The sequence below is a fragment of the Xiphophorus couchianus genome, chromosome 21 (assembly GCF_001444195.1).
Source record: "Xiphophorus couchianus chromosome 21, X_couchianus-1.0, whole genome shotgun sequence".
Taxonomy (NCBI): domain Eukaryota; kingdom Metazoa; phylum Chordata; class Actinopteri; order Cyprinodontiformes; family Poeciliidae; genus Xiphophorus; species Xiphophorus couchianus.
In genome coordinates this window covers 22,683,818-22,972,175 of record NC_040248.1, presented here as the reverse complement: position 1 = coordinate 22,972,175, position 288,358 = coordinate 22,683,818, and the positions used below count along the sequence as shown (strand labels likewise).

General features: G+C 39.7%; 2 protein-coding genes and 5 long non-coding RNA genes across 7 annotated transcripts; 4 read left to right on the top strand and 3 right to left on the bottom strand.

Moving 5' to 3' along the window:
• Nucleotides 1-36,879: 36,879 nt before the first annotated feature.
• LOC114136677 (serine/threonine-protein kinase pim-1-like) lies at nucleotides 36,880-41,008 on the top strand. The gene is made up of 9 exons (XM_028004829.1): nucleotides 36,880-36,934; nucleotides 37,347-37,610; nucleotides 38,668-38,766; nucleotides 38,902-38,996; nucleotides 39,798-39,845; nucleotides 39,943-40,161; nucleotides 40,370-40,547; nucleotides 40,646-40,816; nucleotides 40,917-41,008. The coding sequence occupies exons 1-9, from the start codon at nucleotides 36,880-36,882 to the stop codon at nucleotides 41,006-41,008; spliced, it is 1,221 nt and encodes a 406-aa protein (XP_027860630.1).
• A 101,099-nt stretch (nucleotides 41,009-142,107) lies between these two features.
• On the bottom strand, nucleotides 142,108-142,321 carry LOC114137019 (uncharacterized). The gene is made up of 2 exons (XR_003593904.1): nucleotides 142,267-142,321; nucleotides 142,108-142,176 (listed from the first exon to the last, which is right to left on the bottom strand). It is a non-coding gene; the product is annotated as an uncharacterized LOC114137019 (long non-coding RNA).
• A 6,147-nt stretch (nucleotides 142,322-148,468) lies between these two features.
• On the top strand, nucleotides 148,469-148,695 carry LOC114137215 (uncharacterized). Its single transcript, XR_003593956.1, has 2 exons — nucleotides 148,469-148,515; nucleotides 148,591-148,695. It is a non-coding gene; the product is annotated as an uncharacterized LOC114137215 (long non-coding RNA).
• A 3,134-nt stretch (nucleotides 148,696-151,829) lies between these two features.
• Nucleotides 151,830-167,166, bottom strand: LOC114137011 (uncharacterized). Its single transcript, XR_003593902.1, has 4 exons — nucleotides 167,073-167,166; nucleotides 166,790-166,793; nucleotides 166,527-166,536; nucleotides 151,830-151,840 (listed from the first exon to the last, which is right to left on the bottom strand). It is a non-coding gene; the product is annotated as an uncharacterized LOC114137011 (long non-coding RNA).
• Nucleotides 167,167-180,501: 13,335 nt separating this feature from the next.
• vstm2a (V-set and transmembrane domain containing 2A) lies at nucleotides 180,502-276,847 on the bottom strand. The gene is made up of 5 exons (XM_028005359.1): nucleotides 276,284-276,847; nucleotides 275,207-275,373; nucleotides 212,081-212,131; nucleotides 208,161-208,497; nucleotides 180,502-184,603 (listed from the first exon to the last, which is right to left on the bottom strand). The coding sequence occupies exons 1-5, from the start codon at nucleotides 276,360-276,362 to the stop codon at nucleotides 184,527-184,529; spliced, it is 711 nt and encodes a 236-aa protein (XP_027861160.1). The 5' UTR covers nucleotides 276,363-276,847; the 3' UTR covers nucleotides 180,502-184,526.
• On the top strand, nucleotides 203,589-215,976 carry LOC114136934 (uncharacterized). The gene is made up of 3 exons (XR_003593888.1): nucleotides 203,589-203,599; nucleotides 212,464-212,468; nucleotides 215,872-215,976. It is a non-coding gene; the product is annotated as an uncharacterized LOC114136934 (long non-coding RNA).
• On the top strand, nucleotides 239,407-240,264 carry LOC114136935 (uncharacterized). The gene is made up of 2 exons (XR_003593889.1): nucleotides 239,407-239,604; nucleotides 240,045-240,264. It is a non-coding gene; the product is annotated as an uncharacterized LOC114136935 (long non-coding RNA).
• Nucleotides 276,848-288,358: the final 11,511 nt, after the last annotated feature.

Genomic DNA, 288,358 nt, shown 5'->3' with positions numbered 1-288,358 from the left:
AGGGGTAAACCATCAAAAGCACAGTCCCATGGGGGTCGGTCTGCATGGATGTGGTGAGCCCCATGGGAATAACAGGAAGAAGAGGTGAGAAATATCTCTTAGTGCTGGTGGACTCCATGTTGGGATTTGTAACCGTGAAGGCAGCCAGGAAAGCAAACGGCAACAGCGTTGTCGGCATGCTTGAGCAAGTATGCAGTGCTCTGGGGATCCCGAAAGAGCTGCGAACGGATAATGGGACTCATTTCCATAATTCACAGGTAGACCAATGGTGCCAGAAGTATGGAGTAATGCGAATTTACTCACCACCATACACTCCCCAGGCCAATGGAGTGGTGGAACGCACCATAGGTTTAGTAAAAAACTGGATAGCTAAGAATGCTAACACCAATAGCTGGAGCACCAAGGCAGTGGAAATAGGGCAGGCCCTGAATGACAGATGCAGAGCTGAAAGGCCCGCCCCTGCTATGAAACTCAACCAACGGCCGTTCACCACGAAGGAAGTGGGGCGGGACTCCAATGACAAAAAGGAGAAGCTGACGCCCAAAGTGCCATTCTACGTGGGACAGCGCGTGTGGGTCAAGGCAAGTGAGCAACCTGTGAACGCAGCAGTAAAACCGAAGTTTGAAACAGTAGACTTCGTAAAGCAGATACTGGACAGAAATACAGTATTGCTAGAGAAAAAGGGGGTCCAAGGAGTTGAGCAACTCAAGCCAGTTTCTGACTAAAGCGAATCAGAAGCCGGTGAAATGGCCAGCAAACCATGTATCATTCCACCCTATCTTGGACTGGCCACCATGAAAGGGGTGGTTGTAATTAGAAGAACAAACTTGGGGATCTGGACAGGGAGAGCCCTGAAGAAATTGGAATGTGCCAAAAATGGAATCCTGTTAGAAGAAAGAGAAATGTTGACGTGGAGCAGGAACAGACATAGCTCCCCTGTTTGCCTAACACCGAATCAACTCCCTCTCAGCTGGGAGGGGCCAGGCTGTGACAAACCCAGGAGCCCCATTGCAGCAACAGAGGACATCGGATCTCTCTCTGTCTCCTTGGTCAAAGTAATGGACATCATAATCTGCGGGGGTTGCCGGGTGCGTGTACTACCTCGGCTTGTCTTGGAAACACAATGGGGACATTAGAAGAGGAACCCAAGGGTTGCCACTGCATGTGGGACGGTGCAACTCTCAGATACTGTTCCCTCTGCGACGAGCAAGTAAAGCAAAAGGAAGTGACTCTAGTGGGCCGGGCTGAGGGCTGGCAGGTGAGAAGATTCTATAGTCCCTTACGCGCGTTCAAAGTGTATGGGGCACCCTTGTCGAATTACGCTAAACCCATTCCGGCAGTCCACTGGTTGCCGGGGCCGTCTGTTCTGCCAAATACCCCAGAGGATGCTATAGGAATGGACGATTTGGTTTGGAAAAAGGAAGAAGGGCCCCAGGACACGCTGTGGAAGACAGTCTGCGCTTCGTGGCCATATGACCCCGCTCAGACACCAGCCTTCTTCCCACCAATGGACACTACACACTCCCCAGTGATCTTTCGTGTGTTTCAACATCTGCATCATCGCCCACCTGCTGGAGAATTAGAAATGCTACCGGACGACACCAAGGAACGTGTGATGGAAGGAGGATGGAGAGGCCCCTGGGAGCTAACTACTTGGGCACATCTGGTGCTGGAAGTCATTAACTACTCCTCAATCCCAACGGTAGACCTACCAGACGTCCCACGAGAACATGTGGTGCGCACCATGGAGTTATACTACTACACCACTGCGCTACATGCATGGGGAAGTAACGCCGCCAGACCCAAAGAGAAATCAGCCCTTTACTGGGTAACAGCTGAGTCCGCCTTCCGTGACGGAGTGCTCCAAGTCCCGGGAGGTGTGGCCCACAGAGTGCGAACGCCCTCCGACCCAAGCTCCACCTGCCAGGTTCAAATTTCAGTGCGGATGATTTCCATCCCTTATAAGGGAATCTACTCTGTCGGAGCAACAATCGTTCCAGTGCCTGAGGAACAAATCTATGCTACCACAACGTGTACTGAGCCCCCCGCCAAGAAAACCAAGACCAATGCCTGGCATTCCTTCACATCAACATTAGGATGGAGAAAGAAGAACAAAAAGTAACCGATACATCGGCAGGAGTAAACCAAGTCGTCAAAACCAAGAGTCAGTATAAAGACAAAAAACAAACAGGAAAAAAATATTTTGTAAACAACTTGTTTAAAGTAGGTGCGGAAGCCTGGTCTGGGACCTCTAAGAGAGGCCCCTTTCTGAAACTCCCCAGCGGTTCTAGCTTACTGGACACACCCAGAGAAGATTTTACCGCCTCATTTCCGATCTCAGAAGCTTATTATCTCAAACATTTGATCTACCTTCGCCCCACTGACTTCCAAGAAGCAAGAGGAATTGGAGAGGGAGATGAACTGATGCCAAAACCATGGCATCGGCAGTACTACTTCCTTCCCTCAGTGGCCCCCATTTGGCAGGGGCAAAAAATAATTGACCCAAGTAAACACATGGCAATCTCCCTGGACTGCCCAAGAGATCTTCCGTGCATTTTCAACACCATGTATATGGTGGTGGACAGAATGGAAGTAAGGCTCCGGTGGGGTCCCCACTATTTAGAACCATTATAAGGGATGTACTGTGAGCTTTCAGTGAACAGAATGCTCATCTGGACTACTTCACCAGGGTTAGCAAAAACCATAGTGAAGAGGGAAATAGACCCAGAATGCTACGTCTTTAACAACACCCGCCTTCCGCTAAGATTAGAAATAGATAGGATCCACCCCAATCCTCCACACCAGAAGATCTTCACTCCACCACCTTGGGGATACCGCACCAGACTCACATTGAAAGGACAATCATTATATACCTACATCACAGTGCCAACTCCAGTGGGATACGCCCACGTGGCGTGGAAAGACAAGGCGCTGACAGAAGGTACCGCTCAAGGCCCACTTCCTCAGCCAGACTGTTGGAGATTGTTTTACTGGAAGTGGGTGTGGAGGGGGCTGGAACCTGATTTGCCCTACCCCTCTCCAGTATTTACAGCACTACAGCGAGGAAGAGTAATCAGACGGGTCACCAAGAACCCCACATCACATTGTCACACTAAAACTTTAAAGAAGGTTTGCAGCAAGCCAAGTGAACCAGACCTAAGGAAACGCCTGGCCCAACCAGAGACAGGGCCAAGATGGATGCAACCCGCATGATTAACATGCATACAAGAAGGACTCTGATGGATGACCCACCAGACTCCGAAAGTAGTACCGACTTTGAAGACGACGACTTGGATAACTCCGATTGAACCCTGCTATGGAAAACGACTAAGATAACGGATGAATCCCTTTGTGTAAAAAGTTTGCTTCTGCTGCTCGCTCTACTATTCACCACAACCATATTCTTTACTATTTTCTATCTAATTGGGATTGGACCATGGCATCTCACGCACTCACAAGTCATCTATGGTCCCTCCAAGTATGCTAACTTTAGTTGCTGGAACACCAGAACCATGTCAATATTCGTGCCATGGGACCCCAGCACTTCTGTCCAAAACCAGACCGCTAAGTTTGCCGAAGACAATGGGAAACAATATGTCGAAAGCCGAGCCTTCAACCTCAGCGATCCAGCAATAGACGACCTGCTGAATCACACCTGGGAAATATACAGCTATGACCCCATAGAGGACGTCGTAATTTGTTGGATCCGAGTTCTGCATAAGAAGGTCCGCAGGATTATTCGCTGCAACTGGATCCATCCGGACCAAGGATTACCAGAATGGCATTGCAACATGGCCTGTCGACCCCTAATGCTCCTGCCCAATCAAGGATATTGGGAAAATGAGGTAGTCTACTCGGCTCCACATAGGTCATCGGGCTGCCGAACATGGCTCCCGTGTTGGGAGTTTTGGGGTCACTACAATCTCACATGCGACAAAAACTCAACCTTCACCCCACAGCCTCCCAACAGACAAGCAACTGAGTCGCCTGGAGGAAACGGCACCAAGATCACACCAACTCCAAGACCTGAACCAGAAATCTTCCAGAACATCACAGCTTTTCTTATCAAGCAAGGACCCCAACGCTTTATGTTCCAGAACGATCAACAAGATTGCTACAGGAATAAGTTTAACAAACTGCACGGATGCATCTGGAGCAAGTATGTTACCTGTACAGGTCCTTAATACATGGTTTTATCCCTAAAGGAATATGTGGCTGTCTCCTGGGTTCGTCGACGCACCCTAGAAATACAAATTGAGCATTGGCTGAATGACATTTTGCCCTGGGTTTGGACATCTGCTCCACAAGCATACTTTGAAGGAGAATATTACGGGAAAACATCACCAGTGAAACACTATTTAAACCCACACCTATAGATTCTTGAAAACAAATCAAGAAATTATTTGCACTTCTGTTTAATCCAAATTAAGTCAGCAGCTCCCTAAGGTGCCCCAGGGCTTCAGGGGACCAATAAAAGCTAATATTTTAACAAAGACCACAGATACATAAACATAACATTTGTTTATTGAGATTATCAATGCTGCTAAATTTGATTTAATTTTTAACATTCAAATGTAAGATTTTAAGGAGATGGAAAGCTACTTTATAAAAGTTCAAAGAACAACCTTCATAGTTAGATTGTTTTGGTACCATAGCTACAGTCTAATGCTGTGAGTTTAATCTTTGAGTTTGAACTCTGTTTGTTCACAAATACAAATGAGGAAACTGCATTTATAACTGAGTATTTTTAGGTTGGCCAATAAAACTACTCACATTGAATTTTGTGTCTGTTGAGTGCCATAGAAACTGTTTTGGTTTGTCCGAGCTTCAAGGGACAGAGGTTCTTCAAATCTCCGTGAGGCTGTGAGAACTCTGTCTGACTAAGAGGACAGTGCATTTGTTATGGTTTGATGCTTCGTGTAACCTGAAAGATAATAATAGAAATAATAATAAAATAATATAAAACCAGCGTGATGTGTGACTACGAGGCGAGCGCGAAAGCTCCTCACCGGGCTGAACCTGCGAGAAGGTTAGTGCTGGTTCGTTAACCACTAAAGCACCAGCCAACCGGGACCACACATAAACTTTACAGGGAAGACAGAGCCACACGCTGGGCAGCATTTGTTCACCAAGATAAATCATTCTCACTGCTCCCTCAATGTACACGTCTGAAAGCGCGACTACAAGTTATTCCTGCGGTTCACATAAAGCTGCACAACCAGAACTAACACAGTGGGTTTTAAACTCTTACCTTGATGCAGAGTTCTCCAAAGAGACATATTTCCTCACAGGAGGTTGATGTAAATATCCATACATGTCACCCTGCATTCAGTTTGAGTGAAAGGAGATGAGCGTGATCCCTGCTGAGGTAAACTTAAAAAATGAAGCAGCGGGAGTGCGCAGAGGCGCCAGCTGTGTAATTGGTCCACTCTCTGGGTTTAAATGGATAAAGTATAAACCTATCTTCTACAAGCCTGTATTTTAGGAATAAATCTGCTCTGCCAGTGAGATGCTCAGAGTAGCAGATGTTGAGGAAAAATGATTATTTTTAGTGCTTAATACAGTTAATCTTACGGCATATGTAAAAGGTATATTGAACATTCTTATTTTGAAGAAATTTCTTAATTTTGAACAGGTTTGTGTTAAGGATTTAAAACTAAACCAGATGGGCAAGTATGCAAACAACAGAAACCAAATGCAGATCAAAAGGAGATCTCTAAATGGAGCTCCTGCTGTGTTGTCAGAGCACAGGAGGCCATAAAATTAGCATCTGCTGAAGGGCAGTATCACTTGAGCCTGGAGGAGAGAAGCCTGTTTGGTTCACAGAAGATCAAAAGTCTTCCAGAAACCAACATCTGGGATGGTGTAAAACTGAATACAACATAGAAGGTTGAAACCACTAACATTAAATTTCTAAGACATTTTTCTAAGTATTAATACCATGTTTTTATTGAATATTGTATTATCTCATTTTAAAACTACTAATCTAGTAAATGATGAATGTATTTGAAAATTGTACTATCTGTGACTATATCAGAATCAAATGGAGATTGTTTGAATGAAAATGTTTTGTTTAGTATTAGAAAATTGCTCAGGAATTATACCTCATTTTGTTCTGTTGATTTTATGTGTTATTTTTGGCAGGACTCAATCTTTTGAGGTGCTGAGTGCAGAGGAGCAAAACTGGGGTTTGTAAAGACAACCTTTCCTTGAACCAAAATTTCTGGATTTAAGTTTCTCCTGAGAATTTATGTAAGGAGAGATAACGGGAGAGACTCCGGATTCCACAGGTATCTGTGAAATCTTATCTCATGTTTTTCTTTGCCCAAAATGACCGTAGAACCCAGGAGGCCAGGACGCAGCTGTTGGCTCTTTTGTTGAAACCAGAGAGCAAATGGCCTTTGATCTTTGGTGTAAATTAGGGGGAGTTCTAAGTTTTCCTGAGTGCCTAAGGTAACTTCCAGTTGGCCAACTAGAGGTACGCCTTAATTGAATATATTAAAAAGGAAAGACACACCTTCAGTATAAGACTTCGTGCACAGGACTAAAAATTCAGAGAGCTGCCACTATTTTGCTTTTTGCATCGGCTCTCTCCAAAGACGCGTCTTTGTTTTGTTTTTTTTGTTTGTCTGTCTTGTCTGTCTTTGTCTGTATAAGGTAATGAAGTATATCTCTGTTCCTCTGCAGTTTTGTTGTTGATTCATACGTTGCTTTGTATGGGATTAAACTCCGTAATTCTGTGACGTCAACTCGCAGTGTTGTTTCCTTGTGGCTGCACGTCGCCCGCTGAGAGAGCCTGGGATCAGAGGAAGAGAGAGAGCCAAACTTTTTTCCAAAGTTAATTTATAATTATTCTTCCTTAAATGACAGTAGGCTGACAGGAAACGGGGAAGGAGAGGGGGGAAGACATGCGGCAAATGTCGTCGGGTCTGGGAGTCGAACCCGCGACGGCCGCCTCGAGGACTGAAGGCCTCCAAATATGGGTCGTGCTAACCACTACGCCACCACGGCACGCCCCCCTGAACATGTTTTTTTAACGAGAACTCACCAGAAGCTGCTGTCGTTTCTCTGTCAGTTGCGGTTTCGAACCCAGTTTCTTGCCAGGTGGCTGCTATTCCAACCACCGCTGGACGTGGCTAATGGTACCCTGATTCACACTTTTGGATTGAGGTTGGTGACTGTGTGTTTCAACGAACGTCAGTTTCAGTAGGACTTTGTAATAGCTTCTGTGTCTTTACCTATTTTGGGTGTAGATTTTTTGTGTTCTTTTAGGTTATTAGTACATGTTGCTAATAGCTGCTTAATAGATGCTGTGTCTTTTGATACATACCCCTGTAAACTTGGCGGTCCCGGCCATTGACCCCTCGCCATCATGCTTGCCACAGGTGATGAGTATCAGTGTCTGTTAGCAGAGTTCCCATCTTTAATGGTTCCCACATTTTCTGCTACTGTGGCAAAGCATGGGGTAGAACGTTGTATAGCTACGGTCGGTCCACCGGTTTTTGCGCGAGTGCTCTGCCTAGATACCATTAAGTTAGTGATAGCGAAAGAGGAGTTTGCAAACATGGAGCATCTTGGCATTATACGGCGCTCCAAAAGTCCATGGGCATCTCCGTTGCACATGGTTCCCAAAGCAGACCCTGTGGGGATAGTACATGTGGGGAAAGCCTTAACAACTCAACCAGTAATGACAGGTACCCAATTCCTCACATTCAGGACTTTTCTGCCCGCCTGGCTGGAGCAACCGTTTTCTCTAAGGTGGACTTGGTGCGAGGGTGCCATCAGATTCCAGTGCATCCCTTGGATGTACCCAAAACCACAGTTATCATGCCTTTTGGTCTTGATGAGTTTTTTCGGATGCCCTTTGGTCTTAAAGGCGCAGGGCAGACTTTCCAGCGGCTTATGGACTTTCAAAACCAGGATATGCCGGGGTTTTTTGTCTATTTGGATGACATATTGGTGGCTTGTCCCTCTGCGGAAGAACACATGGTGCACCTTTGTCAGCTGTTTGTTAGACTCAGTGAACATGGCCTGATCGTGAACCAAGCTAAATGCCAGTTTGGACTGCCTGCTGTTGAGTTCCTGGGACACAAAGTGTCTTCTCAAGTGGCGGTTCCCCTACCTGCAAAGGTTCAAGCAGTTTCCGCTTTTCCCCGCCCTCCCTCAGTGAAGTCCCTGCAGGACTTTTTGGGGATGGTAAACTTTCATAATCGTTTCATCCCATGGGTAGCTCACCTCATGCACCCTTGTATGAAGCGCATAGAGGCAAAAAAGGGTACCAGCAGATAGAGTGGACCCCCGAGAGGGTGCAGGCATTTAATGATGCCAAAAAGGCCTTGGCTAATGCTATGCTTTGGGCCCATCCATCTCCAGTGGCTCTAACAACTGATGCCCCTGATTATGCAGTTGGGGCAGTTTGTGAGCAATGGGTGGATGGTGCCTGGCGACCCCTCACTTTTTTTAACAGGAAACTCCGGGATGTCGAAAAAAAATCTAGCACTTTTGATAGGGAACTGCTTGCCCTTTTTCTGGCAACACACCATTTCCGTTTCATGTTGGAGGGCAGAGACTTTACTGCTTTTGTTGACGACAAGCCTCTCACTTTTGCTATGGCAAAAGTTTCTGACCCATGGACGGCTCAGGAACAACGGCATATGTCTGCCATTTCAGAGTTCACCATGACATTCAGCATGTGGCTGGCAACAATAATTTGGTAGCTGACTGTCTGTCCAGAGCAAAGGTTGCTTCTATGCATTTAGGTGTGAACTACCTCGCCATGACCACAGAGCAACTGACCGCCCAGGATATTCTGGCCTTTAAAGTGGCTGAATCCAGTTTGCATTTAGAGGAGGTCTCCTTTCATGAGTGTGGCGCAACCCTTCTTTGCAATGTCTCGACTGGCAAACCTTGGCCTTTGATTTCTACTAGTTGGCATTGGCGGGTTTTTGATGCAGTTCATTCCCTTTCACTCCGGGGCGTTAAAGCAAAGTTTGTGTGGACGGGACTCCCTAAAGATGTATGGACATGGGCAGCTTCCTGTTTGGCTTGACACCTTGCCAAGGTGCAACGGCACACCAAGACTCCACTGGAGCACTTTCCTGTTCCGCAACGGAAGTATGAACATGTGCATGTGGGCTTGTGGCATGTGGCAGCACATCACTGCCTTCCACAAGTGTTTGTGCCAAAGGACTTAATGTCTGCCGAATATGTGTTTATCTGCCATGACTTACACCACTCAGCACTTCAGCCTCCTTACGATGGTCCATTCAGTGTTTTGGAGAGGGGACCTAAGGATCTTTTGGAGGCGTTGGGGGGTAATCAGGAGAGTATTTTGGTGGACCGTTTGAAGGCAGCTCATGTGCTACTAGGGGACCCAGTTGAGTTGGCTCAGCCACCTCGCCGTATTCCCCCAGTTTCTTTACCCACTCTTCCGGGTCCTCCCCTTACAGATCGTTTGTCCCCCTAAGGTGGACAATTTGGTAGCAGTCGATCTGGAGAGTCTCTTTCAATTTCATCCCTGGTTCCTGATAGGTATTTTGTTTACCTAAATAAAAAGAAATAACCACAGACAACGTTTATGAGTTTTCGACCAAACTTCTGCAGAAGAAGTCAATAAAACAGCTGCTTCTTCAAGCAGCTCACCATGTGCTCTGACTCTCCGCAACAAAGCTTGTCTGTTTTATTAGCACAAACAAAGAGCAAGGGAGCTGGTGCTGATAAGATTAGGAGCCCACAGAAACTATATTTTAAACACAAACAGTTTTACAACTGAGGAATCTCTACGAAGGGGGGCACAGAATCTAAACAGACACAGTTTTACAACTAAGGATTTCCTCAGAAGCCCATCTACAAAAAACATGTTTAAGGTTAAAGAAAGGTTAGCTATGTCTCACACACTTTAACAAATTCCTCCTCTCTTGGGTATTAATACCAAACCTTTAAATGAAAAGCAAACTGGTAACTACTTATGTAAGAATGATAACAAAACATTCTAACAGCTCCTGTGGAAAGGAAACGTGGTGGTCAACTTATTAACTTATTAATTAGCTGTGCAAAGCTTTCTCCAACGACTCCAACTGGGGTTAAGGTCTGGACTCTTGTGGCCACCGATGGAATAACCTGGGTATCCAGTATATTCTGGTAACTAGCAGAACAAGTCAGAGTCGGACCGAGGGGCACGGGGTTAATGACCGGGCCCTTTATACCCAAATTGTTAGAATAATTATGTTTTGTTATCATTCTTGCATAAGTAGTTACCAGTTTGTTTTTCATTTAAAGGTTTAGTATTCACACCCCAGAGAGGAGGAATTTGTTAAACCGTGTGAAAGTCTAAACTTGTTTTTTCCCTAAACCTTGAAGGTGCAGCTGCTTCTTATCTTGGGATACTCCTTAAACTGCTTGTGTGTAGAATGTAGTTCTTCCTTGTTTCAGAATAGCCATTCTTTGATTTATCACTCTCCCACATTTCACTCTTGACTCCCTTCTTTCTCCTGCTTAATAAAAAGACAGGCTCTGCCGCAGGGAGTCAGAACGCATGGTAAACACCTTGGAGAAGTGGTTTGCTATGTTTTCTCCTTCTGCAGAAGCTTGGTTGAAAACTCATAAACATTGTCTGTGGTTCTTTCTTTGTATTTAGGTAAACAAAATACCTATCACAAATAATAAAGCTCATGATAATTTAACTTTACAACATAGACATGCCCACAACAGCGGAGCTTACAAGTTTCACCACCACAAATAGCGACTATGTCATTCTGAAATCCATCTGACATGAAGTAAAACAAACCAAAAGAACAACAGAAACATCAGGCAGATCACTAATGATGAAACAACACAAATTCAAATCAGTTCAGAACCGCTGATAGCGATTGGATCATTTTGACACTTTATCAATTTCAACTCAGTCAACCAGGCTTCAGGTCCCTGAAGTCTGGTTGACAAGTTGAACCGAGCACGCAGCGGCGCGCATTCAAGCGGGTACGCAGAGGCATGCGCCGCATGTGCAACGTGTCGCAGCATCTCTTGCACCTCTGAATGTTTGTAACTCAGCATGGATCACGCACGCCGCTGTTCTCACAAATTGGACGATCTTGAAGGTGCTCTTCCAGGCAGCTCCAATGTAAACCTTAACTATAAACACCATACTGCTGTCTTGGCTCAAAAACGCGCTCAACCTGAACTGTTGAAAGCTACTATAACTCAGCCTTCTGTCCCTGACATCACTGCTGTACCACCGACAGAGAAGAAAGGGGATGTTAGTTAGGTGGCTGGGCTGATACAATTTACAATCAGTCTACAGTTAACTCACACTTTGTGAATAATGTCAGAGTTGCTACCTGTAACTAGTCTGGCTCCTTCGCTGGGCTGGCAGTTTTGACAGGTCTGAATCACTGCCAACAAAAAAGTCTGGTTCATCTCCAAGACAAGGAACAAAATATGTGTCCAGTTTTTTACTTGTCCTTGCTCTTTTTTTCCCATCCTTTTCACTTTGCCGCTCCATGGAGCTCCACTCATGTTAACTTAGTCTGTAGAACTGCTCTAGCTAGTTTGCCATCTGTTGCCAAGTGACTGATGATGACGTTGGTAGATGGCTGGTGACAAGCTTTACCAAGAATACACTTGGAGACAATATGGACGATCCACTTGTAATTTTGTGTGTCATAAAGTTAAATGTAAGAGTGAAAATAAAGCCAGTCATGTAGTACAACATTTTATTCAATATTTTACACTCACTATGTTACTAAAATTAGTCGGTCTTTAAGTTTTTAGCAACCTTGAGTCAACAATGAATGGTGCAGCCTACTACAAAATATACTGGGGCACAATACTACATAATCCCACATACACCATACTCAACAGGAGAGGGCCCACTTTCTCCAGCTCTCATCAGACTTGATAAAGGCTTGGATCCCTGAAGTCATAGTCTGTCTCCCATCCGGGCCCCCTCTAGGCCCAAGCCAGGGGCCCAACGGTCCCCCCCTAAAGCTCCGCTCCTGATTCTGGTAGTATTCTGATCCCATTCTTTCAACCTGGACCTGACCAACTGCAGCAACCCCAGATCACAGCAATGAAATAGGCATGACGGTTGCATCACTTCATCTGCTTCTTTTCTGAGCGCTATGCAAAGGGTAAATCTGAACCCATCAGGTCACATGATCTTCTTCCATCACTCCAGAGTCCAATCTTTCTGCTGTTAGCCTTACTGACTAATGGTTTCTTTTAGCTATTATTAAGGAAGGATAATTTAAAATGAACTTTGGAGAAAACGTTTGGCTCTTTCTTCCTTAAACTCCCGGGTCCTTAGCGGGCGGCGTGCAGCCAGAGTGAAACAACAACACTGCGCGTTGACGTCACAGAAATCACAGAGTTTAATCCCATACAAAGCAATGCATGAATCAATCAACAAAGCTGCAGAGGTACAGAGATATGCATTGTTTACCTTATACAGACAAAGACAGACAAGACAAAGACAGACAAAAAAAACAAAACAAAGACGAACAAAAAGCAAAGACGCGTCTTTGGAGAGAGCCGATGCAAAAAAGCAAAAATAGTGGCAGCTCTCTGAATTTTTAGTGCTGACACAAATCTTATACTATAGGCGTGTTCCTTCTGTTTAATATATGCACCCAAGGCGTTCCTCTAGTTGACCAACTGGAAACTCCCTTAGGCACTCAGAGAAACTTAGGAACTCCCCCTAATTTACGGCAAATATCAAAGGGCCATCTGGTCTCTGGTAAAACAAAAGGGTGAACCGCTTGGTCCTGACCCCCTGTGGTTCCACGGTCATCCCGGGCACAGAAAAAAAAACATGAGATAAGATTTCACACCATCCCAGATGCTGGCCTCCGGCAGGCCTCCTCCAAGCTCAAGTTATTGCCCTGCAGAAAATACTAATTTTATGGCCTCGTGTGGTCTGGCCACACAGCGGGAGACCCCTGCCTGTCTGAATGCTTAACACAAACCTGTTCAAAATAAAGAAATTTGTTCAAAATATGGCTGTTGAATATACCTTTTACACATGCCGTAAGATTAACTGTATTAAGCACTAAAAATAATCATTTTTCCTCAACACTATGCAGCTGGTCAGGCCAAATCCATTGAGTTCCCTTTGCATTGTGTGTGTGGAAATTTTCTTGTATTCACCATTAAGCGTAGCCTTCAGTTCTGCTGGTGATTTTCTTTGATTTGATCACAAATCATGTTTTTTCAGGATTTTTGTTTCTAACCATAATTTTCTTAGAAGACGATGGTTATCCATTTTCCTTCTGGGTTTTCATAATGCGATGGACAGTTTTTAATCCAATTTACTCCAATTGTTTCTGTCTCTCTTTGGATATTTTCTCTGCTTTCTGCCAATGATTTGGCTCTGCAGCCAAACATCTTTTTCATGACCGCAGGATGTGTCTTTCCACATGGTTGTGTAAGAACTAATAAGCTACTCATTGCATCAGTTGGGCCTAATTAACATGTTGCAAGCTGAAATCTTCAAATTGAAATTCAGAAATATTGAGATACTCCAACATGCTTCCACTCTGTCAGGTGCAATTCTACAACTTATTTATGATGTTTGTAATTCTACAATAAACCCATATGCAGTAATTATCTAATATGAGGCTCGCACACATTTGTTTTGCTAAATTCAGGTGTTTGTTTTTTTTTGCCAGGTATTGTATTAGTGATTTATTGCCTTGTATGACATATTGTGTAAACGTTGATAAATTTTGCTTAATTTTTTTTCAGTGCATCCAGATGTCTCTGTATTTCATTGGCTCAGACCAGTCATTGATTCTTATGAGTTGCCTGTCACTCTCTTTATACTCTTTATACTGTCACTCTCTGCTGTTCTCCTTAGACTGCTGCTTTCTATGTAAAGGCAACATTGACAATTGACATAACATTTTGCCACTTTTGTAATCAGAGAAGTTCTGTATATGTGCCATTTTGGGAACTATCCCATGTGCCTGTTCTCTGTCTCACCCAGTGTATCAGAAAAAAAGTTGGTTGTACATCTGTTTGACACAGCAAACAAATTAAATACAAAGTTGTAAAAAAGCTGATTATAAATCATTCATAAATCCCACATCTATTCTTCAGTCCTGTAGCTGTAAAAATGTGAAATTGTGAAAAAAAAGTAAATTTTCTGAAAATGATTTGAATTGGATAAGCATGGGTACAGTACATTTAGTGACTTAAATGAAACCGGTTTGAAGTGAATTTACTTGGTTTAATAAAGCACAACAGATGTTCAATAACATTGATGGAGCACCAGTCAACACTAGAAGTTAAACAGCATTGTACAGACCAGTTACAATTTATGGGATTTGGGTAGAATATTAAATAAATTCAAAACTATTCATATCCTATTTTTATATCACACATTGTTATTATTCATTCACCAAACATTCCTTAGAAGATATCAGCTTTATTTATTACACCCAGTGGAGTCCTGATCATAATGTCTGTGTTAGACACTCTCAAATATTAATTATACGTAGTTTACCAGTAATATTGGAACTGACTATTTTTAAGATAACTTGCTTTTTAGTTCTGATGTGAATGTTATGATTTTTCCCATCCCTCACTATGTTGAGATAAAGCATAAAGAAGACTCTTTGCAGGAAAAAAGAAGGACATATATATTCCAGCTACTGTTTTAAAGTATTTTATCTGAGACAACTGACTTTAGTAACTTTCAAATGTGATTTTAAATGTATTTCATTTTCTTTTGGTGGCTGGTGGAACAGCTGTTTTATTTATTGCCCTCATCTCTGTCTTACTCACTCTGGCACCACTTAGAGCTGCCATCACAGAGATCTTCACAAACACTCCAGCTGCAGCAGAAGCAAATTTTATTTATGCTTCCATCTATGACATATTTAGCTCCAGATTTATCTTGAGTTGCATCATAAAATATACATAACTGATGAATGTTTATACATCTGGTTAAGTTTTGATGAAAGATAGAGCTAATTTTTGGACAATAGCATAAAAAATTATCTTTGACTTTTTGGTGGCCTGGACACTGGAACGATTGCACTAATGGAAAAGCAGAATACTTTTTATTAGCAATGTTCAATGTATTATACATTCTTTTAGGAGACATTTTTCATTCCAATCAGGAACAAGCTTTTTGGTTGGATTAAACATTATTTTAAATCAAAATCTCCCTGGGATAAAAATATTTTGGGTTGTTATTGTTATCACTTTTCCAAATGAGGCCAGGTTGGTTGGAATAGACCATCATTGGCTTTAGATAAGTTCTAACGTTAGAGTCTGTGTCTCTTTGTTGGCTTCAGTCTGCAGTAAGATGTGATGACGAGCCTAGCATTGCTTTAAAATGCATTCATGCCTTTCTGTATTTCACAGGAAGACTCCAGAACAAACCTAATAAATCAACAAACAGAATCTCTCAACATCAGTTCGGTATCATTTCCACAACCACCCTGTCCACCTAACACACACACACCCCCACCCGCCCACACTCAACTTTTCCTCTTCCTTATGCAGCACTTTGTTTGTTGTCTCTGTCTTTTCATTCCATGTACATCGCTCTACAGGAAGGACAAGGTAAAGCTAATGAAACTATCAATTACTGTTCTTTTTTCCTTTTTTTCATTCTTGCTGCAATGCAGAGAAGGACTGTGATTATAGAAGGAGTGTGAGGGGGGCGGTGTGTCCAGCAGGGACCGGGCCGATGATGGTAATGATGCTGTAATTATATTTGGCATGAGAAGGTGGCCAGGGGCGGGACGGGGTTTAGGGGAGGCATTAATGTAGCGTTTGGGGAACCTCATCAGGTTTCTGCACGGCCTGACAGTTTTATTAAAGCCCAGCCATCCCTGTCTGCCACATCAGATCCCATGTATTTATAAAATAAATCTTTAAGCGCTGCACCCCTTCCCTTAACTCGCCTCTCCACGGCTTCCTCTGATTTAGTTTGTCCACATGGAGACACGCTGAGAACCCTGTGTTAGAGATTTTTTTGTGGCTAATCGATGGGGAGGGCAGTCTCTGACTATCTCGCTCATTTGCGTTAAGGGCTCTTTTAATTTCAGCCCCGTATCTATCAGTGTAATGGTTAGCTTGCTATTGATTGGCTCTTTATGTATTGCCTGCCGTCAGCTAGCCGAACACTCACTGTTCAAACTTTTGAGAGTTCTGTTTGAGAAGCGTTGTATGAAAATCCCAGCATGCAAAATCCCTGCATGCTGCAGTGCTGCTATTGCCAGCACTGCAGCATGTTGCCTTTTCTTTTAATGCTTCTGATGCACCAGAATTAGCAACAGCCCTGATCTTTTCTGTAATCCTTGTAACACAAATAGAATCCAGAGAAGCTCAGAAAATGTTTTCCAGTTTTGGCCTCCTCTCTGTATGAAAACGCTAATGTCTGATTTGTTATGAAGGCCCGAATTGATCAGGAACGACCGCCTCTGCCTTTCTCACCTCTCTGTCTCACCCTCCACCCTTAGTTCCTCCTCTGTGGGATTTGATAAGTGAGAAGCTCAGTGATATAAAAAACTGAGGAAAAATGAAAAAGTTTACTGTGAGCTGTCTGGGCACAGTAGTTTTTTTGTTCTTTTGTTAAATAACTGGATCTGAGGTAAAGCACACAACACCAATAAGGTGGAGCGCTGGTATTCATGGAGGTTAGGGACCACAGCTGCCTTGAATGACAAATGATTGCAATCAACATCTAATAGTGTGTTGATTAGCTAAGGTCCCAAGCTGCAGTTTCTTCCAAATGTTTTAAAAATGCTCTATAAAGAAAACCGCTGATAGTTTCGTGTGAATAATTTGGTTCCAACGCAAAATTGGCTAATAATGACTCACCAGTAGTCTGTGGTCCACCGTTTAGCATAAAGATGCGAGCTTCAAGGTTCTGAGTAAAAACCTAACTAAAGGTACGAAGCTGCTCTTCAACATTGGAGGCTGAATTTTACAGTTGGAGATGAGGAATTACATGAGAAAATGAGCTAAATACGCTAGTTGGATGCAGCTAAAGACTCCCTCCACTTGTAATGAAGTGGATTACATTGGGACTTATATTTTGCTTGATGACACATCAAGCAAAACAAACAGACTGATTATCCATTTGGCTGGTTGTGTTCAATTCTTGCTTCAGCCTTTTCCACATGTCAGTATACTTTCTGTGTTTCTGCGTAAATCTAAACCTTGTACTCATAATCACACATAAGTTCAGCCTATCTACTAGTTTAACCTACTGGTATGCTTTCATATAAAACTGCTAAATGAAGCCACTGAAATGTAATTATTGTGGACTGGAGATGTCAACATTACTGTTAATTTTGAGTTCATGAAATCCTTTAGAGCTTTGCAGGAATAGATCAAGATTGCTGAAGTGACATTCTAATAAAAGTTTGTCAGCAATTATCATCTGATGATTCACATGTGAATGTGAATGACTGATTTCATTGTGAAGTGCCTGAATGTCATGAAAAGTGCTATATAAATCTGATGCCATGTCATTACATTTTAAGGGCAAGTGCTAAAACAATAAATTCCAAAACAGATCTCCAGCTTCATACCAAACACTATTTTACAAACCAAAGCACACTGATCTGTGAATTGTCTGTCTGTATCCTGAGACAGACGATACAGGTGCTAAGCAAATCCCTAACTCACTGTGGACCCAACACTGAATTAATAATTATTGTTAGCATGTTATTCCTGTTACTGATGTTTCCTCTGACTGTGGCTCTGCATCAATCCTAACTCTGACTCCGAGATGATTCTAGTTTTAGGCTTTACGTATGTGACAATGTGCCTGCACATAGTATGCATAAATTAAAAGTTTTTTTGTTTTTTTTTACAGTTTCCACCTAGAATGATTAGTCAGGGACTTTAGAAACTTGAAATATTATTTCAAAAAGTAATAATAAAAAAAAACTATCAAAAGAACTATTGGTGGTATCTGCCCTGTCAGAACCTTTTTGGATTATCAGAGTGCATTGGATGCAATTTAAACAAACCCACAATAAATAAAATGTGCTGCTCAGGTTCTCACTTCAGGGTTTTATTCCCCAGACACCGTGTGCTTGTTTGTCAAGACTATCTTATCTAACGCCTCACATTGACTTTCAATTTCTGCACGGTGTGCACTATGTTTGTCTTTCATATGTTGCAGAAGCAAGCACAGCTTAATTCAGGGACCAACACTATCCCAACCCGAGCCGTTATCCCTGCTATTTTTTTTTTCACCTGTCAAGGGAATAAGACGGATAGTTTAGAATTTTGATTTACTTTGTTTTCTATTACATAAATAAAAGTGGAAAAGTATTTTCTTTCCTCCAAAGAGCCATGGTGGAAATAGTAATCTTAGCAACATGCGAGCCACCATTGGGTCAGTTATGTATGTTTTTTTTTTGGCATAGTGGCAACCTTTTGAAATGACATGGGTTCCTCTGTGGAATACGGACTACCTGCTACAGCAGTGTGACATCAGATGTCACAAAGGTACAACATACTGAATGTATGAACAAATTATGCGTAAAAACATATATATATATATATATATATATATATATCAATAAAGAACAAATATCAAGCCAGCTTTGATAAATTATATGTTAAATCTTCAAGAGACGTGTTGCAAAAACTAAGGACCTACTAAAGTAAGTAAACTGGTTTAGGAGAAGATAGATAGAACTCCTACATCAGTTTTTCTGTTTCTTTTTTGTGTGTATGCAATGTCTTCTCAAACCCCAGGTTGGTCATGGCAGAAGCATCAGATCATTTTGTTCTGTATCATTTAGTGTACAATAACTGATTTGACTTTGAACTGAAGATCCTGGGCAGCCATTGTTCTCCAGAACACAGCCTTTTTTTTCTGCAGGATCGACTGCCTCCACCATTACAACAAACACACTGTAAAACACAGGAAATAAGAGATAATTACAATATTCCAGGCTGGAAATTTAAGAGCCTTACCTGTAGATGGGTTATAGCTTTGTGCACAATAATTAGCTTCTTTGCTTTTGTTAAACTATATTTACTATATCCTGCACTCACAGTCTACTCTGATGTATTTTATAAAAGCATGAGATAGTCAATGACACCATAACTGAGAGGTTAGAAATAAATAGGGTGAAGGGAGGCATCAGCTACCTGTATTGTGATCCATAAATAAAAACCTACAAGCTCTCTAAGTAAACCTTCTTCTTTTGCATGTGTAAGCAGCAGCTTATCACCCACACAGGTTAGCTCAACCTGCCCTCGTCGTCTGGCTAGGCTGCCCGCCCTTCGGACTGGCTTCCTTCTGCTCTCTCCCATACACCACCACATCTGAGGCTCTGGATCCGTGAGCGCCGACACAAACCTAAGCTTCCTGTCTTCATGTTGCCACAGTGTGCGCCTCTGATTTCAGCGTGAAGTACATTACAGGAAACCATTTTTGCCAAATCCCATTTTCAATGTGGTTATTTCAGATCTCACACTTTCTGCTCCATCTGTGCAAAAATTGAGGCTCTAAAGGGGCAGAGTAATGTAAAATTGACTTTTTTGAACTTTACATGATGTTATAATGTTATTCCTTCATCAAAAACACACCCGTAGAGTTGCCTTGTTTCTTTCATCCATGTTTGAGAAATTCTTTAGTCTCTATGTCAACAAAGCAGAATGCCTGGTTGGACCTATCACTGCCTTCCTCCTCAGAAGTGGAGTTTCCCAGCTTCAGAGCTTTCGTCTGACAGAGCTGCTTTCCACCACTAAGTTCCTTCAGACTAGCAGCAGCAATTAACAAACACCCCGTGGAAATGAAGCCTAGGTGCAAATTCAAACTGGAAGACTCTTTAGCCCCACCTGCATCATCCAATCGGTGCGTCCCGCTCATCGCCGCCGACCTATCAACGCTGGACCAAACCACGTCACGTCCAATCACCGACCAAGGCCCAGTTGATGAGGACCTCCATCCATGGCATCTTCCACTTTCCAGCTGCGCTCAACCCTCCTCCACCCCTTCTCCACCTCCACTCTTCCAGCTCTTCAGGCATCCTTCACAGACCTCCACCACCAGTGTCGGGTCCCGACACTGGTGGTGGACATTCCTAACCTTCATCGGGAATGCTCATCTGAGCTTATTGCAATTCACAGCTTGATGTCCTCAGCCGGGGCCCGAGCACCAAAGAACTTTAAATTCATGCATGTCAATAAACCTTTTTAATCGCTGTTTTTTCCGTCTGAGTCTCTCCAGATTGAACTGCACATCTCCTGAGCTCATTAGGAGTTGCTTCTTACTGCAGTGGTCTTCTCTTTCTCAGCAGTTCATGTTTAATAACTGTACTGTACAGGCCATTGGACCCTAAAAACAACCTATATGGTTGAAACCAGATTTTTAGATACACCGAATAAAAAGACATACACGTTTTTTTCTCATTGTTTGAAGTTCAATCAGACTAAACGTCTCTTGTTTTAAATCAGTTAAACTGAAGAGAGTTTTGTATTTTTTCTAAAAGCCACAATTTAAGTTCAGCTGCACATGTTCACATTTGAGTCTTGATGAAAAATGTTGCAAGTTTTCCAGAATCACTACCCAAGAAACTAAAAAATGTGCTGCATCGAGAATTTACGACTGCACCAAGTGCTGCGTTCTGGTCCCCTATTATTTTACAATTTTCTTTTGTATAGGAGTTTTTGAAATGCAGCTAAATAAGTTGATTTTTTGTTTTTTTAGAAAAACTATCCCACTGAGAATGAGTTCTCGGCAACATGTGGCCTCTGGGGCCGAAGAGTTATAACCACAAAAAAAAAAACAGCAGACCTATTGAAGAATGCACCAGCTGCAGTAAACAATCTTCATCTTAAGATAATTTTCCGATGCAGATGTCTTCAAATATATGATCCAGTGGCATAGAGAGACGGCAATTATGTGACCCATCATCTGATGGAACTGGACCTGTTTTAGAGTTAAGACGGAAAGGAACCGCTCTGTGAAATGGACCCCGCTCACCATCCGGTTTGTTTGTCTGGAGCAAACAAACCGCACGCTACTCTCATGAGCTTGGAGGGCTGGATTTACACCATACATGTCAATGCCAAACTTCATCATCAACATAGACCTGAGAACACAAAATTAACTGGTCAGTTCCTGATTATGACATAAGAAAAGTACCACCAAAGGTTCCTTAAACAACTTCAAAAATCAGACAAAGATGGAATTTGTTCCCTCTCTGTTTGTTATTCTCTTCTTGCAGGTTTTGCATGTTGTACTTAATATTTTTGTTGAGAGTTTTGTAGTTTGCATATATTCACAGAGTATGGAAAGAGAGATAATTTGTTAATTCAGAATGAATGAAATTAATTGATGGGGTGCTTTTTTAAGTAATATCTAACTTATTTTAAAACTTATTTTTAACTGCATATTTTTTGCTTAAGTTGATCAAATGAAATGAGAATGTAGCAGCAGCAGCTCCATCGATAATAACATTATTTCAGGTTTCTTATTTTCACAGCTAAGAAAGCAGAACTAAGCATGGCCAAGTGACTCATTAATTTCTCTTCCAGCTGCTTGTCAAAACTTCATCCACATTCATGGAGCTGTGGCGATACTTTCTCATTGAAGTGTTTTCTAGATCATCTGAAGCTAAAATCCATGTTGGTTCCCTCCGGAGCTGGTAGAAACAGTAGTGTGCTGGTTATTGATTGAACCTTAATGCTGTGTCTCAGCCCTTTAGTCAGTACTGTACACAGCCTGATTGCAAATGACATCAGCAGCACAAAATGTCACCACCAGTTTCAGAGACATCTTGACGTTATTTCGCCGGTGCTTTCCAGTCATCACTTTCTTTCTACAGCCAGGAAGAATCATGACTGCACATGTCCAAATGAGGAGCAACAGACATTTCTGAAATATTTACACCAGTAATTTCCCTCTGTAAGCTCACTGTGGTGTTTGCCTGTGCAAAAATAAGCACTGTTCAATAAACTACGACTACTCAAAACTGACTGAGTCCTTCTTTTGCAGGCAGGCTTAAAATAAAATGAAGCAGACAGTTAAGAGGTTATGGCCAGTAGCTTGCTGCTGACGTGGATAACAGTGTTGTAGTGAGAATCCCTAAAGCTAAAACTAAGGCAAGAGCAAGACCATGGGGAGGCCTGTAGGGGCAGGGAACTATTTTCATGAGCATCAGACTTTTTACAGCTTTCCAGCACTACATTGCATCTTTAATCTTTCTGTTTTTGTCATTCTATTTGTATTGCATGCCATAACTATCTAGACATAATCATTCATCTACTGTCTGTTGGAACCTTCTTCCGGCAGCCACACACACACAGTGTATCTTTCTATTTTTACAAGGACTTTACATTAGATTCTATCCATTTTTCATTCATTTCTACTGTCTTACCCTGACCCATACACTAAGCCATGGCATACCTAAGTTTTAGGTAGAAGAACTTAGGTATGCACAATGTAGTATGTTAGGAAAACGGTTTTTACAATGTATCTTATGCAAAACACAGATATGGATGTATTTCCACCCATATCAGGACTTTATATTGACTTCCATTCATTTAAGACACCAGATATTTTTCCTAACCAATACTAGTTTATTTGAGCCCCATTAAGCTCAGATCATTAATAAAAACACATCAGAGAGATCAATTACCCGATCAGTTCTGTGTAAGGAAGGCGGAGAACCCAGAGAGAACCTACGTTTGCAGAGGGAAAACATGCAAACTCCACCCAGAAAGACTCCAGCCATGAATTCAAACCCAGCACCCACCGGCTGTAAGGCAACTTAATGCAACATTATTAAATACTAAAATTAAATTTGATTGTAAACTAAATATAAAACACAGAGCCAGATTTGCTTGATTTTTTTGTGTGTTTCTATTCTTTCTATACATTTGTATTGTTCTGGAAGCTGTTTCCAAGCTTTTCCTCATCCAGTTAGCTCCTCTGACTTCTTTTCAAACAAAATGCACAGAAAACACTAAACTTTTTCCTCAGCAGCATTACTTCAACTACAGGAGAGTTAACTTGTTTTTTTTTTGTTGGTTTATTTAAAGCCAATGCCTTGCTTTGGTTTTTGTTCGTAAAGAAAGAAGTGAGTCAGAAAGTATGATTCAACAGTTTCCCTTAACACAAGCAGCATGGCAGCTCTTCATTCAAAGAAAACCACAATCAACCACCATCCAGCCGTTTCCCTCCTTCATCCCCAAAGGCACCCTTTTGGTATAAAACAATCACACAACTGTCAAGACTATGGCAGTGCACTTACATCGCCTTTCAGGATTGTCAGGTTACAATGGTCATATTTCTCAAACACTGATCTCAGGGTGTCATTTTGAAGTTATAAATGTGAAAAATTAGCTGCTCCAGCTTCAGATATTGAGCCTGGTATCAAAATCCTAAGACAGCAGGGGTGACCTGGTTCAGCTGAACTGTTTTAAATGCCTGCTCTTTAAAATCTGTTCATAAGAAGCAGCAGTGTTAAAAGGTGGATGTGATAACAATTACAATGTGAAGACAAAGCCAGACACTATCGCCTCCACAATCTGTCCAGATAGATTGTTGGGACACATTCTGCCCTTTGAGGGTGAACTTGAGTGTTTGTCGGCTGGAGCAGAGTCAGTGTAGCATTTCTATTTTGAGAGTGATGGTTGCTGGATCCTGGAAGCCGGATTTCCTTCTAATCTCCTTGACTTCTAGACAGGCAATCACGGACACAGAGATGTGTTATCGGGGATGGCCACTTTGATGGCGTGCTCAGATACATCCTTACATGTTCACTTCATTTCGGCTCACCGTTTCTCTATCCAGGAAGCAATAGCTGGTTAGCCACTTGTAGCCAGATATTTACATACACTGCACAAAAAGAGACATGACCTTTTATTTTTGTTCACATCGTCTGACATGAAATTACACTAAATGTTTCCTATCTTAGGTCAATTATAATTATCAAAATTATTCCTCTTTGCTCAATGAAACAAAATCAAGATGGTTTTATGACTTTTTTTCAAAGTCGGAAGTTTACATAAACTAAAATGTGTTTAACCTCCTGAAGCCTCCGCCTCTTTCTAAGAGATCTGCTTGAAAAAGACATGGCCAAAGTGAATTTAATATGACTGAGGAACTTAAAGGTTTATTGAAATAACCACATATCATACACCTTACTGTACTAAAACACAGAAAATAAAATTAAGCATAGAAGTTAGTTGACAAAAACCCAGTTGAACTTTCCAAATTAGACATTTTGGAACAGTTTGTCACCATACAGGTGGAATTTCTGTTTTTTGTTTTTCAAAACTTTTATCTCAGAATAGTCATTGTCTTTTTTTTGTACCCCTCCAGGGGGTCTTTTGTGGGCTCTAGTGCCCCTTATATCAGTGGTCCCCAACCTTTTTAGTCGCGCGGACCTGTCAGCCCTTTGCGCGTGCCCAGTACTCCGATGCTGTTTTGTTACTCATTCTGCTGCAAGTTGGCTCAATTTTGACGCGCAAGACGTAACCGGTAATATCCGGTTTAGGATTTTCAAAATAAAAGATCCGGAAGTAGTTCATTATTTCTTGCGCGGCCCGGTACCCGGTACCGGTGGTTGGGGACCACTGCCTTATATGACAGTAGGCTGACAGGAAACAGGGAAGGAGAGGGGGGAAGACATGCGGCAAATATTGTTGGGTCTGGGAGTCGAACCCACGACGGCGGCGTCGAGGACTGAAGGCCTCTAAATATGGGTCGCGCTAACCCCTACGCCACCACGGCATGCCCAGAATAGTCATTGTCACTAATAAAAATGTTTTTTGTGACAATGGTATTTTTACATTTTATCTGACAAAATAGGAGTAAAAAAAAAAAGTACTTTTGGCTAGACATTGCAAATAATGCAGGGCAGTTTCTCAGGAGCCCATTGGCTACTTTAGATGATTGGTACGGTCATCAAACTAACAGAGAATTAGAAAAATCCCATAGAGAGGAAACACATTTGTTGTCAAGAGAGAGAATGCAGTGTTTCACAGTCAGGAATCACATCAGTGATGCAAGACAATGGATTACAGAAAAAAAAAGGAAAATTTGACTCTAACTCAGATTATGGCCATTAAAGAGCAAATGCAAGACATTATTTATGTTTTTGGCCTTAAAAAAATAAGCCACCATTTAAAAAAACTGGTTTAGATAATAAAATACTCATGCTTTACAATGCTCCATCAAAGTTATGACCTTAATTGAAAATCGGTGGCTTAAAAGACTTGAAGTTTGACTTTGAACTTGAGTTATTTTGCAAAAAACGTTGAGCAGGAATTTTCATCGTTAGATGTACAAAGCTGGTAGAGACAAACCCTTAAACAGCTTGCAGCTGTAATTGCAGTGGAAGGTGGATCTATAAGTATTGACTCAAGTGGACTGATAACAAATAAACAAATAAAAACCTTTTATCGTTTTCCTTCCACTTCACAGTTATGTACTGCTGTTTTGTAATTCTGTCAGGGAATATCCAAATAAAGTAAAAATCTAAATTTGACAAAAATATGTGATGGAATTTACACAGCAAGTGCTCCAACAGCAGAGCGCTATAAACTTATCTTCTAATTAATTCAGCTGAGGGCATTCATGGTCTGTTCAGTTACTGTTGAACTTTTATCCAACAATGAAAACTGTAGCCTAACTGTTTTATCAAAAACAGTTAAGATGATCTGTCTTGATGAAGAACCATTTACACCAGGGGTCTCAAACTTCATTCCAAAACACTGGAATGAAACGGCTTAATTACCTCCTCCTTGTGTAGATCAGTTCTCCAGAGTCTTGCTAATGACCTAATTATTCTATTCAGGTGTGGTGAAGCAGAGGCACGTCTAAAAGTTGCAGGACTGCGGCCCTCGAGGACTGGAGTTTGAGATCCCTGATTTACACCCTTAAGCCAAATATAGATCATTAAAAAAACATGCTTCACTTATAAAACACAGCTTGGTGGTCTCCCTGCTGGGGACCACTGCCTGATGCACAATGCCTTTGTGCAGGTGTGCTCTCCTGAACACCTGTGGGAATAAATGGTCATCAGGTGGGGTCTTGCTGCTTCTTGGCCAGGACTCCCTTGTACAAGAGATTTTATAATCTCAATGTTTTTTTTAGTCTGGTAAAATAAAGGTTAAATAAAACAAAAAGCAGCAGGACAATCAAACCACCGGTTTTTGTTGTGTACTTCAGTTTTACTGGTGAACTAGGAGCATGCCATGCTTACCTAAACTCGGTGGAGTGCCAACTTCTTTTTGTCTAGTTCTACTTCTTTTTTCTTCAGTTGTACATGATGCATTCAACTGCCTGATCCAGTTACAGCCCATCACCAGATCGTTGTCACATCAAACCAAACCAGAATCCTGGAGTGGTTGTTTTTCAGACCCGGAAAACCCAGAATGTTTCTATTGTGTTTTGCTGATTAGCAACTGGACTGACTGCTCTTGATCCTTCACTCATTTGCATCACACATCAGCTTTTCTAGATATGGTGTCCATGATGTCAGTACCTGGGACAGTGAGTACTAAGTCTCTTCTATTTCACTGTTTCCTCTTTAAATGCTCCAGATCTTCTATTTTATGACAGGATTTTTTTTTGCCTTAGTAAGTTGATAAGAGACATGTGGAAGAACTAAAAATAAACCACATGAGGCTTTTGTGAAGTATTAGCAATTATACAATGACTACTGTACTAAAAATAGCTAAAAAAAAAGTGACACTAATAAATCTCTGTCTGAGTTACCAGGTACAGTAAGAAATGGAGCAGAGAATTTATTTTAGGAGTGAATAAAGTCACTTCAGCTAAACTACTCAAAGAAGGGTTGGCACAGTAGCTAAGGCTTATGATAAAAATGAGGACTCATAGGCAGGAAAATGTTGCTACTGGCTACTAGAATTTAAAGCCAAGCAACTGATAAAATAAATACATAATCCCTGAAGTCTTTTAAAATAAGATGCAGTGTGTGACAGAATAGGCTTTTCTGTCCCCTGACTCATTTGGATTCATTGTTGACTGATTGTGAGTGAGGATAAATATGCTCCATCATACATCAGAGATTCAATTCAAAAAGACTATTTTTCCAAAGGAAAATGAAATGTAATTATAACTCATCCAAGTTTCTTCAAAGAATCATTGTAGATAGTGATGCTGTGGGCAAGAAGGATTCTTGGTAGTAGTCAGTCTTGTAAGAATTCCAAAGAGGACTAACTGAAGACTGTTGCTGAATGACAGTCTCATGACTGTCTTGACATGACAGAGAGCACACTGAAGATTCATCCAGGAGGTGAAACCCCAAACAACATCTGAAGCCCCGCAGGTCCCAATTAATGTCAGTTTTTGGTTTTTAACAACAAGAAAAAGGTTGCAAGATGGCATCCATGAGGGAATTTCAAGGTGACAACCATTGCCTGCCAAAAAGAACACAAAGGCCTAGCTGAGATGTGCTGAAAAACATTTTGATGATCCTCAAGGCATTTGGAAAAATATTCCTTGAACTACTGAGATAAAAGCAGATCTTTAGTGGAAGTCATGTGTCATATTATGTCTTACCTAAACTTAGAATAATAAGTCCACATTTAATTATTGTTGGTCTCATAATGTATATGTCCAGTTCTACCATTGGCTAGTTTTATCCCAGTTAATCTCTGATACAGTAAATTTAATAAACTTGCCTTGTGCCTCTTGAGCTTGGTATAAAAGATCAGCTCCACAGGTTTGGTCAACAATACTACACAACATACATGTTGGATTATAATTTAAAATAAATCTAATCAGTCTAAGATTATCGGAGAGAAGGAGTCAGACAGCATATGATTAACCAGGAAAATGCTAACTAATAATCAGTCCATTGCATGCAACAGAAAAACCTCTCCATGTGTGAAGAAGAGTGAGATGGAGCTGCTTTCAGGCAGTCATGTGAGATAAGATCAGATCAGGATTCAGAGAGCAGGCGATGACTGAAGGGTTTTCAGATTAAAGCTATGACTTTTCACATTGCCTGAAGACACAATCAGAGTTTAGTAGTAGCATTTGGATTCCTTTGCTGAACTGAGATTCTGTATTTTATTTATTTATGTTGACAAAACAACAAGCCCATGGGTCAGAACATGCCTGGAGTTCCTTTTGGTCCTCAGTGATGTGGAGCACAGGGGAGATGACCTTTGACCTTAAATGTTGAAGCCATGGAACTTTACTTGGTTTGATAAAGACAACTTGAGTGACACATTCTGTTCTCTTTAAAAAAGGTACCTTCATGCTAAAATTCAGCTAAAGGAAAGTAACATTCAAATACTTTAGAATTTCAATAAATTGTTTTCATTTATTTTGGTAATTCTGTAATATCTGGAAACCAAGGTGTTTTTCTTTATAAACATCATCATACTAGCAAAATGTCATACCAACCCGTTTCTGGTACTGGACCTAATAATTCTAGAGTTGTGCTGCCCATGGTGGCGACTAGGGGTGTGCCATATCGTCTCACTGGATTCTTTTAACACTGGTGAAAAAATTAACATTGTGATGTCATTTAACTGAGCCTGACCTGTACATCATGAAGCACTATGCAGTAATGCTTCCTTGTTGTTTGATAACCACCATTACATTGGTCAGCTGGTCCACAGTCTGGACTGGACTGAATTTCCCAGAATTAGCTGCTACCTGTGGTAAGGGAAGCAGTAGCTCATGAAGTGTTTTGGCAGCTGCAGCTTCGGCTCGCCTCTCCTCTCCACATAGACAGAATAAACTGGTCGGCCATGGCAAAAAAAAAAACTTTATGAAACACCAATGAAACACCAAAGATTAGCACAAGGTTCAGGGTCGCTATATATGAAATAAGAGAAATCTTTTCTGCAGGCGCCAAGATACGACTATTCAGAAACTAGTAGTTAGCTAGCTGCTGCCAGTCACATCTACCAGAGCTTGGATATTTTAATAAATCAGTGGAAGCCAGAGTTAAAGATGGTTATGATTCTGTGTCCTGAATCAGATTTTCTTAAAAAATAAAATAAAATAAAAATAAAAAATACTCATTGTTGGTAGAGCAATGACAACATCTCCACGGAAGACAGTCCAAGTCTGGAGGGAATATGAAAGCTAATAACCAGTCTTTACTTCAGTGGAGATATCCATGACTTAAGAAATGAACATGAACAAAGTTCCAGATCATTAGGAAATGTGCTCAAGCTTTTACCGTTTATCCAAAATATTTTCATGTTAAGCATTTTTAAAAGGAAGATTCCCTTTTCTATGAAAACAAAATTATTTGTTTTGCACAAAATGTTTGAGTTCTTAAAAAAAAAAACATGTGGGTGAAACACTAACATCTCATAGAGCTACTTGGTGAACTACAGCAGTGTGTTTCAATTGTGTATTTTTGTTTTATTTGTACATAATAGATCATTTCGGATTGTGTTTTGTTGGCCAAAATTAGTTTGCATTTATATGTATTTATCTTTTGTTTTTGGCACATTAAATGTATTCTTTGATTTTGTATATATTTATATATATTTTATTCTATGGACAGTTTATAAAGAACATACAAAAAATTGTGTTTTGATGTTATATATTTGATTGGCAAACTCCAACAACTCCGTCCCCTCCAAAAAAAACAAAAACATAAAAAGCAGAAAAAATTTAATATTGTCTTTGGTATTGTTATTGAGGTATTTAAAAAAATATATTGTGATATCATTTTTGTTTTTATAATATCAGCCACCCCTATTGGTGACTAAGCTCAAGTAGACATTCCAATAACTGTTTTAACAGTCCAGTAAGGGGAGCTTGCCTCAATTTCTTTTTATTCCCTTTCTTACCACTAAGTTAGCTAATTTAGCCCTAAAAATGTTGTAAAAGGTCATAGTGATCAGATTTCTGAAAATAAATAAATTAACTAACAAACTGGGATAGTTAAGGAATGGTCTTATTTTGGACAGACATGGCTGTGCACTGCGCTGCCATGTGGAGGCAGTGTAAACGCTCTCATCGACTATAATGAGCATGTGTTTAATGTTTTGATGGTTCCGTGGTGATGTAAAGTGCTCATTATAGTTTTACAAGTTTATTCATGTTTTAATGATAAAAATCAAGAACCACACTAACAACATGTCTCCTCACACCGAAAAGGAAAAAAAAATAGTAGCAGTAATAGCAGCACAGCACTAAGACTGAAATACAAGAAGTAAAACAAAATTTTGAAATATACTTATGTGGTATCTAAATATTAATAATTTTTAATTATTCAACCAGTTTTCTCAGCTGATAAAATGTGAAAGATGTTATCCCTAGCAAAAGCAGCCATTTTTATTTGGAGCTGGAAGCTGATGCAACAGAAGAAATGATCTTTCAGGCCAGGCAGTTTAGTTTCTCTGTGCTGAGGAACTTTTTTACATCTGAAATCATAAATAGTTGTGAAAATATAAACTCAGTTAGTTCCAAAATATCTTACTGTATGGTGAGCTTCTTTGAATCATCCCGTTATTTCTACTACTCTGACTCATTGCACTCATTTTGCAGTTTTGTTTAATAGCTTGGTTTAACTTGGTTTTAACCATGATCGAAACCTTTGATTGTAAGGATCAGCCCAGTCCAAAAAAAAAGAAAAGAAAAAAAAATACATTGATTCACACAAAAACTCCAGTTTGGTGGTCATTAGCTCCCACTTTTTAAAGCTGGTGTGTTCTGCTCTTCTTCTGCCTGTAATGCAGGTTACTGTGTGGTTACTGTACATTTAGGGCAGTAATTGCAGTTTTTGTCCTAAATGTGCCTAAAAGTAGTGATGGGTCCGGCAACACCGATGCATCGACGCATGTGTCAAGCCCATAGACCAAAACCCTTTTCGGTGCGTGTATTGATTTCAGCAAGACACGTGATTGATAGAGAAACTGTTTTGAAATGACGTTGATGCGCCAAACTGTGTTTATAAGGAAGCGAATCTGTCAACAGGATGCATTTGCCAAAAAGATTCTTTATCTTTTATTGTACGGCGTCAACTATGGAGCCTCAAGGCAAACAAAAGTTTTCCGCAGTGTGGGACCATTTTGATCTTACATCGGAAAACAAGGTATTTGTTTTCATTTCGTTGTTTCATCCGGTTCTTTTCAGTTTGTACTTGATCTATCTGAATCCAAATTCAGCTGAAATTGAGTCTTACTTTACTTTCATATTATGTTCTGCAGGTTAAGTGTCGCACATGTTTGACAGAAATGTCTTATTTAAATAAGTTCACCTCCTCAATGCTGAGGCATTATAGGGCAAAGCATGAGAATGAAGTCCCAGATACAACCAGGATAAATTCAGGTATACAGCCATTCTACAAATTACTCAGTTGCTTTTTATAAATTATTTCATATAAATGTATTGTTTACTTAATTTTTTTCTACAGCAGGAGAAGTTGTGTCAAAAAAAACAGAACAGACTAAATTACAAAATGTTGGAAAAACATATTTTTTTAAATTAAAATTTGTGGGGAAAAAAAACAAAAAAAAAGTCCACAAGCATCCTCATTCCAAACATGTTCACTTTCATTTTCATCACTTGGTACATGTTCACATTATTTATTGATTGTATCGAAGAATATAAAATATATTTTGAATTTAACTGAAGACATGAAATAATACAATATATAATATACAATAAAATACAATGACTTAAATCTTATTGTATAGACTAGGTCATCAAATCTGTCTGTCAACTATGTTACCTGTAGAGATTTTTAATGTCTAGCAGGTGTCAGTATTCAGTGACGCAGCATCGACAGTATCAATACAGTTTTGCTATGGGTAGAAACGATACATGACACCTCATTTACCCATCACTACCTAAAAGCTACCATAAAGACATAGGGTTAAGCTTAACTTTCACACAGTCCCTGTTACAGAAGACTTGTTTCCAATTTTAGCATTTAATGAGAAAAAAATGGTGCATATATACTGCAATGGTAGACAGCGAGTTAGCATGATGTGCGTAAGTTGTAACGTGTCAAAAAACCTCTAGAAAACACACCTGGAGCTCAGAGGACTAGAGTACTGATGTAAGTTAACCTCTGGCTGACCAACCTTGATGGATTGCAGGTGTGTCTGATCACTCAGCTGGTTCACTCTGGCTCCCTCTGGTGGGAAACTGTGAGAAGTGGAAGAGACTGGAAACCCAGACCCCAGTTTCCTAACGTTAACATCAGGTCCCCCAAAGATTATGGCCCAGAATGGCCCAGATTAACATCTACCCCCAATTTTTTTATTATTATTTTAACATTACATCTCACAAATAAGGGTTTTTTAGGATGGCCAATTAATCTAGCATGCATGCTTTTTGACATGTTGAAAATACAAACTCCAGCAGACGGAATGCAGCCAGGATGCAGCAGAGCTTACAAATTCCCCACTGTACATCCTAACATCCTAACATACCTATGGGTGTTATGTTTCATACATTTCAAATCCGTGTCAAATCAGTCAATTTAAATGAACTGGGGAGTTCATTTTGAGTGGCTCGTTTTGTTTTTTTGTTTTTTGTTCTTTCTGTGACAACAAATTGTTGCACTGAGTATCTGTCAGCCCTCTGAATATGGGCACAATTGTGTATAGTGGCTTCTTATTTGCTGATAAAACATATTTAAGTGGTGATATGTTACGTTTACTTTCTGCTGCTGGACAGCTGACTCAGGCTGTTGTCAGTGGAGTATCTCTGAGGAGAAGCCGTCATTAAAGCACATTAACCACCCACCGTTACTGCATAAGGGAAATAGTTTTAATGTACATAAAATGTTTCAACGGTTCATTACAAATAGCTCATATCTGCTTTATATGGAATAAAACAGACCATAGTGAAACAATCATCCATTCCTCCTTATTGTACTTTTTACATCACAACCACAAACCATAATGTTTTTAACTGGACTTTATTTTATATAATAGCAACGTAGTGCAGACATGTTAGGTGGTAGACAAATGGTGAGTGGTTTACAAAACTTATTTATATAAAAAAGTTTGGCATTCTTTCATCCACTGTTTTCCACTTACTTTTTGGTTGTGTGTGTCTGCGTGTGGGGGCGTGTGTGTGTGCTTGTTTACCCAGGAGCCTCTGTGTTGCCCTCTCTAGATAGCACTAACAATGGATGGCGGAAGCTACCATAAAGACATAGGGTAAAGGTGCGCTGTGGTGGCGCAGGGGGTTAGCACGCCCCACATTTGGAGGACTTAGACCCACGGACGTCGTGGGTTTGACTCTCGGTCCCGACGACCTTTGCCACATGTCCTCCTTTAAAAATGGTGCCGGCTCAACTGGCTGCCTGCAGAAGATGATGTGTTCCAGAGAAACATCCAAAGCACAACATTGATTACTGAAGCTTGACTTGATGCTGAGCTCATGAGACCTGAGATATTTTACACTAAACCAGGTAATTCCAGACTAAATTCTTCACTTTATTATCTGGCACTGATGATGTTCTTAGAAAGTGGTATTGCAAAGTTTTTAAAGTGCAGTGTTGTACCAAAAATTAAATAAATCCACTTTAAAAACAATTGGCAACCTGATAGTGTCAAAGGTCTTCTTAATTTAAGGCAGCAAGACTTTAAAATGCAGCTCAGCAGCAGAGCCTGATCCTGACAAGAACAGCAGAATGAAAAACCCAAACTTTTCATATCATTCATATCCACTCTCCAAAGCAACCCAGATCTTCAAATCCCCTCTGGTCCAATTAGCTGCACCATTTTCAAAAGTTGCAGGGTAATTACGTTGCCACTCGCCTCACTCTTAATAAGAAAGCCAATCTTGAAGGCTTAGGGTTACAAACAGCACAATGATAGAAAATGAAAATCAGAGGAAACTTTTTTTCACCCCCAACTTCCCACTGCCATCTGGTTAAGATCAGATGAACCAAACTGTTGCATCAAATTTGTGAAAAGATTGAAGCTCTTAAAACGGGACCTGATCTCCGAGTCAGCCATAACAGGCAGCTGTTGATATATTTTATATATTTTTGCAAACAGTTTCTGGTGTAACTGTTTTTCTTTTTTTCCATTCATCCATCCATACCTCTTTGTGCCCCCCCTGCAATGGCATGGCGCCCCCCTTAGGGGGCACACCCCACACTTTGGGAACCACTGTGTTAACCCAATACTTCACAGTTGGAATGATGTTCTCAGGCTTAGAAAGCCTCTCCCTTTTGGCTATAAATTTAACAATTTATACTTTTTTATACGTTTTACTCTAAACATATGCGATGTAGACCCTTTTCCAACTAATTTAAGCAACACAAAAAATCCCTCCCTTTGATTTTTGATTTATTTAGATTGATTTTTATGAAGACAATTCAGGCCAAGCTTCAATGTTCCCCTCATGGCTATGCTGAATAAATTAGCAACACTAAATCTCTGACGGAGCTGCACCACAGTTCGGGCAATTCCCTTGGAAACCTAAATGTCCCAAACTTCACTGCTCATCGTGTGGAGGACATCGTGAAGAACATGAATGCATTATAAGGACCTGTGCTGTTAGACCGGGATGCTTTGTGCAGCAACACAACCGAGTGAAGCACACTTCCAGATTTCCCTTTGGGGACAGTGGAGTTTTTGGCACCATGCCATTAGTCTTATTTACTTTTAATGTGACAGAGACAGAGAACACCACACTGCAGCCTTTTATTTCAAAGCCTTGAAAAATTGGGGGTCATGCATCACTCTGCCTCTCTTCTCCCTCTGTCCCCTGTATTGTTTCTTCCCTTATCCATCTATCAATTTTAGAGCTTTCAGGGCTGAGGGTATACATTGTCTTAAGTTCGCACATGGCACAAAGAGGCTTCCTCCCCAACACTCACCTTTTATCAGTCTCCATTTTCCAGCATAATTCACTTAAAGGTGGCATCTCCAAGTCGACAAATGGAAGAGATTTAATTGGAAAGTGGTATAAAGGAGGTGGGGCTGGTCAAAGCCTGCAGTGGTGCCTGGAGGAGAGGCACTCAGAGTGATGGGGATGGAGGCCCTGCACTACAGGCTGGCTGAAAAATACTAATGCTTGGCCCAGAGGTGAGCTGCATATGAGATGCTGTGAAGATGGTAAGAAAGACCATAGAGTGCAGCAAATGTCTTCAACCCCCCACACGGTCCACTGGACCTCATCATAAGTGCTATAATATTTGGAGTCCTATTTTATTCATCCCTCTCTCTTGGTTCAATTATTTATCAACACATTTCCAGCTAAAGTGAGAGAAAATTGATGATCCAGAGCTTTCACAAATGCTGGATTGTGGAGCTAGAAGAGCTCGGGGCTGTTGAGGAATCAGAACTCAGAGTCTACAAATTCTTTCAACATTTCAAATCTTTTACATTTCTCCAGGCACAGAGTAAAATTCATGACACCATGGTTTAGCTCAAGCAGATACAATTTTTTTTTCACAGACACACACGCACCCACACACTTACACACCCCCCACACAAAAAATCAGGTAAAAACCAAAGAGTAAGCACAGAAGTAGAAGCCTTACTAATAAATATCTTAGAGTATTTCAGAAAACTAGTGGGTGGGATGGTAAAAAGAAAAACCCTTAACAGTTTCTTGCAAGACAGTATGGCAGAATTGGTGATTCTGCTGGTTGATGATTCAAAAGCTACGTCCACACTGCAGCCTGACATGACTCCCTTCCAATTTTTCTGCCCCTAATGCGACCTGTATCTCATCATTTCACGACAGTCTGAACACAGCTTGGATTTTTTCAAATGCAACCCAGACCACTGGGATATCCGATATGTATCTGATCTTTTCAACTATGATCTGAGTTTGAGTGGTCAGGTCACACTCATCTGACCTGAGCGTCATCGATACTCGACTAGCATCAATATTCTGAGTCCTGATGGGTGCAATCGGCAAGAAAAACAACAACCATGGTGGATTAATGAGGATTATGTTGTTACTGAGGCTCTGCCATAATCGCTTTGGTGAATAATAAGAAACTTTTTGTGAAAGAGTATTAATATGGTTGAACAATGCATTCAAGATACTGATTTAACTAAGGATTAAACAATAGTTTCTATTTATAATTAACTATAAATGTATAATGTCTGTCAACTTATTCTCTATTAGTTCATTGTGTAAACCCAGGGCATCCAAATTGTAGAACAATCCCGGCGAACCCTTGATTACAATTAAAGAATGGACACATTTTAAACACTAATTTAAAAACATGCAAACAAGTAAAAACCTTCTTAGAAATTGAAAAGATAAGGTGCAACACAGTATTCATTTATTATCAGCCATGTTTTTGCTTTAAATTAAATTTTATAGTAAATGGAACCACAAACAAAATGTGACTATTCCTAAAGAGCGGAATGGGCCATATTCACATAATAATTATGAAAAAAAAACACACCCAAGAGTGAGTTATATCCTGTTCTTGTTGCTGGAAAGAAAAAAATCAAATCTACACAAAGACAATAAACCTGAAAAATGTATGGAACAGTTTTTCTTTTGAAAGACAGGCAAATCTAAAATATCCTTTTTGGATTCTACATAATGGTAAAAATATCAGCTGAAGTTCTTTTAATTTTAACATGTTTTTTCAGCAAATATAAAGTGATGTCTGTGCTGCTCCAATATTTAGGATTCATTCCTCTACTCTTTCCTGGATAACTGACACTGAATAAAATGTTTATATTTGATTGTGGGGATTTTTCTGTGTTCTGTAGGTTGGAGGTTAGGGTTAAGTAAGAGGGTTGCTAAGCAACATCACCTCCATTCTGACATTCATGACCAAATTTTGGAATGTTATTTTTGATGTCACACTGGTTGGTGTCAGAACCCAACATTCTATTTGAGTTCAGTTCCTCAGAAATCTCTGATAGAGCGAGACGTATCTAGGAGAGGCCAAACTGCCAACCCTTGTATTTGAAGTAATTGACACTGAAGTCTAGAAAAAGACAAAGATGGTCAAAGAACGTAAAAGGAAAGGAAAAACACCGGCCCTCAGGAGACAACGAGGTAACTGAGTTAATGAGTTTCACTTAAGACTATCAAGAAATAGTTCCTGTTTCAGTTTTTAGAGAAAGATAGATTAGTTTGGATTTATAAGTAAATTTTACACATTGATCATTGAAGGTCAGCCTATAGTTGTGCTCATAATTCATAATTAAGTGGTTTTTAGTTGTTTTTTTTACCATTCAGCCTATAAATAAAATATATTATTACTACTCATGACTTTATTAGGTTATTATTTGGTTGGGAACATTGAAATGTGTGAATCTGTTGGCTTCTCTCACATCTTGGTAAAAATCAGTTAAATATTGAACATTTTGTGTAATAAAGTACTAGATCAGATATATGTGAGGTGATTCAGAAATACTAAATATATGACAAAACCATTGCATATTTTTCCCAATATTTCTCATTTTAGACAACAACAGCTGGATGACTCCACCAATTATCGAGTCTGTTCAGGAGTGCAGACCAAAGAAAAGGAAAAGAGTTCAAGATAAGACCCCCAGAAAAAGGATCAAGGTCTCTGCGACAATCAGAGCCGCCACAACCTGCCAGGACCACATCAAGAGGAAAATGACAGAAGAAGTAGAGGGATGTTCAACACCGACCAAGAAGAAGAAAGAACTCCTGCAGCAGGTCCAAACCAAAGAGACTTCCTCCTCAATGGACATTAGCTCAGGTTGGCTGCTTTGCTCTACTTTATATTGACAGAACAAAGTGATACAAAAGCATGGTTTCCGTCTGAAAAATCAAAACATTTCGGTATTCCCTTTTACTATGGGAAACTCTATGAAAATGCACCCAGTGCCTTCACAGAAATTCATTTTCTCTGAAGCACAGCACAGACGAAGCAAACAAAGTCCACTTGACACAGGTCACATTTGAAATGATCAGTTGCGTAGCAATCTGATCGCTACATGTTGCATTAAAACATGCCATTAAAAATGTAAACTTTGCATTAAACGTGTCATTATTTACCCATGACAAAAGTCATTAACATTCATGAAAACATAATAGGTAATATGCAAATTCACTAGAGAATCAATATCACAGCTGGGTCTTGCTAACCTCTATTTAAACTCCTGGTGGTCAAATGCTGGTGCAGCCACTGTTGCACCTTTGGGAAATGTGTATGTTGCCTTTAAAATGGTTAATCCTTTGCTTTGAGCTAAACTGTTGTACAAGAAAAAAGTAAAAGTAAAAAGGCAACAGGAAGCAATTCAGTCTCACCAGCAGGAGTTTAAAAAGGTGTTTGCAAGACCTGAAATTTATTTTGGTAGCCCACTTGTGGTTATCAGCAAGTAAATTACCATATTACATAAATATTTATTTTCAAGCTAAATTATTGGCAAACTAAATATTTAGCTCGCCAATCAAATTAGAGTTTAGATTTATGGCCCAAGCCCAACCCGATATTCAGAATTATTTGCTTGATGGCCAGGTCAGATGTGGCTTCTGTGGCACATTCAACAAGCCTACAATACATACAGCACAGACAAAGCCAAAAACAATGCATGATGTAAAGTTGTGTTAATCTACTTATTACAGTGTAAATAGAGAGGGAGATAGTTTAATAGACCGTAACAAATGCAGCAGAATGCAGGCACAAGCGTCTTTTTTTTCTGTTCAGCCATTTTTGCCTTATGGTAACTAAAGGCTGAAACACTCATGTTGTTTCTATTGATTATTCTCAATGTTAGGATCCAGCAACGTCAGTCCGGTACTTTACATTACAGGAGATATAAGAAAGCAGAATCTGAAGAGGAAGGCAGATGACTTTGAGGAACCACCAACGAAGAAGAAGTCAAAAAAAGAACAAGTCACTTCCCAAAGAGGTCAGAATTTAAGTTGACAGTTTTGAAAAAAAAATGTAGAAGTCAGAGCTCCTACAATTAATTCTGAGGTAACATTAGTGAACAGGGTTTTATTCTCATGCTTTGTGAAACTCAAACATGTGTTCATGTGTTTAGCCAAATTCCAGAAAAAATATACTGAGCTGCATTTACTGGGAGAAGGAGGCTTTGGATCTGTGTTTGCTGGATATCGACAGAAGGATAAATTGCCTGTAGGTGCCTTTGGAATATTTAAAATATTACTGATAACTATAACGTTATCAGTAATATTGATCAGTTATTACTGATAACTATAAAGTTATCAGTAATAGTTCAGTAATAGTTCTTCTAACGGTCAGTAGGGGTCAAAGTCTGTAAAAAAAAAAAAGAGTTAAAATCCTCATAAAGGTGGACGTTTAACAGCTAGTCAGATTGACCCTCTGTTTCAGCTGATTTTAGCCAATGAAGACTCAAACCAAAAATGTCCATGTCTGTAAGATAAAACTCTACATCAGTGAAATTACTTCGTTAACCAATAAGATTTTAAATGTAAATGTGTAGATGGGTAATATGAAGGCACACTGTCCTGTATGTGCTTCCCTGCTTCAACCTTAACCCACTTGATTCAAATGACTGCAGTTCAGCAAACCTCATCCATTCAAATCAGCTGTACTGAGGCAAAGAAACACATAAAACATACATGACAATGTCCCTTAAGGACCAGGGTGGGGAAACACTGTATTGAGTGAGCTAAAGAGCCACTCAGGGTTCTGCAGGTTGCAGAACTATGATCTGATAAGACGAAAAGTGATCCTATCTCAATTTTTATCTCAATTTATTTTTAATTCTTTGTTCAAGTAAAACTATGAAGATGTAAAACCGAAATTGACCAATGAGATCACTTGGCTATGGTTTTTGTGGCAATGCACCTTACAGTATTACTGATAACTCCATACATACTGACCTTAGGAAGTCTGAACATTCCCTTTAAAGATATTCCCATTGCTGAGCAATGCTTTGTTTCTATGTTATAGGTGGCTATCAAACACATCCCAAAAGAAAATGTGTTTCTCAAACATAAGGTAAGTGAGCAACATCATTTAAGACTGATTTTAAGACTTTGCTGGATTCCAGATGCATTGTGGAAACACAAATCTCCTGTTTGCTTTGATGTTTCAGGATGAGAACGGCAGGAAGATGGCAATGGAGGTGGCCATCATGTTGAAGCTGAGTAATCTAACTACCAGTTCATCAGGGCAGTTGGCCATGGTGTCCCTGCTGGACTGGTATGAACTGGAGGAAGAGCTGCTTTTAGTGATGGAGAGGCCCATGCCTTCAGAGGACCTCTTTGTCTACCTTGATGAGCATGAAGGTTGTTTAAATGAGGAGGAGGCCAAGGTAGAGTCCAATATTTCCTCCACTTAGAAATTTTGCAATACTTTATGTTAATCACATAATATCTCTAAGAAATACATTAATTTATGTGGTTGTACTGTGACAGAATGTGGAAAAAAAATCCATATTATTAAAAATACCTTTACAAGTTACCAATGTCCAACATCGAACTATGCAGAATTTTGAGATTCAAATCATTTTTCTCTTTTAGATCATATTAAAACAGCTGGTGGAAGCAACGATTCAGCTTCAGGATGCAAACATCTTCCACAGAGATATTAAAGTAGAAAATGTCCTGATTAAGAGCAGCTCAGAAGGCCCACAAGCCTATCTTATAGACTTTGGTCTAAGCTGCTTTGACCGCGGAAGGAAATTTGAACTTCTCCGTGGTATGATATCCCTCATTTTTCTGTCTCCGCTGTGAAAACAGAACTTCTTTTTAGCCTTCTTCAACTTTTTGACTCTCTTATTCTCATCCATCTTTTAGGTACACGTGATCACGTCCCACCAGAATTTTACAGACTCAAGAAATATACTGCGGGACCCACAACAGTGTGGCAGCTGGGAGTGCTCTTGTTTGAAATTCTCCACAACAAGATGTTCAAAACTATCAGTTTCCTCACAAACAAGCTGAAGATCAACAAGAGGCTTTCCAAGAGTTAGACAAACACTTGTATTATATCTTTTCACAGCATATATAAGTCTGTTCTCTGTCCGCTGCTCTAACTGTTGTTGCACTTTGACCTCTGACCCTCCAGACTGCCAGAATCTTATGACCAAGTGCCTGAAGGAACACCCAAAGGAGCGTCCCACGCTGGAAGAACTGCTCAGTCACCCATGGTTTTCTTAAACATACACACACAGACATTAAAGTTATAACTTTTTAGTATTTAGTCTAGTCTAATTTAGGATGAGAATTGGGTTTAGGGTTAAATAACATGCTAGTATGTTCGGTTTTCTCCTAGAGCTTCGGTTTCTTCTCATAGTCTGAAGAATGTCCCATATATCAATGTAGAAATGTTGGATTTTCTGCTCTAGGTTAGGCTAAATAAATTTTTGCGGGTATTCTCCAGGTGCTTTAGTTTCTTCCTGCAATCTAAAAACATCCCTTAGGTTAAAGCATGATTTTGGATTTTCTCCGGGTGCTCCGGTTTCCTCCTGTTATTGAAACATCCATTTTCAGTTAAAGATTTGTACAGAAAATTCTCATTAGCTTCATTTGGGATTCAAGAATTTTCTCTGGGTGCTCTGGTTTCATCCTTTAATTGAAGATTTGAATTCTTTTCCCTCCCATACTTTTTTTCCTACCATAGTCTAAAAATAGTCTATTAGTTTAGATAGAGATGTGTGGGTTTTCCCTGATGCTTTGGTTTTCATCACCATTCTACAAAAATATCGGGGGGCGGGGCAGGAGAAAATCTTTGGGAACCACTGGGTTAGGGAGTAAGTATTTTTTGATAGTATGGGGTATTGTTGGCTGACTTGAATCACCTGTTTTGTTGTTGGCCTTTGGTTGTTGTTCCTGTCTTCTGAAGTCAGTACTGGGCATGGGTTGCATGGGGATGGCCAGCATTCATGTTGATGGAAACCTTTTGACATTTAAAATGCAGATTTCACATTAGGCAAATCAGTTAGGATATTACCACAGGCGTTACCACATAGTTACATGCACACGTACAGGTACAGAGCAGCCGAGAAAAGGAGGAACAAAGTATCCTAGCATTTGTGGTTTACATATATATTTGTGTAACGTATATTGGTTTTGCTTGTCAGTAATCACATTTTCATTGTTCACCCCTTCCTGTCTTACTTTCTGTCCACTCTCTTGTGTTTCTGTATATCTTTATGAGTGTTGTGCACTCTCTACTTCACTACCTGAACCTGACAGTTTTTTTTCTTTAGATTGATACAGTTAATTATGCAATATGGAGTATTGTCCTTTTTTGTCTTTTTTTTAGGTCAAATCCAGAAATTTGACGAGCACCAGACACAACAAACCTGATATGTTATTGTAATGTTCTGTCATTAGGTCTCTCCGGTGTTCTGTTGACTATGTTTTCCTCCACATCTAGGTCATCCTGAAGTAATTTATGAGTCGTTTTTATAACTCCACTCAGACAACAACATCTAACCATTAGCATGTTCTTTGTTGTTTTTAGGTCTGTTCTTCCATCAGAGCCAGAGCTCCAGTGTATGCTTAATTTGTCTTGTCCACTTTCCTGTCCTCTCCCACCCCAGCCGGTCGAGGCAGACGGCCGTCCATCCTGAGTCTGGTTCTGCTAGAGGTCTCTTCCTTTGAAAGGGGAGTGTTTTCTCTCCACTGTTGCCCCGTGCTTGCTCAGGATGGGGGATTGCATTAATATGAAGCTTTGATGCAATCTGCTGGTTTCCTCCCCTTCGCAGAATCGCCACCTTAACGTGGTGGGGGGGTTTGAGTACCCCTCTGGTCTTGAAGTCTTAACTGTCTGTTGGTTTCTGGTGGGATCTCACATGGCATAAAGGCTTCAGGGAGGGGTCAGACCAAGAGCGATTCATAGACTTTGATGCAGAAAGACCATAAATAATGACAGGTATCAACTGCAGGGAAAGAGCTTCTAGCAAGCAACTGCTGGTTGACCTTGGCACCATAACCTCAAAGCATCACTAACTCCTCTTAACACGAATGCAACAGATGCCATGCGAGTGTAATCATTCTGTATTTAGGGACATAAATACAAAAGGTTATTTCTCTCTTTATTAAAAAGCATATACTTTTGATTTTACAGCAGCAAATTTCTGAAAACTGAGCCTTTATACTTGAAAATTCCTGCCGATTTGCAAAAACAGTGCCTTGCAAAAGTATTCACACATTCTAAACTTATCAACTTTACTTTCATTTATCAAAGTGTTTTATTTTTCCATTTATTTTATTGGAATTTTATTTCATAGACTAACAAAAGGTACTTTATATTGGTGAAGTTGAGAGAAAATTTGACCTTTTCAGGATTTTTGTTTTTTTTACAAATTCAGATTGGACAAATTTTGCATGCGTCTGTATTCAGACCTCAACCTCCATGCATCTCCACACCTCAGGACTGTGTGTGGTTCTTATATTTTGTTTATATGTCTTCAGTTATAGGTTTATCATTTTGTTCCCTCCCTCATAACATGTTTCTAAAATTAAACCATTTATCATGCTTTCCCTATTTGTTCATGTAGGGTTGTCATTCCATAATCAAGTTACCATTAAAATGTATTCATCTTTGGCCTATGAATAGTGACACAAGGCTCTGGTCTTGGAATTTGAAAGTTCCTGAGAAGAGTTCTTCAGTTTTCACTTATGGAACTTTGGAAGTCAATATCAGTCTGCTTAATGTATATATTAAGATGTTATTCAAACTGTTAGTTTTTTATAGAAGGAGTTTAAAGGAGGAGTTTAGACAAAGTAATCTAAATTGACAGTCATCATGGTGTGGCTTAGTCATCATAGAAACAGTGGGAGGACTGGCTACTGGCTTCATGTTAATCAAACATCACTGATATCCATGGGTATGTTGTGTTGTGTTGTAGATGCCAGCTTTGCTTCCTGTTTGTGGTCAGGAAGATTTGTTCCCCAAGTTTGCAAAGTAGGCATCAGCACAGCACAGCGGTCTGTGTCGAAGGTGCCAACGGGTTTAAAGTCCTTGTTTTGTATTTTTTGGATGCAATATTTTGCACATGAATTACTATATTGAGCCATTTCTTTATTTCTAAATTTATGGAGGATTGATAACTATCCATCCTCCATAAATGTATGTCATATCTAGTATAAAAGGAGAATATAATATCTCTAAGGTCCTAATGACAGGAATAACTTCTTGTGCCTTTTTAGAAAATGTTCTTCATAAACTTTACAGAGAAAATAGCCTGAGACACAAAAGTATCCACTGCTCAGTGATAACACTTTCAGTCATAGGTGATGTGATTTTCTGTCTTTTACACCTAGCTGTTATAGTAGAGTGATATAGGCCGCTTTGGTGACACATCACATGGGAACTGTTGGGGTTACAGAGGATACCTGAGAGGGTTTTGCAAAGCAAATTAACAATCGATCCTCCTTCTAAAAGCTTGTTATGAGATGACTCCTGTTTCCATGGTGAGAGTGCACAGTTAGCTTGAACCACAATCACCAAAAACATCAAATCAGCCACTTTTGGTGACAAGAGTCTCAACAGGCTCAGGCAGGGCTGTGAAAACTCTGCCTTTCACTCTCACCTGAACATGCTGGTATTACATGTTCTATCAGAGATGTTCTTCAGAGAATCTTTCTCACTGCACATCAACAAATGTGATGGATGAGCTTCATTGTAATACAGTTAATGAAAGCCGGGCTTTCATTTATGAAATCCAGATGCTCTTGTAAAAGTGGAACTCATGCACAAAGTTGGTTACCAAGTTTTTGCAAGACACAGCTAAAATACTGATATTTTTTTTTTCAAATTTTATAGTCAAATCTGTCTATCAACAGAATAACGTGACAGCTCTAAAAAATCAAGTTCCGAAATTTAGACTGATGAACAAATTCAATCTACTAATTCTACTCTACATTAGGGAATGGAGATAGTGGGTAAAATGCATTTTGAACTTGAATAGTTGAATGAATCAGTTCTTTTACATCCACAGTCTGCTAACTTTTTTTTACATAAGTATTTTTTTCTTTTAAAAAGTATAAATAAAATGGTCCTTCTTTACAAAGACTTTGTAAAGAAAAAAAAGTTATTTGCATTAATAGGATTTTGATATTTTGTTCAAATAAAAACACTGTTGTTGCGCAACACCTCCCCTCCACCTTCTTTCTCTACTCTCTCACTCTCTACTTCCTCTTCTGAGAGGGGAGATATGCTACCAGCTCTCCTTCTAACGAGTTAATTGAGTTTCCTAAATCTGCTGGGATTTACCCTGTCCAGAACTGAAGTAAACTCTGTTTAAGCTGGTTTCGAGAACCGATTCGCCTGGTTTCTGACGGCCTACATCCAGGTGTCCCACCCTTCTTCCCCCTGTGAATTAGCCAGACTGAGCAGCCTACAGCCAACTAGTTTCACAGAGCACACCTGTTAACGGTCGCTCGTTCTCTATTTTACAACTTGCATTTGTTATTGAACCAGGTAGGTTTTAGTGACTCGGGCGAGTCCCAAGGATGATGTTTTACATTTGGGCTACCAGCAACCTAAAAACATTTTCCACTTCTTCCTCTCCAGAATCAAACATCAGAGATATTTTACAACAATTAAAGAACTTTAAGGTGACTCATTAACTGAATGTCCACAACATCTTTTAGATTTTCTTTATGCTAAATATTTTATTAGTAAGGCATTTTTGCAAGGGTCAGTACAGCTTAATTCAGTAGCAGAAATAATCAAATAAGTAAAATCAATCATCTAGTCTATCTTTCCCTACTGCTGACACTGAGAACTAAAAAAGGGAACCTTTGAGAGAGACGGACGGAGTTTGGTGTTTCGAACCCCAGACCTGGCCTGATGATGAAGAAGGTGCTGCAGCAGGAGGAGGAAGTTGATCAACGAAGGCAGGGATCTCTGTAGGTCTGATGAGCTTCTTCTCCGCATGGATGCTGAGGTCACACAGGACTTGCAGGAAGGAAGGCACCAGTTCTTCTTCTTTTTCTTTGCCTTTGTCTTTGTCTTCATCTTTGTCTTTGGGGTCTGAACCCAGCCGATGAGAGAAGTGCAATTCGAAGCCACAGGTTGCAGGGCTGACGGGTTGGTCTCCATGCGCAGGACAGTCTTCGGCTCCGTGGCCCCGGCTCTTCTTCAGCTGCAGAGTTCTTTGTCCATCTCGATCTTGGCTCGAAGCTGCCCGGAGGATCCAACCAAAGGTTCCTCTTTTGCACCCACCTTTTATAGGGTTTATCCACCCTTTTGGTGCGTTTGCATTGGCTAGTACTGTTGCTGTGCTTGTTTCATTGGCTGACTGCTTAGACAGATGTTCTCATATCCATCACTGTCTTACAGACATTATGTCCTGATGTCTGTGCTGATGTCTCAGGGTTGCTCAACCTCCTATGTCCCTTGCCTGCACAACCTTTTCTCTGAAACGTTTACGTTGTTCAATCTGTTTCCAAATAAGGCGTTGATCATCTCTGCTCTCCTGTTAGTTCCCCTTATTCCCTTAACCTTTCACCTACCATCTACTTCCAACATATCAGTGATGTTTAATTGCAGTTACACCTTTTTACACCATTTCAAGTTCAATGTCAAAATCACATTTATATTACATTTATTTTCTTTAGCTTCTCTGATTTAGCATTCATTTATGATTTTATAACCATAACTTATTAGTTACTCTTATTATGATCTTAATGTGAGTTATTACAGATGTTTTTCTGAAAAGAAACCAAGAATAATCCATGATTCTAATTATTTGATACAAAGTTACAGTTACTTGTTTTTCTTGTAAGTGTTCTCACAAATGTAACTGTAAGTATTATTACAAGTAAACCAATATTAATATAAGTATTTTACTTTGAATCTTATCAAATTACTCAAAATGTTTAGATTTCATTCTTTAAAACTTCCATGCTTTAAAATAAGGAATAGTCTCAGCTATTTTTATAAATCTGCAGGCTGGAAACTTACTTCCTCTTTTTCCAGGAAACCTGCTTTTCCTGTTTCATGACTCTCTGACTGACTATGATTTCTTATGATTAGATAGAAAAAAGTAGAATTAAAGCAAAGTTTGCATGAGACAAAAACAGCACACACAACCAGATTTATTTTATTGACACTTAAGTCTACTGTTGGGCCTTAATGTCACTTGAGTGATTCATTTTAAAGATAACTTTATTTATTATTACTGTTAAACTAAAATCTCCAGCATGGGGAAGTGGGATGAGCTCGGATTTTCTTGACACACAAATATATAACACAAACAAATGTATATATTTTTTGAACCTGTGTTCCTGGCACGGATCCTGCGGATAATCTGTAGTGTAGGGGTCTTCAACTCCAGTCCTCAGAGTCTGATATCCTGTAACTTTTAGATGTGGCTCTGCTTCAACACACCTGACTCAAATAATCGGGTCATTAGCAGGACTCTGGAAAAGTTTACTGCCTACTGAAGAGGCACTTTACTCATTTGACACATCTACAAGCAGCAGGATACTGGTCCTTAAGGACTAGAGTTGAATGCCACTGATATAGAGTATTAAGGTAAGAGTGTGTCGGTCTGTGGACTAGTGATGGCCAAATGAAGCCTCATGAAACGATGAAGCTTGTGAGGAAGTGAGCTACAGGTAAAAGGGACATGTGGTATAGAGTGGGGAATACTAAACAGCTGGAAAGCTACTGTGTCAACAATACCCAATTGTGGGCACATGATATGGACGTTTCAAAGTACCACACCCGGTATAACTAAGAAACAGCTTCTGAGTTAGTATTACAAAGATTACATAAGGGAATTGACTGAACCAGGAGTGGTGGGGTCCATCAAACATGACACAGCAAAACTGGCAAGCCCTAATCCTAATGACCAGCCACACTGAGATGAGAGAACCTGGATATAAGGGCAGAATATCTAAGAGGTGAAAGCAGAACTAATTTAGTTATTCAGTAGTTATTGTATATAGAAGTAAAACTAAGAGTCCTATTTTCATGCAGTGCAACATAATCCAGACCTGACCACTCTATTGCAGTTTCTATACTTGCTTTACTCATAGTCTCGGTAACAAAAAAGTTTATATATATATATATATATATATATATATATATATAACAAACTAAATAAATGTTTAATAAACTTCTAAATATTTTTCTCAAATATTTGGTCTATAATTATGCTACTGTTGTGTATTTTCAATTTTGAACTAGGAGTAATGAAATGCAGTGAAGACTGAGATCCAGGCCTGCCTATCTGGGGCTCATAACTGTATGTTGCCAATATGAAGCCTGGATTACATGCAGACAAGCAGCTGAATAGTGCGTTTCCAGAAAGAATTTGAAAAGATGTAGTAAAAATGGAAAATCCATGTGAACAGATTTTAGTTGATTAGGACACAGAGAGTCTGACTGGAACATGTCAGTTTGGAACAGTTTTGCTTATTGTCTTTTTCAAAGCTATTCATCACAAATGTTTTGTATTTGAACTCAGAAATCAATTCAGAGACATTATGTTTCATAAATGAATAATATTCAACATGCTTTGCACTGTGATAAACTGACCCCTGCTGCCCTGCATTAATCAGCAGTGGATGTCTGAATGGGTGGATCGACAGATGATTACCTGTTTACCTTTGTAAGCTTATTTAATACAAGTCAAATCATGTCAATTATTCAGAAGGTGAATATCTGCAGACCGCAGGCCAGCTCTACTGAAGTGAAACAATGTACCCCTACCTAACTAACCATGAAATTGAAAATAATGTTTATTGGTTAAAATAATAATAAAAATTTAGCAAACTAGTGAATGCTCAAATTATTACCTGAATAATATGAGAGCCACACAATTAAACAAAGTATGTATTTTTTTAACGTCATTTAAAGTGGAGGCTGGAGAAAAAATGTTTTAGCCTTAGTACCTTGGATGGAATCTCAACAGTTTTATTGTTAATCCTAATATATGGCGTAAAATTGAAAATGGTGCAGTTCAGCATCTGGAAGTTAGTTGTGTAAATGTTTATACTAGCAGTCCAGTCACAGAGTCCCATCCATCCATCCATCTTCTTCCGCTTATCCGGGGTCAGGTCACGGGCGTAGCAGCTTTAGAAGGGAGGCCCAGACTTCCCTCTCCCCAGCCACTTCTTCCAGCTCTTCCGGGGGAATCCCAAGGCGTTCCCAGGCCAGCCGAGAGACATAGTCCCTCCAGCGTGTCCTGGGTCTTCCCCGGGGCCGCCTCCCGGTGGGATGTGCCCAGAACACCTTACCAGGGAGGCATCCAGGAGGCATCCTGACCAGATGCCCGAGCCACCTCAACTGGCTCCTCTCGATGTGAAGGAGCAGCGGCTCTACTCTGAGTCCCTCCCGGATGACTGAGCTTCTCACCCTATCTCTAAGGGAGAGCCCAGACACCCTACGTAGAAAACCCATTTCGGCCGCTTGTATCCGCGATCTCGTTCTTTCGGACATGACCCAAAGCTCATGACCATAGATGAGGGTGGGAACGTAGATTGACCGGTAAATTAAGAGCTTCGCTTTTTGGCTCAGCTCTCTCTTCACCACGACACACCGGTACAGCGCCCGCTTGACGGCAGACGCTGCGCCAATCCGCCTGTCGATCTCCCGCTCCCTTCTTCCCCCATTCGTGAACAAGATCATGAGATACTTGAACTCCTCCACTTGGGGCAGGACACCCCCCACCCCGACCCGGAGAAGGCACTCTACCCTTTTCCAGCTCAAGAGTCACAGAGTCACAATCAATATTTAAAAAAAAGATTAAATTAGCAAACACTAAATGTAATGCAATGTAATGTATATTATTCACTCTGGATCTTTAGGTTTGATTTACTAATAAATGGTTATTAAATATCTAGTCTTTAGAAGATTAATAAATGTTCTAATCTGCCTTAAACAATAATAGAGCCATCAGGCTCACTTTTAGATTATGTTCAGATGTTAAGTTTTTTTAGTGAAAGTGTAACGGAGATAAAGGAGACTGTCTCAAGGGTCAAGCACTCCTTTTTATCACTTGTATGTTAGCTCAATATATACGTAGTGAAGAGATTACATTTGTGAGGGTGAAAAACAAACTGGACCTGAACTTTCTTGTTAAGGTTTCTTTTACATCAGATTAACACACAGAAGTGGGTAGAATACCAAAAAAGTTTACTCAAGTAAGAGTAGCACTACTTCAATATATTTTTACTCAAGTAAAAGTAAAGTAGCCATCCAAGAAATTATTCAAGTAGGAGTAAAATAGTATTTGGTAAAATAATCTACTCAAGTACTGAGTAGATTATCAATCACGTTATCAATCATTTAATATTTAAAAATTAGGTTTAAAGTTAAGTGGAAATTTTGGTATTTTAAGGACCAAAATGACAATAATTCTTAAAAGTAATATATATATAATATATACAAAATCAGGCAAAAGTAATTTTTCCAAATCAGTTTCTTTCGAATGAAAACTTCAAAAACTGCAGGTCTGAGTCTGATGAATTTTTGGTTAAAACATGTTTGTTTTTCAATCAGTGGGTAGAAAATCCAGAAATCTTACTCAAGTAAGAACAGAAATACGTTATAATAAAATTTGTCAAGAAAACTGGCATGAGGTTGTGAGATCTTTCCAGGTATACGCAGAAAAGGTGCATGAAGGCCTGAGAGAAATAAAGCGATCTTGTGATTTGATTAAAATAATAATTAAGTTGAAATGTATGAATACAATTGGTAATGTGGGTATAAGTAATCACTAAATAACTTTCTGAAATATGTTTCTGAATAATGATATGTAACGAATACGACAATGTAATGATTATGTTTACTGATTATTGTAACAATTATAATAATGAAAGGAATGTGATTAATTCTTGACTCTTAAATGAATATCAAAGCTATGATGATTTAAAAAGTGATTTAAATGTTTTAAAACAAGTTAAATGTGTTTAATGATTTATAACAGATGATAGTGAGTTATAGAAAGGAGAGGAAGTTATAATGTTACAGTCAGCAGAATGGGTGAGCCTGCTGCCAAGGTGGTGTCGCAAGCTGGGGAAAGAAGGGAGTTTCCACAAGAGTCAGCAGACAGGAGGGGCCATCGGGGCTTTCCATGAAAAACAGCAGATGTTCAGGAAGTCACGTAGACCAAAACCTCCACATACACACACATGGTGGTGAAGTGTATAAAAACAGGCTGAAAAGAGGAAGCAACCGTTCTTTGTCCACGGCGCTGAAGGAGTCGAAACGGGGAAGCAGAGGAAACAGCAACGGACCGCACCCTGGAACCACGGGAGACTTGAGACTCAGCGCCGCCAAGAAGGGACAAGTACCGGACGCCCAAGCCCTGGTTTCTGATTCGATCGTCGGCCCTGCCTCACCCAACTTTCTCAAACTCTGCAACAGACTTGGAGGAAAGACAAAGGTCCCTGAGGGACAAAGAGCTGGGCATTCGAAGGATTTGAATCCACTCTGCTTTGTTCTATTCTAAGGAGGATTTTTCCACACAAGGACAAAGACTCTGACCAAGGACCAAGGACTCTGGATGTTTCTGTTGCCAAGATTCACCATCAACTGGGTGTGAGTTGCCTCTGCTCCATAAAATTCCATCTCAGAAACAGTGACATAGGTTAGGGAAAAGAGACAGGATAGTATGGTTATACATGTTGATTTTATTATACTGCTCTTGAATTACATGCAATTAATCATTGATTTGTATGTCACATATCCCTGCTTAAGCTTGCTTAATAAATTTATATTATAAAATTCTAATGAGGTTGGTGGACATTGGAATTAATTGAGTCGTTTAATCATTTTTCCGTTCTTTTAATTGGGGTAAAACTAATGTACATGATTCTAGTAAATAGGTGGCTTCATAATTTCCTTTGGTGAGTGTAAATAATGACCCTGGGACTTACATCTAAGTCACTAAACTTAATCTAGCTGGTTCCAAGAGCGAGTTATAATTTAGAAAGTGAGCTACCATTAACAGAAGTGGTTATTGGAATTATGCAGCTGCGAGGGCTACTCAGCTGATTGTTTCTTAACTGTAAAGGGTCATGACTTCTGGATTGGAGGTAGTTAGAGCTAGACGAATCGCTTTCGCCACCAGTTTAAACAGATTATCTCTCATAGAGCACTTTTAGGGTAATACCCAGTTCTCAGAGATTTTCCGGACCTGTTAGACGGAGAACTGGTCAGTAGTCAGCCCAAAGGAGTTGTGATGAAGAGGGCGGGGCTGGCTATTGCGCAATAACAGACAAATTACTACTCAATTTTAGTAGTAAAAATACTCCTGAAAATACATTTGAATAAGTTTAGATCAGTATAGTGCAAGCAGAGAATGAATTCATAAGTTTTATTCTTGAGATAAATCTTACAACTACGTTTGTCCATCAACATGTGCTGATTTGTCCTCTACATTCCGTGCTGCTGAACAGATTGTAGATGTTTCACAAAATTCCACTATGCAGTAAAATATTTTCTACTTGAGAATAAAAATACATAGCCTTTGAAAATTAATATCCCCATAAATTTGAAAGCAGTTTGAGTAAAATAGCTTGAAACAAAATGTTAATGGTGCAGAGTATAAGCTGGAGGTTCTGTCATGTAGGAATCCGGCTTGGAAGAAAATTGGATTGCTATGGAATAAAAAAACAGAATAGCAGTGCCTTGTAAGCATAATCATATCTATTGAAACTCAGATTAGCTGGATACATTATGAGATTATACAACAAACTGACCCATTTACCAATGAGATGATCTCTGCAGGTAGGTGGTTGCACTGGATTTTAAAGGCTAACCGGACACCATGTGCTTCAGATTTTTTGTTGCAATGAATGTTAAATATCATCTATTATTTTTCCTCCACTTCACAAGTGGGTACTACTTTGAGCCTTGAATCAGATTAAAATACACCAATGTTTTGTGGTGGTGAAAATATTCCACCACCTCTGCCAGAAACCTTCAATTTAATTATAAGTCACAGCAGTATTGAGCTGGTTATTTGAACCTTTATCCTCTTTTTGTTGTTGAGATGTATACTTTTGAAACTCCTAATTATTACCTTTATAGCAACTTCAACCTGGTATTTTAGACAAAATACCAAACTAAGGCTGTAAATCTAACCGTCCCAACTCTTTAGCAGAGTTACTCTGGTGTTATTTTGGCTCCATCTACTCTTATTATGGCAGGAACTTATAGTTGGTCTCTTGCTCACCTGGCAGAGAATAAAAGGCCAGAGAATAATTGTTCACAAATGGATACATGCTGTGAAAATTGCAAATATTTAAGAACTTGTTCTGGCACTCAGGGATTTCAACTTGCTTTAAAAGGCAGACTGTTGACAAAGATGACATGCAGACATCTTACTTAGATGGAAACATGTCAGTACAATCCCACACCAACAATAAAACCTTCATAAAAACATCCCCTGATCTTACAGAGAACAGAGAAAAGACCTCCATTTCACAATAAGGGCAAATGAAAGTCTCTGACAAAGTAACCCAGTCTCTCTTCAGTAACTCTAACATTCTTTTCTAAATTTGTGACGATGAGTTATTTAGGTCAGTAGGTCAGTGTTTCCCAACCCTGGTCCTTAAGGCACACTGCCCTGCATGTCTTAGGTATTTCCTTGCTTCAGTCCAGCTCATTTAAATTGATGACTGATTAACAGGCGTTTGTTGAACTGCAATCAGTTGAATTGGGAACATTAAAGCAGGAAAACCTCTAAAACATGTAGGACAGTGTACCTTGAGGACCAGGCTTGGGAAACACTGATTTAGGTGTTGGATGTAAACAGTAAGCTTTGCAAGTTAGTACATAATACATGCAAATATGCTTTTTATTGTCTATTTTCAGTTGACCAATATAAAATGAAAATGCCTTAAAAAAAGAGAAAAAAAGCTCCACATTCAACACACAAACCACAATATAAGGCAGTAACTGTAACATTTCAAAAATGTTACTATTAATGTGAAACAGACAGAGCTGTGTCTTAGTTTAGGAGATTAAAACTGTTGCCTCGTAATTAGAAGATTTCAGATCCTAACTGGGATCTTTCCATGAATGAATGGAGACTTTGGCTGAAAAGACTTATACATTACCTCAAGCCCCAAATATACCTTAATATGAATTAAGTGGAAACTATCAGTCCTACCTGAGAAGCTAATATCTATCCTTATTTCTGTTCTGAGGGATGCAGCCAATCACTGACAAGGAAAATAAAAGGCATCCCTAGATTGGGTGCTATCCAAATGCCATCCAATAGCATGACAAGTAGCATTGTGCCGAAGTATTTCAACTTCCCAAGCTACATTGTCTTTTGAATATTTTAGATATTGAATACTTAAGTATTTTCATAGGAGCTGGATAAGTATGCAGTTGTTAGGACTGTTGTCTTGCAGCTCAAAGGTTCTGGGTATCAGTCTGTTCTCCAAACCTCAGCAGCAGTCATCAAATAAATCAGGAAACCTATGGTGGCGACCCAGAAACCTTTCAACTTACAGGCAGATTGTGGAATAGCTTTGTGCAGATGTAATGCCCATGCCAGAGTCATTGTGAGGCAGAGGCTAATCCAGTCTGTCAATAAATTGTATCTTATAAAAACTCCAATATGATAGATCATGAACTGAAGTTCTGTCAAAGAATTCCACCTTCAAAAGAAATTCAACTACAGTACACTAAAAACTGAAAAATTGAAATATTAGTGAGGTGAGTTTTTGGGAAAAAATAAGTCATATTCTACTCCTGTCTCTGAAAGCAGCAGCTAGCATTACTAGATATGCTAACATGTTTCATCACCATCTTGAAAAATAGCTTTTAGACAGAATTTGTCTTTTTGCAAAAAAGAGATAGCAACGTTGTTTTCAGAATTTTTGATTCAAACCTAAGTCAATTAAAATCTCTAACTGTTTCAAATATCTTTTCTGAATTGCAAACCACTAAAATCAATTTGTTTGTTCTTTTGATGTAAGAAAATACATCAAAAGTGTATTTTGATGTATTTTTGAGACCTTTACTCTCAATTTTTATATCAGTTCTCAATATTATTTAACTGACTCAGTGTAAAGTTCTAAATTGTTGTTATAGTTTGTGGGGGTGGGTGTGCGGGTGTGTGTGTGTTTGAGGGTCGGGGTGCTGAAATTGAAAGCAAAGGGCCTAAATGTAACCTTGAATACAAAGTCTCAACTGGCTTTGCTCAAAACATCCACAGAACTACCAACTCTTACCTTTTCTCTCCAAATCAGGAGTTTTCAGCTCTAGTCCTCAAACACCAATTTCCTGTAACTTTTGATGTTTATAATAGACCTGAATCAAATGGCTGAATTATGACCTGATTATCTGACTCATAAGTTGATGCAGAGACACCGAGACGTTGCCGGACCCTGGCTGGAGTTCAATGTCCTGCTATCGATCTTGTGCTGACATGTGATGTTGAGTGTGGACAAATAAATGTATTTGCTCACAACCCTGTCACTTCTGACACTTTTAAAAAAATAAACTTTGAGTATATTCTAACCAAACACATTGCCCGTCAGCTGTCAATGTTGTGACAACTTACAAGAATATGTTCCATTTTTATCTCTTCACCATCAGAGATCACCTTAAAGGGTGGCAGCTTAATTTTTACAGCAACAGTACTGTGAGTGTGTCAGAGGCTTGCTGATGGGTAGAGCAAGAATGTGTCCCACATCTCCACCTCATTTTTGACCTGCTTTGTGAATGTTTGGTTAATATATTTTAATTTCTCTGCCTGTCACTGTTCTATTGTTCTGGTCAGTTAAAGGTAGTCCTTTTAGTACAGTTATTTTCTTACATCTAAACATCTAAGATTTTACATGTTGATTTTTAAAAATGACCTACATGTGTGACTTTAGACAAAATATAAATAGATATAACAAATAATTCAAAATGACTGATTGTCCAAATGAATCTTTATTGGTTGTTACTTTAAGATTTGATTATTTGGGATTTTCTATTTTGTTTGAATCTTTAACGTTTTTCTGTATCGAAACAAAATAAACACCTAGAATTTGGACTTTTAGTCAGAGTCTCAAACTAAATTTAATGGAAAAAAATTGGTGGGTCAAATGATAAGCAATGTGGACAGATGTCCTCACAATCTGACTGGATTGGAAACAAAATTGGTTAGAAATGCCAAATGAAGATATGGGAAGCAATATACTCCTGCCAAAGAACACTGGAGGCTGAAATTAAATCCAAACATTGTCTCAACAAACAATTAGTTTAAGGGTATGTATGCTGATGCAACCAGGTGAGTACAGCTTCTTTTCACTCCTTTAAACAAGTTTGTGTTTTTTTTCCCAGTTGAATTGTACAGTAAAATGTAAGACTAAATGTTGAGGCATTTTTCCATGGTCTTGTTTTTATAGGATATCTAAAATATTTGAAAAAAAAAAAACATGTTTGTTGCTGTGTTTTATCACAACACAGCAAGAAAACAGCCAATCCAAAAGCACCATTCATTTTCCTTATTGCTGATTGGTTGTACACCAAACATTGGAGGAAAGGAAGACAATTCATATTAGCTTTTGAAGTAGTGCCAACATGGTTTCCATTGTGCATAATATTGCATGTTCAGGTAAATTAGGTGTTTGAACTAAGAAAACTGTAATTTGTGTGTTTTTCAGTTTTTAATGGTGGTTTGAAGTATTCAAGGATTTTAGCTATTGAATGGGTGTTTGTGGTCCCACCCTCAGGGATTCACTGTTCCAAATTCTTTGCATGCATTATTAATACATAGATGCTGAACAATGCTTACTCGCAATATACTATATCATTACAGCGACTGTCATTCATTTTGGCCTTAAGCATAAGCCCACCATCCATCAGGCTGAACAGATGAAGAAGATGAGTTGTGATGAGTCAACTGAAGGCAGATGATAATCTGATTGGATGTTTCTGACATGTGGGTCCCCAGATCTCTGTGTATTGCTTTGGTGAAGACTGTACACCATGTGCTATGTGTTAAGCCTAAAGGCCTGTTCGTACTCTACAATGAGTATGAAATGTGTTTATGTCAAGGTGGCAAGAACACAACAAAATTCACTCTGACCAGGAGATTTCATGTCAATAGAAAAAAAAACCCTGCAGTACTCCCATATCACTACACATTGTTGGGCTTTTCCTCATTAACACGGGATGCTTACATTTTTTGACCTATCACAGAATAACTTTAGGAAGGCGTGCAAGAAGAAAAGTTCTAATCTGATGATGTGCTGAGAACAAACATTGGGAAGTTCTAAACCAGTGTCAAAGGTCAGGATGCTATTACATTCCCAGGTGGTTTTAGAGCAGGGAAAAACGTCTCTACCTGGGATGGAGAAGAAAGAAGATTTCTTGATACCTGGGGAGTTTATAAGTCTTTAATGCAAATTTCCATACTGAAGTTTTCTATTCTCCTTTGATTCATTACAAATGCTTTCCTGGAATCTGTCCTTTCATAGAGATCTGTTGTTTTCTGGCTGATGGCTGTGTGAGGTCTGGTTGTTGTGTATCTTTCTCAAGGACAAGTCAAAGTTGGAGTTAGCAAATGAATCAGCTAACAAAAACAACCTCTCTGCCACTATGCTCTGGCTGCCCCGGCAAAGAGGATGATGGAATTTGTTAAAACAGTCTGTAAATAGCATCGGAACTGAGTGTCGGTAATTAAAGTTTATTATACTAGTGCAAAGGAGAGTCATGTGTTCTGCTTAAGCTTGGGGAAGCATCAAGGAAAATCTGTCGGGTGATCTGAAGCTGGCTGTGCTGCGAGACAGCCTAAAATATCTCACAATGTTTATTAATCTGCAGATAGACTAGCAGAAAATTCTGAAATCATAATCTGAAAGAACTTTGAGCTGGATACAAAACATGTTTGCAGAGTGTGATTTCTGCCAAAGGGAAGATTACCAGGCAAAGACTATGTAGGGGGCCCGTATGTTTGCTTTTATTTTATTTTCCTTTTGAGTTTATGAATAGGAACAACCACACAGCATTAACATCTGAAGACTGGTTTAATATCCGTCATCTGCACTTCTTACTTACTTCAAAGACTAACAAGAGATTTGCCAAGAGGTAGCTAAGATTTTTCTTTCTTTGCATGTCTCAGACAGTTTGAAACTATTACAAAACATTTACAACACTCTATTTTTCCATTTGCTGATAGCATCAACAGTGCTTTAAAAAACTGTTTGCCTCCTTGCAGATTTCTTCATATTGCTTTTGTGTCACACCTAGATGTTTCAGATTATCAAAGAAACTATTAGACAAACGACAAAATAATAAACATTGCAGGTTTCCAGGGTTGACGTCCATATGGAGGCTGTGTTGATCCACTCCGCTTTGCAGAATGGTCTAATTCATCCACACTGAATAGTTTACAAACAGGGACAGCTTGTTTAAAAAACATGCAACAGTATCTTCATCAGATTTGAAGTATGAACTTTGACTGGACCACCCCGAAACTAATATTTTGATTTTATTGTAACCAAAATATTAGTGAGATGTGAACTTTCTCATTTGCATTGGATTATTGTTGTGTAATCCAAAGATGCTTGTCCCAGTCACTAGAACTGATATTTCGACCGCAGAATTCATATTTTCACCCATAATGGTATGTTGCCCAGGTCCTGAAGTAGAAGTGGCATTATTTCTTATTTGATTGTAAAATAGTTTCAATCAGGGCACCATGTGTAGATTTTTGAGCTCCTTAGCGTATTTCATGTTACCAGACAGGTTCTATTCAAGTGATCTCATAAAATAATGTTTGGGTTTAAGTTCATTTTTTAACATAGAATGATCTTGAAGCTGAAATAAAGACTAATCAAAGCAGAAAATGTTTTTTCAATCTCTTCTTGTCTGGTTTTGGTGATCCTGTGGATTGGTAGCCTTAAGGTTCCCACATATCCTGGTGTACTGTACGTATTCTGTAACCCCTACGGACTCGGCTCATGTGGTACACAGTCACATCTCACAGCTGTCCAGCTCATCGACTCAGTGTTGCACACAAAACAGTTTGATGTAAACACAGGTTCCCCTCGAGCAGTTTACTGTGCGATACACGGTAAGTGGTTGTAAAAACTGACCTTGACCAGCAGACGTGTCCACTTTGAGTCCACCTCGGGTACACAGGGACTTCCACAGAGTGAAGAACACTCGAGTCCTTAACTCTGCATAACTCCTTTATTCTCTGCTGCGGCCTTCCTTCATTTAGAAATTACATTCTGCAAACCTTAGCTACAACATTTTAGCAACTTTCTCTGTCACTCTCTGACATCAACAAAGCAGACACTGTTCACTACAGATGATTGTTGAAATCATCTGTAGATGGCCAGCCAGTATGGCACTGCAAACCTTGCCTCATTTACAGTCACTTAAATGAGGCTAAGCCTAACCCCAATTTCTTTGCTTTTCTAATGGTTGAGAAATTAAGCATTGGGATTTTACCACATTTGGACTCCTTAAGGAATTGATCAGCTGTGAAACAACAGAACAATATACTAACTACAATGATCTGTGAGAGTATCCTGTATCTGTAAAAGTCTTACAAGTTATCTTTCCAAGTCACTAGCTGCATTTCCATTACCCATAAAATGGTGTAAACTGAAATTACAAAAAATAAAATTCCTTAATGGAAGTCTCATGGAAATGTTTATATTGTAACATGTCACTGTGTCACATATGACTGTTGGTGCTGTAGTCTGATCATACAGGAAGACATTTTGGAATGTTCGGGAGAAACGGTCAGGTCAAAAGGTCAATAGACATGTAGTTTGAAAATGTCTATTTAATCTATGGGCTACACATGCAATAGCAGACAATCCATTCCAGAAACTCAAATGAGATGTGAATCTGCAACATAGGTATGTGATAATATGTACTTGGGGGAATATGTGTTGGGCAGACCCTTGTACCCGGGATGCTGTCCAGGGATCGGGGACTTCTCTATGATTGGGCCAAGATTTCCTCCGATTTGGTTGTGCTGACTTAGGCTGTTTGTAATAAAGTCTTTTATTACAAGCTTGTTCCACCAAAACCCAGCATCTTGAAGACACTGACAGAATACACCACACTGACATAGTTTTTTAATGATTTTTCACGTGAACAAGCTTATTCATGTGATTCTTATTTCTTTTTTAATGGAAACACTGCACCTATGAAATTGTCTTTTTTAAACATCAGCAAAATATAGACAAAGATTTGCGCACCTTTGTAAAGCTGCAGTAACAGACATAGGACACTAGTTTGTGTTCTTTGACAGCAACTTTGGCAGCCATGCGTGAAACGCCAACCAGCTGACATGATGGTGCCACAGAAAAGCCTCCCCTCTTGCCAGGGAGAGATTGTGCTAAAGCACCACGGCAGAGCACATCCATTGCGAATTCCCACCTGTCCGCGGCGTGATCACAGGAGCGGGGGCCATATTTATTTACAGGTGTAATCGCCTTGATGGAAATGAACAGCCTGGCACACAGCGGTGGCCACAAATGGCTCAGAACGGTTCAAATGACGGTAAGATTAACTTCGCGAGCTGACACATCTCTATCACTCCGAGTCATCTGAAATGAGGGGAGAGCTCACTGTTTGCCTTGCATCTATCATGCAGGGCTGGCGACAATAATCAATCTGACATGCCATCTGCTTTTGCTCCACAACCATCTGCATTTGCAATCACTGCCAGGCACACACACACTCTTTTTTTTCTTCCTACTCTTTCTTCTGTACCGGTTCTACCTCTCACTTCCCCTGTATTCCCCTCCGTTACCTCCTCAGATTTCCCTGCAGTGCTCTCCCTCTCAAAGCTGGTTCTGTTATCAAATATGCCACTAATTAATGGAATTGTACGGGGAGAATAGAAAGCAGATGGCTTCATTGCACAAACAAATGAAATCACATCCAAAACAGCGACACATTCAGCAACGATCAGCGCATATTAAGCCAGCTCACTAAACACAGCAAACTGCTATAAATACTAACAAGTGGAAACTGGCTCATAAGTATGAAAACTGATTAAATGTATCTGCAGTTTATGATTATGATAGAAAAACTGTCCCCACACAATTGACTGAGGGTGTGGAGACAGAATAAGACAGCAGCTGTTTTAACATCTGGTATACAATTACAGTATCATCTTTCCACTTGATTGTCATGCCAGTTTTTTCATTGACAAGAAAGTTTTGAGACTCTTGAACCAAGATTCAGAAAAAAAAAAAAATCAGATGTAGACATTCGTATTTAGGGCAACAGTTGCATCAGCTGTGAGCGCAGGGGTTTCATCTCGCTTGCTGAGAAATTTATGCTAATCAGGTTGTGGCACCAACAAGCCAACAGAGGAATCGGTGCAAAGGCAGACCCCTCCCCTCATTATCGACTGCTTCAGCAGGAGCCGCTCTGATTGGGTGGGAGGACCCAGTGCTGCAAAGCCTCTGTGGCTGGATTGTTTACTGTCCAAGGTGTAAGTGTATTTCAAATCTGTTCTGCTTTTTTTCCAGTCTCTGACATATCAGACTAATCTTTCTCATATATTAGTCCTGTTATGATCATATAAATTACTTGTACGTGCAAGCAATTTATATGATCACAACACATTTAAAGTTTCCTTTTTTTTTCTTGAAGTTTATATACATTTCCTTAAAGCGATAGTATTATGTAAAATCAACCTTTTTGAGCTTTACATCATGTTATAATCAAAAGCATACATGCCATCTTGATTCTTTCACGCATGTTTGAGAAATCCTTTAGTCACCCATGGCAACCCTTCAGCTGTGCAAATCACCTGGGTGGATCTAGCCCCGCCTTCAAGACACAGCTCCTCCCCTATGACTCTGACACACCTCCTTTAGACTAGCCAGTTGTAATTAGCAAACACCTGTTGGAACTGCACATCTGCTGAGTTCATTCTAGGAGCTAGTTCTCAATGAATCGCTGGTAAAAACATTTTTAAAGGGTTAATAGAGGAGCAATATTGTAGTGATGACTTACTGAAGCTGGAGTTTCAGAAGGAGCAGGAGTTTTTCAAAAGACAGAGGCCCAGTTATGATGCCAGATGTCTTTAAGTCATATTTGATGTGTGTAGCGTTTTTATAATAACTGACACATTTCTTGACACATTGAAAGGCAATGTGTCAGAAAAATATCCTTTTAATGTTTGCAGAATTGTTGCCTATAAAAGCTTCTCAGAATAGTTTGTTGTAATTTTGGCTTATTCCTTACCAGGACAAGGGGTTGTTATTGTCTCTTAAAAACTTTACTATTATTGTCCTTCAGCCACTTCCTAACAAAATTGGTCATTTACTAAAGGCTCCACATACTCAGGCGTACTTCACTTTTTGGAAGCTTGCATCTACTCAAGACGGACTCAATACCAACATCCACTCAAAGGTAAATTTTTACACCCTGGTAAGCATACTTGGTGTTGCACAGTAATCAGTGCTCACGTTGAACTGTTTTACATGTGACTCCAAGCTGGTAAGCTTGACAGTTGGCCCAGTCATGTGGATGAACAGCAGCTAGACTGCCACTCTCTGCTCAGAGAGTGGCAAGTTTGGTGCTCAGTGGGTGTTACTTCCCACTATTATTCACATTGTGGGAAATGAAGGAATTTGACATCAGCACGGGCAATGGGCATGCTCGATTATGAAATCCCAACTGTCTGTGGACAATGTGCGTAGGGTAGATGTGACTCATAGGATACACACAGTACACCAAAGAATGTTGGAGCCTTGAAGTGTCACTGACACAATAAAACCACTTAGACAAACTACTGTTCTTTCATTCTTTTTTAAAGGATTTATTGGCTCAAGTAGCCTTTATTTGATAGTGTGTAGACAGGAAAGTGGTTAATGAGAGTGACGGAAGACAGGTGTCAAAGGGCTTGACTTACCCTCATTCCGTCACAAGATGGCACTGGTGTTTGACCCAATTACTACAGATGAAAACTGTGACACTTTTCAAGTTACAGTAGTCTGTGAAAATTATGCATTATTAAAGCTTTTGTGTGTACAGAATGAAATCACAGTAATTCATATTTTTAAATCATGTAGGCAATTTTATCATGTCAGTGACATTTTAAGGGTCATTGTTATAATTTTGATCATATTGGCTCTAGTGGCCTTTATTTGATAGTGAATTGACAGGAAAGTGGAGAAGACATGTTTCAAAGGTCACCAAGCCGGGAATTGAACCTGCGACGGCCACGTCGAGGACTAGGACCTCCATATGTGGTTTGTGATTAACCCGTGCACCACCACAGCACACCCTGAGCTTTGGTCATTTCTACTGAAACTTTAACTTTATGGCTGATTTCTTAATATGGGGCTTCTTTTTCTTTGTATTTAATATTTATTTATGAAGCTTCTTGAACTAGTACCCGAGTCTGAATTGCATACCACAAACATGCAAATGGGTCAAAGGAGAATGGGCAGACTGGTTTAGGTTGACCAAAGGCAATAGAAGGTCATATTGTCATGAATCGGTGCAGTGAGGCAGATGCAGTGGACCCAGGTAAGATGAATAATGAATTTTAATGAAAGAAACTCACAGTCCAAACAATAGGCAGCACGCACATTAGACGGCAAGCGACGAGGACCCGACAAAGAACAGACACACAGGTGACACTAAATACACTGGGGGTAATCAGGGAACAAGAAACACCTGGAAGTAATCAAAGGGAGACAGGACAACACGGAGACTCAGAGACACAGGAAACTCAAAATAAACACACAGATAAACATAGAACATGACACATATGATCTCATGTCTTAACCAAGATATGCACAGCACCATCTTTGAATGCTCAACACATAAAACCACAGAAACCTTTCAATATTTAAAAAAAATTCTATGACTTCTGTCTTAGCTTCTGCTAGTCTTTGTGTCTGTATCAGATTTTGTCTTGCAGTTTCATCTTTCTCGTCTTTCTTCCAAAGAAAGCTCACAGATACATGAAGAGAACATTTCAAATCGTCTCGGAAAGGCAGCACAGCTGTGAGGCACCAGTGCAAACCACAACAGCTTGGTTCAGCCCACAGCAGTCTCCCTGCCTGCTAATTACAGAGTACCTTTATCATATGTATCTGCACAAACACATCTCCAGATTATGTTCATACAGTCCTTTGACCTGTAAAAACATTAGAGGCTTTCTTTTAAAGCTTCAGTTGTTATTTTCCAAATTCATGATTTCTATAAATGTCAGCAGCCAAGCTTTTATCAAAAGTGACATGTTTTAAATTTAAAAGGGGTCATTTTTAGTGGAATTTGGATAAAAAACCTGATGTTCCATCACATTTAATGTGAATTTTATTCTCTTCATGTACAGCCTACCTTTGCTATTATACTTACCCAGGCCAGCTGACACCATCCATCAGAGCTCTCAAATCCTTTTTTAGACTTTTTTAGCTTCAAATTTTGACATGCTGTTCATCGCAATCTAGGACTGCATGGAGGTTAGATAAAATTACAATTTTAGTGTGTCACCCTCAACTACACTTAATTGAACATTTCAAAATAAAGAAAAAAAAAATCAAGGCAAATGTAATCTAACCTAATCAAAGGGTCCTGTCCTTTGCTCTACGCAGACAGAGAAGCTTGTCTAATGAATAAAACATTTGGGAGCGCTCCACCCCCAGATTGCAGTGACCACAGCTGTAACTCATCATCATAAGTGGAGTGTTAAATGCCAGCTGAGGCATCATCAGACTGCCATTTTTTTTTCTTTTTTCTCCAAAGAGTTTTTGCAGCACTAGTGGCTCCTATTTTTTTCTACAGTAGGCAGACAGGAAGGAGGGTGAGGAAGACATGCGGCAAAGGTCGTCGGGACCGGGAGTCGAACCCGCAACCTCCGCGTCGAGGACTAAGGCCACCAAGCGTGGGGCGTGCTAACCCCCTGCGACACCACAGCACGCCCCAGACTGCCATTTTTTTTAACTGTCATGGTAAGAATTTCTGTTCTTTCTGAGAAATGTTCACATTATGACTAGTTTTCTTCTTTCATCTTTAGTAAAATGTCTTTGTGATGAAGTGAAAGCTCACTGCTTGTTGTCTGGATGGTTAAAAGTCTAGACTGCCCCAAACTGGAAAATGAGATTACAGGAACAACTTTTAAGACCTTTGTTGTGAAAAGGAACAATCTAAACAGTCTGTAAACATAACTTTTCAAGTCTTGACATATTCTGTCTGACACATGAGCAAGCAGTGGCCCAAACAATTCCTTTCTACCTCTGCCAGTATATGTAGAGTTGATCTGCTAGAAAGTGATCCTTCGCCCCGGTCTTGAGTCTCTTGCAGGCTGTGAAAGGTTTTGCTGTGGGATTATTCTGTCTTTAGCTCCACCCATCTTCAGCCATTAACCCCTACCAGCTTCATTGTCCCTACTGAAAAAATCAACAAAACTCCATGGTGTTGCTACTGATGTATTTTCCAGTTGGAAAGTTGTGCTCAAAGTTTTGTTTCCAATAAACATAATGTTTTGCATCTAGACAAAAAAAAAAAATCTGTTTCGATCTAGTCTGACCAGATTGCTTCCCTCCACATTGGCAACGTCCCCTGGATGGTTTGCTGTAAACTTCAAACTGAACTTCTGGCTTTCTGTTTGTCACTCTTCATTAAAGATCTGATTGACTAAAACCTGCTTCTTGATTGTTTCGTCTCTAACTCACAGAGGTGGGGACTCGAGTCACATGACTTGGACTCGAGTCAGACTCGAGTCGTTAAAATCACGACTTGAGACTTGACTTGAAAAAATGCTGAAAGACTCGGACTTGACTTTGACTTTCATGCCATTGACTTGGGACTTGACTCGACTTGAAGCTGTTTACTTGAAAAGGCTTGATATTTTTTACTCAAAGTCTTAAAATTTAAAACACATTATTTATAAAGTGGCGTCATTAATTAATTTCACTCATTCCGTATCAATATGCGCAGACGTCACTATGGTTTTCCTCTCTCCTTATGTATGTATGTGTACGTAGCTGCAGCACAACCAATCAAATTAACAGGATTTGGACGTTTAAAAAAACGCGGCAAAGCTACAGAGCTCAGGGAACGAAATACGAAATAACCGCTGGAATATGCTTCCGCGAGTAATTTCTTTTGGCTACGTAGGTTATGAACTTTCGACTAAAAAACGAACTGCAACTTGTAAAACATGCAAGAAGAGAATATCGGATGGAGATGCCACGACGTCCAACTTTGTCCGGCATTTGAAGCTTCACAAAGATCGGTAGGTGGCACTTTTCTTTTGCTGTAAGATAGTTGACTTTAGCTAACTTCGTGTTAGCATGTGTACTCCGGGTTAAATTAGTGATTGTTTACCATAAATCCGGTCCTTCAAATGCCTCCACAAATAATGTGCACCGTGTTAGCTCAGGAAGCCGGTGGATAGTGAGCGGGGCTCCGGAACAGAAAGCAGATTCTGGACCTGAACACAGGGAGCAGAGTCTCTCTGTCCCATCATGATGATGAGCCGGGTCTAGTATCATCTAAGGATGGTTGGTGTATTTGAAGACATCTACGTTGGGAAATTATATTGACAATATATTGTTTTGGCAGGTCAGAGAAAAGAGGAAAAAACTGCTGTTATGGTTCTTTGTATTGTGCTGCGGAAATGTCAGCATTTTCGTCTTTTTTTATTGAATATCAAGTTTAACAGAACTGGGCAATAAAGTGGTCCAATTTAAAAATGTTTTTTATACTTTGTGTTCAGCTACACATGTTCTATCATTTGAGATAAATACATATTTTAAAACGAACAAATGGTCTATTATTTGAATTTTATGTATAATTGCAAATTATAAAAAAAAAAAAAAATAAAAACGACTCGAAATGACTTGAAATTAAAGGTTCCTGACTTGAGACTTGACTCGACTTTTGCCTGTCTTTACTTGAGACTTGACTCGGACTTGAGGACAGAGACTTGAGACTTACTTGAGACTTGCAACACAGTGACTTGGTCACACCTCTGCTAACTCATATGCTGTGTTCCTTTGTGTCATGATGCAGTGTTCCTTGACAAACCTCTGAGACCTTCACAAAGCAGATGGATTGAATTAAATCATACACAAAGGACTAATTAGGGGACTTCTGAAGGTTACACTATGTTATGTAAGAGTATCAGGGTCAGGGGAAGGGCACACTTTTCAGATGTGATCTGATTTAGAGATATCTTTTTTTGCTCCCGTTTTTATAAATGCCAGTTGATTAGACTGTTTTTGCAAATGCTTTGAGGAGGCTTCCGTCTGAGAGAGCCTTGATGACACATCATGATCCACTTGAGACAATGGGAATGTGAGTGTTGAAGAAATCATGACCTCAGGTACGTATAAGGCATAAAATATTGCAGGAATCATTTGATTTCCAGCAGTGTGCCAAGAGGTCTTTCTACATCATTACATTCTCTCCACTCCCTGTCGGAAACTCTGCTTGTGTGTAAGTTCTTATTAAGATACACAATGGTGTCACAAAGAAGGAGACATGGCTGGAAGCTCTTCCTTTGTGTGTCCCATTTCCTTATTATTCTTCCATTTATTGATGTATTATACTCATTCACATTGGCCAGGTTACTGTCTGTTTTATCATTTTACTCCTATTGCACAGTCAGCTGTTCTGAAGCGAGATCTGTTCCTCACTGAACCATCCCTTCATTTTTCTACATTTGCTCCTTGTAATTGTTTCAGGTTTGATACAGGAAGGAGGTAGAACGGAGGTAAGAGAGTGTCATGGTCCATTTGTTTTTTTCCTCAATCTTTTTCTTTCTGTTTCTGGGTTAACCTTGTCATTTCAGTGTCATGGCTCTTTATCTGGGATTAATTCTGAAAAGTTTATTTCTTCTTACATTATTATCTTAACCTCCTGATTCATTTTGGACAGAAATTGTAGAATTGCTTTGAGTTTCACACTTGGATTAAGTTTATGGATTATCTTCCTGTTTTTTTTTTTTTTTTTGTAATGTACACAAACACCTTAGATTGCCCTTTCATGGGGAAAAATCTACTTTTCTCCTGAATATCTTTGCCAAAACCCTGTAAACATATATAGCTCAAATCCAAATCGCCCCTTTTTCTACTCAGCCTAAGATTGAAAATAAGCATTTATTTCATTTAATAGGGAGGAAAACCAAAGTTATATGTGGGTAGCAAACCTCAGCTCTAACAGGTGATAATCATATATTCCTGTTTAGCATGAGCGCAATTTATTAGCATGTGATATTTGTGGACTATTGACTGAAACTACAGCTTTCAGGTTAATCATGATAGCTGTAGTTCCCTAGTAACTGTACAGATGTGTCTGGAACCAAACACTGTTGTAGGTTGATTTAGGTATGAATTTTAATTACCTCTGATACTGTTAGCCTACAGCAAGTCATAGCCTAGATGTAGGCTATGACTAGCTATAACTAGTCTACAGCTATAAATAGCTATAACTATGCGAGAGCTATAACTATAGTCTTCAGCTAGTTATAGCCTAGATGTAGGCTGTAAGTACACTTTCAGCTCATCAAAACACTACTTATTCTGAAAGTCCTTTTTATAATCTCCACACTAAGTAAATTATCAGATGTCAGAGCTAAATCATTAAAATCTTTCACATGAAAAAAATCTGTTAAAAACTTTCTGCACTTTTGTTTGAATGAGATTTTTTCATGTTGTGCTCAATTGTTCACAACTTGCTTTAAGTGTTGTATTCCTAATTATTCTATAACTATTTTGTCTTTTAACTCCATTTCAGCCCAGCGAGCTATGCTACACACACACTGCTGTTGTGTATGCATGGTTTGTATACACACTTTTGTATGCACTGCATGCTAACATGCTCCCTGTTTTAACAATAGTAGCAAAACTATTGTTAAAAACTGCACTGTTAAAAGTCACTCTCAATTAGTTATCATAACGTTTTTCTATAAGTTACTTCCAATTAACATAATGAGTTATGTAATTTCAACTTAATTTCCTGAGTTATTGGCATTTCAACTCGAGGATGTGAGTCAGTTCAGTGGAACTGAACTGACTCACATCCTTAAACTCTTGAGTTAAATTAACTCAAAAAGGGAATTGGTATGAATACAGTTAGTCAGTTTAACTTTAAAATGAGAGTTGAAAGTATATATAATTGCTTGCTACTTTAACAAAATAAAGCAAGTTTTTTTGAAAGGTTAATGTAACTTTGCAAGTTGTTTAAACTCGGAGTATGAAGTTCATACAACTAGTAGTCATTAGTTAGACAAATGGTATAACTTAATTATTTGAGTTCAAATAGAATATGATTGTAATTTTACTTGACAAGAGTACTCAATTTTTTGAGAATGAATAATGTTCTATAGTTAGTCATTTCAACTTATGGTATCATATTTAATCAATGAATTATCAGCAATTGGTCTAGTTTTCTAGCTTGCCATCCTAAGTTGGAAAAAAAACATTATTTCAAGTTGTGTTAACTTGTGTTTTTAAGGCAGCTGTTAAACTCAAGTTTTTAAGTTTAACCACCCTAATTATTTTTACAGTGTACTGTCTCCTTGTCTTACTTGTAGACATCTCTTTATAAAATTAAATATCTCCACCACACTGTTTAATAAAAAACATTTAATACACATGGGATCAGTTTCAGAAATGTGTTCATCCACATGAACCCACACAAGCCAGACCTATAGGGCAGTGTTTCCCAACCCTGGTCCTCAAGGTACATTGCCCTGAATGATACACTGCCTGGCCAAAAAAAAGGTCGCCACCAAAAAATGGTCACACTCTCTAATATTTTGTTGGACTGCCTTTAGCTTTGATTACAGCCCGCATTTGCTGTGGCATTGTTTCAATAAGCTTCTGCAGTGTCACAAGATTTATTTCCATCCAGTGGTGCATTAATCTTTCACCAAGATCTTGTATTGATGATGGGAGAGTCTGACCACTGCTCAAAGCCTTCTCCAGCACATCCCAAAGATTCTCAATGGGGTTAAGGTCTGGACTCTGTGGTGGCCAATCCATGTGTGAAAAAGATGTCTCATGCTCCCTGAACCACTCTTTCACAATGTGAGCCCGATGAATCCTGGCATTGTCATCTTGGAATATGCCCGTTCCATTTGGGAAGACAAAATCCATTGATGGAATAACCTGGTCATTCAGTATATTCAGGTAGTCAGCTGACCTCATTCTTTGGGCACACAATGTTGCTGAACCTAGACCTGACCAACTGCAGCAACCCCAGATCATAGCACAGCCCCCACAGGCTTGTACAGTAGGCACTAGGCATGATGGGTGCATCACTTCACCTGCCTCTCTTCTTACCCTGATGTGCCCATCACTCTGGAACAGGGTGAATCTGGACTCATCAGACCACATGACCCTCTTCCATTCCTCCAGAGTCCAATCTTTATGCTCCCTAGCAAACTGAAGCCTTTTTTTCTGGTTAGCCTTACTGATTAGAGGTTTTCTTACGGCTACACAGCTGTTCAATCCCAACCCTTTGAGTTCCCTTCGCAGTGTGCGTGTGGAAATGCTTTTGCGTTCACAATTAAACATACTCCTAAGTTCTGCTGTTGTTTTTCTTCGATTTGATTTGACCAAACGTTTAAGTAATCGCGGATCACGATCATTCAGGATTTGTTTCCAACCACCTTTCTTCCTGGAAGACGATGGTTCCCCACCATCCTTCCAGTTTTTAATGATGCGTTGGACAGTTCTTAACCCAATTCTAGTAGTTTCTGCAATCTCCTTAGATGTTTTCTCTGCTTGATGCATGCCAATGATTTGACCCTTCTTAAACAGACTAACGTCTTTTCCACGACCACAGGATGTGTCTTTTGCCATGGTTGTTTAAGAAATGAGGAGTTACTCATTGCATCAGCTGGGGTTAAATAACTTGTTGCCAGCTGAAAGATAATCGCCTATGCAGTACTTATCCAATAGGAGGCTTGTACCCATTTGTTTAGTTTAAATCCAGGTGGCAACTTTTTTTGGCCAGTCAGTGTATGAAGCCTAGGCGTAAATTCAATCTGGAAGACTCTTTAGCCCCACCTGCATCATCCAACCGGCGCTTCCAGCTCATCACCGCTGATTAACCAACGCTGGTCCAAATCCAAGTCACGACCATCTCCGACCGAGTTCCAGCTGAAAAGGATCTCCATCCATGGCATCTCTCGCTTTCCAGCAGAGCTCAACGGCTTGCAATCATGTCTGACTTCTGACGCCCTTCCGAATTCTCCGGTCGCCTCTTCTGAGGCCCCCGGCCCTTCCACCTTTTCCCAAGCTCGCCGCAGCGTTCGCATCGCCTCTCGTTCAAACCCTTCATCCCCCACCTCGATCCTTTGTTCAAGAGGCATTTCCCTTACCCCTGGCCTCCGGTCCCCTCAGGTAACTTCGCTCACGGCTCTCCTGCCTCTCGGAGACTCTTCTCCTTCCCCCCTCCACCCACCTCCCCTCCGCCTCCTCCAGTTAGCGGGAAAAGATCCTGCAAGTCATCCGCTCCCCCCGCCAAGTGACGCAGAGTGCGCCCCCCCCCTCTTCTCAGCCAGCTTCACGGTCCCCGGAAAACCCTCTTTCAGTTTCTGTTCCTTCCATCCACGCTCCGGACCCAACTCCAGAAGCACCGGGCCCTTCTTCACATCTCCGATCTTCGTCGTCCCCTCCCTCCGATCAGACGCACTTCCTAGCTTCCGCACTTGTAGCCTCCATGGACTCCCTTCAGCACTCCATATCCTCCCTCTCAGCCCTTCTTCACAGCAACACTCCGGACGCCTCCTACCCACCTGCAACTCCCTCCACTTCCGCTCTCGCCGCTCCTCAGTCTACAATTCCTTTTCTTTTCTTCCTCTCCCTATTTTAGCTCATATACTCCCCCTCCTACCCCGATTTCCCCCATTTTTCATCTTCAGGCACGCCCTACACGCCCCAGTGCTCCCATATCTCGTCCAAGCTCCGTACCAAGATTCTCCAAGGACAATACGTTAATCTGGCGTCCATTCTGTTGCCCTCTCCAGAAGTCGATCAGCGCGTCGCCTCATCTGAACACTTCTCCGCCATCCTTAAAACTTCAGACCCCCGCCTCTCGAAGGATCTCTCGATCGGTCAATTTCTAGCCGCTTTTAGTGTCTACCGAGACGTCATCTGTTCCATTTACCCCGACCGCAGAGCCAAATTAAACACCTACCTAGCCCTAATCGCCGACATCCACATGCAATACGACCGGTCTTTATTCAACCAGTACCACAAAGCTTTTGCTACCAAAGCTGCAGCAGTCCTTTCCCGTTCCGGCCAGCGCCTTCGTTGGTCAGTTTTCGACATGGAAATCCTCATCTTGATCACGCAATCCATTTTATGTTTTCAGTGCGGCGCTGCCGGCCATCAGAGCACTTTTTGTCCTTCTCTTCCCTTTAAACATAATCTCTCCATTGCTCCGCCCCTGCAGCCCGTCATGAATTTCGGCCCTCTTGATCATTATGGGAAAAAAATGCAGGTACCCAATAACATGCCTGTCTGCAATAACTTTAATGAAAGTGTGTGCTCATTCCCCAATTGTGCTTTTCTTCATATATGTAGTCTCTGCAGAGACGTACATCCAAAGTCCGTCTGTCCTCGCCGTCCATTTCCCAACAGAAGCCGTCGAGGTTCCAGGAATTAGTTTCTCGCCACCTCTCTACTCCTATTTTTGTCTCCGAATTAGCTACTCTTTTGCTATGCCACCCTGATCGCATCTTCGTTAATTTTCTCATCACCGGCCTCGCTCAGGGCTTCCTGATAGGCGTCCCTCCATTTCTCGCTTCTCCCCTCGTCATCCCTAACCTCCAATCAGCTCTCCACAAACCTTGTATAGTGTCACAGTTGTTATTGAAGGAAGTTGCTAAACATTATGTCATTGGCCCCTTCGATTCCCCCCCTTTCCCACTTTTTTGTGTTAATCCTTTTGGCGTCGCAACCCGGAAATACTCCGGTAAAAAACGCCTTATATTAGATCTCTCTGCGCCCCATTTCTGTCCCCACCCTAGCATCAATAGTCTCATCCCTAAACACCCCTTTTATCTCTACTATGCCATGGTCGATCACGCCATTTCGCTGATTAAATCTGCCGGGCAGGGCGCATGGTTGGCCAAAGCTGACATTAACGACGCCTTTAAGATCTTGCCTGTGCATCCCTCCCAGTGGCACCTTCTCGGTGCTAAGTGGGACGCAAAATTCTATTTTTTTGTTCGCCTCATTGTTGCAGGAGTAGCCCCTGTCTTTTTAACATGTTATCCGAGGCCCTTTGTTGGATACTTCTCAACATTATTAAGCTCCCCTACGTGCTACACCTTCTCGACGACTTACTTCTCATCGATCCCCCTCTTCAATCGTCCCATTCCCTTCAGAAACTCAAAGATCTTTTTGATCGCGTTGGTGTCCACATCTCCGAGGAAAAAACTACCGGTCCGTCAAAAAAGTTAGAATTTCTCGGCATCTCCCTGGACACCGAGAAGATGCTGGCTTCACTACCGACCGATAAACTAGTTCGCATCCGTGAGATTTCTCAGTCCCACCTGTCATCCTCCGTCCTTTCTAAACATGAGCTTCTCTCCTTGCTCGGGCACCTCAACTTCGCCATGCAGATGTGTTTCACTTAGTGAATTTAGTTACTGAAATAAACTTTCAGGAATATTATAATTTATTGAATATGAGTGTATATGAGTCCCAGATAAATCAGGACCGCATCAATTTATTTGGACATGTCAAAGAATAATTCTGTCACATAAAAAGTCCAACCTACCTGGATCATGTTCATATGTGGATATTGCAGCACAATCCTTAGTCTCATGTTGTGCTATTATTTCTCAATCTTTGAGTTTTGGATGTAATACCTGACTCTTCCATGGTTTAATCTATGAAGATTAAACCATATAACATATAACTGTGTGTTCACCAACTCATCCCATTGCCAGAGTTTCCTGACTCCATTAGGCAATGACATAATTTAGCAACTTTAAAGACAGTTAGTATTGACTTTTTTTTTTGCTGAGGAGTTGACAACAGTGCTTAGGACTGTGAATCATGCTTGTGTATACACTGCTTACACTGACTACCACCTACACAAGGATGATTGACACTTGTACAAAGTCAAGATTGCCGGCTGCTGGATGTGGAATGGCAGAGAAACAAATTATTGTTACAGAGCCTAGCACAGGCTAGGCTCCGCTGTGGTGAAGTAGCTGCACTGCAGCAGGGAGGAGGCTGTGAGAAGCACATGAACTGATTCACAGCACTAAGACCCTCCTCCTGGCTCTGATTGGTTGTTTCTGACCAGGAGCGGTTTATTTCTGCAGATGGCAGTAGGACCACAGGAAGAAGACAGACTAGCTCAGGTTTTTCACAGATCATCTGTCATATTCCACTGTCACATCATGGTGACAGTTTTAACAAATGTAAAAAACAGATTTTTATATGTTACTTAGTGCAGCTTTAAGGCTTCTATAGTATATGTGAAATGTATTTGCAGCACTTCCACACTGTATCTTCCAACCTTATTTGTAATTGTATTCTCTGCCTAAAGTTACATGAGCTAAGCTGGTGGCATCATATTCTAACAGACTTCAAGCTGTAATTGCTGCCAAAGGTGGATTAACCAGGTATTAAGCAAAGGCTGTGAATACTTATAAATGTGATTTTCCTGTTTTCTATTTTTAATACATTTTCCAAAAAATCTCCAGCCTGTTTTTTTGCACTGTCATAACGGGCTATTTGTAGAATTTTGAGTAAAGAGATTAGTTTAATGTAAATTGGAACGTGTCAGGAGCATAAAAAGTGAAATCCTTCGACTACTTTTCTGATGTACGATGAGAGGTTCGTTTTTGACATTAGCTAAAGGAAAAGTCGTATCAGAACTTTAAGGCTATCTTACATTATGGACATGTTATTTCTTAGCAGATGAAAGAAAATCTTGAACAAATTCAAAATTGTGTATGCTGCGATAAACATTTAACCCTGTTGTATTAATTGTTTTACATTACACCAAATGTGTTTCGTTAAAATTTTAAAAAGGACTGAACATTTTATCACACGCACATACACTGTTCACCTTTTTAGACAGTTAATGGAGGGTTTTAGAGGGCAAATGTACTGTGATTTTCCCTCTATAGTTTACTTTCACTCAGTCCTTTCCTTCTAGAAATTATTTATGCTCAGTGTTTAAATGATGCAGCTCATGCTACACCAGTCTGACTGAAGCACAAACTGTTAGAGCATGCAGGCGGGTCACTTCTGGGTCACTGCAGGGGTCACACTGATTGAAAATTAAATGGCTAAATATTGAAATCATTGACTTACTGATTAAATGTTGGCTGATTGTAATTCATCACATTCCTTTTTAATATGTTTTATGTTATTAGTGTTAAAATTATACCAACATGTTCAAAGAAAGTATGCATGCATTGTATGTATCTGTATAGTTCAGCCCATAATTATTCCCACTAGGCAAAAAGAAAAAAAATCCCATGGGACTCCCCTTGTGGTGTTTAAAGGCAAACTGAACTGTTTCAAGGACAGTTTATACTTGCTAAAGATCCAACATTTGCTTTTTAAAATGGAATTTCCAGCTTCTCTTTCTGGTGCATGTCCTCGACCCCATAGCTAACTCAAAGTCCCACTACTGGGTCCCAGCTGGGTATGGCACCACAACCAAGCCAAACCTTCTCAAGCCACAGATGATAGATTTTTTTTTTCACAAATTATCACTCAGAACATAGTGACAGTTTTAACAAACATGTAATGAATATTTTTTTAATGGATATTACCTATTCCAGCTTTAAGTAAGGCATGACCATTTAGACTTTACCATGTTAAAGCACCTTATTGCCCAAACAGTAACATTTTAAAAATGTGCTGCTCTTGATCAAATAAAGCCTCAAGCAACGCCACCAATGAATGCTGCTATCATTAAAACCAAAGAGAAAAAGCAAGAGTTCTGACCTTCCTCCTTGGAGCTACACTAAGTGCAGCAAGATAAATATGGAAAGGGTAAATAATTTCATTCTTTCCTGGATTTTAGGGCTTTAATTTGAATGAGAGAGTTGTAAGTAAGTGGAAGTTTTAAAAAGTCTGCACAGCCTTAACTTTTCCCATTTTTACCATATGATCATTAAACTAAATCGTCCATTGTGCGACGATTTGAAGCATTTCTTCTGCTTCAAGCTGTTTGTCTTCGGCATCATAATGCCACTGACTGAACCTGACCTGTTCCATGCAGACAAGCATACCTCTGAAAGCCCAGACCAGATCCTGTTAAGCGTTTTTTGTCATATTGTTTTGAGTGCATATATGTTACCTTCCATCATTTAAAAAGCATTTGCAGGAATAATATGATAGTATTTCAAAGGTTTTTATTTTTTATGCTATTTCTGGCAGACAGAAAATACACAGTTCATCTGCAATGAGCAAGATACATCAAGCTGAACATGTAAACAGCTCATAAAGCCTCCCACATGGCTCTCGGCAGCTACGTCGGGGCCAAAAATATGACACCAGGATGAGATGAGGCTGCTGGGGAGGCATTGATAGGCTTTTAAAGGCACAGCGGGTGGGCAACTATCAGCGGTATACTTGTACCTGTCTATTTTAAAAGCAGAATGGCTCTTTCCTTGGGATTTGAATATAGAGTGTCTATTTTTGTTTTTCTGTCTTTTACATACAGAGTGTGTTATAGCCTGAAATCAGCATTATATTACAAATGATTGGGTCGCGCTGGTAATAAACGGCTTCTTTAAGATGGTAAAAAACTGACTATGAGTAGCAGCGGTGCGATTCTGTCGATACAGAAGCATAATAACAGACTACGTTTAAAAAAAAATCCTCACACAAAGGAGATGGAAAAGCACATCAGATACGTGACATCTGATCGGCTGTTTACATGGTGAAGGAGGCAGAAGAAACACTGTAATAAAATTAAATGCAAAAAAATGGTTTGATGTTAATGTTGCAATAGGATCTAGTTGCAATATGAATGTGTTTTTTTTGTCACACACCTAATCACACTAACAGAAAGAATACCATTGAACATCAACTGTACATGAAGCATAAAGTGGCTGAAACACAAAGCTGGTTAGACTGAGACCAAAAATGAATTAAACATGTTACACATTTTAATGTTGAGGAAACAAATGTCTATTTTTTATTTATTTATTACTGTTTTTATTACCTGATTATGTCATAAAGTACGGTGTGGTTGAGTGGTGAGGCAGACGCTGTAGACCCAAGTTGAAGTGAGTAAATTATTTTAATGATGAATGTCCAGTGCAACACAGTCCAACATGATCCAGTACAAACGGGCAGCACGGCCGAGCGGAAGCCAGGGCTCGACGCCGGTAGCAACCGTTAAACAACTGACGAGACGACGGACTGACAGACTAGACGCCAAAAGAGACGAGGACCCGACAAAGACACAGACACACAGGTGACACTAAATAAACAGGAGGGTAATTAGGGAACGAGAAACACCTTGGAGTAATCGAGGGGAGAACAGGACAACACAGGGACACAGAAAACTCGAAATAAACACACAGAAAAACATGGAACATGAGAGTACCCCTCCCTCAAGGGCGGCTACCAGACACCCAAAAAACAAAAACACAACAAGAGTGGGTGGAGGGGCGCTGGACGGGGGGCCAGAGTCCAAAACAGCAAAAAACAACCCAACGGAGTGGGCGGAAGCACAGGAGGCGGGAACCACAGAGGAGGTCCGGCGGCCGTCCGCGGCACTGGAGGCAGGAGCCACGGAGGTGGTCCGGCGGCCGTCCGCGGAGACAAAGAGTCCCTGGGGCCGCCCTGAGGTGGCCACGAGGGGCCTCGGGAGGAGCACTGAGCGGCGGGGCCTCAGGAGGAGCACTGAGAGGCGGGGTCTCGGGAGGAGCACTAAGAGTCACGGAACTGGCACTAAGGGGCGGAGACTCGGAACTGGCACTAGGGAAACACCCTCTAACTGGGGCCGATAACCCACTAACTGGGGCCGGAAATGCCCTCAGCCATGCCGCCTGCCGGCCAGGTGCCAGGCGGACCGCCTGGAATCCCATCACCATGGGAATAACGGCTGGAGCAGTCGCAGGAGCGGGAGCAGTGACAAGAGGCGGAAGATCCGGAGCAGCAAAGAGAGTCGGGAGATCCTCAGCGGCGGCGAGAGGCGGAAGATCCACTGGTGCGGCGAGAGGCGGAAGATCCGCTGCTGCGGGTTCTGGAGGTGCTGGTCCCGGAGACGCTGGAGCTGGGCTAGCGGAGAGATAGTCCGACCTGGAAGGCAGAGGGCTGCCTTTCAACACGGCGATGGCTGTCTGGAACTGAAACTCTGCCTCCTGTCGTAACTCCACCAGCCCCAGTTGCGGAAGTTGCGGGATCCATTGATCCAGCAGGAGGACCAGGCGCGTGGATATATTTAGCCGCCGATGGGCTGATTATGGGCTTGCCACAACAGCTACATAGTCCTTGATGGCTGTCCACAAGATTTCTGGGTCCATTTTTAAAGCAAGCCTCACCTCGGTCTGGTCGGGTCCTTCTATCATAAAGTGGGTGTGGTTGAGTGGTGAGGCAGACACTGTAGACCCAAGTTGAAGTGAGTAAATGATTTTAATGATGAATGTCCAGTGCAACACAGTCCAACATGGTCCAGTACAAATGGGCAGCACGGCCAAGCGGAAGCCAGGGCTCGACGCCGGTAGCAACCGTTAAACAACTGATGAGACGACGGACTGACAGACTAAATGCCAAAAGAGATGAGGACCCGACAAAGACACACAGGTGACACTAAATACACAGGAGGGTAATTAGGGAACGAGAAACACCTGGGAGTAATCGAGGGGAGAACAATTCAACACGCAGAGACACAGAAAACTCGAAATAAACACACAGAAAAACACAGAACATGACAGATAAAAAAAAACACATATATTGTTGAGCTCCAAGGGATGAGAAAACACATCTCGAGTTTCATCTGATCTTTGTAAAAATTCAAGGTACAAAATCATCATTTATTAATTTCTTCTGTCAACCAAAGTCCAACATATTATACTATATGTGGGTAACAGCCAGATACTGTGATTACTGCTGATAAAACCTCAATGTCTTCAACTTCTAGGTTCAGCATGAAAACAATAACTTTCTGTTTCAGAATAGAATTGAAGATGACAGCTTGTGCTGCAACCTGAAGAGAGACAAAATCTTATGGTCACTGATGCCACAGAGCACAGCAAAGTCATACAGGGGTTGGATGGGAACCTGTTCCACAACTACAGGCTAGTAACTGTGTCATGATGGGTTCAAGTTTTCTAGCCCACATGCAGAACACAAGACAGGAGAGTAGAAATCAGTTTAAGTGATTTATTAAGATCACACAATTATCAGAATGTGTCAAGGTGGTCTGGTCCAGGGAATCAACGGTAACGGGCAGCAGTGGTTCACTGTGGGGGGAAAGAGCAGACTGGTGAGTTCAGGGGTCGTGGGAAGATGGAAAGAACAATGGAGGAGTGTGGCGGAGAACAGACAGGTAGGCTCGGGTGCAACGGAGACACAGAGGAGTGGTTCAGCCGCCAGCCGTGGAATCCAGGAGATACTTGCAAACAACGGAGAGGTGAGTCTGGGAACTCGGGCAACCAGTGGGTACTTTCCACGGCGTCACGAGGGAGGTTCTGAAACCAGGAAAACGGCCAGGATCTAGTCAGCGGGTCCAGAGTGTCAAAAGGGATCACTGAAGGCAACAGAGAAACACAAAGAGAATCACAGGAAGGCTCAAGGCAACGAGGAACACAGAGACAGGGCTCAAGGGGGCTCAGAGGTACCGTGACTGGCAAACACTCAGGCTACGCTGGACTGGTGGCCTACTCCTAAAGTATGCTCCGCTGATGAGGGTAATCGACGACAGCTGAGGATGATGATCGCACTCCAACCGGAACCTGTCGCCATCTGGTGGTAAGAGGTGGAAAAGGCGCACAGGAAAAACCCCACCAAGAAAACCAGAGAGCCCCGAACATAACAAACTGGTGACCAACAGGGAAACATAGAATTATCCTCCTGAGGCGGTCCACTGTTGTGCAAATTTATTAAAAACAGAAAAACAAGAAGTCACATTCACAGAAGTAATTGAGCTGCTTTCACCGTTCCTTACAGTGATGTTTCTACAACTTACATGGAGTTCACCTGTTACAAATTCAGCTGATTGGACTGGATTTGGAAAAGCAGACGACCCTTCTCTAAGTTTCTCTGAAGTCTTTGTGCCCTCTGACCTTCACTCACTGTTCTGACTGCCAGTAACTCCAGAAATGTTTGTTCCGCTCTCACCATCCTAATTTCTACCCTATTACCAAGAAGCTAACAGGTTAGTTTCATAACAACACAGTCCATACACAACACAATGAAACAGTTTACAGATACAATTAAAAAGATAAGAATAGAGGCTCTAAAGATGACTCGCTGGTATGTATGAACAATGCTTATACCAGATGGAATAGGAATTTCATGTGCCTCACAAATGTGCTGATAATTAAATAAAAGCTGAGTTAATACAATTCTCCCAAATACACCAGAATTTTACAAATTTTACAGAGGATGTGGAAGGAATATTCTAACTTTTATTTTCAGGTCCATGCTATTAAAAACAAAACAAAACAGCCACCACAGGGACAACACAACAAACAACATACAGCCTGAGCGATCTGCTACTACAAAATAAAATAAACGTATTTATACCTCTGCAACCTAGAATTCTTGTTGTCTTTCTTCTTAATTCATATAGAAGTACACATACATTTCCTTGCTATCCTTTCTTCTATTTCCTCTAAGGTTTATATGTTTATGCTTTATGTCCATATAAGGCAGCACTGAAACCCAAGTCAAACTCTTGGTTTGTACACACAAACTTGGCCAATAAAGCTGATTCTGAAAGCTCATAGACCATAACGTATTCTTTCCAGGTTATAAAAACGTGCTTTGATAGTTGTGAACTACCTCAAATGTCCTTGACAATGATGTTCTTAGCTGTTTTTTTATCATCCTGGTAGTGTCACAGAGTTAATCAAAGCTTCAAACAACTCAAGGACATCTTCTGTCTTACCATGACCAGAGGAGAAAGGAATACTGATATAAAAAAGGGTCATGTGCATTTACTGGCTTAATGAGTTGCACATAAGAATCAGTTGTTGTGTTAATCTAGCAGTGTGTCCTCTTTCATCACATTTAGTGATGATATTTTTTTTAAAAGTTGCTTCATCTCATAGTGAAGCAAAGCGGGTTGTGAGAAGGCTGGGATTCAAACCTGTGATGGGCAGATGGAGACCTGAGGGCTCTGTTTATGGGGCCCATGCCATACACAGAGAGTGGGCCCCAGTATTAACATTGTTTTCAACGTACTTACTATTGATACTGCATGTCTGCCACAATCTGTATTGTTATTGTTTTTTTGCTGGAAGAACCACTTGTATTTTTGTGTATTTTTTGGGAAAATTTTACAACTCTGCTCATTTCAGCACTAGCCTAGCCATCGCCTTCCTACACTATTCCCCTCAATTCTCATCTCCCTTCTCAGCTCTGTCTGGCCTTTCTGCCATTGAAGTGATTTCCTGAGGTAGAATGTCTAGCGGGCCAATCAGTGAACAAAAGAAGTGTGAAAGGTGACGTTGATTTTTTGTTATCTGCCTGTAGTTTAAGCAATAGCATCGGAGGGAGGGAACGAAGCGATCAGTCCAGATGTTGAGGTAACATTAACAGCTGCTTCATTCGGATCGCCACTTCACTCTTTGGAGTGAAAGATGGTTTTTCACAGCGTCAAACAAATGGCCATGACATGTGTCATGGCCAAACATTAGCGATTGGGTAACATGTAAAGCTTCCGCAGAGATCACGCCTCCAGGAAGTAATCGTTTCTCAAAAGTTGAGAGTCCAGACAAGAAGCTGGTTTTTACCAGGATATATCAGTGCTACTGTTCTGAACAAATACATGTAACATGTAAACACGCCATTATTGGATTAGTTATTACATTTGGTTTATTTAATCTGAATAGAATTCAGTCCAATCAAGGAATTTTTCACTAGTAAACATGAGGGGAAAGGTAGAATAAAACTGAAGCAATAGAGAAAAACCCGAGGTACCGGCGCCCCCTGCTGGGAACAGTTCTCCAGGCAGGACCTGCAGCTCTTGCCTCAGCTCTGCCCTCTGGTGGAATCCTGCATTTCAGGAACTACCAAACACCAGAATAGACACTAAACTAGTTTTGCATGTCACCTGCGTCTGAACACCCCACCAGTGTTTTGTTGTATTTTACAGACACACTTGATACATCTGCTCACAGTCAAATTTATTCCAACCTCATCAATCCAATATTAGACTCTTTGAGATGAAAGAAAATGTTCAATATCAGGATGATTTTCTCGTCTCATACAGTGTGGATCTGCACTGAGGTCAATTTAAGTCTCACAGAGTAAAAAAAAAGAAACACCGTCTGAGTTTATATTATAATATCGATTTTTGATCTGCTGAGAAGCATTACCACTCTTCACAGGTTGGTGGAAAGCTGATAGTTGCTTCTCTCAATGTCTTCTAATCAAATTGTTATTACTTTTTTGGGTGTTTTTACACTTTTTATTGCTTTTGGGAGAAGTAGGACTACAAACACTAATTTATTAGAGTCAGACTGTGGTGGACTAAAGTAAATTGATTTAAGTAAAGGGTCTTTGTGAAACATAGAACCAAATGCTATCTCATTGTTTTTAGATGATTCCAACAGAAAACTCTTTTTTTTTTCGCTCAGCATGTCTCCCTGTTATACTTTCTTTTTTTGTTGTTTTTACTACATAACCAGATGTCTATGATCACACTAAATATCTAGTACTGGTCTTTCCAATCCAACATGGTCCAAATGGATATATGTATTGATTCAAATGTTTTTCCTTAACCAGAAATGTTTGGACCTTGAAAGTGTATATAGATGTCCCTCAAAATAGAAGATACAAAAGTGAAACAACAGTACACAAAGCTGTGTGCACACAAAATTGAACATTCATATTTCTCTTAAATATTAAGTGGTTCTGAGTATCAGATGAATCAGATTCACAAAGTGAGAAATGAAAAACTTTTTCTTGAGATTCAGCTCCCGTCATTAGGTTGTAGCTGTACAAATGCAAACTGACAACACCTTTAAGAAACACACAAACACACACAACACACACACAAAAAAAGCTAATATTTCCATTTTAATGGAACAAAAAGAATGTTAAAATATACTGGGGCACATTTACACCAGCCCTGTGTAGTACACTGTAATCCAACTCTAGTTTGTTTGTCTAGAAAGTTTGGCTTGTTTGTGGAGAAGTGAATAATTGAATTCTGAAGCAGACCATAAAAGTGAATTTTGGTCTGCCTAAAAGCCTGCGTCTTGCTTTGGTTGAAGTGAATTTTGCTGCACTTTGAATGCATATGTGAACGCCAGGTGGACTGGAGAGAGCTACCAAAGAAAAAAGCAAACAATTGCACAGAGCATTCTGGGTAGATAACCAAAATAAATGCCAGCCTGGTTCTAGTGGGAGAAATGCCTCGTGTTTCTTTTACCAAAGACAAAAGAGAAATTATCCAACCGCTAAAAGCTGATGTTCCATTGTCGTTCACATTTCATGAAGAATGAAGTTGCACTCAGTGTCTTCTTCAGAGGTTTTTGTGTTGTTTCCTTCTGTGGTTTTTGATGCAGCACCACCCCAGGCGAGGGGATGAACAGGTTTTTCAAAGGTTTTTTTTTTTGTTTGACACAGTGCAGTGTGAAAGAGAACTGCACCAATGGAAAATTGAGCAAACCTTTCAACATTGTTCCCAAATCTAACTGAGACAACCAGACCATCAGGTGTGAAAAAGCCCTTAACCTCTTCCATGATGCGTACATAAGTATGGGTTCTCAAATCATTCGGTTCATAATGAACCAAAGCTGGCTCAGAATGTTCACATATTTTTGTAGAAATTTGGCATATTCAAGAGGAAAGGCCAAGACACAAGATCTGATTGGCATCTGATTTAACAGGAAAAAAAGGGTCACATGATGTATGAAGCATTTAGAAAACATTAAAGTAAATTGAGCTTCATAGACCGTTAACGTTTAATTGTAACTTCACCTTGTGTGAAGGTGCGTCTTCATCTGTCTGACCAACACCTGGGGTCTATCTTGCAGCTAAGTTTGAGCAGTATTCTCCTGAGTCCTCTCTCTTCACTTTAACTTACTCCACAGCTTTTCTATGAGATTTAGGTGGAGACTGAGACGGCCCTGGAATAAAGTGTAGGTGGTGTCATGTGAATTCTTTCTGTAATGAATTACCTAAAATGTTCTACATCATTTTCCACTTAAAACTCCTGATGATTAAAAATGTCCTGGTTATTCAGATATCCCATGATGCTGTGCACTCTCTGGAAATGCCCACAACATCATAGAACTTCCACCATACCTAAAGTGGACATGAGGGACTTTGTTTTATACCAGACCCACCCTTTCAGTAATTCATGGCACAATGCTTCTTCATTGGCTCAATCTCATCATCTTGAACAGTATTAGTAAAGACATTTGAGTTCCTCTGTGAAAGAAGCTATTCTGGTTTCATAACTTCAAACAGTGATCTCCTGCTGTTGCTTGTGGCCACTGGTGCATACAGAAACATTTCCTTCCCAGTCTGCTCAGTTTTTCTCTTTGTTGCTTGGTCCACTGCCTCTTACCTGCGTGCATTTTGCTTCCCCAGGAGCCATGTCACTCTGAGGACATGTTTCTGTCTTAATGGGATAAAGCAATGGGAAGAGCAGTCGTATGTTATTTAGGATGTGATCTAGCTTCTCCCCACTGTCCTTAGGCAAAACACTGACTCCTTTGTATGAAGGTGCATGTGTTTGGGGGCAGTGATGTCAGTAACGTGCAATGCTACATGACATGCAAGGTGATAGGCACTGACAAAGCAACCAATCCAGGAGCGTCATCTATTTTCTTTCGCGCTGATTGGCTGTACCCCCAAGTATGGAAATGAGGAAAAAAGTGGATTTTTTTTTCTGTGGTAGTTCAAAGCCAATTTCTACTGTGCCTACTAATGCATACTGAGATATATTCAAAGAGGCGGATGTTACTATTGAATCCTGTCTATTAAAGTCAACATACAGGGGAGACCCCAGCAGTGATGTGGGGTCATAGGAGGCAGGTGAGGCTCTGCCTGTCATCATGGAAAAAGAATATATAATGATAAAATAATTTACGGTATATTGCTATTTTCACCCTGTAGTTTGTACTACAAAGTACCTATTTTTCATTTAGCTTAACCAATTCTGATAATATTTTCTTCAAAATCGCTGAATTTTCGCAATTTTCTATTCAAATGCTCGGAAGCAAAGCCGGTGAGGCAGCAGCAAACTGAGCCTCACCTGAGATTGCGTAACCTCTCGCTAACTGCACTGGCTGCCATTCTATGAGAGCATGCTCCTCCTGTCTGTATGTCACCAATAAAATGGTTAAAAAACCTTTAATATATGAGCTGATTTTCCATAATTTAGCTTATAATGTACAGTGCTTTTTGTCAACGTGTGTGTAACATGTTTTGTGTGCCGAGGAACAATCAGAAACGGCAGAGAACAGATTTGAGGTGAGGCAGCAAGTTCTCTTGCCTCATGACAGGGGGCGCTCATGATCCCAGACATTGTGACTCCACAACTTCAGAGTAAGATACAGTAACAGCGAGCTAGCCATACAGTAAAGTCAAGTGCAGCAATATATTTATAGTTTTCTCCTCTTACCACACTGTTAAGGAAGAATAATTTATAAATTAACTTTGGAAAAAAGTTTGGCTCTCTCTCTTCCTCAAACTCCCAGGTCCTCTCAGCGGGCGACTTGCGGCCACAAGGAAAACAACAATGCGTGTTGACGTCACAGAATTACAGAGTTTAATCCCATACAAAGCAACGTATGAATCAACAACAAAACTGCAGAGGAACAGAGATATATATTCATTACCTTATACAGACAAAGACAGACAAACAAAGACGAAGACAAGACGAAGACAAGACGAAGACAAGACAAAGACGCGTCTTTGGAGAGAGCTGATGCAAAAAGCAAAATAGTGGCAGCTGTCTGAATTATTACTCCTGTGCACGAAGTCTTATACTGAAGGTGTGTCTTTCCTTTTTAATATATTCAATTAAGGCCTACCTCTGGTTGACCAACTGGAAGCTACCTTAGACACTCAGAGAAACTTAGAACTCCCCTTAATTTACGCCAAAGATCAAAGGCCATTTGCTCTTTGGTAAAACAAAAGAGCCAACAGCTGCGTCCTGGCCTCCTGGGTTCTACGGTCATTTTGGGTAAAGAAAAAACATGAGATAAGATTTCACAGATACCTGCGGAATCCGGAGTCTCTCCCGTTATCTCTCCTTACATAAATTCTCAGGAGAAACTTAAATCCAGTAATTTTGGTTCAAGGAAAGGTTATCTTTACAAAACCCCATTTTTGCTCCTCTGCACCCAGTACCTCAAAAGATTAAGTCTTGCCAAAAATAACACATAAAATCAACAGAACAAAATGAGGTATAATTCCTTTTCTAACCTATGAAACGTAATATTCAATCCTAAGTATACCCCATTTAGCATAAATCCTGATCCATTTTCTAATACTAAACAAAACATTTTCATTTAAACAATTTCCATTTGATTCTGATATTGTCACAGATAGTACAATTTTCAAATACATTCATCATTTACTAGATTAGTCGTTCTATAATTAGATAATACAATCTTTATTAAAACATGCTATTAATACTTAGAAAAATGTCTTAGAAATTAAATGTTAGTTGTTTCAACATCCTATGTTGTATTCAGTTTTACACCATCCCAGATGTTGGTTCTGGAAGACTTTTGATCTTCTGTGAACCAAACAGACTTCTCTCCTCCAGGCTCAAATGAAAGTGCCTTGGGGGAGATGCTAATTTTACGGCCTCCTGTGCTCTGACAACACAGCAGGAGCCCCATTTAGAGATCCCTTTTGATCTCCATTTGGTTACTGCACTTTGAATACTTGCCCATCAATAGTTTAGTTTTAAATCCTTAACACAAACCTGTTCAAAATTAAGAAATTTCTTCAAAATAAGAATGTTCAATATACCTTTTACACATGCCGTAAGATTAACTGTATTAAGTACTAAAAATGATCATTTTTCCTCAACAACACCAATCACGTATTTTGCAAAATAAACATTAAGCCTATAATCATACTACGGCAACAGACTGAATGTTCTGCTCTTTGTGTAGGAAATATCTGAGTGTTTTTTTTTTTTGTGGCGTCAGTTGATATGGCAACAAGCCTGCACGTCGTTGCGCTGATTCAGAGAGCGAGAAAGATGTGGTTTTGAGTTGTGTTTAAATGGTTTTTCCCTTTCCTTTTGCTGTGGCGCACAGCACAAAATTAATAATGTACATGTCTAAGTTTGATTGAGTTAACGGAATTATTCTACGGCGGCAGAACGGCTATGCATGACATGTAAAAGAGTAGTCTTTTTGTCCTCCAGCTTTTGTCCGCATGTGCGGAATTTCCTCATGTAAACAATAACATTCAGGGGTCTATATTTGTAAACATGATTATGATTAAGTCAGTGCCTCACCAGCTATAAACCTCACTGCACGTCACTGGACCCCAGTATGTCATTTTCATTTTGAAATCCTGGTTTGTTGGTGGAAACCAGTATAGCAGGTACTTCATCCCAAATGTGAGGTAACTATGGTGATCATAATTAACAACTAATCATGGATTTTTTAAATTTTTTATAGATTTTCTTTAGGAGACGTGTTGAACCCAGAACTGAAATTAAATATCTTCTGAACAATTTCTGTTGTTTGATAAGCTAAACATAAAATCTTACTACCAAGTCCACCATTCCAACGTCCAGTGGCAGCAGGAGGGACTGGTGCATTTAACAGACTAACAACATTGGGGCGGTGCTTGGTGTTGATGTAGTTCCATATAAAGAGGCTGTTAGTCATTACTGTGGCCATCCAGGCTTTGATTCCCAACCCTGGGAACTTTGCTGCATGTCTTCCCCTTCTCTCTCTGCCATTACATTGCATACATGGTTGTCTGTCCTGTGTGTCTCTGTGGTGGACAAGTGTCCTGTCCGGGGTGGTCCCCACCTCTTCCCCAGTGACCAATAGAGAAAGGCTCCAAGGTCTTTTCTATAAGCATTAAGATGATAAAGTAAAATAGTATGAAAGCTATTGCAACAAAAACACCCTCACTGTAGAACAACAAACTGAAAACAAGTTTGTTCTTGTTAGAAATGTGCTTTTAGACTAAAGTGTGTGAAGGTCACTCATTAATTATCTAGTGTGTCTTCATTATGGAGAGAAGGCTGGAGTAAACACCAGCATTAGTAAGTAGCAGTGACTTTAATCAGCTGAGTTTGTGTGAGGATCAGTAGGAAAATATTTACACTCAAATCATCTTCCTAGATGAAAAATAGGCTTTTTACATACATAAAGAAGTTCTTTTTATTGTGATGCATAATTAATATGTCAGCAAACCTGATATGTACTAAAACTACTTTACCATAGACCAACATTTTCTGTGCTCGTCTTTTTCCATCATCATGTTCTCTGTATGGCTTCTGCTGAAAATGTATGAATGCTTTCTAGATTGAATTTATTGTTTGATTTATCATGTCTTTTTATTGTAAACATTTGAATATTTCGAGAAGCAGACAGACATTTTTAACTTTTTTGTCACACTCTAGTGTTTTAGATCATCAAACAGATTTAGATATCAAAGAGTCTTCAGACTGTCTGGATTCCACTGGTTGAGTAGAAATCAAACCTTAGAGTGGTGAGAGAAATTAAGCTGTAAAATGTGATGAATATGTTACTTTAGGATTTGGTGGTTTATAAACTTAAAGTTGATTCATCATCGTACCTGGTCTGATGACAGACCAGGTGTTGGCCTGCCCATGAAAGCTGCATGTTTTGAATATTTTTTCCAAATTCATATTGCTCTGTAGATAAGATTGTGCAATGATTGCAGATATATTCATATCCCATCTTCGTCACATTACTGTCACAAACTTACATGTATTTTAGAGAGATTTTATGTAAGCGACACAAAATAATGCATTTTGAACACTATGAAAGAACAGCTAAAGAGCAGAAGTTAACAATGTTGTATTAGAGCATAATTCTCCTTTCGGATTATTCAGAAATAAGTATGTCTAACCTGCAATGTAATGTTACAAAACAAGGATGTTACCATCATCAGTGTGCTAATAGTTGTCCACACTGAACCAGTGTAAAAACATTAAGGTTTCCTCATCTTCTAAGCGGTCCAGCGCCATGTAAACATTTAACAAAGCCAATTGTACAATTATTCATCAATGGACTTAATCCACTGATGTATAAATATCACAGCCTTGTAGAGAATTCTTTGACATTTTTATCCAAAAGTAAGAGAAATTCAAAAACATTTCTAAACCACAACAAAACAATAGATTCACAAAGGACGACAGTGGTCCTGCTTTAAATAGGGATGAGAGGATGAAATATAACAAAATGACAAGGAATTTAATATTAACCTTTTTGTTCCAGAATGATTAAATAAACAAATGTGGATACCAGCTAATTATGTCACACATTCCATCTTCAGAGTGATGATATGATCTATCAGGTGATCAGCTGTGAACACTTATTTTGTGTTCTGTTTATTAACCACCACCTGCTGGCTGGGAAAAATTACTGCCAGCACAGCAACTGAAAACTATTATTATACTATTATAAACTAATATTCCCCAGTGGCCTCACAGCTGGCCAGCACTTTAACCATAAACTGTTTTCAGCAGTTGGTTTCATTAAACTCACTATTTTTATTGTGAATGAAAATAGAAAAACAGCTCATCTTTCTGTTTTGTTGAAGTTTAAGAAAAGACGGCACTGGAATCGTCCTGGGGAGTGGAGAAAAACAGAGCAAAGAGTAGTTAAGAAGTGAAGCTGGAATCAGCCTAAACTTGCAGGAGGAAAGATGGAATTGTCAGGCTGACTTTTACTTGGATAAATTGACTCAAATTAATGCTGTCCCAGCATCAATGTTTAAGTATGCAATTAAGAGTTGGAAGTGTTTCAAAAAAGTGTGATTAATCATCTAAATTACCTTAAAACTTAAAACAAATTAGATGAAGACTATATAAATAGCACTTCTTTTAAAGTGCAAATATTTTATTGAATTAAGAACAGAAAAATAAAACGCTCACATTAATTTAAAAACTGACAGATTAAATGTTCTCCGTGGATTCTTTCTAACTTGTGTTAAAACGTTTATTTGTCTCCATCTCCCTTCACTTCTGGCATGAAAGAAATGAAGTGAGCGCTTTAATCCCTACTAACATAACATTAGGGAAACTGTCACCTTTCAGCAACATCAACCTTTCTCTTTTATAAAATCCTTTTTTTCATCGTCACTCACCACCATCCTCATGAGGACAAAGTCTCACTTAAAGGGCAGGAAAATATAAAAGAAAACATTTAAAGGCATCGCTGGAATTTACTAAAACAATTAGGAAGCTCTGCAGTGTGGAAGGAGTCCAGACGAGGAGGGAGAAATACAAAGCCTCTCGGAAGTTAAAAGCACATGAACAAGCAGTCTGTTTGTATGGACATCACGTTTACTTTGACTACATTACATCAGTGCTCTTATGTGTACTCTGGTTCCACAGCTGCTGCTGTCACAGTGCATCAAACAAGAAAATGCTTGTTTTTATTACATCACATCTTTCAAAACAAAGACCTGGAGGAAGAGAAGACTGAGACTTCTTTCAAATCCAACTTCTGGTTAGATCAGTAGAAAATCACAGCAAATAATAGAAAATACATTCCTGTTACTCGTAGTGAGAACTTGCATTGAGTTTTTACATTTAGATGTGTGTTAAGCATACACTGTACAGTTGTGATGGGTAAATGAGGCGTCATGTATCGTTTCTACCCATAGCAAAACTGTATTGATACTGTGTCGATGCTGCATCACTGAATACTGACATCTGCTAGACATTAAAAATCTCTACAGGCAACGTAGTTGACAGACTGATTTGATGACCTAGTCTATACAGTACAATAATATTTAAGTCATTGTATTTTATTGTATATTATATATTGTACTATTTCATATCTTCAGTTAAATTAAAAATATATTTTATATTCTTCGATACAATCAATAAATAATGTGAACATGTACCAAGTGATGAAAATGAAAGTGAACATGTTTGGAATGAGGATGCTTGTGGACTTTTTTTTGTGTTTTTTTCCACAAATTTTCATTTAAAAAAATAAGTTTTTCCAACATTTTGTAATTTAGTCTGTTCTGTTTTTTTTTTTTTTTTGACACAACTTCTCCTGCTGTAGAAAAAAATAAACAATACATTTACATGAAATAATTTATAAAAAGCAACTGAGTAATTTATAGAATGGCTGTATACCTAAATTTGTCCTGGTTGTATCTGGGACTTCATTCTCATGCTTTGCCCTATAATGCCTCAGCATTGAGGAGGTGAATTTATTTAAATAAGACATTTCTGTCAAACATGTGCGACACTTAACCTGCAGAACATAATATGAAAGTAAAGTAAGACTCAATTTCAGCTGAATTTGGATTCAGATAGATCAAGTACAAACTGAAAAGAACCGGATGAAACAACGAAATCAAACAAATAGGCTACCTTGTGTTCTACGGTGGCCCTGGGGTGCAAAGCACAACAACATACGGTGGCCCTGAGGTGCAAAGCACAACAACATTAACGAAGCACAATTACAAATTCAAGAACACAACAACATTAACGAAAACACAACGGAAAAGGTATGTCCCAGTGGGAGACCTAAGAAATCGCTGATTGGACTACAGCTCGTTTTACTTTTGAACCGGAAGTTATTCTGGCTACAACGTGTTTTTTAATAACATGAATGTTCTCGGTGATCCAAACCTTACTACTGCTATTCGAAAGTCTTTTGACTCATGACATACATATGAGGTGATACTGGACATGCTTCGGACCAACCATAATACAGCAATGCAGTGTACCCTCCGCCATGTGCATACGGATTATTATGCTGGGTCATCAAGCCACAGTTACGGATCATCCACAGGGAATCAACGCATCGAGTCATGGTGGTCTTTTTTCAGAAGAGGAAGGTGGGTACATATCTGTGTTTTTCAGATGTGAAGTACAGCGAAAGCTGATCACGATCTGAAATCCATGGAAGCATACCGTCTGAGTTTAAAAAGGATTTGTAAAGTAGGTCCAAACTCTTTGTGTGAAAAACAAGGTTCTGGTGACTTTAGTAACATACACGTAAGCTCTATGTTAGTTAAGCAAATTTTGCAGGTTCTGCAGTACTACAATACATATTTGTGATATTAATTTTAGTATTACACACAGCTGGGTAGAGTACTCAAAAATCGTAATGGAGTAATAGACGTTACATACTTTTACTGTTTATAAATAAGGGATGAGGTGAAAGCTACTTCTAAGCTTGTGGTTTGTTTATTGTTGTCATGGCAACTCCATAGGAAGTGCCTATGGAGTTGGCAGTCACATAGCTGTCATTTTGCCAGTTAACATGCCATATTGAATTAGTTTCAAACATTTATTTTCATAAGGCTTTAGCAAATATTTTGTTTCCAAATTAGAATTTTTCATTGTTTGGTTACAGATGCTATACAAATTTTTAGTTTGTACGTGGAAAATTAGGATGCGATATTCAGTTTGACATACATTTAGAGCATGCTTTCAATGTTATGGACATGGAGAAAGACAGACAATCTTTTAAGAAGGCTCATCAGCGCCTCTTCTTCATGAGGACCCTGAGGAAGAACCACCTGTCCTCAGAGATCCTCACGAACTTCTACCGCTGCACCATTGAGAGCATCCTCACCAACTGTATTACAGCTTGGTACGGGAACTGCTCTGTCTCCGACCGGCAGGCGCTGCAGAGGGTGGTGAAAACTGCCCAGTATATCGCCGGGGCACCGCTCCCTGCCATCAAGGACATCTACAGGAAGCGGTGTTTAAAAAGGGCTGGGAAAATCACAAAGGACTCCACTCACCCAGCACACACACTCTGCCCTCTGGAAGGTGTTACAGAAACCTACGGACCAGAACCACCAGGCACCGGAACAGCTTCTTCCCCACAGCTGTCACGCTTTTGAACGCCTCCTGACATAAAATATAAACTATAAGGACTGTACTCCCCTATCCTCTCATACAACAATAACACATGGACTATCCTTGCACACACACACATCACGGACTGTTTCCTTCACACACACATACAACCTGTAAATTTTATCTGCCATTATTTATCTTGTATTATATTATATACATATATAATCCATTCCCTAACATTCTTGTATATTCTGTATTTTCTGTATAATCTGTGGATATAGCTCCCATATTTATATTTATATTTATATTTATACACAATATCTATATATCTTTGCTATAACCCGTTATAGTACATACATACATAGTCTTGTACATCTGTAAATAAATATTTATATCTCGTAGAGCACTTCTGGATAGATGCAAACTACATCTCGTTGCTTGTACTTGTGACAGTGCAATGACAATAAAGTTGAATTCTATTCTATTGTATTCTATTATAGCTCCAGTAGAACCACTGAGAATCAGTATCTATAGATAAAGAAAACATGGAACAGTGAACACTTCCAAGAATGATTCACTCACCAAAGCAACTCTGAAGGCCTCCCTACATACTCGGGCGTACTCGTCCACACAAAGGTACCTTTCTACAACGTGTACCCACGCAGTGTCACACTGTGCAGCAGGAGACAGTGTTCATATCAAACTGTTTTGTATGTGACACCTAGCTGATTAGGTTAAGTGTCAGTGAATCTGATTGCAAGGTCACATGACCTTGCAATCAAAACGCACAGTAAGTGCGTTTTGTTTTTTGTTTTTTTAAGTTGTTTTTTTTTTTCTAGTGGCTTTCATTTGACAGTGAATTGACAGGAAAATGGGTAATGAGAGCAGGGGGAAAACATGTGGCATAGGTCGCCAGGCCAGGAATCGAACCTGCTTATTTTTCTTTGTTGCAATTTACACGTGGGCTCAGCCAGCCCACGTGTTTTAGCTCGGCTGGTGGCACACCTGAGATTGATGAGTGATGCGTGGTGTGTATGAAGCTGCTGCAGGAGTGGAATTTTGGTATAGACAAATAATTAAAGTAAGGTGCGGGAAGGCTCTGGAAGGACAAGAGTACCTTCACCGCAGGATGGATCCACCCAGAGGGGAGCTTTGGTTTTTAGCTGGGATGAAGTTTGTTTTCTTTTGTTTTGATTTGTTTTTGGAAAACCGGCTGGACGCTAAAGAATTTTAGCACCAGGGAGTTACACACCTGCTAAGACCAATACCTCAAAACTGCCTAAGCAGCAGAAGGTCTTGCCAAGTGTTGCTCCTGTCAGCTGAGGAAAGGCAATAAAATCCAACAGTACAAGTTATTTACTCTGTTGCCCAATGCAACAGAGTAAATAACTAATAGCTTCATACGGTCACATCCAGATGGACAAAGTACCGTGTCACAGAGCCTGACTCATACCAAAACACTGTCTTCAACATGACAATGACTTTACTTTAGCGGACTCTGCCAGTCAGCAGATCTCAGTCCTGGAGCGCTTCTTTGGGATGCGATGGAACATGAACATCAGATCATGGCTGTTCAGCTGACACATCTGTTACAACAGTGTGATGAAGAGATATGGGCCAAAATAACAGAGGATCTGAAGGCAAAAAAGAAAGTCTCACTACTTGCACAGTGTAACTAAAACAGCAAATGTTGGTCTACTTGCTTGGTCTACCTTTGCAGTCCAAGCGGTTAACTTCTGTTTGTCTGTATTATTATTTTATATTAACATCAGGCAAACAGAAGAAGGAGCTGATCCTGTTGGCAGCAATATCTTGCTTCAGAGGTTACTGATTATCAGAATAAATTCTAATCTATCCAACTTTTCAACTTCATATATACCTAAGGCATCATGTCTTCCAAATGAAGTAAAAGGTTGACAGGAAGTAATATCGGGGTAGTGTGGTACTTTTAGGCACGTTTAGTTCACTGATCCAAGTAGTCTTTAAAACATGAAGTAAAAGATGGAGGCTGACTCGGTGGAGGGTTTTCTGGAGATGAACAGATCTGTATCCAGCTATAAACTCACTAATAGGGACATAAAGCCTCTTTTCACCACCATTATTCTCTTCCACATTGACTTATTTTTCTTGCAGGTTTTGTGGAATTATGTCAAGATTGTAAGTTAAAACAATGCTACATTTTTTTCTAAGATTTTCCACAGAAACTCAACAGGAACCAAACTAACGGTAGAAATCAAAGCATTTTGGGTTTCCATTTAGAAACAGAATTTCTGTGTGTATGTTAAGATCAGCAGATAAGCACATTTCGAAAGGCAAAAATATGACTATATATATATATCTTCTAATTAATGTCAGACTGGCAGAAATATTTCAGCAAAACATATTGAGTTTTCTGCTGCTTAGGCAGTTTTGAGGTATTGGTCTTAGCAGGTGTGTAACTCCCTGGTGCTAAAATTCTTTAGCGTCCAGCCGGTTTTCCAAAAACAACATAAACTTTGCTGTTTGTTTCCAATATATCAAAGAGAAATTATTAAAAGTGTTGACATGAAGACAGTGTCTTTCTATTAACTCTAATTCTGACTTTATTTACTCAGACAGAACTCTAAGGAATTTGTCATTTATTAATGATGATCAGGAGTCTCTTGGGAATAGCTGATAGCAGAGTTAAGGAATAATAAAGAATCAATTTCACATAATTATCAAACAGAAATAAAACATAGAGAGATGAAACAGAAGAATGAAAATCAGGGCAGAAATAGGCAGTTTTCCTGACAAGCTTCATGCCTCGTATGCTAAGCTTTATTTAGAAAAAGCTTAGATAATTGGTCATATTTTCAAAAAGTTTGCCTGTGTTCCAAACTTTTTTTCTTATTATTTTATTGCTGCCTTGTAAATGCAGAGTTTTGTGACGAAAAATGTTGAAACCTAAAAGTGTTTTCTAAAGGTTGTTGAGCATACGATGCATCACAGTTAGCAGAGATCAGGGTCGACTGAAACAGCAATGCAGAAAGAAAGGGCGATAACAAACTGTTCATCTGTGGCCTGAAGGGCCGGTGGAACAGAGTGTGTGTGTGGGCAGTGAGTTTAATGACTTGTTAGTGTCAGTCAGATGAAAACCACAAAACAACACCTTCCATTCAAGGTTTTTAGCCAGGTCATCTGACTCAGGACTGCAGGAGTGATCACAAAAGTACTTGAGTGAAGACCCAAAACAATAGACACTCATACTCAGTTTAGATTCACTAATAAACCTGCATCTTTTCAATCCAGAGGGAAAAGTTCCACCAGAAAACATGCACAATGTGATAGAACTACTGAAACCAGTGGATAATTGTGAAGTAGAAGAAAACACCATGGCTTTCAAACTTTGTGAGAAATGGGACTTCTTCACAGCTTTCTTTCAACAACGACATTAATGACCAGATTTTAGGGGCCTCAAATTTTATTTAGGGGTATCAAGGTGAAAATGGTTGGATACAAAAGAACATCATGATTTTCCTTCCTATTTAGTTATTAACCATGCACCAAAATTTCACCACCACCCAATAAAATCCAATGAGTGTTGAGGTTGAAATGGGACAAATGGGGAAGGCAGAGTTTAAAAGAGACACCTGCAGTTATTTTATCTCAAGCGTGTCTTTGTAGCCAGCAGCCCTTTGTTCTCCTGCTAAAGAGAAGTCTCCCCTTGTGGATGAAAATGTCCTCCTTATTTTATGTAGCAAAGCAGGGAGTTAGTACTTTATGCTTCATCGATTCTGTCAGGAGTGTCTGTATGCAAATCATCCCCTCACATAATCTCCAAAGTCAACTCCTGATATTTAAGCCTCTTGACAGAATCGTACACTTTATCTCCAAGCCCTCTATTCTCCTGATTGCACAGCAGTGCTGTATTAAACAATGATGAGGAAAAAAATCTTCATTATCTGCCATCTTCATCTCTCTTGTGGAGTGAACAAAAATAGACCCAACATGGATGGAAGACCATGCATGGGAATTTTACACCACTGTTTTCAAATAAATACATTTTTTACCTGCATGGAATAAAAACCAGAAGAAGGGTGGAGTATCATGTGACCATGGTGACCGAAAAAGTGGTATACACCCAACAAGGTAGCAGACTCATCTAATGCAAAGATTATCTGATTTACTGGCCAATCAGTTTCTTACCATCACTCTAAAAGAAAAACAGCAAAACAATTTTAAATACTGAGATATTCGTCACAGAGAGCTACACCAACAGAGAGCTGAGACCATGACCAGAGGAAATCAAGAAGCATTAATGTTAGTGAACACACACGTTTACTGTGGTTTATAGTTGATTTACTGAGAGTGTTCTCTTCATTAATACAAGTTTTCGGTCGATTACCTTTTCTGTTAAACATCCAAAAGAACTGAATCAGTTGATCAGCCAAGCTGGTGAGATTACTCACTCAAACAGGTCAGATCTGCTGTGCCTCCTCTCATCTTCCCCAGACTTTCTAAAGCAATGAATTAGTCAAATAATGCTTTTTTTGTCCATCACTTATTAGTGTAGTAGTTTGTAGTTCGACTTTATGAAAGTAGTGTAATAAAAGAATAAAGTCAAATACAAACAAGATAAATGTAAAAGAAAAGCAAAAAAGAAGAACATTAGTAAAGTATATTTACATGTTCAAAGGAGTGGGTAGAAGTATGAACCTATTTTTACACCAACCCCTCTGACATCTGTGTCATCATCCCATAAATTACTGTTCATGTTAACTTGATTTTAACAGTATTTCTTAGTATTTACTATCTGTCTCTATAGCTAGTACAGTGCATTCATAATTGCATGCCTGTATAAGCAAAGATAATTTTTCACCTGTTAAAAATATATTTCTAAATGAATATAATATTTGACTACTACTTCAGTTGTCCTGAATATTTGACAATCAGTACAACTTTGGAACAATTTTGAAGATTTGTCTTGCTCTATTTTTTGCTATTTTAGCCATTTATATGTGAACACTTTTACTTTCTTCTCTACGCTTTAGACGGTGTGTTACACTCTAAGTAAGCATGCCTCATGTCTTATGGATGTAAGAAAGCAAAGTGTACAGCTTTAGCAAAGTGTACAGCTTTAGTATCCATCAAAAAAGTTTGATGGATACATCAAACTTGTGCTCATGTTGTCCTTAATCAATTTTTTTCAGAATATCTCATTCAACCTGGCACCCTGCCGCTATTTCTCACAAAAATAAAACCATTTCCAGAAAATTGGAACCCACTGATGATCCCTACTTTTTAAAGTCATGTAACAAAAACGTCACTGAGAATCAATTTGGTAGGGCTGAGTAATTGCTGTTGACTCTGAGGAAAACCTTGGCCCTGATGGGTTCACTTCTTCTTAGCTGCACTTTTACCCAGATCATTTCCTTTTTAAAAAAAATCTTGGCTTCGAAAGTCCAGTTCTCTGTTCCAATCATCCTCATGTCACCTCGATGACCTGTAAAAAAGAACCTCTTAGCAAAGCCAGGACCGGGGTCAGACAATAAAACAATAGATGCCAAAGTAGACATGAAAATTTAAAAGGCTGAAGAGCTGAAACAGTAGCAACAAGGATATTGTTTTCAGATTAGGAAGACAATATTCACAAATTATCCTGGGAAACCTTTTGGACTCAGTTCTTTGTTAAAACTACATGAACTGGGTATGGAATTCAGTTCAAAATACTGAACTGAATTCAGTTCAATTCAGTTCAACTCAAAAATACTTTATTCATCCTAAGGGGAAATTAAATATTTAAACTCATATGATCTAAGCAGTTTCAAAGAGTGATTGTGGATGGTAATTCTTTTGGCAGGAAGATTCTGACCTGATTAGTGGTAAGCATTGCTACTCCACCTCACTTGCTTTTGTCACTTAAAAAGAGGAGCACAGAGGTGATGAAAGAAAAGGTTTGGACTTTCTCCTTCCCTGCACTATCTGGCTCTGCATCCATGAAAAGCCTCTTTTTCAACTCCTTGTGTACCATGGTTATGCATTAAAACAACTGTAAAAAAAAAAAAGTACAAGCAAAAATCCTTCCAGCTGCACAGCATTCAAAATCAGATGGATTAATTATCCAAAAATATAGTGAACAAAAGTCAACAAATGATCAAGTTCACATTTGCTTCAGAATGTTCTGATTGATCTATTATACTATATCCATCTGTCTTCTTACACCCTTATCCCATTGGAGTCATGAGGTCTGCCCATCTCCAGTTGTCAATGGTGAGAGGCGGGGTCACCCTGAAAAGGTCACCAGTCCATCACAGGGCAACACAGAGACAGACAGGACAAACAATCACATAAACCTAGGGAGAATTTATACAGACTAATTAACCTGACAGACATGTTTTTTTGGATTGTGGGAGAAATTACTTGGAGAGAACCCGCCATGCACAGGAAGAACATGCAAACTCCATGCAGAAAGACCCCGGACCAGGAATCAAATCCAGAACCTTTTTGCTCCAAGGCAACAGAGCTACCAACTGCACTATTATATTTGGTATATTATATTATTTTATGTAACATTATATAGAGTCTGGGACACATTTAATCATGTCTAATGTAAAATGTGACAAAATAGTATGGAAATATTCAATCACTATGGAGAAGCAGAATTCAGTTTTTTGGCCCATTAATCTGTAACAAACTTTTAGAAAACGGCAAAACATCCTTTGTTGAACCTCTTTGAACTGTCTTGTTGCTGAAATGGTGAACAATTCCTCACTTTGTCACATTACCACCTCAAACATCCATGTATTTTAGTGTGATTTATTGGAATAGCTAACAAAAAGTAGGGCATACAACAAAGCAAAGCAAGAATAAATGCTTTTGATTTTATTTTCTTTGTTGCAAATAAAAATCTGAGAGACATGAAATGCATTTTCATCTAGCTTCCCCTGACTCAGTATTTTGTAAGAATCACCTTTTGCTGCGGTTATAGTCTTTACCAGCTGTGCACATCTACAGACTCACGTTTTCGACCGTTCCTCTTAGCTAGATCAGCCATGTTGAATGGAGGGAACCTGTGAGTATGATTAAGTCATGAATATCCAGTAAGAACTGCTTCCAAAGTGGCTTTTGAAAAAAAGAAACATGAGAAAGCAAAAGATTTCACTTCAATGAGACATTTATTACTTGTTCTAAAACAGTTGTCTCATGAATGATGTCCTCAAGCCGCTGGTAGAGACTATATAATAACATTTTATGGCTCCTATGTGAACAGATACTGTCACATGGGAAACCTCTATTCTGGTTTTGTAAAATTGCTTTTTTGAGTTTTTTTTTTTTCTTTTCTTTTTTTAAACTTCTGCCTGGTGATAATATCAGAAATACTGTAAATACCCCAGGGTCGTGTCTTGGCCTTGTAGTTTGTAGTGCTGCAGTTCACTAAATCTGAGGATGTTATTTTTTAAAAGGCAGCTTAAAAACAGCCTACTGTTCTGGTTCTATATGGCTTCCAGACTTCGGACAGGTAAGCTTTACGGCTCAGTGGATCTCAGTCAATGAACCACAACCAGGTAATGTAGCAGTGCTAAAAGCTTCAGGTCCAACACAATCACAGGTGTGCAGCCAATAAGCTGTATTCAGTCAGGTTTGAACTACAACCATTCCAACCATGAAAGCATTTTCAGCACCAACAACCTCTGTGTGGGGCCCAGGCTTGTATGGAGACGGGATCCACAAAAACCTTCCTTGTGTTGTTTTGTTGCTGATATTTAATTAATCTCCTGTGTTTTAACATGTTTCTTATACAGTTTAAAGTTGAAACAACATATTAATGCGCTCTGTTAGACACATTTTTTTTTCCCTGAGTATCTTTGGTGTATTTTGACCATTTCCTCCCGACAGAGTGAATCTACCTGAGTCAGCTCTGTAGTTGTCCGTAGTTAAATACACTTTTTTTAGCTCTACAAACAGATTTTTATTGCAGAACTAAGATCAGGATTTTGTGATGGCTGTTCTTGTGTCCCCTTAGTCATTTTGCAACTAATTAGGCAGTATGCTTATCTTCCTTGTTCAGTTGGAAGTCCTACATAAGTCCAGGTTTTACCTTCCTGGCTGATGTGTCCAGGTTTTACTTTCATAAATTCATCTATGCTGTGTTTCCTCATGATGGCAGGCTCACCAGTTACTTCTGTTCTTGGTTAGAACTCACCTTATACCAGAATACAGTCATCTCTGTAGAACCCGACTATAGAAAATATTACTAGACATTTTCTACTTTTTGGTCAGATTTCATAGTTTATTTATTTTTCCTAAATCCTATAACTAAATAAATGAGTTTTAAATGCTTTGTTCAAATTCAGGTATTTACAACCCTACTCCGGTGTACATGGGTTTTTCAAATGCATAATAGAAACAAGCAATCAAATTGGTTACAAAGTGGTTTAAGAATGTCATCGATCTGAAGTGGCTATCACAAAGTTCTAATATCAGTACCAAAAACAAAAATGGGCAAAGTAGCCTATAAACCTGCCCCAGATACACCAGTCCTGTCTGGAGGAATGGGACAACATTCTAGTAAACTATTATGTCTGTGAAAAATTACTGATGATTTGATCAAAATCATTGTTTAAAGGTTGCCCTAAAGGAAATGTAGGTAAGATTTAAAGCTTAACAAAAGTTTTTATTGTTATTCATTACTCTGGCATTTGTCAAATGCAAATAACTTTGATAATCATTCAAATCAGGAAAAGTTTTGCTTTTTCAGGCAGTGAAAATGAAAGCTGGTTTGTCTTGTATGCAGGTTATGTAAAACCTGGTTTCAAAATTATTTCTAATTGTTGAGCATCTCACATTATCATTACACCGTGATTCCAAACCTCTAAGGGATTCCAACATGAATGAGTTTGTCCTTGTTAGTAGCCCCACTCACACAGCGTGTCCTTGAGAAGCACCAGAGTCCTACCAGCCTCCATGGATGCAGGACGGTTTTCCTTTGAGATAGGCAGGAATGTTTTCCACATGAAAACAAAGGCATTAAACAAAGCCGGCTCAAAGGGTTTTCCACCAAGGTTAACGCAGCATCTGTACTGGAAACTCCAAGTCGCCATTAGCCAGGAGCAAGTCTACTGCATTGACACATAACTGCCCACCAGTGGCCCTGCAAGCTGCTTTTCATTAGCTGCTTCCCTACTCAAAACATTTTATCAGAGGTGTAATTGTTGTGGGATTTGGTGATGCTGGGGCAAATGAGCGCTGAAAATAAAATTGATGTTCAAACAAGGGAACACCTGTCAGGCGCAGCCACCTGGGGCTTGGGGGTGTGGGTTTCTCTGCAGAGACTTAAAGAAAGAAAGACTTCCATTCAAGATGGCCTGATTCCATTAAGCCTGATTTGGTTCCCTGACTCAGTTCAGCTCCACTATACCAACATGTGTATACATTCTAGTTAAAATTAAATGAATTCCCAATAGAGTTGGTGAATGCTTCACAGAGTACATGCTGAGTCACTTCAAAGCCACATGCTGCATCCTTCAGAGACACCCGCAGTCTGATGATTACTGGCACCTAATGACCATTAAAAGGCTCCACCTATACAGGCTGATTAGCAAAGTCAAGGGATGTAGTCTGGCAGTGCAATGTTGATCACATCTATTTGTCTAATTGAGCTAAATTCACTTTAATAAAAAAGACACTCCTCATTTGACAACTTTATTTATGCTTCGTTACTCAAGTATTGCTCCCAAAATGCGTAACAACGGCTGAGGAAAGTGGGCTATCTGAGGAGTGAATCAAAGCAGCAGTTTTTAATGCATATTTAATCACGGAAAGATTCTTTATATCCAAAAACAAGTCATTAATGTGATTCATCAGCATGCACATGCACAAACACGCCTGAGAACATACTTTTAAGAGCACACGTTGAAATTCTGGGGAATTTCCTAATGTATTTTTAATCAGTTTGACAAAATAATTTGGCTCTAGCTGACTGAATACAAGGCATCTCTGTTTCACTTCAACACTTTAACAGTGAGCAGCTTAAAATTGAAGGTTTTTGGATTCTTTTGTCAGTTTGTATGGTAGAAAATCTGAAGGCAATATGTTGCTATAATTCTATTCTGTACTATTTTGTTACAGTACTGAGCAAAATGGACAACACAGAGAATGAATAAAGGAATAAAGAAAACTAACTGCTTCTTATTTTTGATTTCTAATGCATCTGTTCACTCATTCATTCCACTAACTGAAGAATTTGAATATTACTAGGAAAAATGATTGAAATGCAAGTTCAAAACCATTGTAAGCAAGTGTTAAAATGAATATATTACACATAATGTTGAATTCCTGAAAGTGTGTTCATTGTCATAATGAGGAAGTAAAAAGATTACGTTTATTTGATCCTTACAAAAACCAAACTAGTTCAAACTCCAGTTGCAGAGATGCCTGTTGCAACTGCAGCTTTTTTTAAAATTTCATGGCTTGTCTTGGCATTTCAGGAGTTCCGTATGGGAAGCTTTTTGCCTTAATCAGCCATAACAGTTTTTTCTCCATAGGAAGGACATCTGAAAATGGAACTCTAATTGTATGATTAACTTTATTTATATACTATATATCAAAACAATCACTCTCAGACAAACCTTTTAGTATTGAACTCAATAAGAAAAAAATATCTGACATATACTGCAGTGATTAGAGCAGCTTTTATGGAGTTAAAATATAGGCTCTGATTTGCTTCACATTTCCCACCACAAATGGAGTACACTTAGTAGTTTCACTCTGAATATCAATGCTAATAATTATTTAAACTAAATTTCTCAATTGTTGTTACTTTCTTTTTCTTTTTTGCAACAAAAATAAACAAAAAGCAATTGCTTAACCAGGTACAGATGAAGCACCTGTGCCCGTTTGGTGTAAAACCAGACAGAGGAATACAAAACAGATGGATTGCTGTATAAAATGACTGGATGTAACTTGCTGGGTTTCCATATAGAGAAAAACTTTGCTTTGATATTTCTTGTTTTTGACAAAATAATGTACCTTTAATGGACAATTAAGAACCTGTTAACCCTAAGTATTTTGTTTGTTGAGAGGATCTGATAATGATACAGAGCAAAGCCCTTTGACAAATCTGAAACAGCTGCTGTAACAGAGAAATAAAACAAAAGCTGTTTTTTTCTTAGGAATCTCAAACTGCCAGGGTTAGAGAGCAGAACACCTTCACCTTTCTCCCACAGTAGAACAACAAGCAGAGAGAAAACGCTCAACGTTCTCTACCCGCATCCGGAATGGGCAGAATGTTGGATTAGGGGTAGGCATGAGGGGAAATAAGAGAGACTGAATGTTTTTCTGAGCTTCATTTGTATAAACAATGCACATTTGAATTAGTGGTCAGCCATGTGAGGGCGCTATGATAGTAAAGGCTACCAGAGCAAAATCAAACAGGTCTGACTCAGTGCCCCGCTGTCTGCGCTGCATCCTCAGCGACTGGCTGTCTGCTGAAACTGACTTATGAGTCCAGTTAGTTTTGGCCACAGTAAATGTCCTGCTGATAGTTTAGCCTTAATATTGCAATTTGTCTTGCCCGTCACTGTGAGGACCTGTGGAAGTGAGCGGTATGTAAAGAAGTCCCGGAGGAGTTTGCGTGCCTGGCAAGTGAAAGATGACAGGCAGCATGTCTCTTTCATTCAGGAGAACGGTTCTGCTCGACTGGCTGCGCCCAGCAGCAGGCAGACACAGTGGCACTTCACCTAAATTAATAGCTGACCCACTCACTACACAGCAGAGTGAAGAGTTATGGCCAGAGAGCGGTGGCAGGATAGGCAGCAAACATGGCTAACAATGGGGCAGCGGGATGTTTGATGAGGGGAATCAAAGCGGAGGCTCGGAGGTTAAGATGGATGGATTAGCTTTGTTATCAGGGAGGCCATGAGGTGCAGTGCCGGCTGTCCTCACTAGCTTATCTTCACATCCAAATGGCTAATCCAATCACTGACCTCCTCTGTCTCCCTTCTTTATATTCAGTGATGTTTCTAAATTTGTGACTGAGGTGTCAGTTTGGGTGATTTACTGCTCTGGACTACCAGGCGTCTCCTTCAGGGGTGCCCACTTTATTTTGAGAGTTAATTTATTTATCAGTCTCCCTAACAAATTGTTTATAATGTGTGTTTTCATTTATTTATTTATTTTTTTACAACTATAAATGATAGATTATCAGTCAAATAAAACTAAATCTTTATTGTTTGCCCATTGGCTGTCAGTTTATTGACCAGACTTTTGTTGCATATTTTGTCTTTTTTTATTATTTGTTTATTGGTAGTATTAATTATATCAAGTGTCCTACAGGAATAGTTGGGATTTTTCAAAGAGGTAAATATAAGCAAAAACTCTCTTACCTGTGGTAGATAATTATTATGTCACACTCATTCTGTAGGAGAACAAATCCTTAAAGCAGTAGAGTGCTAACATCTGTCCCGTCTTCAGCTAATATTAGCCATTTTAAGCTCAACCTAAAATATTCATGTCCTTCTCAAAACCATGGAGGAGTCCAACAGACAGAGGGGGCAGTATTATACGTGTTTCTTGTTTCTGATGAGGGAATAACATCATAACACTATGTAACACTCAAAAATGGAAATGATAACATGATATAAATCTTTTTTTCTCTCCCCTCCAGGGGGTCTTTTGTGGGCTCTAGTGTCCCTTATATGAAAGTAGGCTGACAGGAAAGGGGGATGGAAAGGGGGGAAGACATGCAGCAAATGTCGCTGGTCCAGGAATCGAACCCGCGACGGCCGTGTCGAGGACTCAAGGTCTCTAAACATGGGTCCTCTACGCCAGTGGTCCCCAACCACTGGACCAATTGGTACCGGGCCGCACAAGAAATAATGAACTACTTCCGGATCTTTTATTTTGAAAATCCTACACCGGATTTTACCGGTTACGTCTTGCGCGTCAAAATTTAGCCAACTTGCAGCAGAATAAGTAACAAAACAGAGTTATAAACCTAACGACAAGGCTCAGTCATCAATTTATTGCACTCAAAGGAATCTCACTACTTTAAAACAATTTGTAGAAACTTCTGGCATTATTCATTTTCTGAACATTTTAATATTATATTCTCTAATGTTTGTGTTTGTTTATTTTGTCATTCAGTGATATCAAGATGGCTTTCTCTGTTCTCTTCATGTTAATTATTTTTATCACTACTGGAAGAACGTCATGTTATGATGCGCCCAGCATGGAATAAATGTTTTTGAGGAAGTCTGTTATCTTTTTATGTTGGTTCTTGTTTATTTCAAAGAGGAAATGCTGATTAATCAACATGAATTCTTGAATACTGTGCCAGACTTTGCCAAAGAAATTATTTTTCAATTTATTTGGTAGATTAATGTAATGATCCATCCATCTAACCAGACCAGTACTGTTTTTAATCTTTAATGTTATGTTTTAGTTACCTAAACACAGAAAAAGCATCATAAATAACAAAAATAAAGGTTTAAAAACATCAATCTGTATAATTAATGTATAATTGTGTTTTACTTTGTTGCATCCCATTCATCTAGTCGAACCACGTCAATAGTTAAAGGTGAGGGCTAGAGTTTAGAAGGAACTCTTACTGTTAAATATAAAATGAATCACTTGTAGCCAGTTTGAAGTCTAGATTTAACCCATTACGTATCTGCTGCTTTAGTTTCTTCCTCTCTGATAATAGGTTAAAATGCTTTAACTAGCTCAGTGCTTCCTCGTTTTGTGAGTTTCTCAGATATCAGCACACATTAGTTCCATTTGATTAGCTCACAAAAGAATGTTAAAACCAGTTTTCATTGACATGAAAAGAACATGGTAGAACATTTAAATCTCAACTGAAAGGATAATTAATTTTGATGAACCAAGATCTTCATTTTAGATCAAGTTAGGATAGTCATACATGCTTGAAATCAATATGACATGTAAATCAAAAATGAATTAGGTTTTCTTTTGTGCTCCATGAACAATGATTTCTAATTAATGGTGGAACAGACTTCAGTGTCTGAAGGACTCCAGAACCGATCCAGGACTGCTTTACATAATGCATATAGTGCAGGTTGGATTTAAAACAATTTATTTGTGGGGTAAACCAGGCTAATGACATATTCATTTTCTGCAATGGCAAGCTACACACTGAATGCGAGTAATGAGGTTTTCATTGTCTGCTGGCACCGACTCACCACTTAGTGCGCTCAGCTCTGGGACAACAAAGGCAGGAAGAAGTAAGATTTAAATGATAATGGGATTGGCCCCCAACTTTGAAATTATGGGGCAAAACTTGAATTAATATCGCCCTGTGGTCGAAGTCTTTGTCAGGGCAGGAAGTTATTTACCTCTTAAATGGCTGTAAACTGTAACTCAGATTGCTCCTGATGTACAAATGTGAATGTGGAATGAATGTGACGAAATGAACTGTTGCAGCAACAACATAGTACATTTCAGAGCCCAACTGGCCTGAGAAATCAGTTAATCAGCAGAATCATATAGAGCTCAAATGTGGAGGATGATGTAAATGCTCTGTGATGCTCTGTGGGCCTCATGGGGAGGACATAGACAACATGTCTGACTGCATCACTGAATACATCAGATTCTGTGAGGACACTGTCATGCCAGCCCGGACTGTGCGCTGCTTCTCCAACAACAAACCCTGGATTACCAGCGACCTGAAGGCACTTTTAAACAAAAAGAAGATGGCTTTCAGGTCAGGAGATAAGGAGGAGCAGAGGAGAGTTCGGCGTGAACTCAGAGAGACACTGAGGACATGCAAGGACAACTACAGGAGGAAGCTTGAGTCCAAACTTGAGCAGAACAGTGTGAGAGATGTGTGGAAAGGAATGAAGAACATTGCTGGAATGAAGGGGAAGGACACACAGATATCTGGGGGCCGGGATAGAGCAAACCAGTTCAACCAGTTTCTCAACAGGTTCAGCTCACCTGCTGCTACTCCCATACCACCACCAGCCCCCTACACATCCACACTGCCCCAAGTTGTTCAATCCACCTACCGGCATTCTCCAGCACACCACCTCTCCTTCAGCCCCCCTCTTCCCCCATCTCCACTGCAGACAACAACACCTACCCCCAGCTAACGGTGACTACAGGCCAGGTTGAGAGACAGTTGGAGCGATTACACCAGGGGAAGGCTGCAGGACCTGATGGCATTACACCACGGATCTTGAAGACCTGCTCCATCCAGCTGGCCCCTGTACTGGCACACATGTACAACCTGAGCTTGAGGCTGGAGAGAGTCCCGCTGCGGTGGAAGACATCACATGTGGTTCCTGTTCCCAAGAAGCCAAGGCCAGCCGACCCAGAGGACTACAGACCAGTTGCTCTCACATCTCATGTGATGAAGGTCATGGAGAGACTGGTCCTGGCCCAGCTGAGGGCTCAGGTGAGGACGTTTCTAGACCCCCTGCAATTTGCCTACTAGCCCCACTTAGGAGTTGACGATGCCGTCATCTTCCTGCTGCAACAAGCACTGTCGAACCTCGATGGTGGAGGAGACACTATGAGAATCACATTCTTTGATTTCTCCAGTGCCTTCAACACCATCCAGCCTCTGCTGCTGGGTGAGAAGCTGCGGAGGATGGGTGTCAAACGACTCAGTGATCTCCTGGGTGACTGACTACTTGACAGGCAGGCCACAGTTTGTCCGTCTGGGCAGTGTCCTGTCTGATGTGGTGGTCAATGACGTAGGAGCTCCACAGGGAACTGTGCTTTCTCCCTTTCTCTTCACCTTGTACACCACTGATTTCCAGTACAACTCTGAGTCATGTCACCTACAGAAGTTTTCTGATGACTCAGCGGTTGTCGGGTGTATAGGGGATGGAGGGGAGGGGGAGTACAGGACACTGATGGACAGCTTTGTGGAGTGGTCTGACCAGAATCACCTGAGGCTCAACATTAGTAAGACCAGAGAGATGGTGATTGACTTCAAAAGGAAGAAGATACCTTCACAGCCACTAAAGATCAAAGGGGAAGTGGTGGAGGAGGTGGAGGATTACAAATACCTGGGAGTTGTAATCGGCAACAGACTGGACTGGGCATCTAACACTGACACTGTGTGCAAGACGGGGATGAGCAGACTCTATTTTTTAAGGAAGCTGAGATCCTTCAATGTGTGCAGCAAGATGTTGGAGACCTTTTATCACAGTGTTGTTGCCGGTGCCATCTTCTTTGCTGCTGTGTGTTGGGGAAGCAGCATCAGAGCCAGCGACTCTAATAGACTACACAAAATCATCAGGAAAGCTGGCTCTGTACTGGGACTAAGGCTGGAGTCCCTGGAAACTGTGGTGGAGAGGAGGACACTGAAGAAGGTTCTGTCTATTAGGCACAATAAACAGCACCCTCTCCACCACATAGTGGACAGACAGCGGAGCACCTTCTCACATAGGCTGCTCCAGCTCCGCTGTCGTAGGGACAGATACAAGAAATCCTTCCTGCCACATGCCATCTCACTGTACAATAAAAGCTAAATTATTGTTCTACACTAATCAGTCCAATTTTGCACAATTGCACTGTGGCACACTTGCTGTACATATATTTACATATAGCTACATACTGTAGCTGCATTTTTTGAATCTTTGCAAGGACTGCTCTAAGCTGCTTTTTATATTGACAGCATGTTACATTTTATTTTTATTTTTATTTTGTCTACAATTGCTACTCAGTGGTGGTTGTTGTGTGTCCTGTCTCTATGCTGCTGTAACTGCAAAATAATTTCCCTGCTGGGATGAATAAAGTTATTCTATTCTATTCTATTCTAAAGAACTTTGGTTGTTATACATGTGGAAAGTCTGAGTTAGAACAGCAACACAGAACTCCTCCAGATACAGAGGAGCTGATGATCTGCACTTTGTTTAGGTGAATGCTACAAGCCTTTGGTTCTGCAATCCAGCCTGCAGCATCTGAAAGCACACTCTGATCTCAGTGGACCCACTCATTTTAGGTGAAGAGGAATGTGATCTAAAATGGGGCGTTCATGGTTATGTGTTTATCACAGAGTTTAGAATGTGTATGTGAACCTTAAAGATGGCATATTTCAAAAATTGTTTGAAAATGTTTTATTTTTGTCAATTGCACATTTAAAACAAGCAATATGTGGAGTACAAAGCCATTGATGCACAACAAAGAAGCAGATGATAAGTGGATACATTACAAAAAATAATAAATAACACAGAGTTTCTGATTGGTTGGTCACGGGTGACGGCTAATCAAGCTGGAACTTAGCTAATGCAGCAGATCGGTAGGTCTGAAGCACTCGTGTTAATAACTCAGAACAAACCTTTCATGTTCAACAACTTACGACTTGAGGGGAAAACAAACAAGTAATGTTTGAGACTTTAACGTAAAAGGCTTCAAGAGACTAAACAAACATGACTTAGTTTGATGACCCATAAATACTGAAGCATGCTCTGATGCATTTATTTCTGCCTTTTGGGGCCTTTCAAAACTGTCATGAATAATTAATAATGCGCACACATCAAGCATGTCAGACTGAAGTTCAGTAGTGTTTCAACACTCAGCATCATTTGTGTTTCTATGATGTTTGATGATGTTGACTGGATGATCAGTTACAAATAAAAATATTTTGTCATGAAACCTGCTTTAATGGAGACGACGCATTATCATAGTTAGGGAAAAGAGGGGATTTTCTTCAAATTGCCTGTCATCAACACTAAAAGTGCCATAAGAATTTGAAATGACAAAATTATCAAAAATCACCACTGAGACTGATTAGAATGTCATCAGATCAGACAAGAATGTTAGCAGTGAAGGAGTTTGGTTTCCAAACCAAAAGGTGATAAAATATTGAAGAGAAGGAAAGACGTCTACCATGAGCCGTCCTGAAAAAAAACATCTGTAAGTAAAACATAAACCAAGTTTCAACCATCTACTTGTTTTTAGGTGATTAAAGAATTTTGAGACAGTTCTTTATAAAGTCGTAGTGAAACAGCGCCACCACCATGAACTTGTAGTTCATAGAAGGTCTTAGCCTCAGTCGTTCTAGATTGTTCCTGAGAAATATAATAAATTCCTGTTCATCTAAGGCTGCCAGTTTGGATGTTCTTCTACCTTTGCAAAATGGAGTAAAACCAAAATAGCTTCTAATTGTTTAAACCTCAGAGTCTTTAGGTGTTTAGAATTTCCTCCTTTGTATAAAGACGCAAGTGTCCGTGGATCATTTTGAATCAGTATGGGAAACGTGAGCAACAATTTAAAGATTTATGAACTACAGTATATGTGCATATTTGAACGTGTATGCATGAATCTGATTTTATGTGGCTTTGAAAACTCAACCTTAACTTCAAACATTGTTACTTATAAATATCAATGTAAAACTTAAACACAGTTTTTTCCTTCATAGAAAACTGTAACTTCATACCAGACATCATGGTTATAATTTTTCCAGATGAAAGCAGAGGTTTTAACTTTAGTTAGACTCCTCTTGTCAGCCTCGCTATTCAGCAAACACAAAATAATTACACAGTAATAAAATAAAACTTTAACATGAAGAAACACCAGGGTGGAAAATAACAAGTAGCAATCGGTCGCTGCCTGTTAAAAATGAAAAGCCTCCTCCCTGTTTGTTTGATTCAAATATTGTTTTGCAGCTTGAGCAGACCCTGAAGTCTGCAGCTGCCTCATGGTGGGAACCGAGCTGAGTGTCTCCATGCTGCACCGACTCCCGGCTGGGCTGCTGCTCCAGCTGCCAATCAGAGAGCCAGTTCATTAGCAGAGGAACTGTTGAGGAGAAATGGAACCTAAAGCAGGTGGCGCAGGAGGAGGGACAGGAACATGCAACGTTTCAAATAAATTGATTTGAAATAGACTTTTTGCATATCTTACCAGAAGCTTACTCTATATAATCCATACTCTACATTGTAATGAATGAACTACTTATTTCACTGCATGTTAAGTTTGGTAAATATTTTTGCTGATCTTCAATGTGAATGCAATGTGTTTGATTTGCAAAACAAGATGTTGTGTATAATTTCAAAAGGCAGCACAAGAGGGAGCATTACTAGTAGTGGTATGTAAGACTTTGCTGGAATCTGCGGCGGTCAGTGAGTGATGGATGGTCACCAAACTGTTTGCTTCATGAATCACCAATGAGTCTCACTCATCTTCTTTTCCTGTTGTTCGACGTAGCACCAGTTGTTTGGCTCGTTTTTACTACAGGTTTGACTTATGTGTCAAATATAAGACTGACAACTAATTCTATCCCCACATTGGTTGTGGTGAATTTTAAGTATGGAGCCAAAGAGCCAAGATTGACATGCTGGGTGTCACAAGGGCCACTGGAATAGAAGGACCTCAGTTGTTTCATTACTGAAGCCCAAACAATTCAGGGAAATCTAAGCTTTGATTTCACCCAGGCATTCTGACAAATGGTCAACAGACTGGGTGTGATGTTTTTTTACAAGAACGTGGATTTGACAGTCATCAACATCAGGCATTAACATAATGTGACTTGAAACCTTAGTGGAATACTTTAAAAATACCTCATTGTTTGGAAGAAGTTCCTCCAAATCTAAGCCTAAAAATGTATTGACAAAATATGAAGCAAAATATAAAAGTGGCTAAATTATGCAATTGTAACATTAAAAGAATTAAGTAACCATTTAGAAATTGCGTAAATTCAACTGACTCAGTTTCTAGTACATCATGAGTGCATTTGTCTCAACATTGCATTATGTCAGTTTTCAACATTTCATCATTCTGCTAATTGTTGAAAGAGAGCACTCTGCTGTTCCATAAAGTATAAATATCTCTGATGACGAACTTTAAAGTACATCATAGCACATTCATTTGACTCTGAAGGGTCTGGGCAGTTTGTGTGTGACTGGGTTTCCATCTGATGAAGCAGAGCGAGTAATGAAGACTGCGAAGGAAGAAAAAGTGCAGGGCTTTGATATTTCAGATATTTTAGCCTGCTTTATGCAATATTAAAAAGATAGTTTCAGACCCAACCAAGTGCCTGATAGTAATCTCTGGTACCAAAACCAGAGTGCTAATCAAAAATTAGCTCACTACAATTCTGGATTGTTTTATAAGATCTCTGCAGAGGGAGAAATCACACAACATTGTCTGCAAGATCCAATATTTGACAAATTCTATTAATTTTCCAGCATCAAACACACTGAGGCCAGGTGGATTTAGATCCATCCATCCATCCATCCATCTTCTTCTACTTATCAGGGGTCAGGTCACGGGGGTAGCAGCTTTAGAAGGGAGACCCAGACTTCCCTCTCCCCGGCCACTTCTTCCAGCTCTCCCGGGGGAATCCCAAGTCGTTCCCAGGCCAGCCGAGAGATATAGTCCCTCCAGTGTGTCCTGGCTCTTCCCCGGGGCCTCCTCCCGGTGGGACGTGCCCGGAACACCTCACCAGGGAGGCGTCCAGGAGGCATCCTGACCAAATGCCCGAGCCACCTCAATTGGCTCCTCTTGATGTGGAGGAGCAGCGGCTCTCCACTCTGAGTCTCTCCCGGATGACTGAGCTTCTCACCCTATCTCTAAGGGAGAGCCCAGACACCCTACGGAGAAAACCCATTTCGACCGCTTGTGTCCGCGATCTCGTTCTTTCGGTCACGACCCAAAGCTCATGACCAAAGATGAGGGTGGGAATGTAGATCGACCGGTAAATCGAGAGCTTCACTTTTTGGCTCAGTTCTCTCTTCACCACGACGGACCGGTACAGCACCCGCTTGACGGCAGACGCTGCACCAATCCGCCTGTCGACCTCCCTCTCCCTTCTTCCCCATTCGTGAACAGGATACTTGAACTCCTCCACTTGGGGCAGGACACCCCCCCACCCCGACCCAGAGAAGGCACTCTACCCTTTTCCGGCTCAAGACCATGGCCTCGGATTTGGAGGCACTGATCCTCATCCCGGCCGCTTCACACTCGGCTGCGAACCACTCCAGCGAGAGCTGCAGATCACAACCTGATGAAGCCAAAAGGACCACATCGTCTGCAAAAAGCAGAGATGAGATCCTAAGGCCACCAAATCGGATCCCCTCAACACCTTGGCTGACAAAGGGCAGCCCTGGCAGAGTCCAACTCTCACTGGAAACGAGCCCGACTTACTGCGGACCAGACTCTGGCACCGGTCATACAGGGACCTGACAGCCCGTATCAAAGGGCCCGGTACTCCATACTCCCGGAGAACCCCCCACAGTGCTCCCCGAGGGACACGGTCAAACGCCTTTTCCAAGTCCACAAAACACATGTAGACTGGTTGGGTGAACTCCCATGCACCCTCCACAACCCTGTCGAGGGTGTAGAGCTGGTCCAGTGTTCCATGACCAGGACGAAAGCCACACTGCTCTTCCTGAATCCGAGGTTCTACTGTTCGACGGACCCTCCTCTCCAGGACCCCTGAATAGACCTTGCCAGGGAGGCTTAAGAGTGTGACCCCTCTATAATTGGGACCACCACCCCAGTCTGCCAATCCAGGGGAACTGCCCCCGATGTCCATGCGATATTGCAGAGTCACATTAGCATTTAGATATTCTCTCTAATTGCACTGTAAGCTCCAGTACAGTGGACTCCTGCCTCGTTCCAGCTCAGCATTTGCTGATTTTTCTGTGGAATGTAACTCTGAATTATTCACAAATAATTTGTCTAATTTAAGAATTTACCTAAAACATGCAAAACAAATGCAAAGAGGGAAGCTGAACCTTGGACCTTGGCGAAATGCTTCTTGACAGGCTATTGGCTGGCATTTGACAAGTAGCCAATCCTGGAGTTCCATGTATTTTTTATTTTATTTATTTATTTTTTTGTTTTTTGATGAACACTAGCCGGGCCCATGAGAGCAGAAATGAAGACTTTAGAAATTAGTTTCTGCTGTAGATGGTTTTCACTGTGTGTAAATGCCCTGAAGAAGGGAAGTGTTTTAATAAAAGAGCTGGACACGGTGCTTCTGCTCCAACGGTTATTATTAACTCGATTTAACAGCAGTATGTTAGCAACAGCGCTAACAACGGAGCTAACAACAGAATTTCGCATTCGGAGTGCCAAAAGAACTCACAGCTTTCTGAAAGTAAATAAACTCATTTACAATATACAGGAATATATATATATATATATATATATATTTAATCATTGTCAGGTTATTCATAGGTATGACACATGAATCATTTTTTAATGTGATTTCTAAAAATATACTGTTGCATGACACAATTTCGTTTATTTTGCACAGTGAAAACATTTTTTTTTAAAGTTTGAAATGATAAATTTTTACTTTTAATGATGATTTTTGAGCACTGTGAAAGGTTAGCTTTACTTTGTATATTTAATTTTCTTTTCTTTTTAGACATATTGTACTAAAATGTGGTTCACATTTACACAGGACTTAGAATACTTCATATCTATGCTATGAGTAAAGTGCAGCGTGTATGTTTTTATCCTTAACAGATTCAAAGATGGACTGGCAAGTCTAGGTTTTTTCGCTGCACTGCAACAGCATTCCAGTGTCCTGTCCCCAGTCCTATGTTTCTCTGCCAAGGCCCTGACTGCTTCAGACTTGGAGACCATGTTCAAACCAGATCTCAGCCCAGTAGGAACCAATAGGCGGCAAAAGGAGGGCAAAACAATCGTCTTCTGGGCAGATTATTTGCTTGATTGCAAAGGTTAGTAAGGACGGATTGTGTTTTATTCTAAAATTGTTTTTTTCCCTTTGTTTTATTAGGAGGAAAGCATACATAAAAATAAATCATTTGTGCAATGCATTATCTATTAACTACATTGTTTTTAATTTTTCAGAGAAAAACACTGCTGTATCTCTAGAGGAAGTCCTGATGTTTGCTACAGGTCTGACAGCGATTCCACCAGCAGGCATGATGCCATCCCCACATCTTGAGTTTTTGAGTGATTCACCCTTTCCTGTTGCAAACACCTGTGCAAATACACTGAAACTGCCACTTTTGAAATCTTACACTGCTTTTAGGGCTAACATGGACTTTGGAATACAAAATGCTACGGGATTCGGATGCTACTGAAACTGAAAGAAGAGATTTCTTGGCAGTCTTGTTCTAATGCTGTTGGCATTCAGCTAATTTTGTGAAGGTTGATCCATGGGTCAGACCATGTTGTTCTCTATTTCTGGGTGGCAAAGCCTTGCCATAATTTCTGAAAAGATTAGATAATATGATGTCCTTTTCAAAGTGATAGCTTTGAAAGGGACATCAGCTCATGAAGTCAACAATCCGTTAGGGCAAATTCTGTTTTTTTTTTTAGAGTGGTGTATGTCTGGTTTAGGCTCATGGTCCCGGCATTTGTAATATGTCCATAATATAGTTTTTTGTATCATCTTAAAAGGGGATACACTCGGCTTTCATTTAAGCCAAGTTTTGAATCTGACCAACTCAGGTCACCAGAGCTTGTTAAAACAAAATAACATGAATCCTTTTCGCCTAACCAAGAAACATTGTTTGTAATCCAATGGTATCCAGGGACACAAGAGTTGACAACTGAAATACTCAGACTAAGAAATCCTGAAATGTATCAAATCTATACTACCATGCAGTCATGTTTTTATGTGGTTATTATGGATTACATAATGGTAGGCTAATCTAAAAAACTGTAAATGGTATACATTTCCGGATTTCTTAGTCTGAGTATTTCAGTTGTCAACTCTTGTGTCCCTGGATACCACTAGACTAAAAACAATGTTTCTTGGTAAGGCAAAAGAGTTTGTGTTATTTCTGTTTAACAAGCTGTGGTGACCTCTGAGTTGGTCAGATTCAAAACTTGGCTTAAATGAAAGCCGAGTGTATTCCCTTTTAAGATGATACAAAATTTTATATTGTAGAGCTTTGTGAGCCTAAACCAGACATACACCAGTCTCAAATAACAGAATTTGCCCAAAGTTATTGTTGACTTCATAAACTGATAACTATGAATAAACTGCCACTTTAGAAGGGCTATCATATGAAAATATCTAAAAATAGATAATATTTTATGTTATAATGTTCTTACCATAACAATGAGTTTTCATTTGAGTAAAATGAACAGGACACAAAATATTTAAAAAAAAAAATGTATTCATATTGTTTGTGTCTAAAGCCTTGCTATGTGTTTGAGGAATAAATACAGTTCCATAGCTGACTCCCAGTTTTGTGACTGCTGTTGTCCGTGTTGTTGCATGACTTGCCGTAGGTATTCCTCGATGTCTTTATCACCACACAACTCTGTCACCTGACTTGCTTCTGGGAAAACATCCAGATCACTGTCCTCAACAGGAAATCCACAATCTCTTGAACCATATCTGCAAAGTCAGAATATAATTAGTAATAGAATTGTGACAGATATTTTATATATTTAGTACAAGTACTTGTAATTGTTTGTTTTTTGGGGATGGGGTTTGCTGGCTATATGACACAGTATAAGTGAGCACTATCAGTGACACCTTATACAGTGTATCACAAAGTGAATACACCCCTCACATTTCTGCAGATATTTAAGTATATATTTTCAAGGGATAACAATGACAAAATGACACTTTGACACAATGAAAAGTAGTCTTGAGTGCAGCTTATATAAGAATGTAAATTTATTCTTCCCGCAAACTAACTATATACAGCCATTAATGTCTAAACTAATTGCAACTAATGTGAGTACACCCCTTAGTGAAGATTCCTATAGTGTCAATATTTTGTGTGGCCACCATTATTTACCAAAACTGCCTTGACTCTCCTGGGCTTGGAGGACATGTCAAAGATGTTTTAATGGGTTTAGGTGTGGAGACATGCTTGGCAAGTCCATCACCTTCACCCTCAGCCTCTCCAGCAAAGCAGTGGTCGTCTTAGAGGTGTGTTTGGGGGCTTTATCATGCTGGAACGCTGCTCTGTGACCCAGTTTCCAGAGGGAAGGGATCATGCTCTGCTTCAGTATTTCACAGTACATATTCGGGTTCATGAAATGTAACTCCCCAACACCTGCTACACTCCTGCAGGCCGAGACCATGGCATTCCCACCACCATGCTTGACTGTAGGCATCACACACTTCACTTTGTACTCCTCACCTGACAGCTGCCACACATGCTGGAGACCATCTGAACCAAACAAATTAATTTTGGTCTCATCAGACCATAAGACCTGGTTCCAATAATCCATGTCCTTTGTTGACATGTCTTCAGCAAACTGTTTGCGGGCTTTCTTGTGTACGGACGTAAGAAGAGGCTTCCTTCTGGGGTGACAGCCATGCAGACTAATTTGATGTAGTGTGCGGCGTTTGGTGAGTACTCTTAGGGACCTCTTAGGGGTGTACTCACTTTTGTTGCTGGTGGTTTAGACATTAATGCCTTTACATAGAGTTATTTTGTGGGAAGAATAAATTTACACTGTTACATAAGCTGTAATCAGACTACTTTTCATTGTGTCAAAGTGTAATTTTGTTGGTGTCATCCCATGAAAAGATATACTTGAATACCTGCAGAAATGTGAGGGGTGTACTTACTTTTGTGATACACTATACATTAACAGCTATAGGTTACTTGTACATAGATAATAGATATCCTAACTTGTGCTAACAGCACGTCTGCATTATTCTGTAATGTCAAGCATTATTTCTATTTGTGAAGATGTCAATTACCTGTGAGGCAAGAGATAGAGTTCGTTTGGAATCCCCCCAGGACATGATGCAAGTCTGCTTGGCCGGATCCTTTGGTTATTCCAGAGATTTTTGCATTCATCCAGGTCTTTCTGCAGAACTCTGGTGAAGCAGAATCTGAGCAAGCACTGGTGCTCAAGGCTTCCGTTGAAGTTTCCGGAGTCTCTTAAATCTCCAAACAAGTCCATCCAAAACAAACAAGTCCATCCATCTAATTCAATGATACATTGAATTAGAAACGGTTTTGTTCTTTTTCATATTAAAATGATTAATGAGTTTGGAGTAGCTGGTCGTCCAAGTCAGGTCCTCGGAAATGTGGACTCCCAGGAACTTAAAGATGTCCACATGCTCCACCACTGCCCCCTTAATGTGGATGGGTGGATGTAGGTCAGCGTTCCTCCTGAAGTCCACGATAAGCTCCTTGGTCTTCTCGGTGTTCAGCTGCAGGTTGTTTTTGTCACACCACTCAGCCAGATGGTCCACCTCCTCCCTGTAAGCGGCCTCATCATTATCTCTGATGAGGCCGATCACCGTGGTGTGGTCTGCGAACTTCATGATGGCGTAAGAGCCACGGACAGGTCTGCAGTCATAGGTGAAGAGGGAGTAGAGGAAGGGACTCATCACACAGCCTTGTGGCACTCCGGTGTTTATGATGATGGTGGATGAGAAGTGGTTGTCCAGCCGGACATGTTGAGGTCGACTGGTCAGGAAGTCGAGCAACCAGTTACACATGAGTGGACTGATGCCGAGGTCTGTGAGTTTGGTAATGAGTTGTGATGGGATGACAGTGTTGAATGCTGAACTAAAATCTAAGAACAGCAGTCTGGCGTAAGTGTTCTTACTGTCCAGGTGAGAAAGGACAGAGTGCAGCGCTATAGAGACTGCATCCTCTGTGCTCCTGTTCTGCCTGTATGCAAATTGGTGGGGGTCTAGTGTGGGGGGAGACAGGATCTGAGGTGTGCTAGGACCAGCCGCTCCAAGCACTTGGTAATGATGGGGGTAAGGGCTACCGGGCAGTAGTCATTGAGTCTGGTTGGGTTGGGATTCTTGGGGATTGGGACGATGGAGGTAGACTTGAAGCAGGTCGGTACCACAGCGCGGGCCAGGGACAGGTTGAAGATGTCCATCAGCACTCCTGCCAGCTCCCCAGAGCACGTTCTGAGGACACGTCCAGGTATGCCATCAGGACCTGCAGCCTTGTGGGATTTAATCCTGCTCAGAGCCGCTCCTACGTCAGTGGGGAGGAAAGTCAGTGGCTGTTGGCCTGGGGTGGTAGCTGCTTTGGTTGCAGTTGTGGTATTCCCTCTCTCAAAACGAGCATATAAGTTGTTAAGTTCATTGAGAAAGGAGAAAGCCTGAGAAATGGTTTTATTACCCTTTTATAAAGTGACAGATTTCTCTTTCCCTACTTTAATAACAAAGCCATCATATGTCAATTGCGCGTTTTGTTCAGTCAAGATATCTTTGTCTGATACATTTTTTTTTATGTTTTGAAACATTTATGTGTGACTAAATAATTAAACAGATTTTCTTATTCAAACATAAACCTATGAACACATATTTACATTAGTAAACCCATCATGTAGTATTTCTGGACCTTTTCAGACCTTTTTATAAGAGTATATTATTTATAGGATCAGTGTTTCTGTCATGTTCTGAGTTTTTCTGTGTATTTATTTATTGTTTTCTGTGTCCTTGAGTCTCTTCGTTGTCCTATCCTCCCCTTGATGGTTCCCAGGTGTGTCTCGTTCTGTGATTACCCGCTGTGTATTTAACTCCACCTGTGTTCCTTGTTCCTCGTCGGGTCCTTGTCAATTCAGTGTCTTGTCTCATTTGTGCGTGCTGTCTCTCCGTGGTTCCTGCCTCCGTATAGCTAGTGCTACCTGTGTTGAGCCCTGGTCTCCGCTCTGCAGTGCTGCCTGGTTTTGGACTTTGTGTTGGCTTTTTCATCATTAAATCATTATTATTCATCTACCTGGTTCCATCTGCGTCTGCCTCACCACCTCAACACCACCGTTTCATGACAGTTTCTTGTACATTCTGACGCTTGCTGCCAAACTGCTATTGGAAGCATAGCTTTGATTTTTGCTCCTTTTAAATAGTGGAAGGGTATCTTTTTTTCTACTGATATATATATATATATATATTTATTTTTTTTTAAAGAATGATGAAAAGCTCCCTTCCCAGCTTATCCCGTCACAAAAAAAGGATGACTTATCTTTTCAGTGAGATTCTAATTTATAAAAAGCCAGAACCACACTGGCAAATGTGTTTTGCTTTCATCAAGCCGACTCTTATTTGCTCGGGTTTATCTTCCAGAAGAGATCCACATTATGACTGAAATATATTTTACAACTGTAGAGACAAGCGGACTGAATCCAGCTACGGAGTCACATTCAGCACTCCTTTGTGTGCAGACTGCGAAGTTGTGCATTAGTCAGGGCTAGATAACGCTGAGCGCTTTATTATAAACCAAAAACAAACACCCTGCCTTGCCTAATGCTCACTGAAGGCACCGGGGATTTGGTAAGGCAGCTCTCTCTGAGCAGCTGACCTGTCAAGCTTTCAGTTGATCTTTTTATACCTTTGTTGTGATGAGTATTCAAGAAAACACTGTGTTCTTTGTGTTGTAGATTAGGTGACACCTAAACTGTAACTAATGCCTGAAAGCTTACTGTGCTAGAAACTCACTCTCCTCACCAAGCCATAGAGAATCAATGTCGGTGCAATCAGAAAAGCATGCATGCACAAGTATCCCAGGCATTGTTTGACTACAATATGTTGATGTAAATGAAAACCCCTGTTATAGCCTACACAAAGCACAACTGATAAATAAAAGAGATTTTTCAGCACATTGCTGACCATTTCCAAGATGTTTTAGATCGCATGTGTCAAAGTCAAATCCGGCCCACCAATACTGTTTCTGTGGCGCTATAGAAACCAGAGCAGGGGTGTCCAAACGTTTTATCAAATAAAATAACTAAAATTAAGCAAATAAAGTAGTGGAATTTTTAAAAATCTTTTCAAGGAAAGAAACAAGAATCCATAATTGTTGATCAAAAGCTTAAAAAGAATGTTCACTTTTGCTGCATTAAAATAAAATGATTTAGTTTTCCTTTCAGTTGGCTTTATTAAATTAATTTATTCTCAGTATAACAATAGGATTTGCATCACTTTCTATAAAAACGCTTGCTAAATTTAGCCAGGTTTAATAAGTTAAATAAAAAAGTGCAGTAAAGTTGGCGTTTCAGTGAAAATCTCTGGAGAGACGTAGAATTACGTATTATAAAAGCCTGTATGTAAAAAGACAAATACTTTGTGTTGCTCTTTACAATTTCCACTGTAAGAAAAATATGTTGCCAATGCTTAAAAATAAAAAGTCTCCATCTGCATCAACTGCCTGTTCTTGAGGAGCCAAATTTGTATAATTCATGAGTGACAGTTGCATGAAATCAGTCCAAGGGCCAGAAATGGCTGCATGTTGGGCATCCCTGCTCTATAGAGAGAGATGAAGAGGACCTCCAAGATAATGGCTGTGTGCTTAAATATTATTTTATCAATTGCATCAAAGCAGTTTTTCACTGTATATTGCCAAATTGCATCAATATGAAATACAATGTTGTCCACATTGTGAAAGCTGAGTAACTCTATCAATAAATTCTTTTCAGTAACCATGGCAACTCTCTCAACAATTCCTGACTCACCAGTGGGCGGGGAGATGAGGAGGTAGGGTGGGGGCTGTGATGAAGACAGCTTTAGGGAAAAGTAATGCGCAAGTAAACAATTTGCACAAACAATTCAACATTTGCACATAAACATAAAGACAAAACCCTAAATAACCTATTTATACAGTTTATCAGCCAAAAGAAAAACTGTTGATTTTGGGGTGAGTTTTACTTTAAGAAGTACTCATAGTACGCAGAGTAAGCTTGTAGCAGTTTGTTCATGGGTAGTTTTATCAATACATTCTGCAACAACTGGTCCTTTAAGAACACTCACAGAGTTCAGACAGAGGTCATGGGAGCAGTTTAGTTATTTAAGAACAATAGTTCAAGTATTTTGTTGCCAGAGAGGCAGAGAACATGGAGTCGAACGAAGACGAAACGGCCGCGGATGCAACTCAGACTAACAAAGAAGATCAACGGGACAGTATCAATCTCAGGTAAGAACACAACAAGGCATACACATTGTCTCACAAGTAGTTCCATTTACTTGCAGACAGTTTTTTACGCTTCCACATATTTTTGTTTCTTTTTGTGTTATTACGTAGAAAGTGATACAAACCAGGAAAAGAGACACTAGAGATGAAAGGCAGAAGGAGACAACAACTTAAAGCTACGCATTAATCGGACATATCAGGAAGACAGTGTAATACTGGCGGTCCAGTAAGGGAACCGCCAATATTACTCATAAGGGAACTGAACTGAACAGAGGAAAAACACTGGGCAGTCTGAACCAAAGGTGAATTCAATTGATATTTAGGTACTGTATGCTCCAAGCATCGCAGGTTTGCAGTGGCAAAAGAAGCACAGCAGTCTCACTGCATCACTGAGCCATGATACCTCCCTGTAGACTTGACATGTCATGTAGAAAAATGTGTGGATTTGATGGTAAAGCATGCATTTTGCAGAAAACTGAATCTGCCCAGACTCCTCTCTTTATAAATGTAGATAGCTGTAAATAAGCTCTCCAGGTTTAAATGACATACAATCAAATGTCTTCATGCAGGAAGAAGAGAAACTTTATTGGATGAGTTGGAGACACTCCTAAATTAGACAAGTAAAGGTGCGACTTCGCAACTACTTATAATCAGACATTCATTAATGATATCCACACTTACATGGAAAACAAACACTGTTGTTGTTAATGGTGCAGAGGGACTTTAAACCTTACCCATGTGGTTTCTGTAAACACAACAGCAACTTAGTTTTACGGCTTACAAGAAATGAGACTATAAAGACTAGACTTTGTCTTCACAGCCTCCCCTGATGCAGGCCGAGTTTCTGCGCTGCCATAATGCCATTCATAATGGGCCAATGAAATGATCCCACATTGTGGCAGGTTGCTGTTAGGTCTAAACTTTGCTGTTTAATAGAATGAATGAATTGTGCCAAACCACCTCACTGCAAACATGGCCCAAAGCAACAAAAAAATAGTTGTTCTTAGCAATCAGAACAGGATTTGGGCCACTCTATTTTTGAAAATGCTTGCTGTGAATGCTTGAGATGAAAAAAATTCTTTACCTTGATAGACGTGGTTCTATTAACTATGATATTAAAGAGATACCAAAGTCTGTGGTTATTAAAAGATGAATACTTTGTGGATCTTTTTTTATTATAAGGAGATTGAAATATTTAACCATAATTAAGAATAAGTCTGACTGCATCAGCGGCCAAATTTACATCATTCTTGAATTGTACTCTAACCCAGTGGTTCTCAAACTTTTTTCACTGATGTACCCCCTTAAAAATATATTTTTAGTCAAGTACCCCCTGACACGGGCAAAACATTTTTGGAATAAAAAAGAGGTACAGTGCTGTAAAATCACTGTCTGATTTATTAAAGCCAAACAACTTATATCAGTGAACCTGACAAATACATCCATATTGCAAACATTGCATGGTTAAACAAAAAAGAAAAGCAGAAGACGGTGACCACCAGGAAGGTATAAAACCAGTCAAAACTGAAATATGCAAAACGCTTCTAATTTATATTGGTCTCTGTAATGGTACAAAATTAAATATATACATAAATAACTAAAATGTGTTCACAGAAATAAATCTATAACTTAATTATAAATAAATTATATTTTGTTTACAAAATAAATTAACTTAATAAATAAAGATTTGCTCACAAAAAAATAAACGTTACCTCTTTTAGGATCAAAAAAAAGAAGATTGCACTTTAATCACTTTGCATTGAACATTTGATTTGATTTGAACAGTATGTAACAGGCAGTGATTTATGAACAGGAAAAAAATTACTCAGTACATTTTAGTGAGAAATATGGGCTTGCACCTCACTGAGGATCTTTGTCATTCTTGGTGGCAGAGAGGCAACTGCAGTGATCAAGCTCTTCTCCAGGCACAGTCTGTTTCTTTGCTTTGTTTTGATCAGCATCATTGCTGAGAAGGAGGCCTCACATAAGTGTGTTTGCCCCTCCATTTCTTTGCAGAATAGGATGTGTTCACAGATGTCGTCCGTGTCAATGTATCTTACAAATGCAACAAGTTGCGCATTTCCATTCACATCTGTAGATTCATCCAGCTGCAGTGAAAATGAGTCGCCAAGTTTCCCCACAACTTGTTCGACAATGTCTGTGCCCATGTTATCTATTCTGCCGCAAACGGTGTCATTAGACAGAGGCACAGTTTTTAATGTATCCGCTGATTTTTTTGTCCAGCATAGTTTCCACCAATACAACAGCAGCGGGGAGCAGTAGGTCTTCCGCTATGGTGAACGCGTACCCCCATTTGAGAACCACTGCTCTAACCTATAAGACACACTGTAAACTCTTTTTTCATTGGACCATATTTGTGTTTACAGTAAAATAGCTTAAAATACAGTAATCCTTTGTGTTTCTGTTTCTCTATGGGGAAATGCGGGTAGGGGCGCTCATGTGTGTGTAATGATTAACAGAAGTTCACTATACTCAATAATGACTGGATTACAGCTTCATACTACCAAAAATGATGAATGCACTTGTGTTAAGGGTTATCTTTTTTAGTCCAGAAAGGCAACATTTGTTTTTTTCTTTATTTCTACTTACTGCTGTAGCAGTAATGACGCTATGACAATTTTGTGATATTTTCTGTTCTATTAAAAAGAACCTTGTGCCTTAAAAACAGTTGCCAAGGTGAACATTCTTGGTAAATGGCCCTGACTTAGCAATTCTTCATCAAACACGCAATTAAATATCATCATCAACAACAGTCCAGGTGTTACTAAAATTCTATTCAGGGGGTTGATTAAGTTTTGAGAAAACCTTGGTCATTAAAAGTATTATTGAAGGTGGAATCAGAATGAAATATTCAAATATTGGTTTTATTAAGCCATTTAAAATGTTCTGATGCTTGATTTTTGTTTTATAAGCACAAACAATTTTGAATTTGGACAGATAGAACTAATGTGCAGGGTGTGTAAAAATGTTTGTTGCCACTGTATGTTGAGTTGTGTTCAGTCATTTTGTTCCAATAGAGACAAACTAACATCCAGTGAATGACAATATAGTGGAAGGTCCATTTATCATTAAAATCAATTTAAGGCTGAAAACACACACTTAAAGCATATTTACCCTCTTAATTTGGTGATGTGGCTCACTTCCCAGGGTGTGTGTGGGTGGGTGGGCGTGGGGGGCGTGTGTGTGTGTGTTTTATGGAGCAGCATAAAGTGGCTGTTAAAAGGGTGCATACTCCTGCCAGGTTATTGTGACTAGTATAATGGTCAGCCTTATATATGAAGGCTGTTTATCTTTGATGCAGACATCTGGCATTCAATTCAGGAAACTTGCTGTCTTCCTCTCTCTCTCTCAGCTCACTTCTGCTCTAACAGCTGAAGCATACTAGTGTCACAAAGTCTCTCAGAGAACAAATTAAAAAGCACTTTTCCAATTTGAATGTGACAAATATCATCTACTCTCAGACTGCACAAATCAAACAAATCTGTTCCAAGAAATATATTAAGAAAATTTAAGCAGGTTGCTAAAGTGTGCTCAACCTTCATCTGATACTTGTTGAGGCAGGTTTTTAATTAATTCAGACTTCTCAGGCAGACATCTGCCATCAGCTTGAGTAAATCTGGATAACTGTAAGCAGACAGCATATGTCCTACTGCCATTTTCTTTGCAGCTGCATCTAAATGCACACTAAGTGCAGATTTCAGAATGGTTTTAAAGGATTAAATATAATCGTATTATGCAATGTGTGTCCAAATTCTGCAGCCGGGTCCTTCATAGACCATTAAGACCTGAAGTTAGCAGCTGTTGATCTGGACAGTCAAACTTCAAATTTTGTTCCCACTGTTACCTCAGCATATGTCCTGTCACCTTGGCACCCGTGACGGCTCTTCGCACAAGCTGGTAAAAATGAAGCTGGAAATCTTGCTGGGAGTTTTTTATTATTTATTCCATCCTTGTTTTTTTTTTTAGAAAAGTATATAAAAAGACATCTTTATGGAGATGATAAGAGCCTATAGGCGCATTTCTTAAATATTTTAACTTTTTTAATATACTTAACATTTAAAACTGTTCCGCCTTTGTCCACCTTTGTTACAATAACAAAAATCCCTCGTGAAGGCCTGCAATGAATCTTGGGATGTGATGAGGCGTCCAGCAGGCGTCCTAAGGTGATGCCTGAGCCACCTCAACTGACTCCTCTCGTCATCAAGGAGAAGCGGCTCTACTCTGAGTCCCTCCCCAAAGACAGAGCTTCTCACCCTATCTCTAGGGAGAGCCCCGGCATCCTACAGAGAAAACTCATTTTGGCCATTGTATCCGTGATGTTGTTCTTTTGGTCATGAACCAAAGCTCCTGACCATAGATGAGAGTAGGAAAGTAGATCGACTGGTAAATCAAGAGCTTCTCTTTTTGACTCAGCTCTCTCTTCACCACAACAGACAGGTACATCGCCTATTGATTTCGTGCTTCATTTTTCCCTCATTCTTCTGAGATCCCAAGATACTTAAACTCTTCCACTTGGGGCAGGAAATCCTCCCTGACCCTGAGGAGGCCATGGCCTCAGACTTGGTCTTGGTCTTGAGATACCAGAATTACTGAGATGTAAATTAATCAAAGCTCTGCCAACAGGTTGGCAGGAACGCAGAAGATGCAGCAGTCATTCCTGCTGCTTTGTGTTCTACATTGCAGTTATGGTCATTTGAAACTGAACTGGGAGATTTGGACCAAAATTGCAAAAGATATACTTGGCAGAAACAACTAATGCTGAAATGATTAACTAGACTAATTGTGATTAATCAATTATTGGAATATCTGTCAAATAGTTTAGTAATCGAATAATCAATAGCTGGAGTAAACAGAGTCTAAAGAAGGCCATTTTGCTGATAGTACAACATACACAGGGAAGTAATTGAGCCAAAATTGTACAGAAGTATGTAGATTTTTTATTTAAGATAATCTGTTCTACCTAGAACTCCTCAAGTGGCAGTTTTAGCTTCACCTGGTTCAAATTTTATAAAATAAAATTTGTCCTGTTTTGATATTCAGTTATTAACTGGTTAATCCAAAATATGATCAATAGATCGGCCCTTTGATGTATTGATAATAAGTCAAACAGAAATGGCTTTTCATGTTAGAAGTATGTTTGTAGTTGCAGATTCATCCTGTGCTACAAATGATCAGGCGTTCGCTAAAGGAGTTTGGGAGTAAAATATTTATTTTCTCATTTAAAAAAATCAAAAAAGTTGTTTATTTGCATCTTTCAATGTATTTCTAATATTGTTTAAGAAAGAATGGAATAATCCAAAGATTGGGTTAATATTTTTATCCAATTAATTGTTGGAATTATTGATAGAACAATTGATTACTAAAATAATGATTAATTGCAACCGTGAACCTGCAGAGTGATATTTCCCATCATCAGTGAGTTCAAACATCCAAATGAACAAAACCAAGACTTCACCAGAACAAGTCCAGAACTAAACGTGACATAATATCTGCTGGGTCACCAGAAAAGGCAAGGAGACAACAGAAGGGGAAAAATATATATAAATGAAGATGAGCAATACTGATATAATCCTAAGAAATAAAGCTAAAGAACAATCAAAAGCACTTTCAACAGGGTTTAAAGGACTGTACACCCATGCTAACATATTTTTGTAGTTTTTTAAAATTTCTATTCCTTCATAGTAAAATCTTCATTTGTGTAACTTTATGAATAAAATATTAAATCATTTTTCATGACCATGTACTTTACTGGAAATTTAACAGAAGTGTGTACACTTTTGAGATCCATCTTTCTTTGTTTTTTATTTTTTTAATGTGGAAACTTTAAATCGAAAACCATAAGCCACACTGCTGCTCATTATAAACATATTCACAATAAGAAGAGATCAGCATAAAGGAGGCAATCAGAACTTATCCTTTACCCTCGTCATGTTGATATCCCATAATGTTTTTCTGCCTCATTTATGAGCAGAAGAAAGTACACAGGGCAATTTAAATTCACACAGTGAAACATACACAATGCAGCTGTGTCTCTGGGCCTTTAAGTGTTAAGAGAATATGAAAGCCTCAGAAGTGCCTCTTTTTCTGTTCTCTTGATGGTTCACAAGTTCTCTCATGCCTGTCTGCTCTACTTCTGACCTTTTCAAAGTTATACATACAAAATGAGTTTTTATTCTTCCTTCAGGAATGAACCATTTGGGAGCGATTCCATATTTTAGAAGATACATTCTAGTGCTCCAAGGATTTTCAAATGCCCATGGAGTCTCACTCTGCATGAGCTTTTATTTTTTCATTACTTCTCAGCCGTGCCATTTTTTCCCCTAAATCATTCCGCACTTCAGCTCTCACTTTACATCTAATATTGGGCCAGGATTTCAATTTGTTGTCTGACCTTTTCCCAGCTACATTCTTCTGGAAAGCGTGGGCCAGATTGTGCTGGCAGGACTTTAATTCCAGGCACCGAGCATCTGCTAACAAAAAAAGTCCATCACAATTCTTGAAACTAATACTCGCTATCAAAGTGTCAGAGTTTTTGATGCCTTGGAAATGGAAATTATTTACAGGTATTAGATAGCAGCCCTCTCGATATCCGGCCTTGAGCAATGCCTTTTTCCGTAGCAACAATCTGACTTTTTACTGGCGTATTCTTTGTGCTTGTTAATATTTCTCCCCACTGTTTGTGGAAACAAATCACCTGCCTTGGAAACATTGTCAACAGAGGGTAGAATTATTCAAGAAAGGGGGTTCTGGGTACGCCTGGGGGCAGGATGGTAGAGGGGAGTCTTGGTGGCAGGTCGCTGAGTGAATCAATGTTCCATTCTTCCTGGTGAACAGCTCCACACATCACATCGCACAAACTCCTCAGACTGATGTGTTACACAACCGTTACCTCAGACTGGATCTTGTCAAAACTAAATCTTTATCCACACTCTCTCTGAGTCCTGCAGGACTCGGCCATAAACCTGGCCTCCCCACTTCCCCACCAACGCATTTGTCCCGTTTCATTTGTTTTCTGCAAGCACCCACTTGATGAAGTCATCTACTGCAATTATCCCCTTATTTGAAGAAATGGCAGCAGCCATGTTGTCAACAGCATGGTAATTGTTTGCACCATTTCCACCCTGGTCCACTGTGCCATCGCTCTTGAAAAGGAGAGAGATAATGAGAGACAAACGACCCGAAACTCCGACTGTGCGATATGGCTGTCTGTGTGAATGGGCGTTTTGTGTTTTTGTGTTCCTGTTCACATGTCACCTTGTTCCTCCACCAGCTGAACAGTGATGCTGTGATAGTGAAAGTGAGGTGAGGTGTGTGTGGTGGTGAGTGGGGGTGTGTTGGACAGGGTATCAGCTGTTTTTATGCTTGGAAATCTGAGCTCTAAAATGAATCACTAACACCACTGCATCCTTCAAGTTGGTGATGTTGCATAAGCTTTAAGATTCAGAAGTTCTACAGTACCTGAAAATACACACATAATTTAGCTATCTACCCTTTACTGCATTGATGTAGTTAGAACTATACAGGGAAAAGAAATTCACAATTAGTTGCTGTCAAGCAAATGCTTAAATAGGTCTTCGGTATGCAAATTAGCACAATTAGGAATAATTAGTGTCATAAGTTTAACCTCAAGATGGCAGCAAGTTGTTTCCAATGGTGCTGTTGTATGTGACTTTCATAAAAAATTATTTTTTACACATTTGTTAAAACCATCACAATGACCTGACAGTAAAATATGAGATGGATTATCTTTTAAAAAATCAAAATCCTCTGCCTTAGCATGGTTGTTAGCATGAGTTAGCTTCTGAATTCAGAAGAAAAAAGTGCATGAACCATCTACTTCTTCATCTGTACAAGAAAGGGGTACAGAGGAAGAAGTAGAGGGTTTTTGATTTCTAAATGTAGATAAGGAGTGTGGTGTTGTGAAAAGTATTCACTCCTTCAGAGGTTTCTTCTGATTTTGCTTTTTTGTGACATTAAATTATTCCATGTTCTACAACATGGAATCTACCCTTAGATTCACCCTTTGAAAGCAGAGTAAAACTAAAGTTATTTACTCCTCTTTCAAAAACTCATGGGAATAAAGTATTTATTGTCAATATAGCAATCAAACACTTTTTTTCATGTTTCCATTAGTATTTTGACAGTTTACTGTGAAAACGTTTTTGCCCCTTGGATGTTAAACAGAATTATGTGAATTTTCATGATTTAACTGAAACAGATGGATGAGCTCATATTAATTTTGATTTTATATCTTTGCATTGGCATCTCAAAACATCTCGAAGCTGATTCAAAGGGCCCTCCATAGGAACAGATAGAAGAACAAAAGAAAAAGCTTCTTTTGTTTTTGTTTTTCCACAAATAACAATCATCTATCTAAAGTAAGCTGCGTTACTGTAATTTGATAGGCAAAGCAGGAACCATAAAGAAAAGAGGTCTCATGTTGGATATTTGATGTGCAGTAAATGCAGATTCATTTGACATCAGATTTTGGTGAGCATGAAGATAAAACACTGAGTGATTCTACTCCACTGTCTTTGTAAAATCTGAATATTTTCAAACCAAAACCAACATGGAAGCACATACGCATTTTTAGACTTTGAATTCTGTAAATGAATTTGCATTTATGGTGAGAAATGAAACTTATTTTTTTTCATTATTATTATTGTTTCATTTTAGCTCCATTTTCCCTGCCGTGATTAGCGGCCTTTCATGATCAAAGCAAACCCGAGTTAAGTTGAAACGCAGAGTGTAACAGATAACATACAAAGTTATTAGAGGAAGAAACTATCAGAGGCTATTTTGGTACAAAACCAGACCCTGTCACAGCAGCCAGCATTAAGTTGCTCTGTAATATGTTAATGAGAAGATTATTCTTGTAGTCTAACATTCCCACCAACAAGTCTGACTGGTTTAAAGATTGTATTAAGCTGGTGTAGTTTTAGATATAAATGACATAATAATTGCTTAAGGAGAGCATTAATAAAATTTGTAATTTAAATCAAGATTACCAAGTCAAGGCACCACAAGATTATCCATACCATCAAGTTTCCTGTTTTTGTCTGGAGACTACTGTAATCATGTTGTACATCCCCCCAATCCCTTCTATCTGCAGTCAAACCCCCCACTCTCTCAGTATTCTTCTTCAACACCCACCCTCCCAGTCCTCCTCCCTCTGACAATATTAAGCAGCGCCCCCTTACAACCTTACAAAAAACAAACTTGCTACACTAGTTGTTTACAACTAAAATTGCAGACAAAAAGATGATAAACAACTACTGCTTTATTTAGCTAAGTTTGGCAAAATAAAGCAAGAGTGGGCAATATTCTGTTATTGTTGCTAAAAAGACACAACCAAAAATATTTTAGAAAAATTACGATTATGGATTGCTGGTGTTCCTTTTAATCTGTCAAATCTGAAAGAAACTGTTTTCTTGAAAATCTACGTCTGATGGACCTGTTGTCTACACAAATCACACTACTTTGCTTACTTCATTATAATATTGCGTGTTTAGCTTATTGTTGAGCAGGTAAAAAAAAAAAAAAAGGAACTAAAATACTTAAACTTGACATGTTTGCCTCCCAAGCCAGACAGTTTGGACTCCTCTGGTTCAGGCGCTTTAACTACTTCTGTAACTGCTGTGCAAAGGCTGCGTTAAAGATAAAGCACAAAGCATGAAGTGGAGTTCTAAAACGGGCAATTATTTACAAAAAGCAACATTATAGAGCTGATGGTAACACTTTAGAGCTCTGCAGCTGGAGTGAGAGTTAGGAAGAGAGATGCAGCTCAGCTCTCAAGTTCAGGTTATTTTAAGACATAAAAGATTTCTTTTCCTAAGGAGTTAATAAATGAGAGGGAAGGGCCTGGGTTCTGAGAAAGATGATTAGGGATTCATTAATTATCCTTTTTGTATTTTTGACAGTGTCAGGAGTAAGGCCTCGACTTGCTTCACTCCTGCCTCCTTGCAGATGTGGATCTCTTTCTGTCTGGTTTGCACATTCAGTCATTCAGGATTTCTGAACGAGCCTTGCCACATCCCATCCCTTCACCTTCCTGTGAAATGCCGTGTAAACACCACAGCATGAATGATAATTAGATATCACTGGCAAACTTCAGTCGGATCATCGCTCGCCACTGAGAACCCAAAGGGTTAACAAATCTCTTCAAATATTTCCGGACAGAATATGTAGTGAAGATGTATCCATCATGAAATTCATTCTGTCATCCAGCTCATCCGTTTCTGTGATTCGTCTTCAAAGACAATGATGAAAGGTCTGGATAAAAGCCATAAATAGAAACACTTTTGAATCCCACTCCGTAGGGACCGTGAGATTTCTGCCAAAGACACCGATCAGGACCGGCAGGCAGAGTGTGATGTATCATTCTGGGCTCGGCAACCAGCAGCCCCAGCTGAAACCTCACACACACAAAAAGGGTTCATGGTGTGTTTCCTCTGTGGCTAACGTTAAATCAGACTAAACACACAAGGGTTTACGTCTAGTTGTTTTTACACAATTATTTTTATTTTAAACATGCCAGATTAATGAGAGAAAGAAGTCAGAAGTCAGTGTGTAAATGTATACACACACACATCTTTTAATAATGTGTGTATTAGATGTGTTAATATGATGCTTAATAAATCAGTTTAAATCTGATTTATTAAGCATAATGAAAAAAAGAAAGTGTCAGAAGGGTCTGTCAGAGAGTTACAGAACATGTCTTCAATGTCAAAGGACATAAGAACATTTACAAGACAGAGAACCAGCTTCTCAACAGGCTGCTCTGAAGGTTCTGTAACTGTTCTTGTTGGTTGGTTTGACTCAGTGCAGCAAAAGCAAATGACAGAAGCTGAAAATGTAACAAATGTTACAACTTTAGTTAACCATTGAATCAAGTGTACCAGACTATGAGATGTGAAAACTCCCTAAAAGGTAATTCTACCAAATACTAATGAAATGTATATAAACCCTGCATTTGATATTGAAAAAACATCCCTAAAAAAATGTCTGTTATTACTTTGGTAATCGGAAATTACCAAAAAACTAGGGATGCACGTGTAAAAAAATCAACTGCAACAAATCTTCTTTCAAATGGTTCAGAAAGTGCAATTAGTAATTCTAAATAGTATATAAAAAATAATAATAAAGCATGACATTGCTTTATTATTATTTTTAAAGAATGGTCTAATTCTTTAATTAGACCATTGGGTGAGGTCGAAGACAGTTGGTAGAGCTCAAACCTCGTCCATGCAGCAGAACGGCTTTTAAAGGTGTAGTGCACCAGTTTGTACAGTCCATACTAACTCACCTCACTCCCACTCAGCTACAGTAACTGTTGAATAACATTCTCAGTGGAATACTGTCTGACGCAGATATAAGCTATATGGCTGGAACATCCGCCCACCCACCCACAGTTGTGTCCACTATATAGTGACTCAGCCACAGCAGTGCAAGAGCTCTCAACCCTGTACTGAAGCTCTAAATAAACATCAGAACATTCCTCAGTACGTGCCTGATACTGCAAATATATGCTAAAAGTCAATGTCAAATATATATCACTTTAAAAACAGGTTTAAAACTGCACCAAAGTGCTGTACAAAAACAATAACAAAGTAAGTTGATGAAAAGAAAAAGAGAATATTACAAAAAAAGTAGAAAATTAAACACTAATATTGGTTTTCTTATGTGTTATTTCCTGATTTATATAGACTCCTGAGATTTAGACCTCTAATGCCTGACATTAAGGTTAAAAAGCAATTGTGATTCATATTAGGCTACTTATTAAAACCACTGTCTTACTATCGTCAGTGTTTTTTTCCATGTTTGTCACATTGGAGCCTGGTTATAGGTCGGGAGTCACAGATTTACCCCTGTGTTTTTTTGGGGGGGAGAATATATGTAAAATATCTGAATGAAAATACAGCTGTCATGAAGTGGTGCGGTGAGGGGTGGTGAGGCAGACGCAGCGGACCCAGGTAAGATGAATAATGATTTTTAATGGAGGAAACTCAGTCCAAACAACAGGCAGCACGCACATTAGACGAGACACTGAATTGACAAGGACCCGACGAGGAACAAGGAACACAGGTGGAGTTAAATACACAGCGGGTAATCACAGAACAAGACACACCTGGGAACAATCAAGGGGAGGACAGGACAACGAAGAGACTCAAGGACACAGAAAACTCGAAATTAACACACAGAAAACACAGAACACGACAACAGCTTGGGAAGCTGAAATGAGAACTGACACACTATTGGCTGGTGTTGACAAAGCAGCCAATCCAGGAGCTCCATTTTAGTGCTTAAGGTTTATCACTTAATTGTACCTTGGCTTGGCGGGGAAGGGGAGTTCATTCTTCTTCAGATAAATAATTTTACAGATATCCCAGACAATGAGAAGAGAGATTTGTTTTCTGTTGTCCGTCCCTGTGCTTCCCTGCTATTGTTCCTGGACCAAAGTGACTTCCACTCAAATAATGTGCAGGTGCGCCCACACAGTCCTACTGCCAACGCTGAGTCAGCTCTGCTCCGGTGGCAACCTAATTCCTCAGCTCAGTCCTCTATTGGAGACTGTGTTGCTTTTTGTTGCGAGCTCTAGAATGTCTTCAAGCCTTCTTCACTGCAACTGATCAGGAAACATTTTCTGGAACATTCTTACCATTTTTTGTGACAATAAATTGCCTCTATTTAGACCAATAAAGCTCTTTGGAATAAACTCACATGGGTCTGATCACCATGCAACATTTCTTTAAAATCAACAAAGCATCTGTGTCACTACAAAATGCCTGACCCTACTGTTAACCAATCACAGTCTGGACTACAAAACCTGAAGAAGCAGCATTAAAATCAGCAGCTCTTTTTTTTTTCTTCTATGACCCGTTTCTTTTCTGTCAGCGTTCTGTTTTTTTTTGGGCAGCTTAGTAATAATTACAATCTCAAAGAAGAAGTTAAAAAGCACCGCCTGTTTCTTCCCTAATTCAGCACCAGAGTAGAGCAGAGAGGAGAGCAAACTGTCCCCGTAGTGCAGCTTCTTTTGACTCCAGGGATTTCTGCACACTGACTTTTTTACTCTGACTTTTTAATGTGGTCTTGAATTTGTTCCTCAGTATTTTTTTTTTCTACTTCCACTGAGACACCAGCCTTCTCACTGCAATATTATCAACTGTGTGGATGTGGCAAGAGACAAAAATGCAGCACATGCTTTATAGGAAGCATTTGTCAAAGAGTTGAATTCTTTGCCTGCTAAATGCACCTAAATGATGTTCAGGAACTTGTCTGTGTTAAAGTGTGTATCCTGTACTGTTCAATGTGCTGTTTGTATTCATCATCCCTCAGTCCACTGTGTAGCAGCAGATTCCACACACCTCACCTTGGGATGATGTGTTCAGGTTGATGTTCTATGTTTGGTTTCCCCACATGGGGCAAAATGTTTCATACTGTTCTCATGTGATCAGAACATGATCTCCACATATTTTCTCAACTTCTTTGGTTTTTCTTTCAGTAATAGCTTTCTTCTCTTCAACATAGAGCTGACTGTTAGCCTGTTAGATGAGGTGGCTGGTCATGTCTTGATAGATTTTCCATGATTCTTCCATTTTTATACTGAATTTTATTTGGGTGAATCAGATTAAAGGGGACTGACTACATTTGTAAAGCAAGTTGTAAACCATGAATCATTTTCCTTCCACTACTATAAATATACATAATAATTCTAGCCTGTCTTTTGCCTTCCTATGCTATGCTGGTCGATTCAAATCTCACTTCACAAACAGTCTGGGCTTTCTCCTATTGACGTGGATTTCCTCCAGCAGAATTTCTACTTGGCCAATTAGCAAACAAAAGGAGGAGTAGTTAACAATGATGTTGAATTTCTGCTCTGTTTTATAAATTGTAGTCTGCCTGTAGTTTTAGCAATGCCAGCGGAGGAAGTGAAGGAAGCCTTTCAGTCCATGTTGGTCACACTTCCAAATATTGAATTAACATTAACATCCATCTGTTTGGTTCTGTTCTTGTCTCTTTGCAGTGGAGGATGGTTGTTTTCATAGCATCAAACTATCACATTACATATGTCACGCCAAATGTTAGCAATTAGCTAAAATTTTAAACATCAACATAGACTATGCCTCCAGGAAGTGATCGCTTCTTGATAGCAGAGGATCCAGACCAGGGGTGGGCAATCCTGGTCCTCGAGGGCCGGTGTCCTGCAACTCTTAGATGTCTCCCTGGTCCAGCACACTTGAATCCAACAGCAGAATCACCTTCTAAGTGCAGTCAAGTTCTCCAGAGTCCTGCTAATGACCTCATTATTTGACCCCAGTGTGTTGAAGTAGAGACACATCTAAAGGTTGCAGGAGACCGGCCCTCGAGGCCTGGAGTTGCCCACCCCTGGTCCAGAACCTCTGGAGAAAGTGAGGTGTAGAACAACGGGCTGGTTTTTTACAAGGTTGCAATAATTCACTACTTTTTTATGTTATCCATAAAATCTAAAAAAAAAAAAAAAAAAAAAAAAAATATATATATATATATATATAAAAAAAATATAGAAATTTGGTTTTATGTCAAAAAGTGAAAAGCTTCAATATGGGTAGGATTACTTTTACAAGGCACTGTGGAACAATACTGGGTTATTGTGGGAACTTGCCATCATAGTTTAAGATTACAGTACAGAATGACAAAGAGAAAATAGTCTGTTTTCACAGTCTGCTTTTGTAAATAACAACTTCTCTGGTTAGAATATATTGTTTCCCTGCATAAAGATGTGGCGCGTTCATTGCAAAGTCGAGAGCAGAGGCAGCTGGAGTTGGGCGAGCTTGCTTACAAACCCTATTATTATTATTTCTTTCACTGTGGGCTTTAAGCAACAATCTGGAAGTGGAATCACAAATAGCACAAGGGAGAGAAAGAGAAGCAACACTCAAAAACAACTGTCTTTGAAATAATTACCAAACTAGAAGTGCTATGGCAAATTTAGGAATCATTTCTTCCATCTTGAAAGGAAAACAGACATCAAACCGGGCCGCCATTTGCTGTGCCTCGCTCTCAGTCTTATCTAAGGCTGCCTTATAAGACACCACTTGGTGTGCATGTAATTAATTTCATTTTCCAAGCAGCAATAAACTTACTGTTGAAGAAAAATAAATCTGGAAGTCACTGTGATAAATGCAAGGACAAAAAGTAAACTATGCTGCGTTTTTTTTTTTTTTTTTTTACATGTAGTTGATGTAGGAACTTATTTCAATTTAAGATTGAATCTTTGATTTTCAGTAAAACCAAGCTTTTGGATAAGGTATAGAGTTACAAGATCTCAGAGGGTTTTCTTTAAGGCATTTATCAACACTTTGCTGCTACTTAGGGCTTTAGAGTATTCAAAACTTAACAGAAAACAGATTAAAAGAATAAAAGTGAAAAGAGAGACACTGGGTAATTTAAGAAGAAAAGAATATTACCTCACCCCACAAAGTCTCTTAAAACAGCCTTCAGTTCTCCATTGTCAAGTCTCACTCTACTGTCTGGTTTGGTTCTAACCCAGTCGGGTGTGTTCCCATTGGCAGTGTGTTCCTCACTAAGTGGCCATGAGGAATAGGAACGTGGATGGCGTGTGACTACAGGAATTGTAGTCGATGTTCTGATGATGTCATGTTAAAATTCCTTCATTTACCATAATCTGAATAGATGGAGGGCGTGGGTTTGATGAGCTAGTTGGGCACCAAGCCCCGTTTTTTTCTCTACCAGGAAAGCCACCATTCACCTGTTAGTGTGGCACAAAGAGTAGCAGTCTGGCTGCCACTCTTTGTGCCAGCCAGACTGATTGGTTGTACCAACTCTCAACCTAATCAGCCCAATGTCACATGCAAAATAGTTCCATGTGAACATCGTGTCCCACTGAGCAGTTCACTGTGTGACATTGCGTATGCGTAAAAAGCTATAAAATAGTAAGTTTGTGTGGACAGGTCTGACTGATGTCTGCCTTGAGTCCGTTTTGAGCTTATGTGGACGTCCGCGGAGTGATAAAAGGCTAGGTATGTGGTGGTCTTTAGCCAAACAGTTTTCCTGTGGATTTGTTCATTGCAGTTTGCCCCGTCCAGTTGACACTGTATATGCTCTTTAACCACAAAAAAGGTTTGGACTTCAATGTTTGACAATGTAATTTTCAATATGAAGCACGCCAACTGCTAGCCTGCCCATTGCCCTCCTGTGGGGCACTGGGCAGGGCATTCTGCTCCATTAAAATCTTGCTTCCCAGCACAGTCTGGGCTTTTTCCCATTGGCCTGGATTTCTCTGGTAGAATTTCTATCGGGCTAATCAGTGAACAAAAAGAGAATTTGCGAACAATAATGTTGATTTTCTGTGTTGTTTTAGAATTGTTGCCTGTAGTTTTAGCAACAGAAGGGGACAAAGTGAACAAAGCTGTTCAGTTTGTTGGTAATGCTTTTAGATAATCCCAAAAGCAACCATTTCCCACCAGCCAAGGGTGCAGATTCTCTGTATGAAACGAAGTGAAGAACAAGGATTTGATTTTTTATCAGTCAAGTGGAGAAGGGGCTTCAGAGAGACTACTGTCTGGTCATTAGGTTTCAAAAACACTTAAGGAACAAATGCTTTCACAGGTGTGTGGTATCCACTCCAAAATACAGGAGTCAAGTCTTCCTATATTTGGTTAAGTGTCTCCATCTCTGGGGAGCACATACAGATATTTGTTTGGTCCAGAATCTGACGAGAAAATCTGAACTGGTTTAGTGATGCCAATCAGACTATGTGCTTCATTCTAGCTGTCCTTCATATATCGAGTCACTATATATACAAGCCGGAGGAGGTGTCTCGTTTTTCATTTTGACTTATGTGCCATTTGCAGGATTGAGCTTATTTTCTCCACAGATGGGTCCCGCAGGTGTCTGGCTGTTTTTTATTGTTCGCGCTCTGCTGTCTATCAACGTACAGTTGCAGCTGTGCCACCTGAGCAAGTATCAGTGAACGCTGCTTGAAGCAATGCCAATATAGGGAATTATTCATCTTCCAGCTGCCCCCTTTGCTCTCTGCAACCATCACCGCCTCGCCTCTCTGCTGCTACCGGAGCGAAGGAGTCGTCTTTTCAAGTCAAATTTCCAGACTGGCCTGAATAAACACTGCGGCTGATGAGAGGTGATAACAGCCCAAACTGTGGTTATGAAATTTCTGATTCAATATCCACAGAAATGACATTTGTGCAGAGGTGTTGGATCCACGTGTGGCTGTTCTCTTTCCACCTCTTGATGACATCTCTGACCCAGGTAGTGACCCACTGTGGCAGTTGTCATCATTTTAATCCTCTACTCCTGTGTTTGGGGTCCTTGGCAGCTGGTTTCAAGTTATTTGGTATTTTTTTTCCCTCTAAAGCAGCTGGTTTTTGATGGATGGGATTTGTCATTCTGATGTTCAGCCAATATCAGTCAGGAGCAGGAACCAATCTCTGTCACACAGCTGCTAAAACATGCAGCATACATATCTTTAAGGGGGGAACGAAATTAAGCTGGCTGGTGGAAACCCGTGGTAGCACAATAGAACATCCAGATTCTAAAATGTGAGGCTAGAAGTAAGCTTGAAGCCAGGAACCAACTGGCTGTGAGATGACACGGCTACTGCTTTTGACATTCCATTGGATGTCTATAGCTGTGTTTCTATTAAAAATGAGTGCAAAACTTTGTCAGTATTCTGCTAATGAAAAAAAAACATAATTTCACAATTGCAATGTTTCCATTAAATAACAAACACAATTAAGATCACATATTCACGCAATAAGTCATTAAACACGTCACCCCATTATCCTCCAACTACATCGTGTCTTCTACCAAAAAATAGTAAAACTAAATTTAGGTTTGTAGAAATTAATCCAACTCATTGGGAACCTAACTGCAATGCCAGATAAGTACAGCTCTGGTATACAAAGAACCAACAAAACAAGAACTTCTTTTTGTTTGGGGATTCTTACCAAAGACATAACAAAAATGATCTGTATAACGGAAACTTCCAGGCTTATACTAATCAACAAATAAAAGTTGTGTGTAAAAAAAGTAAGAACATGTTTGTTGCTTTGGAAACATAATGAGTGGTGAATTGTCTAGAAGAAGTTCACTGATGTAAGAAGAAGATGTAAGTTTAGGTTATTACAATGCCAAGAAGGATTGTAATAACCTTCTTGGTTTAAAGATTATCAGCAATAATCTTTAATCATATTGATAGGTTTATTTTAGTTCCTAACCTGCAAAGAATCACACAAGAAGACACAAATTACTTTTCTGCAGAAGAGGAGGGCTGAGCCCAGACGTGGAAAGCCGCTGTCAAACACTGTCTGGGATCAACTCTGCCAGATCTTTTGTCTGCACTGCTCTTTTATTAGAAAAAGGAGGTTGGGCTTTTTCACATAGTCACACAAAGAATTTGACCAATGACCTTTTTCTACAGGATGTTCTGGAACCTTCTGTGGACATGCCCTTACAAGGGCATGAGGCTGACCGCAACCAATCAGCCCCACAGAAAGCTGACAACACAGGAATGTGCAAACGTCTCTAGCCTCCAGGCAAACATCCTAAAAATGGTTAATAGTGTTTCACAGAAGAAAAGGAGTCAAGTAAACAACACACGAAATAATAATATGAAAACATAACCTTTCAAATAAACTCACAAGTAAATGAACTTAGATAATTTTTCTAACACATATATTTCCTGGCAATTTGGGAAGGGTTATAAAGCCATTTTTTGAACTACTTGAACTACGTTCTAAATCATTCTATACTGAGAGAGATTAATAACCATTGGGAAGTGTTTGTGTCAGCCAATCTTCCCTGGATGTCACATTTCGGTAAATTAACCCCAAGGTTAATGGCATCCACTGAACGATGCAAAAAGAAACAAGAGAGCTCCATCTCAGACTTGAGGCTAACAGGCCTCAGTTAGCATGTTAAATGATAAATCTGATGACAGCCCAACTAGAAAATTACAAGAAATCCTCTTCTTTCTAATAAGGAATATGGCTGCACAACCTATAATACATCTTTATATTACCTCAAATGGAATAAAGTGGTTTGAAGAGATGAGACCAAATTGGATATAGCACAGCCAGATGCTTGGAGGTAAACAAACAGCATTAAAAAAAAACAAAACAACCTGTAGCCTGGTAAAAAACCACCTCACTATTGTCCTACACTATTTGCTTCGTACAGAGGATCCGTAACCTTGGCTATTGAAAAACGATTGCTTCCCAGAGGCATGGAGGTGTGAGGTGTGAAATTTTACCCAGTCACTAACGTTTGGCTGTGATGTGCGCAATGCACCAGTTCAACACTGTGAAGCTTACCCATAATTGCCTGCGCTGTGAACAACCATCCTCCAAGGTGAAGAGGTGGTAATTTGTAATGGTTCACTAGAGGGACCCAGAAAATCAGCCACGACACAGGAGTGAGCAGAAAACTCTGATATTTATTAAAAGGCAGCTTAAACCGGGCACGCAGGATCGTCCGCTGCAGCACTGCGAAGGGGGGCGGAGAGGAGAGATCGGTGACTGGACAAATAGCAACAAAAGGATCTGTTACTGCGTGTGTGTGAAGGGAACACTAACCTGGCTTGGCGATCAGTAACTGAAGTGATCGGCTGAGGAACCAGGAGGGGCGCAGATGCTGCGCTGACGCAGAGCTCGGCAGGAGCCTGGGGAGGGAAGCGCTGATGCAGGGCAGCGTACAAACTAGTTAGGCAGCAGAAGAACCAAATCCAGATCCGAATCCTTAGTCAGACGGGCCGAGGTCATGCACGATCGGGGCGAAGGGCAGAATCCGTGGGAGTGGGCGAGAGCGGTGTAACTGAAACAGGCGTGGGTCGAGATCCAGAAGGGCGATAGTAACAGTCCGACAAGGGCAAGGCAAAAGGGGCAGGTCCGAGGAACAAAGCGTGGTCGTGGCTATGAGGGCGAGGTAAATGTGCTGGAAAACTACTTGCTGAAAGCGTTCAATAATCTGGCAGCGTGGTTGCGACTGAGAGAGGCTTAAGAAGGGAGACGATCAGGAAGTAACACAGGTGCGAGGAATAACGGAAATGAGGGGTGTGACTAGGATTGGCTCAAACAGAAAACAGTACAATGTGAACATCACAGTAATTAACATTAACAGCTGGCTGTAAATATGAAGAAGCGTTGTCGACATGGGCTGGAGGGATTTGTTCACCGCCTCCATTCCTGCCATTACTCAGCCTACAGACTGACTACAATTCTAAACAACCCAACCTTCCGCTTGTTGATTGGCCCAGTTGAAAAGTCTACTGGAAGGAATCTAAGTAAACTGGAGAAAGCCCAGACTGTCTGTGATGAGAGATTTTAATCTAGAGGAATTGCACAGGAAAGCAATGCCCATGCTTGTCATGTTCCGGGGTCTTTTAGCTCCTTTGTGGAGTTTTTGTGCATGCACTCGTTTTTCTCCACCACTAGATGGTGCCTTTACCATCCGTCGGAGGGCGTGGATGACGTCATCCCACACCTGATGCGAGTTTGGCTCATCAGCGAGATGTTCAAGAGGAGCTGACTGCCAGTCCTTCGCGCCTGAGTGTTAGCCAGTCACGGTACCTCTGAGCCCCTAGAAGCTTGCTTCTGTTTTGCCTTGTTGATCCACTCCTAGTGAAAGTTTTTCTTCGTTGCTTCTCCTGCCTCCAGGTGTTTCCTCCTGGCTCCTCTACATCCGCTGATCCTGAGCCTACCTGTCCGCCCTCCGACGTACTCCCGTTGCCTCCTGGATCCCCGCTGTCAGACAAGACGACCACCTGGAACCTCTGAGAACAAACCCTGGACGCTGCAGTTACCCTCCCACTTCTCTAACCTGCCGATCACAAGTAAGATCTGCCCCTTCACTTTAACGTTGTCATTTCCTACAAACCTGAACTCATCACCTCCCTCTGCCTCTCTAGTGAACTGTTTGATTCCCTGAACCAGCCTCTCTCCCTGGACCCGACCCGAGCCAACTATTCCTGCCAGCAGTGTTTTTCAATAAATGTATCTTTTATTTCACATTGCTCTCCTGTGTGGTGTTCTGCATGTGGGCTTGAAAAATGCACCCATCATGACAGAACACTCAGGCCAACAAATCAGCCCAGCAGACGCTATCAGGAGAACTCTGTCAGAACAACAATCCATAATTCAAACCCATGAGACCGCATTAAGGCAACTTCACACTCTCCAGGCCGAAACTAATCAACGTCTAGCAGATCTCACCACTCTCCTTCAACAGTCTCTTCCTCAGCCTCCAGTTCCAGCCCACGTTCCTGATCCGGTTCCAGCTGTCCAGCCCGTGTTTTTGGATGTCCGACATCCTCCTCCTGAAAGATTCTCAGGTGATCGAAATAAGTGTAACGGCTTCATATTACAATGCTCCATCATTTTCAACCATTCACCTCAAAGTTTTTCACAAGATGGAGCTAAGATCGCTTATTTCATTTCCCTGTTGTCTGGGAAAGCATTAATGTGGGCAGAAACCCGTTTCCCTAATCCTTCCAATTACGGCTGTTCCTTTGATAACTTCTTGAAGGAGTTTAAACAAGTATTTAGTCATGATTCCGACAAATCGTTCCACTCCCGTGAAATATGGAATTTAAAACAGGGTAAACGAACTGCAGCGGATTTCGCCATCGACTTCCGCATACAGGTGGCTGCCACAGGCTGGAATGCCGCCGCTTTAAAGAGTGCGTATTATAACGCCTTAAACGACACACTTAAAGATGAGCTCTCGACTCTAGACGAACCAGAAACACTGGAACAATTAATCAGTTTAACCATCCGCCTAGACAATCGACTCCGCACCCGCGCTAAACAGAGGGACCGGAGGAGCTCGCCAGGGGAAGATCGGGAGATCGCTGCCTCGGCTCCAGCGGTCTCACCACCCAGTGTTCCTCCGGAGCCTGAGCCCATGCAGGTGGGTCGTACTCGTCTCACTCCCGAGGAGCGCCAGCGGCGTATCTCCGCCCGTCTTTGTATCTACTGCGGTTCTCCAGGTCATTATCTCGCCAAGTGTCCGATCCGTTTAAACCTTCTGGTCCGCCAGTAGAACAAGAGGGGCTGGCGGACCATTTCCCAAGAAATAATTCCCCTCGCTTGTTACTCCCAGCCACGATCCTCTATAATAATCAGTCATTTCCCCTATCCGCTCTCATAGATTCCGGTTGTGAGCAGAACTTAATCGACGAGACCCTCGCCAAACAAATGGCAATTGAATGTGAATCTCTGCCAGTTCCTCTGCGCGTTACCGCCATTGACGGTAAAATGCTACCCCAGATCACTCACGGGACCAAACCACTCCATCTGGTCATTTCTGGCAATCACAGTGAGTTGATTTCATTTTTTGTTTTTCCCACTTCCCACTCTCCCATAATTCTCGGCTATCAATGGTTGCAACAACACAACCCCCAAATAAACTGGTCAGACAGGCATGTCTCGTCCTGGTCCACGTTTTGCCACTCCTCCTGTCTCCGCTCCGCTGTTCCACCGGGTTCGTCGCCGGCGGAGCAGCAGGAGGCGGACCCTGTCGATCTGTCCTCCATCCCAGCTGAATATCATGAACTCTCTGCCGTTTTCAGTAAAACTAAAGCTCTCTCCTTACCACCTCATCGCCCATACGACTGTTCCATTGATCTTCTCCCCGGAGCCCCTCTGCCATCTAGCCGCTTATATAACATATCCCGACCTGAGAGAGAAACTATGGAAAAATACATCAAAGAATCATTAGCAGCCGGTATTATCCGTCCATCTTCGTCGCCACTGGGGGCGGGTTTCTTCTTCGTGGGGAAGAAGGACGGATCTCTGAGGCCCTGCATTGATTACAGAGGGTTAAATAACATCACGGTTAAAAACAAGTATCCTTTGCCGCTTCTCTCATCAGCCTTCGAACCCGTCCACGGTGCACCCATCTTTTCCAAGCTCGACCTGAGAAATGCGTACCACCTCCTCCGTATCCGCAAAGGAGACGAGTGGAAAACTGCTTTTAAGACTCCTATCGGCCACTTCGAGTACCTGGTCATGCCCTTCGGACTATCTAATGCCCCAGCCTTTTTCCAGGCTCTAGTTAATAATGTTTTAAGAGATTTCTTAAACATTTTCGTTTTCGTGTACCTCGATGACATCCTGATTTACTCAAAGTCCCCTGAGGAGCACAAACACCATGTCCGTCTGGTGTTGCAACGACTATTGGAGAACAAACTTTATGTTAAAGCTGAAAAATGTGAATTCCATCAGACATCTGTTTCCTTCCTGGGTTTCGTATTAGGGGGCGGACAGGTCAGGCCGGCTGAGGAGAAGATCCGGGCGGTGCTGGAGCGGCCAATACCCGAAACCCGCAAGCAGCTCCAACGTTTTCTGGGTTTCGCTAACTTCTACCGCCGGTTCATCCGGAACTACAGCCAGACCGCACTACCGCTAACCGCCTTAACATCCTCAAAGATCCCTTTCAGCTGGACCCCGGAGGCCGACACTGCATTCACACGTCTCAAGCACCTCTTCGCTCATGCTCCCATATTAGTTCAACCTGACCCCACTAAACAATTTATTGTCGAAGTAGATGCATCTGACACTGGTGTGGGGGCTATACTATCACAAATCTCACCCCATGACCATAAAACTCATCCTTGTGCCTTTTTCTCACGCAGATTAACCCCTCCAGAAAGAAATTATGATGTTGGAGACCGGGAACTCCTTGCTATTAAGTTGGCTCTGGAGGAATGGAGACACTGGCTGGAGGGGGCAGAACATCCAGTGCTGGTCTGGACTGATCATAAAAACCTATCCTACCTTCAATCTGCTAAAAGGTTAAATCCGCGACAGTCACGCTGGTCCTTATTTTTCTCTCGTTTCAACCTGTCCATCTCCTATCGCCCTGGCTCTCGCAACACTAAACCTGATGCTCTTTCCTGTCTTTACTCTCCCGATGACTCCGAGAAGGTTCCTGCCACCATCCTCCCTCCCAGCTGCACTGTCGCTGCAGTCACCTGGGAGATAGAAGACATAATTAAGCAAGCACAACAGTCCGAGCCCGCACCAGAGAACTGTCCTCCCAATAAGATTTTTGTTCCATTATCTGTCCGAGCCCGATTTCTCCAATGGATCCATGCATCACAATTTTCTGGTCATCCTGGCATCAGCCGGACCATTTCTCTGGTAAACCGTAGATTCTGGTGGCCCTCTGTTCATAAAGACGTCCGTGAGTTTGTTCTAGCCTGCACCACCTGTTCCCGAAATAAGTCATCCCATCAACCTCCCTCTGGGCTTCTTCAGCCTCTCCCAATTCCAAAACGTCCTTGGTCCCATATTGCATTAGATTTTGTTACCGGTTTACCACTTTCCAAAGGCATGACCACTTTTCTAAAGCCTGTCATCTCATTCCCCTCCGCAAACTACCCACTGCATTTCAAACAGCTCAGCTCCTGGTGAAACATGTTTTCCGTCTCCATGGCATTCCCCAAGACATCCTTTCGGACAGAGGACCACCATTTACATCTCAGGTTTGGAAAAATGTCTGCTCTGCTTTGAATGCCAAAGTTTCACTCACATCTGGTTTTCATCCACAGTCAAACGGTCAAACTGAACCCCTCAATCAAGATCTGGAATCCATGCTCCGCTGTTACACATCCACCAACCCTTCCGACTGGTCCCAATTCCTCCCATGGGTAGAGTACGCACACAACAGTCATGTTTCAGCTGCTACCGGTCTGTCTCCCTTTGAAGCATCTATTGGCTATCAACCTCCATTACTCCCATCTGATGAAGAACACATTTCTGTTACGTCCGTCCGTCATCACATCCGCCGTTGTCACAGCATCTGGAACACAACTCTCCACAACCTCAACCTAACTGCAGCTCAAATCAAGCGTCAAGCTGACCGAAGAAGGCGACCTGCTCCCACTTACACCCCCGGTCAGCAAGTATGGTTATCCTCCCGAGACATTCCCCTCAAATCCATGTCCAAGAAACTTTCTCCTCGTTACATTGGTCCATTTGAAATCGAAACCATCATCAATCCTTCCGCTGTCCGTCTCCGTTTGCCTGCTTCCCTCCGCATCCATCCCACCTTCCATGTTTCTCAAATCAAGCCCGTCCAGACCAGCACACTATGCCCTCCAGCCGAGCCCTCTCCACCCCCCCCGTGACGTTGATGGCCATCCCGCTTATTCTGTCCGCCGGATCGTAGACTCCCGTCGGCGAGGGCGCGGCTGGCAGTACCTTGTCGATTGGGAGGGCTACGGTCCGAAGGAACGCTCCTGGGTCCCAGGTTCCCTTATCTTAGATCCATCCCTCATTACGGACTACCGTTCCTCCCTTCCCTCCAGTTCCTCTAGGCCGCCAAGTGGTGACTGTTAAGGGGGGGGGGTACTGTCATGTTCCGGGGTCTTTTAGCTCCTTTGTGGAGTTTTTGTGCATGCACTCGTTTTTCTCCACCACTAGATGGCGCCTTTACCATCCGTCGGAGGGCGTGGATGACGTCATCCCACACCTGATGCGAGTTTGGCTCATCAGCGAGATGTTCAAGAGGAGCTGACTGCCAGTCCTTCGGCGCCTGAGTGTTAGCCAGTCACGGTACCTCTGAGCCCCTAGAAGCTTGCTTCTGTTTTGCCTTGTTGATCCACTCCTAGTGAAAGTTTTTCTTCGTTGCTTCTCCTGCCTCCAGGTGTTTCCTCCTGGCTCCTCTACATCTGCTGATCCTGAGCCTACCTGTCCGCCCTCCGACGTACTCCCGTTGCCTCCTGGATCCCTGCTGTCAGACAAGACGACCACCTGGAACCTCTGAGAACAAACCCTGGACGCTGCAGTTACCCTCCCACTTCTCTAACCTGCCGATCACAAGTAAGATCTGCCCCTTCACTTTAACGTTGTCATTTCCTACAAACCTGAACTCATCACCTCCCTCTGCCTCTCTAGTGAACTGTTTGATTCCCTGAACCAGCCTCTCTCCCTGGACCCGACCCGAGCCAACTATTCCTGCCAGCAGTGTTTTTCAATAAATGTATCTTTTATTTCACATTGCTCTCCTGTGTGGTGTTCTGCATGTGGGCTTGAAAAACGCACCCATCATGACAATGCTACTTCCCCTCAAGCATCTGTAGGCAGGTTCTGATTACGTGCAGGTCTTACTTTGAAACGTAGTCATATTCATTTTGAAAAAAAAAGAATGTTCATAGAGATCCTCAGCAGTATTCTGCACATCACTCCAAGGCCGTGCAGGATCCAGGACCTAATTTCTCATTACCTGTCCACCTGTAACATCATCCTTGATTTGGCCATCCTTCACCAGCAACATCCAGATCACTCCTTTGTTAACTTCTCTATTCTGTATTACTGATCAATCCCAGGAAAACATTTATTCTGGATATAATATAAGTGTGTAATAGGTCTGTAATAGGCACACACAGCTATACCTCTCATTTTCCCTTCATTTTTAATTTTGTATCGCCTGCAAGGGCAACCACTGTTTTATTACTGTGACGGACCATTTATGTGCAAAGCTAATTTTAGGAGGAGCTACCATCGGCTGGCTTCACCGCAGTCATGAGCTACTCATATAAACTAAATTACTAAACTAAATGTAGAGTCAAAAAGCATAAGTTTAAGGACACATGGTCTTATACCTGTGCTAGTCCAGTTATTAGGATGTGATGAAATTCTGTACTGTCCATACAGATATGTTTGGTTTCTAGAGCTGCACTACATATTTTCTGGGTAACCATTGAGATTGAATACGGTAGAAATCTGTTAAAAGGCATTTATTTATTTTAAATGAATTTAGTTTGATTACTACAGTTCATAAGTGTACAGGTTATAAAAGTTCATGAATGTGATTTTTGTGGACCTAAAGCTATATAAAGACAGTGAAAATAATGCCATTGGTTATAAAATGAACTGTTTCAGTACCGCTGTAGTAAAGGATTTTACAGCACAAGTGTAAAGTATTATTGTTAATGTAAAACTGCAGAAGTTAATATATGAAGAAGCAGTGTGCAGACGCACCATGTAGGTTCTGTAACCTGCTATTTCTGTATTCCTGCTTTTTCTGCAAAAATAAATGTGTTGCACAGGGGATGAGCTGGCCCATCGTTTCAACAGTGTAACAAGATATATTTATTACCGAGAAGTATTATTACAACAAGAAAAACTAAACAAACATAACTGTCCTTACATTTTCTGTTAGATATAGAAATTATTTCTCTTACATAAATTTGTCGTTTAACAGGTAGGTAGGCTGAGAGGTTTCTCGGGTACTTCTCAAACTACTGTCGCAAAGCCTAAATGTCTAGAAGATTGAAACAAATACATTTTTTTCACATGACCCAATCCAGTATTAATTAGAATTTTCCCCATCCTTGTACTTAGCACCGTCACTTCTCCCATTTGTCACTGAAACAGCAAAAGTTATTTTTCTTTACTTTTTAAACCTCTTCCTACATTGGTGGGAAAATGCTTACTGTTCTCATGAGCTGAATGTAATTAACCAGACTGCTGCAGCAGCTCCCATTTAAGATTTGTTCATAATCTGGTGAGTGGTCTCAGAAATACTGTATGTTTCCACTGCTGATACAAAAATGCAAACAAAAGTGCCTCTTGTTCACTAGCAAGCAGTTTCAGAGGAAAGTCCTGTTGCATTAAGGTCAGATACAAAATATCTGTAGTGGTCTTCTAATGTGAGCCAGTAAATGTGGTTGGTTATAATTTAGAGTAGAACTGACTATAATTAGAAATTCTTAGAGGCTCTGAGCAATCTAAAAAACATGGAAAATATATTCAATAAATGCCTATCTTTCTTTTAAAAGGATCACATAGTGTGAAACTTTTTTTTCTTACTGAATAAATATACACCAAATTAAAGTGCATAATTAGTGCAGTAAAGGATTTGTTTATTTTAAGAATTTTTCCACAGCTTGGCCAGTGGTGACAAATTTCCCCATGTGTGTAAAGCTGCAGAGAAATGATCGACTGAAGGACATGATTTATTGCTTTGTTCTATATTTAACAGCTTGTCTTTCACTCAGGAAAAGACAGGTTTAATGTTTAAGTGTTACTCGTTGTTTTACTTCCTTACAATCAGAAAGGAAATTCAGCAGATGTCTGAGTCAAGCCTGGAAGTGTGTTTGGGGGGAAATTGGGGCTAACAGGTTCAGTAAAAGGTGAGCTGAAATAGTTCACATTACCTTCTCTTTAATGTTCTGTGTCCCAGTTTGACATGCGGAACAAAAGCAGTACATAACCATTCACGTGTCTTATGTTTAAAACCACTATTCTGTCCTTGCACAGGAGTGCTGGAACACGCTAAACAGATAGCTGACAAAAAAAACAAAAAACTTATGGCATTGAAAGCATTTTCATGTTTTATGTAAAACTGAAAAGTAAACAACAAACCAACAAGCAAGATATGCATCAACATTTTGCACACCTTACAGGCATATTTATTCTTTAAAATAAACACAGGAATTGAAGAAAAATGTGTGAGTCTGGCCAACAAAGCATATTGCGGTTTTAACCAATTTCTGTTCACAAAGACACCTACAGAAGCTTATTAGCAAACTGTATTTTACTTATTAGCAATAGCTTGCATGGATAGCGGTAAAGGCTAGAAACACATTTAACTAGGTTACAGCTAACACGGACACATTATTAATAGCAGACATAAAAAACGACCCTTCTTCTCTTCCCACTGCTGTACTTAATCCATTCTGTCAAGACCAACAAAGTTATAGACCACAACAGTTGGTTTTGTGATACCATCTGACCATTCCCACCTTACCGTCATGGCTTACAACTTCATCACAGCTTCTTCTTGCTTTTTTTAGCCATCTCTTTGTCAGACTGTAGAGGACATCCTTGTCCCAACAGCAAACATTTTCTTGTCAGCCAGCTGCTCCAGAAGATTGGAATAGTTGTCAAAATGCAACTTCTAAATGACTTCTGTGATTGGCTGTTAAATTGCAAGTCCTAGCTGCCTCTTAAATTGTTGTGATCTCTTAATTGTAGCTCTTTGATACAGCAAGAAACTAGTTCATGTTGCTTTTCCCACACAGGAAGTATATTTTTGGTGTCATTGGATGGGGTGCGGCTTGGCTTTAATGTATTGCTTGACACAAACTTGTACGAAATGGTAGAACAGAGAAGTTGTTCAAGTGAAAGCTCTAAGCATCTTCTGTACATGGCTTCATAAAGAGGATATACCATGAAAAACACATTGTTGTTCTCTGCAGGCTTCTCCAAATTGTTGACAAAATGCAAATGTTCCCAGAGTATTTGGAAAGGCCGCAGTCTTTCCAAATACCAGTCTCCACCCCAGTTTCCCAGTACATGGGAACTCATGGTATTTTCATCACTCACATAACAGGATGGACATTTGGTGGGGTTCTATTTTCTCCTGAACTTGTGTGGGGTTTTTTTCTCTTCAATGTCAACCTCAGATGCCAGATCAGGTTCTTCTGTTGTACCTGGAACCTCCCCCTATTAATAATGTAATAAAATCATATTTTTCTATATTCTCATGCTTGAACACGAGTTTACTGTAATTTAGATCTTAAATACAGGGTGTAAAACAAATTAAACCCTTGTAGCAATCCATGCAACTCATTCCTCTTCTCTTCAGCCTCATTTCCTGAATCCAACGAGTCAAGGTCAGATCATTCTCTGTTTAAGCTTAATTATTTTGTATGACAACGCAAAGAAAAAAGTATTTGTATGAATTTTATATCTAAATTGTGATTTCACAGTTAGCTTGTTTTTTCTTTCTAATGTTTTCTTTATTAAGTTTCATATTTCGTTGAACTACTTTTAAAGCATTGGCTAAACTCCTAAGGCCCACTGGGATGGACATTCAACTTTAAAACAGCCAAAAACTCAATGACAAAGTTTATTTTCAAAATAACTTCAAATACTCTCACTATCAATGAAAATATGTGACATTACACTGAATGTAATTTTAGCAGACTACCATGAACAGATATGTATATTTTTGATGGAAAATAGAGAATAGGAGACCACTCCTTTCTCTAGTTTCAGTTATGCTGATCTTGTCTAACTCTTGACGCTCTGATCAATGCTATCAATTCGCTTTAAGTTTGTTGTGTGTCTCCGGGTGTCAACAAAAATTAGTTAAGTTATTTTCATTTTGACAAAAACGATTGAGTCTTGAACCTTTCTTGACCCAGTTTGTCGAACGAAACCGAGACCAAGACCGAGCCATAACAATCTGAGACCAAGCACAAGACAGAGAAAAACATCCTGAAACCAACGTCGGTCTCTAGCCATCCATCCCAGGCGTTCGACCATGTGACCGCATGTCAACTGATCAACTTAGGCCTTGCAGCTCCCTACACATTGCTCTCTCCTTCCAGTCATAAACTCCTCCAGCCCTAAAAACGACATTCAAGTTATTGAAGTTAAATATTGTAAATACATTTTTCTACTTTCATCTTCTGTGTCCTTCTGTCAATTTTGCATGTCTGAAAAATACCCTCGAACATGACATTGCATGCATAATATTGCCTGTAACTGAAAAAGTAGCCAACTATATAAATAATTATGGTGTAATTATCAGAACAAAGTGAAAGTGATCTCCAGTGAGTAATTATACGTCTATTGTGTCTGTGTTGTTTTTTCCCCCTAAGACATGCAGGTTGGGTCCTTCTGAAAGCGACCGTAGGCATAGATGTTAGTGTGATTGTTTGTATAGATGTATTAACCCACATCTAGTGTCAGACTATCAACCTGTCTGGGGTCATACGTATGAGCAGGTGTGTGTGGATGGATAATCCTTCCGTAAGGCTGTGCAGAATGATTCATTAAAAATTAATAGTTTAATCATTGGATAGGCTGTAGTTTGTAGACAAAACAAATGTTCATTGGGTGTTCGGTTCAGAAGCTTATTTCTCAAAGCCACAGTAATCCACAGCAGTACAGTGCAGAGAAATGCTTCCGGAGAAAATTAGCTTTTTATTTATAGGTTCACTCTGTGCAAAGTTATTATGACTACAACTAATGTTAGGCATTTAATGATTAAAAATATCATTAAATGCTATTTTAATGATAATAGCATTAAATGCTATTAATGATAATAATAGCATTTACATTTAAATTAATTAAATGATTAATTTATTAATTAATCATTAAATGCTGCAGAGGGTTGAGTACATGGCATATAAAATGGGATGAAGAAGCAACTTAGCGGTCACTTTGAAATCCTGAAATGCTATTCAAGGTATGATTCCATGGCTCCATTGAAGTCCATACCTCAACAGGATTGAAATATTTCACTAAAACCTTAAGATAGATCAGCAGAAACAGAAAGCCACAATCAAAACAATGAAACGATGATGTAGGATGGGCAAAAATGTCTTTTCAATGACAAAAGAAAAACACAGCTGCTTCAAGTTATAGGTGCTCAACAAGACTTTACAAGCCACTGAATGAATCCTGTATGTCTCTGTGTTGCCCTGCGACAGACTGGCGACCTGTCCGGGGTGTACCCCGCCTCCCGCCTGGAACGTAGCTGGAGATGGGCACCAGCAACCCTCCCGACCCCATTAGGGACAAGGGTGAACAGACAATGGATGGATGGATGGATGGATGAATGATAAAGTCTACTTCCTGTCAATTTTTCTGGGAGTACATTTACAGCTATTGCACCTTTCTTTTTCCCATGACTGCTGTCTCTCATACTGCCTTTCTGAACGAACCTGTGTTGTGAATGTTCCTCACCAAAATAATAAAAAGGAACAAAAAATACTAAAACTAGCATGCTTTTCACATTCACATAATGTGAATCCTGTTTTTACTGTTGTAAAACTTTAGACTTAAAGTCAAGGACAGAGTAAAAGGCATGAATCTCAGATCCACTCTGAATAATCAAAGTTCAGAAACACATACTCCATCAAGTATGAAACTAAGATCTTAAAACGGTTGTCCTTGACCCTAAAGTTTTCCATGTTCTAAAGAAATGTGACTCAAGACTTGAATCATCATAATCTTATTTCCTGGGCAGTAAATGTTTGGCAGGTTTAAGACTTTATACACCGGGGAATCAGGTCCATCAAAATACCTTTATTCATGCTGCAGATGACATTTTCCCAGGTAGGAAATCCCAGGGCAGCAGCAGAGAGGCTAACACTTGGTGTAATGAGTCTGTCCCAGACATGGCTCTAAGGATGCCCCAGAGTTAACAATATTTTGTGTTAATTAAAATGTTAATTAGACTATACCAATGGCGAGACCAAGAATGATTGCTCTCGTTTTTCCGGTCACTCCATCTGACCTCACTTCATCGTCACAAATGTCATGAAACAGCAGGGGGGAGGCTTTGAAGTCATCTCACATTTAGAGATTCCAGTTTAAGCAGTCACTGAGGAGACATGGTCATGCGTGGTTTAAAATATTCACAAGGAATCTGGTCCTTAGGAGGGGAGATGAAGCTGCACATATAGCTGTCACAAAAACACTAGATTTACGTCCAGTATAATTTGCTGTATGTCATAGTTATCGTAAATAATGTGTTTATTCTTGACATCTATTCAAAATGCAGACTGAAAAGACTAAGGCAGGAAGGATTGGTGCTGTCTCCACGGGACCGCCGTCAGAGTGAACAGTTTATGGCCCTGAATGACTGTGTCTGTGGAGATGCAACAAGTCAGCACATGTGTTGGTTTAGAGATTGCTGACCAATCACAGCCAAAAAAATTATAACCATCAATGATGCTGTAATATTTGTAAATACTGTTTGTGGCTAGAGCTTTACTTTGAAGATCAAATCTGGTAAGCATGTTGTTATGATTGGCATGAAGCATCAGAGCAGCACTCATAAAATCTGTTGTTTGTGCTATTTATTGTTAATATGTGAGCCACCTCCTGCCTCTTCTGTGCAGAAATTGTGAGTCTGTCACATGGAATGATGCAAAAATCAGGTAAAATGCAAAGTGACTTTTCGCAGGCAAGCAGCAGCATGTAAGGATGGAAAAGTGTCTTGCCCAAAGGTACAACGAACCAGCAGGGATCAAACCAGCAACTCACCAATTACGGGTCAAACTCCTACCACTATTATGCATATGTTAGTGCTGTCATTGGACCAAGGCGACAATCAGTCACCAGCCTAGTGACAATCAATATTAGTACAGGTGAAATTTCCAGCTTGTACATTTGGGCTAACAACGCAACACAAGAAATTTGAAAAATGTTCAACTTTTATTGCTTTGTTGTCCGCTGTCAGAAAACTTTTGTCTCTTGTGTCCTTCCCGTAGCCTGCTTCTATGAACTCAGTAACTCTTTACAGGAAAGAGGCTTTAGGTCACAACAGTTAGATTAATCTGCAGGCAATATCGACGCACAAAAAGTTTCAGATTAATTCCATGCGTTAAAGTCAGCAGAAATAAAAAATCTCAAAAAGTATCACCATCTTTCCTCCCTGCTCACACTTCCTGCTGTCGACTCAAAACTACATCTACAAATGTCCCTATAACTGGATCATGTTAAAATTCCAATATACATGGAAAATCTGTATCTTTAAATATTCCACAACTGAAGCCAACAGAGATAAGCATAGGCTGAATGATCCGGACTCAGGTGCAAAAATATATTACTGTCCTTTTCAGCTGAGCCATTCAGCCTGTCCTCCAGTCAGCTGGATGACATCCATTACAATGCCAGTTGATGAGAGCTGGAGAATGGCAATGGAAAGTTCCCCTAATGTCAGCTCTCCTCTCTGAAATGAAGTCAGTGATTAAAAGGAATAAAGACAAGAAGCAGAAGGCCATGCTGGAGGTGACAGACAGCCTGGAAGTGAGAGGGAGTTCTTCAAGTAGCCATTTGCCGTGCGCCCACAAGATGATGGCCTCAATTACATGGCAGCAGGCTGTGTGCAGAGACAGCTCTGCAAAGCAGCACAGAGAGATGGAGCCTCCTTGTTCTGCTGTAATTAAGTGTTACTAACACATTTAGAGCTTTAACATCCAATCTGACATTTATCTGCTAAAAGCTTATACTCTTTTGTGTCACCTTCTTATTTTCGCTTGAAAAATGTTCCTCTTTTGTTCTTGGGAACCTGTTTTTTACAGTCAGATCACTGCTTTGCAGCTGTATTAGTTCCTGAAGAACAAAAGATTTCTACGATTTCAGAATTCCAAAAATCACAGCAATAACAGGTTTCCAGGAATGAATTCACCACAACTGGAGAGAGACTAACTGCATTAAACTGGCTTTCTGAACTTCTCCAGAAAATAATCGGAGCCAAAGATTCTCCGCTACTTGACAGATGTCTGTGGTTATTCTGTGGATGTGTGCAGTGCTAGCTATTTGATAATGTCGGTGTACGGATTCACTCTATCATCTGTTGATGTATAACTCCACACAGTGGGGTGTAGCGCTAGCTAAACCTTAGTTGCACTAACACTAAAGCTCTAGTCATAAACATGTTATGTAGCAGAAGCCAATGCAACAGCGCTAACTTTAAATAATTAATCTGCCTTTGAAATACTACTACCAATCAGGACCAATTTCGTTTTGACATAATTTACATTTTAAAATGGCCTTTCATTTTGTATTTATGCATAAATACAATATCAAAGTTCCAATAACATGGTTATATCTTCTTCTGTACTATTTTTCTTTTATTTTGTTCCTGCATGTTTCTTGTTTGAAATAAAGTTAATGGGGGAAAATAGAAAGGCTGTGAGGACAAGAATCAGAACTGCTGTGTGAATTGTCTTCACACAGGTATTCTTAATAGTCAATAACCAAAACTTCAATTCAACTACTATTATTCAACTAAAAGTTTACAAAGTAAAATAGCTCTTTAGAATTTATCTGAAAAGATGAAGTTAGGGCAAGCTAAGTTCACTAAATGTTTGAAAGTTGGCAACAAAAGATTTCATGGGAAGTGTGTCCATTACTGATATCACACGGCACCAGGCAGGTAAGCATGAAATATTAACTGACAGAGATTGACAGCTGATTGGTTATTACTTCCTGATAATTAGATGGTTCAATTTACAAGCCTATCTTAGTATAATAGAACAAGATTTAATAAGTTTATATGTTAATGTGTGGAATATATTTCCAGTTTAGATCAATAAATCTAAAAGCTACAGGAGCTCCTCTGCTCTTTAGTTACAGCAGATGTTTTCATATTTACAGACTGCTGTTGCTTTAATCGTTTCATGCACTTTGAACCAGTTCATGTTGACTAGAGTACACATTTTCATCTTTCTGCAGGTTGATAGCTGTTGGTAATCCCAGGAGAACTGGTACATCACAGATAAACCTGCTGCTGTGCATAAAGGTGTGACTGTTTACTTCACAGACTGACCTGCTGTGGAACAGGCTTAATATGTTGTTTGTCTCCCAATCTTCAAGTTATGCAACAGGTTGGACGTCAGACTTTGCTGCTGATTTATATTATACACAATATTAACAGTTACCTGCACCAGGAAATGCCTCTTTCACCTGCAGTGTTACATTTTCTAACCAATTACTATATAAAATCATTTTTATTTGCTAAAGGAGTCCTGATGAGTTTTGTAGTTAGATAAATATCTACTCTGTCATAATGCTACCGGAAGTTTGTGTCAATATTCAGCAGTCCAGTTGAGAAGATCTAATTTTTCCTAACAACTGCCAACTTGCAGTCTAGAATCTGATTTTATTTTTCCTCCCCAGCATGTGATTAAAGTTTATTTCCGAGCATTTAGCACACATTTTTTTTGAATCAAGGTTCATGACAACTAAAACATTCCATATGTTTTGTTTGTATTGATTAATGTTTCTTTCTATTGTTTCCATGCATTAAACGGTAAGATTGAAAATTCCACACTGGGCTGAGAATATGTGAAAGAAATCATTCTTTTATTTTACTTAAATTGGGCAACACATTTGTCTTGTTTTTTGGTACATTTTGCTTACAGAGCTTTGGATTTAATTGTGGACATATGGAATATTTTCCACATAGTATTAGCATAATTAATATCAATGAGACGAGGGATATTGCTGTTTTGGATCAGTGTCCTACTGGAAAACCAAATCCAGTTGAACTGAAGGGTCATTACCTTGAGGTGACAGTGGAACAGAGAGCAGACTGCATGGTTCCAACACCTGAAGCAGCAAAGATGGCTTCATCCTGTTTGTTCCTCTGGTAGTATAATGTTTTGTTTTAAATTGTGTTTTAATTTTACAACAATGCAACACCATCCATAATATTCCACTTCTACTTTGCCAATACACAGTATTTTCTTAAGTCTTGGGCAGATGAGGTCTGAGATACTTTTTTGTGACCTCTTGAATGGGGAAATCATGAAAAGCCATTTCAACGTCTTACTGTTGGGTAATTTGAGTCTTTGTCACTCTTCCCAATGACTTTGCTTTTGGTCTTTTCTTGAATTACTTTAAATAGGGCCCTGACGTGTTGCTTTTTAAAGTCGTTTAGCATTCTTTTTATTATCTCTTGTGATTTTGTCACTTTCTGACTAGTGAAATTGCACCACAAATGTGGCTAAACACAGCTAACACATGATTTTAAAAGTAAGGAAATGACTTTTCCACAATGGGCCAGGTTGCTCTGGATACCTTTGTCCCCTGAATTCTACTATTTTATTTTATTTACAACCCTGCATACAATCTGGCTTTTCTTAACATGACTATGGCAGTGGGGGTTGTATTACCATGCTAATTAGATGTGTGATAAATGAATACTAATGCTGCTCCACATAAAAAATGGTATTTTTATTTTGAACTGGTTAGGCTTTAAATTAGAATAAAAGTCAAACAATTAGTCAGAGTTGAAGTCATTATTGAATCTCTCCCAAAACTCAGTTTAAAAACTTTTCAAATTCACATTTTCACTCTTTGATCAAACACCGGCTTAATATTAGTCATTTAACACTAAGTCTCTTCAGTCTAATGCTTCTGTCTATTGCTCAATGGCTCAGTTGTTTGTAAGATGACTATTAAAATAGTCAGTTCAGTTACAAGTAAGGATTATCTTTCAGTTTGACAAAAACAAAAGGCATTTTAAATATGTGGAGCAGCATTTGAAGTAAAAACAGAAATGTGGACAGACACAAACGTTTAGTTTTTTTTCTCAAACGCGTTCAAGAGCCCCGTATCTGGGGATTTATCAAACGAGTGGCTGTTGGGTAATTTGAATCTGCAGACCCCATCTTTAAAGTATATTTTTAGGATCAGGGAGTGCTTACATTCTCCCAGTAAAGTTATGTTCTAATATGTGTATTACTCATCCAAACACACAGTGAATTAATGTGAGGTTTACTGAGTGTGATGAACACGCTCCCAACAAAACAAATGCAATTTTTTAATGTAAATTGTTGAATGCTTAATGAAGTCACAGATGTCAAAACACCGAAGTTCTCTGGAGCAGAACAGAACAATCCAGTTTTCTGTGAAGAAAATAACTTCAAAGCCAGCAACAAAATGTCGAGCTTCACCTTCTGCTTTCATTAATGTTTTCTAAAATCTCTTCTGTTTCTGACCTAAGACAAGATTTTGTTTTTTACATTTTGCTCTTTATAGAGCATCACAAAAAACAAGAGGGAATCTTTCAACATTTTTTGCATGTTTCAACCACAGACCTCCATTTTATTGACCAACACAAAGACAGCATGTATCTGAAGTGGAAAGAAAATCCAAAATAATTGTCAATAATTTTCACAAATGTAAAGTGTGGCATTGTATTCAGCCCACCATAATTTGATACCCCAAAATAAGAAGTAGTGGACTAACTAGAAGTCACCTAATCTGCACACAAACGGCTTGCCCCTGGCTTTAGTTGCACTTTACAGGGTATTGACTGAATATGAATGAAGAACAGATTTTAAATATTTTATATAACATATCCATGTTGGCAAATAGAAAATGGTATAAATCACATCCTATTTAATATAAAATACATTGTGGTTTTGACAAAATATGTAAAAATCCCAGGTGTGTTCATACTTTTCCAAGGTACTTTAAATGCATGTGTTGTTACAGATGCTTGTTTTTTATCAGGCTAATTAGCTGTCATAGTAAATTGTGATTATTTGGTCTTATCTTCCTCCTCTGTTGATTCCTGGTCCTGCACCAATAAAAACATGGCTTTTATCAGCTGCATCTTGTTTAATGTGAGTCAGTAAACTGCAGCAGCAGCTGGGATCCTGCTGTAACGTTTTCAGAGCAAACACACAAACAAGATAAGACTAAGATAATAAGTGCATATACTATAGATTCACCTTGATATTGTTAGCCAAGCCCAACAATAGAACCATATAGTTATGCAGCTCACATATAAATAGTTCTATACATTAAATTTGTATATTTTTTCCTATAATTTGCTCCTGAAGTGTGTGTTTCTAAGAAGTTTGTCCTTGAAGTTAATCCTCGGCGCCTCATTATGATCTGTTGTTGCTGTAGGGAGCAGCAGAGATAAATAATGTGCTAGTTTGATTCCACCAAGTGAAACTAACTAAGGCAACCCATCCTGTAGCACTGAAGCCTCCTTACTACTGGTCACTGCATGTCTTAATCTTTTGCTTCCATCATATTTCCATTTTTCCGATTTGCTTAAGCAGGGGTGGAGCCAGAGGGCGGAGACAGGAGGTGGCATCTCATTGGATGCCCTTGCAGCCATGTGATTGGTTGTTCTTATGGAGCGGTAACTGTCAACAAAGCACCTTATGGAACAAGAAGTTCCCCTACAAAACAGTTGGTGGCAGCAGTGGTATATGCTTACACATCATCCATCCATCATCACCAGAGGTCAACGGGCGAGAAGCGGGGTCACCGTGGATAGGTCACCAGTGCATTGAAGGGTTTTAAGCAATATAAATCTTTAAATATAAGTGTATATTTAGTTACTTAAGGACAATATTTTCCATTTTTAGTTAATTATTAAGAAAATCCACATGTTGTGCTTTGAAATGGCTCTGGTGCACATTAGTTCTTGCCCCCCAGCCTGACCACTTCTATGGATATTTTTTTTTCCTAAAGAGATTTTATATTGCAAAATCGTAATGAAAACATCAGGATCTTGATGTTTATATATTAAATTCCCACCTTGTAAACCATAGAAGGCAGCCATATTTAAGGTGTGATGGGTGGAGATAGACCTTGCCTCTTGGAGTTAAAAGAACTTCCATTAGTGAAGAAGAACCAATGAGAACTGCAGCCTGAATCTGCAAAACATGCAGAAAAATTGTACCAAGACCTTTGTAAAAGTAGTGGACTTTTTTCAGTCATTGCTCCCTTGTGCTGTATGACTAAGACAATAATTGCAACAAAAGTATGTTGCATTTTTCTGCTGAGCTGCTTACATAACCCACACAATAGGGAGAAAAGAAAATATGGACTTAAGAAAGGATATTATACAAAATAAAATGGACAGGACACTTGCTGTAGTAAATGTGCATCTATTGTCACCATTGAAAGGTGGTACTAGCGTAATGGGACGATCAGCAGAAATAGAATTGCGGACAAATTAATGGATTTAAGCATTTTCATGGGTCCAGCAAAGAACAATCACAAGTCAGGAGCTTGGGGTGACATAAGAACCAAAATAACTCATCTGAGGAAATGTTGCAAGGAGACAGCTGGTAAACTCGGGGAGCTGAACCAAGACTCAAGGATCTGGAAACCAAAAGAGAAAAAGCCTGATAAGAATCTAAGAAACAGAAATTTAACTTTACAAGACAGAGAACGCTGGAGTGAACTAGGAAACTAAGCACAAAGATATAAACAGCATATGGGAAGACAGATAGAACATAAATAACCCACTAGAAGGTGACCGAACACCCGTGGAATGAAATGATTTCACTGACTTATAGAAGGAAATGGGATCTTTCTTCAATAGAGGCTAGGTGGTTTCTGTTGGAAACATGAATTTTCATTCTAATTTGTGCGTTTAATGCTGATGTTCCTGCGTGTGTAGCAGTGTTCTACAGAGCATGGCTGACTGGAGGTAACCTCTGATAGCTCACGCACTCTCCTTTCACCTGCCACTCTGTAACCTCATCCATGTAACACTCTTCCTCTTCATCTCTCCATTTCCTTCCATATCTGCTGCTCTGCTGTTTCATCTCATCGTCTCTCTTGTCCTGCGTTAGCAGCCTTTGTTAGCACCCCAACGCTAGCATCTGCTTCAGCACGTTGAAAATAACAGAAAAGTCTGGAACAATGTGTATCAAATTATTTTTCTTTAATAGTTTGAGGAATATATTGGGCTTTTATTTGGCTTAGCCCTGACTCATAACAATTGAGCATGAATGACACAGCGTTACCGTGATAATATTGTAACGAATAAAAAGGTCTCTACATTACACACACCTCATGTCGTATATATGTACTTAATGATGTATGAATGTGATGACAGTTTTTCTGATCACATTAATCAGGCTCAATTTGTTCCATCTTGAATCAGCCCAGCAGCTCTGTTTTTGTCTCAGTAGAAACTCTGTTGTAACTGCCTGTTATTACAGCCAAATGCTGCCTCACTGTTCTGTGTGTCTCCACACAGACAGATCTGAGCTGTAGTGGTGCACCACTTTAGCTTCATGTCATACTGTATTTCAAATAAGAAACAGAGGGGAAAAGAAGTATTAATACGCTGCTGAACTGAGAGTAAAGAAAATCTAAGAAAATAAAATCCAGACAAAAAAATCTGGAAAATCACCTGGTCAGTGAGAGTCAGAATTGTTTCTGGTTGGTAGGAGATGAAATAATTATTTCATACAATAAAATGATAATTATGTAAAAATCATGCAGTGTAATTTTCTGTGCCCTGCGATAGACTGGTGACCTGTCCATGTGACCTCACCTCTCACCTGTTGACCGCTGGAGGCACCAGCGGTCAACAGGTGACCGCTGGTCAACAGCGGTCACCTGTTGACAATGGTGACCGCCATTGTCAATGGTGTGGGGACAATGCAAAGCACACGGATAAGGGTGAAAGAGAACACATGGATGGATGGATAATTGTCTATTTTTTGTTTTATTTTATTTTTTAACTTCTGTCTCAGTTGTAGTGTACCTATGGTAACAATTACAGACCTTTCTTTTCTTTTTTGAAGTGGGAAAACTTGAAAAACGTCCAGTGAATCAAATATTTATTTCCCCCCCAGTAATAGCAGTAGAATATTTTTAGTTGATTAACAGTGCAGTCAGATGGGCTGTTGCCAATTTTACCAGCTTTAAAATGAGAACAAAACACTTTGTTCATGAAAACAAAACAGATGAAGGTACTGGCGCCCCCAAGAGGTGGCCAGTGGGGCCATTGCCACAATAAATATCTCCCTATATACAGTACAGACCAAAAGTTTGGACACACCTTTTAATTCAATGAGTTTCCTTTATTTTCATGACTATTGACATTGTAGATTCTCACTGAAGGCATCAAAACTATAAATAACACATGTGGAAATATGCACTAAGCAAAAAAGTGTAAAACAACTGAAAATACCCCTTATATTCTAGTTTCTTCAAAGTAGCAACCTTTTGCTGTGATTACTGCTTTGCACAAACTCTGCATTTTCTTGATGAGCTTCAAGAGGTCGTCACCTGAAATGGTTTTCACTTCATAGGTGTGCCCTGTCAGGTTAATAAGTGGGATTTATTGCCTTATAAATAGTCATGAAAATAAAGAAAACCCATTGAATTAGAAAGGTGTGTCCAAACCTTTGGTCTGTACTATATATATATAGATATACAGTATATACAGTATATCTATATATATATAAGTAAATGCCACTCTTCCCACTGTTTCAGCTTTATTTTTAGTCTTTGAGTGCTTCTGTGGGGAAATTAAAGGCCAGCTCCCAAATGTTTTTTGCAAATTGAAAATAAAAAAAGGAATAGTTTAAACTAGGATAAAGTACTAAAAGATTGCTTTGTGTGAAGACTAAAGTATGTTTATGCTGCTGGCAGCGTCTTCTGGAACAGTGACATTACCCAAGGAAGCATGTGACAAAATGTCTGAAACAGGAAGGAGACGTTTATGGTGTGCAGAGATTGAGTAAAAGATACCACAGTTTGACAATATCAGCACAAAAAATCAAAAGTATTTACTTTATTTTCCTTGCACTATTATGTTGTTAATTATACCATTTATACTTAATGTATTCTTTTAATGTGAAATATTTAAATACAGAAGAAGCTTGTCCTGGGCCAGACACTGTCGGCACCAAACTGATTGCCCAAAATATCAGATTGCTAATCCTCACAGACTCATATCCTCATATTATTTATATATATATATATATATATATATATATATATATATATATAATATATAAAAATTCCCTTCTCACCTACCGCGGGTGGTTCTTATCCTCTGAGCCCGGGTCCTCTACCAGAGGCCTGGGAGCTTGAGGGTTCTGCGCAGTATCTTGGCTGTGCCAAGGACTGCACATTTCTGGACTGAGATGTCTGATGTTGTTCCTGGGATCTGTTGTAGCCATTGGTCCAGTTTGGGGGTGACTGCCCCGAGGGCCCTGATGACCACAGGCACCACTGTGGTCTTCACCTTCCAGGCCCTCTCCAGTTCCTCCCTGAGGCCCTGGTATTTCTCTAGTTTCTCGTGCTCCTTTTTCCTGATGTTGCAGTCGCTTGGTATTGCTACATCTACCACAACGGCTTTCCTCTGTTGTTTATCCACTATGACAATGTCTGGTTGGTTCGCCATTACCATTTTGTCTGTCTGGATCTGGAAGTCCCACAGGGTCTTAGCTCTGGCATTCTCCGCCACCTTTGGGGGTGTTTCCCACTTTGATCTCGGGGTTTCCAGTCCGTATTCTGCACAGATGTTTCTGTACACTATGCCTGCAACTTGGTTATGTAGTTCCAGTATCTTGCACCCCGCTGTTATGTGCTGGACTGTCTCAGGGGCCTCCTTGCACAACCTACACCTTGGGTCTTGTCTGGTGTGGTATATCTGGGCCTCTATTGCTCTGGTGTTTAGGGCCTGTTCCTGGGCGGCCAGGATGAGGGCCTCTGTGCTGTCCTTGAGTCCAGCTTTTTCCAGCCATTGGTAGGATTTACTGATATCAGCCACTTGGGTTATTTGCTGGTGGTACATCCCATGTAGGGGCTTAGCCTCCCATGATGGTATCTCTAGCACCTCAACCTCCATTCCCTGTTGTCTGAGACATTCACTGAGCACATTGTCTGTTGAGGCTTTGTCCCTGATGTATTTATGGATCTTAGTTGTTTCGTCTTGGACTGTGGTTCTCACACTCACTAGTCCTCTGCCTCCTTCCTTGAGGCTCGTGTACAGTCTCAGGGTGCTGGATTTGGGATGGAACCCTCCATGCATTTTTTGTAGTTTTCTAGTCTTAATATCTGTGGCTTTTATCTCCTCCTTTGGCCAGCTAATTATTCCAGCAGGGTATCTGATTACTGGCAGGGCATAGCTGTTTATCACATGGATTTTGTTCTTGCCATTGAGCTGGCTTCTCAGGACTTGCCTTATTCGTTGGAGGTATTTAGCTGTGGCTCATTTCCTTGTGACCTCATCGAGGTTGCCATTTGCTTGTGGTATACCTAGGTACTTGTAGCTGTCCTCTATGTCTGCTATTGTTCCTTCTGGGAGTGAGACCCCTTCTGTGCGGATGACCTTCCCCCTCTTGGTGATCAGCCGACCACACTTCTCTAGTCCGAATGACATCCCGATGTCCGTGCTGTAGATCCTGGTGGTGTGGATCAGTGAGTCGATGTCTCGCTCACTCTTGGCATACAGCTTGATGTCATCCATGTAGAGAAGGTGACTGATGTTGACCCCATTTTTGAGTCGGTATCCGTAGCCAGTCTTGTTGATAATTTGGCTGAGGGGGTTCAGGCCTATGCAGAACAGTAGCGGGGACAGAGCATCTCCTTGGTATATGCCACATTTGATGGACACTTGTGCAAGTGGTTTGCAGTTGGCTTCAAGGGTGGTTTTCCACAGCCTCATTGAGTTTGCAATGAAGGCTCTCAGAGTCCGGCATTGAGTCATAGGCTTTCTTGTAATCAATCCAAGTCTCCACAGTTCTGATATCCAGGTTCCTCCTTTTTGCCGTAGCATTTGTGTTGTATCTCGTCAATCTCAAACTGTGATAGCAGTTGCCGTTTGCGGATGTTGGAACACTGAGCTACTAGTTGTTTAGTGCCAGTCTTACATGCACCAGTCTTTGCATGTAACCTCTCTGATTAGGGTTACTTGAGTAGTAGCATTCCAACAGATCCACATTTTCATCTCTCGCCCATTTCCGTCTTGTTCCAGTAGCCCATTTGTCATCAAGGTGCTCTGGTTTCCCAACACCTGACGCAGACCTTGTTTGGCCAGGCGACGTCTGAGCCGGCATGTTATGCATTTTAGTATCTCTCTTCAAGCTACTTAGGCAGTAGCTTGAAGGGTCTTGCCTAAGGACCCAGACTGGATTCGAACCCCTGCCCTCTCGGGTGATATACTGATGCCTTATCTATTGAGCTATCCAGTCATATATATATATATATATATATATAACTGAGTTAATAGATTTTGATTTTGGAAATTGACTCTTAAATCCATGACAGTACAGCGGACTGCCAGTAAATCCACAAATACTTGTAACACTATAACCCATATAACTGCCTTTGTTAATAGTTCAAGCACCAAATATACTTTAATGTGTATTTATAGTGGAAACCGTCCTAGCACTAGCACAGACGCTAACATCCACAGTCTTCCTTGTCTCCTCTTTTTGGGGTACAGCTAGTCAGCACGAAGTAAAATAAATACCGCTCCTTGATTGGTTATTTTGTAGATACTAGCCAATAGCGCGTCAAGTACCATTGTGCCAAGGTATGGTAGCTTCAGAAGCTGCATTTTGTTTTGAATACCTACTTTTGGCTTCAAAAAATCCACAAGTAGGCATGTTTTTCACAAATAATTTGGAATTATGTTCTATAGAAAAACAATTGTGGTTACCATGGCCATGCAGAGATCTTTGGAGGGGCACGGGCTCAAACTGAAAAAAGGGCACATTGAACAAGATCTTAAAACACCGTACAACAACATAGCAACAACCCATATTAATCAAGAATCTAACTGGACCATACTATAAAATTGCCCTCATGTGGGGACAATGCAAAGCAAATGTAGTCTATATTTTCCCCAACAGGTATAATGTTGCTGTTTCTGCTGCTGACAGTCCTGGAGGTCTGAGTTGATCTGAGATTGTAACTGTTATACAGACCAAAGGAGAGAAAGTCACTGGTTATGAAGTTATGAAATAAGCAAATTTGCTGCCATTTTACTTATGTAGCCCTAATAATATCTATTTAATCTCTACAACAAGTTGGCTGCAGACTGATCAAAAAAGCTCGAAGGGGTTAACTCTACATATGTTTTTGATGTTAGCACCTCTGAGATCCAGAATTAAAAGACTGGGATATCAAGGCAAAGAAAACTCAGTAGCTGCTGGTAGGGGCCATTCAGACATTTAGGGGGCCCTGGAAAAGGTTTAATTGTAACACAGACCATAGATCTAAACCTGTAGCATTCATTTATAGAGAAATTTAATGTTAGTAAATTTTATTTAATGCATTCAGCTGAGAAAAAAAAAATACATTTAGGATTTAATTAGGAAGTTTACTTTGTAAAAGTTTAAAGAATCATCTTGATAGTTTGATTGTTGTGTTACCATGGCTACAATATGGTGCAAATCCTTCTGTTTGAGTTGGGTTTGTGGGTTTGTTCACAAATACATCACAGCAAACAACCAATAATCAGTGATTGATTTTAAACTCGGCCAATAAATCTGGTCTCCCTCTCACAGACTTCACCTTATCTATATTTAAACATGTTAGTGATGCTGAGGTTCTAAGTAGGAAGGATTTTAGGGGGTGTGAGGGGGTTCTGTCTAAGGCCCCATATTACCTTGGGCCGGCCCTGCATGAACAGCCGCTGCGATGTGCATCTCTGGAATCTACCTTGAAACACCTGGTAACCCCTATGCCAGTCCGCCGATGCTTTGGGGACTTATATTTTTTCCCGCTATTGCGAGGACAGTTACGAAAATATAAATAGAAACAGTTTTTCTAATGTCAACATCAGACCTACGTTTTTATTCACAAAACAAGGTAAAAAAAAAAAATAAAATTCTTGCCCATAATTTGAAAGTTAGAGGGTACAGATCCGCCCCCCTCCTCCTCACAATGGACCCGGTGTCTGACCAACATGGAGCAGAGAAACTGAGCATCATTATTAGACTGAAGGCAGCCAGACTAGTTTATTTTTCTTAATTATTATATTTAGATAAATATTATTGCTGAGGGGGGCTGCACAGTGGAGAAGTTGGTGGCACTGTTCCCTTGCAGCAAGAAGGTCCTGGGTTTGATTTTCGGCCCGGGGTCTTTCTGCATGGAGTTTGCATGTTCTCCGTGTGCATGCGTGGGTTCTCTCCGGGTACTCGGGCTTCCTCCCACAGTCCAAAAACATCACTGTTAGGCTAATTGGTTTCTCTAAATTCTCTTGGGGTGTACGGGTGTGTGTGTGTGTGTATGTGTGTGTGTGTGTGTGTGCGTGGGTGTGTGTGTGTGTGTGCGTGTGTGTGCATGGTTGTTTGTCCTTTGTCTGTCTCTGTGTTGCCCTGCGACAGACTGGCGACCTGTCCAGGGTGAACCCCGCCTCTCGCACGGAACGTTAGCTGGAGATAGGCACCAGCACCCCTCCCGACCCCACTAGGGAGAAGGGTGTTAGAAAATGGATGGATTATTGCTGAGGGGCACAAGCAGGCTTTCTGACATACAGATTTTTAAAAAAAAATGAAAAAGACATTTTTTTGAAAAAAAAAAAAAAAAAATCAAAATGGTTACTAGGGGCAATAAAAGGGACAAGGGCTCAAGCCCCCCCCACCCCTGCACGTGCCTGGTGGTTACTGAACTAAATAGGAGGGGTTCGCTGCATCACTGTGTGTAGATGCTCATCTTCATGCTGCTCCATCAGGTTATTGAGAGGTTTATATATAAACTTAAGACATTATACAAGTGTTAGTAAACAAAACAGTAGAAATTTTAACGTTCATTCAACATTTAGCACTTTGTGGCTCTTGAGTAATTGAAAATATCTTTATGTTTAATTTGCTTGACTTTCGTCAGTAATCACTACCGCACTGAATAATGCTGTGTTCTGTAGACTGGAACCAGATTGGAAAGTGGCTTCTTTTTTCCTCTCAGGTTTTTCTGTTTTACTAAAATGAAACTATTTGACTAAGGCTGTCCCACACTAAATGCAGACTGAAACTTCCAAAGGGATGTTATAGTCTGCAGATGCAATATCTCAGACTCACAAAATACCCTGCAGACAAAACATAGCAGACATATTTTACGGAGCTAAACCTATTTGAAAATAGGTACGTTGCATTACAATTGAAGAAAAGCCAATCAATTACAAATGGCCAGAGAATCTGGTAATTATTTGTGTCACTGGCCAGAGAACCTGGTAATTATTTGTGTCACTATAAAGGTGCTTTATGGCTTGTTTGTAGCTTTAATTCTACCTGGCAAGCAATTTCCCTTCAGCCGGAGGCTATTCCTCCTGATAGTGATTATCAATGTGAAAACGGTGAAGTGCTGGGCCAGTTTGACTGAAAAGAGTCACAATGGAATTGCAACTGCTGAAAAAAAAACAACTCAGTTTTACCGACTTGGTAACTTGAAGCCATAAACGAACTGAGTAAAGACTCTTCCAGAAGGATCAGGACTGTTATTCAAAGCACAACACAAAGTTTGTTGTTCATCAGGAAACAGGGTTTGACTCCCTAAAGCTAAAGCATTGAATGAAACGGAAACAACAAAAACAAACACATCAAACTGCATATAAGAGTAACTGTAGTTGGTACTACCAAGGCAAATTTGTGCTTGTCAAACTGAATATCTTGAGTTTTTTAGTTCTTAAGCTTCCTTTGTATAACCCACACACTTCATATGCTTATGGAAAATATGTTCCTACATGGAGCAAACCCACTCTTTGTTCTTATTGCATTGGAAAGTGTAATAATGTGAGAATTTGGTGTCTCGCTGAAGTAGAGAGAGAAAAGGTAATAAATTAATAGAAGGTCACTTCTGGCCTCTGTCACTGAGATTGCTTCTATTTTTGTTGCTTGTGGTAACTTTTTCATGTGCTTGGAAAGCTTATTATGCAAAAAAGCTGTTTTTCACTGTAATGTAAATATTTGTTTCTTTTCTGTTGTTTTGGGTCATGTTTTTATCTGAATGTGTTAGACTGAAGCCTGTATGATTGCAGAGGAAAAACATGCTGAGTGTTTCTGGTACCTCACTGTGCTACGTTTAACAGATAACAGGATAAAACCTGAGGAACAGGTGGGACAGCTAAAGGCGACACCCAACAATGGCAGCACAGTTGGACCCCTGCCTACTATCTGGAATTTGTCAAAGACCATATCTAAAATGTCAGCTTGGAAAGCTAAAAAACCTAGCCCAGTACTGGTTACTCTATTGGCCTGTGTTTGCAAAGCAGCCAATCCAGGAAATCAATTTGTTCTTATTAGCCCTGATTGGTTGAACCCCTGAGAGCAGGAATGAGGGAGACTGAGGATATTCTTTTGTGGCAGCAATAAGATGACTTTCTCTGTAAGGTATATTTGGTGTTTAAACTATTAAAATAGGCAATTGCAGTTATTCTTAGATGGGTTCTCAAATATTTGTGGACAGCTATCGTACCAAATATCTATGAATAAAACATGCCAACCCACAATGCCACCTGAAAAAAAAAAAAAGAGAAGATGAGAAAACCGGAAGAGACAACCAGGCAGTCACAAAGTCAGTGTCTGGATCATCTCCCAAAGCGTGATCGGGATGGATCCAGATTCACATGGCAGTTTCATATTTGTTTTCCAACACATAAATGTTTTAGAAGTTCAGTAGAATAATCTTGCAATTTTATTTTAAATAAACTTTTACTTCCTGTTTTTAGCATCATTTCAGTAAGTAGTGTAACTTCTTCCCTCTTTTGGTACTACTTAGCGTTTTCCAGCTCTGCGTGTGCTCTTTGCGTAAATATGAAGATGTTGTCAGGGTGTCGAAATGAAGCATTGCCTTCAGATAAAAAAAAACAAACAATAAGTAAAAAAATAAATAAATAGTCAAATGTGTAAATTATTCCATTACTGACACCTGGTTGAGCATCAGATGAACTGAGCGAATCTTTCATAGAGTGATGCATTAAGGTTTGGGTTTTATAAAAGCAGAAGCTGCTTTAGAGAAGAGCCTCCACCTGGTTACTTCTTTTCTGTCTGATCCACCAACACTCAGAGTTCAGTTCTTTAAATCAACATGCCCATTCACTCACGTCCTCATGTTGTAATGTTCCCCTAACTGCCTTCATAGAGCTTCATGTGTCTCTTATGTTGGATTAAACTAAGAGCTTTGTGTGCTGCTACTTTGAGGTGACACCACCCAATGGTGGTGTCACCACTGGGTTCAGGTGAAACCACCCAAACCTGATGCGGTTTCTGTCTGAACGGCGTGCCAGTGCGAATTTCCTCCAGAGCCTTTGGGGTTCCTAAATCCTTTAGCTAGGAGCAACACTGAGCCTTGATTGGTACAGAGCGACTCATTTCTATTCCTCAGGCTGGAGCCAAACAATCCGGCAGTGATAGAACGTCACGGCGAACATTACGGTGACAGGTTCAATAAAGGCCTTTACATCAATGCCACGTTGAATTGACTGGTTTTAATGAGCGCCAATAAATAATGCAGGAACATTAGCACAGGGTCGTGAAAAGCTGCATGCACACGTTCACGTCTCCTGGAGCATAGCAAAGTTTTCACCTTCCATTTGCTTTGATTCTTAAAATGTCTTTGAGCGGAACTGCTCTGGAGTAGTTCACATTTTATTTTATAAATACAAAACACAGACAGGGTAAAGATGATCAATATGAACACACCGCTTCATAATAGGAGGAGTAAACGAGGCTGACTGATTCCAAAACTAATGCAAACCGATTCATTTCGGTTTATTACAAGGCATTCTGTTGGTTGGATGCACAGGATACAGAACAGTATGGTTGGCCAGCAACGCTGCAGCAAATGATTGGATTTCTAGATATTGTGTGAACGTGAGCAAAGCATTTCTCCATTCTGTCTGCTGCAGCCTCTTTGCTCTGTCTGTGTGCATCTGCGTGGTTCAGTCCTGTAAAGCGGCCAGTGTTTATCAACCCAGCATGGAGGGAGGAGATGCAGGGAAAATGTATAGGCTCGCTTTCAGACTTCTGATTGTCAGGAAAAGTTAATATGACAAATAAAATGAGCTGCAGATAACAAGTAGCAAGGAAGCTGCGGGTACGTCTCAAAAATTGGAATATTGCAGAAAAAGTGTTTGTTTTTTTTGTCAGGAAGTAAAACTCATAAACTCTATAGGTCCATTACACAGAGAGTGAAATACATCAAGCCTTTATTTCTTTGTAAGTTTGAAAGTTACAACTGAGAGAGAAAGAATACTAAACCAAAATTCAGTATGTCAGAAAATGTTATTATTATTAAATAAAGGAAGTCAGTGTCATTGAAGAGCATCACCTCCCAGTTCCACCAGTCCTGGTTCTGACTCCACTTCCAAACTGACTTCTATACAGAAGCTGCAGTCAATCCACCACTAAACACTGTTGCTATTATTGGGCTTTATTTTTTTCAATTTCTTGTCTGGTTCTGATCTTGTGACACTGTCGTCAGCTCCCAACTCGATCCATTTGTTATTACTTAGGTAAACAGAGCGCTGCTGTGTGACATCTACATTGTTCTACTGTGCATGTAGTTTCCTTTGGAGTCATAAACCGTCTACACGGAAATCTGGTTGCGTTCGCTTTTAATTAATGGTGTGAATAAAAAGATCAAACTTCTGAACTGTAAATATCTGACCTGAGCACCAAAACTTGCTATGTGAAGCATCTGACGAAGGTGCTTAAACAAAGTATTGAGCAAACACTGAATACTTTTGTGTGTGAGATTTCTTTTTGGTTTTTTGTTTTTAATTTTATAAATTTGCACAAATCTTAGACAACCAGTTCTTAGCAACTTCTAGATATCAATAATGCGTTGCCTTATCCTAAACTGCCTTGTTTTAGACACTCAGCCAAGCTTCAAACTTATAGTTTGATCAAACGTTTTCTGGCAGAAGTCGCCATGTTTGTCCTTGGACAAAAGACACAGGTAATAAAAAAGAGAAAAAGTGTATTTGAGAATGTTTTATTTTCTGAAGTGCCATCAAACATCCATAAGCCTTGGTTTGTTGTCGTGTCTTGCTGAGATGTTCAAAGATTGAACAGCATGTTTAGTTCTCCACTTCTCTTTCAAAGAGATCTCTGAGGAAATCCACATCTCTAACCTTTAGGCCATTGCTTCCCCACTGCTCCACCTTCCCTCTTACATTCATGTCGGATGTTGTCCTGGAGGCATGAGGAAGACGCCGATGAGCGCGCACCGGGGTTCACCGTGCAGCGCCACCAGCAGGGTGCTTTGCATCCACGGCTGTAGTCACCGTACCTTCCGTCGCAGCGTGGATCCGGTTGCTACTGAGTACGCATGTTTATTTGATGAGCACAAGAAAATGTTAACCTAAAAGGAAAGACACACACATTACTGAGGAAATTTCTGTGGAAGCAGAAAAAATAGAAGATCTTGGCAGTGTGTGATTTATCAGCCAGGAACACAATATTCTTCAGTATGCAAAACCAAGACAGAGGTGGAAATACAACAAATTCTACTCGTTACTTTGGTATGCAGTTATAGAACTGGTTCTCTGATTAAATTGCCAGAGGCTTACTCTCAGTTTGCCTCCTCATAAATAAATGCGTCATTGCTTGGTGAATTAAGAAACACAGGAAGGAGGGTTAATTTCATATTGTTGCTCATCTTCCTCTCTTGCCTTCACTCAGTTCTGTTGCTTCACCTACTTTGCCTTCTTTGCTGATTAAGTAAAACTGATTAGCTCCACCACTGCCGCCAAATTCCCCCCTCAGTTCCAAAGTGGATCTCTTGCTCTTTGTCTCAACCCATTTCCATTTCTTCCATCTCGCCTTTCAAGCAGATGAGTGGCTGATGAGATATGACAGGCCAATTTTACCAACAGGAAGATCGTTTCCTGTTTTTTTGGTGGATTTCGCTGACATGTGCTGCCACAACGAGAAGAGCTGCTGTAACACTGACAAATTGCTGTTCATTTTCCACCTCTGACCTCTGTTAGCAGGTTACCTGGGAATCACCCAGGCTATTTTGTTTGTTAGAACTGAAAGTTTAAAGATTTCACAGTTACAGTACTGTAATTCTTTCCCAATTTGTATTTACTGTTTGAGGAGGCCTGAAGCAGCCATGCCCCATGGTTCCCCTCTGTTGATACCAAAAGAATATTGGTGGTGAGAAGGTGGTGTCAACAACAGTTGTGGGATTGGTTGTCTTCCATCAGCAGCTTCACACATACATACTTGAACATGTGCTGATACAGAACCGAGGTCTAGGTAAAAGAAGCGGTATTGGTATCGGCATTAATATCGGTGATACTGGCCCTGTATTTACTTGGTGCCAAATTAATACCATAAATTGCAGTATTGCACATCTTTACTGTGTGCACCATCAGGAAGATAGTGCTAGACATGCAGCAGATAAAGAAAACAATGGTCAGATCATGAATAGATCAAACAACAGCAAAGATCCATATCTCTAAATAATAAAAGAAGCATTGGTATGATATTTTGGTGATGAATCAGTGCATTCTTTCCTTCCAATGCTTTTGTTTTTTCTCCTGTCTTGAGTAGATCCAATAAACCATCACATTATCAGGATTTGTGAGAACTGCACCAATCTGCTAAAGACAATAAAACCTGGTCTACTGGTCCTTCCTCCCGGGATCCTTAGTAATGGATCGAGACAGAAAGAACAAGATCTGTTTTGGGTCCTTAACTGTTTTTTTCAGTAATTGTATTTGTAGATTTTAATTTAGCTAAATTACAATTCAATTAGCATATTAGTTGGGTAAATCCAATGAAATTGAAACAACTTTTCTTCTAGTTTCTTTATTCTCTTTAACAAATGTCAGGATGTGAGGTTCATTTCAGCCTGAATCAACCTATTTAAATTCATGATTCAAGAAGAATGCCCTCCCAGCAGGTTTAGTTGGAGTTTATTGGGACTGTTATTTGTTTCTCAGCAGAGCAATGAGCCGGGATGCAGCTCCAGGCTCTGTTCAGGCTGCTTGATCAACAGTCAGACTGATATGGTGCTGCTTCACATAACCTGCCCTACGAAATTACCAGACCCAACTGAGACGGCTTGGTGGGAGCTTCAACATCTGAGGAGTAAGGAGCCAATAAATGCTTACCATATGCGACAAGTCTTCGACTTTGGGAAAGTTGTAAAGTCCGAAACCCAAAGGAGTAGTCAGCCATGAATAAAACTGCTAATAAAGAAAAGACAGACACAAATGAACTGTAACAGTTTTACAGTTAATTTAGATCACCAGACACCTTTTAATATCAGACAAAAATACAGATTTTCAATAATGATTTCATTTATTAAAGGGAGAAAACGATCTGAATCTCCTGGCTTTATATGAAAAACTACATTTAAATATTTGAACTAGGAAACTGTTGCTGACCACATTTTTTTTTTCATTTCACTGGCCACATCTCATCGCTCCATCTGAAGAAGTGATATTAGATTTTAACAGTGCATGTCTGACAACATGAAGTAGGCTTAAAGATATCCAAAAGCAACAAGTCATGCTCAAATTGAAGTAATTTCAAGAACAGAAACCTACACAATGTTTCTGGAAATCATTTCTCTGGTTTTGGATCTACAGGAACCCCGGGTAAAAGCCTGAATTTTCTCTAAAACAAACATAAAGAGCGCTCCAAAGAAACATCTAAAGCACTGCTGGCCAGACGTTAATGTCAGAGATTAAACAACTACTGACCAATATGAACACAAAGCTCTCACATTTGGAGAGAAAATAAACTTTATCACTAGTGTTCGGACAGTCAGACATGGTACTAGTAAACAGCAATCCACTCATAGACCTGGAAGACTTGCAGTAATTAATGAAACAGTAACCATTTTTCCATCAGTGTTTTTTATATGCATTTTGTATGAGAAAGAGTTGTTGGAAACAGTTAAATTTGACACAACTTCTTCAAGTTTTGCAAAAAAGCTTAAACGATTGCTCAAGGAGATTTTTGGCTTTTCTGAATAAGAGTTAATCCGCTAAAGGAGAAATGGAGACACAATAAGTTCTGACTAAGCAAATCTATCCCACTGATAGGTTTGTGCCATATCAGAGGCAAGAAACTCTGACAAATTCCAAACCTCCATCTTGGAGGGCAGGACTGTCAGAGGCACTACGGGGGATGGGGGTGATGCAACCCGAACCCTGACATCCTCTGATGCCTTACCATCTTATTTTTCTGAGATGTGTGGTCCATGCTAGGTTTCAACGAGTACTTCCTGTTTATTACAGTCAAACATAATGTCAACATGTGACAAAATTATGCTTTGCGTAGCCTGGTTGATTTGCTTCAACCCAGTAGATGGAAACATACCTAATTTTCATTTTCTTTATTTTTCCGTTTGCCGACAGTATAAAAGTTTGCTCAAAATTTGCATGACAACCGGACGGAAACATAGCTAGTCATTTCTGCTCTGCATTAGAAAATATTACTCTGCCAGTTGCTCAAAGGCACTTTGGGTTAACCCCAACCCTAATGATCCTAAGCAAACCAGCAAGTTCACCTCAGAATGACTGGAAGAAATAAACCTGAAAGTTTTGGATTCATCTCATCATCCAGCCTGCTGACATGCTGCAACCTGACTCTGAATAGGCTGGAGTTACAGAGATGTAACCGACTCATTAGCAGTTTCAGCAAAGTCTACATGACAGTTGCTGCTAAAGCAGCAACCAGTTATTAGGCTGATGATCTGAAATGCTGAAGGTTAAAAAAAATCAAAAAGAGAAGAAATCTGTGAACAGATTACTTGTTCACAACACTATGGCTTTCTCCCAGCAGCTTATGAAACCATGTTTATAGATTGTAATTATAGTGAAAGTGTATTTGCATACACAAGACTTACTTGTTCTTGCATGTTGATCTGTGAATACACAATGGCACATCCCTAATTAATCATTTACACATGAAATTACTGTTTACACCACAGCTAAGCAGACATTTTCCGTCAAACAGCACAAAACAAAGTACAATTACGCCAGAGGGGAAAGTGAGACACTGAGAAGGAAAACTGTTTCATCTGGTGTCAGTTCTAGAGCAAGGAGTCAAATGAAATAGCATTGAAACACTCAGAGCAATTGGGAACAAAACAGCCATAAAAAGGTAAAACAGAACTGAGAACTAGTTAGGATGCAAAAGAGAGGCAAACCTCTGTAACGACAGGATCAAGGCTGCTGTGGAACCCAGTTTGTTTACATCCAGATCAACAACCTTTGAAGGTGAATGAGTTAAAAATTAATTAATTTAATTAACATTTCTCTCATTTAAGATCTTACTGTGAGGGGGATGATTCATAAATAAAATTCTACCTAAAGTCATAAATCGGCAACAGAAGTATTAATTAGATGGCTGCACAGTGATGCAGCACTGTTGCCTAGCATCAAGAAGGTCCTGGGTTCAAATCCCAGCCTGGGGTTTTCTGCATGGAGCTTACATGTTCTCCCTGTGCATTTGCATTGATAATGTAACTCTCTGAAAATACAGAAATCTGACCACATGATCCAAATTTGATCACATGATCCCCTAGCATCTCTATAGGCTGAGTTTGGACTTTGAATTAACTATTGGTCTGAGTGTACCATTGCTAAACAGATCACATTTATTGTGCAAATGTTCTGCAGCTTTTTGAAGTTTTATTAAGCCAAAGGATTCTTTTCTCAGACATCTGATGGTTGATGTGATCTGTCAGATATATTTTTTCAGAAGAGCAGTGACAGGACAACTGGTATTGTCGATGACACTTCAACATAGAGTCAGTCTGGGGGCTCAGTTAGGGGTTCATCCACCTTTGTTGTTGGGTAGCTTACCACCAATAAAGAGTGAATGTGTAAATGACTGAATAGGGTGAAGTGCTGTGGAGTCCTCTGACTTGATAAAATGTTATACAAGAGCAGGTCATATGCATGTGAAAGGTAGAAATATTTTCTTTCTTGTTTACAAGAATCCAGAAGGAATAGATAAAGATCTGATGTCATTAATATGTACATGTTATAAATGATTGTTTTGTGCAAATCTTTGTGATATCTATACAGCTCTTCTCACTCATAATTTTGCCTTATATGTAAGAATATCACTGAAGTGACAAACTTCAACAAGAAAGAATCAAATTAATATTGATATATTTTTGTGTTTTTAACTTCAGAATGATCTCAGAAGTCAAGTGAGTGAGGCCTCCTGCCCACCTTTAACAGACAAACTTTAAGCTTTCAGTATCTGTCACTTATTCAGTATTACTGTTGGTTATTGACAGCGCAACAACAGCTAAAAGGGCAAAAGGAAAAGAAAAAGACATTAAAAAAATATTCAAACCAAATCTCATCTGCATTAACTCAGTGGTAAAAAAAAGATTTGAAAATCTTTACAAACATAGTCTAAATGAACCGATCAAAATTTTAGACTTTTCAGCTAGTTTATGGTGAGCTATGTAAACTCACAATGTTCAGGTGGTAAACTATGAACATGAATGAATTCACTACAATCTGAACACGCTGAATATAAAAGCTCTTGTTAATAATGATGTAACACAGACCAAGCGTTGCAGAAGCCCAACTGGTACCCTTGTCTTAAAGGCTTTATGTGCCTTTAAGACAAGGGTACAAGTCTCTTCACTACAGTACACCCAATGTCTTTCTTTTTATCTTTTGTGATAACCTTTCTCAGTAAAGATTATTTTTCTAAGTCTCAACCAACCAGTACAATTTGAAACAGTAGTTTAATACTACTACCTTTCTTACACAGTGACTCTCTATGATTGGTTGAAGCACATGGTTTACTAGTGGTTGTAAAGGTTTCTGACCTCTAGATTCAATATGGCTGCCCTGGTGTAGCTACAGCTAAGTGACAGCAGTAGTTAAAAGCTGCTTTGCTTTTGTGATAGTTTGTATGTAGAAATTAGCTCATCACTGATTTTACACCATTTTGTAAAGAGACATATCAGCATTTCTTCTGGCATCATGGTGTGGGAAGCCTCAGAGTAAGACTTCAGGTCATCAGGAATTAGGATTCTGGGGAACAGATGGTCTCATGTTGGAGTTATGTCTTACCTCCTCTAGGGTGCCACCCGGATACAGTCCTCCAAGCAAGATATGTTCCCTTCCACGTCATCATCTTGAGGCCCTCCCCCATCCAGCTATATCCCTACAATCAAACAGGAGTGAACACGGTGCCAACTCAATCCTGATCATCTGGATCTGATGGGTCACTTCCACCAGTTGTGGGCTGACTCATGCTAGCAGTCCCAGTCTGTGCTCAGTCCCAAGGGGGTTCCTCATCATACAGAGATATAACAAGCTGCGTGCTCACAATGGCAGCTGTTATCATCTTAGTAACTATGGTGATGATTGCAGTCACATGAACCATATAATCACTTTTTTTTAATACTGCATCTGTGTGCCTAACTGATTTTGTGTGTACTTTGAAACACTGTTTGAGTTGATCTTTCTCTCCCTGCGCTTAGGGTTTCCATCCTCCGTCTATCGATCTGTTGACCGAGTCAGAAAGCGGGACTTGTTGTTTCAGCACTGTCAGCAGCCTCCTCCAGCCTATTTACTGCATCGCCGAGTGTGCAAACAGACGGGATCCCTCAGTGTTTGAATTTCATCTGTGAAAATGATTTATTTAAATATTATTCTGATACTGTCATTATAATACAAACGGTTGCAATGTTTCATTACAGAAGCCTCACACAATACCAAAGAAAAAGAGAACCAGAGTTTTTTAGAGTTCTGACAGCTTAACAGACAGACAGGACTGCATCAAAGATGGAGATACAATATTAGAAGAAACAAACACATTTAGAGTGGATGAAGAGCGTGGCTTCAGAAGGATCGTTGAACAATGTGTCTGAGAGAACATCCCTGGAAGAAGGACCCGCAGCCGGAGCGTGAGCTGGTAGAGACTGAGAAGCTAATCCACCTTTCCAGTAATGATACAATTTCAGTCAAAGCTCCAGTCTCTCCTTCTTTCTTATTCAATGTTAAGTGTGTGTGTGTGGGGGGGGGGGGCATCAAGCTAACACCCCTAGATTAGGATAGAACCATGGAGATGTTTTTCATATATCTATTTATATGTATATACATGGATATAGAATCTTCTTTTTCTTCAAAAACACATTTTATGGAAGTTCATTTTCAAGAGATGGAAAACCACTTCGGACTTCTTAACACGTGAATATGAATACATGGTACTATTGTTACAAATACAGCACATCACTGGCCTCTGCCTTTTCAAATGGCTCTGAAAAAACCCCAACAGAAAATAAGACGTTAACATGCTTCTTAATTCATTTACAAGTTATACAGATCTGTAACGGTTTTTGTTAGTTTTTTTACACGGCGGTTTGGAGAAACCGCCCACTCGGACTGCGCACACTCTCCGAAAGCATTCAGACAAACTTTCAGTGGAATCAGCATCACGATCCCATTCTCATCTCTGGAAAATAAATTGCCCTCCTATTATTATTATTTTTTTTTTTTTCTTCTTGCAAAATAAACTTTTTGAACTATATTATATAACAGGTCTCATTTAAAAACAATCAGTCCCCCAGTCACGGCAGAATGGCGAAAATGAGACAGTGATGGCAGATTAGTTGTCCAAACGCGCCCTGCGGAGGTTTGGAATTAGAGGGATTAGAGCGGGCTGACCCTTCCCGCCCTGCGCGGAGCAGCGCGGTGCCGCGCGGTGCGGTGCTGCACGGTGCGCCGTGTCTTGCTGGAACGTCTCGGGGTCTTAGAAAGCACGCTGTGCTCCATCAGCCTGTGGGCCTCGCTGCTGAATCAACAAGTCCCCCTAAACTGTTCTTTGGCAATGTGATAAACTATACAAGAGAGGGGATTCGGCTTTGTCTGTAAAGTGAAACACGAGTTTAAAGTGAAGTTTTGCATTTCGAGAACACACAGCAGAGGGATTATTGCACGTTGAGTTGTTTTGTTGCCTATGAGTTCTTAGCTTATGCCATACCACAAATACATATTCATGCTTATTTTGTTTGGCCACCTCATAGTTTGGGGTTTTGAATAAGCGAAAAAAGATGTGCTATTGATCAGCATGTATTTTTAAAAACTGCTGATCTCATTGTTAGGATAACTGCGGCGCTATGGCAACACGGTACTCATGGAGGATAACTTTCACATATCTGCTGCTCTGTCATTCATGGCTGTTTCTGTTTGAATTAGAATCCAGGTTTCTGCTGGATGGCGCTCAAAAGTCAACAATAACAGATTCATTTTAGTTTCCGGGTCATGTTAAAGATCTTGAAACCGCTGCGAAAGCCAGCCGCTGCTCTTCCAGCGTTTGTGTCAGATTGTCAAAGCATTTCATTCATAAATCCTTGGTGCACATTCAAAATATCCCGGGAAACATGAGTTTTATGTAAAGTTGTAAAAAATATAGCAGTGTGAGATCAAAGAAAAGCAATTTCAACAAAACCAATACTCTTCTCTTGAAGGTTATTGTGTATAATTCTATGTCTAACTGGCTGTTATTTCATCACAGTCTTGCTTACATATCTGTGAGAAATGTTCAAATATAGCAAATCTAAAAACTTAACACAACCTTATTACAGTGCCTGCTCAGTGGTGTAGAAGATGAAGTTTTCCACATTCATCCATCTATTGTCCTCCCATTTTTCCTACCAAAGATTGATGTACGATTAGGTTACATGCAGGAACCACCATAACTAAGACTATGTTCACACAGCAGCTCAATTCCAATTTTTTGCTGAAATCAGATTTTTATTATTCTTTTGCATGAACATTCCTCATACTGAATGAGGCGATTGGTCTTCTGTGTGAATGGTTGATGACCCCAAGTGACCTGAAAGCGCAGAAGAAAAATCTCGACATCACATAGCAGCGCTCTGTTTACTGAACTAATGATGCACACCGCTGTCTACTGATTTATAGTTTATTAATGGGAGCCGGTGCGAGGTCACAAGACGAAGGCAGCTAACAAAAGAAAGCCCAGCTGATAGCAGCGCCCCTTAGTGGAGCATTAAAAGCAACTTTTCTCCTGCTAGCGCTAGACAAGCATGTTGGTTTTGGTTATATTTAGTCCACTTCCTGTTTTTGGAGCAGCCTCTGATCTGCCTGCTGTTCAGATAGTCATTCAAACCGCACCAGACTACACTTCAACTGAACTGAGACCGAGGTTATTCAGTGAACCAGAGTTCACCTTTTTTAGTCTGCATGAGTGTTTGATTACATGTCCACACCTCCACAAACAAAGGTGTGGAGGTGTGGATTTGCAAATCCACACCTGCAAATTCACACAAATGTAGATTTGCCTAGATTTGACTTTCTAGGCAAATGTACTGGAGTTTGATTAAACTCTAGTACTAAACAGGGTGGTGCGAATGCACAGTATTATACTGTGGAATACATCATGGCGTTTCTCCTGCCCAATACCATTTCTTTGATTGTTTGCAGTTTGCTAATGATGACTGTTTGTTTTGCAGTAAGACCCTGTAGAATTTGTCCCATTTAACACAGAAAAAGAGTTCTATGTGTTTCATGATTTACCTTGTTTTCATTATACAACATTAGGAATACCTGGCATTTAAGCAAAGGTGTGTTCAAGGTTTAGATCCTCCATGATCCTGATCTACAGTTCATTAAATCCCTCCTTTGTGATTAGCTACTGAAATATTTCAGAGAAGATTAATGCTGGTCAGAATCAATCCAGTTGTCACATATCAGGATTTACAATAACTCATAGTGACTTTCTGTTTTTTTTTATTCCTACTAAGGGTGCATTACAAATTAAAATGACAAGGGGACATTATTTTCATACCAAAGCTAGCACAGAAAAAGAAACTGCGGTTCAAAACATTGGAACATTAAACTCCAAATGTTGGCTCATGTACTGTAGGTCAGATATTTTCCTCATCTTCAAAACCTCCAGACCAAGCATGCACTTCTGATGATGAATCACCAACAGGATGTAAAATTATGCACATCTGAAATTTGGATGGATAATACGGCTGAAAGAGAAATGAAAAGAATAACCCTTTTAACTTAAAGGTTAACATCAATCGTCTAATTTAACACAGACTTGTATTAGATTTATGTCATCTGGAGAAGGCTAGAGTGCCTATTCACAATGATCAATGGCCAATATCAGCAGCAGCTATGTATACAGCACATACATTAGTTCTGTGTTTCAAATAAAACAGACATATATCTAGGATCAAATATACTACACAAATATAGATTCTTCGATTTTCTCGTTTACTTTTGAGCAATGAACACAGAAACGTCAACAGCTAAACTTTAAGAAAGTCATTCTTCCATGAGAGTTATCCAACAAGATAGAGTCCGGGTGTTAGGCGACGTCTCTGCTGGCGTCGACCAGGCATCTGTAGAAAAGGTGCTCCTTCTGCTGCCGTTGTGACTGGTGTTTATAGTGGCTAGTAATAATGTGCTAAGTGCAAGAGCAGAAGTGGCGAGAAAATGAGGAGCAAACTGTGCTGTCCGCATGGTGGAGTTCAGGGTTGTGGTCAGTGGGTGGCGAAGGGAGTAAAACAGGCAATTTTCCTTTTTTCTTTTTTTTGATCCTCTGTTTTTGAAGCACACAGTTGGGCCAACATCTGGCAGCAAATCAAGACTGTTCTTTAAATTATAACAAGGCATCCCTCACCAGGCCACACGCCAGAAGCAGGACAGCAAGTCCAGAGCTGGACAATATTCTTGTACCTGGAAAGAGACAAACAGAGGACAGAGGAAATCAGTAACTGTGAGGTTAAGCAGAAGCTAAAACAACCTGTATTCTTATAAATAAGGATTTTGTAATAAATATTGTTAAAAGTGTTGCTCTAATAAAGAAGCAAATATAACCTTAGAAACCATGTCTTCATTTCATGTGTGTTTCCCTGCTATGTGCTGTTACTTTAAACAACATGACTCATTTAAAACTCCTTGGATCTGTTGCTTCACACATTCTAGAACTGTTTGTTGAGACATTTGACATGTGACAGCCAACATGACCGGGAAGTTTTTAATGAGTGTGCTTTTAAATATATGAAAGAAATAAGTAGGACTCTCTGATCCCATACCTGATGGTTGGGATTTTACCCAGATAACTTTGTGTCAATAAGTAGTGTTCATCAGAGTGGACAGATGTCATATGTGATGTTTAGTCCAGATCATTATTTGTGGTGGGCAGCCTCTTACTTCCGCCTATGAGTTGTTGCGAAGTGCTAGCAGCATGGTGTTGCATTGTACAGCGTTTTGTTAGGGTTTTGGAGACAAATAAGGATTGTTGAACTTTGCGGTGCGATGGTTGGACTACGACAACTTTTCTGGCGTTGGAATCGCGTCGTTACGGTTTTGGAGCGAATGGTAAGAATGGCGCTGAGGGAGAAAGAGCTCTGATTCCTTGGATAATCGTAAAAATGTTAGGTTGGGGTTCTTTTTCCTGTTTTGCTTTTTTTTCTGTTCTTTTCTGGGAAGCTGCCATTTCCTTTCACAGCCACCAGATGTCACCATGGAGCGGAGCCCCTGGAGAAGTGTGACGGCCAACCTGTAGACGCACCTGTGTCTAATTTTCGAGAGCTGTGGAGGTGCTTCATAAGGACCGCCTAGCTGACACTCCAGTGCCTGAGTGTTTGCCTCATCTGGTAGACGTTTTCCTTAGAGAAAAGCCTCCTAGATTGATCTCGTGTTCTGATCGCTCCTTGTGTTCTTTCTGTCAAGATTCCTCGGGGCCATCCTGAGACCCTCGAGGTGGACAAGCGTTCCCGTCTGGATTTTCCCTTTGGTTTTTCTCCCGACGCCATTGGTGTACCCAATCGGCTACCCTCCTCCCTGGTCCCTTCCCGTGGTTTTCCTGCGCCTCGCCACAGACTGGGCCTGCCGGCGCTTCATGTCCCGGGAGCTAATCATCGGAGTTCCCAGCTCGGAGGTCAGCCCGCTCCCCTCTTCAGCTACAAGGCTTACCTGCTCGCTCTCCAACGGTAATCCATCTCTCCAGCCGCCGCCACCGACAAGACTTAGCTCCGCCTTCAAGTAAGCACGCTCTGAAAGATTCTCGGAATTATTTCCTTAGATCTGTCCCGTGTCTCACCTCACCTTTCTCCTACAGTCCGACGACCAGTTTTCCTCCATTCCCAGGTTCCAGGACAGTTTCCCCAAACCCCCCACTACCTCTCCCCAAATAAATATAATTGTGATCATACCGCCTCTCTTAGTGTGTTCTTGCATGTGGGTAACCTGGCTAGCACCCATCATGACAAAAAATGTTCTATAAAGTACTCAATTACTAAAATATTCTTTTACAACAGCCCTAATCTAGAATCAACACAAAGCTTCAGTTATTACAGCTAAAAACCAGTGATCAGGCCTGAAACCTGGGAGTAGTGATGAGCTCTGATCTGAACCTTCAGAGCCACATCTATCTATCACTTGAAGAAAATTTCCAGGATTAGAGGACTTATGTCTTTGCGAGATCTAGAGAATCTCACCCATTTGTTTATCTTTAGTTACTGCAACAGTGTGTTCATGAGTCTGATCAGCTGGTCCAGAACGCTGCTGCTGGTATTCTCACTAAAAATGGAGAACTACACCCCAGATCTAAAGTCCTTCCACTGAGAGAATAGACTTTAAAATACTGTTAGTTTATAAATCACTGAATGACTTAGCACCACAATACATTAAAGATCTGCTGCGGTTGTATCAACCTTCCAGACCTCTCAGGTATTCTGGTTCTGGTCTGCTCTGCGTCAGAACCAAACATGGAGAAGCAGCATTCAGCTTCTATGCACCACAAATCTGGAACAAACTTCCATATAACTGCAAAACATTTTAAATTCAAGGCTAAAAAAACACATTTGTTTGGAGTTGCCTTCAATAACAATATCTGCAGGAACATCATTCATTCCAACTTCTCATTACATTGCTTTATTTTGCCACTGTTTTGTGTGTTGCATTATGTTTTTATCATGTAAAACATTTTGATTCATTTAGGAATATTGATTATAACTTCATTGGATGAGTTGACTTGACTTTTATGTATTCTTTTTAAAAAATGTTGTTGACCTGGACTTTAACTTAACTTCATTCTGTCTTTTTCAGGCCTCAGCCTCCCACTGACCCCTTCAGTCTCTCTGTATTCACATAAAGGAAGTGTGAGCAATGGCACCATGCAATATTTGACAGTCAACTAAGCATTTGATAAAATAAAAATTATTTTTAAAATTCTGTTTTATGTTTTTCTCTGGCACCCCAGTTGCTTTTAAGTTGACAATCTTGCTCCTCATGGTAAAAAGTTGATGAAATGTATAATAAATGGTAATAAAAATGTAGATTTTTCTTCTCTCTGACTTAATTTTGCAGCTTCATCCTACATTGTATTGCCCAGGACAACACCTGGAGATACATAATACTCAATCTAAATGTTCTGAACCATCCCGTTCATGTGAAAATATCCTCAACATAAAAGCTCTACAGGAACCACTGGTGAATAATTGAAGATTTTGGCTGTTTCACCAAACAAGCTGGTGCCGCTTTGTGTGTCATTCTTTTCTGCATTCAGATTTTTACACTAAACTCTAGTCACTTCTAAAGATGTTGGATAAACAACACAAGCAGGTAGTCATGGTTACATATGATTTTCTCCTTTGATACAATAAGTACCTCTCAAGTACTTCACTGATGTCTCTTTCTAGGGAGGTGAAAAAACACCAGAGAAGTTTTTTCATTTTTACAAATAGAGTGAAATTCTCAAACGTTTTAAACAGTATTTTCAAGAATCTTTCATCTGAGTCGACTTGTTTAGTCCAGGTATGATCCGTCTATACACTGCAACTTTCATATCTGTCTCGTTCATAGGAGGTCCTTATGCTAAAATATTTAAAAGCATTTTATTTGTACTTCCATCTGTAAATGTTTCTAATTTATTCACGTAAATTTTGCCTATTAGCATTTTTTTTCTTAGATCATTTCTTAAATATTCAAAAGAAAATGCAGCTTATAAAGCCAAGATATCTAGTCACAATGCTACTTGATACACGATTGGTCTTTCGAAATCAGCCAATCAAGGAGAACCATTTATTTCTTGGATGTTAGCCTCTGTGGTATATCTATGATGGTTACTTGTATGCATTGATGTGTAGGGTATAATTAGTGTTTGAACTATTAAATTAAACAGTTTTAAGCATTTGTACAGGAAATCTGACGTATTTGTGAGTTTCAGCCATTCACAGACAGTTGAGGTCCCTGACTTTTAGAGTTCGAACCAGAGAAAATCAAATGCAGTTCAGAGTTCTTTAAAAACTATGAAGGCCTTACTTGTATGTACTAGCTCCAAAAGGAAGCTACAAAGCAGATGCTAACTTGCAGTTAGCCAGTTGTTGTAGTCCTACTGGTGTCCCAGGCAATTTATTTTATTTTTATTACTGAAATACTTTCAGATAAATTATTCAAGAAGTAGTTAAAGTCCTGATGTGACTGTGTTGTTAGCTACCCAAACTAGTAGTCTTGATCTTAGCTGTGAACAAGTCAACTTAGAAACAATACAACTTCCTTCCTTACTTCAAAATAAGGAAGGATAGTGAAAATATTATCATTGTCCTTGCTTGAGCAGAGAATCTGAGACAGCAAAGTAGTCCCATATCATCACAATGCCACCAACAATGCAATGCCAGTGTTCTAGCTGTTCGCTGTGAGTGCATTGCATGTAACCTATAAGTATGTTGAAAACTTGTAACTACCTGAAAGTACCCAGGACGTACCCCAACCATTTCCAATAACTACTTCGAATGAACCCTAAAAGGTTACTTCCACAATATTCTGGAAGTGTCCTGTGAGTAGCTCATGGCTACCCTAGGTATTCTGAATGTACCCTGCAAAAGTACTTGTGTGTATTATGTATGCATTGATGTGTAGGGTATAATTAGTGTTTGAACTATTATGTTGTTTTTTAAGCATATATGGTGAACTATGCAAACTACATTATACCTGTAAAACCTTGAAAGTATTGTTCTAGAAACCTGTGAACCATCTGTCTTGGCTCCTTCTATTTTTTTCATTAAAAGCTTTTTCACATAATAGATGAGAAGAAGTCTGTTGCATAACACCAAGGGTACTCATGTATTCTCTGAGTTGAAATTAACAGAGAGTGAGTGAACATTTAATACTTAATGTGTGTAATGACTGCAGCAGCACAGAGGTCCAAGGGTCAGCCATCACGGGCCTGGTCCACTTGATTTGATTAAAACGGCTGTTAACATGTTAGAGAATGAATCAGCTGACTATAAAGAGATGCAAAAATGTCCGGGGGGATTGGGATGGTCAACAGTACCAAGAAAGACAACTGACCCTCGTACAGACATAAACAGCTCTAAATGTCTTCAAAGAGAGGCAACGGAACAAACTGAAGAGAGATTCCAACAAGACCATGACATTAGATCCAGAATGAAACTGTTATTTAATAATGTTTATCTGTTCTGACAGTTTGGGGTGGTCATAGACCTGCTGCTTCTACCTCAACAAGACGCAAACAGTCCTGACTGAACTTTCTCACCAGGAGAAAGTTCTGGCTCCTGTGAGCAGGAGCCAGAACAGTCTTAGAAAGGAAAGAAAGAAGAGATAGAAACTGCATTCAGAACAAAGAACAAAAAGCATGTTGTGTCATTCCAGATAGGATCTTAAAAAAGAAGACATTTAATATTTATGAAAGTCATCTAGACATTTGCAACATTTCTGGGCAACCGTTTTAAGAGGACATCCATGGGGACACATTTCTTTCTATGTTTCAGCTTTGGATTGTCTGGATTTGGGAAAAGAGGAATGAGGGGAGAGAAGGGAGTGAAGTTCCTACAGAGATAGAAGGCTTTGATAGCATATTCCTCAAAATCATGTCTCATTTGGTTTGAGGGGATCCAAGGAGCAGCAGCACCACATTGGAGAGCCAGCTGGTCCAGACCAAACATAACCTAACATCACATTTAGCTGGGAATCTGAGGACAGCAAAGTACAAAACTTAAATCTGTATTTGCATTTCCTGCAGTCATTGGCAGTTCTTCATCATATGACTCTGGGTGAGCCCCTTCTTCTGCATAGTCAGCCATCAAAACATGACTAAACAAATATAGATTTATCCAATGTTAATGTGAGACGGACAGAATGGAGTTCAATGACTTTATATAATTGGGCAATAAAACAAACTGTTGGGACACACCCGGCAGCTGACTTTTTTAAATGTTCGGAGTGCTTGTGGCAATGTGGTCTGAGTTCAGATTTACCCTCTTACAGATTGATGGGCGCATCAAGGTGAGAAGAGAGAAAGATGAAGAGATGCATCCATCCTAGGAAGTGTCTACTGTATAAACCTGTAGGGGCAGACATATGATCTGGGGTCACCGCAGTTGGTCAGTTTCAGCTTCAGCAACACTATAAGCCCAAAAGATCAAGTCAGCAGACTTCCTGAATGATGTGAACGACCAGGTTATTCCATCAGTGTATTTCGTGTGTCCTGCAGAACCCTGGGTAATCTGCTTTGTGTCATTAAAATCTTTGTTAAATGTTAATAATTATTCTTTGGAAGTCTACAAATATCTCATTATGTTCAAAGGGCAGAGCCTGATTGCTTGGAGCTATGCTCTTTGTCTCAGATCTCTTTAATCTGAGTTGATATCGATCAGACTGTTAAAAACTGGAGCTTTTCTTCCACCTCTCAGAGCTTCTTCTGATCCATAAATGCATGTAGATCAATTATCTATCTCTTCGGGATATATAGGAGAAAGTTGAGGTCTTATCACTTTAAAGTAAATGGACACAATTTTACATCTTATCACCGTGTGACTGACTGAGAGTGGAAGTGTTAGCTAACATGGCAAAGAATGTAAAAGTGTGTGCTTTAGTTTAAATTATTTAAACTATTTTTGATTACATAAATTTCAATCAAAGATTAAACTTTTGTATATATATATATATATCTTTTTAATTTAACTAGAATGACATTTTATGCATTTTAGCAGCATATTATGCATAACATCAGATTATGGTTAGCCATAATCTCCTAACCAGATTATGGTTAGGAGATTATGGCTAACCATAATCTGCAACTAAATATCTGTGTTCGTCTAGACGAAGCCTGAGAGTCTAAAGACGAACTCTTAATATCTGGGAAAAAAATCTAATATTTTTTCAGATATTAAAAAGCATTAATCATGATGGAAACATCCACATTCAACAGAACTTCCACAACCAGCGTGTCTACAAAAAACCCAACCACCATCATTTCACTAATAGTAAAGTAAATAGGAAAGAGACTCCCATTGGATAAAAACTTCATGGATGGTTATGTTTCAACTGGCAACAATTTATTTAACCCCAACTTCTCATTGGAAAGACCCATCCTGTGCCGTGGAGAAGATGTTAGTCTGTTTAAGGAGGGTCAACTTATCTGAACGCTTTAATCAAAGGAAAAATCTGAGGAGATTCCTATAATAATAAATTGGGTTCACAAATTGGGTTCATAACATGCCTACAGTATATATACCTGGAGGGAAAGTGAGGAACCATCATCTTCCCAGAAGAAATGTGACCAGCAATGAATCCTGGGTGATCTAATCGTGAAAAAACTTAATAGTAATAGTAAGAGCATTTCAGTACCTCCAATGGGAGGATAACTTAAGATAATGGGACTAAACATTAAGAATTAAGAAAATCACTTTTCAGAGAGGCCCATCAGGAAGAGGCTTTAATTACTAAGAAATTAGCTGTAAAGATCAGACTCTGGAGTAATGGAGGACAGTTCATGTGGTCTGAGTTCAGATTTACCCTCTTACAGAGTGATGGAAGCATCAAGGTGAGAAGAGAAAAAGATGAAGTGATGCACCCATCCTGGGAAGTGTCTACTGTATAAACCTGTTTGGGCAGACATATGATCTGGGGTCACCGCAGTTGGTCAGTTTCAGTTTCAGCAACACTATAAGTCAGGGGTGGGCAACTCCAGGTCTTGAGGGCAGGTCTCCTGCAACTTTTAGATGTGTCTCTACTTCAACACACCTGAGTCAAATAATGAGGTCATTAGCAGGACTCTGGAGAACTTGACTGCACCTAGGAGGTGATTCAGCTGTTGGAATCAAGTGTGGTGGGCCAGGGAGACATCTAACAGTTGCAGGACACCGGCCCTCGAGGACCAGGATTGCCCACTCCTGCTATAAGCCCAAAGGATCAAGTCAGCAGACTTCCTGAATGATGTGAACGACCAGGTTATTCCATCAGTGTATTTTGTGTGTCCTGCAGACCAGCCATATTCCAAAATGACAAAGCCATAAATCCTTGAATTGGACCAGAGTGCTTCAGAAAATGTGAGACATCATTTTCACACATGGGTCGCCCACAACACAGGAACCCTGTACCTAATAAGACATTTTGGAATGTGGATAATAGCGTGGAGAGCATTCTAACTGTACCATACTTTGAAGAAAAATGAATACTACTTTGGCAGGAAATGAATAAGCAAAAAGCTTATTGAGACAATGTTACAGTGAATACATCCCTTAATCAAAGCCAAAGACAGGCCAGCAAAACATTGGAGTGTGTGAGTTTCTTGGCACAGACAGTGTAGCACAATCAAATACATCTTAGTGAGATACAATTAACACAATTGGCAATCTTTCATTTTGTAAGCCATACAGTCTACTATCAAACACTATGCAAAATGTACAAGCAATCAAAAGTCTTGGTATGACTGCCAGTACACCACTTTTCTCCCCTCTCCTGATTAATTCAGCAGAAGCTTTATCAGCAGCTATAGAAGCAGAAAAAGATCTTTCATTCTGTTTTGCAGGGTCCTTATGGCCAATGGAATCTCTTTCAGCTTTCTTTTTGACTTCGCAGTCTTAGTTGTTATTCTTTCATCTTGACCTCCATGCCTCTGGCTCACTACATTTACCAAACACTTTTCAGAACTCAGCATTCTCTCTCAGAGAAAAGTTTGTTGTACTTTAGAGCCTTGCACTTCCATAGACTTTCTGTCCATCGGCCAGCTCCTTTTAAGAATTTCTGCGCTTTGAGAAGCACGTCCCAAAGCAATTTGGAGTTATAAGCGGACTCTCTAAAGCACAAGCAACTCCATTCTGTCAATTTTTCAGTCTTTCCAGTTATGCTATCCATATATTTTCCCAAAAGAAATGTCCTCCTTTTGTGAACCAAAGCACCTGCCATCAACTGTGTTTCTGCAACAGAGGAACCAGATGATATATGCAAAATGGAAGCTGTTCTTGTCTTCAAGCTCCAGTATTCCTAGAAATTCAGGAGAACATTAGATTTTCTTTCCTACTTCGTTCTTCTTTGTTAGTATTAAATATGAAAGCTAACATTTAATTGTACTCGTACATTTTGTGTTATTATTTTATACTTTTGACCTGTAAAGGTAATGACATGCTTATTTGATCACAGTCACAGTTGTATCGATCAGAGTGCTGTCATTGTTGTGCTTTTGTGATTTGTCGATCAAGAAATGTGTTGAATAAAGTTTTGCTGAATGAGTTTACCTTAATTAAACACAGCCAGTCATGTTATCAGATGGATCAGTAGCTTTTTACTGATTAAGTAAAAGAACATTACCACTAATGGCTTAAGAAAAGCAAAGAATAGTTTAAGACAGGGGTGGACAACTCCAGGCTTCAAGGGCCGGTCTGTTGCAACTTTTAGATGTGCCTCTACTTCAACACACCTGAGTCAAATAATAAGGTCATTAGCAGGACTCTGGAGAACTTGACTGCACTTATGAAGTGATTCAGCTGTTGGATTCAAGTGTGTTGGCTCAGGGAGACATCTAAGAGTTGCAGGACACCGGCCCTCAAGGACCAGACCTTCTGTCCCTGAATGGACTACTTTGTGTAAAAGCATGGCAGGATGTCTGCAGCAAAGAGCAATTCAGGTATCTGTTTGTTGTTCTCAGTAGAAATGTTGGGGTATTTGTTGGCCTTCCAGCTTGTAACATGCAACTGTTACACATTTGCACACAATTTGGCATCCACGCAGGCAATTACTTTCTGGATTGAATTCTTGAACACAACCAAGACATGGATAAAGCTGACTTACAGATGGCGGAGGATGATGATCAGGAGCAGGGAGTTGACTGAATGATCAAAAGCAGAACCCTAACCAGGAACTGAGGTACTTTAAGGGTTTTTCCTTTTCAATTGGGGACCAAAATTGCAACATTTGTTACATTTTCAGCTGCTGTAGTTTGTTTTCCCACTGCTTCAGACGAAGCAAACCCTTTGAACAATATGCTACCCCCCATTTACTGTGGGGGCGCTGCACCAAAAGCCTCTGAAGAAGACACTGAGCGGAATTTTCTTCTTTACGAAATGCTAACAAAAATGGGGCGGCATCAAATTTGAGGTATTAAATATGAAAGGCCTATGTTTTGGTTTTGGGAAAAGACCAGGAGCCAATTCTCCTGCTTGTGCTACACTCTCATCTTTGTGTTGGTTGTGTTTACCCAGAATGCCCTGTGCTGTGGTCCACATATGCATTCACAACACAGCGGAGTTCACTCCAACCGGACTGAGACCTGTTTGCAGATGGACCAGAGTGTGTTGTTTTGATCAGCATCAGAGCTTAAATGTGTACAGAAATCAAAACTGCAATAAAAATTCCAAGAGTTCTCTGTGACGTACCAGAGAAGTATGAGTTCTAATTTATATTGATAAATATGGCATATTCTGCTTTATTTATTTTTAATGATGATTTCTTTGACTTGCTAGTGACAAAAAATATATTGTGTTCCTGTGGACTTTTATTTAGCTTTGTACGTCAGTTGATTATGTTGCAGTGATGGTTATTGATTCCTAAAGGTGGTCGGACTAAGTAATTAAAAATGTATTCTGATTTCTTCCAGCATGTAAATTTGTTGAATAATTGTAAGAATGAATTCCATTTTTTATGTATATTTACATGTTTCACAGAAAAAAACAACAAGGAAATATTACTACTGTAGTTTTAGTTTTCCCTCAAACCACATAAACAATCTACTAGTGATACCATATATCAGGATTTCTATATAAAAATCATTCTCAAGTCCACTCTTGCAAAAACAGAATTACCTACCAGTGCACAAATCAATACTGGGTTGTATCAAGCCCTGTTTCCATTTTGCTTTCCATGTCTCCTCTGGTGTGTTTTTCCTGTCAGTCTTCTAGCGCGCTCCAAGGAACTGATCCTGCTGCCAATTACTCTGCAAATTTCTGCCTCATCAGACCTCTCTCTCTCCGTCTCTCTTCCTCTGCTGAAAATGTACTCCGCTCTTCTCTTCACCAATTTCCAGAGTATCTGTCATATGGAGGTGCATGACTGTAAAGCATTTTTGGTATAGTGTCTTCAAAAGAAGAGCTCAGTTGCCAAGGGTTCTCTGGCCAAATTTTACGGCCGGGATGTCTAGAGAGCGACGCCGAATTGGTGGTGTCTTTTCCTTGAAGCTTTTAAAATGTTTAAAATGGCTTCCCATACATCCTAACATCACAGTAAAAAGCGAAGATGTGTGACGGACATAAGGTGTTTTCTCTCTATAGGTTCAGTCATTGCTTTTTCTCTTGAGGCAAATTTAAGAGTTCACTAAAAAGGTCATGAATGACTGTGAAAAAACAAAACATCCTCAGAATGAAAAAGAAAGCTCACATCTCCCACGTGCCTTTTGGCAAACTGTGATCTGACTTTTCTTCAACAGTGATTTTCTCAATGACTCTCTCCCATAAAGTTCTGACTGGTGAAGAACTGGCAGTTGTCGTCTGCAGAGTCTCTCCATCTCAGTTGCTGAAGTTTGGAACTCCTTTAGTGTAGTCATGGTAACCTGGTGACCTCTAGTCTCCTTCTTGTACAGGTTTTGAAGACGGCCTCATGTAGTAAGATTTACACATGGACCATATTCCTCCCATGTCTTTATGATGATTTAACTCAACTCCAACTTCAGGGCCTTTGAGAAGTTTTGTCTCTATGTCCTGACTGATACTTTCAGTTACCTTTCATCTTATTGGTTGGAGTATTTTGTCTTCATAAAGGTACTCAGGAATACTGATGAACCAATGAATGGACCCTCCAGACACCGCTGTCTTTACTGACTTGACACACAGTCACTGCACTCTGGACAAATTTTGTCGATCATGACTGATTTGCATCCAAAGGGATGAATACTTTTTGTAGACAGCATAAATTAATCCTTCATTGTGGAACCAAAGGCACAAAATGTGTCAGCTTACATTTTTCTGTCAGGGGGAAACACAAAAATAAATGATTTTCCTGGAAGAGTGAGTTGCTTCTCCACAATTAACCCATTTAGCGGCAAGTATACTAGGTTGACTGACAGAACTAAGCCCCTCCTCCTGGCTCTGATTGGTTATTTTTGGCCAGGAGTGGTGCATTTCTTCAGACAGCATCAGGGACAAGGTGGAGGAGATCAATCTTTTCACAGATTATCTGTCTCATGACAAGCCGTCAAGACTTGGTGACAGTTTTAACACTGGAAGTACTAGAGAAATGCCAAATGGCCTTTCTACCTATGCAGTCTAGAGATGGGCCAACTGGCCTGAAGGATTTTATCTAGCAGGTGCTTTTGTTCTGTAAATAAGGCCATTACCTTATAAGTACCCTGGTAATGGCCTCAACACATCTCACAGTTGCACAATTGTTCCTTAGACTTAGACTTCAACTTAGGCTGACTTTGTTGTCATTTTCAATGCACAGGGTGTATACAGAACGAAATTTCATTGCATACGGCTCAGGACAATGTTTGAGGTTCCAATGTTGTGAGTAAAATAAAATACAGTATAAAATATGAATATAAATCTAAATATAAAATGTAAAGTCCAGGACTGACAGTAAAATAGAAGTTATTTAGCTCTGTACATGTGCAAGGTATAAAGTGGAGACTAGTTTTTGAGTGCAGTCCAGTTAAGAGCTCAGCAGTCTGATGGCAAGTGGGAAAAAGCTGTTTCGGAACCAGGTGGACCTGCACCGGATGCTGCAGAACCTCTTTCCAGAGGGCAGCAGGGAGAACAGTCCATGGTGGAGGTGTGAGGGGTCACTGATGATGTTTCGGCCTCAGGACACGCATCCTGCATCGATGGTTGACCTGACACTTCGCCCTTTTGCCTGAGCTGGGTGTGGAAGGTTGTTGCCGAAGCAGTTTCTCCTTGTGTGCCTTCTTCTCACTCACATGAGAGTTACCGAACTCTTTTGCAAGCTCAACCAGGAAGTCCCCCCGTCTCTCCTGCACCCCAATGCATGCCTGATAAAGCACATGTGCATTCAGTGCTGCCATGTCAATCATGTTTGCCAGGTTTGCTGACCAGCTGTCACATAGTGATGGAACCTTGGTCACCCCCCGCAAGATTATGACTGAAATAAATGCCATTAGTTCTTGTGAACTAAATAGGTGAAGCAGTCATCTATTTAACCTCCACAGCACAAAAGGCTGCATGCAAATTTGCATGTGCAAAGTCTCCCAGATTTCTTTTGCTTACACTTTTTGCATGATTTTTTTGAGGTGGATCAACACAATTTGGTTAGTTTATTTCTGAACTGTCATTTTAAACCCACTTAGCTTTATTTAAAAGAAAAACATTACTAATTTCTTTTAGAAAAACCTTTGCATATTTCTTGAAACAGATTGTATGTTTTGCAAACTCTATGTACATTTGGCAAAATGACCTGGATAATGCAGCACAACATCATGGATCAGCTGCAAAAGGTCTCATCTCTCCAAAAACACTTCATGTATGCTTCAAAACTAAACTGATTAGTTGTAGGTATCATAGATACCCACCCCCAACATGGACTATTCACATTCCTACCTTCTGGCCTGACGGTCAACGGCCACATTTACAATTGAAGAAGGGATGCTAGTTTGAGCCATCAGAGTCGTCAGTTTGGACTCAGGGCCTTTTGGCTCTGTTTCAGTAAGTCTGGGGAGAGGTCGAAAATACATATTTTTTATAAAAGCTACATAGTGCAGCTTGAAGCGCTCCCAAATTGATTTAACAGACTCATGGTCTAGAAATAAATAAATAGACATGACAACAAAACAAAGTGTACTCAGGCAAGTATAACAAACACTAAAAATGGGAACGAACAAAATCCTAGGCAGGTAAAAATAGAACCCGAGGTTTATATCACGTTGGCAGGTGGTTCTTTATTGCACTTATAAAAGAAGAAAACTAAAGAGCACCCATTCCTGGTCGGTTCCGTCTGTCCTCTGGGCTGTGAACTCCCCTCAGTATAATTACTTCTGGCATTCCACATCACTGTTTGGGGGAAAGTCTGAATGTTTTGCTGTCTTGGTTTAATATCCCATTGCTTACACAGCAGTGAGTAGATTTCATTGTTAACTCAAACTCCTCTGAGTTCATCTGCTGGTTGCGTTTAGATTCTCGTCTTCTCTCTGATCCTCCAGACATGTTAGGAAACAAAACCTTTAAAAAACAAATCCCGTTCTGGATTTGTCCTTGGCATGAGCTGTTTCTCATCTCCAAACTAACCAAACCAGTGACCATGCCCAAAAGGTAAAGCTCCAGCTCCAAAACTATTTTTGGAACAAAGGGAAAATATTTATGAGTTATTGTACTTTGGTACACTGCTGTGCATTTTAATTGGAGAACATGTGGAGGGAGAAAAAAGGCAAAAGCAGTCCAGGAACACAGCCGTCAAAAAACAAAAACTCCATCTGAAGAGAGGCTTTTTAGTCCATTTGTCATTTATCCATAACAGCAGCTGAAAGCCTCCTCCTCCCACTCGTTCTCACAGTTTATTTGACAAGGTCACTCTCTCTTCAGAAGCTGTGGAAGGAATTCACAGCTCATTGTCAAAGAGGCTGACAGGAAGCCGAAAGCTGAAACGTTTAAAAGACGCCTGTGCCCGGCGCTCTTTGAGTTTTTCCGTTTTCCTCCCACCCGTGCAGGAACTCTGCTCAGGCGTAATGAGGAAGAGCATCCGCCTGATTCAGCGAAGACGTGCACTCACACGTTGTTGGTGCGAGCTGAACGGCCGTCTTCGTCGACCCAACGCACCACTCAGCTTTCTGCCAAAATGCTTTTTTGGCTTTGGAAACGCCGATGCTAATATCGATTGCAGGACCAGCTGAGACGGCTGGGGTTCAGCCGCCAGAGAGGTGAAACACGGCAGCACCTCCACCGAGAGTTCCAACTGGCTCCATGCCACCTCCATCTACTTCTGCTGATCACCGGCTGGCTGGCTGCTCTGCTGACACTTTCACTGAATTGCTTATTTACTTGCCTGGCGGGTCTTTCATAAAAGTTGCTGTCTGATTGGCTTGTCAAGTGATTAGGTCTCAAAGTGACTGAGTGCGCGCCCCAGCCATGTTTCTCAGGGTGTCTGAGTGCTTACTGTATATGAAAGTGGATGTTATTACTGAGCATCCAGGTAGTTCATCTGTGACTGAGGGTAAATGTAATGTCAGAGGAGTGAGGAATACAGCGGGCCTAAAAATAATCACCAGCGGCTTTGTGTGATACAGACAACATAACCATGATTATTTTTGCAGCTTTAAAGCCAAGCCCTTAATAATCCATTGATCTTCACTTCATCTTCTCCACAGATTCATCCTTTGTGTCTTCGTTCCCTCTTATGACCCCTTTTCATCACACTCATCTCCATTCCTCTTTCCGTCCAATTTCAGTTCATTTGTATTTGCACGCCAGCACCTGATAGAGAAAATCCGTCTGTTTTTGAAACTTTTAAGCTTCAGCCTGTGAGAATCTGTCTCTGCATGGCATACAGATTCTGCCGATAAGCCAATTAAACAAACAGCTTCAGAAACAACAAAGGGTGGAACAATACATCCAGTTCACAAGATGAGACAGCAATGTTTTTAGCTAAAATAACAGCCCCGATTTTGATAAGAGAAAATAGAAACGAACGTTAACATTGCCAGCACCTAATTATACTTACAGTGCTAACAAATGATTCATAGTCTTTCACTCTGAAAAGCAATTTCAAATTAACGCTAATATAACCAAGTGTTCTCAGCCACTGTGACAAGGTCTTAACAGGGAGCTAAAGTAAGATGGTAAAGTACGTAAAACCATATTCATCTATCATCTTTCAAGACGTAGATCTTGCATCTCTGCAGAACCTACAGATCTTTATAGGTTCTGCAGGCCTACAGAGGAAGAATAAAACCAAACATCAGTACATTGAATCAGTTAATCAAAGTAAATGTAAAAAGGCTACTTTAATTGATTTTTAAAATCATAGATGACTTAGAGCAATGGTCCCCAACCTTGAGCCCATTGGGGTTGATGTAGGTTGCATTCACACCAGCCCTGTTTGGTCCACTTTAATCCAACTCTAATTCGTTTGTCTATAGAGTCCGGTTCATTTGCGGAAGTGTGAATGAGTAATTGAACCCTGATGTGGACCATAATAGCAAAGTCTGGTGTGCTTCGAATGCAAATGTGAATGCCAAATGGAGCAGCAACTGATCTAAAACCAAGAGAAAGTCTAAAGGGAATTACTGTAACCACTAGCTGACAGGATAAAAAAATCTTCCCTGCAACAAGAAACATTGTGTTGTTTCAATAGGTCAAGTTAAAATCATATTACACCCTACTATCTGACCACTTGTGGCTTCTTATATTTTCTTGTAAATTCCGTTACGTACAGCGCCAATGTGCAACACAGGCACTTCACAAAAAAGATCCATTGTTATAGCTTTGTCAAAAATATGCTACTAGAAATTAATTTAAATTTCATTACTGAAAATCACCACAACAACAAACTATTTATGTTTCCTGACCCAGTGAAGGACTGGTTACCTGTAGGGTCAACCTGACCATCGCCCAATGAAAGCTAGAGGAAAGCAGCAGCCCCTTTAAGGCAGCATTAACAACAGTCCTTCCATAAAAAAAAGGAGTATTGCACCATGAGGCACCAGTAAAAAAAACAACAACAAACAAACAAAAAACAACAAAAGAGACAGATCACTACTTTTTAAAGATCAAGAAGTTAGAAGGCAGTATATTAGCGATAGCCAAGCAGGAACTGATAACCCTGAAGGAGCTGCAGAGGTCCTCAGCAGATATTAGATTGTTTGACCAGAAACACTGTAATCTATTTACTTCACAAAGTTCAGCTGTATGAAAGAATGATTACAGACAGAGGGAGAATTAATATATTGATTAAAGGCAAAACAAGAAACCACATTTGGATGGATTTTTAAAAGGCGGCCATTAAAATAAGCACTCTGGACAAATGAGACACTAATGACATTTTCAGGCCATCAAGGAGAGAGCTGCATAGTGCCAACTCATCTTTTATAATCAGTAGTAATAAAAGGAAAAGCACCCATTTCTCATCCATTTCATAATTATTTATATGTTGCAGCTACTAAGTGGTTACTTGACATTTAATAAAATTAAAAATTGTATACCCTGAGTTTTTTATTCATAGCATATTTTTACCAAATCAGAATGTACTTTCATGGTTATAAGCCTATTATCTGCAAAACAAATTTATAGCTTTATCGTGGAAATATGTCAGGAGACCTAACGCCACCCAGTGGTTAAAACAGATGTTTAATTTGCCACTAGAAGGACCTAATAATTGTTTGGATTATTAGGAAATCCAAACAATATACTTTTGAGAGGATTTGGGGTTATTTTATTAACTTTATTAAGGACTTAGCCAGGGGTCTCAAACTCCAGTCCTCGAGGGCCGCAGTCCTGCAGTTTTTTGATGTGCCACAGGTACAAAACACTGGAATGAAATGACTTAATTACCTCCTCCTTGTGTAGATCAGTTTTCCAGAGCCTTAATGACCTAATTATTCTGTTCAGGTGTGGTGCAGCAGAGGCACATCTAAAAGTTGCAGGACTGCGGCCCTCGAGGACTGGAGTTTGAGACCCCTGACTTAGACCTTTCAGAGGGCTTGTTGGACTCTTGCAATGCACCATGCGATGATAGACGTGTGCAACTGTATCCAATGTGTTTGTAAATGCTCAATTATTCCTGTTTAGAGAGGCTGTGTTTTTTTTTTGTTCCTGTGTTGGTTAATTTAACTTTTTATTTTCCTTTTCATTTCTCTGACATGAGAAAAAAGAATTACTGTCATATAATAACTATAAACACAACTTAATCAGACTGATACATGATTATATTTTCAAAATCTCAATAAAAATATTTTGGTAAAAAATAAAATGTAAAGTGGTGTACTGTACATGAAAAACATATTAAATGGTAAATAGTCTGTACTTGAATAGTGCTTTATCAAGTACATCAAGGAACCTATAGCGTTTCACACTAACTTCAATCATTCACACACACATTCACACACTGCTGGCGGTAAGCTAGTCTGCCCACAGTCAGCAGTGGGCAGACTAGACCACAGCTGACCACAGCTGCCCTGGGCCAGTCTGACAGAGGCTGAGTTAGGGAATGGATAAAGATTCCTCACTAATGCCATAAAACAAACTCATGGCATTTTCTTCTAAGCACTTACATGTACTGTCTCTGAAATTTGGTCTCTTTTGAAACGCTCCCTTCTGGTCGTTTTTGTAAGAAAAGATCCTCACAAGAGTCAGATGTGGTTAACTGGATATATTTTGGGCAAGTCAGAAGTTGCTGCTGAGCTAAACGATGAAGCAACAGAAGTTTTAGCGAATGTTGCTTTAGCCATTTAAAACCAAGCTAACCCTGTTGAAGAAGAGAACAAAGTCCAGAAACTCAGAGGAAAAGAAATATGGACTGTTGTATAAGTGAATTAGAACACAGAGCCGTGACTATTGCTAAACTTTGAACTGAATGTGTGAAATTTAGGTTAATAGTAAAGAATTTCTGTTTTATAAAAAAGTGTGTTTCTTAGCTTTATTGTAAAATGAGAATGCTACCGTTTTATTCCAAAACATTATTGAAAGTGTCAGAGCAGAGCTGTCATCCTGTTGGTCACTAATTGATGTTTTCAGGTCTGCAAGAACACAGAGGACATTTATGATGTGTTGGGAAGCATCCCTGTAAGACACATGTGTTCCTATCCTTGATCAGTGTAACTATGAACCTTTCACCTGCTGCTCTCCACCTACTGAAATGACACACTGGTGATTTTTCCTTAGATGTGCATTGAACTGATATAAAAAAAGTTGTTATTTTAAACAAGGTCAGCATCTCTTTTTTTTTCTCTCTCTCTCTTTTTTTTTTGCTATTCTGGATGCGGTGAAGCTTACTCCAAATTTGTTTTTCTTCCAAGCGGGGAACCAGGCTGGCCTCAGAGGTGGATAGACAAATATGGCTTGGGGGACAGTTTTCCGTTCCTCTTTTCCCCGTATTCATCTGCGGTCACCTCTGAGCTTTAGAGGGAACAACACTGCCAGGAACGATGGAGGCCAAACTGTGATCTAACAACAGCTGACACATTGGTGGGGAGTTAACTGTGAACGAGCCGCTCTGCTGCTGCTGCAGGAGACGCTGTGGCGGCCACGCTCCCGTTCCTCCCCATCTGGAAAGCACCTCGGTGTTTACGGATGCAGCAATGCGGAAAAAGAAAATATCTGCTCTCTCTCTCCTCGGTTTAATTTCATCTCAGGCCATTTAACTATTGTTGCTGGCCAGCTTCAAACCCGAGTGGGGCGCTAACAGAACCCTGTGGGCCTCAGCCGCAACACCTTTCTGAAACTCAGAGGAGGTTGCTAAGGCTGCTTGAGCAGTCACAGAGAGGCATTTATCTCTGTCAGACACACCACTCCGAGGACTCACCGCAACACAGATGTCAGCATAATTTAGCTGCCTCATAATCTCCGGCTCTGCAGCCCTGGGGATTATTCAACTTTTTACTTCTATTCAGTGGCAAGTAATATCTTCCTGTGTTTTGCTGCAGGGTGCGCACGGCTATCATGCCCCAGAGTATGGCTGAATCAGTCCGAACCGTCTGACCCGTAGGGAGATGATTGGCAGTTAAAGCTGAGAAAGAGCTGCTCAATTACAACACAGGTGGATAGTCAGAGAAATGACAGGGGATTGAGTTCAAATCCCCCTGAGGGTAAAATGTGAGCGGGCGTGCAGGGAATACGTACTGCTAATGATTCAAAAAATAGATCTCCTCTTTCAAGGCATGAATGCTAACGTAGGAGAAAATCTGGAGCATCCAAAACATGCCGGCTCTGCAGTTTTCCATTTTACAAGCCACAAAAAGTTAAACATGCATTTATGTTCAAAGAACAATTGTAGGACTAAGTTAAAACCAGCCAATGTCAACTCTTTAAATGATTCAAATGAAGAATTGCTTGTATTTGAAAAAGCAAAAGTGCATGTAATAATGCTAGCTTAGCATGTAGAGAGCATGCAGACCTTAAGACTTCACAGGTTCTTTCATCAAACCCAATAACTGTGAATCAGTCAGAACTGTGTCATTCACTGTTCTTCACATAGTCCTGAGCTGAAACTCAATCATTTTTAACCTTCCAGTATTCTATATTCAAGCATAAAGAAGATATAAAGCAATGGGGTTGGTTACAGCAGCAATGAATGCAATTAGTCTGTGTTAAAAAGCACAGGGAGAAATTTTCATCTAATTATTGAGGGTAAATATGTATTAATCACAGCTGGCCTGGCCAGTTATTGCCTCAGACTACTGTCTGCTGCCTCTATTACAGTAAAGACTCTTCACCAGCATCAAGGGAGGAGAGGTGAAGTAGGCAATGAATTTAGAACAGGAACAGATCCTAGAAATTCATGGAATAACCGAGAGAGAGCAGATTATTTTAGAGCTGAACAATGAGCAAACCTGAATCCCATAGAGACTGAAGATGGGATGGAGGAGGAGGTTGGTTGCTTTCTTTGACCAGATCAGTTAAAACTTTAAATGGGCATGGAACTCAGAAGGAACCATGCGTTTATGGAATGATGGTTGAATTTATGTATCTGATTTTTCACTTATGCTCCCATGCATAGGTATCGCCACCCTCACACATTTCCTCTGTCGCATTTTGTTAAAGACAAAGACAACTTGTAGTAAATACAAACTAGAGCTTTGAAGAGTAATAGTAATGATGAGAATTTTAACTGAACAAAAGAAAGCTCTTCCACCCAACATGGCCCGATGTTAAAAAGCAATCCTCTCTTGTTAGAACATGAATTATCCAGGTCACGCAGTTCAGACTGGAAGAATAAAGAGACCATTCATAACTACAATCTAAAGAATTTGGAAATTCCAGAAAAGCAGTGAAAGCCATTATCCAAAAATGTGAAACACCTGGAACAGTGACACGCCTTCCCAGGAGTTCATGGCTTCTGAGAATTATTCCAAAGCCACCTTAACAAAAACTAAATAATTCAGAACCACATGGAACTCCTGGTAAAAAACAAATAAACAAAAAAAAGAAAACACTGCTCAGCTAAAAGAGAAAAAATGCAATCTTAAATTTGATTTAAAAAAAGAAAAAGCATCTCGACGATGCCCAATAGTTTGGAGAATAACTGGCAAGGGATTTCAGAAAACGGTCCAGTGTGATGGTTTGGTTTCAGTAACCTGTACAACTCCATCACTGATGGAGCCACAATCTCTTTCTATACAGGAGCAGATGTTAGAGGTTAAACTCTATACACTGGGGTTATGTAGCAGGCCAGTGGTCAAAAGATCTTCAGTAATGGGCGTGCTGTGGCGGCGCAGGGGGTTAGCACGCCCCACGTTTGGAGGCCTTAGTCCTCGACGCAGACGTCGCGGGTTCGACTCCCGGTCTCGACAACCTTTATCGCATGTCTTCCCCCCTCTCCTCACCCTCCTTCCTGTCTGCCTACTGTACAAGAAATACGAGCCACTAGTGCCGCAAAAACTCTTCGGAGAAAAAAAAAGCTCTTCAGTAAGGGGCTATAAAAAAGATGATGAAAGCGACCTAGTCAAAGTGTTGAAAAGACTGACTACTACTGTAGTTATTGCAAATGTTTGACTTGTTGCCACCAAAGGTGGAACAGTTGATGTCAGCTTTAATGGGCAGGTGTGTTTTAATATTAAGGTCTGGCTGGTTTGGATAGCTTTCCTTAATACATGAAATAATTATTTAAAAAATGCAATTTGTATTTACTCAGGTTATGTTTAATTGATATTGACATTTGTCCAATGAGCCAAAAGACTAAAATGTGACAAAAACAAGTAAGTAGAATATATCTGTTCACAGCAATGTACATGTAAAAAAAGCAACTCTAGATGCAGCCAGGACTTTTCTTCGGTTACTTCTGTGTCGTCATGAGGATTTGGTACACATCTCTGAACAAGCACAATTAGCTAGAAAAGGTGCTACACTGGAAACATTGAACAAAAACAGATGTCAGATCCGTACTCCACTGAGCAACAGTGACAAACTTAATGAACATGGATTTCTGTTCTGTGGGTTTGTGGGTCTTCAGCTGTGGCATTGGGCGGACATTTGGGTTCAGTCATTGAATAAACTGCTGTTCGGAGACTCTGCCATATGCTGACTGCTGCTTTAATACAAGAGGCTCACTTCTAACACTGTACATGCCAAGATGGGCATGTATAACCAAGTTGACTGTGCACTGATACTCACACTAACACAAGAAGATAAACTACTCTTAACTACTCTATCCTACTAATAAAATCATATTTATCATTTGTGTTTTAAGGGTTACTGCAATCAGAAATTCCAGAACTAGAGTTTCAGAGAGAAAGCACCTAACAAAGAACAGATGTCAGGTAACAGAATAAAGAAATGATAAGACAATAGATTTTGAAAAAAATTATTCAACCTATGTTTCTCTATCTCACAACTCTGTAAGACAAATTATTTTGTCTAAAAATGTCAGACACTGTACACTACGCTACTGTATGTCCTCTTGGCATTTATTTTATATTTCAGTTATTTAAACCAACCATAAATAAAATTTTTGTTGCGTAACCTTGAACGCGTTTTTGGCATTTTTTGCCTATAGACTTACCCTTATTGATAACACTTTATTTGACGGGTTGTGAATAAGACTGTCATGACACAGTCATAAACATGATATAACACCTGTCATGAACATCAGTAAGTCTTCAAGAATATTTATGAACGTTGTCATAAAGTGTCATTCGGTAAATCAGGACACTTTTAGTACAAAGTTGACATTATTCAAAACGTCTTCGTTATGACAACTTGACATTAACCAAGAAATCATGATCTGACATAAATTTATTATAAAAGTATTACTGATTAAACTTTAGCTTTAATAACATAAAGCTACATAATTTTTAAAGTTTAGTCAGTGATACTTTGATAACAAATTTATGTCAGATCATGATTTCTTGGTTAATGTCAAGTTGTCATAACAAAGACATTTTTGTCTAGGTTAATGAAAAGATGTCATAACAAAGACATTTTGAATAATGTCAACGTTGTATTAAAAGTGTCATGATTTACCGAATGACACTTTATGACAACAGTCATAAATATTCATGAAGACTTACTCGTGTTCATGACAGGTGCTATGTCATGTTTATTATGGTGTCATGACAGTCTTATTCACTACCCGTCAAATAAAGTGTTACCGACTTATTTTAGTGTCATTGCACTAAGAAGGACTTATTAAGGACTGCCATGGTAATGGATGTGGTGAAGTTGGTCCCCCTCTATTAGACTCCTAACTCAAGCGGTTTAGTCAGTGCTGTGCATCACCTGGCTCACGTAGAGGTAAGCAGGCTTTGCAGGTGAAGGGAGTGACACGGTGATGACATATTTTGTGCGGTCAGACAGGATTTAAAAGCGTAAACATGACTTTAAAAAAAAATCAAGAGTAAGAGGGTGAGATGTATATTTAAATTTGAAGCAGCACCACAATTTGTGTGCCATTGTTTTGATATGGGGAGATCTTCAGAGTTTATGTGCAGTCGGCTTTATATTGGAAAACAGCTTGTTTTTGCTGGTTTATGACAGAAATGTTTTGTGAAAGAGGCACAGAAAAGATGGTGTTGCCTTTTGTCTAATCAATGTCCACAAAAAATTGCCAATGGATGTCTGACTATGGTTGAAAGGAGGTTGATCTACTGGGATAGCCGAGAATGACTTTCAGCATAACAGTTTGACATACATTTAGACAGTATAAAGAATTGATTCAATGTCTAATTTACAACATGTACTCTAAGCCTAACTGAAGACAAAAGCTCACAAGCCTTTATAAGCCATTTCCATGAACCTCCAACGTTTGATGCTTTAAAACACAATAACGTGATCTATGAAATGCACCAGGTTGCAGAGTTGGACCAGGACTCCAACTAGGGAGGTCTTCACCAAGTGCTTACCTGAGCTGGGGTAGCGTTTAGCTGTGTTGGAGGATGTGTGGGAGGAGGACGTGGAGGCCACCCTCTGGTCTGAACTCATGTTGTCTTGGCTCAGAGGTGAGGTGGACTTCCTTGGCTTCTTGTCTGTCAAGTGCAGTGGGGAGCTCTTCTTGGCAGGTGGCAGTGGCCGTCGAGGCCTGGCTGTGGCGTTGACCCTAAGCCAGGCTTGGGCTTTGTACTCCACAATCTCTCCGTAGTTAGCTCGGGTCACCCGGCACTCGTAGAGTCCTTCGTCGTTCTTGCCGACTCTGGAGATCTGTAGCTTGTGTGAGATGTCGTTGCCCTGGACCTTCACCGTCTATTAGAGCGATTGAAAGAGACTAGTGTCATAACCTGGAGTGAGAAGATACTACAGTTTTCATATGCATTCAAACTACACCAGAGTTCACTTCAACCGAACCAACTCCTAGGTTTGTAGGTGAAGCAGCGTTTGATATTTGGTCCAGGTCAGAGTTTGATTACGCATTCACATCTCCCCAAGCAAACAGGACTTTCTTTGGAAATGAACTAGAGTTTGAAAAGACCAGAATAAACAGAGCTGGTCTGAATATGCCCTAAGATTTTGGTGCAATGGCCAATTCAATCCAATGCATGGGTGTCCTTTGCAGGTTTTTGGTCATTCTTCAAGGGTGTTTTAGGAAGCAGTGGGTTACCCATTCATATGAGGGAGTTCCCCGAGAATATGAGTTCTCGCAAAACAACAAACAATGGTCTTATACTATTTTTGTTGCAGACTACAGTGGACTGGACAATCTGTCAGCAGAAATCCATGACATTGGGGCCACTTACCCTGCATGGATGGGTTGTCAAGGATTTGAAGTAGAAAATACAAACATCACACAGCATCATTTTCACATTAGTGAGTTCTGCAAGTGTATGGACAAATGTTTCTCTGATTATCATGACCCTACACAGCATGATCATTGTATTGTGGGAGCCCAAGAGAGCACATGAGTCATGGATCAAAATCACAGAGAAACACTGATCAATCAGCAAGTATTGGGAGCCTCAGGTTAGCTTGACAACCTGCCACGATCCAGAGACATTCCAACAGACATTCCAACTAGGTCCACATTGCTCCTTAATGGTCCTTCACATTAAGGCTCTTATAATCTCTGTAACCTTTTCTAAGGCAATTGCTGATGACTTTACTCCTTGGCATTATGCAAACTGCCAGCATCACTCCTTCAAACAGAGGTAGCCACTCTGGCTAATTATAAGTAAGAGAATAATTTTCAGGGGACGGATTATTTGGCTGCTACTTTCTCTCTTAATTAATGAAAGTGCCAAAAGTGGACTTAGTTTTATACACATTACTTCTGTTGAATACATTTTTAAATAAATAATGACACAGGTTGGTACATATTCTATTCCAAGATCTTAAGGCTTATTTGGGGTTTCTATTCTGCTTTAGCTGTACTATATTATAAAAGACTGAGATACTCCTAACATCACAGGAAACTATATTTTCTGTTACTCTGTAAAGCCAATGAAAACAATAACTTTCTACTTATATTAGGCTAAAACTATTGTAGATACTATTTACAATTGCTTGTATGAAACAGAACTTTTTCTTTACTTTTGGGGGCCACACTTTGAACTCCCTATTTTAAGGTGTCATAACTACACCTTAAACTAGTGTCTGATGTCTGATTTGTCAGACATCAAACAAATTGTCTTAGACGCAGAGATTCATATTCAAGTGAAATGTAGCAGCATTAAAAAGCTCTGTTGAGGCTCTGTACAGCTGAATTAAAACAGAAGTCGTTCACATTCCATACCGTCAGTCTTCATTAAGACAACGGTTTGAACCTCGCAAGCTTCACATGGTGACTGTGAAAAGGCCTTCTTTCTACCAAAGCCCTGGGCTATTTTTATAATTTCTGTCTGGACAGACATGTGTGAATTCAGAGAATAAGAGCCCTGCACCCTTAAGGCTGCACAGAACAACCTTGGGTTCTACACACAGACTCACTGTATAAAACTGTGAAATGCAAAAGATCTGCTCAGCTCATGCACAGAACCACAAAGAGTATGTTTACCTTTCTGCCTCATTAAAACCTTATTTCAATTAATGAAAGCTATTAAAAATAATCAGCAGAGCTGTGATGCTTTAAATCAAGCAAGTATGTGATAAACAATCTGGGTTTTAATGTTTGTCTTCAATAGAAGCATGAAAAATGTTCCAGATTTTCAGTTGAATCACCTCATGGTGCTAAACCAATCAGGTTTAATGAGCAGAAGAAACTTTTAGGACAGAACCCTGGTTGTTATTCTTCAGATGAGATTTTTATTTAATTTTTTTACCATGACACATGGATGATTTATTGATAATAAGAAACTTTTGCTACAAGTAAACAATACATTTTCCCCTTTTAGCAATTTACACGCCCTGGCAAAAGACGTGGAGTTGCTGCTATTGAAAAAAACCTCAAACATCCCAATTAGCAGTTCACCTCCTCTGGCTTCTCTGACAGCTTCAACTCTTTGAGGCATGACTAATAAAAACACAGATAAGTTTTGTGGTATGGAACCTTTTCATCCAGTTTTTTTTTTTCCACTATAAATTTTGAACTGGATTGAGATGTATGAAGCTCAATCTGATAAAAGACTATGGAAATGTGCTTCTATTCTTTATCTTTTTATGGTTTGTTGCTGTGGCACCAAATTAATGTTGCAGCATCTTCGCCTTGACATGTTGCAGATTTCTGAATCACCTTTGGAAACCACATGTCCTGAGACTGTTTTGCCCACCATATCTTGAATATTAAAAAGAAAATGTAGCTTAGGAAGCTAAGATTCTGAACCTTCAGCTGTTGAGAAATAATTGATTGCTGGAAGCGTGAACTCTGTTGAAGATTTAAACGCTCAGATTTGATATTACTCAACCACTAAAGTTTGGCCGTAACATGTAATGCACCAGCTCGATGAAGATTACCAGAAATTGTCTCCACTGTAAACAACCCAGTAGGGAGTAAGGCTATGCCATTTTTATCAGCAATAAAGATGACTGGTAAAAGGCCGTCTTCACCAGATCTTCACCAAATCTTTTACCAGAAGATCAACATTCGAGGGAAGTTGTCCTTGGAGCAACATTCTTCTTGCTCCGACTTTAATTGCTCAATATTTGGAAGCGTGACCCAGACACATTTTGTTGACTTTCATTGCTGCTATGAGTTGCTGAGAGGGCGTAGCCTATTTTCAGATTTCTATGCAAAAAATGTATGGTTTTCCTTTAAGGTTACGATTATGTGATGTTTTCTGGTGCTCTGTTTCACCAATACACTGTGATTTTAAATTTTAAACATGACACAAAGTGGTCAAGTGTAGGTGGTGGGAGAATTTTTGCAAGGCAATATTTCACAAAGCTGGAATGTTCAGCTGCTGAATAACATATTTATGTGTGACCTTGGACAGTGACTATGTACTGGTTGTAATCACCACAGAAGAACTAAAGTTTGCTGCTGAAACAATCAAATTGGAAGGAAGAAGACCTCCAAAACATGAGGAGATGATGACATTTCCATATTAGCAGCATCTGTAAACTGTCACAATGTAACACACACATCTGTGACGATCTTATACTGGTTGGCTGTGTGCTGCTCTAGGCACAGAAGGCCCATGCAGTGTGGCAGAGGAAAGAGGCGGAACTGTTACTGGTGTGTGTGAGCGCAGGAAGGGAACCACTCTGACAGTAATAACACGCTGCCACTGATTTCGCTGATTAGCTCCATTCTCTTGTGGAAGGTGTATTATTCAAGGAAATCAGCTGCTGTTGTGTTGGTTTAGAGTGGATCTCTGCCAACTCGGCTTACAATGGCAACGCATTGGGAAAGAGGGGTGTTTACAGGGTGGCGTGAATGACGTGTTCTTCAACTCACACTTATTTTTGTCCCCTCGTCATCAGGATCGGGCTCTGGTATCATCTCCATCTGTGAACACAAAGAGGGAGAGAGCATTAGCGAAGCGACAGTGGTTGAGTACAGGGTGAGGATGGGTTTTATGCATGCCTAAAACCACTGAAGGGATTCCTATGACAGCTTTCTGAAAAGGCATCATCTATCTGCCGAGACTTATAAATGTTGCAAAGCGACATCAGCACACAGTTCGCACACGGAGTTACTGCGTTGCCGCTGCCCTGCCTTTTAAAAGTAAATGCCACTCTTCCCACTGTTTCAGCTTTATTTTTAGTCTTTGAGTGCTTCTATGGGGGAAATTAAAGGCCAGCTCCCAAATGTTTTTTGCAAATTGAAAATAAAAAAAGGAAAAGTTTAAACTAGGATAAAGTACTAAAAGATTGCTTTGTGTGAAGACTAAAGTATGTTTATGCTGCTGGCAGCGTCTTCTGGAACAGTGACATTACCCAAGAAAGCATGTGACAAAATGTCTGAAACAGGAAGGAGATGTTTATGGTGTGCAGAGATTGAGTAAAAGATACCACAGTTTGACAATATCAGCACAAAAAATCAAAAATATTTATTTTATTTTCCTTGCACTATTATGTTGTTAATTATACCATTTATACTTAATGTATTCTTTTAATGTGAAATATTTAAATACAGAAGAAGCTTGTCCTGGACCAGACACTGTCGGCACCAAACTGATTGCCCAAAATCAGATTGCTAATCCTCACAGACTATATTATATATATATATATATATATATATATATATACATACATATACAAACACACCGTACATATGGCAAGAATTCTTAAACAAAAATATATAAACCACTCTCTGAACTTATACGTTTTCAGGTGTTTTTATTTTATTTCATTCATTCATTCATTCATTCATTCATAATTTACAACCTGTATGCAACATTTGGCTCATTAGATGACTTTGACTGGCACACGATCAAACACGTCTTAAGTGTGAGCTCTGCATGAAAGTCCAACTACATGTCATTAATTTTGAAAAAAAAAAAAAACAACTTTTATTTTGAAGGTAACATTATGGATTTCAGTAGCTACTAGCTTTCTCATGCAGTTCTCCAATAGAGTGTCATTGTTAGCAGGCTGTGCAACAGTAAACAGAGAGAGAGAGAGAGCGATAGATGCAGAATGTGGAATAAATAACAAGGCTTAGATTCAGTATTTATATACAAGGTTTCTGCTTAGGTTGTAGAAACAATCAGCCTGAACTTAGAAATTACAACTGGAAGTGGAAATGGCCAGTAAAATACGAGAGCTTGGTCACTGACATGTATTATGAGAAAAATAATTGCAGTGTACTAAATAACTGTGAAATTTTTAGTGCGGCAGTAACATTATTGTTCGGTTGCTAGAAGAAAAATAAAAATCTTATTTATAGCTCTTTATCAAATGTATATATAAAAAACTGTTCAATTTATATTTTCCTACAAGACAGAAAGATCCAGTTTATATGCAGAGTTATATAATCAGATCATACTGGTTTTATCACCATATTGTTAATCAGTTCTTGATCTGAGGAAGCCTTGCTGATTAAATGAAGTAATGAGTTCTGTCCCTCCTCCTTTCACATGAGCCTGGTCACAGTAGACATAAATGACTGTTTTAACAGAATAAGACATCCAGCAGAACCAGGACCAGGATTAACCATCACTACCCACAAACACATGGGGCTGCTCAACAACAGTCACAGCTGCCTTTGAGGCCCTTTGGAAATAGTTATTGCTCAGCACTACAAGGAATAAATTTGAATTCATCTCTCACCCAGGAGGCTTCTTCAGTTTTGAAAATTGAACTTGAAGTATCAGGCTCATAAGTTGTAATTAAAAACAATTAAACTGAGGTCACTAAGGAGCAGTGATGGAAAAAACTTTTTCACTAGAGAGTAATGTAATTAATTACTTTTTCTGTCGTGACAATGTCAATACAGTTACTGACAATAACGTGAATGTGTTAGTGTGTTAAGGCATACTATTAGAAGCCACCTTCATCTGACTGGGAGTTAAGGTGGTGAAAACCATGGCAGAAAGGTTGCTGATTGTTGCAAACCAATCAGGCAGACTTGGACGGGCTATCACACAGTGAGACACACTGACAAGACAGACAGAGATAGTTGTGTATAGCCCAGACAATCGAAGGTCGGTGCTTTGTTTAACTGGAAGCAAAAATTTCATTTTTGTCTTGAAGAGATAAGAGGCATGACTCTATATGTGGAATATAATTTGTTCTATAGAAACAAAATTGACCCTTAAATCAGTCAGAAGCAACACATCTCACTGTGGCAAGTTCTCTTTGCATGAGAGGATTGTAAATCATAGAAAACACAACAGAACATTTTGAAATTTAAACCTGCATGTACCTTTGGACTAGTACGGCCTCTATGTTGTCTGGAGAACCGTTCTACAAAAGAACAAAACTCAACATCAGGAACATCTCCAGTGACTCCCTCAGTTTGAGCCCTGCTGGCAAAAATGTAACATGGTGGCAAGCCTTAACCCCACAGCCAACATCACAGCCTGGGCATTGATTTTAGAGGCTATAATTTCTTTATCCCACAGCAGATGAAAATGGATGTGAGGCTAGCAAACCTTTTAAAAACAGAGCGAAGCAGAAGCCGCTCAGCAGTTATTGCTAAAGACGATTCCTTCAGAGAACACAGAAACCGCTGGCTCCATGAGTGAGACTGAAAATGGAAGGGCACAGGAGGAAGAAGATGGCTACCTATGAGCAATTGTTGCACCCGGCGCTCTTTCAAGAGCTGTAATTACTTTGAAAGAACTGCGGCGCTTTTCTCCGGAGGATGTTAGGCAGACAGGTGATTAATGAGGAGAATTAGGAGCCGAAGCTCTTCTCCCGGCGAGCGCGCAGGACTCAGAATGTGACTTCAATAGACGGAGCTGGCATTCTCTGTTAGACGAGATGGAGATTTTTACAGAGACGTCTTTAGGCGAGCCACGATTAATCGTCCTCAGTCTTGGGGTAAGACTGTATTAGGTCATCAATTTCAGACCGCCCTCTTTGCGAAGCGCTCTTGCAGCGGTTACACAGGCCTGGTGTGGTCTATATCTGTCACTAGAGGGGGATGGAAATAGACTTCCACTGGAGGACACATGCTCTAATTTGGTCTATGCACACTAGCTGCTGTCTTAAGGAAACATGCTGAATGTAATGGTTTCCCACATTCGCTTTGATAATTTTGTTTGGTTTTAGAAATTGCTTTTGAGTACAGCAATGTTTTGTACTTCTAGTTGAAAGTAGAAAAGTAATTAGTGACATTTCGCCAGAGTTTTAATTTAAAGCTCCTCTGATTTTTCGGTAATGAGCCATCATCACATATTTGATAAAAACTCTTCTCCTTAATTTTATGAATTCCTCACAGGGAAACATGAGGACAATGTATTCCCAGCTCATCAGTAGCTGCGTTTCTAGTACAAATTTGCACAAATATTTGTCTATATTCTGCTGGTGTCGAAAAGACACAATTTCACAATTGCGGTGTTTCCATTAAATAAGAAATGAAATTAAAATTACATGAGTAAACTTGCAGCTTTGCAAACGAGTAAATATGTGTTAAGTTATCAAAAAGTTATGGCAGCGATCATAGTTGTAAATCACGGGGGAGTCGGGGGGATCCGGACCCCGCCAGTCTTGGAAAAGTCTACAATTGTCCCCCCCTCTCTCCCAAAAAATTATTGAAGAAACATTTGCATTTAAATAATATCAATAGAAAAAGATAAGAATGATTTTTTAGGTCCCCCCTACCATTATTAGAACAATAGTTCAGTCCAAAGTGTAGGAGGAGCAACAGCAGAGCCGCTGAAGTGAGAAGCTACCTGTTAGCTGTGGCTCTGCAGCACAAACATAAAGCCCTCCAGTCAGTAAATACTTAAAGCAAAAAACATGTAAACCTTTGATTTACTTTCACTGCTCAATAAGAAGAAACACATTAACAATAAATATCAGACTGCAGTTGTTGTTTCATTACTTTGGCTGAATTACGATAAGCTGCCTTATTAGCAAAACGGCTACACTGTTTTCATAGACCTAAGCTTTTTTGTCAAAGGTAGCAAACATCTCATTCATATTTAGCTCTTTAACTTTTAGCTAATCAGAAGAGTTTGAAATGGGAGGGAGGGGCTGAGCAAGTGGCCGACAAATCTGTGTTTGGAGCCGAGAACAGAAGAGAGAACAGATAGAAAAAACAGAAAGTTATGGCTTTATTTCTCTTTATGTTTTCAACGCAGAGCCTTTAAAACCACAAAATAAAATCTGAATATTTTTCTATATAAACCCTGGTGCTTTAAGTGTTATGTTTAAGTTATAATACCCCCCAGATATTCTTTTCTATCTACGTGTTGGTTCTCAGTCATCCAGGACATGGCAAAACTAAAACAGGCTTAAAAATAAAGCAATTTAACAAGTTATAATTTAAATAGCCCATAATATGTATTGGGAGCCATTTCAATAAATCAATGTTTATGAGGAATTTTATTAAGAGCAGTTACTCATTAATGCTTTTTTATTTAGAACCTTAATTTTTTGTAAAGGTGTAGCAGAGATTAAATCAGTCAGACTGAACAAAACTTGCATACAAGCAACATTTGAATTTTAGTTTTATTTCTCAATAGTTTGTTCATATGCATTACTAGTCATTTTTGGTCCTGCAGCTTGAATGTGGTTTAAAATCTTTTAAACCATATCTTAGATTACATTTCACTGTAACTTTGCCGACCCCCCCAAAATTGCTCTTAAGAAATTTTACTGTTTATGGTCCCCCCCAATAGTGAGATGGGATTTACACCCTTGGCAGCGATGGATGTAAATGGTTACATATTTCAGCCATGGCGCTAGCGCTCGTAGTCTATTAGTCAATCAGTGGAGATGCAGGCGTTGGAGCGATAAGCCCAACCTACTTGGGAACAGCTGTGTATCCAGTGTTTTGGGGAAATTATAGTTGATGATTTTAGAGAAGTTATGGATTCAACACATTGGAATGACACACAACTTTTTATGAGCTGTGGTGCTGTGAGAGCTCTGCTGGAGCCAGCTGCACATTGTCTGAAAAAAACAAACTATCATCCTCCTACTACTTCCTGTCATCCTTTTCATTGTTTCCACCAGTAGTAGCATCCAGCTGTTGATCATGTGACTCCTGTGGTGCGGAAGAAGCGTTTCCATTGCAGTTTTGTGACATACATCTGTTTTGATATGTACGAATAACTGCTTCATCCTAGCGCAAAACGTTTTTCAAAATTTCTGCGTTTCCATTAAACAAATTTACTTAAGAAATTTGAATTTGAGCAGTTTTATGGCTAGTGAAATCACAGCTCATCTCTAATGTTCAGGGATCAGCATAGATTCAGCAGTTTAAATCATTTGTCGCTACTTTTCACTGTAGTTGATTTGGAAATGTTGCTGCTTCATTGTCAAAGTAAAGAAGCCATAAATCACTACAAGTCCTCATAAATGTCTGAGCTGCCAGCTGCAAAGTGGCGTACAGTGTCAAATAGGCTGAGGATGAGGATTACTGCCCTCTGCAGGCAAGAAACATGCAACAGGGAAATATAGACTAATAAAGAATTAATGTCAGATTTTGTATTTACTGCTTACAATATAAAACAAGAGTAAAATCACTGCAACATTCAAGCAAATGTTTAACTTGAAGAGAGTTTAAACAAACTTTAACCCCCTTTTCTTTAAAGTGTTAATTCAACTGGGCTTAAAACAAATGCACATCCAGTCAGAATTCTATTAGTAAAATACTGTCAAAACCATATACTGCATCATTTGACATTTGGTTCACAACTAGTTACACTTGAGTTTATGATTTTTACATGAGAAATGAGGAACAGTGGTAAAATCAGCATAGCCATACCAACAAAAGTGTGCCCTTATGTACTCATCAGAATTAATGTGATGTTTTGTAAGGTGAGTAAGGTGTAACGCTTTAAGAGCGTGGAAGTCAAATGATGGTATAAATAAAAGTCCAAAACACTTACAGGACAATCAGGAGCACCAGGAACACTAGAGGACATGAAGCCACAGAGTATGAACAGACAGAGGTAGAGATCCAGCGGGGATCAAGGACACAGATGAGAACACACACACCCCCACCCACCAACGCACACCTACACAGGGGTAATCAAGGGAATGAGGAACAGCTGGGACTAATTACAGAGGAGGGAAGGTTGAAGAAAATCAAAAATACAAACGCAGATGAAACCCAAACACCAAAAAAAAAAAAAACATTTAGGCAGAAATCTGTGGCGAGCAGAAGACCTTTGTGTAATTTACAGAGGACACCATAGATAAATAAAATAAGAAGATTTTTGATGAAAATGTAGCAGAAGTGGTGTGATAGAATAGTTCTACAGCTAGCTTAAAGGTAGCATACAAGACATTGTACTTACTGGCTTTAACAGTTAAGCAGAGGAAAACTAAAGTACAGTGAACCTCCACATAATTGTGGTTCAGTGTTTGTGGAACTTTCAGTGAAATGTTATTCCAAATTATTTGTAGAAAATTTACCTTTTCAATAATTTTTCTGAGATAATCTAAAAGAAAAGACAGTGAGGGACTTGTCCAGGGTGACCCTGCCTCTCGCCCATTGACCACTGGAGATAGGCACCAGCAGCCCTCATGACCCCAATGGAAGGGTGGAAGAAGATGGATGGATGGATGGATAGATGGAAAAAGCAGTGAGGAAAGCTGAAATACCTATCTGCTACTGAAAGATGCTTGACACAAGTGGATGGAAATCAGCCAATCCAGGAGCAGCGCGTATTGGCTGATCCCACTAGAGTGGCGATGAGGAAGACTATGAATGTCAGCTTCTGCGCTAGTCCTAAGACAGTTTCCACTGTGTGTAATATTGCAGTGATGAACAGTACATTTGGTGTTTGAACTATTCAACTAAGCACCTGTAATATTTTACAGAGGGTCTCAGCTGTAAATGAAGCTCTACTCTGTTACTTTTCTGTAAACCACAAGAAAAATGATAGAAATCTGCATTCAGTGACTACGTACTCAATATCACTGCGCGTGAAAGGAGAATTCAGATAGCAGACGCATTACTATACCATGGCCCTATTTATATAAAAAAAGAAAATCAAATATTAAAAGACAAGTAGAACGAAGTCAGACTAGAGTTGGACAATTTGATCATAATTCATAAATAACAGAAGCAATCATAATTATTTCCCTCTGGCTTTTTTCAGTCTATTTATGGACATAGCTATATGTGTCTTTTACATGTTTGCACAACTGACACTCTGTGATATGTTGGCTGTTGTAATTGTAAAGAATAAAATAATAATTTTAAAAAAATCATATGACCTGTTCAGATGTAATGTTATCTTTGACAGCTCAAAGCTCTGCTGTAATTCTTCTAACGCCTGATAATGAGTTGCTGTCTGCTGCCATCAGCTTGATCTGCATTTATATCACCGGTTTTGTCTTTGTGTTTGTTATTTTAAGCTCAGCGTGACATTGCTACAAAGTGGGACTGGCGCTCGCATTAAATCACTGTATCTGGGTGTTCTTTTTCATTTCTTAATAATCCATATTTGGAGCATCTAAATATAAACATATTGAAGCAGCTGTGATGTTGATACGATCCCATGACGGAAAACAGAGGGGCACTCCTTAGACAGCCACCTCTTTACAGCAGTCATCAATAAACAGAAGTGCTTTAAGTGCAGTGACAACAAGTATTTTGTTCTCTTACAGTTTTACTTATTTTGTTTTCACACCTAGATGTTTGAACATTAAACATAGCCTAAATAAATAAAAAATACAGTTTTAAACAGTTAATTACTAGTCCCATATTAAATTGTGAATTAATAAATCCACTGTCAGACATATAACATCAAGAAATCACCGAAGGAACCTGTTGGACAATATGAAGTAAGCCAAAAGATTTCAAAAAGTAACAGCATGCATAGATGAAGACCCGAAGCCGTAACAGCTGTGAAGCTGGGAGACATCACATGAGGCTCAGTGGATTAATAATTGGTTGTACCTGAAGCTCAATGTGCAAATCATATTCTGACCTAAATGAAAATTAGCTAATAGACTTTTTTTAGTTCAACTCACAGTAACCGTTAGAGATCAATCATGTGCAGCAGAGAAAGTAGGTGGAACAGGTTCCACATGGAGAACATCAGGGAGAAAAAAAGGACTTTTCTTTCCGTTGTTTTAGCCTTTGCTATGCCTTATATTAAAAATAAATGCTCATGTGGGCTAACCTCTACCTGTCAAATATTGTAAAATATTTCATTCAGCCTGGCATGTGGCAAGCAGCTAGACCTACAGAAGTGTGTTTTCCGAGAGAGAACCCATTAGTCACCCTGCACCGCCTAAGTACGATCAAGGTAATTGTGAGTTAATGAACGTCCAATATCAATTAATAATCCTGACATTTATTACTTTCAGTTAAAATATGTCTTTTACCTGCAACTAAGGTATTACTTTTTGTCAGAAAAGTCAAAAGGAAGAAAATAAACCCACATTTGATGCTCTTCCCCTACCCTAGCCTGACAAGGTTTAAGTAAGTTTTTGACCCTGTGATGACAGTGTAGAAGTTTTCTTTGACAGCATCAGAGTAAACCTCCATTATTTTCCAATTTGTGTTTCATTTTTATTGCATGAGAGCCTTCTGAGCCAACGCTGCAGCTGCTCGCGACTATCTCAATTTCAATCGCTTGTCTCTTTATTGCAAAACCCTTCCACCATGACGCCCTGCCATACTTCATGCAAATCTCAAATTGACTTCTTGTAAGAAAAAATATGCTCTGCAATTACTGGGCATCAAAAAAAAAAAAAGAGGCCTCATTGAGTCGCCGAAACTAAATTAATGTCACATGAAGAAAAATGATCATCGTTTAAAGTGAAAAATGGAGCGGGGCCACCCTGTGCGGGTCCCACTGTGACTGGATAAGATCTCCTGAGTGAGAGGCCCTGCATAAGCAGGGAAAACACGTTAAAGTGACCAGATATGAAAAGTGAGTTCATCCAGCATTCATCGGCTTCAGAAACCACATAGAATTGGAAGAGTTCAAACTAAGGCTCTGGACTTGATATGACACGTTAAACCCAGTAATCTAAAATAGTGGTGGTGTATGAAAATGTTATTAGATACGACACAGTGGGGGGAAAGATTTGGATAAGCTTTCTGCATTATATAAGGGCAGCTTAAAAGATCACATTAGAAAGTGTATTAAAAGTTACATCCCTTCAGCTGTGATCCATTCATCAAATAAGTCCCATAACTGAGGGGGGAAAATGTGGTGCTGCTTTTTTAAATGTCAGATTTTGGGGATCCCCAGAACCAGAACCCAACATTCAGCTTCTACGCTCCACAAACCTGGAGCGTAGAACTTTGTTTTCCATAACAAACTTTTGGAAAACTGGAAAAGAGCTGAAACACTGAGTTCCTTTATATCTAGACCATAAACCCTCTTGTTTAGAGCTGCTTTTGTATCATAATGAAACCTTAACCAATATTTTGATGAGGAATGACGGCACCTGGAAAAATTTAATGTTTCAAGGTTTGAATTTTGAGGTTTTATGATGTCAAGCACTTTGAACTACCTTGTTGAAATGTGTTATACAAATAAATCTGATTTGATTTTAGTTGTAACTGACTCAAATATCACATGGAGAATACCCATCTGTAACTGAGGCAACACCGGGGTTGGTTCTCCAAACTGCTTTGGAAACTTTTCAATTTGTTTATGTGATGTTTTCACTGGGAATGACTCCTTTACCTGTTTATAGAAGGCCATAACCCCAAAGTGAAGTTGTTGAAGTGCCACCTTCATGTGGTGGAGGGGTTACGGTTCCCACATACCCGGGTGTACTTCACTCTATGGAAGTCTGTGCCTGCTCAAACCGGACGTCTGCTGGACATATCCACACAGAGCTCCGTTTTTACAACCAGGTAAAAACTTGAAGGTAGACAATGTTCCTATAGGAACATAACAATAGCTGCTTTATATGCATCATCGAGCAGATAAGGATGAGAGTCTTGCAACCAGTTGTAAAGGACACGTAGAGTGACTACCAGTCACTGTGCCGCACCAACAGCTGTACAGTGGCTGTTCTGGTGGAGAAGGCACGAGGCAAGGCGCCCAACTGGTGGATCAAACTTGCTAGTACCCATTTCTTGGAAGGTGCATGCAGAGTCTGCGGCTGAGCATATGGCAGCCTTTAGAGTCCTTGTGCTTCACACTGTCTTCTCCAATTTCCCCTCCACTAAGCAGGTTCTAGATTATTTTCTACAGTATTGTACCAAAAATCTATACATCTATATAATTTGACATGGCAGGCAGTGTGCAGGTCGACACAGAGAAACAACAGGACAAACAACCATGCACACACACACTCATAACTATGGGCAAATTTGGGATGGTGACACTTCTGTTCTGCTGCACTCTTCATGCTGGCTGGTCTGAGTGCTTCATGTTTGAGGGTGCTGTTGGTGTTACATGTTAAGATTTGAATTCTAAGAGCCAGAGCCCAGGGCTTACTCATGATGTAAGCCATGGCTTCAAGTTGACCCTATATGAAGAGCAGTGCCAAACTGTTGGGTGTTTCCTGGGAACTGGTGGTGTAATAGCAGTTATTTATCATTTTCATTTTACTGAAAGCCCTCTCACCTCCAGCCACAGTCAGAGACTGGAAAATACTGTCATCCTAAATGTGTCCTTACATTCTAGGGTGGGGAAGTACATCATTCTGAACTAAAGAACTGATACATCTTACTCACTGCAGCTGTTACCTGAGCAACAGGCCTCAGCTTGTTCTCTTGACCTGCCGTCACCTGCAGATTGAAGCTGGACTTTTATGTGCCCTTGGCTCTGATGGAGTATCAAATCCACTCTGTCACAGTCATGCTGTATGTTTAAAGTAATGGACTTTAAAATTAGAGTTGGCCTGTTTTTACAAATCAGTCCTCCAACTGCAGCTGATCTAAAATGCTGCTGCTCATGTTCTCAATAAAACCTGGAAGATAGAGCAAATCACCCAGTTCTAAAGTTCTTTAACTGAGAGAGTAAATCACATGTATATAAATTAACAAATACTGTCGTTAGTCTATAAATCACTGAATGGCTTAGCACCACAATACATTAAAGATCTACAATTTGGATCTGGTTCGGGTCTGATCTGCAGAACCAAACGTGGAGAAGCAGCATTCAGCTTCTATGCATCACAAATCAGAAACAAACATCCATAAAACTGCAAAACAGCTGAAAGGTAAAGGTAATTTTATTTATATAGCACATTTTCAGCAACAAGGCTGAAATACAAAGTGCTTTATAGAAATTAAAAGGAAATGAAATATAAACAAAATAACAAACCAAAGGAAAGAGCAAAAGAAGAAAAATAATATAATGTTGATCTAAAGTATGTGAACTAGATGCTCCTATTCAGGGTTGGTAGCTGAGTATAAGTAAGTATTCTCTGGACTTTCTAAGTATGCTCTAAATTTGTAAAAGTAATCAGTACTCCACAGTTTCTAAGTAATAATAAAAATTAAATGTTCCTGTCCTGGAAGAATTTTTCTGAATTCTAAGTTTGTTCTAAGCTGAAACACTGAATTTCTTTAAATCTCGTCTAAAACCCCATGATTAGAGTTGCCTTTATCTGCGTCACATATATTACTAACTGAAACATGAGCAATGTTTGTCTACTTTCCTTTATTCCTATTCCTTTATTACTGTATTACATTCCTTTATGTTTTCATCACATGGAGCCATATTGAATTGTGTTGTTACTGATTATTGTTAGCTTATAAAAATAGCTTAAGTCTGCTTATAAAAGCAAACATAGACACAAATCCTTCATCAGTACATATTTATACAAAATATCCAACCTCAATTACTATAGGAGTGAAATACACTCTTATATTATATATATAGTATATATATAGTTCCCCTGGATTGGCAGACTGGGGTGGTGGTCCCCCTGTTCAAAAAGGGGGACCGGAGGGTGTGCTCCAATTATAGAGGGGTCACACTCTTAAGCCTCCCTGGCAAGGTCTATTCAGGGGTCCTGGAGAGGAGGGTCCGTCGGATAGTCGAACCTCGGATTCAGGAAGAGCAGTGTGGTTTTCGTCCTGGTCGTGGAACACTGGACCAGCTCTACACCCTCAGCAGGGTCCTGGAGGGTGCATGGGAGTTCGCCCAACCAGTCTACATGTGTTTTGTGGACTTGGAGAAGGCGTTCGACCGTGTCCCTCGGGGAGCCCTGTGGGGGGTTCTCCGGGAGTATGGGGCAGTGGCGCAAAAAGTGGGTATGCAGGGTATGCAACGCATAGGGGCGCTGCACTAGAGGGGGCGCCAAAACCCCGTCTCGAAAAATGTTTTTTTCTTGTTGGCATTTTCTATAATTAACAGAATGAAATGATCAATAACAGGGGAACAGCACTGATTAGGCGCCCCTCTGCTCCTCCCATGCAGGTGGCTGTGCACGCGCCCCTAAGAGTATGCAGGCGCGTTTTTTTTATTTTTTTTATTTTAGACTACCACTCGTAGTGCACTTGACAAAATGGAGCGGCAGAAAAAAAAGCTGTCCGGGGCGCAAAACAGAAAAAGGAAAAGGGAGAAGGATAAAGATGTTGGCGGGATGAAAAAAAGCCTTTCAATGTGGTTGAAAGATAGTAGGTAAGTACCGTCAGTGTATTAGCAGGACAGGAGGGCTGTAAATAATCAAGTTAGCTAAAGCTAGCAGCTAGCCTAATACGGAATCGTCCCATATTTGGCTGTTAAAAGTTGCCTCCCCTATTAAACCATTAAGGGACGCGATTTGTTTTGTATTTCTATGAATATCTGATACATAAACCTGTCACAGACACATAACCGCGCACTAAGTAAGAATGACCGAAATAAAACTCAGGAAATATTAACACAGGAAAGCTAAAGCTGCTGTGGCGGCAGTGCCCAGCTATGGTCCAACACTTAGCCCTCCTGGGTGCATTTTTTCACTCATATATATTATGGATTCTTTAATTAAAGATGAGTTGTTCAAGTTCATGCGTGTATCAGACAAATTAGTCATCAGAGTCACTAAAGCCCTTAAACTCAAAAAGGTTGGTGACTTATTTTACCAACCTTTTTGGCAGGGGGACACTTGAGTTTAAATGTCTTATTCAATACCACTACAGTGGTGTTGTGATGTATCTGATAAGTCAGATCAGATGTAATGTCCAATCAGTAACTGTTATCCAACAAGGAGATGATTTAAATTAAAGTTTAATTTCTATTGTAGTTTGACTGCTGTATTTTCTAAGCCTATTTAACACAAAATTGATGTCATTCAGCTGTGATGGTGGAGAGAAAGAAGAGAAGATGATGAAAGAGGAAGAATCAGGACAGACAGGGGAAGGCAACAGGTTGGTCTAATGCAGGTGGAAGTGAGGGAGCAACTAGTCCATCTCAAGCACAAATTTTTAAACATTATTTTTAAAAACGGTAAGATCTGTAATTTTTACAACTAATAATGCTTTTTTGACCACATGACTTAGTGGAGAACACCACAGACAAGGGATGAAGGAGACAGACATGAGGTCAGTGATAGAGGAGACAAGTGATGAGATCAGGTAGGCATTAGGAAAGCAACAAAAACCTATATACCATGATGGTTTGAGTTTCTGATGACCATCTTTGATCGTGTTCTTTTTTGGGGAAAATTAGTGCAGGCAGTCATGGTGAGTCAACCACGAGAAAAGAGAATGAGAAACAGAAAGGTGCAGATGAGGGAGAGGAAGAGCAGAGAGGACTAGATGATGAAGAGAGAGAGAAGCACAGAGCTGCGGAGGAGAGAGCCGAGACAAGGCTTTATTCAGAAGAACCATCTGAATGGCCTTTACCACACAAAATGGGGGACACATTTAGGTAGTACATGGTTGTAAATGGCCCACAGAAAGTTTCTGATGGTCCATATCCAAGATCAGAGAAGAATAAGAGGTGTTTTTCCAAAGCATACTGTTTTCGTTTACTGTCTAATGGAGAGAAAGTTGAACGAGATTGGTTACTGTATTCTAAAAATACTAACAGAGTCTATTGTTTTGCATGTAAGCTTTTTGGTGAAGCTAAAGTTCTTGACACATGCCTTGTGGAGGGGTATAATAACTGGCGATGTCTTTCAAAAACACTGAAGCACCATGAAACCAGTAGTTCTCATATCTGACTTATCTGACGTGGAAAGAAATGGCATCTCGCTTACGCCTAGGTAAAACTATTGATAGTGAACTGCAGAAAACCATGGCAGCTGAAAAAGCACACTGGAGAAGTGTGTTGACTAGAGTTATCGACTGCATACTTTTCCTTGCAGAGAGAAACTTGCCACTAAGGGGGAAAAATTCTCAGTTAGGAAATCCTAAAAATGGAAATTTTCTGGGAATCCTTGAGCTCATAGCGCGATATGATGTAACACTGGCAGAGCATCTTAGAAAGGCTGTCTCCAAACAAACCACTGGATATCTGACATGGTGCACTCAGAATGAATTTTTAGATTCAATATCAGAGTGTGTTTTGAGTAAAATATCTGCCAAGATCAAGTCCTCTAAGTACTTTGCAGTGGAACTGGACTGCACACCTGATATTTCAAAGCAAGAGCAGGCCTCAGTCATCATTCGATATATGGGGGGGCGCCGAAGATATGTTCGCATCCACCACAAAAATATGGAGTTGCGCCCCTGGTATGGGGTACCGGGCCCTTTGATACGGGCTGTCAGGTCCCTGTATGACCGGTGTCAGAGTCTGGTCCGCATTGCCGGCAGTAAGTCGGGCTCGTTTCCGGTGAGAGTTGGACTCCGCCAGGGCTGCCCTTTGTCACCGATTCTGTTCATCACTTTCATGGACAGAATTTCTAGGCACAGCCAAGGTGTTGAGGGGATCCGATTTGGTGGCCTTAGGATCTCATCTCTGCTTTTCGCAGACGATGTGGTCCTTTTGGCTTCATCAGATCGTGATCTGCAGCTCTCGCTGGATCGGTTCGCAGCCGAGTGTGAAGCGGCCGGGATGGGGATCAGTGCCTCCAAATCCGAGGCCATGGTCTTGAGCCGGAAAAGGGTAGAGTGCCTTCTCCGGGTCAGGGGGGGTGTCCTGCCCCAAGTGGAGGAGTTTAAGTATCTCGGGATCTTGTTCACAAATGGGGGAAGAAGGGAGCGGGAGATCGACAGGCGGATTGGCGCAGCATCTGCTGTCAAGCGGGCGCTGTACCGGTCCGTCGTGGTGAAGAGAGAGCTGAGCCAAAAAGCGAAGCTCTCGATTTACCGGTCGATCTACGTTCCCACCCTCATCTATGGTCATGAGCTTTGGGTCATGACCGAAAGAACGAGATCGCGGATACAAGCGGCCGAAATGGGTTTTCTCCGTAGGGTGGCTGGGCTCTCCCTTAGAGATAGGGTGAGAAGCTCAGTCATCCGGGAGGGACTCAGAGTAGAGCCGCTGCTCCTTCACATCGAGAGGAGCCAGTTGAGGTGGCTTGGGCATCTGGTCAGGATGCCTCCTGGACGCCTCCCTGGTGAGGTGTTCCGGGCACGTCCCACCGGGAGGAGGCCCCGGGGAAGACCCAGGACACGCTGGAGGGTCTATGTCTCTCGGCTGGCCTGGGAACGCCTCGGGATTCCCCCGGAGGAGCTGGAAGAAGTGGCTGGGGAGAGGGAAGTCTGGGCCTCCCTTCTGAAGCTGCTACCCCCGCAACCCAACCTCGGATAAGCGGAAGAAGATGGATGGATGGATGGATACACTCTTATATTTATTAAATCCCAGGTGTATATATATATGTAAATACAGTATATATATCACCTGAAATAATAGCTACTCCACATACAGCAGTAAACAGAATTCTAACATCCTTTGCTGCCTTATGTATTTTCTTATTACTTTGCATAAGATCACTAAAGTATGTTTCATAACTGAAGACAGAGATAAATATACAGAATGAGATTTCTTTCTGCTTCCTGTTGGTGAACATGTAGCGCCTTGTTGAGCTGAAGTGGAGACAGATGAGGGAACCTCTGATGCATCAATCATTACAAATTGATGATATTTAACAATGAACAAATTTCTGTCAGGAGCGAGCTTTGGCAAAAAGACAAGACAAAACATATGCGCAGTCAAAGCCGAGGCGGCGGTCCGGTGCGATGAGCATCATAAAAAGACAACTGTCGAAGGAAAAGAATCAACTGAATTCAGATCTAACAGTGATTTTTTATTTATTTATTTTTTCCTGATGATAGACACACACTGTGCACACGCAAACCACCAGGGATTCTTACATCATCTATCGAACGCTCTCCAGGTTGGAGTACAACAGATAAAAAAGGGAATGGAAACAAGATTCATCAGCAGTATAAAAAGTAATTACTCTGTGTAAGACGACAGAGTCATTCCTCTGAGTGGATATAACCTTCAACGTTTTAATGGACCCTTCCTCAAAAGTCGACATGTGCTACAACATTTTCTTCTTTTTTAAGCAGCCAAGTTCAAACCCAGAGCTTTGTTTTAATTACTCGGTTTTCCTTTGATTATGTGAAGCTCAGTTGACCTTTTTTTGTCATCAACAGTGGTGGAATTAAACACGAATTGCTGTGATAAATGTGAAATAATAGATGCTGGAATGATTGTATAAATTGGATTTTGATATCAAAGACTAGTAATAAAAAAACAATCACACAAGCTGTTGGAAGTCATATTTCTACCATCTTCTGAAAGAAATCTGGTATTTTTGAATTAGATATCAGGATGGAGTATCTGACAAGCCGGGACATGAGCATGTTTGCATCCCTGTTGCATCAGCTCTCCTTGTAACCAAATTCTGTATGCTTTTGCAAACTGTGGATGGGGGGACTGTCACTTCTGTTGATGCTTCTCCCTTTACATCTTCATATCTTGGGAACAGCTTTACTCTTTGTCATGCTTCACGTCTTTTTAAGGATTCATAGATGGAGCAACGATAATCAGGAGGATACGTTTACTCATCATGTCAGAGAATTATCAAATACGCTTTGTTTTTAAGTGAATCTTAAAATCTTAGAAGCAAATTATCCTGATTGTTTCTAAATGCCTTTGTAAATTCCAGGACAGTAGACCCCTGGTATTCGCAGAAGAATTGAGACTCCCTCCAAAAAGACTTATAACTCACTACTTTAATATTGTACCAAATGTACCTTGTACATTAGAACTACCATGGAAGCTAGCATTACCCGTTTTCCTAATCTGCACTTATGGGGCCAAGGGATATTAATGGCGCTCCTAGATTGGCTAATTTGCAGAAACCAGCCAATAGAGTGTTAGCTGGCATTGAGCACAGGCAGTTCAGATTCCTGAGCTGCATTTTCATTCAAATATTTTAGCTAAGCGCTATGAAAAAGTTTGTGAAATGCTAATATATAAGATATATACAGTATATAAGCTACATATGTTTATAACGGTAGAGGGATAGAGAGAGAGAAAGATTAAAAAGAGAAAAAATAATCTATATTATAATTATGTACTATGATATATAAAATCTATGGGTATCCCATAGCAAAAAAAGAGAAAAAGAAAAAGAGAAAATGATAAAGTTGAAATTTTCCCCTGAAAAATGGCGGGAGTCCACTGTCATTCCTTGGGTTTATCTAAAACAAACTAACTGTCAGCTAACTAGACATTGTTTTCAGAAATTGTAAAAGTTGCTTATGAATCATACTTTTATGATGATACTCTTGGTCATATAAGATCTAGACTCTTACTTCAGCTTTAAGAGTTCAAGTGAAAACGTCTTTCTGCTTAGTTTTTAGAATTAAAAATATTATTTTTCTGCAGATGTTCTTTGTATTTTCTACTCTGAAGTTGCATTTTTTTCCCATCAGCACCTATTTCATTATGTAAGATAGTTGCAGCATCTATAAACACATAAGTTAGTATTGATGTATTTACATTTCTGACTGTTCTCTCATTAAACCACATGGTTCTGCAGCTTTCTTTTAGAACATGTTTCCTTTACTGACTGGACTCTTAGAATAGAGAGAAGGCCACTGTAATTTGCTATTTTTATTGATAATACCAACAAGTGGCTCAACATCAATCCCAGATCTAGGCTCCTACTGCAAATCAGCAAATTGAAACCAACTTAATAATCAGAGACAGGAAATGCTTGGTCACTGGTTGCTATGGTGTTTTCCACATTTTCTGAGCAAGAGAGGAAATGGAAAGCCCATAGTGTCACTCGTCAGACAAGCATTGAAGTAAGTCTCAAACAAATGGTCACTGTTTGTGTAAAAGAAAAGTTGAATCAAATTGAGAAAAAAATGAAACCAAGCATATTTGAGTTTGGATGTATGCTAGAATTGTACGTTCTAACGCTGTACAAGGCAAGACAATAATGTCTACATATGTTTAAAATCTGTAGACATATGAATATGTCATAGAGTAGGTAACTATATTAAGTAGCAACATCACTGTGTAGGTTATATATTTTAAAGGAAAATTAGCGTAAATCAGGTGAAGTCAACAGTTTCTCGGCTGTTCTAAATGTTACAACTTTAGAAAGTGTTTCTGCTTTGAAGTGTGTCTTGGACATAGAGCTCTAATGAGGAATGAGCTTTTTCACCACCAAAATCCCATTGAGTTCTATTAGATTTTGTTTCTTTTGTGAATTTTGGAAAAATTCTACAATGCTACAGTCTCAATATCAAGACTGAAATCACATCATTTCCAACTGAGCAGTAAGGGGTTTTTTTGGATTTGGTTGGGATTTGTCCAACACTGTGGGAGGCTGAAGAAAATGAAAATCAAGGTGGGAATGGCTGAATAGTAAGAAGTGTGATCTGTCACATATGCATTGATACAATAAAATCAATGCATATGTGACAGACATATGCAATGTCTGCATAATGCAGACAAAATACAAAGGAAGAAAAAGAATTGTAAAGTACTGTGCTTTACGATCCCTTATAGAGTTTATACCAATTGACTTCTTATATTTCAAATCAAAGAAAGAAGTTTTACATTAAAAGAAAGCTCTGTTGTTGGGGAGTACTTGTGTTTCAGCTGGTGATGTTGTTGTTCGTATATGTGTAAAAGTCTTGAGACTCAAATTCAAAAAAGCCATTTACCTTCTGGTGTTGTCTATGTTTTGTTTCGTTTTTTTATCTTTCTTGTTTTTTCATATTTCATCCTGCAATATGATGAAACTTGTTATCAAAGACCTCCATCCGTACTGTAGCTCAGACCAGTCAGTACTGGACCTGCATATTGTCTCCGAAGGCAACACACAGTGAAGATTTTTTTTTTAAAAACCTGAAACTACAGGCAAACATATACATTCCACAGATGAGTAAGGTAGTCTGAATTATTTTCCTCCTGCTGTTTGTCACGTTCCTTGCTGGTGTTGATATTTTCTTCTATATTTCATATTATTACCACAGGAGGAAAAAAAAATCGGAGGCCAAGAAAATGCTAGACTTTAAGGGTTAGTGCAAGGATAACCTGTCATAGAGAAACAATGATCCTTGTGTCCTCCAATGTCAGGCTCTGACATGCTGTCAAATTATTTCAGAAATTTTAACATTTAGTCCAAAACGTGGTAAATTATTGAATTCAATTTGTAAAAAATAGTGAAACAAATAGCTATTTTTTCAGGCTTCACACACTCTTAAAATGTATAATGATAACACATTATGTTCTTACACAATAAGTTCTTCTTACTGAAGAAGAACTTACAAGGCTAGCTTACCAGGATTTAAAGTAATTAGGCCTCTGAATAAAGCCTGTTATTATCAAACACTCTGGCCCGGTTGGTAGTCATGGTGGAGACACCCCCACCACCCACAGTAACACAGAGGACACGCCAAGGACTTTGGTCCAGTGTAAAAAAAAAAGTTTTTATTTTAATTCTAACAAATAAAATTCATATTTGCAGCCTACATGGGGTAATTTGTAGGTCACTATTTTTTATTAATTTATTTTCCAAGATGATTCATACTGTAAAAATAGAGCACAATAGAGCCTTGATGAAAACACATTCCTGGAACAAATGCAGCACGCGTAAACCTCTTCAAAGTGACGCTGCATTGACACCCAATGGCACGTCTCCAATTATGACGGTTATGTTTGATGTCTTCTGAATCCATTACAGCCTGGACAACTTCATCATACCCAATGATGAGTTATGGGTGTTGTATGCATTACAAATCTAATTCCTCTACTGGCTGAGGCCCCTTGGGAACAATCTGCCCCTGTCCCCCAGACCTCTTCAAGAACAGAAGAAGTGAGGCCACTATGGGCAGGAAGCACATAAAATGCAGTGAAGCGCCCTGCAGAGTGTTCCCTAATTACAACGCTCACTGACACCTACTTGAAGATGTTTTGGGTCCATGCTTAGTTGTTACCTCTAATTATTTCCCCTGCTGACAGGGGTCCCATTCACATGCAAACACTAATCCATTCACAGCCGATTGGCTTATGACAAGAGCTATGTTAATTACCTGTAAAGCTGCAATTGTTGTGTTTAGACAACATGAAATAGCTTGAATTAAAAAATAAAATAAATAAATTACCTCACAGTCCAATTCAGGTGGCATGCGTTGTCGGTTACGTCTCTATCAGCTTTGTAGATCTAGAATCTATATTATATTTGTTTAACAATAACTCAAACTCAGATTGGACGGGGTGTGTCTGTAAACATCAAGCAGTTTTTTATGCCTGTTTAGGGGTTGTTAGAGCTTATCTCCAGGCTACACTTTGGACAACAAAGAGACAAACAGGACAAACGACCGGGCCCACAGCAGGGAGACATGCATGTGTTTGGACCTCTGGAGGAAACCAAAGAATAGGAGTACAAAGACAGGCAGGGTGCTACTAACGGCACAACCTGCAGATAAATATCTATCTGCCTTCATCACCAGGCCATCTCCAGCACCGTCTTCCCTTTAATCCTGACCAGCCTCCCTGTTCTTGCTGTGTTTTAGGTTTCCTCCATTTGATGTTTCTCATATGTAGGCAAAACAAAAAAATATCTGACTCATCTGACCAGACCGAGTTGCTTCACATGGTCACATGGTTTGTTAAAAACTGCAAACAACTCTTTTCAGCTAAATTTTCTATTACATTCTTTTGTAATGACCAAAACTGTTCAATACAATCCCAGTATTTATTCCTAAATGCTCATTAGAGAGACAACCTGGGGGAAGAAATCATCTCTGTGGCAGCTGGTTCTTGTAAATATCCTCTGTAATGCCAACCTAAAAGTAAAAGTCCCAACCGTTTGTATCTAGGATGTGTGCGATCTGCAGAGACGTTAGCTGCAGTTTCCAGACCTGTACACTTCCTGGATGGAGGGAAGGTCAGCCCTGGTTATTAGTTGCACTCTGGATCTGTCCTGTTTTATTAATGAACCAAACCACACAGTGATGGACAAACACAGGACAAACTGAATAAATGCATAATTTTTTTCCCACTTTTACTCTATCACCTTCCAATAAAGCAGATTGAAATGTGTGGATGTAAAGTGAAAAAAGTGTGATAAAGTACCAGAGGTGTGCATGGTGTGTCCATGCACCATAATACAGATGTCAGATCATAACTTATCAAGGTTACTTGAGTCAAACGCAAAAGTATTATTTTACAGAACAATTAGATGTTTTTATCCAGCATTAAAAACATGAAGGGTCAGGCTATAGATGGGTCAGACAGCATAAAATGTTGGTTCTTCACTTTTTCCAGAGTCATGCCACACATAAGCAGTCACTCGTCATCTTCAGATGTGTATTTATCTCTCTTTGTATCCAAGCACAGGGTCATACATAACTGCTGCAGATTACAAGAAGCCCTTTGGGTGCTGGAGTACTTTCAGCTCTGTTCGCATTTCAGCCAAATTGCTGCTCTTAGAAAAATAATTCTTCACTCAAAAGTGCATCAGAATGTCAGTATGGGATGTTCTTGTAAAAGAAAGCTAAAAGGAGTACTTGAGTGGAGGACATGTTACTGTTTGTTGCTGTAATCAACTGAGGATGAGGTAAAAACATTTTCATCTCATGGAGAGACAACAGGAAAATCCCAAGCAAGTGCATGAAATGTGTTTCAGTGAGTGTCACAATCATACAGAATGATTAAGTCTTTTATTATCAAAGTTATGTTTTTGTGTATTGCAAAACGGAATGTTGTTCTTTATCATTTCTCGCACCATACATTTAAATGCTTTAAGCTATTTTAAATGTTGAAACTTTGATTACTACTTTTTGTAGTTTGAGGTACAAAAAGTGGTGCAACTGGTGGATACTTCTATTAGTCACTGTAAAGCAAGACAAACAAGCAAACAAACTGTATTACATAAAATAATTGAAAACATTTCATATGTTGCTAAAAGGAGCAAGAAGAAAGATGAGATTATTACTGTATGATGAAGAGATTACCAATATCAGCACAAATTCACATGTTGGTTCATTTCATTTCTGAGATATTTCCGTGTATACACACAGATTTTAGTGGCTTTGTGTGAAAACTCTGCTCATTTTTCATTGGGTGGGGATGAAAACCTGTAACTGTAAAATGCTTTTGAAGAACTGCACTGAAAGGCACCACAGACATTTAGACATCTTCACAGGAAACACTCTGGCGCTCTGTCGTAACCCTGCCAGTGCAGGGTTACGACCCTACCCTCTCTTTGCATCCAGGTTTTCCGCTTCTAAATTTTCACCTTTGCAGAGTTTGACACATAGCAGCCAATAATCGAAGGATGGAACTAGACAAGAATAGAAAGGGGCAAGATGAACAAGCAGAAAAATGAATGAGCAGCTTTTGAAAGCTCCTAATTGATTTGGCAGTTTAATTTTTGTCTTAGCAGGCTAATCCATTTCCAGAGAGACAAAAAAGGTGAAATGGCAAGGCTGAGAATTAGAGGGGAGAGGCACAGGGAGCCTCTGAGGAATACTGAGTGAAGTGAGAGACACTGGGTGAAATGCCAATTTAAGTCAACAGCCAGCAGAATCACAAAGCGCTTGCTGCCCGCAAAGCGAAGGGCGAACAGGGAGCGGAGAAGTGGCATTTTGAGGAGAACCCCAACTCATGACACCTCTGGTTTGTAAAGCTCCGTTTGTAAAGGCTATTTTTGTTCATTATCACCTGCTGTACTCGGTGGTACACTGTCCCGCTTTATCCGACCCATATGTTGCTCTTGGTGGTTCAGGACCCCCTCTGGGGAATTTCTCACTTTGTGTGGACAGACTTTTTCATTAGCGAAAACTCGGAGGATCACACTTCATTTGGAAGAAAGGAAGAAATTGCAAGGGGTAGATTAATGGAAAAGGCCTTCTCTCTTCCAAACCCATTACAGCTCGGTTTCAAGCTTTCCAACTTGCAAATCAACTCTTCTCTTGGGGAATGTGGAAAATTCAGTGAGCTTTTCACTCTATTTTTGTATTCCTTCATAACGATAAATACTAAAACATACAAAATACCAAACTCTTTTCTGATTATCCCAATGTACCAATGATCTTTCCACAGTATAGTCAATACACAAATAAAGGAGGCAGAATAGGTTCATAATGATATTATAGTCAGCTTCTTAACTTCTTGATGTGTACACTGAAAGACTTTAGACAGGCGAGGTGTCCGGTTAACGCTGTGAGGCTGTTAAAAAGATACACAACTAGGTGAACATGTTGGCCTAATTATGTTGGAAATTTTATTTCAACTTAAGTGTTGTTTGAGATTTGTAAAACCTTTTAACTACTTTAACAATTATATATCTTTATTGTGTTTTAATTAAAGGTGCAGCATGAAGGGCGTGCCGTGGTGGCGTAGGGGTTGGCGCGACCCATGTTTGGAGGCCTTGAATCCTCGACACGGTTGTCACGGGTTTGACTCTCAGACCCGGAGACATTTGCCGCATGTCTTCCCTCTTCCCTTCCCCCTTTCCTGTCAGCCTACTTTCATATAAGGGACACTAGAGCCCACAAAAGACCACCTGGAGGTCTTTTGTGGGCTCCAGGGGGTCTTTGTGAATAATTGTTTTGACGCAAAGGTTTACTATGAATCGAATTATGGCCCCAAAAATTGAATTGTGAGAAAGCACTCGATTCCCACCCCGTAGTAAACTCTACCTTTATGCTTCGGGATCTGCTATGGGTTTTGAACATAGATTAAATCTCAATTTTTCATTCAAATCTGTACTTTTTTACTTTAAAACATTTCTTCGATTCTTGCTACCTCCAGCATTATTAGTATTACCTAATTACAACTTGGATCTAAAAAATAATTTAAAAAAAATATGCTAAGATCAATCATACATTGAAAATATGAGTACAGTGAAGTACAAGACCTTGCTCTTCTTATAACCTTGCTTTTGTAATAGATCTTTATGTGACATAACTTCATGGCTCTGTAGAAGCAAAAGGCATATATATATTTATTTTGCTAATCTCTTAATTGCTGAAACTAGCAACCAAGATATATTTTAAAAGTAGAAAATGCCTGAATATTTATGAGACCTGGTGAGAAATGAAGTCACAAACAATATTCATATAACAGTGGCAAATTTATTTTGATACATAATCATACATTAAGGTCAATTTCAAAGGCACAAATGTTGTGTTCATGTATTGGTGGAGCAGAAAACAACAAAATCCCCAAGAGGTATAAATATGAAGTTTCAGTGAATGATGTGTCACATTTTGTTGTTCAGAAGAGAATAAATCTCATATGAACAGTTTAATATGATATATATATATATATGCTTGGAAAAAAATGTCCCGCTCCTTGTGCTTTTCTGAATAACTGTAAAGATGAGAACTGTTTTGGTTTTGATACATTTAGAAGCAGCATGAAATGTTCAAAGAGAACGTTCACTTTTCTTTGTGTTTGGGGTCTAGTGCAACACTCAGCAGTAGTCCCCAGTCACACTGTGAACCTTTTAAAATCACTTCTCACACATCAGGCAAGGTGAGAAAATCTGTTAGGCTGCCTATGGAGGGAGCCAAGACTGCATTGTGAGTGTTAGATAGGTGATGCTGAGCATAGATGGGTTTGTTTCTCTGCTAAACTATCTGTCTTCATGGTTCAAAATGTGCTGAAGTCTGACTTCAAATGACCTTTTCTTATCTTTTGTATGGGATGTGTGATTTAATCTGGAAAAGTGTTTTACCTCTGCAGAGCCATGAAAGTGTTCGTCATATTCTCAGACAGAGTTGGTCTGGCATGTTGAACAGACCATGAGTTCACACCACAGAAACTTATTTTCTAACTTTCATCTAGTCTAACGGTGTGTCAGTCTGAGGATGGTTGGGTGGTTCTCTGAAACTATCATGAAATAAATGACCCAACAATCTGTTCCAAGTAGATCTTGTTCAAAATGAATAGGTTCAGCGGGAAGAGTTGGGCATTCTAAAGAGTTGGGCATTCTGGGTAAATACAACCAAAACAAACATGATGCATTACACTCTTACAGGAGTGTAGGGGTCTTTGGAAGAAAAGCTTTCCCACATCATCACGGATCTTTCACCATGCCTGGGGTATGGGGTGCTTCTTCACATATTCATGGTTTGTTTAATGCTACACTCACTTGGAGAATTGCTCCTAGTCAACCCTTGTTTTATATGACCAAAACACAGTTTTAGTGAAAGTCTCAGTAGGGTTTAGACATGATTTTCTTTGGTAATGTTGGAACAGAAAGGTATTTTTACGAGAATCCTTCCAAAACTGGCGGTTAGCGTAAAAGAGCCTCCATTCTCTGCTAAGGAAACTGGGCTAAACCACAGTGCCACTCTGCTGGTAGCTCCCTGATCATGCTGTTCAAACATTTTTTTGTCACAGACAAAAAAAAAAACATTTAAAATGTTTAAATGTTTTAAACATTTTAATTATTGTTGATAAGTTTAGGGATTCAGCTTTTTTGTGGTTTTCAAAATTTTGAAGAATAACTGCTTTTTAACTTTCTTCAATCACATTTTTACTAGTCTTTCCTTTTTTGAATTAAAGCTTCATCATACTGTACCTTACATAACAAAAAATAAGTTATAGATTACTAATTAACAAAAATACACACTGGTGAACTTCAAATAAATAAATAAATAAAGCTTTTGTTTAAAACATGCTTGTGAATTGCTAGGGGTATTAAAACATTAAGTAAAGAAAAAAAAAAAGTCATGGACATTTTTAGCCTATGAATAAATGCACTCAACTTAAATCATTTTTGAAAATAAAAAATATCCAGATGCCACTGTACTAATCAAATTTATGTTAAGGTTTTACTTTATGCTTTCTCACAAGACTTAAAAACAATGCTAAAGGCTGAGCGTAGTGATTTCCTCAGAGACTACGCCTTCTGGACCTTTGTCTCCTCATCAGCATTGGACTCATGCGGCTCTGTAGAGATTATAGTTTGGCCCAGCGGGTTGGTCATTCTCCAAGAGTCAGCAGTTAATGGCAGCTACACAGGCTGTGTGCCGCTAATGGAGGCAAGTGAGGTACTTAAAATCCTTTAGCTTCTTACTGCTGCAATTTGTCTCCAAAACTGCACCTCTTCCATAAAATACCTTCAGAAAATATTAGCTTCTTCAGAACCATCATAAATCTACTTTAAATCAATAAAAATAAATTAGTCGAGCACTTGCAGGGCCTGACATTCCTTGTGGCAACAGTGATCAAAGCTGCGAAGAGAAAATTCTTCATATTCATTCAACTCATTTATGCAAAATATATAAAGATACAATTTCAAAATCAGATGATAGTGGAAGCCCTTTGATATACATAAGTCATTAAACCACGAGGTTACAACTCAAAAGTGTGACCCAGTTGCTTGAATAAATCGTAATTTGGGGATGTTCAGAAACCTAACGTTAGAGGTAAAAAAGGCAAAAACAAATAACATTTTCATAAATTTCAAAGAAAAAAAATTGAATATGTAAACAGATGCGGAAGTTTGTCAGATAAAAAAAGCACCAGTCTGTTACATAGATTACTTTCAGAACTTTCTGACTTTAACTTTTAAATATGAGATGGTTTTTGAAGTTCAAATGGTAGAGGAAATGTATTACAGCCTGACAACTTAAAAAAACTGAAACTGCCTGAACTTGATTTTCATTTCTTTCTCTGAATGGTTGTGTAGAACAGCTTTTGGTGGCACTGTAATGGACAGGTTACGGACCCACAGGGACTCCAGGTCTGACAGAAGACCGACACACTGGCTACTGTTTCCTCAGCATTTATTTGCTATCCTGCAGAAGACAATAAAAACACACATCAGTTGTCTTCTGGCTCCATCACAATGCTTAACAGTGATGTCCTTATGTGGCAGTATGCCCTGTGGGCTCTGAACGCACCACACAAGTGCCTGACTTTAATTGGTTGTAGCGCTGTCTGTATATAAAGGGCCCTCCCTCACCTGGTAGACAACACGTTCTCCTTCCGGTTCAGATTTCACTGTTTACTGGTGCTATACGACTGACGCGCTTAATACATTAATTGCTGTTCAAGCCTTCTTCTGGTGACTTGTACCAGCTGACTGCTTCTTCTCCCTGCCAGAAGCATAACGCATCAAGCTCAGTGACGCTGCTGTTTGTCCTTGGCCGGCTGCTTGCCCATACTCTGTTGTCCCTGGTTGACGGTCCATCCGCCTGTGACCTGGTTATTCGTCGTCGGCTGACGGCGGCCTACCCGTCGCCCTGGTTGTCGGCTTCATACCCGCTGTCCTGGTCGGCGTAAGCTGGCTTTTGACTCTCGTCCAGTGTGGCTGATTCAGGCTGGTTTATGACCAGCTCGTCCTGATCCCTCTGGTGCCGCTCTGGCTGGCGTTTGCTGTGGCACGGCGGTTCGTCTCAGGACGGACTCCTAACTTGGACTGCTATTGCTTGATTTGTGAGGACTGAACTGTATAACCAAGAAATGTATGTAATTTGAATGTCTCTTCTTTTTTTTTTTTGACAGGAACGGCCAGCTCGTGGTGTTGGTGGTGGACTTTCCGGGTGGTGGTACTTTCTTTGGTTTGGTGCACGATTTTCTTTTATTTGGTTTGCTGTGTTTCCTTTGTAGGTCCCTGCCAGCTTCGAGTTGAGCCGTAAATGTCATTTTAATGTGTGAGTGATTTTAAATTAATATATTTCTGACTAGAAAATTGAAATAAATAAACTGATTGGATTGAGTGGAATTGTCTCGTGCCTCATATGTAGCGGGCCTGTGTGCCTTAAAGGTAACTTTACAGTATTTTTAACTTAGTTATCTTAAAATTCAAGTTGCCAATCGGGAAAGCATAGGTACCGTCACACTTATATAATAATTCTACTGTAAACTATACAATAGAAGAATAAAGAAATAAGCAATAATTTTTCATCGCCAACTCAAACAAGTAGTTAGTAATGTGAATAACTTGTCTCAGGAACTTAGAAATAGTAAGAAAATTATTTCTCATTTACTTTTCCCAGCATTTTTATTTATTTATTTTAAATGCTGTTGAACTGGGCCATTTTAGACACAACAGTGCCACTTAGTGGACAGAAAAATATATAAAACAAGCAACTTCCATTTTTGAATAACAACATTGGATATGTTACACATAGCTGCAGAAAACAATAAAAATACACATCAATGTGAACTTATGCAAATGCAACAAAGTGGCTGTTAAACAGGAACGGCTAACTGACAAATCACAATTACAGTAATTCACCACAAGAGGACATAAAACGGCACCCGTTGAACACAAGAGGGTGTGGAAGTCAGCAGAAAAAGACGAAAATATAATTTGAGTCTTGTTTTATTCTCAATGTCTTCCAATCCAACCCAAAAAGTAGAATGACTGCAATCAAACTGTCCATCTGAGGGGAACAAACCAGCTGTAAGGGGAGGACCCGGAAGATTGGGTAAAGAAACTGACTGCCAAAGGGGCAACAGATCTAGATTCCACATTTAGAACTGTTCTACTCCCCTGGGAATACCCTGGTACCCTCAAAGCCTGGTCCAGGACCAACTCAGCTGAAGAAAACTGCAGGTCCTCTTTTGGAGCCGAACACAGGCCCAACAAAACCCAAGGCAGCCTTCACTGTGCGGTGGAACCTCTCACAAAGACCATTGGCCTGTAGATGGTATGCAGCAGTATGGTGGAGTTTAACCCCAAGGCTCTCTGCCACTGCAGCCCACAACTCTGAAGTGAACTGGGGACCTCTGTCAGAGGTCAAGTCCAATGGCACACCAAACTGAGACACCCAGGAGGAGATAAATGCCCGAGCCACAACAACTGAAGTGGTTGATGACAGCAGAACTGCCTCCAGCCACCAAGTAGTTCTGTCCACCATCGTCAGGAGATAGGTGAAACCTCTGGAAGGTGGAAGTGGCCCCACTAAGTCCACATGCACATGTTCAAACTTCCGTTGCGGAACAGGAAAGTGCTCCAGTGGAGCTTATGTGTGCCGTTGCACCTTGGCACGCTGGCAAGCCAAACAGGAAGCTGCCCATGTCCGTACAACTTCATGGAGTCCCAGCCACACAAATGTTGCCCCTACCAGTTTAGCAGAAGCTTTAAAGCAAAAAATCATTATCATCAGTAATAAATTTCACACAAAGAAAGCTGAAATCTATTTGTCTCTAAAAGGATTCTAATTTCTGTTCTTTTATTGGAATCTTGCAATCCTGACAATTATGATTAATTCTAAGTTTGAATTTTGTATCTGCTATTCAGCTATACTATTCATGCACATACATAATTACTCACATAATTATGCTATTGTTCCCATCTGCAGCCAGTGTCTGTTTATTGCTTATGACTGCGACTGTAGAGTTGAACAAATACGGAAAGATAATTAGATAAATACCGTGTTTGAAAAACAAATATGCAAATGTGCCTCTAAAGTTAATAAATAGTCTTAATGTTGATTTGGTGACATGTTCTAATGGCTGTGTCCATTGTGAAGGTGTGACTGTGTTCTCATTAGACTGAGTTCTGTAATTATATCCTTTTTTATTCATAATTATATTTGCTCTTTAGTTACTCTACATTACACAATGGAATCACTAAGAAGCGGCTGAATCAAGTGAAGTTTTTTTCTCTTATAAGTTTCTTAGGTGTGGAGGAAAGCGGATTTTAAAAGACTGCCGGTTATTTCCCTTCTTCGCTATTTTGTCATATCATGGTTTTTCCATTAGACAGTTGACCCATGAATAACTGAAATCTGTCTGAAAAGTTATAAACTTCTCAGACAGAAAAGTTCTAAACTATTTTATTAGTTTCCACACCAAATATACCTTAACATGCATTAAGACACAGATTGTAAACTGTCTTAGCAGTACCACAGAAGCCAATATCTAAAGTCTTCCTTCTCTCCAAGTTAGGGGGAACAGCCAATCAGAACCGAGGAAAGTATATGGCACTCCTGGGTTGACTGCTTTGCAAACACCATGCCAGAAAGCCTTGCATCTAAAATATTTAAACTTCTCAAACTGCATTTCTTTCAAATGTTTTAGATAAGCTCTAAAGCAAAATTATTTAACAGGTAATTTAATAAATACTTAACTGTGAATATGTGGCAGTCCACTGTATTCACCTTTTTGTACTGTTTCTATTACCTCAAGGGATGGTACTGAGAACAAGCAGCCAATGCTAAAGCATCATGCTTTGATAGTGCAGACTTTAGTCAACAACTCAACAAAAAGGCACAGGAAGTCAGTGTACTGGACATTTCTCCACAAAGGAGAAACATGGAGCTTAAAAATGCTGTTTTCACTGTTGTAACGGCTCTGGGAACATAACATCAGTCATACCTAAGATCAAACCAAAATGCTGAATCATGTTAGAGCTCACACAACCAGCAGTATGACTGGCTGTAATTTGACTACATTACCAGCATCAAACCAAGTATGTTCTACATGACAGATGTCTCCTTCGTCATGGTGATGTCAGCAGTCTGATTTTGATTGACACACTCAATTGCCCTCATTTACTCAGACAAAGTGGGTCTTTGTCAGTAACCGCCTGAGAAAATTCAATCAGTTTTTCCTTCCCCCTTTTATTCAAAACAAACCAAACACAAACTAAGTGGGATAGAAATAACTTTTTTTTTTATTATTATTCATTTCTAATTTAAATCGTGTGATGGATTCCGTCTGTTAATGTCTGTAAAATTTGCAGTAGGGGAAAATATTTCTTCCACTAAACCAGGAAGGATGTCTACACCTCAGCTAAGCTGGATCTAGACAACAAGACCGTTTGAGCCTGTGCTATTCCCTGTGCAGTCGGTTTCATCTGATTAGTGTCATTTAAAGTTCTCTTGTAAAGTAACCCTGTGACGGTGCTTGGCAGTGCCGTGGCAGCAGATTTTGTGAATGTCCAGACTTCAGATAAATGCCCTGCAGCTTCATCATTCCTGGCACTCTAAAAGATTGCCCCAATATTTACTCAGTTATTTTATGATGTTTTGGCAGCTCCGTCTCTCTTTTTCCCCTCCTTGTGTTTTATAATTAAGGAATTGATTAGTCATTAAAAAATGTAAACTTACAGTACCAATAAAAATATTCACCCAGTTTTAGGTTTTATCCTTTTACAAATTAAATTATGATCAACAACTTTTGACTTTTTTGGCAAACGATTTTATACCCCCCCCCCACACACACACAAAGTATTACTACAAAATATGATAACAAGTAAAAATATATAGCATAAAATAAGTGATTGGATAAATATTTAACTCACGTACTCGCTGCTGAATATACAAATGGCAGAGCAGCAACTTACTGTTGCAGAAAAACCGTTTATCTGCCGTTATCGGTGGCTATGCTAACTAGCCTGAGCATTAATGACAGGCTGTGCTAGCAGCAGCATAGAAGAGAGCAAGGGAGGAAGTGTAGGAGGAATGAGCAGCACCACACAGAGGGTGACTGACAGTGCTAAGACCTGCCACCTGGCTCTGATCGGTTGTTTTCTAGTAAGCACTGGGAGAAGACAGAGGAACTTGATTTTTTTCACAAGTATCTATATCTCTTACCGTACTGTCACGACATAGTGACAGTTTTAATAAATATATATTTTTAAATTAAAGTTACTTACTGTAGTTTTAAAGTGACTGACCTGATTAAAAGGTCTAGTCAACTGGTGCTAGTAGTTTTATATCTTCCATCGAGACATGGACTCCACCAGACTCCTGAAGGTGTGCTGTGGTATGTGATGTTAGCAGATCATTTAGGTACTGAATGCTGTGAGGTGAAGTCTCAATGGATTTCACTTTTTCAATTATATCAGAAATGGAAACACCTTGGCCACCACGGTGTGTTGTAGCATGTTGAAATTGTTCTAAAGTAAAATCAATGTGGTTGGCAGAACCAGAAGTTCCTCTGTAGACCATTGCGTGTAGCACACCGTCTTCACTAGTTTGCTTACTTGCAACCCGGAGTAAGGGATGCACAGCTTTTGAACTCCATTGTATACTGGCCATTTGTGGAAAAGCTACAGAGAAGGCAATAACTCACTGCAGCTATCAGTGATGGAATGAAGTTGATGCTCAGGATGCCAAGATGCAGCAGTGCAAGCCAAATGTTTATTACTGTTGGAGCATTCGTCTGTCATTCTGTGCTACACAATCTGAGGTACAATTGTATGTGCAGGATAGAAGACTACACAGTACTGCTGATTGACCCTACATTACATATAGTTAAAAATGCATTTAAAGTTGTGTGACACTCTGTATTCTATTTTATTTCATACATTTTATCCTCCTTGCTATAGACTCGTGTGTGTCAAACAGGACCGATGAAATGTTTTTCAACTGACAGGAATCATCAGAACAGACTACCTTCTTCCATGGTCAACAACAGAAACACTATAAAGATCTGCAATGACAATCCAGAAAACCCGTTGCCAACCAAAGAAGTTCCTTATTCAAAATGAACACTTTGAACCTTATCTGATTATTGCAGCTGCCCACTTTATAATCAGACGAGACAAAAATTTAGTTATTTGCCAGCATTGTCAATCTTTCAAGGTGTCAAGGTAAAGTTTTTCAAAGTAAAAGTACATCATCTTGTGAGTTTCAAATTTCACTGTAATTAACAGAAAAACATTTGAAACATTAGGATTCAACAGGAAACTGATATTACCTGCTTTGGAATGGATAATCAGACTAAAGGTAAACTTCTAGTACCTGAACCTGTCATGAAAACCCTTGTCCTAAAAGTAGCCTTCCACCTCTTTATCTTGCCTTCATTCTTCTTTATCATCTCCTCTATCCATTGCCTTGGATGGTTGACTCCAGGTTGCTGAACACATCCAACTTTAAGACATTGATTCTTTCCATTATTCACACCATGGGATTCTATCTTGCTTCAACTGACCTCCAGTCACATTATCTCCATATTTTCAGGCTCTTATATACCTGTTGTAAACTCCCAAAACAGTTCAATGTTAAACTTCATAGTCCAATGAATTTGCAATTTAATAGCTGGACATTGAGGAAGGTCTTAAAATACTGTAAGGGACTCAACAATTCAGCAAAATTACTTGTTTCAAATCAAATCATAGCTCTTGAGTATAATGTCCAGGCTAAGGTCAATATGAAATAGCCAACAATTAGCATAGCCTGCTATCCTACTACACATTGAAGGTTTAAGCAGTACAGCACATTGGGCAAACAAGCAAGATCAAATGGAGCCACTGTGCAGCGGGTTCGTCTAATTAACTGATTAATTAGTGCGCCTTAAGAAAGACTCACTCATGCAGTCTAACTGTGGATTCAGGCAAAACTGTGGAACAGCCGATTAAATAAACATCATCATAAAGTCCAGAATTAAGAGTGGCCACATTATGTGAAGAGGAAATAAGGACTCTAAACATTTATTGCTTTTGTTAACAATTAATAAGAGGATCTGCAAGACTCTTTAAGCAAATGTCCAGAATGCATCACCATGCTCCAATCTCTGTTACAGAATATTAAAAGAGAACATTCAATAACCTTTAAGAATCATTAAATAAAACCAGTAGGTTCTATCCCCTACTGGGCACCTGGAGCTTTGGAGAGGGAGACATTGCTATAATGCTACTAAACTAAACTGTTTGACATCTTGCAGGATAAACATTGATCTTCATCTTATCCAGACTCAGATAAGGGATCAATATAATTTTCCCCTCAAAGGATTTATTCCAAAGACATTTAAACCTGGTATTAAGCGGGGAAGTTCTCCTTATTGCTTTGTATTTTGCAGCCCAGATCAATAGATTGTAATCTAAGCGGCTGTTGTGAACAGCAACTTCCAGATTTATGATTGCTTCCAGCCCTTACTACAAAGAAAATTATACTCTCTTACAGCAAAACCATCATATTCTTTACAAATTTTTTTCTACATTAATGTTTAAAATTCTGTGTGGTGTCTGAGATGCTGAGATGGCATCTGACCCCTCCCTAGTAGGGATGGTACATCCGCTATGGATCAGACTTGCAGCCTAAAAGCCAAAAGCAATCAACATGCCAGGTTAACCAGGATTATTTCATTTTGCTGAATGCTAGAAATGTTCAGTTATACCCAGCTATAGTCGTCACAGGAATGTCCAGCTACAGCACAGTTAAGTATGTCCCAGAGATGGAAATGTTTTGCAAAGAAATGTGTCAAACCCAGAGCAAAAGGAAACGATGTGACGGTGCTGAAGCTTGGAAGAGAGTCTTTGTCAACAGTTAAATAATTCCTGTAAAACCTTTGGGTATACCTTTGTACGGCAGATGTCTTCAGAGTCTCCCGATGTCAAAATTGTTTCCGTTACTCTTTGTACCTGAGCTTGAGGTGCAGAGCATTTACTGCTGTTTACATTTTAAATATTTAGGTGTTGCTGCAGATGAATTCTGCACAAATTCACCAACTGGTAGAGGAGGAAGAGTCTGTGTTCATTCCTCATGCAACTCTAACAGCAAACTGTGGCTTTTGAAGTGTTCTCTTTTTTTTGCTATTTTTGAACATTTGTTAAAAAATTGTTCTCTGTGTTTATATTCACCTGTGCTGAGTAGTGTTTAAGTAGTGACAAACTGCCATCATAAACCTGGTGTAACTCAGACCAGAACTACTTTTTTATTGAATTGTATGTGGAAAATACACATATGGGTTAATCAGATTATTAATCTGATTAGAAGACCTTCAGTGAAAATGGTTTACAAGGGTCACCGCAACTCCAGAACAATGGTAAGCATCAGCCCGGTCGAACTGATCAACAAACCTGGTAAACAGAAAAGTTAGGTAAATCCATTAATTTTATCTCAATGCAGACAATCAACACATGTACATGCATTTAGAAAATCAAGGTTATTTAATCGGAGTGCCCCACAGCGCCACCCATTGAGGGTTTTCCTGCCAACCCCCACTGTAAAGAGATCCTGATGGATCCTGTTCAGGGTCACCAGTGGGACATTGTCCATCTCCAGCGGTCTTCAGGTTAAAAGTCAGGTATGCCCTGGAGACATTGCCAGTTCATTACAGGGTACAACAAGAACACACACGGTGATCAACCACACACTCATACCTAACAGAAGCTGTGTTTTCACTACAAATATATGCAAATCTTTGTTCTGCTAATGTTGAAAAAACACAATTTTGCAATTCAGGTGTTTCCATTACATACGAAATTAAATTAAAATCACATGTGAATAAGCTTGCTCATGTGATAAGTATGACAAGTCATCATACGGTGGATGTAAACAGTAACATGAAATATATTCGTCTAGCCATCAGGAAAAAATCTCTGCGTTTTATTTAGGCATTGGAGCAACAAGCCCCGCCTACTTGAGAGAGGCATTATGGGGAAATTGTGTTGGTGATTTAACGTAAGAGCTATGGATTCAACACATTGGAATGACACACAACTTCTAATAAACTGCAATGCTATGAGAGATCTGGTGGAGTCAAAAACAAACTATCTTCCTCCTCCTACTTCCTGTCTTTATTACTGTTTTCACCAGTAGTAACATCATGTGACTCGTATGTAAAGAAAAAAGTGCTTCCACTGCAGTTTTGTGAAATATAGATATTTCGATATGGCTGAAAAACTACCTCATTCTAGCACAAAAACTTTTCATTGGAAAACTTGACATTTTTTTTAAATTGCTGTGTTTCATTTAGTTGTGTAATTTCGACTTGCACAATTCTATGGTAATGGAAACTCAGCTAATCATGTTTTTTGGACTGTAGGAGGAAGGAGAAAACCCACATATAGGACATGCAAACCATTCAAACCCATAACCTTCTTGGTGGAAGGCACTAATAAGGTGGTTCATTATGTACGTCACAGCCAAATGTTAGCGGTTGGGTAAAATCACATCCAACTGTTTAAAACTTCAAAGTCCACGACTCAAGCAAGCAATCATTTCTCAGTAGTCGAGTGTCCAGACCAGGGGTGGGCAATCCTGGTCCTCGAGGGCCGGTGTCCTGCAACTCTTAGATGTCTCCCTGGTTCAACACACTTGAATTCAACAGCTGAATCACCTCCCAAGTGCAGTCAGGTTTTCCAGAGTCCTGCTAATGACCTCATTATTTGACTCAGGTGTGTTGAAATAGAGATACATCTAAAAGTTGCAGGAGAGGCCTGGAGTTGCCCACCCCTGGTCCAGACCCTCTGGACAAAGAAAAATGTAGAACAAGAACCTGGTTCCTACCAGGTTACCTTTTTCCAAAATTTGCACTTTCTAGGCCGTAGAGACAAGGAAAACAAAACAAAAATAAATACAAGTAAAAATATTGGTCAAATAAAAGAGTCGTTGGGTCAACTGTTTGTGATTTTCCCAAAGGGCCAACTCTGAAATTGTTGTTGGATTCTCAACATATGGCCAGCATCCGAGCAGGAAAGCAGCACACCTTTAATGTGGCCAGAGTTGTTTCCACGCTGAATGAAAAGCTGCTCGCCGTTCTGTCTGGGCTGTTCTGCCACACAATTGCTTTAATTGTTTGTTGGCAGCTCTAATCGATAAAAGGATTATTGGCACTGACAACACATGAGTACATATCAGAGTGTAATCAGTGTCATAACTGCTTGAGTGCAACAATACATTGTGTTTAATATTCTTGGACTGCTATGCAGCCAGCGGAGGCCTAAAGCAATTAAAGGCAGAATCAATGCCCTAAGTCAAAACACTGTGACAGCTCTATTATCCCTGGATATAGAAAGGCCTAGCGGATTTCCATCCCCACACTTCTCTCTCTTCCTGTTGCATGCATACATATTCTCCATGATCAAGTTCTGAATATCTGCAGCATGTGCGTATCAGAGCCTTTCATATTTTCAGCTGGTATTTCTTTCTCAAAGATTCCTGTGGTGTTTTGATCCACCAAAAATCCTTTCTACTATTTTTCATACTTCTTCCTTCATTACTTATCATTCCTCATCGTGTCACCTCGTCGTGTCACCCCGTCTGCCACCGTCATCACTCTTTTTGCTGCTAAAATCCTCCCCATCACTGTCAGCTGTACATCAGCCGTGACAGCATTTTCATTTAATCACACTTTTTTAACGTGGACTTTTATTTCTCTCAGGTGTCTGAGGTAAAATGACTTTGGCTGCGCCTGCTCATTTTGACAAAAACTACTTTGCTCTGTTAAACTATTGTGGCAGCAGTAAGATTTAAATAATCCCCTGTGGTTTAGAAAAATAGTGGCGACAACAAAGAGAGCCGAGCAAAGAATGAGCCGGTGATGATATGTGACAGTTTCATCATTTGTTCTGTCTGCAATGTCCTCTTCAAGCGGATGCCAATATTTTCACACTGGGATCAGATTTTGTAACATAATTTTATTAAAGCAGCTGTTACAAGGCTGTAAAACCAAAAAAAAGTGGCACTAATGATTATTCCTTTTTAAATTCCTGCCTGTAAAGATGTCCTTCATCCAGCGAATTAATGAGACATCCATCCCTTCAGGCCAAAGCAGCTGAGAGTTCTGCTGCCTTTCAGCAAGAAGGTCCTGGGTTCGAATCCAAGCCCGGGGTTTGAATTTGTAGAACGTGAACTCACACGTTACAGTAAATTTCATTGAAATCTGATGTAATGTGAGCTGTTCAGGGTCTTCTCTGCCTCTTTCCCAATAACAGCTGGGCAGAGTGTGTGTATAGGGGTTTGGTAACCTTCAAAATGCTGATGTGAGAATGCTCCAGGGACGGCACTCACTTAAGAAGGTTTCATTTCAACCAGGCCCATATCAAAGAGTGCAGATTAGTGGAGGATTCTCATAAGAGATGTCTCAAAGAACTATGAATACAACCCCGTCATATAAATGTTTCAGACTATGCATACTCCTCCGACATCTGGTTTCTGTTATCCCTCGAAAGCAGCTCTTGGAGTATTGGGTGGCTCAGTTGGTTGTGCACGCCGTGTGCAGAGGTTGTTGTCCTTGATGTAATTGTCCCGGGCTTATTTCCTGTTCTGGGGCCATTTTCTGAATGTCTTCCCCTTCGCTTTCCTCCCTGTTTCCTTTCCAAGTACTGCTAAATAAAGGCCACTAGAGTTGCCAGTGTTCATAGGACATACCTTTATGGAGGTTTGGGACCTCTGCTGTGAAAACTTGCTAACATTTGTGACTACTTAAGACCCCCTATAAAACACTTATAATTGCCTGTTTTAATAATTCAAACACCTACTATATCTTGATGTGCATTGATAGACTCAGTGAAAACCACTTTAACACCCTTATTTCCACTCTTGGTGGTTTACCCAATCACTGCTAAGTGGAGCTCCTGCATTGGCTGCTTTGTAAACTCCAGCATTGATTTTCCAGCTTCCTAAGCTGCATTTCTTTCAAATATTTTAGATATACTCTTGGAAAGAATAAACGATTTAGCAGGTTATCAAATCGGTAATTTGTATTTCCGGTCCACAGAAAAATCTGTGAACCCGCAAATCTGCGAATAAACGAGTACATGACCTTAAGAGCCATGTAGAAAAAAATGTCTCAGCAAACTGAAAGGGCATTTTTAAGACGACTGAGCCAAACGTCTTCCACAATGTAAGGGAGTGATAAAGTCAAACCAAACAGCACAAATCTCCACTAGTATCGATTCATTAAACACCCTCTACTCATAATGATTGGAAGCAGGAACCATCATCCATTGCCACCTTCATCTTTTGCCAGATTTAAATATCAGTGCTGAAGGGAGAGTCAGTCTTCTGTCTGTGGTGCTGATTCCACATGACATGTTGTCTAAATAACCACAGATGTCGACTGACTACAGCCAACAGACAAAGCTGCCATGGCTAAAGGTGGCCATCAGCCATGATTGTTCAGCAAAGGCCAGCAATGGCCCCAACATGACATTGCAACGGTCAGAGGTGATTGGTCGAAATCTTTTCACTGTGTTGTACTACTCTAAAAACAGAATTTGAGAATACTTTTGCAATACATTTTATCCAGACCACTGTGGAGATGTACAATTGTCCTTTGATTTGGAAATTTAGAAACAATCGACAGAAGTTCTACATAGGAATGACTTTAACCGTTGATCCACTGTGTGGATCTGTCTAGGACAGCAGGAGACACGCTTGTCAGATTCACCTGAGCTAATTTGTCTCAACAGCTCCTCAACACACTCCAGCATCACAACTATTGTTGAGCTTAATGCTTGTGACAGGTAGATCTGACTGATGAAGATGATGCCTGAGGAAGTTGTACAGTTGCACAGTCCTCACATGTGTTTTGTCACTTGGCTGTCACAAGGCTCCTTGGGTAAAAAAAAACCCAGCACATCCTGCGGCCTGCAGGCTTTACAAGCGCAAGCCTCATAATTGACAGGCACCTTTATTCGTACATTCAAGTTGTTTTCTGGATGAAACAAGCAATGTGATGTATTCTTACAAATCCAGAACTTAAAGTGAAAATGAACACAAAACAGGTAAATAATAGCTTTTGTAAATATATATATATATATATATATATATATATATATATATATATATATATATTGTCAAGAAAATCCGAGCTCATCCCACTTCCCCATGCTGGAGATTTTAGTTTAACAGTAATAATAAATAAAGTTATCTTTAAAATGAATCACTCAAGTGACATCAGGGCCCAACAGTAGACTTAAGTGTCAATAAAGTTAGTTTAACAGTAATAATAAATAAAGTTATCTTTAAAATGAATCACTCAAGTGACATCAAGGCCCAACAGTAGACTTAGGTGTCAATAAAATAAATCTGGTTGTGTGTGTTGTTTTTGTTTCATGCAAACTTTGCTTTAATTCTACTTTTTTCTATCTAATCATAAGAAATCATAGTCAGTCAGAGAGAGTCATTAAACAGGAAAAGCAGGTTTCCTGGAAAAAGAGGAAGTATGTTTCCAGCCTGCAGATTTATAAAAATAGCTGAGACTATTTTAAAGCATGAAAGTTTTAAAAAATTAAATCTAAACATTTTGAGTAATTTGATAAGATTCAAAGTAAAATACTTATATTAATATTGATTTACTTGTAATAATACTTACACTTATATTTGTGAGAACACTTATAAGAAAAACAAGCAAATGTAACTTTGGTATCAAATAATTAGAATAATAGATTATTCTTGGTTTCTTTTCAGAAAACATCTGTAATAACTCACATTAAGATTATAATAAGAATAATTAATAAGTTATGGTTATAAAATTATAAATGAATGCTAAATCAGAGAAGCTAAAGAAAATAAATGTGATATAAATGTGATTTTGACATTGAACTTGAAATGGTGTAAAAGGTTGTAAAACTGCAATTAAACATCACTGATATGTTGGAGGTAGATGGTAGGTGAAAGGTGACAGGAAGGGAAAAAGGGGAACTAACAGGAGAGCAGAGATGATCAGCACCTTATATGGAAACAGGAGGTTGAGCAGCCCTGAGACATTGGCACAGACATCATGACATGATGTCTCTTAAGACAGTGATGGATATGAGATCATCTGTCTAAGCAGACAGCAGGCGCACCAGGGGGGTGGATAAACCCTATAAAAGGTGGGTGCAAAAGAGGAACCTTTCGTTGGATCCTCCGGGCAGCTTCGAGCCAAGATCGAGATGGACAAAGAACTCTGCAGCTGAAGAAGAGCCGGGGCCACAGAGCCGGAGACTGTCCTGTGCATGCATGGGGACCAACCCGTCAGCCCCACAACCTGTGGCTTCGAATCGCACTTCTCTCATCGGCTGGGTTCTGACCCCAAAGACAAAGATGAAGACAAAGACAAGGAAGAAGAACTGGTGCCTTTTTTCCTGCCAGCACCAAGTCCTGTGTGACCTCAGCATCCATGCGGAGAAGAAGTTCATCGGACCTACAGAGATCCCTGCCTTCGTCGATCAACTTCCTCCTCCTGCTGCCGCACCTTCTTCGTCGTCGTGCCAGGTCTGGGGTTCGAGGCGTCAAACTCCGTCCGTCTCGCTCTAAGGTTCCTTTTTTAGTTCTCAGTATCAGCAGTAGGGAAAGATAGACTAGATGATTGATTTTACTTATTTGATTATTTCTGCTACTGAATTAAGCTGTACTGACCCTTGCAAAAATGCCTTACTAATAAAATATTTAGCATAAAGAAAATCTAAAGATGTTGTGGACATTCAGTTAATGAGTCACCTTAAAGTTCTTTGATGGTTGTAAAATAGCTATGATGTTTGATTCTGGAGAATCAAACAACAAAAAAATGTTTTTAGGTTGCTGGTAGCCCATATTTAAAACATCATCCTTGGGACTCGCCCGAGTTACTAAAACCTACCTGGTTCAATAACAAATGCAAGTTGTAAAATAGAGAACGAGCGACCGTTAACAGGTGTGCTCTGTGAAACTAGTTGGCTGTAGGCTGCTCAGTCTGGCTAATTCACAGGGGGAAGAAGGGTGGGACACCTGGATGTTGGCCGTCAGATAACCAGGCGAATTGTTTCTCGAAACCAGCTTAAACAGAGTTTACTTCAGTTCTGGACAGGGTAAATCACAGCAGATTTAGGAAACTCAACGGACCCGTTAGACGGAGAGCTGGTAGCACATCTCCCCTCTCAGAAGAGGAAGTACGAGAGTGAGAGAGTAGAGACAGAAAGGAGGGGGGGGGGGGGTTGCGCAACAACAATATATATATATATATATATATATATATATATATATATATATTAGCAAGTAACCAGACTGTTTTATTTTTTTTTTAAACAAATTAGTTATCAAACCATTTTACTAAGTTGACAGTGGTGGAGTATTTTGGTTGGGGTTTGGCACGTGTTATTTAAATTTGTCCAAATCACCTAAAATATATGGTGTGCGAAAAACAGTGCCATCTAGTGGTAACTTTGGAAACAGCAACATTTTCAAATTCAGTGCAGATTTTTTTCACAAAGTATATTATGGAGTAAATACCTAAATGAAAATGCAGCACAGAACACTAAAATACCTAAGCACAGAGTTACGATTGTCCTTCACACACTATTGGCTGACATTTGTAAAGCGCCAATTCAGGATGCTAACGTATGTGGTAGAAATAAGACGGTTGTGTGTATTAAATAACATGAAGGTATTTTTGGTGTTTAAACTATTAAGATAAGCAACTAATAAGCCTTATTAGAGGAGATCTAAAGTATTCACAATTTTCAGGTATTTGCCGCAAACACCACTGTATGTCGTTTCTACACAATGCTAGTATCCAAAGAGAAGATATTTGATATTTAATAACTTCTCGTTTTCATACACAAATGTTCATGTTTAGCTGGTCAATGTTGCCAACTCAAAACAGCATAAGTTGGAAAAGAGACATTGTTTTCTTAGCAACAACATTACTGATGCAACTCAGAGTTTGTTAGATTGAGGCTGCCAGCTGTATCAATGACCTACCCATCTCAGTCAGATGGACCACTGGGATCATTTCCAAAAACTACACCACCTGGACAACTACATGAATGTGCAGTCGGATGCAAATGGCAGCTGATCAGGTGGATCAATACAACTGGCAGCTTCAACCAGCAGAACTACAGTATGTGGTCACATAAATGTCATTTGCCTGCAGACATTTTCATGATCACTAATAAAATGTGGATGTTTTATCTAGTGATTCAGTAGGTTTTGATGCGACTAAATGCGACAGCATTTAAACTGTCTTCACGTTTTCACTATTGGCTTGTGGTATTTAATCCTCATTCAGTCCTCCACTGCCCTACAATGGTAGCTCTGAACGATATGCTTGTCACCTGTCACTTTAACGACTATCAAAGATGACAGAAAGGACAAACTAAATATTACATTTAAAGTTTTGTGCATACAGTGAAGTATATATAAATTTAACTGATTATTTATTCTTGTTTTAAAAAGTAGAAATGCTTTCTTAGAGCAACTACGTCAATACATTCCAATTGGGCAGGCAAGCCTCCACCACAAAAAATTATATTGAGTTAATATTCTGTTCTGATGAGGCTTGTCAGAATTACAGTAGCTTTTGAAAATAACAACCTTTAATTATGTTTTAAACAAACTTCTCATTAAGTCTACATGACTGTAATAAAATTGTTTTTTATTGGCCTGCTGTAATGTTAATATTTTATTAGCTGTAAGCAGAAATTGTCATAATTAAGAGAAAGAAAGGCTTGAACATGTCAGTCTATGTGGAATTAATCTATATAATGTTTTACTTAGAGGACTGAATGACTGAAATAAATGATGTTTTTCTTACATGCTCATTTGTCGAATGAGTCTGTAAGTAAGACATTTGTGTGTGGTTGATTATGTCTTTGTAATAATTCTTTTTGGTGATAAATGTACTGTTTTAAAGTCTGGTTATTAATATCCTTTACATTGTGGGACATTGGAGGAGAAGACTTTGAAAAATTTTCAAGGCTACACTCACAAATATGGAGCTCCTTATAAAAGCCAAACAACTCATTCTGCTTATTGAAATGGATCATTAAAGTGTAAAGAAATAAATTGTTTCAATGAGGAGATGTAATAATTTCTTCATTTTCTTTCATGAAGAGATTCATTCTAGAGTTATGAAACAGTATAGAAATGAAGATTCAACATTATTATGTTTCTACTAACATCTTATTCTTACATACTGTTCTTTTAATATTGAATCTCCTGCTAATATCTGCTTTATGCCTCTCTTCCTGCCATTAAAATAGAAGCATTCTATTTCAGCCGCTCTGTTTGTATTTTGTCAACAAAATACAAACAGAGCAAAACCTTTATAACAAACATTTTCAACTAAATATAAATCAATACAGAAAATATTCTAATTCCTGTGGCTGGCACATAATTATCTTTATTCAACTGAAGGTGGGTGAGTAAAGAGACTCTAAGGCTTTAGAGAAATTTATTGTAATGGCCAATAAAAGTCCACTACACTAGATCTAAACTCCTCTGGGAGACTATTATGGGCCATGAGGCCTGTAAGCTGAAACAAATCTTCCTCGATTGCTCCTCTTGTAATAAGACACCAGTGATCTCCAGAATAAACCTAAGAGCATACGGCCATAGCTTTTTCTCAAAAACCAGGATAGCTGCTGCGTTATTTGCAAATCAATTCGTTTTACTGGGAACTACACAACTTCAGTAATGCACTTTTTTAGAATTATGCTGGTGTAGATATGCTTAAAATAATCAATAGCAATGTAAGCTAAGAACAAAAATTGCAATGAAGTTCAAACTGTGTGATTTAAAAGAAAATCTCCTAAGCAGTTTGTCACAATATTTATATGTGGAATAAGTGTTTTATATTTAGTTTTGTAAAACTGAATTTACAAGACCTATAAGATGTATTCAGGGATGTTTCACCATGTTTATTGCTTTTACAAATCTCTTATGATCAACAGCATTTGGCTTTATCGACAAAAAAAGCAAAAATTTTGTTGTCTAAGATTAAATTATGTTCAAAAGAAATGCTTATAACTGCCCGTTATAATAGTTCAAACTCTAAAAATACCTCAGTATGCATTAATACATACTGAGGTATTTTTCTGAGGAAAATTTTTCTTGGCACTACTAGCCTCCTGGATCGGGTGCTGTGAAACATCAGCCAGGAGCGCATAATGTAGTACTGCAGGTGTTTAAGCTGCATTTTATTTCAAGTATTTATATATACTCTGAACAAATCATGGAACAGAAAAAGTTTCCTTAAATAATTTTAAGTAATCTGCAGAAAAATATGTGAATACTGAGTAGGCAACGATCCTCTGTAATGCCAAAAAATACAGGTGGGCAGATCGATCCCAAATACTGATAACATCGCTGCCAAGTCAGTATCAGTATCAGAATCAGATTGATACTTTAGTTCCAGATTCCTTCTTGCAATTATATTTAATTTTTGCTTTGTAGTTTCCGATCTCTTCCTCGAAAAGATTTTAAATACATTTTCCATCAAATTCTAATTTTTTATTTAAAATAAAAATGCACACAAATTATTTTATTTTTCAGTTGTTTTTGTGTATCATGTTAGTATAATGTAGTTAGTAATTACTTTGTAGATACCTATAAAGTTTGGCCAAATTCTTTCCTAGGCTTTAACCAAATAATTCAAAGGGAAAACCACAAAAGTATCAGTATCGGAATCAGTGCCAGTATTAGTATCTGTATTGGGATCTGTATCAGGAATGGTGATAATGGCCCCAGTATTTATTGATATCAGATTGATACTAAAATATGCATAATCAAACATCTCTACCAAACAAGACTTTCCCGTTGATTATTAGGGAGTGCAAATCATTTTCAGCATCTCATTTTAAAATGAAGAGACAAAATTGAGGATTGTTTTAAAGTATGTGAACCCACATCAATATGTTTGTATTCAACCTAAGATTGTTCAAGTTAGGGTTATAGGAGTTAACTGCAACAAGTAAGATACTGTTTATTGGTGTGCTACAGAACACCAAGAATTCTTTTGTTAAAGAAATAAAATAGCTGATGTTGACATCTGTGGAAAGTATGTGAAAGTTCGCTTAAAAGGTAAAAGATTAAAAGAAGCAAATTGTGTATATGTGTGGACATTTGATGTCCACACATATACATGATGGAATGGAATAACCCAACCTGACTTAAATGAATTTTACATTTCATCTTCTCACAGTGTCAGGTGAAGTGTGAATAGATGTGCTTGTTCAAAGATTTAACACCTTTTTAACATCAGCCTCCATCATGTTAATAATCTGTCTGAACTGTAATAGAAACAAACTTTCTAAACCGATTTGTAATGTATTTCTCCACCTGTGTGGAGAACCTGTCTTGAAATATCAGAACATCCTGAGTTCTTTCTGATCTAATTCTGCAATCTGTCAAAGCTGAAGAGCTATCATAAAACATGCCAACCTCACCCAAACCACATTACTGACCTATCAAAGCATTAAGGGAACAGCTTCACCTGATATAGGAGGTTTTTTTCTCTCACAATAGACATAATTTTAGGATACCTCTCAGAAAATCCCTCAAGTACGTCTTCTAGCATTCAACTCATAAAAACATAAAAGAACCTGGGAGGAATCAATATGTAATCACAGCTGAAGCATTTGAAGAATGCTTATTCTTATATATTGTTCAGTTTGTCTGTGTTGTCATTCTTGTATCCATTCATACATCAAACCAAATAACCTCGCAGACAGCAAGGAAAATGATAAACACAGAAAATGTTGGCATTCAAATTCTATCAAATCAAATTTTTATAGACATGAGTATAGTTAAAAAAAACTGTTAGCTTTTGATTATAACATGTGATGGTATAAAATACTTTAAAAGTAGATTATTAAATTAGAAATATACGTAAATTGCAATTACGGAAAAGACAACCATGCCCTCTCAGTCTGTGTTAACAAATAAATGGAGACTTAGCAATATTTCCAACAACAGGGCAACTCGCGTTTTCACCATCAAAGTCCTATTTTGAAGTGCAGACATCTTAAAGAACTGTCTGATTCAATTTGAAAAGTATTTCTCTCTGCGTGACAACTCCAGTAGGAGCGCCAAATGAATTCAGTTTCCTTTTTAGTGACAGTGGAACAGAGGGGTCAGGAGGATCAGTGACAGCAGAGGTTTCACTGATTGAATTATCTGTGGCTGCCGTTAGAAAAAGGCATGAGAGTCACCCCCCACCTCACCAACCCCAAAAGCAATAAAGACAGTTTACTGTTGGTGGCCATGTATCTGTGTCACTGAATCATCCAGCCCTGTGTACGATAAGAGCAAATGTAATATGATGCTTTAGATGGAAGCGGAGTCATTGTCAAATCTAAGAGAACAAGGTGAAATTGTGTAGTCCTTGTTTTCCTTGAGTAGGATAGAAAACCTGCTTTAAAAAAAAAAAATCATTGTCTTTTAAATTACACTAAAAATGATAAGAATAAGATAGATGGTCCTGGTGGAAGTTGAAAAGAAATGTAAATGTTAGGCGCCAACTGTGGATCTATTTTCAAAGTTATTCTCACTGCCATATCAGCAGTAAAATACAAACCACAGTTAATGCATGCAGATGAATGTTTGGGTATATAAGCTGATTTCTATAGTGCTGCCATCATAGGCAACCCTAACACCTTCATCATTACCCATGTATTATAATCTGTCACCGCTATCAAACAGCAAGAATAAACCACCTCCCTAATCCGGGTTTAATTTCCTGTCCCTCTGTAGTGTGTGAGTCCTCTTCGGTCCCATCGCTGGTCATTATCAGCTGCTGATTGCACAACCCAAAAAATACGGTGGATTAAGGCGAAGCTGTCAGTAAATATATTGGCTGCTATGAATGTCTAGTGAGCGTGAGCACAGCTGTGATGGATGTTGGCACTGCAGATTCTCATGAATAGGCTATACATGCAAACACATTTATTTAAATGGTAAAAAGAGGAAAGGAGGACATTTGGTGCTTTTACAATACATTCTTACCACAACAGTACTGGACTGGCATGTAGTACAGTTTAAAATACGGTGTAGCCTTACTTTACAGTCTAAAGTAAGGCTAAAAGAAAAGGAAAAAGTCACAGAAATTTTGAATCATGGTGAAAGCTAAAGCTTTAACTTTCTGTGCTAACAAGCCAAAAACGGCAGTGCTTTTCTGTAGTAGCACGCTAGTTGTTAGCTGTGTTGTAACCTAGAATTCCCTCTAATATTTTGCCCAGGTAAAATGCAAAAACAGGCTAAAATACATAATCGTCTGCAATGGCTTAAAAAACAAACAAAAAATTGCTGGAGTCTTGTAACAGGATAAGCTAAGCCAGCTAATAAGCTAGCTAACATCAGGAAAAACAGAACAGCAGAAAAAAACAAACAATTTGAACAGGATGTGTAATTACTTCGGTGCTGCTAAATTTAGTTGGTATTTTCACTCAAAATGTTATTTATGTGTCTCATCATTGTTTGTATAATATTCTAATAAAAACAGAAGTCACGGAAGAACTCGTGAACTTTGGTGAATCTTAAACTAAAGGTGATTCTCAGTAGTTATTAATAATAATAATTAATAATTTCCCTGCTGGGATGAATAAAGTAATTCTATTCTATTCTATTTATTGCTAAACTGTGGTATTTTTACTCAAACCTTCTTACCACCAGAATCCCGTGCCAACCCGTTCCTACTGCAAAGCAAACAAAACTGGGAGAGTTTCTGTTCTTGTTTGTAAGTCCTGGTCGATGCATTCAGCGCTGCTGCAGCTCATCTTTTTTAATTTAGGTCACCATTTTTACTAAGCAACATTTAGCATTGAGCAGGATTTTTTGTAATTTTAATGTAGGCTATGCAATCCTATGCATCAACTAAGCGTACAAGCACTAACTCATCAGTGGTGCGCTGAAAGATTTCTCAGAGAGGTATAAACTTTTTCCTACTTAGGGAACTTGAACTGAGCGCAGATCTCTATGCCAACATTAAATGTCACTCTTGTTTGTTAGTGAACAGTTGCTGTAAATCCACCAAGGTGCATTTTTTCCCTTCCAGGACTGGATCTAGTTGTAGGCGTTGAGTGTGCCACGTAGCCGAGCTGTAATACACACACACAAATGGAAACCTAGTATAAATGGAATCAAAGAACAGCCTAATTCATGAGTAGAATTTCCTTTCAGTTGTCATGTCGAAAAGCACTCAGCACAATGAAGCAACAGGGAGGTAAAAATACTGGGGAGATAATTGGAAATAACTTGTGGGTTTATTTGTTGTGTAATTGTCCATAAGCTGTGTATGGTTTTAAATGAGTCACTAATCTAGCTAACCACTATTAACTCTACTTTTCTGCTGTTGCTGAGGAGGAATTGACTGCTTGCTTTAGTGGAGCATTAACTCTTCTCTATCTGTGTTCAAAAATCTGGCCAATACCCAGAGCTGTCGGGTTCCTTAGAACGGACTAAATGAGAGTCTTGTTTTGTATGCACAAAGAAAACCAATCAGGATATTTCCCCAGAGCCTCAGTATGTCCTTATTCCACAAGACATGGCTCCTTCACTTACACCCTGTCTCCGTGCTCCACCGCACAGGAATGGACGCAGCTCAGCCTCCCAACATCAGAGCACCTTTAGGGGAACAGAGGTGGAAAGAGGCACAGATTTCAGATATAGCGGTGACCCATGAGATAACTCAGGAGATAGCTCTTGAAACTTTAGAAATGTTTGTACACAACAGATTTTACGGTGCCATAATGTAATAAGTGACTGGAAAAAAACCCTTACATCCAGTTTCTGTCACACAACACAGCCAGAGTTTATGAGGTAAGAAAACAACCTAGCACTACTTGTGCTCCACCAGTGTGGATTCCATAAAAAAAATTCCTTTATGAATCTTTATTGCTCCTCAACTGAGAAAAAATTTCTTTATGACCACCAAGTTGATTTCTGTGTCTTCCACCAGATACAAACCATCTATAACGCAGTGTGTATAGAAGTTACATTTATTTTCCCAGTATATTGGAACAAAAAGACATTTTAACCAAGCTTAAATATTTACTTAAATAAAAACTGATCAAAAATAAATATTTAAATCACAATTTTTTGTTCTGCCCAGAGAAAAATAAAAGCACGAAGCTTGAGGAAAGCCATAGGAATATATCTAAAAAAATAATAATTTCACAGCACATTCTCTTTGCATTTCACAAGAAAGCAATTAGTGTTTGTAGTCTTTGGAACCTGGATTAAAAGCAGGCTACAGTTTCTCCCAGGTGTAGGAGAGCCGACTGATGGATCTGTTCCTGTCACACTCCTGGCATCTGAACAGGCAGCCATGTTCCTCACACACACTGTGGAAGTAGAAATTGTCTACTGGAATGAGCTTTACATGTGTTTGTTATCTGAACATTCTCCATTTTCCAAGACAATGGAAAATGGTATGAACTTAGTCTAACGTATGTAACTGTGAAGTCAAAAACTTATATGACCAAGTACTTTGTTTTCTTTCAACTTTGATGTACAAAAGCTAAGCTAGTTATTTGACTAAACTGTGTAATGAGTTGAACAGCTGAAGGTTGATCAACACCTTCATCCAGAGGAGCAATCGCATGTCCTCGGTTTGCTTGAAGTACCACAACAGAAAATTAAGTCCAAAGCACGCCACACCAAATCAATGCAAGATGATGGCAAACAGGAGCTTCCAGAACTGCTGGATTTGTTTCACTCTGCAATGTGAAGAATTTCTGGGTTTTCAGTGACCAACTAGAAGAAAATATATAGTTTTTTGTTTGTTTGGTTGTTTTTTATTTTGCCAAAGTGATTTTTTCATTATCAAAATCATTTTAGAATGGTGATGATGTCTTGGCTTTTAAAAAGCACAACCAGAACCTAAAGGAAACACCACAAAAACCTTTACAAGCATTAACTTCTTTATTTCCTCACTGGAATAAGTTATATGTGTTCTGCAAAGCCCTTCATTTCACCTGAACTAAACCTTTTCATTCCAGAATAGGAGTTAACTGTCAGTGGTGTTTTGATCAAAATGAATAAACACTTTATAAAGGATTGTAATGCTACAGACTTAACATATGTGAAAAGAAAGAAAGAAGTGCCCACTGTTTGTTACTGTATGACCGTCTACCAAACCATGACCTGATCGCTCCTCCTTGTTTACCGTCTATAGATTCATTCACAGTTGATTCATTCACAACACGCACCCCTTACTGTCATCTCTTTACTCTTCTGTCCATCATGTCCTTTCTTCTTTCTACCCTTCTCTTTATCCGTTCTTTTGATTTCCTTTCCCTCCTATCCCTCTTTGTGTCCCCCAAAATGTATTTTCTGTACTGACTTAACTCTGCTCTTCCTTCCATTTGTTTTTTCCTTCCTCCCTCATTTTTCCCTTCTCCATGTTCTTTTAATTCCTTCTCATGCCTTTTCTTCTTTCTTTACACGGGTCATTCCTTCTTTGCTTACTTCCTTGTGACTTTTTCTTTCCTTCGTATCTAGTGTCCTTTTGTCCTTTCATTCAAAGTTGTCCAACCTGTCTTGTTTTCATGTAACTTATCTTCAATCTTAATTTACTTTTTTACTATTTTCTTTCCTTGTTTCTTTCTTTTCTTCTATTTCGATTTTTTAAATGAACACAAGCAAGGATCCTGGAAAGTTAAGTCCTTTTCTTCCCAGTTCTGCTGAACTTCATGTTTTCATACTTCTATTATAATAATTATTAATCTATATGTTGCATCTTCCACCTCAGTCAGGGACTCTTGTGCTTCAAGAAGTTTGCCTTTTGCCATCACTGTGGAACCTCTGGAGATGATGACAGTGAAAAGAAGGAAAATTCTGAACAACCCTGAACATCCTCTTCCTTTCCCTTTAGGATTAATAAACAATGTTGAATTAAGTCTAACTGAATTTCATAAAGTGAAGTGAGAAGATGGCTAACTGACCAGTGGCTGCAACTGAGTCTGACAGAGTGCTTCACCTTCACACACCAACCAGCTGCTTCCTGTGGAGACGATCTGGTCATTACAACCAACACAGATGTTCCAGATGTGTCCCTGCATGGTGCGGCTGGTCAGAGCAGGTTCTGGGTCCAGGCCCGGTCGGACCTGGTGACTTCAGCAGCAGCTAGGAGAACCTGAGGAGAGCCTAGCTGCCGTAAAGAGACAAGAGGCTAAATGAATGGTTTGTATTCACACAGCAGGCCTCGACTCCAGCTGCAAGGCATGGAGAAAAACTATTTTTCTTTTTTTTTTTTAAATCCTCTCCTGGTTCTTGCAGCCCTGTCTTATCATACCCCAGGTCAGCTAAATCTGTCTTTCAGGCCAGGAGCAGCACAGCCATTCATGCACTCCTGGATGTGTTTGAGGAACGAAACGCACCATGAATCTGTAAACTGCACCCGTATGTGTTCGGGCGTCGTCTCTGTCGATTTGAACCTCTGCCTGATCCGCCTTTGAAATTCATACTGTCGAGGTGTACCCTCTCTGAAACCTCACGTATGCAAAGATGTTCCTCTTTTTCCCCCAGTCACAGAGGAGATACAATCGATTCTAAGCTGTTTTTACTTTTATGAATTTATTCTGAGGCTAGGCAGGACTGATAAATTAGTTATAAATGTTGCAGAGGCTTGCATGGGAGGATCAGAGCAGGTACAGACGATTACCTCTGCAGATAGTGGCCAGAATAATCCACACATAATCCCACGCCAAACAGAATTGTAGGTGGATAGCAAGGCAGGAATTCACCCAGTAAACTGATCTTACTGCACACAGCAGCATCCTGATGAGATGGATAAAAAGAATTCAAGTCCACCTCCTCAGAACACAAAGGGTTTAAAAGCAAAAGGGAAATGAGCTGGTTAGACTTGTTTCTAACAGCTTAACAAATAACAATAAGGCTTCAGGTCAGACATGTGCTTCAGGATCTAACTAGTGTTTCACCAAACCTAAAAGTCTAATTAAATCGAGTGAACCCTCGACTAGTTATGTTTGGGTTCACAGAATCAAACATTTGTGTCTAACATGACTTGAAATTATTTACTAAAAATCTACTTATTTGCAGAATTTTTTTGTAGAGCATATCCAAAAGTATTTGAAGGAAAGCACAGCTTGGAAGACTGACATATCCCATGACATGCTAGTGGTTGGCGATGGCAAAGCTTCTCATTTTAAGTAATACGGTGTTAGCTTCTGCTAAATATTGGCGTAGCACTTTAGTATTAGTGTCTGTTAAATTCAAATAAAAAAATGCTGTATTGATCCCAATGTAAAATTAAATGTTGCTTCAACTCATATTAATTCAGATTCTTCAAATAGTTATTGTAGATAGACTGCGTGCATTTAAAGAAACTTCTGACTGAAGACACCGTTACTTCCACTAAGTACTGTGTTGTGTAGCGCTTTAGTTTTATCGGAACTAATGTTTATGATTAATGCTTCAGGGTCAGAGGTAGTGTGTTTGGTATTATTTTGAAAAAAATGTTCTATGCCAATATCTGATGACAGTGCACAGAAGGAGTAGAGCAGAGTTCCAATCTGCAGTTGAATATCTTAATAAATACCTATTTTAGATTAGATTAGATTAGATTAGATTAGATTAGATTAGATTAGATTAGACTAGTAGTGTCCAAAGTTAGTCCTCAAAGCCCACTATCCTGCATGTTTGAGATATTTCCCTGGGTCACCTTAATTGTATCATTTAATGGGTCATTAGAATGTTCCTGCAGAAGTTGATTGCATGCTGAGAAGCTAATTGAATCAGTTATCAATTGAAACACGCTGGACACTGTCCCCTTGAGGACTGGGATTGGGCACTGCTGGATTAGGTTTGTTCATTCTAGCAGGGAACATGTAAATCACAGCAGCATACAACATTGTATAGTGTGAACAACCTAGTTAAACAGTATATGTAATGTTAAAAAACCTAAGAGATGTATAAAGATATAGAAATAAAGTTGAGGAACAATTGGGATAAAGACAAGTTATACTCATTCTGTGCAATTTCATTTTAATAGTGAAGGAAGGGATGATGCCATGTGAAGATCACTTCTCATATCGCCTCGCTTCACACTTAACACTGCAGAATCTTTAGGATTGATCAGAAAATAAACCAGCCCATGACATATTTTTTAAAATATTGTATTGCACTTGTCATGCACCAAGTGGATACCAAACATGCACCACCGCAACACAATCAATAAGATCAGTTAATTTCACCCCAAGCTATGCAGATTTTTACTTACCTCGGGACACAGGACAACAGAAACTGAAAAACAAAGTGGTGAGTTACTTTTTCATTCACTAGGCTGATGCAAACAGGAGATCACGTTGCAGAAAATCTCCTCTATTTGCCCATGTTTAGACCCATGTGACATCTACATTTCAAAACACCAGCACATAAAGCATCATGGAAAACGGTGAGGTTTGAATAATGAAATGAGACTTGGCATTTTAGAATGCATGAGAAAATGCTGCCTTTTACAGCCGAGCTCCATTCCATCTAAAAACATGGCCGTTCCAAATGTGTCAAGTAAATCTACAGAAGAAACGTTTGGTGTCTACATTTTCAGAAAAATAAAGCTGGAGGCAGAGGCTGTAGTTATCAGTGTGGGGTTTTGTTATTGTGTTTTTTGAAACCATCACTACATAAAGACTATAGGTTTAGAATGTTTTAGGTGAGTAAATATATGGAAATTATGATTTTCTGAATGTTCTTTTTTTATTAAGGTGCTTTAGGCTCAGGCAGCTGGGGAATTGTTCATCATATACTGAGCATTTCTTGATAATATTATGTCTTTGCTGTCTGAATTTTGAAGAAGTTGGAGTAACCAGAAAGAGCCCATGTATGCACAGGGAGAACATCCAACCTCCATGCAGAAAGACCTCAGGCTGGGATTTGAACTCAGGACCTTCATGCTGCTAGGCAACAATGTTACCAACCGCAGCACTGATTTGAATCTTCTTTCTATAAAATAGACTAGAGTACAGTTAAGATGTAATAAATGTATAATAACTGGGAATGGCTTAGTCTATAATTTGAACTCAAACAGTTTACTTTGAGTGTAAAGCACTCATAGATGACCTTTATTGTGCACTGGAATTATATGAATAAAGTGAAGGAAGTGTACTGTTGAATAAACATGAGGTAACAGAGCAGAGAGGACATCTGAGGTATTGATGTGTTACTGCCAGAGAGGCATTTATAATATCAGTAGCTCCTTCAATAACAGCTCAACAATATGTGTATTTTTTTAATAAAGTGGTCACACTTTACATTATGTGCACAGAAATGTTACAAAAACTTGTGTGCCTCACTGTTCTTATGTCTCACCGTGTGTAATAAGTTGAATTGTTGACTAAAACAATGAGCAATAGATCCTCTGCATCGTCACATCAAATTACAATCACATTAATACCTGTCAGATCTATAACCTGACATTCTCGCTGGACAAAAATAAGAACACAGGGAGATAGTTAAATTTCTTACAATTGAACGGAGAACTCTGACCAGGGACATCTTCTTATCTCTGTCTCCAGACCACTTCTAATGTGCTCCTTTGCAATTGCATATTTATTACATTGAGGCATGGTTTAAGTTACAAATCATTTGCATAGAAGGAGCGGCAAACAGAAAACACAGCTGACAACACAGAGTCAGTCACAAGTCACTACTTAAACAATGGTGCCATTCTGCATTTCCAGTTCCTGAGATTCTCTGGGTCAGATTCCGTCCCCCTGTGGGTTGTAAACTTTAGTTCTCATGTCCCTTTAGGTCATAAAACTTTGACCCTTAGTCTTTGATCTACTCTCCTGCTAGGTGTCAGCTCTTATCTCCAGGCCATCTGTCGGCTTGCTTCCTGCTGCTTCAAACATCTTACACATAACACACACATTCCGAGAGCAGACATAGATTCTCACAGTCCTTAAAGTCGCCTAATCTTTAATATTTATATTTGCATTTATCTAAAAACCTAACAATACCCATTAAACAAAAACTTATATGTATTTTGGAGAATTTTATGTGATGGATCAACATAAAATAATGCAATAAAAATGATGCGCAGTTTTCAATGTTTTTGCTAAACAAAACAATGAGCTATGCATCTGTAAGCTTCCCTCTTTACACTGATACTGCCAGCAATTTCTTTCAGAGTTCATCTAATTATCAGTGGTGAGCACCGCTAACTAAAAAGATATGCTAACTCTAAAGTACTAATCATAAACATTAGTTAGACATACGTTAAAGAACTACACCAACACGGTATTTGGTGGAAGCTAATGCTAAAGCGTAGCATGAATTCAGATGAACTACTTGAAGGATTCTTCACAGTCAATAACCAAAGATTCAACACAGATGTTGAACTATATTCTACTGAAAGTTTACAAAACAGTAAAGTTAATTAGTGCATTTCAATTTTTCAGGAAAAACAAAGTTAGAGGAAGCTAAATGCGCTATGCGTTTTTTTAAAGTCAGGAAAACGCATTACAAGAATTAGCACATTAGCAGAAGCTAAACTATAATTTCAGTATAAATCCAGCTGTTCTGTTTCTGGCCTGAGAGGTTTTTAGAGAACATTAGTGGACAAACACCATCATAAAGACCAAGTATCACAGCAGACATTAGTTTATTAAATGATATCCAGAACTTGGATTGTCTCACCCTTGTGAGCTTCCATCCTGTATAACAACCTGAAACAGTAATCATGACTCAGAGGTATTCTGAATGGTTAGAATCATCTTGTTTGTACCTTTGTGATTTTAACTGTTCTGTATATTAAACCTCTCATTCTTTACATCCTTAACAAACCTTTGTGTCAGGGAGGAAGGCCTTTCCTGCCTCACTATAGTGCCACCTAGCTACAAGCTGGAGCATGTGAAGGTAAAAAAAATAAATGTCATCCAACACCAGAGAACCATAGAGTGGAGTCGCTTTACAGATGTAAATGAGGTCTTTATGACATACCACACATCAAACTCCACATCATTAGTGTCAGCGTTGGACGGCTGGTTTTAAATACGCACTCTGTATTCAAAGCTAAAATAAGATGGCTTTGTGTTGGTTTTCTCCTGTTTGAAATGACACAAGTGCTTTACGAGCCCTTTGAAAAGCCGCTTCCCCTGCTCATTAAACGCTCACATCCTCATATCTATTCAAATATATGGGTGCAAAAATGATATTCCACGTCCGCTTTGACAGCAACACTTGAGCCTTTGTTGATGACACTCAACAACGGCGCATTATTATATGTTATTGCAGCCGTCTGAAGCTGGGAGAAAGCAGAGCCTAAAATGCCTCCCAGAGTGATGACCAGGCATTTCCCAGCACTCCGCTCATTTTCTCTAGCTGCACTCCGCTCCCCCCTAAACCCGCCCCACCCCACCTCCGCTCCGCATAGCATAGCTTCTCTTTTTGACTTGAATCAACAACATCACAAGTGGAGCCAAATTGCAGCGGCAGCAGCAACAGCGTGTCATGGAGGTGCGACTCTTTCTGTCTGGGATGGTGTATAATTATGAAAGTGGCAGTGCGTTTGCCTCTGAAAATCTCAGGAGGAGATTCATTTATGCTCTTGTTTTGGAAGCGAAAGCCAAGCCGCACCGTTCCATATTGATGTTTGTTTTGGGTTCCATCGTTCTAATCCAGGTCCGGGACAGGCTTTGTAGAGAAACGCCTCGACATGTTCTCCCCAGAGACTCTAACAAACTGCACTTCTTCATCTTCTCACCTCTCAGTACGTTCTGAAGCAAACTAGAGATGTGCAATGGACAGACACGACTTCCCATCGGGCTTTAATCATTAAAGGAATCATTACTAGTTTAATGTTTCTGTTCATGTTAAATGTGCATATTGAAAATACCTTTTTTCATGCAACAGGCAGAGGGTGGCATTTCATTTACAGATACAGTTTATTCCTCCTGGCAGAGATGATTAAAACTGTTTGAAAGTTTGATGAAATATCAAACTGAGATAAAAGGTAACAGTGTTGGTATTGATGATACTGGCCCTGCATTGGTTTAGTTTCTGATCAAAACACCTCGACTGCCCTGTTCTATAAAATCAGGAAATGCGGTAGCCGCTTCCCCGGCATAAAGAGTTTTGATATTGGTTTCATTTGGTGGCCACCAGTCTAACAGTTTCTAACAATTGAATATAAATAAAAATCAATATGTGGTCAGATCTGTGTCACATTATTTCAACCACATCCGATATAAGTTTCATATGTTTATGGCGACATATGGCGCCATAAACACGTGGTGACATACTGTATAGAGGACATGTAATTGGTGGATGTTTTCTGGAGGGAAAATCGAGGTTGATTCCTATATGTTACTTAAAAATGTGTTTAAATTGGTTGTGTTTCAGTTTGATTTGGTGATTAAACAAAAATCATCTCCCAGAATTGCACAGCTGGTTTTGTAATTTTTAATTTAAAAAAAACTCCAGTTGAGGTACTGTGTGTTCAGCACAGCCAGATTCTAGTTCATATTAATTTACACACAGTCCGATTTAGTCAAACCATGTCTGATCACTGTAACATTCAAGAGCTCTGATTGTTGGAATTTGTGAAATACTAACCCATACTGATGTCTGTTATGATGGAAAAAAAAGTCTGCTATTTTCTGCTTAAAGGAAAGATTACAAAATGTAATTTCATTAAGTTACATTCAAAACAACAATGTATGCTGTACAATCCAGTTCATTTCAGTAAAGCCAGTAGTTTCACTATTGACTGTAACTCCATTAGTGATAACTAATAGATTTATAATTCTGTTTATTACTCAATAAACCTTTTCAGTTATTCTCAAATGCTAACTTGTGACAGACTTTTTTTCTGACCCCGGTGTTTTCTGTGAATTCAGTACAAATGTCTGCAACCTCACCAGAAACAAACATTTAGATAGAATCTAGGTGGAAGATAAAATATGATGAGTTCAAAACCCTGTGAGGGTCATTCACACTCATAAAGAGAGTATTTAGGTCCAATTAATTACAAAATTTATTAACTGCAATCCACTTAGACACACAGTAGTTTATTCAAATTCAGTTCACTCTAATCCACAACAGTTGGTATGAAATAATGCCAAATCATGAAAAATGTATTTGTTTTAATATGATGATAAAATGTAGTCTCACTTCCTTTGCTTAATAATTATATTTAATATTATATTTACTTAATATCTAGTCATTATCGCAAAATGAAGGAATAATTCAACTTTTTCAACATTTATTACAATTTGGTTCTATAATTTATTTTGGTGAACAGATAAGGAGAGTGAGGTCATGTTGTTAGCTTCCACTACAGAGATAACATATTTACTTTTCCAGCAAGCTAATGGATAAAAAACGTCTGTCTACAGGAGGTGAAGGAACTATTACAGATAATGTCTTCATCGGATTTCACTTCAAATGATCTGGACACTTTAAGGTTGAATCTCTGATTCCGTGTGGCTTGTTGTGTTTTACTAAAACACCACAGAATCAGCTTCTCACAAGCTAATGGTAGCGAGCTAATTAGATTGGTAGCTATCAGCTAGTTGGTTAGAGAGAGGAGCTACTGTGAGTTTGTATGCACATTGAACAAATACTGGAACTTTATAGATATGTGTTTTATTTATTTACATATTCAGTTAACCCATAACATTTTCTAAATAAAAATATTAAAAACGTCAGGCTTGGTTTGCCCATTTGATCAATGCTAACAGATGTTTTTACATCTGAATATCATGGAACAGGATTTATATAATTAGGTGAAAGGCAAAGTGATCCATCAAACACAGTAACTGCTATAGCTTGCTGCTAAATTTTGTTTCAAACCAGCTACTTCTGTTCTTCATTACTGGACAAATGGGGGGAAAAAAAGAAAAACGTGGACCACTTTTGGTTTTGAAGAATGTAGAGAGGAGTTCTCAGACTTTAACTGTCATGCACAACTGACTGTCAGAACACAGAAATAAAGGAGCCATAGTCTAAAGACAACAGCAAAAAAATATTTGGATTTAAATCCAAGGCGTAACTTTGCCTGATCTGTCCTGCAGTCTGCTCAGTTTACCCACAGAGAGAGGGAGAACACAACGACACAAACTCACAGTCTGAATGGAGGTCCTGTGACAGTGATAGTGATGCAGCAAAGGATTATGGGTAGTTTTACTGAAGTAGAGAACAAGTCAGTGGTGTGGTTGTATTTTTCAAGATGAAGAAATCCGTATATTTGATATTGGTAAATATCGGCATATGTGGGTTCTTGGCCACAAGAGCAGTATTCATATTGGATGTCGATATCAGCCCAAATTTTCATAGTGGTGCATAACTCAACAATAGATTACAGTCTGTCAAATGGACATGAAGTGCAATTAAATACAAATAATTCACAAAATAAAATAAACTCACATCAGATTTGAATATTTGCATGAATTTATGAATATACATCCTAGAACAATAAACTGATATGCAGGTTTACAACTATAATAGGAAGTGGAGAAACAAAACTGTCCAGATATGTAATGCAGGAACAACTTTACAAAGCGGAGAACTCACCCTCTGGTCCCTACCACACAATGTTTGAATAAACTGTAACATAATTCTGATATATACAGTATGTGCATATCACAGGGTGCAGCAATTATTTAAGATTTTGTTATAGAAACAATATTTCAAAAGTCTGAGTATGGATAAGTGGTGGTCATTCAGAGCTGAAAATAGCACATCCACCCACTGATCCGCTTGACTTCAGTTTTATTTCGCATGTGAAAAGCTTCCGTCGGAGTCTTTTCATGTCATGCTTTCAAAGATCCAAAGTACTCCAAACTTTTCAGCCTTTATTTGTGTAGACGTTTTCCCCCGAACTACGAGGAAGGAGCGCCTCTTTCACACGGAGCGTCCAGTCACGCTCTCATTTCAAACAGCCTCCCTCAGATAAGAAACATGGCTAACAATGTGACGCGTGTCTGAATAGGCCACTTCATCCCAACGTCCAAGAGTCACGTGGGACCGAGCTAAGATCAAAGCCCAGCTGATGCCACTCGGAGAACCGGGCCACAAAAGAACAATAATTAAAAGCCACATGGATACCCAAGCCATCCTCGCATCTCACACACGCACGCATGCATAGACACACACACATATCTTTTGTCAAGGAAACGGGGTGGGGAGGGAATAAAAGCAGGCCTGTTTTGATGACTGTCTGCAGAATACAGCAGCTCCTCCACATCCTGACATGCAGCTACCTGGCTCACAATAGGCAGGCGATTCATTTCATCCATCTGACTGCAGTAAACACACACAGTCGCTCTCAGCCACCAAGCAGCCCATCATTATTCTGGATGGGGGGTTGGGTGGGGGGGGGGCAATGGGAGCTGTCAGAACCAGCAACAATACATCGGCGCACCGTTTCCAGTTGTGCAGTTTAATGAGGCAGCGTAGAGGAATATGCTTTGGTTGTATCAGTTCAGCCATTTTCTCCATTTATCAACAGCAGGCCTCATTGGCTCCATTTATTATGGAGTTAACATGCAGAACAAGACATTTTTTTATTCCCACAAACTTGTGTTTAATTAATGTTCCTGTTTTTTTCCCCCTTGAAAACAAACAAGGGGCATTGGGTTGGGATTTGTAATACTGTTTTGATGAAGGTGTGTGGCGTGGGGGAGGTGATTTATGACCAAATTTGGAATAAAATGGGAAGAAAATTAATGTTTTCTGTCGTCACGCTGCAAAACCACAAAACCTGACCAAGGATTTTTGTTCTAGTTTCTAGTTCAAAATATCTTCACTTGAAATAAGACAAAACTGGCTGACAAGTACCTTTTCAGCAAGAGGAGCTTGTTTTAAGTAAATAATTCCTTAAAATTTACAAATAAATAAATAAAATAAAATAAAAATACTAGTTCCACTGGCAGATTATATCATTTAGTAAGGTGGGTCTGGTTGCCTTGCAGTGACAGATTTTTGAACTGTTTTTGCTCCATACAGATTTTCAATTATTGTTAAAGTCTGACCTGCACATTCCGATTTAGACTTTTTTTTCATCATGACTATAAGACATGAAACAGAAAACATGTTGTAGTTTCTGAAAGATTTTCCACTGTTTGACCAAAGCCAATCCAGGGAAACTTGACCAATTCTAATCTCTGGCTGATCAATTGGTACATCTAAAAAAATGAGATATGTCTGCATAACTGACTTTACTAAATTAATGCCAACAGGTTTGAGTTTGGTCCAGGCAAAAACTTGGACAGCCCAATTTTAAAGAGTCAAGAATCAAAAAATAATGTGGGTTAGCATGGAAAATAAACATTTAAATTAAAGTAATACATACATTTTATAGACTAATCACACTATTTAAGAACTAGACAAAGCATCAATGAAATAAAATAATATATTTTAAAATAATAATAATAATAATAATGTTAAAAATGAACAGTGAAAATGAATATTTATTTTGCTGTTTAGTTAAATGGTTGAGCTAATGGGGGAAAAAAATGGATAACAAGGAGTCAACCACAACAACAGCGGCAAAGCAAACATTCAAAATGTACACAGCTCCTTCCTCCTCCGTTGTTATATGAACATAAAGCAGGCGTAAAATTATGACCACCTCCAACATATTAGAAGCAACTCCTTTAAGCTCTACAAACCGGACTGAGACCAGAGGAACTTGGAGGAAAAGGCAACAACACAAACTGCTTAGACAACTGATAGTCGTCAGGGGATACAACCATCGGCAACAAGAGGAACTCCATGAATGCCTTGAGCCACAGAAGCCTGGACCATGATCTTGTCACCACCTGTTAACTATCGTCTCCTAGTCATCAGTCATCATACTCTGTTTTATTAAAGTGACTGAAATCTTCAAGTGACTGAAATCTTCATCTTTACGCATTTCCCCGCTGCCGAGCTCATCCACTCTGAGGACAAACGCTTCACCTGCGGCATGCTGGTCATAATGTTCTGCTTCCTCGTGTTCATGGTCAAGTGCTACCATGGTCAAGTGCTACCAGTTCCAGATCACATTCAATCTCCATAAGAGCCACAGCATTAGCAGCTCGGAGCGGTGCAGGTCGGTATCTCTGGGCGCTTGTGCGTAAAAGCGCGCAGATCGCTTTGGATGAAGCGCGTTTTCCTTTAATGAGTGGGTGTGCTTCTATCCCAGCAGCCACTGCTCTCCACTGGAGGGAGGGGTGTGTTTGTGTGTGTGTCTGCGTGTGTGGGCGTGTGTGTGCATGTGTGTTTGAGGGGGGAGTTTTTGAGGAGACGTAGGGGGGTGCAGAGGGGATAGTCAAAGCAGAAACAGAGGCTTCTTTGTACCTCTTGGGCGTCCACCTCCTCCTCGCTGTCTGTGGGCTCCGGAGCCTTCACGAACCACCACTGGATCTCCAGATACACAGACGCGGTTCCGCTCTGGAAGGCGCACGCCATTTCTATGTTTTGGCCCTCTTTAACTGTCATGTTAGAGGGCATATCCGTAAAGCGACCTGCGGACCAGAAAAAGAAAAAAAAAGAGAGAGGACGGGTTATGACGGGGGAGAGGGGGGAAGGGGGGGTTCAGGCGGGTGCAAAGAAGCACTTGATACGTGGGCTCATGAGCCAACTGAGGTAGACCCCCACCCCCTCCCCCCGCGCCCCCTTCTCCCACCTTCCCTCCCTCCAACTCAGATACTGACGAGACTTCGATGGGAAAAAGCCAGCATGGTTCAATTATTCAGACTTTTCATTGCACACATACTCCAATCCATATTTTTGTGGAGCTTTTATTCTTATTTTTTATACGCTGTACGTTTAATAATCTAAAATAAAGTGAATTAAAGGAGGAAAACTAAACTGAATTGAATTTTGGGTGATTTTATTTACTCAGAATCTCTAACTGAATGAGTTGCGTTTTTATGTAATTATGGTATTTTCAGGATTCCCTCTCTGCAAACAAACGTCCACGTGAAGCGCCGTTTAGTTTCCAGTGTGTCCTAACACCGCTGTGGGCAGACTGAGCCGCTTTGAGCTGTTTCAAAGTGGGACCGAGTGGAGCTTTCAGCACGGCGGACAGCTCCACGCAGCAGGGCAGCTTTAAAACCAACAGCTCCATGTTTCCCCAGCAGCGGCAGAGCGAACTGCGGAAACACGCTCCGCATCTCCCCAAACACAACATAAGTGTCTCATATAGCGGGAGAGAAAAAGCACCAGTTGCTTACGTTGTGAAAAAAAGAAGAAAAAAAGACTAATTTAAAAAGACGCAACCTTCATTTCTCATCCCCTCTTCCCATTACGCATTAGCATCCACTTAATAACAGTCGTTTCTTCCGCAGTCCCCTTTGCGCTGCGCACTTTTAACACAAGGCAGCCCGTTAAAAAAAAAGAAGAAAAAAAACCCCGACACGACCAGCGTCTTACCTTCAAAGGAGAATCCGAACTGAACACAGAATCCGGCTAGGAAAACAAATCCAACAGTATCGTGAGAGGTCCACATCATTTCAGCTGTGCAGAGGTTCGGTTCTTTACATCAGAGGTTTGATCAAGAGAGACGGAGAGGGGGAAAAGCCACCAGCAGCAACAACAGCAGCAGCAGCAGTAGCAGTCTGCGCTCCAGCGGTATCAAACGGTCGCTGGAGGAGCGTGTCTGAACGCAGCTTTCCGCAGGGTGAACATGCTGGGAAACTCCGGCTTCCTCCACCTGCACCGCGGATTCCTGCCTCACTCTGCGGGCTGAGGCTACCTGCTGCCTGACTGCGCTCAAGTGTGTGGAGGAGCCCGGCTGCGGTCTTCTTCTGCGCTACCGGAGAGACGTCAGTCTTAGAGGATCACTGTGGCATCCACACACACGCGCACACACACTCCCCCACCTCAGAGAATGTGCTCCGGATGCGGCCCCGTTCCCACACACTGACCGTTAGGATTCATGGAGGAGGACAGATGACCAGACAGAAGCTGCTGCGCCTTCAGAGGCTTCAATAACTACAGATGTATGAGAGAATTTTATTTTGAAAATCCCTCCACCAATCCAGAACTGTTGTTGGCGGTTTATTTCTCCCGTTTTTCAGAGCGGGTGAAGTTGGGACTGGGAGCAGGTGAGCTGCAGCATGTGGATCATGACGGGTACTGCTGGTTCGGGAGGTCCGGTCAGAACTCCTGCTTGAGAAGTGGGATGTCTCCCACCTGGACCCCCACTCAAAACCCAAAACAGAATCCACGCCCATTACAGGTAGTAAAAGTTTCAGTTAGGAATGGTTTATTTTGTATTCTGAGTAGAGGCGATCCAGGCAGGAATGGGGCTCTGGGAAGCCCCCCAAATCAGGGCCCCCTATTCACCACACCAACCATAAACCATTCTGCCAAGATAAACCGATTTATTAGCACACCACGTCTTTTTAAATTGATGCCAAAGCAGTTCTGTTATGTTAGTTCTGACTTTTTTTTATTTTTTTGGCTTTTATTAATTTTTGTGTTAATGTACATTTCCACAATTATTCTCTCTGGAATTTTACCTCTTACTTTTTAACAACTGTTAAAAAGATGTGATGCATAACTGTGGCATTGTTTTTAGAACTGGGAGCAGCTCATTTGCATCTTTACAGCTGAAGTAGAAACTGAACTTTGACCCCAAATCCAAGAGGAGCTGAAAATAAGGTTTCATGGATGCAGAGCAGGACCAAAGAGAGAGAAGGAGGAAGTTCAAACCGTTGCTTCCATCCACTGTACTGAGCAAAGATCCCATCTCCTACTCCAGCATCTGTCTGCCCAGCTTTCTGACCAAACAGCCAGGCAGAGATTTACAGAAGAGCAACAAAAGCAGATGAGGTGGATTAGTAATGTCTACCAACAACTGATGATGTCATCCAGGACATGTTGCTGTGGAATATCATCTCTGCTGTCTGGATATGGATCTGTTGGCATTTTATTGGAGTCCCGAGACTGTCATACAGCACCAGTCTTCAGTTAGAAGCTTCTTCAGATTCATTGCAATACTGACTGCTACTTGAGATCCTTCCAGCCCACAGCATCACCATCCACAACAACTCTTGGAAGACATGTGGATAGTCTGAGTTATGACAACATTCATTTTTCCTTTGGGATGAATAAAGTGTTTCAGAAGTGAATTGGACTGAAATGAAGTTGTTGTGCTTCATTAATTAAATATCAGCTGTTCTTTCCTCCATCAGAATATCTAAATTCCAACTCTCTGTAGGTGGCCTTGAATCATCCACTCGCAGGTGAAGCTCAGGATAGAGGAGAGTAATATTTCTGTTATGAGGTCTTCTAAGTCACAGTATGGCATTAATGTGTCTGTGTTTATTAGGTTCATTTGGAAGGTATGAACCAGATCCATGAATGACATCATCTTCTGGCCTCTGAGTGACCTTATCAATAATTATAACAGATGAGCAGTAAAACCAGAAGGGTTGAATCTCAAGAACAATTGCCATCAATGATCCATTTGTAGTGTGCTGTATGTATTTACCTAATATAGTAATATTGATTGTGTTATTTTTGCACAACAGTTATTAAGTTCCAAGTGGAATTTCAAGACACAAACCAAACTAATTATTAAATAAAATTCCAGACATTTCTTGCTAGAATCGCAGTGTTTCAGTCATTTTTTTGTAAATTTTGTAATTGTTGTATTTGTATGTCTAAGCTGTTAAATCCAGTCATGTTAAATTAATATCCTCCTTAATCAATAAAGAAACATGCAACCTTCCCACAGTGGTGTCAAAGTTAGAAAAGTTCTTTAATAAAAGAATGAACTATTCCAGAAAAAAATGAAGTGATTAATATAAATGGGAATTCACAGAGTGAATTAATGCAAAGAGAAATCATTGGAAGTGATTAAAGTGAATGAAAAGATTTTAAAAATTTAGGGTTTTGTTCACCATAAATATTCTGCAGTTATGGTTCAAATATTGAAACATTGTAAAGCAATGACAGGATAGCAAACATTGATATGTGCAGCTATTATCAGTAATGTGATGAAGAGTTGAATGGAATAAATGGCTAGATGTGAGGCTGTACAAAATTGTGACACATTTAAACATAACAATTCATACATGCTTTACTTTTGAACAACAGCCTGAATTAAAACATTTATCTGATACTCTACCTTCCTGGTTTACTTTCTGTCAAAGTGGAAGTAAAATTAAATCTGACTTTCAAAGTCATAAGCAGATAAAAACTGAAAAGTCACAATCTGTGAAGTTCTGAGAGATCTGTTAGAGAATATTAACAAACAAACAGCATCATGGAGACCAAGGCAAATGGCTTTTTTGGATCATGAAATTATTTTATGCAGACTGTGATTGTAAAACAGTACAAATGGAATAAGATGAGACTTGTAGTTGATGCAAACAACTTAAAATACTATCTAATCTAATCTAAATCTAATCCAGTCTTAATGGCATTAGCTCCTGCTAATGATGTTAGCTCCTGCTAATGTTGTTACCTTCTGTTAAAGGGGTTAGCTCTAGCTAATAGTGTAGGTCTAGCTAAGGACGTTAACTTCTACTAATGGTGTTAGCTTCTGCTAATGGCATTCGCTCTGTCTAATGGGGTGAACTCCTGCTAATGTTGTTAGCTCTAGCTAATAGTGTAGCTCTAGCTATTGGTGTTAGATCTTGCTAATGGTGCTAGCTATAGCAAGTAGTATAACTCTAGCTAATAGTGTAGCTCCTGCTAATGGTTTTAGATTTAACTGATATAATAAAGAGTAGATCACAAACTGATATTCAGCAGCTGTGTCATGTATAACTGCCTCAACCATTTTGACTTCTTGTGTTTGTTCATAGTCTCTAGAACTACTAGGAAATACCAACAAAAATTGTGACTTCCATAGTTGAAAAATTTCAAAGACATCTAGTTTTTGAAGTAATTTTACCCCCTGCCCCCCCAAAAATAATAATAATTTTCAGTTAAGGGAAAATTCCACCATATTTTGGTTCAAATATTCACAGACAGGGAATTAATGCGCTGTTTGTCGATCCTTTTAAGATGATGTGATGGACATGAGATGTCATGATGTCAGTCCACACTTTAAGTAAAGTAACCTCTGTTCAATTTATTTCACAACAAACTTATTTGTTGTGATTATTTTTTATCACAATCCTTGAGTCAGTTTGTTTGGCCAATATTTTCCAAAATGATTCTATTCTCAAGTTCGGTTTTTACTCAACAGCATATTTAAAAGAGATATGAACAGAGAATGTGTTAACTGCTAAACACATTGCCTTCTGTTTTCTCCTAGTTTATAATTCAGACAAAAGCAGAGGACTGAATCCCTCTCCAGTTAAAGAGCTGTAATTTTCTCAAATGAGAGAAGCTCTGTATTAGCGAGGGTGTGTCCAATTTTTCTGTGCCTCTGCGGTCAGAAAGGTTATAAAACTAGTTTGTAGCATCAGACAGGAGCAATCTGTGATGGAGGCAGGGTGGGGGTGGGGTGGAGATTGACCAGCGACCCGACAAGAGCAGGGCAGGCACAGCTCGTCCTGAGTCATTAGGCCAGCAGAGACCCTGCTGGAATGTTATTAGTCTCTGGGGCAGACAGGGAACACTCTGCCCTTTGTTGCGACAGACACAAATCCTGTCACTCTTAAAATTTGCTCTTAATTGAACTGGAGCCCAATCAGGACTCTTCCTTTGTTCTGGTCCGCAGTTATCTCGGGTCTTCAGTCTGATGCGTTCAAGAGAAGGCTGGATAATCTGTAACTCCCTGGGTTTTATGGCACACTGAGTAATTGTGCCATAATTACTCAGTGTGCCATTTTGTAAATGATTTGATTACCTGTGAAGCCAAAAGATTTCTCTCATCGTTAGGAGAGCAGCATGACCCATGAACAGGAAAGTACTCAGATAAACTGCATTTAATACAAGCTGGAAGCTGGAAGCTTAACAAAGCTTTGACTACATTTCTTCTTTGTCAAGTGGATAACGTCAGTCAGAACAACATACCGGATCCTTCTAAAATGTATCACATCTTTTATAAGAAGCTCTGCTTTGAGCAGAAGTTTTTAAAAAAATATATTTTTGGCATCTATGGCTTATTCAGAGTGTTTCACAAAGGAAAAGGTAGAAAAAGAGTTAATGATTGACGGGGATGTGGGTCATTTTTCTTACATTTGATCATTAAAGCCAATTCAATCCAGTTAATTTATATAGCATCAATTCAGAATGAATGTCATCTTGAGGTACTTTACAAAAAATACAAAGAAATTTCCAACCAATAAAAAAATAAAATAAAAATATTGGTAACACTATATTTGACGGGTTGTGAATAAGACTGTCATGACACCGTCATAAACATGACATAACACCTGTCATGAACATGATTAAATCTTCATGAATATTTATGACTGTTGTCATAAAGTGTCATTTGGTAAATCATGACACTTTTAATACAAAGTTGACATCATTCAAAATGCCTTTGTTATGGCAGCTTGTCATTAACCAAGAAATCATGATCTGACATAAATTTGTTATAAAATTATTACTGATTAAACTTCAAAATTTTGTAGCTTTATGTTATTAAAGCTTAAGTTTAATCAGTAATACTTTTATAATAAATTTGTTTAAATAGACTGTATTTATTTGGCCTCTCAAAGTGCTTTATAGCACTTCTACATTCACAAACACACACATCAATGCAGAGATTAGTAGGCATTGTGGGATTAAGTGCCTTGCTCACAGGCACATTGACTTGTGACAGGAAAATGCTGGATTTAAACCCACAACTTTTGGATTGCAAGACAACTGCTCCACCCGTGTTAAGAGACTGAGAGCAGATCTTCAGCAGTTTTTCTTCACTCCTACAGCTCAGTGTGAACATCATCTTCAGGAAGAAAGTGATTTCCAATGTGACAGACTTTAGAGAAAGTCTCTCTGTTTCAGTGGCAGCTCTGAGACTAACAAATGCTGTGTCATTTTCCTCTCAAAGTCATCTGTTTTAAGAGTCACATAATCTTCACAATAAACCTTCAGAAAAAATCCAGTTGACCCGATTTTTATCCTCCAAGAAATAAATGCACTAGAGCTTAAGTGTGCCACTTCACTTCATGTCCCACTTTCCTTAAATGCAGCCTAGGCAGCACATGCTCCATTCAGTATAACATAGGTATGTTTGATATGGATGTCTTTTTCTTTCTGCTATTACTGTATACACAATACTGAGCTCCCAGCTCCATGTCTGGATTGAAAGAAGAAAGAACAAGCAAGTCGTTTTGAAACTGGAACAGAATTTACAATTAGCTTTAAAACATGTTCCATGTGAACAAAAGGAGTCCTGGATCACGACTAACTTTAAATAAAACATTGTACCATGAATCAAGAGTAAATTCAAAGACCTGTAGCTTTGGCTCTCTTAGAGCCTCTGACCTCTTAGAGCAGGTTATAATAGAGGAGCAAATGTGCAATTTCCCATAATAGACACAACAAAAGCTAGCTAGCTAGCAAAGATATATTAGCAGGTGGTTACCAGTCGGGTGACAGAATGAAGATGGCTGAACAGCCCAAACTTTTGCGGGACATAAAGTCAGTGTTCTGTGTACCTGTAGTTTTTGCTCTGTGAGTATGAGCCAAACCTTTTCTCAGCCATCTCTGGAGCAGATCCAGAGCTGGACTGTTTCAAACAGAGAATGCTCTAACTTTCATCACTAATTGACAATCAGAGCTATCTTATTAATATGGAAAGATCCAACTCCCCCTTCACACTCACACTGGATAAGGGATATTATGTTGTGAATGAACTTAGAAAAGATAATATTTACTGTTCCAGAAAACAAATTTTATAAACTTAACTTCCATCCATCCATCCATTTTCTGTTCACCCTTGTCCCTAATGGGGTCGGGAGGGTTGCTGGTGCCTATCTCCAGCTACGTTCCGGGCGAGAGGCGGGGTACACCCTGGACAGGTCGCCAGTCTGTCGCAGGGCAACACAGAGACATACAGGACAAACAACCATTCACACACACACTCACACCTAGGGAGAATTTAGAGAAACCAATTGACCTGACAGTCATGTTTTTGGACTGTGGGAGGAAGCCGGAGCACCCGGAGAGAACCCACGCATGCACAGGGAGAACATGCAAACTCCATGCAGAAAGACCCCGGCCGGGAATCGAACCCAGGACCTTCTTGCTGCAAGGCAACAGTGCTACCAACTGCGCCACTGTGCAGCCCTAAACTTAACTTTTTATGAGAAATCTACTACTATTGTCTCTGAGTTGCTGCTTTCCCAAACCCATTTTTTTATATTATTATTATTATTTTTCATACATAATTGTGGATGGTACGTTTTAGTGTCAAATGGTCCCATGTCATTATTTATTTGTTGTATTTTTTTCTACTTTGTGCAAACGTTATGCATTTTACCTCAGTTCATTTTATGTGGGTTACTGTGCATGGTTTTGTACCATACCTATCAATAAATTGCCAATAATGAATAAAATGACATTTGAAAGAAACTTTTGTGTGACAGAAAAAAAAAATACTACTATGAGATTAAAGGATCCTGCCACAACAAAATTTAAAACCTGTGATTAACGTATTTAAGGCCAACATACATTCTTTTAATACATTTTTAAAAAATTGACTTTTTAAGACTAAGGATGTCTGTACACCCTGACATAAGCCAATATGCTTATTTTTTTATCACAGCAAAGAAGCTGACTCTACAAGGTGGTGGCAGCATCATGTTGTTGGGACAGAGGAGTTGGTTAGATAGGAAGACAATCCTGCAAGCAAACCTGTGAAAAGATGGAGAAGACTTAAGACTTTAAATAAAACCATGTTCTAGTATTAGAATTCAAGTTAGAATACATGGCAACATTTAAAAAAGGATTTTCTTTCACTTTACAACAAGACACGACTTTGTGTTTCTCAATGACATAAAATTCATATAAAATACATTATGGCTGTAATGTAGGAAAATGTGAAAAAGTGTAAAAATACTTTCCCGAGGAACCATTAAACTCTTATTTGCCAGTATTTGCCACCAAATGGTTCCCTGAACAAACTGTAGTGGGAGTGCAGTCGGCCAAACAACGACACATAATTAGTTTGAGCCAGACCTGGAACTTTCCTCCTGCCTCCTGCTTCCTGCTGTTCGGCTGCATCGCATTTTATCTTCCTGTGTGTTGCACAGGTGTGCACTGTGTGAGACAATACAGCATGCAGCTGCATAGCGGACTGCAGACCATTTATATTATCATTCATGTTTGCAAACTGTCTCATGTGATTGCACACATTTTTCAACAGGTGTTCTCATATAGCAACAAAATTTGTTTATATTATCTTGACTAAATTCAATGCATTTAATGCTCGTTAGATGAGCATTAAATGATAATTTAATACTAACCAACAATTTGTTTAATTTAACCAAATTCTTTATCCAGATAAAATAGCCAACTCTTAGACACATTGTTCGGTCTTTTAAATTATGAACATGAACCTAACCCAGACGGAGCCCCCTTGTGGACAGTTGGACCTTGAATAAAGCTGAACATGTAAAAGGTTGTTTTAGTGTTTTTGAATGAAATGTCAGATCAAATAGTGTGTGTTGGGAAATAATGGCCTTGTTTGGATGTTATTAGCAACTACCCAAAGACATTCTTAAAGGGACAGTATCATGTAAAATAAACCTTTTTGAACTATGCACCATGTTCTAATATTATTCCCTCATCAGAAACATACCTGCAGTGTGGCCTTGTTTCTTTCATGCATATTTGACAAATCTTTGAATCTTCCATGGCATTCTTTGAGGGGTGCCTAAACACTTGCTCTCACAAAGCTACTTTCATGAAGCTCCTCCTTGGAGTTTGCAGCCACAGCGAGATTAGTAAACAGCTGAACTGCACATCTATGGGCTCATCATACGAACTGCAACTCTCCTGAGATCAGTTAGAAACGACAATTTCAAGGCATCAATATACAAAGTCAACATTTTTTTAAGCTACTTCAAATACATACAGCATTTTTATAAAAACTGAAGGTAACATGATGGCGCTATAAAATGGAAAATCTTAACATCGCCCCTTTAAACACAATGCATCTGGTTCACACCAATGAGTTTCTATATTCCATATTAAGTAAATGTATTGAATACAATACAATAGCTCATTCAAATTTAAGTAATTCACACACCCAACCCCAGATTGAGTATGTACCAAATACAATTAAATCTGAGCATTCATACTAGTTTCTTAAGCTGCTGTTACATTATTTCATCTTGACTTGGCTGAAAAAGTAAAAAAAAAGAAGAAAAAATAACACCTGCTTTTATTGTCTAAAATTGAACAAAAATTAGATATGTAAGCAGTCTGTGAGTGTTCCAGGTTTTCTAATAATTATTGTTACAATAAGATTTTTTCCTGGTGAGGTGAGAACTGAGGCAGAGGAGTATTTTCCATTTGACCCTTTAACTAGATCGCACCTGCACCTCTTTCCTTAGAACGAAACGACTTTAATAAAAACACACATACATGTAGAACAAACCCCCACTGGTGTTTGATTCCCAGCAGTTCCCACAGACAAAAGAGTCACAGCAGAAAAGAAACACAGAAGATGCTCACGGCTTTTAGTCCACTGCCAATATTTCTTCTGTCTTTCTCTGTGTTTTTTAACTTCTTCTGCATCCATCATTTGATTGTATTGATTTGACCTTCGCACTTAAAATTCATCTTCCAGTAGAGTGGAGGCAGCATCCTTCTCTACAGACACTGAAACATTGTTTGTTGCAGCCACATCGCATTTTTTATTTTTTGTCTTTCTATATATGGAAGCAGTTGCTTCATAAATCACTACATCCCAAATTAAGACGCAAAATGAATAAAAACAGCAAGCTTTCTGTTTGTTGCATAACAGTTCATTAACTTTGCTAGAAAAGTCTTCCAGGAAAGTCATTTACACGCACCACGAAGAAAACATCTCACAACCGAGATCCAAGAAACGATGTCAGATCTGAGCGCCATCACACAGAAACCTGTACTTGCTCTGAGGCCACGTGTTTAATTAAATTGTCTGGCTGCTGTTGCATTATGAGCAAACATGCCATCAACAGAGCCAGTGGCCTCCTCCACATGAAGCAGATGATCCCGCTTGCCTTCTTCAATCATGCATATCTGCTAATACTCTTCTGTTCTCTGCTCAATAATTAAAGGAGAGAACAAGCCCATCAACTGTCTGTGCTAATAACAGAATGAAAATGTTTTTATGAAGCTGCAGAAAAATTTGAGGATTCCTGACCACACTTTGTGGTGTTGTTACACACCCAGAGACCAGCCTTATTTACCAAAGACTTTCCAACAAACGTTCTGGCTGTTTTAATGAAGTTTCAGTTGATCCCTAAGTGAACCCAGGGACACTTTGTCATTTTCCTTTTTATCAATTTCCAAGTAAATTAGGCTGTGTTGAATAAATGTAGCTCCAATTTGCCCAAGGATATTTGTTTTTACATGGTTTATGAATATCATGTGGTTCTTGTTGAAAACTCTCATTATGTTGTGACAGTATAATATATAAGGAAAATAATCTGAAAAAATTGAGGTTCTCTGACTTCTCCCAGTGCTCCCAGTACCAACTGTAGAAATACACCACTCAGACAGAATCAACCAATCAGAGCCAGGAGGAGGGTCTTAAAGCTGTAGCATAATTCTGTTTCCTTCTACTTCACACAATTGTTTGTTAGAATAACTGAGATTGCAACTGTAAAGTGCATATAATATAAAAAAATAACAGTTCAGCATAAGTTATAAGATAAAACAAGATAAGATGAGATTAGATGAGATGAGGTAAGTTATTAGTCTTCCATATAAGAGATTTGTCAAGGAAGAAGGGACAAAACTGCAGTATAACAATAAGAACAGCACATCCAAAAAGGACAATAGACACAAATAAACACGTAAAAAACAAAAAATACATAAAAATACAAATGTCAGATTTGTGCAAAATTTGATTGGCCAAAGTAGGTAGAGCATTATTTTTCCTAGTGTCATTGTTTATATCTGTTATCAGTTCTCCATGATAAAGATGCTGTATAGAGCTGAAGAAGTGTCACCTCTGCTGCCTCTAAACTGTCATGGAAACACCATCTGCCCTGCCAGAACAATAGCCATTAGCTGGTGGAACCACATTTTGGCCGGTTCGCTGCCAGCATCCATTTTGTCAGCCTGAGCACACTCCACGAGGTTTGCTGAGTGCAACGGAGTGCATCAAAAAATAATTAAACACTTTTTCCGGGGTGATGATGCAAGCTGTAATTAATTGCCTTTGCAGTCGGTAATGTTCATTAACGTGACTGCCACAATGATGATGCTTTCCACCAAAATGCTCTCATTCTTCACTATCTCCCCTTTTTAAGGGGGTTTTGTGGTCATTATCTGATGGTAACAAACTACTTACATATGAACAGAAACTGACCCCCCCCCCCCCCCCACACACACACACACACATCCCCCCTGCCACTTCCCTCTCCCGCTAACCTGTGGATTAGCTTGCAGTGGCCGAAGCAGCCTGAACCCAGCTTATTTTGTTCCTTTATTTTGCGACTGTGGAGAAGTCATACTGTCATCACCGAGCTCTCAACAAAATGTGACATTTCTCCTGAGACAACTTGATACGATCACTGTGATGGGTTTAGAAAAACCTCTGGCGTCTTTGTACCTTTGATGCTGACAGAATGCCATTTATCAAAGCAATTGAGAGAGGTGTTAAGAGCAAATGAAATGGCTCTTAACACCCTCCCTCTGAGGGAACACTCACAGAGGGCAAAGTTAACTGCCTAAGCAAGGGCACTCAGCCACGATGGGGATGACATATGACTGGGCTGGGTCATCACCTTTGTGTGCATAGACAGAAAAACCCAAAAAACAGAGAGAGTGAGATTTGACACCTGCATTAGTTGGTGGAATTCAAGAGAGATGAAAGGCCTCATGGACAACTTTTCACAGCCATTAACTAAATTTAGTGTCACGCTTAGAAAGAGTTCCTATGAGAACACCTTCTGTCAGGAGAAACTTTGTGTGACTCTAATATGCAGATTTTCCAGTAAAATCCAGTTTCACAACCATATTTCATTCTAGATGTGATTTAGTGGACATGCAGACCAGAACTGGGTAAGCCCAGGATGCAATCTACAAGGGGCTGGACCATCTAGACCACATGTGTCAAACTCAAGGCCCGCGGGCCACACGTGGCCCGCTACGTCACTTTATGTGGCCCTCTCCCTCCACCACCGTTTTACAGCCCCATTGATTGACTTAAAATAGGTTTTGAGCACGAATTGACTACAAACTACATCTCCCATAATGCCTTCCCGATTGTTACCAGCCAACATTACGGCTTCTCGCCACTAGAGTGCAGCAGAGTCACCTCAGGCTGATTATTAATTTTCCCAGCGAAAAAAACTGAAACATCGACAAGCTAACAAGCTAAAGAGCGAAGTCCCGTGATGTTTCAATCGAGGACTTTTACCGTCTCCTGCCCCCTGA

Excerpts from the sequence above, each read along its gene's own strand:
- LOC114136677 (XM_028004829.1), top strand. The coding sequence starts at position 36,880 with ATGGTCAAAGAACGTAAAAGGAAAGGAAAAACACCGGCCCTCAGGAGA. Across the intron at positions 38,997-39,797 it reads GACAGAAGGATAAATTGCCT|GTGGCTATCAAACACATCCC; the intron begins GTAGGTGCCTTT and ends TCTATGTTATAG. Across the intron at positions 40,162-40,369 it reads TAAATGAGGAGGAGGCCAAG|ATCATATTAAAACAGCTGGT; the intron begins GTAGAGTCCAAT and ends TTTCTCTTTTAG.
- vstm2a (XM_028005359.1), bottom strand. The coding sequence starts at position 276,362 with ATGATGTGGACCTCTCACGATACTGTTGGATTTGTTTTCCTAGCCGGA. Across the intron at positions 275,374-276,283 it reads GTTCGGATTCTCCTTTGAAG|GTCGCTTTACGGATATGCCC; the intron begins GTAAGACGCTGG and ends TCTGGTCCGCAG. Across the intron at positions 208,498-212,080 it reads ACGAGGGGACAAAAATAAGT|ACGGTGAAGGTCCAGGGCAA; the intron begins GTGAGTTGAAGA and ends TCGCTCTAATAG.